This window comes from Brassica napus, chromosome C4, assembly GCF_020379485.1.
Source record: "Brassica napus cultivar Da-Ae chromosome C4, Da-Ae, whole genome shotgun sequence".
NCBI classification, from domain to species: domain Eukaryota; kingdom Viridiplantae; phylum Streptophyta; class Magnoliopsida; order Brassicales; family Brassicaceae; genus Brassica; species Brassica napus.
The window spans coordinates 52,716,515-52,970,945 of NC_063447.1; the positions used below are offsets into that span (position 1 = coordinate 52,716,515).

The following is a 254,431-nucleotide window of genomic DNA, read 5'->3' on the forward strand; positions in this document are numbered from 1 at the left end:
AATCCAACCTTGACTTCAAATTATCCTTCGTTTTACCTTGGATGTTAAGGACTGTGTTCATCAGATTATCGAAGAAGTTCTTCTCAATATGCATGACATCTAAATTATGCCGCAATAGATGACTCTCCCAATATGGCAGATCCCAGAAAATACTCTTTTTGTGCCAGTTATGTAGCTCTCCAACCGCATTGACTCGAATGTTTTCATGTCCACCTACATCTGGCGTCCTTTCTGCATCAAAATACCTAAACTGCTTCAACAAATCTTTCCCACTAACTTCCTCAGGTGGACCATCAAACACCTGCTTGTTCTTCGTAAACGAAGTCTTACTCCTGCGGTATGGATGATCAGGTGGTAGAAATCGTCTGTGACAGTCAAACCAACACGTTTTCCTTCCGTTCTTTAGTTGGAAAGCATCTGTGTCATCTTGACAATATGGACATGATAGCTTCCCATGTGTTGTCCATCCAGATAACATACCATATGCTGGAAAGTCACTTATTGTCCACATAAGTACTGCCCGCATCTGAAAGTTTTCTTTGCACGAAACATTGTATTTCTCAAAACCATGCGCCCATAGTTGTTGCAACTCATATATCAGTATTTGAAGAAACACATCTAGTGATCTTTTAGGATGATCTAGCCCGGGGACGAGAATTGAGAGAAACAAAAACTCTCGTCGCATGCACAAGCTCGGCCGTAAGTTGTACGGTGTCACAATAACTGGCCATAGAGAATACTGTCTTCCATGCTTTCCAAATGGGCTGAAACCATCCGTAGATAATCCAAGATAAATTTTTCTTCTCTCTTTCGCAAATTCTGGATATGTTGACTGGAAATGTTTCCAAGCCTTCGCATCTGAAGGATGTCTAATCTAACAGGCTGAGGTTCGCTAGTACTACCATATTCATAACCAGTTTCCCCATGAAGGTACCAAACTTTATAATTACGTGAAAACCCTTTCATATACAAATGAGTCCAAACATCATATTCTTTTATAACCTTATTATTATTGCAAGTAGAGCAAGGACATCTTAACATACCACTTTTTGCATCCGGTTGCTGTTGAACAAGCCTCATGAATTCTCCAATCCCTTGAACGTATTCTTCCGTAAGCAAATTGGTGTTCGGATCCAAATGAGGTTTATCCATCCACGAACGATAATAAACTTCTGAAGACATGATTTTCACGGAATTGTTATGACTAAAGAGAATGAAGAGAGAATGAAGTGTGAATGAGTTGAATGAAGAGGGGTTATATTTATAGGAAATTGCTTACGGACCTCCGACGACTTTCCGACGGAATTCCGACGGATGTAAAGCAGTCCGTCGGAATTCCGTCGGAATTGTCCAATCTCAAACGGCTGCACAACGGTCATATATATTTGTCGGCAACGGTCACATAGTTCGTCGGAATTCCGTCGGTATTTTCCGACGGAATTCCGACGACTTTGCTCTTAATCGGAATGTCGTCGGAAATTCGTCGGAATATACCGACGAACTTCCGACGACTACAACGGTTACATTTTTTATCGGAATGTCGTCGAAAAGTCGTCGGAAAATTCCGACGAACCAAATTTGGTCGGAATTCCGTCGGAAATGGCCGACGGAATTCCGACGACTTAATTTTTTTGTATTTGGTCGGAAATTTGTCAGTATTCCGTCACAAATTTCCGATGACCTTGGTGTCCGTCGGAACCTCCGTCGGAATTCGGTGTGTTTTCTTGTAGTGGAAACATTGGTCATCGGAATTTTCCGACGACTTTTCGACGAAATTCCGATAAAAAATGTAACTGTTGTCGTCGTCGGAAATTCGTCGGAATATACCGACGAACTTCCGACGACATTCCGATTAACAGTACAGTCGTCGGTATTCCGTTGGAATTTTCTGACGAACCATGTGACCGTTGCCGACAAATATATATGACCGTTGAAGTTTATTATCGTTCGTGGATGGATAAACCTCATTTAGATCCGAACACCAATTTGCTTACGGAAGAATACGTTCAAGGGATTGGAGAATTCATGAGGCTTGTTCAACAGCAACCGGATGCAAAAAGTGGTATGTTAAGATGTCCTTGCTCTACTTGCAATAATAATAAGGTTATAAAAGAATATGATGTTTGGACTCATTTGTATATGAAAGGGTTTTCACGTAATTATAAAGTTTGGTACCTTCATGGGGAAACTGGTTATGAATATGGTAGTACTAGCGAACCTCAGCCTGTTAGTGAACTTCAGCCTGATATTAGGTTAGAAGAATCTAGAACGGATATATATTATGGTGTAGGTACTGAGCAAATGGTACATGATCATTATAGAGGGGAAGAACCAAATCTCGAATCTAGGAGATTTTTTGACATGTTGAATGCAGGAAAACAACCTTTGTATCAAAATTGTAGAGATGGTCATTCAGTCTTATCATCTGCAACTAGATTAATGGGTATTAAGACAGACTATAATTTGGCTGAAGAATGTATGGATGCGATTACTGATTTTGTCAAAGGTATTCTACCTGAGGATAACCTTGCACCGGGTTCATACTACGAGGTTCAGAAACTTGTTGCCGGTCTTCAACTACCGTGCGAAGTGATAGATGTATGTATTGACAACTGCATGATCTACTGGAGAGCGGATGAGACACGGAATGTATGCAAATTTTGTGAGAAACCTCGTTATCAAGAGACGAGGGGAAGAGTTCCGATCCCATTCAAAAGAATGTGGTATTTACCTTTGACGAAAAGATTGAAGAGGTTGTATCAGTGTGAGCGCACAACAAAAGCAATGAGATGGCATGCAGAGCATTCTACAAATGGTGAGATTAGACATCCTTCAGATGCGAAGGCTTGGAAACATTTCCAGTCAACATATCCAGAATTTGCGAAAGAGAGAAGAAAAATTTATCTTGGATTATCTACGGATGGTTTCAGCCCATTTGGAAAGCATGGAAGACAGTATTCTCTATGGCCAGTTATTGTGACACCGTACAACTTACGGCCGAGCTTGTGCATGCGACGAGAGTTTTTGTTTCTCTCAATTCTCGTCCCCGGGCTAGATCATCCTAAAAGATCACTAGATGTGTTTCTTCAAATACTGATATATGAGTTGCAACAACTATGGACGCATGGTTTTGAGAAATACAATGTTTCGTGCAAAGAAAACTTTCAGATGCGGGCAGTACTTATGTGGACAATAAGTGACTTTCCAGCATATGGTATGTTATCTGGATGGACAACACATGGGAGGCTATCATGTCCATATTGTCAAGATGACACAGATGCTTTCCAACTAAAGAACGGAAGGAAAACGTGTTGGTTTGACTGTCACAGACGATTTCTACCACCTGATCATTCATACCGCAGGAGTAAGACTTCGTTTACGAAGAACAAGCAGGTGTTTGATGGTCCACCTGAGGAAGTTAGTGGGAAAGATTTGTTGAAGCAGTTTAGGTATTTTGATGCAGAAAGGACGCCAGATGTAGGTGGACATGAAAACATTCGAGTCAGTGCGGTTGGAGAGCTACATAACTGACACAAAAAGTGTATTTTCTGGGATCTACCATATTGGGAGAGTCTTCTATTGCGGCATAATTTAGATGTCATGCATATTGAGAAGAACTTCTTCGACAATCTGATGAACACAGTCCTTAACATCCAAGGTAAAACGAAGGATAATTTGAAGTCAAGGTTGGATTTAGTCAATGTCTGTGATCGTTCTGAACTTCACGTTGATGAGAACGGTACAACCCATTTTCCCATTTATCGGCTGGATGGTGCTAGAAAAGAAGAGTTCTTTGATTGGATTACATATAAAGTGAGATTTCCTGACGGATATGCATCAAATTTGGGGAACTGCATTGATAGAAGCGAAGGAAAGTTTACTGGCTTGAAGAGTCATGATTGTCATGTAATTATGCAGCACCTCCTTCCGTTTGCTTTTTCAGCATTATTGCCACGTAATGTTCATGAAGCAATTGCAGGTATCTTATATTTTTACAATTTAATTTATTTTTATATTTAACAATTATGCTTATAAAAACTTAATACTTACGAAAATTATGTCTTTTATCTATGTAGGGATTAATGTTTTCTTCCGCGACTTATGCAGCAGAGTAGTGACTGAAGAGGATATTAATAATTTGAAGACAAACGCACCAGTCAGCATGTGCAACCTTGAGAAGATATTTCCTCCATCATTCTTTGATGTAATGGAACATCTTGCTATTCATCTCGCAAGAGAATTTGAATTTGGTGGTCATGTGCAGTACAGATGGATGTATATTTTTGAGCGTTATATGCATCATCTGAAGAAGATGGTTAAAAATCAAAGCAGGGTGGAAGGATCTATAGTGGCACAGGTGATTAATGAAGAAACTGCAATCTTTGCTGAAAACTATTTTTCACCAGAAGTGCATACAAAACACCGAAGACCTGCTCGGCATGATGATAGAGGGGAGAGAGCAACATATCATGTTACTGTCCCAAGCATGTTCAAGGAAATAGGACGACTTAGTGGAAAATTCACGAAGCGGAGACTTACGGACACTGAGCACGCTCATTTGCAAACATATTTGCTCACCAACTGTGAAGATGTTCTACAATATGAGAGGTAAAAATATTTATTCATTTATTGTTAGATTAATATTCAATAAATTTATTTCATATTGATAATATTTTTGTATATAGTGTATATATGGCGGAGTTGCGTATGACTCACAGGCATGCAACAGAAGATGAGCTTCGACAACTTAGAGATAACGGATTTGCTGCGTGGCTTCGTAGTTATGTGAGTCATGTATCATATTACCCTATGCAAATGATTAGTTTAAATTTAATATAAACTAATTAACTTTTCAATCATATATGTTTTTAATTTATAGGTGAATGATGGTTTGGCCAGAGGTCTTGTGTTCGATGATTGGATACGCGAATTGTGCAGGAACCAAACTATGTGGTCAAATCATATCCTAAATTTTGTACGCGAGGATATGTATTCACAAGGAAATGTCATTCTAAGACAACATATGATGCTGGTGTTTCATCTTCTTCCGGTGACGATGTCTACTACGGCAACATAAAAGAAATATTGGAAATTCAATTTCCTGGAATGGTTGGATTGCGTTGTGTAGTATTCTATTGTGATTGGTATGACACCACCCCAGATAGAGGAGTGAAGATTGATGCGTTTGGTGTTACATCAGTTCATTCGCGGCGGAAACTTCAATATTATGATCCCTTCATTCTTGGTTCGCAAGCTGATCAGGTATGTCAATCTATTCATAATTTTTTACCAATATAATTAATTAATGTTATATATTTTACTAATACTTGTATAATTGATATGTATATGTGTGCTACATCAGTTACCCTCGGGTGACGTACAGAGACGATCCATGGGTTACTGTAACGTAAATCAACCCAAGAGGACGAGTGGATGGAACTTCTGATGATGATGAACCATTGCAACCAAAGTCTACCAGCAACGCCCAGGCAGTTGAAGATTTGGAAAATGTTCAACTTGTTGAGAATTTGACTGTGTTTGGACATGATGCTGTTGTACATTCGGAGCCAGAAGCCGAGGTTGGGGAGTTTGATGAAGATTCATAAGATTCTGATTAGTTTTTTTTTTTTTATTGGTCCGTCGGAAATCCCCCCCAATATACCGACGACATAGCAACGACCAAGGGTTTCGTTGAAGTCTGGAAAGGTCGTCGGAAGTTCTGACGAAATTCCGATGATTTTTTTTTTCCAACAAAACGATACCGACGAATAGGTTCGTCAGAAATTCGTCGGAATCGGTCTATTCCGACGAATTTCTGACGATTTCGGCCATCAGAATTCCCCTGTTTTCTTGTAGTGAATCAAGGAATTTTGCGGAATCCTTCAGAATATCCTAAATTTGTCTTGTTACCTCTCTGTTTCATCCTTCAATTTTATTCTTCGCAAAGACAATATAGTCGCTGATGCTCTCGATAGCAGAGCATTAGTTGAGACAATTGATGTGTAGTCTCCTTTTATTTAGTGAAGTAGCCGTTAAAAAAAACAATGGTGAATGAATCAAAGCATTGGGAATATTAAATTCAAGGATATAAGATGGATCGATGAGAATTAAAATACACTATGAATAATCAGAAGGATATAAATAGATTTACGATCCTTCCGTTATTTTTGTTCCAACTGACAAGATAAGCTAAACATTCCTTCACTTTTTAATAAAAATATCTTTAACAAGGTAATGAATATCTAAAAGTGAAATACCTAGAATATTTGTCAAAAAAAAAAAAGAAAAGAAATACCTAGAATAGTCTATATATATTTTATCACTCAGATGCAAACAACTTTCAAAGTTTATATTTACTCACTCCAAAATGAATGGTGTAGAATGATAAAATAATTAAAAACAAATAAGATAGTTATACTTTTGTTTTGTTGTATACAACTCCGAATGGTAATATACGAGACAATTGAATTGCTGGACAAGTGTGGTGCGATTCTAATAATAACAAAAACATATAAATATATAAATTTATGTAGAAATTTTTGTTATTATTTACAGTGGTGTTGTGCGGTCTGTCACAATTTGACTTTGATTGGTAGAACTTGTATGTTTGATTGGTAGAGTTAGTATAATCCTATTAATTGTCCAATCAACAACTTTTATAAAAGTATTTAGAGAAACATGTAGAAATTAGAAAATGCATTGCTTTCCAAATGTTATTCAGTCAATCTTATCAAACTTTTGGTAGAATATTTAATTTTTAAAATATAAAAAACTAGAAAATAATTTTATGTAATTAATTATTTTTCAATAATAAGAAAAAAATATTTTATACAAGAAAATAAAGTTTGTACATTTAAAACTAAAATTTATAATTAACATGTATTTTATCATTTAAAATAATATTTTAGATTAAAATATAATTTATGATATACAACTGAATATTAAATATTATTTTAAACAAAATAAAATGGTTATATGTATATTATTAATATATGTTATACATAGTGTCATTAAATATATAAATTATATAGTATATAATAATATTTTGTATGATAATTTTATTTATGAATCACTCACTATTGTATCAATCATTTATAATAATTAAGTTAATGAAAGCATACTTCTATTATTGTATATTGATAACGTTTTATCATCAGCTCTATTAACCATGACGATCTATATGGATGTATTATGCACATCTAAGTGAAGATGACCGAATCCGGCGTGGTTTCAATTACACATGTGGACCCTGCCACACCATCGACCCACCCCAACCCCATTCTCAATTCAAATTCCATTTCTTCTTCTCTACGACTAGTAATTGTTAACTAAGTATTTAAAACACGCACACACACACTAGTAATTGTTATATTTTTAAATCGTATCCAGTATGTATGTTTTCTTCGTTTCGGTTATTTTTGGTGCTCGTATTTTATCAAAATTGGATCAAATATAAAATAAATTTCATCTGCATAATCCAGAAGACATGATGAAAAAAATAAATTAAATTAAATCGAGATTCTAGTTTGAAAGCAAAAAAAGGTTTTACATATATAAGTACCATAATTTTTAATTCAAAACCTAAAGGTAATGTGAAAGTGTTTGAATCGTCTTTGCGAAAGTTTAATTCGCTTGCTCTTTCCGTATAAAAATATATATAGTAAATGTGTGAATCGTCTTTCTCGCATCAAATTATATATACTGGAATCACACATTTACGAAATGGCATAATGTGGGAATTTGTAGCCGTGGTTTGCTTTTTATTCAAATTCCAAACTGGTGAGGTACAGAGGTCGTATATATCTTGAATGTAATTTTCCTACTCTTGTCATCCATTAGGATATATATGTTATTTCGTCTATAAAGTTTAGTGGTTCAATTAATAGGAAGATTGTTATGGGTTAAAAACATTTAGGATGATAAAGAAAGCTGCTGATCACATTGGGATGCATTTTAGTAAGATTATAGAAAGTCAGTGAAATGGGCCAACCTTTGTTTCTTTGACTGGTCAAACCATTTGATTGTAATCAAAACAATTTGCTCTTTTTGTCAAAGAAAACAGTATAATGGTTTAAAAGAACAACTTGGGTGATATTTGGAAGAATGGGCCACTCAGTGTTCTCTGAAGTGGGGAAGCAGTTTGTGCGAAGAAAAGAATCTTCACCGTATATAATGAAAGTGACAATGATATGATGTTTGTGTATGTGTGCAAATAAAGCGGAGGAATCTCTATGCGTAGATAAGGAAAACAAAACAATGCCATCATTATGTTTTTCTTCTTTAATTGTTTTATTTGATGGTTGATTTGGACACTAGTTTGGTACGTGGATAGGTTTTGTATCATTCGTAACACAATGATCTAAACATTTCGTTTACCATTTTTATTAGCTAAAGTAGAAATATAATAATTCTCTTTTTTTTGAGAAAGACGAAATTTTCTTATCTACCTTTTTGGTCATTGTTTATTTAACAATTATTCACACTTTGTCTTTGTGGAATCTGAATAGAAAACGATGAAATTGTAATTATTGTAGCTAACTAATAATAAAATATTATATGTATGGTAAATCCTTTTGTGTCAATTTTTTCATGTTTAATTGCTTTTTTCTGAACTATGATTAAGAGATATTTTTAATTTTACGAGTCATTCCAATTATATCATCATCTATCATTTATACCACATAAGAGATTCGAATTAGAAAATTTAATGGACTCTTCTCTTTTGAATATTTAAGCAACTTAAGAGTTTGGCGATGGAAAATATGTAATGCTCTTATAGTAGAGTTTGGCGATGGAAAATATGTAAGGAGCAATATATCACATCACGTAAGGAAGAAGAAATGACAAGAGGTAAAACTGATGGGAACCACATAGGTGCATGAAAATTCCAATGGGGTCCATAGAGAGAGAGAGAGAGAGAGAGAGAGAGAGAGAGAGAGAGAGAGAGAGAGAGAGAGAGAGAGAGAGAGAGAGAGAGAGAGAGAGAGAGAGAGAGAGAGAGAGAGAGAGAGAGAGAGAGAGAGAGAGAGAGAGAGAGAGAGAGAGAGAGATTAGGACATTTGAATGGAACAGCCTTAGACCGATCAATCAGTCGGTGCGGTGTGGTTTCTATTACGACAAATATCGATAGATCTCACATGTGGCATCATCTCATTACCTTCTACCGACAAACGAATCTAGTTTTTAGACTTGCGAGGAAAGTAACTGATGTTATTCCCATTTTGTGTGATTATAATTATAATGCATATTTCCAAACTTTTTTTTTTTTTTTTTTGCCATCTATAATATTATTTATCAAAAGGTTTACAAACATAAGACCCAACAAACTAAAGGGCACCCAAACCAAAAACAAACTAACCCAACTTTAAAACTAAAAGAGGCCCAAACAACGTCCATCCAACCCAAACCGAAACAAGACTCGACAGTCCTGCTACGTGTCGAAACCACTGTGACACCGAGAACACATGTCGGAGCCTCCCATCGCCTTCACCGCTTGGGACAACCCGCCGGAACCCGCCGGACGTTCACCGGAACCGACGCATCTGAACCACGATCAATGAAACCACACCGGTTTCAACCAAACTCCATCATCTTCCTCGCTTGATTCAACGTCTTGGGAGAGCATCATCGGACAATCGAGATCTTATCTCAAGACTGCAAGCCACCAAACCACCCACAAATCGACTCATCTCCTCGACCAGACCTTGCGGGCCGTATAACGCCATGCAAACCCGATCCAAGGCAGAACCACACAGATCTACGAAATCACCAGAGATTAAAACGTCTACCATCAATCCTCTATGACCGACATACAACATGCGACATCAATATCAGATCGAGAGACAGAGTATCAGATGAAGCACAAATTCGTAGATCGACGAAATCAGGATTAACCCAAGGACAAAGCCGACGATAGCGGGACTGAAAAAACCACCGCTTCCCGGAAACGTAAGCCGGCGAAGTAGAAGCTAGAAGCCTCCCCTTCCCAGAGACAAAGCGGACGAACACCACCGTAGATTAGGTGTCTCCGAGACCAAAAAAGAAGCGATACCCACTGTTCGGAAGGGAACCACCGCGACTCTCTATCTCTCAGAGAGAGAGGAGAGAGAGTCTACTATTCCCCCCTTTAATCCCAAACTTTTTTCTTATCTATGTAAATGTTATATTGCGGAAAATTAGAAAGAGAAATACATAAAATTCTATAAATTAATATTAGTTAAATTAATAAATACTATAAATTAATAAAAAATTAATTTAACATTAAATTGATGAAAACACAACATAATTCGATAAATAATAAGATAATAATATTTGTTTTAAAAATTAGCTAAATATAAATTCCATTTTCATAAAATTAATATATTTATATAAAATAATAAAAAATTATTTTTAAATGAATTTCATCTCTAATTTTTATTTTATTTTGATATTTTAATATTATTTTATCAAATAACACATAAAAATTCATTTGTATTCTATCCTACGTATTAAATATATCAATATCTAATTAAAATAGCTGGAATTAAAATTTTAAACGAATATAATGTTCTTCATTTTATAATTTTAAGATTTAGTTGAAACAATGTGTTTTTATTTTGATGATTTATAAATCTTAATTCAAAAGATCAATATGTGAATCTGCTAATAAATTTTATTTTATAATAATTTAATTCAATTTGAAAATTTGATTTTACTAGAAATATAAACATCGGAATCTGCAGAATTTTTTTTTCAAGATTTGTGAATGCTAGTGGATATAATCAAAGAAATATTGGTTATTGGTGATAGTAGAGCAATAAATCAAAGTAGATGATTTAGTTGAATTATTTAGCATCATTTTAGGATTTTTTAGATTTAGGAAAATTCAAAAATATTGAAATTATAATATTTTTAATCTAAAAGATTTTTTTAACTTTGAACTTGAAAAAAAATTCATGGTCCAAAATATTCTGTTATTTAATAAGTGAAATTACTTTTAAATCCAAGCCGGAAGATCTTCCCATTCAAGCGAAAATCAAAAAATCAATTTGAAACAGAAAAAAATGAAAACGCGTGTAACTTACACCCGTCAAAGATCCATCAAAGGCTAAAAAAATTACTCAAAAATCTTATCATTTTTTTTTGTTAAAAATGTTAAGATATTGTTACAAAAGTTTTTCGTTTTTGACAGAATTACAGAGACGACAAGAAACGGAGAACAGAAATAAAAACCTAAACACAACTACAATCTAACTATAACGAGGCAGACATAACAACCACAACCGAAACTCTGAGACTCGACCTAGTCCGCACCAACAGCTTGCCGCAAAAGGATGAGCCAAGTTCAACCGAGAGTCAAAATCCCGATAATTTTGGCCTCCCAGGTGATCCGCTCTTAAACGTAATGGCCCAACCGAAAACAGCTCACCGAGGGCTTCAAAGCACCCGCCTGCAAGAATATACAGCCACAGAGAAAGCCTAGCACCCACAACAACCAAATCGAGCATTTATTAAGCCCGGAGACGACCTGCACAAGATGCCTTTCCGAGTAAACCAGGGCCGCAAACCCCGTACTCCCTACCCCGAGCCCGACCTGCACACAATTGTCACGCAACACCACCACAAGAGCTCAAACAAACCTATGTGATGCTGGGATGTGAGCGAAGACCGAGCGTTGAGTGAGGCGGCCAAAGACACGAGGGCCACCAAACGCCCGTAGTTGCCGAGAACCGACCGACTGAAATTGGTGCTGCTGCAACCGAGACCACAGAATAAGGACCGCAAAGAGAAGAACAGAAGGTGAGGAAGCCTTGCGAGCGGCCACCGAAGCAGCATAGACGACCGCCTTTTAAACCGTTGACAATACTTACGCGAGACGGCCACAGACCTCGAGCACCAACCCGCCTGCGAGCTCTAGATCACAAACTCGCCGCCATGGTAATGAGACCCACCAGCACACACCTCGACTAAGGAGAGAAGCAATCTGAATCGGCGAACCGACGAGAACCACCCATCCGAGCCAAAGAACCCTCTAGACCAGAAGCGGCGAACCACCACAGATCCAAAAGAAGACCCACCGTTCTTCGCCTCGTGGACCGAGAATGCGTGACGAGATCGGAGGAGAAAATCGATCTCACACAAACCCCAAAAAGCCGACTGCAACTCCCACCTGCCTCTCGACCTCCTCGCCGTAGACCCATAGAGAGCTGATTGACAGCCGGAAACGATGCTCCTCTGCAGCGGAGCAGATCTCCGACCTCAAACCCTAACCCAGGACGACGAGCATATCGGACGAGAACAGGACAGGCGGAGCGGCGGCATGACAAGAAGGAGAAACCAGAACGGAGGGGCCTCTGGTCGCCGGTACGCGCCGCCGCGCACCGTCCGGGCCGGAGGAAGCAGAGCCTTAGAAGTCGCCTTTTGTTGGAGATAAGATGGAGAGAGGGAGTCGGGGGAAAAAATAAACCCGTAAAAATCTTATCATTTTGTTTGTATTAGTGCCTAATACCAACGATATACACAAATATAAAATCGAGATGATTGATACGTCTACAAAAAATCTCTTTTTGGTTATTTAGAAAACAATGTCTTTTTTTTTTGTTCAAACCAAAGTCTTTATGCGAATGGTTTTCTGGTACCATTTCACAGGTTCAACAAAGTTTTACTTTCAACAACGTTGTGTTATAACATCCGACGACCCGATCGTTTGAACCTTAATTCTTCACGTTTACAAAGAAAACAAAATACATATTTTACTACTGTAAAATATTCATAATATATAAAGTTAGACAAAAACAATTATACAACTTGGTTTAATTTCCAAGTTGTAACATACATATTCTTACCCGCTAAGCAAGACATCCATATAGTCATTTTCATATAACTATGATACATCTTTAGGTTCAGTCATCTTCGTGATGACGCTATCCTCATAATAGCTAAGAACTTCATGAGTGGAGTCAACCGTAGCTGACACTCCCATACCGGAGTCGTCTGCTGTTCATGATCTGCAAGTAATCTGTCGGCCCATCACAGTCCAGTTTTCGAAGGAAGACCACGGTCCATAGCTTGATTCTTCTTCTCTTACATCATACCAGTGGCGGATCTAGAATACATTTTTATCCGGGGCAAAGATGAAAACTATTAGCAGAAAATAATATGTGAGCAGGGGCGTAACAAATTTTTGTAAAAAAATTACACTGAATTTGAAAATTTCATCGGGGGCAACTGCCTCTCTCTTACTTCATGTGGCTCCGCCACTGCATCATACATGTTCGTATTATATCGTATAATTTGTACTATATCATAACATCATCGTTCATAGATATCATTTCCATTATACCATAACATGTCATTATATCGTTTCGTGCATACTTATATCATACACATTTATATCATCATATTATTTCTTATATACATTTAGTAGATATAACCAATCATTATTTCACACAACTTATTACTATCAATTATTAAAATCATATAATCATAGAATCATTTGACAGCTCATTTTTCCATGTTCCCAAACTCCATACCATCTCTCCTTCTACGTGGACATATATCCATGAGTCCAGGATGTTCCTGCCAAATCTGAACTCAGTCCGAACTCATTTTCCAGCCAAACAAGACAATTCATCAAACCTATCACTCTGTTTTACTGTGCATCAAACTGGTTTAGAAAGACATGACTAACTACTAATCCGACCGTCCGCTTCACAATCTCACCGTTGATTATGAAGTCGAATATTTCATGATTATCTTTACCAAATATCAACTCGATGAAGATTCAGTTACCTTGTCAAACGGACTCTTAACAATGCTACAATAGAAAAGTTTCTGCAGATTTAAATGACTTTGGACCAACTTTGAAGGTGATTTACTAATAGATCATATCTCTGATGCGTACTCTGGTTGATTCTATGAACTCTCTGCAAGGATATCTTTCCATACATTACTTGTTCGTGATTCACTTCCTTTTATTCTGACCGTAATCCTCTCCTAAAGTAGGTTACCAGTACACTATTTCATGGGTTCAAGTTGCAGGTTTTTTGACAGATTTAACATAATCCTGTTGAACAAGTAAAAGACACATCAACTGATTATTACCTCTTCTGGTGGTACTGTTAGTCCAAACAATTTCTCGAACACGTACTCTGTCGAAAACCACCTCCTTCCTAATCTTATTTTCTAAAATCAGACCAGAATAACAGGTACAAAACCCCAGCTCAAAACTAAGAAAAAAACAGATGAAAACACTTAAAATTATTAGAACAATAAGAAACTTGCAACTTATGTTGCAAATACAAACAGTAAAAAAAACAATATGTTAGATACAAGGTAAACCAAAAAGAAACGAAACAAAATCATAACCGATTAACAAAATCACAACATTTATCTTTTGTCAGAAAATAACAAGCATTCGATAACAATACTCAGTAATCATATGACTACATAAACAGAAAAACTACACATTAAAAAAAAATGAGAGAAAAACCACACATTGTGAAAACGATGTTTTAGATGCCTCAAAATGAGGTTTTAAGTAGGTTTCAAAGTTGGTAGAAGAAACCATAAACACTTCAACGTCTGGCTGTTCTTCTGGTTTTAAAAAACCTCTCTCTCACTGAGATTAACTCCTTTCTAGCTTCACTCACTGCCAATCGGTTCGCGGAAGATTCTTCAGAACACCGAAGTCCCGCCTCCAGTACCATAGTCAAACACTCAGCAATAGGGAAACCGACTCGGAGACCATTATGAAGAATTGATTCGTCTGTAATATCCAACACTCCTACTGGCAACGCAGATTTGATGTAGCTGTGCAGGCTAAAGTTTCCCTCTAAAAAATCACAGGTTGGTCTTTTACCGGTGATCATTTCTAAAAGCAGAATCCCAAAGCTATACACATCACCATGTATTGATGGCTGTCCTCCCACTCCATACTCTGCACCATAATTCATGTAAGCAATAGTCTAACATATACCCCATATGTTTTAATTGTCGTTTTAAATTTATGCACACAAATTAAGAAAATTTTAATTATGCATATATTTTCTAAATAAAAACATCATTATCTATATATTTAATCACATTTCAACCAATACAAAAATCTATTGAAAAAAGAAAGAATCATATAACATATAAAATTAATAAATTTTGCATTGAAATGTTAAAACACATTTATTTTGAAACGATAATTTTACAATACAAAAGTCTATTGAAAAATATAAAGAATCATATAACATATAAAATTAATAAATTTTGCATTAAAATGTTAAAACACACTTATTTTGAAACCGAAATTTTATTCTAAATGACAATTAAAATGAAATTCATGGAATATAAGTTACACTAATTTTCTTCATATAACATAAGAGATGTGTGATAGTTTCACCTGGCGCGGCGTAGCCGATTGTTCCTCTAACACCAGCGGAACTTAGTTGGTTGAATAAAGACTCCTGATCAAAGCTGAGAAGACGAGCGAGACCGAAGTCGCTAACATGTGCAGTCATATCATCGTCCAGGAGGACGTTGCTTGGCTTAATATCGCAATGAGCAATAGCTTCAAAACAGTGAACATGAAGATACTCCAAAACAAAAGCCACATCTACGGCAATGTTGAGCCTCTCAAGAAGTGTCAAGTCTCTTGAGGGCCTATGAGTAGTATCTTCCACTTCCTCGGGGGTGGAGCCACATATCAAGGCTTCCATTAGGCATGAACTCATAGACGAGTGCTTTGAATTCGTTTCCTTGAAAATCAGTACTCGAACAAGCCGTCAGTAGTTTCACAAGGTTACGATGCCTTATGCTCTTGAGGGATTCACATTCTGCAATAAAGCTCCTCATTGCTCCACGTCTCTGCATGTTTAAAACTTTCACAGCAACAACCTTGTTCTCTGCAGGGAAGGAGGCTTTAAACACGGTACCAAAACTTCCTGAACCAATCATATTGCCTGAAGAGAAGCCATCAGTCGCATTTCGGATCTCTCCATAGCTCATCCTCTCATGGAAGACCTCCAACGTGGAAGTAGCTGGGTTATTGGTCTGCTGGTGCTTCTTTCTTCTTCTGAACAAACATAGATAAACTGAAGCTACGACCAACAGCAGCAAGAGAAACGATATGCCAATGCTTACTCCAATCTTTACATGTTTTGAACGAGAGGAATGCTTTGATCCCCTTGAGCATGGCTTGAGTTTCAAATCCTTGATGCCGTCTCCACAGAGATTTTTGTTTCCAAAGACAGAAACTATGGAAACATTCTGAAATTTTCCTTCTGTAGGAACGCTCCCTTCGAAATTGTTAAAAGATAGATTGAGATATTCCAACGCAGAAAAGTTTGCAAGATATGCAGGTATACTTCCAAAGAGACTATTATTGGAGAAATCAACTTCTACAAGACCCTTTAACCCTTGTATATCCGGAAAGGCTCCATCGAAACGATTTCCTTGCAGCAAAAGTGTTTCCAAGGAGAGACAGTTTCCCAAAGTTTGTGGAAGTTGTCCGGATAATTTATTATGTGCAGTCCATAGATCAACAAGATTTTTAAGTTGTCCAACATCTTCTGGTAGAGAGCCAGTCAAAGAATTACCTGACACATCTAGTTTAAGAAGGGATTGAATTCGCATAATATCCTGAGGTATAGTCCCAGACAACTTATTAAACCCAATCACTATGTGTAGTAGTGAAGTACAGTTATTGAGACCCCGAGTAATGGTTCCTTCAATGGTATTGTTGGCCAAGTATAGTTTCTCTAATCGAGTGAGGTTTCCTATAGAAGATGGTATCTCTCCAGATATACTATTATAACCAAGATCCAATGCCTGTAATCGTAAAAGTTTACCAATAGAGGTCGTGAGTAAACCTGTTAGCATATTTCCTCCTAAAGAAAGCACTTGTAGGCTTATGAGATTCCCGATTCCGTGAGGAATGCTTCCGGAGATGACATTTTCTTGAAGGTCTAGAAATTGGAGGTTTGTGGAGAGATTTGCAAGGGAGCTGGGCAAGTGACCACCAACCAAGCCTACTTTTACTAGCGGATAAAGTTACTAGCTGGGTGCAGTTAGTTAATGCACCAAGAAACTGAAGATCTCCAACCCAAAAATTATTAGAAAGAAACACATATTGCAATTGCCGTAATTTTCCAATGCTCGAAGGAATACTTCCTGTCATGTTGTTGTCATTGATTAACAATTTTTGAAGAGAAGATATATTGGCAAGTGTTGCTGGAATGGCTCCTTTGAAATAATTATATCCCATGTATAACTCCACTAGGTTTGGTAGCAGTTTACCAAAATCAGTTCTCAAGGAACCCGAGAAATAATTATTTCTTATGAGTAAATACTCCAGTGATGAGAAATTGTATATTGCGTTAGGAAAACCACCAGAGAACTTGTTCGCTGCTAAATTGAAAACGACCATTTGATTCAAACTAGCTATATCACCCGGAATTTCTCCTTCTACACTGTTATCATGTAATTGAAATTCCGTGAGTGATGTCAAGTTTCCGAGAGATGAAGGGAGCTTCCCTGTCAAGTTGTTTTGACTAAGATCCAACCTGACAAGCTTCGTCAATGACCCTAGCTAGCTCTGAACCAACACCTCCTCTAAGATGATTTGTATCTAAATAAAGGCGGGACAATCTAGAGCAGTTAAATATGCTGATTGGAATCATTCCTTCTATAGCATTAGAACTTAGATCCAAGAAATGAAGTCTAAACAGATTTCCCACCTCGTGTGGGATGGTTCCACCAAAAGAGTTATTAAAGAGATCAAGTGATATGAGAAACGAAAGATTACCAATAGATGGTGATATCACCCCACTCAATTGCAACCCTCCGAGGTCCAAACGAGTAACTCTCTTGTGTTTGAGGCCGCATGTAACTCCTTCCCAGTTGCAGAGAGGGAATGTGTTATTCCATGAGGACAAGACAACTTGTGTGTCTTTTGAAACTTGAGATTTGAAGTCCAGCAATGCTTTCCTATCAGTTTCATCACTAAAACCATATGCTTCAAGTAACATGAAAGCACTCAAAGAATATAAAAGAAACAATCTCATGTTTTCTTTTTGCCGATAAGTGAGAAGAAGCAAGTGCAAAATCTCTTTTGTCTTTTTTTTTTTCTTGTGAAGAATGGTGAGCCAAATTGGGATCTACGACACTGGCTCACAACTACATATACCAAAGTATAAGACACCTCCAGAATCCCGACTACTTTGTACTCAACTTCCAGGTCGTCTGAGTCAACTGTTCCACTAGTCTCGTTCTTATTAGAAAGTATTGCATGGTGGGACAGTTTATGCTCCAAAACCACTTTGTTGGCTACTTAGACCAAGATTAATCCGGAGTTCTTAGAGTGGAATTGTTAGCGGAAGATAATAAACTGTTTCTTAGCTTTTAACTAAAAAGGCTAAGAACCGGTTCTTAAAGTCCCTATTTAAGAACCAATTTTTAGTTTTTTTTAGTTAAAAGTTAAGAAACAGTTTCTTAACTTCCGTTGAGAACCCCTTCCTAAGAACCTCGAGTTAATCATGCTCTTACATACAAACTAGTATTATTACTCCGTGCTAAGCACGGCTAGTTGCTTTCAAATCATTTAAAATAAAATTGTTCCACTAGTCTTGTTCTTGTTAGTGTAAGAAAACCGACTTGAAATAAACAATGAAATACAAAATGATAATAAATAAATGAGAAAACTGCTATTCAAACACTAAGTAGAGGTTATTGGTTGTTGTATTTTAATGGATTTGAAAATCCGAACTAAATCTAGTGTTATTGGTTCTATGATTTTAAAATCATGTGTTATTGGTTTAATGATTCATAAATTTTATATTAAATCAAGTGTTATTCAATCGTACGAATTTACTAATATATTTGATTTTATAATGGATTTGAATGGATTTGTTTGGATTTTTTAGTTAAAAATACAAAGACTCAAATCCGAGCGAAAACCTCCGGATTTGCATATTTTACTTGGATTTATAAAATATTATATGAATTTCTAAATCAATCAAAATATATAAACCAATAACACCTCGTAAACTTTCAAATTAAAACAAAAAGAAAACTTCAACTCATGTTTTAAAAGTTCTTCAATTTTAATTTTTTTTATCGTTTTAAGTTTTTACTCTCATATTTTGTTGATTTGGCTATTAAAAAACTCAAATAATCAACTCTTAGACTCGATTAAAAAAACTAAACATATGTTAACTCTTTAACGACATCGTATAGCTAAGTTTTTAATCAGTTTTCAAAATGGCATTGTTAGGGAATTAATAACAAACATTTAGTTTTTTAATCGACTTTAATAGTTGACTATTTAAATTTTTAAAATGGCCGAGTTAATAAAATATATGAGTTAAAACGACTAATATTTAAAATTTGAAAAAAAATTTGATTCAAATATGAGTTGGGATTTTTTTTTTTTTTGCTTTAGTTTAAAAGTCTAAGGTTTTAAAATTTTAATGGCTATCTTCTCATAAATAAATAGATGAAATTGAAAATGTTTTCGTAAGCAATTTATTTATGTTTCTGATTTTATTTAATTGTTTTCAACCAATAAAGAAAATTAGTTTCCACCAAACTTTTTTTCTGGTTTAATTGGGAGATGACAAATCCTCGTATTCTCATGGCAGTTGCCGACGGGAACAGAATCTGAACTCCGCTCCCAAAGATCTTCGACGGAAACAAAATCTCAGATCTGATCGAAGAGGAGGAAAAGAGATGGATGATTTCTTAGACAAGTTGCCGGAGATGGATCTGATGCGCTCGGAGAAGATGACGCTCGTCCAGCTTATCATCCCCGTCGAGTCCGCCCACCGTTGCGTCACTTATCTCGGCGAACTCGGTCTCTTACAGTTCCGCGACGTGAGTGTTCAGATCCGCCTTCTTCTTCTCTCTACAAATCGATCGGAATCTGTTGCTTTTCGTCTGTTTAGATTATTTCGAAATCAGTGGAAACATCGAGAGATGCACAATGTAGGGGAGTGATTATTATTCTTTGATCCGTTCTCCACTGATTAGATTGCTTCCACCGCGAGTGGACATGCTCAGTGATGATCTTTGCAAAATTTGTTCATGTTCTGTTGAACTGGATTGATAATTAGATTTAGCATCAACGTATCTCCGTTAGTGTTAAGAGTGAGATGTGGTGAATTCAAAGAAGCTGATACTCTCTTATCTTCGTTTCATTAACAGCTAAATGCCGATAAAAGTCCATTTCAGCGCACATTTGCTACTCAGGTATCAACTCAGCCTTCTTTGTTGTTCTGCTACATTCGATTCAAGCGTGTGTGTGATTCAATTGCAGATAGGTTATGTAATTTACTGATTTGGTGGGAAAGTTTGGGTTCACATAGATGTATATTAGGCTTGGTAGAAACTTCGTCGAAATATGATGATTCTTGTTTGAGGAATTTCTTGTGAAGAATGTATTTCCATCATCGACATATATAATGGTAGTTATTTAACTTTGTTTTTAAAATCTATAAAAGATTTCTTCTTAAGAGTTCATTTATTTTTGAAGTATAATCGTAGATTCATCTTGTCTTTTGTATTACATTAACTCTCTCACGCAGGTAGATATTGTTTACCAAGCCATGATTATCCCCGCAGTGAGAAGCTGAGCATATTGTTCAGCCTTGAAAATATTGGTTCCTTCTTCATATGTTTTATCTGCCATATAGTCATTACTGTTACAGTTTAGTTTGTATGTTTTCTCTTTGTATTCGCTCTACTTGATTATTGCGCTGAAATATGTTTTATGTAATACAACTTTGAGATGAAGATGCTAAATCTTATTAATCACATTTGTTTTCGATATCAAGTGGTATGTTGTTGCAAAATTCATTAGCCACCAAGCTTCTCTGTTCACGCAAATTCTTTTGGGTTTTTAACAGGTAAAGCGATGTGGTGAGATGTCAAGGAAACTGCGGTTTTTCAAAGATCAAATTGATAAAGCTGGTCTAAGATGTTTACCACGCCATGAATTAGAACCGGACATTGAGCTTGGCGATTTAGAGGTAAGAAATGAATTTTCTAGTGCTCTTTCTGCTGATAAGTATTTGGTATCTATTGTAAAGCCTTTTTTTAATGGGGGAGGAGGCATGATATTTTTTATGACACTTCGTAGTTTTTTTAATAAATTGATTTCTTCGGCAGAGACAACTTGCTGAACACGAGCATGAGGTACTGGAAATGAACTCAAACAGTGAAAAGCTTCGGCTGACATATAACGAACTTCTTGAATTCAAGATAGTTCTTCAAAAGGTTGGTGTATTCGCCTTTATATCTAGTAATTGGAAAACGTTTCGTTATTCTGGTTTTCTCCCTCTTAACTACCTGAGAATTTCTTTATCAGTTGACAAGGTTATATTGTGCAGTAGTGGTTGCTCAGTTTTAAAATTTTTGTTTTGTAAGATGTGCGCTCATCGCCCTTATGCTTTATTCTTTTACTTTCTTATGTATTGCTACTTAACTTATGTTTAGGCAAGTGGTTTCCTTGTCTCAAGTAATGCTCATGCAATTGGAGATGAAACAGAACTGCATGAAAGCACCTACTCAAACAACGGTTTTATTGAGAACTCCTCTTTACTAGAGCAGGTGATTGCATGCCAAAGTTTCCCTTTAACTGCTGTTATCCGGAAACTCAAAAGTTATCTTTTCTAAAATCTCAGTTATTTTCTTCTCAGGAAATGAGGCATGAACCCTTGAATCAATCAGGACTGAGATTTATTAGTGGAATCATTAACAAAGACAAACTTCTTAAGTTTGAAAGAATGTTGTTTCGTGCAACAAGAGGCAATATGCTTTTCAACCAAACACCCTCTGATGAGGAGATCATGGATCCTTCAACATCTGAAATGGTGATACTGATCTCTTATATTCTCACAAAGTATATTTTCTTTTATCTCCAGAATAATCATATCCTAAATCAGCTAACTGGTTTTGTGGTCATAGGTGGAGAAAATTGTATTTGTGGTTTTCTTTTCTGGGGAGCAAGCAAGGACAAAAATATTGAAAATATGTGAAGCATTTGGTGCAAATTGCTATCCCGTCCCCGAGGATACAACAAAGCAGAGGCAGCTTACGAGGGAAGTGAGTTAGATATTCCAAAACTTGTTCTTTTATGTGTATTCAGGGAGAGCTATTCCATGATATTTGCATGCGATCAGTAGCGCTAGTGACTGTTAGTTACTGCATCACACTATAATATCGGTAGATCTGGTGTATAGGTTTTATCCCGACTCTCTGATCTGGAGGCCACGCTAGATGCTGGAACTCGCCATCGGAATAATGCTCTTAACGCTGTTGGTTACAGCTTGACAAAATGGATGACCACGGTAAAAAAATAGCATCTGCAGTTAGTTTATTTAATAATTATCTTTTTGGTTAAGTATATGGGAGAGATTGTATGGTCCATAGTGTATGGAACAGTCATTATTTTAGCTGCCCTTTTGCTGCTAGGTTCGGAGAGAGAAAGCGGTTTATGATACTCTGAACATGCTAAATTTTGATGTAACCAAAAAATGCCTTGTTGGCGAAGGTTGGTGCCCCACATTTGCGAAGACCCAGGTATACTACAATTTTTTGTTCCCTTTTACATAAACCAGTATTTTATACTTGCAAGTTTTCAATTTATTATCAACAACGTGTGGCAGATTCATGAGGTCCTTCAGCGAGCCACTTTTGACAGCAATTCACAAGTGGGCGTTATATTTCATGTAATGCAAGCGGTAGAATCACCTCCCACCTATTTCAGAACGAACAAACTTACTAATGCGTTCCAGGAGATTATTGATGCTTACGGGTTAGTTCCACTATTGAGCAATCGTATTGTACCACGAGCATGAAAAACCCTCATCATTTAGATGCAAGTGTTTGGACTCGTGTTTCCCACATCACACAAACATGTGCTTAGAAGAACAACTGTTTGCGAACAATAGCTGAACGTCTTTCGTTCTGTATCTAATGAAGATTGAACCTTTGACTTTATGCTTAATTGGCAGTGTTGCAAGATATCAAGAGGCAAACCCGGCAGTTTATTCAGTTGTCACATATCCCTTTTTGTTCGCCGTTATGTTTGGTGATTGGGGTCATGGTCTATGTTTGCTGCTAGGAGCGTTGTATCTTCTTGCTCGTGAAAGGAAGCTGAGTACGCAGGTATGGTTGGCAGTTGGCATCCAATGATTGCTGTAATAGTTGAATGAGAACTAATGATACTGCCTTCGAGCATAAGATGATTACGTATCAAAAAGAATATAATACACATAACACAGTTTTGTTTGTTTTGGTTAGTTATTTTACAATTTCCTGCTCTCAAATTCTGATACAATTTGATATGCTCTGATAGGCTTTTTGTTTTACATATGAGAAATGGTGATTTCAGTTATTTAGAACTGGTATAGAAGCTACGGATAATTACACCTAGTTTACTCTACGATTAAGGTCAACTTGAAACATAAATAACTTCTGTGGTGGATCATTGGCCTTCTGTGAAATTTCTACTGTGTGGTGTGATTTTTATTCGTTCATATCTACAGAAACTCGGAAGCTTTATGGAGATGCTCTTTGGAGGCCGCTATGTAATCTTACTAATGGCACTTTTCTCAATATATTGTGGCCTTATCTACAATGAGTTTTTCTCTGTTCCTTTCCACATCTTTGGTGGTTCAGCTTACAGATGCCGAGATACTACTTGTAGGTATGTATTATGTTTCAATCTTGACCTCTTTTATTATTTTTCTACTCGTTGCTGATGTGCATATTACTTTCTGTCCAGTGATGCGTACACGACTGGTTTAGTCAAGTACCGTGATCCATACCCTTTTGGCGTTGATCCTAGTTGGCGTGGAAGTCGTACAGAACTACCTTACCTAAACTCGCTTAAGATGAAGATGTCTATTCTGCTGGGAATTGCTCAGATGAATCTGGGACTAATATTAAGTTTCTTCAATGCTCGCTTCTTCGGCTCTTCGTTAGACATAAGGTTTGTTCTTATCTTTATTTATATCTTCCCAAGCTTCTGAAATATTTCAGGGGTGACTTATGTGTTTTGTGATGTGTCATTAGGTATCAGTTCATACCTCAGATGATATTTCTGAACAGCCTATTCGGTTACCTTTCGCTACTCATCATCATCAAGTGGTGTACTGGATCACAAGCGGACTTGTATCATGTGATGATCTACATGTTTCTGAGTCCCACCGAAGAACTTGGTGAAAACGAGTTGTTCTGGGGCCAGCGTCCACTTCAGGCACGGTTTCCTCATTCTTTATATCCAAAAGCTACCTAAATTTTTGCCTCATTCTTACTCATCTTGATACTATTCTGCAGATTTTGTTATTGCTTATGGCATTCATTGCCGTTCCATGGATGCTTTTCCCAAAACCTTTTGCACTCAGGAAAATTCACATGGAGGTATATCACTGCATCTGTTTGATTTATTATATTCTTTTTGTGGTGTCTGGCTTACCAAGAGATGATTTTTTTTTTGTCTAATAGAGGTTTCAAGGTCGAACTTACGGCGTTCTAGGTACTTCTGAGGTGGATCTGGATGTAGAGCCAGACTCAGCTAGAGGGCATCAGGAAGAAGAGTTTAACTTCAGCGAGATATTTGTTCATCAGTTGATTCACTCCATAGAGTTTGTTCTAGGTTCAGTATCTAACACAGCATCTTATCTTCGTCTCTGGGCTCTGAGGTAAATCTTAGTGAACGTTTCTGCGTTTTACATATAACCAATTTCGTTTCTAATATAGTATATGACTCATTACAGTTTGGCTCATTCGGAATTGTCGACGGTTTTCTATGAGAAAGTTCTTCTTCTTGCCTGGGGGTGAGTAGTATAGGCTTAATTTTCTCACCTTTTATATCTCTTGACATTCGTTACATTATGGATTAACAGGTATGAGAACATTTTGATCCGGTTAATCGGAGTAGTGGTGTTTGCGTTTGCAACAGCTTTTATACTTCTGATGATGGAAACACTAAGTGCGTTTCTTCATGCGCTGCGTCTTCACTGGGTTGAATTCATGGGGAAGTTCTTTCATGGAGATGGTTACAAGTTCAAGCCTTTCTCTTTTGCTTTGATCTCAGATGACGATGAATAAATTCAACCTTAAACTCCTCAGCCAGCCATTTGCACATCCCACTTTCCCCTCACCCAAAAAAAAAAAAAAGATTATACGGTAACATCCAGTTGCTTCGTCTTTTACATAAGAAACCGATATATATACAGTTAACAGAATCTTTGGAAATTGGTATTTGTAGTTAATGTCAAAAGTGGAGAATGTCTTTTTTTCCCTAAAAACAGAGAACGAATTAGATCACTTTTGAGTTTTTTTTTTTAATATATATACATATCCCTGTAATGGATTTTTGGAGGCGAGAGATAAATGAGAAGTTTATGTTTGGTAAATGAAAAACATACAAGAACTTTTATCATACGTAATTGTAATGCTAATGCTAATGGTACTGGCAATGACAGAGTAGTATGTATTTCTCTCAGCTAACGTAATCGTGTTTGATACGTACGCTTGAATATGGGATTCAGATGATAACGGACGAGTTTAGGTAAGAATGTTGGGACATCAAAATCTTGGTAGTAAATTATGGTTTTGCTGAATATTAGCTTGTGAAGTAATTAATCGCCAAGCATTATAAAAGTGATTGTTGTAAACTTAAGGATTTAGAACTTCTATGTATTATTAATGAATAAGTATTTCCTTTATATAGGAGTTATAAATATAGGAGTTATAAGAGAGATAAATAGAAATACAATAATAGGAAAGATTACAAATCATAAACATAAACGAATTAATAAATAGGCAAGTTGCAGCCGCCTCTTTCTCTTTTCTAAGTCTTGCGGCCGCTTCTCTCTCTCTAGGGTTGGGCCGTCTCTCTCTCTAAGTGTATGGGCCGGTTATGGACCGGGCCGGTTATGGACATCCACCAATTGATTTATAACACTCCCCCTGAGATGCCATAACCATACAGGGATTGTAATATGTTTAATGTTGCCTCATTAAAACCTTATCAGGAAAACCCAGTGGGACAAAACCATGATGAAGGAAAAAGAGTACAACACGTACTACTCCCCCTGATGTGAACCTCAGTGGAGGTCTTTCAGCCTACGCATCCCAATCTGATGCGTGAGCTTCCTGAACGTGCAGGTAGGAAGTGCCTTGGTGAATAGGTCAGCTGAATTGTTACTAGATCGTACTTGGACGACCTGGACCTCACCGGCTTTCTGAAGCTCGTGAGTAAAGAAGAACTTAGGCAATATGTGCTTCGTCCTATCACCTTTTATGTAACCGTCCTTGAGTTGAGCAATGCACGCATCATTGTCCTCATACATCACGGTTGGCTTTTTGCACTCGGCCATCCCGCAATCAGCTCGGACGTGTTGGGTCATCGACCTCAACCAAACACACTCGCGGCTGGCCTCATGTATGGCCAAGATTTCCGAGTGATTAGATGAAGTGGCCGCGATGGTTTGTTTCATGGAACGCCATGATATGGTTGTACCTCCATGTGTAAGACATATCATGTCTGTGATCGAGCTTGATGTGGATCTGATAAATAACCAACATCAGCAAAGCCAACTAAACCATCTTTGTTATGGTTAGTATAATATAGACCCAAGAACATGTTTGATCCCATTCCAATGCCTCTGGGTCGGACAGGAGCTAAACCTAGATAGTAGGTTCACGGCAAAGCTTATATCAGGCCGTGTGTGAGTTGCCAAGTACATTAAAGCTCCTATGGCACTGAGATATGACATTTCGGGACCTAGGTCATCTTCATCGTCCATCTTGGGACGGAATGGGTCAATGTCCATGCCGAGAGACCTCACGACCATGGGACTGGTCAGAGAATGGCAATTGGCCATATTGAATCTATTGAGTACCTTTTCAGTGTATGTCATCTGATGCACAAGGATCCCATCATTTATGTACTCAAGTTGTACTCCCAAACAGAATTTTGTTTTCCCGAGATCTTTCATCTCGAATTCTTTCTTAAGGTATTCAACCGTTTGGGAAATTGTATCCAGAGGTTCCTAGGATATTCAGATCATATATTTCGATGATTATCAATATTGTTCTCGAGAACTTGCTGTACATTCAGCTCAATAGCCTCTAATACTTTCATTATCCAGTGGACCATATAAATATGCAGTCACTACATCAGTTTGCTGCAAGTCTAATTTTCTCTCTTATATAGCCAGACTTATGAGAAATCTTAAAAGTAGTTGCATCCACCACATGGGAGTATATCTCCTCATAATCTATTACTGGTCTTTGTGAGAATCCTTGTGCAACATTAGCTTTATATATCACGATTTCTATTCCTCACAAGACCCATTTATATCCACTGGTTTTAACATCATATGGCGTCTTAATCATATGGTCAAATATGACTTTCTTCTTTAAACTATTTAACCCCACGTTTCCATTCAATCTGTTCTACGAGTGCGCACTCTTATATTGATGTGGGTTCATGATCCTCGCTTATATTCATAAATTCAAGTGCTACCTTGTATGCAAATAAATCATCTTATGTCGACATTCTTTATTGGTTCCATTATGTTCCAGACATGATATAATCGATTGAGATTCATTATTATCAGGACCTTTAATACTTTGCAGCTTGGTGTCCCAAGCTACATTGTTTGGTACATGTACCTTAGAGCCGGCCGGCCTTATCTCCATGTCTGGGATGGTTTCCTTAGTAACATCGGATTTGGATTTTGATTATCATTCTTTTGCACCTTTCTTTTGTTTCCGGAGATTCTTATCTTTTGGAATCTATTGGTCTATCTTGTATAGACTCTGTAGCAACTTGACTGTGTCTCTCTTGGACATAAATTTTGTTGGTGCTTTACAAGCTGGTTTATATATGACTTAGTCATTTTTGGTCAGCAAATGTGTCTGGCATTTGATTAGTTAGCTTTGTAAATGTATAATCTTTGGACGTCTATTTCACATTCTTTAGTCCGAGGATCTTGCCAATACAATGATGGTCGATGCCATTCTGTTTCTCTTACCAGCTTATTATTTTTTTCCCTAATGTTGGATAGTCGGATCCATTAAACTTTGCAATCCGTGTTCTTGGCCACTAAATAGATCACCCATATTTGGCTCAAAGTACTTCATTATTTGTGGGAGATTCATATCCAACATATATCCCCATCCTCATCCTCTTCTAAGGATCCATCTTAGACGGCACATATATTTGTGGTAGCTTATCCAAATATCTCAAGATGTTATATGTCTGGCTCATGACCCGTAATAAATTTGAGATGGGAATATCTATGCTCACTTAATGGTCTGATGCTTATTAGTTAAGATGCATGTAAATTCGTGTGTCCCCAAGCCTTGGACTAAGAGTTTGGACCTATGGGTAATGGCCAATACAAATTTATAAAAGGATTCAGCCAAGCTATATATAGTATGGACATGTGCGGATTTGTCCTCACTGCCCCCTCACGGACATACTATAATCTTTAAGTGCTTTGGGACATCCTGGCCTAATGAGTTTCCCTTGTGTTCATGTTACACACGTGAGATTCTATGGGATAACTCTTTGTGCCCTTTCCAATATCAATTTCGCATCATGTTTTGGACCAGGATGGCCAATCCGGTCATACCATAAAGTGTATAATTTCGTGGGTAAACCATTCTGGTTACCATGACTATTGCCTCTATCATACTGCTTTTGGCATAGTCTAGATCAATAGAGAATACATGTATAGTTTTTTTTTTTTTTTTTTTTTTTTTTTTTTTATAGACAATCTGAAGTTTCATAATCCATAAGATCGTCGTTTTCATCATCTTGGTAAGTCATATGGGCTTCATGATTCTTCCCTTTCAAGCTCTCTTGATAGAGGTCAACTAGATGCTTGGGAGTCCTACAAGTCTTAGCCCAATGATTGCTCATTCCACATCTATGGCACACGTATTTCTCTTATTTAGTCGAGTGTTGGGGTTTGAAAGAAGATCCACGGCCACGACCATGGCCTCGTCCAAATGAGCCACGGTCTCGTCCATGGTCTCGACCATTTCCTCACCCGCGGCCAAAGGATCTTCGACCGTGGCCACGTCCGTTCGATTTGTCTCGACCACTGCCATGCTGGCCGTTTCCTTGGACGTGGTTGGACTCTTTATTGTCCTCTGTAGCGTGTGCATCAGGTAGTGGAGCTGATACAAGTGGTCTCATCTGATTGTTTCTCATTAGTAATTCATTATTCTGCTCAGCGAGCAAGAGACAAGAAATAAGATTAGCATAGGTTTTAAAACCTTTCTCTCGGTACTGTTGTAACAGCACATTACTTGCATGGAAAGTGGAAAAGGTTTTCTCAAGCATATCATGTTTCGTAATACTTTCACCACACAGTTTCATTTTAGAAACAATCTTAAACAGTGCAGAGTTATATTCGTCCACAGACTTATAGTCTTGGATCCTCAGATTCGTCCAATCAAACCGAGATTTTGGTAAGATCATCGTTCTCTGGTGATCATATCTCGATTTCAATTCATTCCAAAGATCTAGTGGATTCTCAATGGTTATGTATTGATCCTTGAGATTCTCAGCTAGATGATGACGAATGATCAAGATGGCTCTGTAACGATCTTTTTCATTGGCATTATTTTTCTCGGTGATACACTCACCGAGTCCCTTGGATTTCAGGATGATCTTAGCATCGAGCGCCCACTGAAGGTAATTGTCTCCAGATAGATTTAGGGCAGCGAAATCAAGGTTGTTGATTTTCGACATCTGAAGTTATAGATTAATATTTCTAGATCTTTTAGAAATAGTTTTTAATGTTTAAACGATTAGGGTTTTATGTTCAAACAATCAAACAAGCCTTCACAGCCAAGATCTATGCCTCACGGCCAATGAGCAAGCCGCACGGCCATGGATGCAAACTAGTTCGTTTTTATGCATTTAGTTTGTCGTGTAATTGCAATCCTAACATGGTTTGTTTCTATCAGTTCATGATGCAATCAAAACAAGCAAACCTATCGGCCAAGCAAAGATCAAGCCACACGGCTATTTGATTCAATTCAACACCATTCCTAGAATAAGTTCTAAGTGTAATTGCAATCAATCAATGTGATTAAGTTATGGTATGAATGCAACAAGGCCACACGGCCACGACTATGATCAAGTCTAGAACAGTTTAACCTAATATGTAGTTTCAGATTTCGATTTTAAAATAATCTAAACTAGGTCATTAGGGTTTTAGTTTAAACAAGCCAAACAATCAGATTCGAGTTTGAACAATCCTAACAATAGTTCTAGGTGATCAAATCAACCAATTAATGTTCAATTTCAAACAATCAAAATCGATTTTCAGAATTAGGGTTTTAGCGTTTCGATTTTATTAACTAGCAATATCAATTTCAGTATGATCAAATTCAATCTCAATCAATCAATCAATCAGTTTTAATTAATCAATAGTTTTCGAATTAGGGTTTAGGGATTTCGAAAATTTGATCTTAGATCAAAGGGATTTGATTTGAGATTCAAAACCTTTAAGGTTCTGATTTTAATTGATCAATAGATCAATCTCGATTTTTAGGGTTTGGGGATCGAACTTATAGAGCTTTGATTTACTCGCTTAGGGATTGATCTATTATCCTATGGCTTTCATCTTAGAGATTATATTTTAGGGTTTCATTCTTTACAATCAACCAAATTTGATTCATTATGTTCTTAGAATTCGAAATACTAGTTGTTTGTAGAAACCGGACCACCAAGAATGAACCTCGAGCTTAGACACGATCGGGACGCAAGCTGGCTGGGACGCAAGCTGCTTCTATCGGATCGCGAGCGGCTCTGATGCGAACGGGAGTTGTTGCTATCGGATCGCGAGCTGTCCTTGATGTAGGATGGAGCTGAGTTCGTCTAGGATCAGGAACGCCTTGGGGCTGGAGCTGATCAGGTGGACACGAGCTGGAACGGAGTCGCGAACGGATTAGGGTTCGTCGGTATCGTCGGGTTCGAATTAGGGTTCCAAAGCAAATCGATGTGCACTATATCTGTGCGTGAGGGCGCGTCGGTAGTCAAATCGACAAGCGGTTTGCACTGACTGATTCGTCTCGGCCAGGGCTTCGATTTGATATCTTGATCGTTTTCTAGGTCCTCACGGTTTGGGAGAACGGGCTCTTCGAAGTTCCGAGGCAGATTCCTTTTCATTTAGGGTTTTAGGGTTTTAGCGATTTGGTTTTAGGCTCAGGGTGTTAGAGGCTATCGTGCTGATAACGTGTTGTAAACTTAAGGATTTAGAACTGTAAGTTTCTGTATATTATTAATGAATAAGTGTTCCCTTTATATAGGGGTTACAAGAGAGATAAATGGAAATACAATAATAGGAAAGATTACAAATCATAAACATTGTTACCAAAAAAAAAAAAAAAAAAAAAAAAAACAAATCATAAACATAAACGAATTAGGAAATAGGCAAGTTGTAGCCGCCTCTCTCTCCTCTCCAAGTCTCGCGGCCGCCTCTCTCTCTCTAGGGTTGGACCGTCTCTCTCTCTAAGTGTATGGGCCGGTTATGGACCATGCCGGTTATGGACATCCACCAATTGATTTATAACAGTGATATATTTTCAGAAATAATTTGGACCGAACATCAACACTTGTACTTTTTGAGTTTTAACCGCAAATGGTTTCGAACCAAAAGAAAGTATTCTAACTGAACTACAACTAGGCTGTCAATTGGGCGGCCCACGCCCAAATGGGTGTCCAATTGGGCCATATAACATTCATACCCAAAACACACTCACATCCATATAATACCCATACCCAATAGTTGGGCTGTTAATTGGGCGGTCCACACCCAAATGGGTGTGTCCAGTTGGGCCATATAACATCTATACCCAAAAACACTCACAGCCATATAAAACTCATATCCAATAGCACTCATACCCAAGTTAGTCCATGCCCACTGGAAATAACCCAAGACCCACTCATTATTGTTTTTTTTATAGATAGCTCAATTTTGTTCATAATCAATTTTTGTAAACTCAATTTATAAACTTATATACTTATAGCAAATAAAAATTATAGAATTTCTTTAAATCCAGCAATAAAAATTCAAATATGTTTTTTCAAAAAAAAAAATATTCAAATATGACTGAAATTGAAATAGTCTCAAAGACATTTGTTTTTATTGATTCTTTCACAGAAATATTGCATGATCTGTTGGCGACATACCAATAACAAGGATCACAAAATCAATTGTGATAGCAATCTTCCGGCTTGTCTACTTGTGTCTTCAGCCTGCAAGAAGGAAAAAAAAAGTCTTAACACTAATTCTTTCAAAAACAGAGCTTTTGTAATAGTCTCTAGACTTTGAACAGCAACGTACACGATCAAACAATAAGCAAAGTTCGAAGCTAAGGCTAACTCTTTGTTGGTTAGTGATTACTCTTCAACACTAACCAATAAGCAAAGTACAAGATCAAACAATAATGAGCAGTAAACTATCATCCATTAACGTCACACTACCGACTCCTGCCAGCACAATGTTCTTGCAAAACTACCTAACAATATATCAAAACTACACAATATTACTGTGACAGTAAGCTTCAGCAAGGTGAATGAACGAAATGAATATCAAGTCAACTTCTACTAGAACTGCAAGTAAATACAATGATACTGTCTCATCTCAGGAGTCAGAACAAACTAAACGGAACTCATAAGGTACCAGTTCACTAGTCTAGATGCAGAATTCAAACTATTTATAACTCATAAATTGAACCATAAACCCATAAACAAAGAATCTGATCTGACAAACACAAGACTACTCAGTTATGACTATAAGATAGAAACTCAGAGAGTTCATGACTCATGAGTAGCACAAATCAGAGAGACTAGTCAGTTATGACCATCACATAACCCGAGTTCAAAGCTAAAACTTGAGAATCATACCTGAAATCGCGAAGAGAAATGGAGACAGAGCTAAACCTCCCTATAAGTAGATGACTCCTCTACAAGGAAGAGAAACCTTCAATCAAAAATGATTTTTAGTTTAAAGGGTTACAGTAAACATATATTTGGATGAGAAAACTTCAATCGAAAACAAATGAATGGTTCGAAACTTACCACAGAAGAAGACAGCTAAAGGAAGTTTCAGAGTTAGGTTACTGATTCATAAGGAAGACTTAAGGGAGGACTCGCGGCTACGAAAATCTGGGAATGGAGAAGAGAAATGGTGGAAGAAAAGAAGAGAATCGTCGAACGGGAGAAGAGAAGTGGGTCTTTTCCCCAAATTGTCTAAACCTAGAAATTAAGTGTTTTGGGCCAGCCCAACACCCATTTGGTTTGGACCAGTTAACCCATGGGCAAAGTGGGTCTTTAACCCAGTTACATCATTAGTTATTTGGGTATGACCATCACCCACTCATGTTTGTTTTGAATGGGTGAATCCATGGGTGGGCCTAACCAATTGACACCCTAACTACAACAGATCGGTAAGATGGAGGTGAATATTAAAAAGAAAGCAACATGTCATTATATTATTGCTTTTAACTTTTTTCAAATAAATTAAAACTGAATTACATAACAAAATGTTATTAGAATATTAATTTAAAAAATCTCAGAAACCGTAGAGAGTATCTCAACTGATGGAATTGCTTTTAACTTATGAATTTTGGAGTGTTTTATTTTCTTACATTTACAAATGTCGGTGTAACATTTCTCTAAACATAAGATAGAAATTCAATAGGATTAGTACAATAGTTGATGTGAAACAAAATAATGTTTAATATTATACACAAGTAATTAGTCACTTAAAACTCAATTCTTTTTAAGAAATTATTAGTAAAACTCTTCCTTTTTATGTATCCATCACTGGGAAAAACAATTCAGAACTTGTTCCCATCAATCCACACACTCGATATTCAATCAAAATTGATTATGTATCTTCTCTTTGAAAAATTAGTTTTGCTGTTTTGATCAATTTCTAATTCCAGTTTATCGATTAAGTAGGAATTGAAAAAAGAGGATGAAATGTCTAATTGAATGATACTGAATTACAGTGTCAATATTAAAGGCTTAATTTGTTTGATAAATTTCCAGTGTGTTGAATTGGAAGAAAATATATGCGAGTAAAGAGATTAATCTGAACAATTATAGAAATGAACAGTTGAGAATGGCAAGTAATTTATCTTCATATGCTATTTTATTGTATTGTTTTAAGGTTTTATAAATTGATGAAAAGCTTCTAATCTACAATATATGGTACAATATTAGGCACTAGTAGATATACCAATAAGATATTTGTGAAGAAGAGATTAATGTAAAAAGTTATGGAAAATCAACAAATGAGGATGACATGTAACTTTACATCATATCATATGTTATTCTATTTTATTGTTGTTGAGTTTTGATAAATATAATAGAAATCAAACTTGTAATTGGCGAATAAATATGGTCCACTACGGATACACTATTTGGTAGTGGTAGAAAAAACAAAAATATGTGAAAAAATATTCAATGCGAACAATGGTGAAAGATGAAAAATTTGGCGATGACTTGTAATTTGAAATTTTATACTATATTTTGTCAAAATCGAAGCTTGTAAATAGAATAGAAACAGAAATTGTAATAAGCGAAAGAATGTTCGACACTGAATACAATACATTGGTTCATAGTTTTTGTTATAACAATACATCTCCAATGAAAAAATGATTATTTTTTTTGTAACAATTCTTGTACATTATCATGATATTTTATTTAATCGTCATAGTCGTATATGTCACAATATTCTTTCATTCTTAGCTCTACTCCGCTCCAGTAGCAATACAACTTATTTCTCGATAGTGTAAATATACTTTTCTTATAATGACGGTTGCCCTGCGAGGTTTAAAGCCCTTTCAAGGCACATTTTTCAATATAAAATTGTTTTGCATCCTGTCGAAACACATCACAAGGTGGATCTTGACTCGCTCCTAAGATGGATCTTGACTCGCTCCTAAGATGATATTAAATGATCATTTCATCATCAATTTTTGAAGAAGGTTGAAGTGGCTAATATCCATTTTACGCGATATGAGACAAAAATTAACAAGGATTTCATGTGTCTGGGCTAAGACATCCACAAGAATCTTGTTAATCTTCATGTATTGATTTACTGCACGTGGGGAAGTGAATTATTTTAAATTGAAATGAATAGTTCACAAATATATGAATTCAACAATATAGTTTATTTAAAAATAATTATAAAGAAAATATTTTACGCATAAAAAATTTAACTTTATAATATTAAAAATTAGATGAGCATAACTTTATTCAAGAAAATAAGATATTAAAATAACTAATATTATATTATGTAATTATATGGTGGATCGAGTTACATTTAATATTCTTACTATTTTTATGTTTTTAATAATAAACATGAGTTTCTATACAAAAGTATTTAAATAAATTTAAACATATTATATTAAAAATCAAATTACTAAATTATATACAAAAATTATAACTTTATTTATCAAAAAATTTGTAAACCAAAAATAAATTTTACTTTTAAAGTACATATCAAAATCTAATTGAAAATTAATTTTCAATACATTAATTTTACGTATTTTATCCTTCTCTTTACCACAAATGAATTTTAAACTTCTAGTACTGATATGTTTCTGAAATATTTAATATTTGTTTTACTGAAAAGAATTACCAAACAAAATAAATAGTTATTATTGCAAATGCTTATAATTTGGTTTAACTAAATTGAAGTCAAACTGAAATAACCAACCTAAAAATTGAACTAATTGGCTAAACCAATTAACTTCAACCTTTTCTTTTAATATATCCAAACAAACCAAAGTAAACCAAAAACATAAAATTAAACTCGACTTAAACCAAACAATCTTTAAATTTAATTATATGCATATTTAATTAAAAATATCATATACCCAAAAATGAGAAGAAAAAACACTTAACCGGACTGAGATATTTTTTATAATTCAGATTAAAATTTAATAAACCAACTACTAAATGGGATTGGAAAAAACCTAGAAAAAACTACTTTTAACATGAAAAAAAAAATTAAATAGCCGTCAAAATAAAATAAAAAAAAAACATGAAAATGATAAATAAGGTAGTACATCTTTATTATCTGTTGCTTCTCGCCTCGCAATTCAATATTTTCTTTGGTACCTTCTGAAAAAACACCAGCCATTGGCGACAAGGTTTTAGCCACTGAAAACCAACATTCATCATCCCACAAAATCTTCATTCCTCTTCGATTCTCCGCAAATCTCTTCTCATTTCCCACCGTTAGTAATCCCCTCTCTCTCTCTCTCTCTCTCTCCATCGAATTCGAAAAGCGTGTCTCTCAAACCCTAACGTGGCAATTAGGGTTTTGTTTCTCGATCTGCTAACCGTTTTCGCCGTAGAAACCTGGAGATTTCTACTCCTTTTGAGTGCTCGAGGTTTTGCATTGCGAAGATTCTTTCAAAAGTTTCTCCCTTTTTTTTTAGGATAAAATTCTCATTTTTCAAAAGTTTAGTTGCAGTAGTTTATATAGATACTTGTTTATTAGAAGATAATAGAGTATGTTCTAATCTAATTTTGTAATTAATGATTAAGGTAAGGATGAATAATAATGACAAAGGAGAAAAGACTTGTCCTCTATGTGCTGAGGAGATGGACTTGACTGACCAGCATCTCAACCCTTGCAAATGTGGTTACCAGGTTCCATCCTACACCCTCCTCTTTGTCACTGCTTCACCAGTTTTGGGTTCTTGTTAGTTATCTGAAACCAAATTTTCCAGTTTGTATGCTCTGTTTAGTGTGTAAATTTGAGTTTTTTTTTTTCTCAGCCTGTTGTTTTAAGTTTGAGCAACAAAGAGTCATTTTAATTGTGTATGATACATTAATTCATTCATACATGCCTCTTGTGGGAACAATGTTCTACTGAAAGAGGATCAAATGCACACCCTTTCTTAGAATCTAGGTTTAAGACTTAAATGTTTGATTCATTTACTGTAATTATTTGTGGTTGGTGCAGATATGTGTTTGGTGTTGGCATCAGATTATAGAGATGGCTGAGAAAGATAAGACAGAGGGACGCTGTCCTGCATGTCGAACTCCTTATGATAAGGAAAAGATTGTTGGAATGACTGCTAGCTGTGAAAGGTGAAAAACAAAAAAGAAGAAGAAACCTTCTTGTTCCTCCTTTTTAAACGTGTAAAGACTGATTCCTTTTTTTTTTGGTTCTGATGATGATTTCACCAGTTTGGTTGCTGAACTTAACAATGACCGGAAAAAATCACAGAAGGCCGCCAAGCCTAAAGCTGCTTCTGAGGGAAGGAAAGATCTAACTGGTGTGAGAGTCATTCAAAGAAACTTGGTTTATGTTATGAGCTTGCCTTTCGATCTGGCAGATGAAGATGTAACTTCTCTCCTTTGGCATTCTATTTTTTTTTTCTGGAAAGAAATCTCTTTTGCACTCTTATTAATCTGAGGTTTGTTATATGTAAAGCAGCGTTTTCAGAGGAGAGAATACTTTGGTCAATATGGGAAAGTGGTGAAGGTAGCAATGTCTCGAACGCAAGCAGGGGATATCCAACTATTTCCAAACGATTCCTGCAGTGTGTATGTATCATCTTCAAACAGAGTAGACATGCTTACTTCTAACAATCTTCATTGAACTAACATTTCCCTTCTTGTGTCTCCAAAACCAGATATATTACTTACTCCAAAGAGGAGGAAGCTATTCGATGTATCCGATCAGTGCATCAGTTTGCTTTGGATGGTAGAATCCTCAAGTATGTGATGGTTCCTTTTTTCTCTAAAAGATTACTTACGGTGGAGTTTCTAATAATTTATTGGTGTCATTAGGGCATGTTTTGGGACCATGAAGTACTGTCATGCGTGGTTAAGAAACATGGTAAGCAGATACTCTCTTGTTCTCTCTAAAAACTTGCATACAATCTTGTAAAAATGTCTTTTTGTTGTTGCAGCCTTGTAACAATGCAGAATGCCTTTACTTGCATGAGATCGGCGCCCCAGAGGATAGTTTCACAAAAGATGAAACCGTATCAGTGCACATGAAGTAAACTAACCTCAACTATCCTGAAACTGTTTTCTTGCTTTTTATTTCTTAGTGAAGTATCTTTTAATTAACCTTACTAGATTCAGATGTTAAAATGTTCACAATCTGTGTTTTTTTTTTCCTTACCTTTCATCCTTTATTGAGGCTGACAGGGACTTGATTTTGCATCAGTATGGTCTATATATGTTGTGCTTTGATTGGTGGTTATCTGACTCTTTTGTTATTTGAAAAGGGAAATTATTAAAGAAATTACTGGTGCGGTGGCTAATTTTCCGCGGCGTTCTGGATATATGTTACCTCCACCAGTGGATGATTTTGTTGATAGACACATTCCGAAATGTGTTCCGAATGTAAGTTGCCAGCTCTTCTTGAAGTCTGTTGATATTCTTTTATGCTTTCAGCATATTCATGATGCGTTTATGTAATGATATATTCTGCTTTTGGCATTTTTTTTTTCCTTTGCAGAATCCACAGAGTGTTGCTAAAACTTCTCGCCCAAATAGTAGCAACGGCCGATCTGTTACTCTACCTGCTGGAGCCTTGTGGTACACTGAATTATTATGTATAGATTTTTTATTTATTTTGTTAATTGTGTGCCTGCTTTTGTCTGTAACTTGTAACTGGTTTTTTCAGGGGAATGCATGCTTCAAGCCAGTCTTCGGTACCGAATACACCATGCTCTGGGGAACCCTTAAGAGATAAAGCAGCCACAGATGATAATCTTACTCCATATGGCAATGCCTTGAAACTGCCAGAACCATTGAATAGCCAGGCTGATTTTCCAGAGCTTTCTTTGGTTAATAGGCCCCAGACCAGTAATAGTAAGGCATTAGTTTCTGCAAATGTGGATAATACTAGAGCTGTTAGTGTGCCATCAGCTTGCACAGAATTTCCAGAGCCTACTTCTAGAGGTATACAGAGTGTCTGCAGCGAGGCTGTGTCAGTGGATGCAGATAGTGTTGTGGATGGCTATGGGGGGATAAAAAGGTCCGACAGTTCAGATGTTGATCAAGCTTCGTCTCATACAGAAGTGTCCCGAGACTCTCTACAGCATTTCGTCGATGAAACTAGAGAAGTGCGGCCATTAAAGAAGACAAATGAAGTGCTTGTTGTCCCAAGAGAAGAAGTTAATGCAGGCAGTGCTTTGAGGTCTCCATTGGTAACAGATATATCATCTTTCATTAGAGAAAGACTCAAGGATCCTGAAGTTTTTAGCTGTCAGCCCAATAAATCTGGTTTCCTACGCACTATGCCGCCTTCTTCATCCCAGTATGATGAAACCAGGAGTCTGTTTGGATCCTCCTCGGCTGAAAGCAGAGGAATTAATATAGCTTCCATCTCACATGGATATAACGAGATGCCACAGAGCGAGCCCAGTCGTTTAAATGGCAGTCTTAATCATTCTATGGGTTTTCCTGATAGAGGAAGGGAGAGACCATCAGATGGAAACTCTAGGAGTGAAATAGATGACAGGATTGCAAATATATTGTCGTTAGATCTTGATGAATACTTGACATCAACTCATAACTTGTCGAAGCAACAACAGCTAGCCAGTTCCTGCGAAGTTAAGAACAGTCAATCCCGGTTTTCTTTTGCAAGGCAAGATGAAGCAAAGGATCAAGCTTTTGGATCATATAACGTCTTCAACCATGGCAGTGACTTGTACAAGACTTCTTCAGAACAACAGAGTTCTGATTTGGATATGATTGGGATGTATAATGGTATTTCATCAAGTTATCTCAAAGAAATGGATCATGTCACGCAGAACTCAGCTTTGCCCTCGTCTTATAAACCTCCTTGTGAGTGTAATTTCTCATTCTTTTACCTCAAGCTTCTAGTTGTTTATATTATGCTTTTACTTCATGTTGATGGTACTTAATCTCCTTTGTTTTTTTTTGTCTTGTAGCTGTTCCAAGATGTCCGGTTACAGCGCCACCTGGATTTTCAGTTGCAAGTCGACCTCCTCCTCCTCCAGGCTTTGCGTCAAATGGGAGAGAACATCAGGCATTTAATGGCTTTTCAGGTAGTTTATGTCTATATATGTTGTAGTTCACCTGTTCTGATATGTTGATCTTAGATAAGTTGAAAGTCTTGTTGTCCTTATTTGTGTAGGAAACCATCGTTATTCTGACTCACCAGTGTACATAAACTCATATCATCAGTCACTTCCAACGGAAAACAATGGTGGTGTCAGAGATGTTCAGTTTATGGATCCTGCGATTATGGCTGTAGGTCAAGGCTTTGAGAATCCAAGCCTAGATTACCGATCAAACTTTCAGGGAAACACAAACATGTTTGCAAAGGAGGCAAAGTTTCAACAGCAACAGGCAGTGCAGTCTTCGCATCAAAACTGTAGACTCACCGACTCTTTAGGAATGGTGGCATCAAGGTTTATAGATCAATCTCAAGGGAGTAGCAACATACTATCTAGGAACATGGGCTTGCCTAATGGCCAGTGGGATGGGTTGAGCAACGAGATCCAAAGTCTAAACAGGCTCCAGAATGAGAGGTTTACTGGGTCAACTAATCGGATGATGAATGGTTACAATGGGACTTTCAGGATTTAGAACACCACATGTCAGAATCAGTCAGTTAGCCATCACTAGTCTTGTGTCTTAGCTTCTGGTTACTTAGAAACTGAGCCAAAAGAGAGGTGGTTGTAAAAAAAAAGCTTTAGGAATTTTTATTGGTTTATTATGCATTTCATTATTAACATTTTTCTTTGGTTTTTAAAGATGTCAAATATGATTTTCAATTAGGAGGGCACATAAGATTTTGTCTTCAGTTGAATTTTTCTTTTTAAAACTGTTCATCGGCACCAAAATCCAAATTTCAACTTGATTATGATAACATGAGATCTACGGAGGAATTACTAATTTATTAAAGCAATTGTACTCCCTACACCCCAAAGATACCCTATTTGCAATCCATACCCTAAATCCCTCTATTTTTCTTCCCTCCATCACTACCATTTTCCTCCATTTGTATGGTATCCCACTCTTATAAGTATATTGAGCTAATTAGCTCAATTTATTAACACTGGCTTGCTATTGTTTAGTAAATGTATTTTGGTCGGAAAAATAGTCCAACATAGCATAATAAACTGCACTAACATGAAAGCAGTCCTAGTGACCTACTTACCATCGTTTTTTGTATCAATCTTTATTCCACTACGAGCAGTCTCCATTGAAGTTAATCATGTCGCTGTGCCCTGCATTGTCCTCAGCTTATAGTGTTAGCCTGTTAGGCCTTTTATACTGTAATATGGTTCACTCTGCGCATAAGATAATACCTCGAGCATGAATATTGTTGATTCCTCGGCCTTTCAGTTCAGCCCCGTCATCGCTGAGCAATGAGATTCCTTCTGATGTTATATGGAAAGGGAAGGCTAGAGGAGGGGACATAGGAGATTTTGCAACCTTGATGATTCTCTGACCTTCAAAAACGTGAAACCAAACCATATGAATGAAACATTCTTCCTAGTTACTGTGACCTTACAAATGCTTAACGTACCGGACTTGGCTTCAAGAACCAGCCGGATGGTTACAGCATGATCCCAGTTAATCCCCAACGCAGCAACAAGGTGAGAATCATACCTCCTTGTGTGTTCTTGAAATCTATCTTTCCATTTAGCTGTTACAGAGAAAATATATGATTGTGGTAGAGTGCATTGATGAAGTCAACACAACAGTACTATACCTTTGAAGGAATATGTGCAAATTCAGCAAGTGATCTGTAAAATGGCAGGGAATAATTATCAATGTTTTTTTTTTGTAACTGATTAATTATCAATGTTAAAGATGAAGTATGATAAAAATGGTTATGTAAGAATGATAAAAATGAACAATATATCATTACTGAAAATCATATATTTAATTAAATACGAATAGCAATTTGTGTAATATTTTATATCAAACCAAAGTTATTTTTATAATGTACCTTTTAAAATTTGAAAAACCTTTGGCAAAAAATGTACCTTTTAATAGATTAGATTTTGATAACAAATCCATATTTATTGTTGTGATAATGATTATAGTTTATCGTTAGGACATGATAAGTTCATGCAAAAACACATTTAATAAAATTTCTAAGGAACTGTCCAACTATAAAAATCACATATGAAACATGTTGTGTATTTATGATTTAATAGTACTTTTAATCCGCGTTTTAAAACGCGAGATTATTTTTTATGTAATTTTTTATTTCAATCAAACATATATTTTATTTACATTTTTTTTTTGCAGACTGTTTTGGTTTTTATATTTTGATAATATAGTTTACTAAATTTTAACTCATTTTAAATATAAAATAATTTTTTTTAATTTTTATCTGTTTTCTCTTTTTATGGAAAATAAAAAATATATTTATGAAAATGAATACAAAACTGCAAAGAATGCGGCTAGCCAACCATTGCTGAAGCCACAATTGTCTCTAGTCCGTAGAAGGATCAAAAGCAACATGATATGAATGAATGCAGATACGCATACAATAGACACGTATAAGACTCTTACAATTTACAGAGCCTTGTGTTATTAGTTTATGGATTTTCACATTTTCAATAACATCTAATGTTATTGGTTTGTTAATTTTATAAATTTATATAAAATGGTTTGTTATTCAAAAAAAATTGATTTTAATGATTCTACAAATCTATTAAAATTACTGTTATTGGATATTATATTCTTAACCATTGAAGACATATTATATGATTTTGAAAATAATACATATGTTTTCAGATTATTTAAAATTTAAAATTATTATAGTAATTTCTTTTCATAGACTTTCACAATGCACAAAATTCTCTCCGATTCTTTTTAAATTCAACAAATCTCTAAACTCAACAAATTCTATATAAGTCCAACTCCCATAACACCTCGAAAGTTAGTAACACTAGTTTGCTTTTGTTCTGTGGCAAAAACATATGAAAAGGTAGTAAATATTAATTACAAATAGTAATAGAGATGTTTAGAGTATCCTATTACACCAACTAAAAATATTAAAATTGTAGAAATTAATATATAACGTTTGAAGAGACTGGACTCATTATTAAGGGTAGAGATGAGGCGATTTCCGAAATTTTGAAAATATCTATGATTCATTTCACTTTTTGGATCAGCATTTTATGATTCATATTTACTTTGTTATAATCTTAGTATTAAGTATTTGGATACTGACAACGTATATATAAAAAAAATACAGGACAACTCTTTATCAAATAATAAATAGACTGTAATATTGTGAAAGCAGTGCCGGTTAAACTGTCTAAAACATTAGCTTTTCCTAAGAAAGTTTAATTGAACTAATGACCTACTACTATTGGTTTTTGTATCACCACGCCTTTGATTCGCCCTTGCTTTATTCCATTACGAGCAGTCCCCGTTAAAGTTAATCACGTCGCTGTGCCCTGCATTGTCCTCATCTATAGTATTAGGCCTATTATATTTGTAACATATCAACTCTGCGACGTAACAGGGGATCAATAATACCTCGAGCATGAATGTTGTTGATTCCTGGGCCTTTCAGCTCAGTCCCGTCGTCGCTCAGCAATGAGATTCCAGCTGAAGTTATATGGAACGGGAACGCTAGAGGAGGTGACATAGGAGATTTTGCAACCTTGATGATTCTCTGACCTTCAAAAACGTGAAAACCAAACCACATGAATGAAACATTCTTCGTAGCTACTGTGACCTTACAAATGCTTTAACGTACCGGACTTGGATTCAAGAACCAACCGGATGTTTACAGCATGAGCCCAGTTGATCCCTAAAGCAGCAACGAGGTGAGAATCATACGTCCTTGTGTGTTCTTCAAATCCATCTTTCAGTTTAGCTGTTACATAGAAAAACATATGACTGTGGTAGAGTGCATTGATGAAGTCAACAAAAGAGTACATAGATACTTCAGTTTCTGTTTAATATTACCTTGGAACGAATACTGACTAGTCTCATCTCGGTTTTGAGATCTAACTTGATTAGTCACCACTATAGGAATCCGTGCAAACTCAGCAAGCGATCTGCAAGGGAATCAACATCAATGTTAAAGATGAAGTGCTCATGTGAATGGTACACTCAAAGCTTAGACTACAATTCATACTTTAAGAAAGAAATATGCCAACCCAACTGATGTTGCTGTCTCTGAGCTCCAGGTTTGTTTTCTCTGAAAATCAATCATTTATTTAGTGGAAAAAAAACAAATACTTTGTTACCAAGGTGAGGAGGAAATAGAAGTTATAGACTAACCCTAAAAGAAGAGCTGTCATACTATCAATCACTAGCAGCTTCACTTGGTTTTTAAGAATCGATTCCTTGAGTTCTTGTATACTGCTTGATTACAAAGAGCATCATGATAATAGTTCCTAGCAGATAAAGTGAAGTCTAACACACCTTTCAGTAAAGTCGGATAAAGATGTTGGCCGCAACACAAGGATTCTTCCTGCCATCTGCACTGGCAATAAGTTATGTAAGCAAATCTGAAACATGAGATGACTTTACCCAAAAAGGGAATACAAACAACCTCTTGTGCCATTCCTTTAAGGTGAAACACTTCAGGGAAGCTCTTCAATCCCATCTCTATCACCCTGATGAATGAATACACACTCTTGAGAACTTCATGCACAAGAAAGATGTCATGCAGGTAAGAAGAAGTAGTTTACCTTCTTGAACTAAACTTGGACTCAACGTCTATGTAGATCACACGACCATCTAAACCTCCATAAGCTTTAGGAAACGAAGCTGATAGAGCAAGCTTCATGCAAAACTGCACAATACAAAGAGAGAACCTTTACCATATGCAAAAACCACACTGAAGTGAAGTTAAAGTTACCTGTGATTTACCAATACCAGGTGGGCCTACCAACTCAGTAAGAACACCAAAGGGTATGCCACCACACAAGGCTGAGTCCAACCCCTTCAAATGGGTAGGAAGATGCCCCAATAGATACTCGTTTTCGACCTTCTGCTCCAGCAAAGATCGAGCCTTTACAACCATATTATCAAAGGTTCAGATTATAAAAGCTTATAGTTCGTTCATATGTAGCAAACTGAAAGAGAAAAGAGCTGCTTTTTACGGATTGACATGGAGGAGAGGCAGCTTCGCTGATGAGTCTAACAGCTGATTGTATCTCCTTCATTCCAACGTCTAGAAGCTCCATCAACTCAAACTCCGTCATAGACAATGCATCCTAAAAAAAAAAAGCAATTGGGTTTAATCGGATGAAGAAGATATGATTATAAAGTGTATCGGAAGGTAAAACCTTGGCGGTGATGATGTTTCGCGCGGCGAAAATGTTTGAAATTCTCTTGTGAAGGTCTATTTCTCCGATGAGCTTGTTCGCCATCTTCTATCTCAGTCTCAGTCGTCGGAATAGTTTCTTCGGGTGGAGGAGATTAGAGAAGCCTCTTTATCTGGCCCATTTACAAATATGTACTCTTACTAACTACTTTTGGGCCTGACAATAAAAATTTGTATTATTCATTGTGGCTTAATCAACGAGATTATATTATTTTTTTTGTCGACAATCAACGAGATTATATTTAAATAAAACAATTCTACACTTATATTCTACAATTTCAAAATAATTCGCTCAGACTGGTCACATTATGATAAATCATTAAGCTATAAACAATATATAAAAAAATCTAGACATGGTAAATGCAAGGTCGGTCTAGTGTTTCATGTTTTGATTAGATATTTGACATATTAGTGTCCAACGTGGTCGTGTATGTGGTGGATAGAGCTTTTGTTTTTATGGCATATATCGAAATTAAATGTCTAGTGTTGTCATTGATGATCTAACAACCTGATTGGGAAAGTACTTCATCATCATTTTATTATTTCAGTTAATTTGACATTAACCACTCTTTTAACTAGTAGCCGAATAATAGTATTATGTTATCAACTTAAGGTTTAGAAATTTGTAAGTTGCGTCTATTATTACTCAATCATAAAGTGTCCTTATATATGGGAGTTACAAAGAGATAAAAGGAAATACATAAATATAGAAAGTGTACAAATACAGGGAAAAGAAAATAGGGTTTCTTTTTTTTCTAAAGTCTAAGCCGTCTCTCTCTCCTCTTCATGCGGCTGTCTCTCTCTCTCTCTCTAGGGTTGGGTCGTCTCTCTCTCTCTCTCTCTTGTTATTGGGCCGGTTATAGACCGGGCCGGTTATGGACATCCATCATATGGTTTATAACACTCCCCCTTAGATGTCATAAGCATACAGAGTTCGTAATACGCTTTGGATGTTGCCTCATTAAAACCTTACCAGGAAAACCCAGTGGGATAAGACCATGGTTAAGGAAAAATAGTACAACACGAATTACTCCTCCTGTTCTGAACATCACTGAAAATCTTTCAGTCTACGTATCCCAATCTCCGTATATGTCTTTCAAGTTGGCGCATCCCAACCTGATGGTTAAGCTTCATGGATACCAATGACTAATGGTCTCAATATCAAGGCAAGGCGCCAATAGTACTTAAGGTTAGGGACGTGTATGTCTTTAGTGTCTTATGGTCGAACATGAGCTAAACATATAGGAGATTCTCGGCAAGAATACATGTCCGGCCTAGTATGGCTTGTCTATTACATCAAGGCGCCAATGGTACTTGGGTAATGGACTTTACCGGACCAAAGACATATTTCTTGTCCTTCTTGGGACCAAAGGATCTGTGTCCAAGTCAGGGATATTCACGACCATGTCCTTCTTGTGGACCAAACAGATCAGTGTCTAAAACAAGTGATCTCACGTCCATGTACTAGATAATGGATGAGACTGGTCCACATTAAATCCCTTGAGTACCATTTTCTGTATATACTATTTGATGCACAAAGATTTCATTGTTAATGTACTCAAGCTGTAGTCTCAAACAAAACTTTGTTTTCCATGATCTTTCATCTCAAACTCTTTCTTGAGATATTCAATTGTTTGGGAAATTGTACCCAGAGGCTTCTAGGATATTCAGATCATATACTTTGATGATTATCAATATTGTTCTCGAGAACTTGTTGTACTTTCAGCTCAATACCCTATAGTATTTTCATTATCCAGTGGATCATATAAATATGCAGCCACCACATCAATTTGCTGCAAGTCTATTTTTTCTCTCTTATATAGCCAGACTTATGAGAAATCTAAAAGTATTTGCATCCACCACATAGGAGTATGTCTCCTCATAATCTATTACTGGTCTTTGTGAGAATCCTTGTCCAACATCAGCTTTATATCTCACGATTTCTATTCCTCACAAAACCCATTTATATCCACTGGTTTTAACATCATATGGCCAAATACGCCTTTCTTCTTTAAACTATTTAACCCCACGTTTCCATTCAATCTAATTTGTTCTACGAGTGCACACTCTTATACTAATGTGGGTTCATGATCCTCGCTTATATTCATAAATTCAAGTGCTACCTTGTATGCAAATAAATCATCTTATGTCGACATTCTTTATTGGTTTCATTATGTTCCAGACATGATATAATCGATTGAGATTCATTATTATCAGGACCTTTAATACTTTGCAGCTTGGCGTCCCAAGCTACATTGTTTGGTACCTGTACCTTAGAGCCGGCCGGCCTTATCTCCATGTCTGGGATGGTTTCCTTAGTAACCTCGGATTTGGATTTTGATTATCATTCTTTTGCACCTTTCTTTTGTTTCCGAGGATTCTTATCTTTTGGAACCTATTGGTCTATCTTGTATAGACTCTGTAGCAACTTGACTGTGTCTCTCTTGGACATAAATTTCGTTGGTGCTTTACAAGCTGGTTTATATATGACTTAGTCATTTTTCTGGTCAGTAAATGTGTCTGGCATTTGATTAACTAGCTTTGTAAATGTATACTCTTTGGACGTCTATTTCACATTCTTTAGTCTGAGGATCTTGCCAAGACAACGATGGTCGATGCCATTCTGTTTCTCTTACCAGCTTATTATTTTCTCTCCCTAATGTTGGATAGTCGGATTCATTAAACTTGCAATCTGTGTTCTTGGCCACTAAATAGATCACCCATATTTGGCTCAAGGTACTTCATTATTTGTGGGAGATTCATATCCAACATATATCTTCATCCTCATCCTCTTCTAAGGATCCATCTTAGACGACACATATATTTATGGTGGCTTATCCAAATATCTCAAGATGGTATATGTCTGGCTCATGACCCGTAATAAATTTGAGATGAGAATATCTATGCTCACTTAAATGGTTTGATGCTTATTAGTTAAGGTGCATGTAAATTCGTGTGTCCCCAAGCTTTGGACTGAGAGTTTGGACCTATGGGTAATGGCCAATACAGATTTATAAAAGGATTCAGCCAAGCTATATATAGTATGGACATGTGCGGATTTGTCCTCACTGCCCCCTCATGGACATACGATAATCTTTAAGTGCTTTGGGACATCATGGCCTAATGAGTTTCCCTTGTGTTCATGCTACACACGTGAGATTCTATGGGATAACTCTTTGTGCCTTTTCCAATATCAATTTCGCATCACGTTTTGGACCAGGATGGCCAATCCGGCCATGCCATAAAGTGTATAATTTCGTGGGTAAACCATTCTGGTTACCATGACTTTTTCCTCTATCATACTGATCTTGGCATAGTCTAGATCAATAGGGAATGCATGTATAGTCTTTAGGACTTAATATGGCCTTGGGTTAGTAGATTGTAGAAACCGGACCACCAAGAGAATGAACCTCGAGCTGGGCAGGAACGCGAGGTGGACGCGAGCTGAACACGAGCTGGCCTGGACGCAAACGGATTGAGGTTGGAGACGCGAGCAGCTGATTGTCGAACGGGAGCTGTTGCAGTCGGGATCGCGGGCGGCTCTGATGTGAACGGGGCGGTTGCAGTCTGGAACGCGAGCTGTCCTTGATGCAGGATGGAGCTGAGTTTGTCTAGGATCAGGAACGCCTTGGGACTGGAGCTGATCAGGTGGACACGAGCTGGAACGGAGTCGCGAACGGATTAGGGTTCGTCGGTATCGTCGGGTTCGGATTAGGGCTTTAAAGCAAATCGGTGCATACTGTATCTGTGCGTGAGGGCGCGTCGGTGGTCAGATCGACAAGCGGTTTGCACTGACTGATTCGTCTCAGCAAGGGCTTCGATTTGATATCTTGATCGTTTTATGGGTCATCGCGGTTTGGGAGAACAACCTCTTTGAATTTCCGAGGCAGATTTCTTTTCGTTTTAGGGTTTTAGGGTTTTGTTGATTTGGTTTTAGACTCAGGGTATTAGACGCTATCGTGCTGATAACGTGTTATGAACTTAATGTTTAGGAATCTGTAAGTTGTGTGTATTATTACTCAATCATAAGGTGTCCTTATATGTGGGAGTTACAAAGAGATAAAAGGAAATACATAAATATGAAAAGTGTACAAATACAAGGAAAAGAAAATAAGGTTTCCTTTTCTCTAAAGCCTAAACCGTCTCTTTCTCCTCTTCATGCGGCCGTCTCTTTTTCTCTAGAGTTGGGCCGTCTCTCTCTCAGTATTGGGCCGATTATGAACATCCATCGTATCGTATGGTTTATAACGTATTAGTAATACTTTAGATGCACTTTTTTCTTTTAGATATGCCCCTTGAAAGAGATTGTGTGCTTTGTACTGGGACCAAAACAATTAAATAAGGGCGGTGGATGAAATTGGGATGTTTGTTTGACCAACTCATCTTTATGGATTTCCTGAGTCTTTGAATCTGAATTTCCTGGAATATATGTTACCCTAGTGGTGTTGCTGAAAATCTGATCTCATGATTTATGAAAATGCAATTGCTTATTGACTTGACTTTAAAAGAAAATCTATAATTTAAATCTTAGAATTTTTGTATTTTAGTAACTTGGAAATAAACTGTTGATAAGGTTTTCAAAACATGATGAAAGTTTTGTTAACATGGAGGTATAAAAGTTCCATGATTATCAATTTATCTAACTAAGTTCTGTATTCTCAATTTGGGTGAGAGCAGACTCTTGCATTATTATCTACGAGACACAATTAAAACGAACCAACTTTCCACAAAACTACCCAATCGGGAAGCTTTGAATCTCTTAACTTATTCTTGTTATAGTTCTCTGGATGAACACTTTGGTTTAACCCTAAAATTGACGTTGTTCGAGAGGGATTATAATTATTATGAGATGAACTTGTTAGAACAATATTATTAGTATTTTTCCAAATGTCTGTTAACATAAAATTATATTAATATTTTATATTAAATGTAAATATAAAAATACACTAAAGTTTTTCAGTTAAATTTTTCAAGATATTCACCAATAACATACATGTGTAATTTTATGTTTCTATCACTACAAGAAAACAGCAGTATTCTGACGGACATTCCGACGGAAAATGAAATCCTCGAAATATACCGAGGAATTTCCGAGGAAATTTCAAGGAAGCACAAAATTGGGTTTCCTGTGAATTTCCCCGGAATATACCGACGGAATTCCGAGGAAATATCTATCCGTCGGAATATTCCGAGGAAATTCCGAGGAAAAATGTGTTCCTCGGAAAAAACCGATGAATTCCGAGGAAATATTGTAGTCGTTGGGGGATTTTACAAAATTCCGAGGAAATTCCGACGAACTAGCCTTTTCCGTCGGAATTCCGCTGGAATTTTCTCGGTCTGTCGGCAGGATTTAAACTATAAATACAAGCACTCCTCTTCCTCTTCATTCACATCTATATCTTCATCCTCCCTCTTACTCTATTTACACACGAATTTGATTCATAAAAAATATGTCTTCTTCAAATTATTTTCGTTCTTGGATCGATTGACCTCATTTGGATCCAAACACGAGATTGCTTACGGAAGAATACCAACGAGGTATAACCGAATTCATGGGGTTAGTTCACCGACAACCGGAAGAAAAAGCAGGTATGTTAAGATGTCCTTGCTCTAATTGTAAAAATAGAAGGGTTATTAAAGAGTGGGATGTTTGGACTCATCTATATTTGAGTGAGTTTACACGAAGTTACAAAATTTGGTATCATCATGGGGAAACTGATTATGAACATGGTAGTACTAGCGAAACTCAGCCAGCGGTTAGATTAGAAGAACCAATTAGAACGGATGTAGATTATGGTGTAGGTACTGAGCAGATGGTAAATGATCATTTTAGAGAGGAAGATTTACCCAATGTAGAAGCTAGGAGATTTTATGATATGTTGGATGCTGGAAAGCAACCATTGTACGAAGGTTGCAGAGATGGTCATTCAGCTTTATCATCTGCTACAAGATTGATGGGCATTAAAACAGATTATAATTTGGCTGAAGACTGTGTGGATGCGATTGCTGATTTTGTAAAAGGTATTCTACCCGAGGATAATGTAGCTCCTGGTTCATACTACGAGGTTCAGAAACTCGTAGCTGGTCTTGGTTTATCGTATCAGGTAATGGATGTATGCAGCGACAACTGCATGATTTATTGGAGGGCGGATGAACAGCGGGTTACATGCAAATTTTGTGGAAAGCTTCGTTATAAACATACGAGTGGAAGAGTTCCAGTGCCATATAAAAGGATGTGGTATTTACCTTTGACGGAAAGGTTGCAGAGGTTGTATCTGTCTGAACGCACAGCGCAACCAATGAGATGGCATGCAGAGCACTCAACAGATGGTGAGATCAGACATCCTTCAGATGCAAAAGCGTGGAAGCATTTCCAATCAAAGTATCCCGATTTTGCGTATGAGAGAAGAAATGTCTACCTTGGATTATGTACTGATGGTTTCAGTCCGTTTGGCAAGAGTGGAAGACAGTATTCTCTATGGCCCGTCATTCTCACACCATACAACCTACCCCCAAACTTGTGCTTGCGTCGAGAGTTTTTGTTTCTCTCGATTCTCGTTCCCGGACCAGAACATCCTAAGAGATCACTTGATGTGTTTCTTCAGCCACTAATATATGAGTTGCAACAACTATGGGCTCAAGGTGCTGAAACATATGATGTTTCGTGTAAAGAAAACTATCAAATGCGGGCAGTACTAATGTGGACAATAAGTGATTTTCCAGCATATGGTATGTTGTCTGGATGGACAACGCATGAAAGGCTATCATGTCCATATTGTCAAGATAACACTGATGCTTTCCAACTAAAACACGGAAGGAAAACGTGTTGGTTTGACTGTCACAGGAGATTCCTACCACCTGATCATCCATATCGTAGGAGTAGAAATTTGTTTACGAAGAACAAGAGGGTGTTTGACAGTCCACCTCTGGAAATTTGTGGGAAAGATTTGAAGATACAACTAAGAGATTTTGGTGCAGAAAGGACGCCAGACGTCGGTGGACATGAGCGTTTTCCGGTAGATGCTGTTGGAGAACTACATAACTGGCACAAAAAAAGTATTTTCTGGGATCTGCCATACTGGGAGGATCATCTGCTAAGGCATAATTTAGATGTCATGCATATTGAGAAGAATTTTTAGACAATTTCATGAACACGATCCTTAATGTTCAAGGTAAAACAAAGGATAATTTGAGGTCAAGACTGGATTTAGTCGATATATGTGCTCGTTCAGAACTTCATGTTGATGAGAATGGTAGGGCTCCTTTTCCCATATACCGACTTGATGCAGCGGGAAAAGATGCGTTCTTTGATTGGATTTCAAACGATGTGGAATTTCCATACGGTTACGCATCAAATTTGCGTAACTGTATCGACAGAACGGAAGGAAAGTTTACTGGCTTGAAAAGCCACGATTGCCATGTAATGATGCAGCGCCTCCTTCCGTTCGCCTTCAAGGAACTATTACCACGAAATGTTCATGAAGTAATTGTAGGGATAAGTGGTTTCTTCCGCGATTTATGCACGAGATCAGTGACTCTTGAAGGTATTGAAAATTTGAAGACTAACATAGCCGTGATTCAGTGCAACCTTGAGAAGATATTTCCTCCCTCATTTTTTGATGTTATGGAGCATCTTGTTATTCACCTGGCAAGAGAATTGGAACTTGGTGGTCATGTGCAGTATAGATGGATGTATCTGTATGAGCGGTATATGTTCCATTTGAAGAAGATGGTGAACAATTTAAGTAGGGTGGAAGGTTCTATAGTCGCACAGATGATCAATGAAGAAACTTCAAACTTTGCCGAGTATTACTTTCCAGCAGAAGTTCAGACCAAAAACAGAAGACCTGCTCGGCATGATGATAGAGGCGAACGGGCAACATATCATGTTACGGTTCCAGACATTTTCACAGACGTTGGACGACTTAGCGGAAAACCAAAGGACCGTCGACTTACTGAGCAGGAGCGCAGTCATTTGCAAACATATTTGCTCACCAACTGCGAAGACGTTCTACAATATGAGAGGTAAATAAATGAGCTTACAAATTTTTATTTTAACAAGTTAAAATTTAAATCTTAATTAATTACATTATTGTCATCATATACAGGATTTTCATGGCAGAAAAGCAGTTCGAGTATAGATACGCCACAGAGGACGAACTAGAAGAAATGAAGCAGAGAGAATTTACTGGATGGATGTTTACTTATGTGAGTGCTTTAAACAAATTAAAATATATTAGTGATCGATCGATCCGTTTTTGGACATATATCCATCGATCGATCCGTTTATAAAAAAACTTACAAGATTTTCCAACGACATTCCGAGGAACATTTGAGATTCCCGATCGATCGATGGGATAATCTCATCGATCGATCACATTCTTACGGTCCGGTCCATCTTAGTGATCGATCGATGCGTTTTTGGACATATATCCATCGATCGATCCGTTTATAAAAAAACTTACAAGATTTTCCGACGACATTCCGAGGAACATTTGAGATTCTCGATCGATCGATGGGATAATCTCATCGATCGATCACATTCTTACGGTCCGGTGCATCTTAGTGATTGATCGATCCGTTTTTGGACATATATCCATCGATCGATCCGTTTATAAAAAAAAATGACGTATTGAAACCCCAAACACTGGTTCCTCGGAATTTCCTCGGAATATTCCGAGGCAATTCCGAGGAAGAAGAGGGTTTCCTCGGAGTTCACTCGGAATAATCCGAGGAAATCCCGAGGAAATAGGGTTTTTAAGCCGAAAACAACGTTTTGAGGTTTGAATAACACCTATATAACCCTTATTAAGTGTCTTACGTTCATTATGAAGTCAAATATTTGTTCCTTACCGTATAATTAACACTTTTCCGATTGTATGAACGAAATCCCACAACATAAGAGAAACACTTATACCATTTAATGAACGATAAAGGGAATACTTTCAATTTGTTTTGAAATTTGTTATTTCATGGTTTATGCTCATCTATACAAAGAATCCTCAATGGTATGCATTACAATTGTATAAGAAGTGAAATACGGCAAAAAAAATTGATGTTTTGAAACCCCAAACACTAGTTCCTCGGTATTTCCTCGGAATATTTTCATTTTACCGGGCAAATATTTCTCGAAAATTGAAACTAGAATTCCGACGGAATTCCGACGGATAATGTCCGTCGAACCCTAGGTTTTATAACCACGAGCCCCTTCTTCTTCCCCATTTCTCTCTTCTTCCTCTGCGCGACTCCTCTCTTCTCTCCGGCGATTTCCCCCTGAAATCCGACGATATCTCCTGCGATCTCCCCCTTCTCTTACACAAATCATGTAAGGACCCTATCCCACTCTCTTAGGTTCTATTTGTTAGGTTTTTGTGTAGTTTTGATAGATTTTTGTTAGGGTGATTGGTTAGGATTGTGATTTGGTTGTATAATAGGTTTAGAATTATGATTTGGTTGAATAATTTTTTTTGTTGAATTGATTTAGAATTTTTTTATAATTTTTTTATTTTTTTGTATTTATAAAATCGAATTTTGTATTTTACAAATCGATTTTTCTATATTAATTCGATTTTTTAGATTTTACAAAAAAAAATTTGTATATAAATTCGATTTTTTAGATTTTACAAAACATTTTAAATATCTATAAAACTTTTTTTATGATTAAAAACTATTATTTGGGATTTAAAAATATTTTTAATATATATATGTATATTATTAAAACTATTTTTTTGTAATTATTAAACTATTTTTATTTATTAAAACTATTTTTTGTTTATTAGAACTATTTTTATATATTTATTACATATTTTTAATAAATATAAATCTTTTTTTGTGATTAAATTATTTGGGATTTTTTTTAAAAAAAAATTAACTTATATATTTTTGTATTTATTAAATATATTTTTTTAATTTACAGGTCTCATGATGATCAGACCCGGCCTCGACAGCGTCGTGGTCGTGGTGGTACGGGGAGCCAGTCTCGGGATTCCAGCCATTTTCAGGATTCCCCTTCGCCCCACAGCTCCAACCATACCTCTCCCTCTGCTGCACCCGCTCCTGCTCCTCTCGCTCCCGCTGCTGCATCCGCTCCTGTTCCTCCGGGTCCTCCGGGAGTGATGCGTGTTGCGGAGTTGGTTCAACAGCCCGGTCGTGACCATCTTCCGTATCTCACTCCGTATCCACATGGACATGGTCAAACATGGTAATTAAACATTTTTTTTCTTTAAATTTGGATTCATTATTAACCGTTTATTCTTTTTATTAGGTTCAATCGATCCGGGAACGGGATCAACGCATGGATCAACCGTATGATGTACTCGGCCCTCGACAGTGGACATCCGACTTTCACTCACTTCCCTACCGACAAGCAGGTTCTGTGGTTTCGTCAGTTTGCGGTAAGTATACTAATTTTTTACTTATGTTTTTAATCTTTAATATAAATTTTCTACTAATTGTGTTTTTCTTTCAGCAAGAGTTCAACTGGAATTCCGATGAGACGCTCTTTATCTATCACCACTTCGTCCATAAAGTTATGGACAACTATGGGAAGCAGATCCACGAGTGGAAGAAGGAGTGGGAAATCAATAAGGTTCGATTTAATTTATTAAACAATTTTTTAATTTATTAAACTATTTTTTAATTTATTAAACTATTTTCTTTTTTTTTTATTAAAAAGGTCCCAAAGTCGATGAACGACACGGTCTGGAAGGAGTTGTGTGCGCATTGGGACAAGGAAGAGACGAAAGAAACTTCTTCCACCAACTCCACCAACCGCAGGAGCGACTGTAAAGGGAAGGGCATCTACAAGCATAACTTGGGTGCTCAATCTATTGCCACTCTGAGAGATCGCATGGTAAGTTCAACCGCTTTTTCTTCAATTATTTGAGTTTCAGAATTTTAATTCATTGTGCATTTCTTCTAATTTCTAATGTTTCTTTAATTTATGTTTTTTTTCAAGGCAGAAGAAAATGATGGCGAACCGGTTGATGATCTCGCCCTAATGAGGAGGGTGTATACCAACAAGAAGACCGGCCAGATTGATGACGGTCTTGTGAGGGACGTGGTCGACTTGGTCCAAACTCAGGTGGTAGACGAAGTGTCTCAGCTTCAAACCGAGGATGACGCTTCGACAGCTTCGACCAACTTGTCCCGGTTTCGAATCAACGAAATCGTTGAATCCGTAAGTTCTTTTTTTTTAAAGTTCAATTCATTTATTTCTTGGTTTAAATTTGTAAATTTGGCTATTTTCTATTCAGTCGGTTCCAAAGAAGAAGGGACGTTTGGTCGGTTTGGGTCGTCGCACCCGGTCGGTTCCTCCTTCTTCTGCACCACCGCCCTTTGTTGATCCAGAAGTACTTACGGCTCAGTTGAAGGACAAAGATGATCGTATATCTTTGTTGGGGTCCCAGATGGCGGCTCAACAGGCGGGCTATGAGGCATAGAGGAGGCTGAACCAGCAAATGATGGAGATGATGCAGAGGATGTACCCGAACGAGGTGTTCTCGGACGTGCCAGACCCGTAGTTTTTTTTTTTTCCAAAAACTCGGAATGTTTTATTTTTATTTGTGAAACTTTGAATATTAATTAATATGATTTCAATTTTAATTTTAATTTCATATTTTCGAATATAAATTTCAGAAATTTTATTTTTTTAAAAAAATTAATATTTTTTACATTCCGAGGAAATTAATTATATTTTTTACTCGGTCGATCGATGCGTTTTTGGACATAAATCCATCGATCGATCTGTTTACAAAAAAACGTTCGGAATATACCGAGGGACCGGTTCCTCGGAATATACCGGTTCCTCGGAATATACCGAGGGACATGTTCCTTGGAATATTCCGAAGAATATGTCCGTCAGTATATTCCTATCGATCGATGTATATATGTCCAAAAACGCATCGATCGATGAACGTCCGAGGAAATATCCCGACGAAGTTCTCCCTCGGTATATTCCGAGGACATTTCCGACAAATTAGTGATCCTCGGAATTTCCTCGGAAGTTTGTTTCCTCGGAAAATTCCGAGGGATTTCCGAGGAAAGAAGAAATTCCGAGGAATTATTTCCGACGACTTGTTTCGTCGGTATGTCGTCGGAATAACGATATTCCGACGAAATTCCGACGATTTTTTCCCTCAGAATCCTTGCTGTTTTCTTGTAGTGTATTCAAAAAAAAAATATAAATATATATATTAATACAATTTTGTGCTGAAAATCTAGTCATGGGGATTATTTAGTTGTTTTAATGAAATGTGGTTAGAAAAACAAAATAGTTATCCCTGCAAAATCCAAATGCATGTGATGTGCTAGAGTGCACTAACGAAAACCACTAGGCAAGATATCGACATAAAAAAAAATTAAAGAAAACTAACTAAAATTACAAAATTCAATGTCGAAACACAGTGTCGTCACACTTAAACGAACACCATTTGATGCTCCACACATGTATATTGCCTCTCAACAATTGCAATTAAATATCTAAACGTGTAGAATTAGTTAGTCCTACATAATTTTAACGTTTGGTTTCATAGTAATAAGAGAAAACGAAAGAAATCTTCCCCTCGAGCAAAGTCAACGTCATAACTTGTTCAACACTTTCCTTCTTTTTTTATCTTATGTAGAAGCTGAGTAGATTAAATTTAGAGGCATATACAATTTTAAGAGACTTTTCTTAATTATCTGAACTTTTTCTAGTTTGAAAGCTAATCTATGTATTTTAAATCTCTATAAATCATAAATCTATAACATTCTTATAAAATTGAGATTTTAATGGAGATTCAGCATACTTATAACAACGTTAAAAATGTCAAGATTGTGTTACCTAAGCAACAGAAACTTCCAGTTTTTATCAACTACTCTTATCCTTCTAAGCATGGTGAAGTTTGTTTTCTATCTATTCATTTAAGTTTTATGTTACCCTAGCACGCAGTGTCAAGAAACAACCGTCTTTCGTCGTTCACATGGATGGGGAGCGTCCAGTTTTGTATATAGAATTAGTAAGAATCTGTTGTTTTACGATGATGACAAAAAAAAAACATTTAAGTATTATGTTATTCTCTTTACTTTCAGTAGTCATATAACTCGTGTCATTTGCATTGCTGCTGTAGTGGGGATGTTTTGGGATGGATAAACGTACTTGTGAGAATTTCCATATTTTATAGAGACATCACAGAGCCTTTCTCTTCACAGTCTAGCCGAAATCTACCGCTCCTACGAAGATTATATCCAAAATGACATCCCATATTGTATTTGTTTTCAATTTTCACTTTCTAGAAAAGTATTTTGGTAGATGATTTATTTTCAGTTCTCACTCAATACAATCTTTTAGACAAGAAAGTTGATGTCGAAGCATTCATTCGATTGAGCTCAAACTACCATTAACGTCATTACTCATTAAGTGAGTTTTTTCCAGCGCCAATATAGACTCATTCGATGCTTATTTACCAACTTTTGATGTATACATGAATTAAGTTTCTAGGAAGTCAGCTTTCAAAATACATAAAATCTTTGGAATTATTTTACAGATATCCTCTACAATTTATGCTAGCAAAGGATGAATCAAATCACAAATTCAGTAAATAACAAATATATACTACAAATAAGATTATTTTATTTCATCTCCCCTTTTATGTTCATCTAAAACATATATGATTCCACACGTTTATACTACAAGAACATTTCCCACCTAGACTTAGACGCAACATATTATTCAATCAAACATTAAAATAGTCTCGAAAACGCTTTTTAACGTATTACACAAACCATGACAAAAGTTGTAGTACAATGTATTGACAAACAAATTGAAATATATAATAAGAGACGCTCGAAACCATTGACCCACCATGCATTATGAAAAACCACCGAACCGTAACACTTTTTGAATAAATTACATACAAAAGACCAATTCATAATCACTTTCTTAATTATACTAATCAACTCAGATTTGAAGATAAGCATTGTCACACTCTTTCTTCGGCTATAAGTTCAACTCTCTCTCTCTTCATATCTTTCTACTTTAATTATCTTCTTCCTTTCTTCAGCAAAACTTTTTATTTTTTTTTTCTGGTTGAAGTTTTTGTTTTATTGCTTTAGCAAGAAGCGAGACTGGCCTTATCTGTACCTTTCTCTTTGCCATTAAAAGCCCTCCATTTTTTCTTCCATAGATTCTTATTTTTTCTGATTTTCTGTTTGAGATTTTCTTGAATTCGCTATTAATTTTTCGTAATTTACATATTCTTGTAGTTTTGATTCTTACACACGCTTATGTTTTTTCCTTGCAGAGAAACTCGTCCATGGAATCTCCAGCAAACAAATCCTCCACCGTGAAGAAGGTAGAATTTCCGCCTCGTCGGGGAAGAGTGAAGAGAGAGATCTTCGGCGTTTTGGCCAGCTCCATCGTTTCCGCCGCCGTGAGGGCCGGTGGAGTGTTCGGGAAGAACGCTGAAGGTGACGGTGGTGTCTCTTCTTCCTCCACCGCCACCCCTCCGAGCGGATACACCTCCGACCAGAACAGCGAAACCACTTAAAGCAAGAAAACATATAAAGATATATTTACGAAGGTGCCACTGGTTTATTTAACCACCATGGCATGACACTACTATGCGGTTCTGTTCGTTTTTTGAAAACAGAACACTACTTTCTCCAGATCCGGTTCGGTTTAATTTGTTTTGTGGTTTGTTTTAATTTGGTGTGGTACTCCCGGTTTAACTTGGGTTTTTGGTGGGTTAAACTGGGTATACGTTTATGGGTGTGGTTAATTTGCTTTGTTAAACAAAAATATCTCCCGAATCTGTTGTTTCTACGTGTTTTTTTAAGTGGAGTAATGATGTCCTCTGGGAGATATTTTTGTTTTGTTTGTTTTTGGTTTGTTTTGGTTTGATCACCTTGTATTATTTGCTTTTTTTAATCTCTAAATGCAATGTATAATTAAGCGTGTTTTGTATTATTTTGCTTTTTAAACTTAAAATAAAATAGTATAAACATGATGTATTGAATTATTGATGTTCAGAAGAAATAAATCCATGCTAGTAAAACTTACTTCAAAAGTAAAGATCGTCATGAAAAACAAAACTTATGTTTAGTAAATCTGTCTTTTTGTTTTTCTTAGTTTTTATTTGTTTAATTTTGTTGGTGAGTGCTAGTGATGGGACCTAGTTTAATAAGTTAGGCTAAAAGTACGATTGCCAAGCCAGCCACCTTCACTTTTTCTCTATTCTATTAGTATCTTTCGTTTTCTCAGTATGAATATGCTTCTGAAATTGAAAAGAACACAAGACAGACTTTAATACAAGATAGCCTGTTAAGGATTAGCTAAATCATAATTCTTTCTTTCTTTTCTAATAACTCAAATTCGTCTCAGTATGTAGGCCTGAGACTTATTATCCGAAATCCAGATTCGATCCGAGATCCGCTCCGAAAATAGGATATCCGGAGTGTCCGGATCCGAATCTGGATAGTAAAATCTTGGATCCGTCCAAACCGAATTCGGATCCGGATATCTTAATTTTTAGGTCCGGATATCCGGATCCGTAATTTTAAAACACATGAATAAATCTTATAGTATTATATTTTAGTTTTTACAATATTATAGACATATATAAATATATTTATAAATCTTGTATAAATATATAATTTATGTATTATATTAAAAAATTAATATTTTTTTTTAAAAAAAATATTATTTTTAATTATTTTTACGGATCCAGATCCAGTTCCGGATATCCGCTGGTAATAGAATATCGAGACGGATATCTAAAATCCGAATATTCAGAAACCACGATTCCAGATATTAAATCTACGGATCCGAATCCGTCCCACACCTATCAGTATGTATGTGTTGCTATTTAATTATTAGTATACTAATGTGCATCAAAATATGTTATGAAAATAACACTTGGACACAAAACATATGATCAATATGTAGACATACCCCAATGCCCAAAAAAACACAATTATCATCTCTCTGAGTGATTATGTTGAAAAACTCAACATAGTTTTTTTTTGGTAAACTAAAATATGATCAAACATTTGCAATATGTAGATAATTAAAAGACTCATATCAAATAAATTTAGCTGTTGAAACGTAAGGAAAATCACAACAAAAGTTAGTTGTTGAATAAACCCACTTTATATGAAAAAGAACTAAAATTTGGAGGATGAGAACAAATGTGAGTATATATTAAGGCATATTCCAAGTTCCTTATGATATTCAGAAGAGAAATAAGAACATCAACTTAAAGAAAAAGGTGCTATTAAAATATATGATTTATTAGTGTTTCCAGTTAATAAACCAAGCTGAACCGAATTCGGAAAAATAATATATGCAAACCGAACCGAAATTTAACTTCTTTTTAAGAAAATAATCTCTTAAAATATTTTTCCTCAAAAAGAAAATATTGACTTCAACGGCAAACATGTGATAAGGGTAAGAGAAGCAAAAATGTGGTCGTCAAGCTTCTTAGCTTCTCCCAAACTTACTCTATTGCCATCATCTTCTTCTTCTTCTTCTTCCCCTGCACATCCAAAGATCCAAACTCTCCTCTGCTTTACTCAAAATCCTTCGTCCACTGTTGGGATCAATGTCAGCAAGAGACACTTAAACATCTCGATTCTCACGCTCTTGTTCAATGGTGGGTTCTTGCTGGATAAGGCAAAGTCCATCTCAGAATCAGGAGATCATCTTCAAAGATACACTGATTCAAAGGATGGCTTCACTCTTCTCGTACCCTCTTCTTGGATTAAGGTAATTCAAATTACATATTCCAAAAATGCTGATAAGTGATAACACACTTGTGGCTCATGAACGAATGTTCTGTTCAAAGGTGGAGAAAGCAGGAGCCAATGTTCTGTTTGAAGAACCAGAGAAACGAAGCAACAACATAGGAGTTGTGGTCAGTCCTGTCCGTATAAAGAGTCTTCAAGACTTTGGCTCTCCTCAGTTTGTAGCTGATAAACTCATCAATGCAGAAAAGCGAAAGGTAATTAAAATAAATTAAAAAGATCGCAATAGAAGCTTTTTGTGACTTGCTTTGTTTTGGTGTTGTAATCAGGAAAGCACAAAGGAAGCAGAAGTTGTATCAGTAGGAGAAAGGTCAGGACAAGGACACGTGTATGAGTTTGAATACAAAATTGATAGCACGAGAGGAGGTATCAAAAGGGTTTTCTCGGCTGCTTTTGTGAGCTCTAAGAAGCTTTATCTATTGAACGTTGTTCATTCAGACAATCCAGAGAATCCATTGGATTATAGTACGAGGTTGTTGCTGGAACAAGTTCTTCACTCCTTTGATGCTTTACTTCTCACATAACCACCTTTCTTGTAAAGCCCATTCGCTGTTTATGGGCTTATTTTTTGGATGATTGGCTTATGTTTCAATCTATTAAACCCAACAAGTTGGAATTTCATTGCGTTGGCTCACTTATCGTTCTTTGTCGGATAGAACATTTTTCTCCACTTGTATTGATTTGTTTGTCTTATTTTTAGGCTCCGAATCGTGGGACGATATTAAGGTGCGGTACGGTCAACTGCGGTTCATGCAGTTTATGGGATAATTGTAGTTTTGATAAAAAATGTAGGGCAATTTTGATTAAAAAGTAGTACGGTTTTGACTAAAAAGTAGTGTGGTTTTAATTAAAAAATAGTGTGATTTTTATAGAGATGATATTATATAATAATTAGATTAATACAATTAGTAATTAAATTTATCTTTTATTGATAATTTCATAATTTTTCTGTATTTTTGTAATTTAAAATTTATTGAAATAAAAAAAAAAATCATTTATATATCTTTTATTTCCTTTTACAAATTTAGCTACTAAATTTTATTTTTTAAAATAAAAAATTTATATAAATAAATTTTGAATAAAGTTTAAAATAAAAAATAATACTACGCAACAAGAAGACTATTAATTATTTTGATTTTTTTTCATATAACATACTTCCAATATATCCCTTATTTGTGCTTTTTTTGTCTTCTTCTTATTTATGTCATATTTATTCATGTATTAAGTGACCAAGTCAAGTTCAAAATATTTATTTTTATTTATGTCTCTTGCATTATTATTTATGAAAAATTAAATCTACTAACTTTACAATTACGTGTTAGTTTCCAAAGTTTAATTACCATAATAGTTACTTTTATATAAGGGTAGTTACTAAGTTCTTGTGTTACAAAAAAAAATTACAGGTTTTTAAATTATTAAAAGAAATAAACGCAACAAAACGATATAAAACGAACAATTTTTTTTTCTTGAACGTAAGTGCGTATTTGTCAAATACGCTACACAATAGGTGTTAGTGCGGTTTTGATCAAATGTCAACTAACCAAGAGGTAATTTTAACATTTGCGTTTTTGCTTCCGGCTTCCAAAAAGACACATGTGCTCGTGTCAGGAGTGCAATGATTGAATTTTGGTGGAGCAGTGGAAGCAAAGGAAGAAAATAGCGTGGGTGGCATTGGAAAGACTTTGTAAATCTAAGGAGCTCGGGGGCTTGGGATTTAAGGATTTGGAGAAGTTCAATCAATCCTTACTAGCCAAGCAAGCGGCTAGAGTTTTGAACAATCCAGATTCTCTTTTGTCCCAAATGCTGAAGCAACGATACTTCAAAAACAATTCTTTTCTTAAATGTGGTTTGGGTTCTCGGCCATCATTTGCTTGGAGGAGTATTTTATATGGATGTGAACTATTACAGCAGGGGCTGATGTCCAGAATTGGTAATGGGGCTGATACTAAGGTATGGTGGGATCGCTGGATTTTGGATGATGTCCCACGAGTTCCAGAGTATAGACAAGGATCTGTGATTGATCTCACTCTGAAAGTGGAGGATTTGATAGAGCAGCGGTCTGGTGTTTGGAATAGAGCTCGGGTCTCTGATGCTTTTGCTCCAAAGGACGCTGAGAGTAGTCTTGGTCTTCCATAGAAGTGCTCTCATTCCACTTTGAAGTGGGGTTCTTAGCGGAATATAAGAATCTGTCTCTTAATTTTTAACTAAAAAAGCTAAGAACCGGTTTTTAAATATCTTATTTAAGAACCGCTTCTTAGTTTTTTTAGTTAAAAATTAAGAGATGAGTTCTTATATTCCGCTAAGAACCCCACCTTGAGAAACCCTCATTAAACATGCTCTAATACTATACGTTATAATGACCTGTATAGGCCATTTACTCATTTTGTGTTAAAAAAAAAAGACCAGACAATACTATTCAAGAAAATACTCCACAAGATTGGTAACTAATTCATTGTAAATTTGAACAAAGATTTAAAAAAAAAAAAAAAAATTGTAACAAAGAATGTGTGGAGAAGAGTAATCAGTGTTGTAGAGGATGGATTCGACCATCCCACAGGGCCCGAGGAATAGGAAGGCCTGGCCCGAGTTAGAAAGAGCGACGGCTCGATCTGTCGGCTCGAGAGTCAGGTCTCTCGGCTTGACTCTTGAGTACTTCTAGCTGACCATCGTCGACTGAAGAGCGTTCGGCTCAGCGGTTGCTCGAACACCTACGGGCCTCTCGGCCCAGCAAAGGAGGCCCACCAAGATGGCGTAAAATTAGGTCAAGAGCGAAGCATCGGGACGTCTATATAAGGGAAAGAAGAGGCAACGAGAAAGGAGAGGAAAAGACTGACCAAGACTTGACGGCTAGATTAGGGTTTTTCACCTTTACTTCGTCTCGCCGTTAATTATACTTCTCCGGTAGCTTGTCGAGCCACCGGTTTCCTTTCTGTCGCACTCTCCTCTTATTTCCTTGTAACCGATCGAACGTTTTCTCTCCGACCATCAATAAGACGTCTTTGTTTAAGCCCACATCTTATTTATTACCGTTTCACGATCAAACAGTTGGCGCCCACCGTGGGGCCCCTCTAGCAAAGTAACGTCAGAACGATGGTCGTTAGCAATGATAGTTCAGGCGAGGAGCGCGAAGCTCTCGAGGCAACGCCTACACCTACACCAGCAACTCCACTTCCCCATCCCGCAACCATGGAAACTATCCTGGCGCGCCTAGCCCTACAAGAAGCGGCACAGAAGGCGGCAGTTGACCAAATCACGGCGATAGCAAAGATCCTCGCTCCCCTCGCTGCAAACGCCGAAGCGTCAACAGCGCAGTATCGTCGACACCTGTTCGCCACAGAACGAACCACCGACTTGGCGCCTACGCAGGATAACGATAACCAAAGTCACGGTAACGACACCGGTGCGCACACCGCAAGCGAACTAGCCGCGTTAAAACAGTCGGTCCTCGATATCAATTCTAAGATCCACCAGGTGACGACGTCCGCCCCCCAGATCGAGCATGTACTCGCGGATTCTCTTCGTACACCCTTCACGCGAAAAGTTACCGGCGTACGGCTACAGAAGATGGACAAACTCCGTCTTCCAACCTTCAAAGGCCTCTCCGACCCTTCCACCCACGTCACATCTTTCAACATAGCGATGCGACGCGCAAACCTGACCGACGAAGACAAAGACGCCGGCTTTTGCCAACTCTTCGTCGAAACCCTAGAAGGCCCGGCCCTTACTTGGTTCACCGGCCTCAGAGAGAACTCCGTGGACTGTTTCCACGACCTCTCAACGGCCTTCCTTAAGAACTATATCATGTTCACCAACCAGGAAGCAACAGTGTCAGATTTGTGGAACCTCACTCACGCCAGCGACCAAAGTCTCCGCGACTTCATGGAAAAATTCAAAGCTATTGTCTCGAAGATCGATATCCCCGACCATATCGCCGTCGAATCTTTGATGAACACCTTGCACGTCGATTCCACATTCCGCCAGGATCTTTACCGATACCCGACCAAATCTGTCTCCGACGCCATCGCTCGCTCGCACAACTTTATCCGCATGGAAGAAGACACCAGAGCAAAGTTCGCAAAAGAAGCAGCGGCCAGGCAGCGAGCCCCCCGAACGAACGATACCCGCTCCGAGCCTCGCCAGCATTCCTCCGGTGGAAATATCACTCAGAAGCGAGGCTACGTAAGTTCGGTCGATGATGAGGAGTCTCCAAAATCAGCAGCCATCACGCGAGAGAAAGGCTGGAATCACTGGGATCGAGACCCCGCCTCGAAGCAATCAAAGTCGACCGAACCAACGAGTTCAAACTCCGAGGAGCCAAGGAAATGGTGCCTCTACCACAAAAGGGATTCCCACGATACAAAAGAATGCAAAGTCCTCATCGGGCAATTCTTCGACGGGATCACTAACGGGACGATTCAAATGCCCACTTCTCCAACGACACCGAAAAACACCAAAAGTTGGAGTAAGAACAAGGAGAAGAAGGCACAGAAGTCTCAACAGAACACGGCCCCGAGCGAGGAAAGAGCAAGCCCTGAGCGCACTCCTGTCAACAACGTTGGCCCCGCCAACGATTCGTCAGAAGACGAACATCCGCGTCGCCGGCGACGAGTGGAAGTCATACTCTCTCGCCCTTGCGACTCCTCTGACGACGACTCCTCGATAATGCAACCAGATGTACGCGACAAACTGAACAGCACGGTCGAGCAGTCTCTCACTCCCCCGACAGCAGACAAAGACCTGCGCACCTTACTGAAGCGAAAGAGTGCTACGAACGAGCACGTAGGAAGCGCCAATCTCGGCGCGACCATCTCCAAATCCAGCGCCAGGAGTATAGGTCAAAACGGCGACCTTCGCGACCAGCTCAATTCAAAGGCCAACGACCTGCGAATCCAACTCAACCGTTCGAAAGGATCCGATCTGCGACGACGTCTCGAATCAAAAAAGAAAAAGCCCGCAGAAACTCCTCAGTTCGAGAACACAACCGATGATTTAAGGAAGCAACTCGAGTCAATGCGAGCTGCCCACACCCCGCGCATTAGCGTCATAATGGGAGGATCACCTCCTTGCGGCGACTCAGTTCGAGCTGTCAAAGACTACAAGCGACAAGCCACCGCCTCCAAGAAGTGGCCACCTCCGGTCGAAAATGATCACCAGATCACTTTTTCGGCACTAGATACCAAGGGTGTCCACATGCCGCACAACGATCCTCTCCTCGTCGACCTCGACATCGGAGAATGCCTAGTCGCGAAAGTCCTTATCGATACCGGCAGCTCAGTCGATCTCATCTTCCGCGACACACTCGACAAAATGGGAGTCGATTTAAGGGATATGAAGCCTTCTTCTCGTACGCTCACTGGCTTCAACGGAGCCTCGGAGCAAATGATCGGAACAATTCGTCTTCCAGTATACGCAGGTGGTATAACCCGTACCGTCAAGTTCTCCGTCATCCGAGCCAAAGCACCATATAATGCCATCCTCGGAACACCATGGTTGCATTCCATGAAAGCCGTTCCCTCGACGTACCATCAATGCATCAAGTTTCCCGGCAAAGACGGTAAAACACAGACGATTCGGGGAGATCAACAAGCCGCGAGAGAACTGCTAATTGCAACTGTAAAGATGCAGCAACAGACTTCCCTCGTCAACTCCGTCGGCAAACTACTTCACAAGATATACCCCCAGAAGGAAGAAGTTCGCGAAGTCGCAATTGACGAATCCGACCCAACGAAAATCATCCGAGTGGGCGTCTACCTATCCGACGACATATGTTCAAGGATCATCTCTTTCATCAAAGATAACGCTTCAACATTCGCCTGGAAGACCTCCGACATGAGGGGGATCGACCCCGCAGTTACCTCCCATGAACTGCATGTCGACCCGACGTTCAAACCCATCCGACAGAAGCGACGGAAACTCGGTCCAGAAAGATCTAAGGCAGTGAACGACGAAGTCGACAGGCTCCTCGACGCGGGTTTTATTACCGAAGTTCGATACCCCGAATGGTTAGCCAACCCGGTCGTCGTCAAAAAGAAAAACGGCAAATGGCGCATATGCGTCGACTTCACGGACCTCAACAAAGCATGCCCAAAGGATAGTTACCCGCTCCCTCACATCGATCGTCTCGTCGAATCAACCGCCGGTAACGAACTCCTAACCTTCATGGACGCTTTCTCGGGATACAACCAGATCCTGATGCATCCCGATGATCGCGAGAAGACGGCATTCATCACCGACAGAGGAACTTATTGCTACAAAGTGATGCCCTTCGGGCTAAAAAACGCCGGCGCGACTTATCAGCGACTCGTTAACCAAATGTTTGCTGATCAGCTTGGTAACACCATGGAAGTGTACATCGACGATATGCTAGTCAAATCGCTCAAGGCCGACGACCACCTAAATAACTTGCGCGAGTGCTTCAAAATCTTGAACGACTATGGGATGAAGCTCAACCCGGCCAAATGTACCTTCGGTGTCACCTCCGGGGAATTCCTCGGCTACATCGTCACTCAGCGAGGAATAGAAGCCAACCCCAAGCAGATCTCGGCGATTCTCGACCTTCCAAGCCCGAAAAACAGCCGCGAAGTGCAGCGACTAACGGGACGCATAGCAGCTCTCAACAGGTTCATCTCGCGATCGACCGACAAGTGTCTTCCCTTCTACGAGCTGCTAAGAGGGAACAAGAGGTTCGTCTGGGACGAAAAATGCGAAGAGGCGTTCAATCAACTCAAGCATTATCTTACGACCCCACCAGTGCTATCGAAGCCAGAAGCCGGCGACACACTATCTCTCTACATCGCCGTCACATCCTCCGCCGTCAGCAGCGTATTGATTCGAGAAGATAGGGGAGAACAGAAACCAATCTTTTACACAAGTAAAAGAATGACAGAGCCTGAAACGAGATATCCAACACTCGAAAAGATGGCCCTAGCCGTCGTCACCTCGGCGAGAAAATTGCGACCCTACTTCCAATCGCACACGATTGAAGTACTATCCAACCAACCACTCAGAACGGTGATGCAAAATACTAATCAATCGGGACGGCTGACCAAATGGGCGATGGAACTGAGCGAACATGACATAGTATACAAGAATCGCACAGCAGCAAAGTCACAAGTCCTTGCCGATTTCTTGATCGAGTTGACGCCAGAGCTGGAGCAAGACCTCATCTTACCAAGTGTAAACTGGATCCTCCACGTCGACGGTTCTTCAACGAGTAAAGGGTCAGGAGCAGGAGTGCAATTGCAATCGCCAACAGGGGAACTCATTCGGCAATCATTCAGTTTTGGTTTCGCGGCATCAAACAACGAAGCTGAGTACGAATCCCTCATCGCGGGGCTCCGTCTCGCAAAGGCGGTGAAAGCCAAAAGAATCAGCGCCTACTGCGACTCTCAACTCGTCGTAAGCCAATACCTCGGCGATTACGACGTCCGCAACGAAAGGATGGACGCCTACCTCAAACTAGTCCAGGATCTTACGCGAGACTTTGAGTTCTTCGAACTCACGAAGGTTCCTCGCGGAGAAAATGTTTGTGCCGACGCCCTCGCCGCTCTGGGAAGCAAGCTACACGACCAAGTCAAGAGGATAATCCCGATCCACAAAATCGAGAAACCAAGCATCGACACGAAGGCAGAACAGGCCGCGATTATAGCAGCAATCGACGACGCAATGGACATTGACGAAGTGGAATCTCGCTCGCCAGATGACCACCCAACAGATTGGCGCAAAGAACTCATCGATTACCTCGCGGAAGGTTTACTGCCCATCGGGAAATGGGACGCCCGGCGATTGAAACGACGCAGCGCACACTACGTCGTCATGGACGGGGAACTACACCGATGGACTGCAACAAAGGTACTACTCAAATGTATCGCCGGTGAAGAAACGAGACTCGTCATGGCCGAAACACACGAAGGAGCAGCAGGCAACCACTCGGGCGGGCGAGCTCTCGCATTAAAAGTTAAAAACCTCGGATTCTACTGGCCAACCATGAACGCCGACTGCGAGACATACGCGCGCAAATGCGATAAATGCCAGCGTCACGCCAAAACCATACACAGCCCAACGGAGTTTCTCCATACATTGACTGCTCCATACCCATTTATGCGATGGGGAATGGACATCATAGGTCCGATGCCGGCATCTCGACAAAAGAAGTTCATACTGGTCCTCACCGATTACTTCACCAAGTGGGTTGAAGCCGAAGCCTACGCCAACATAACCGACAAGGAGGTACAACGCTTCGTCTGGAAGAACATAATCTGCCGATACGGACTACCTTACGAGATAATCACGGACAACGGTTCGCAATTCATCTCGCATCATTTTAAGGGCTTCTGCGACAGATGGCGCATTCGACTCAACATGTCGACACCAAGAAACCCGCAAAGTAATGGTCAAGCCGAATCAACGAACAAGACCATCATAGACGGTCTGAAGAAACGACTCGACTTAAAGAAAGGTTGCTGGGCAGACGAATTAGATGGTGTCCTGTGGTCCCACAGAACCACTCCTCGCGGGGCGACGAAGACTACACCCTTCTCAATGGCATACGGCGTCGAGGCAATGGCTCCCGCAGAAGTGAATGTGACGAGTCTGCGCCGATCACGAATGCCACAGAACACCGAACTCAACCGCAACATGCTCCTCGACGCACTCGACGACATCGAGGAAAAGCGCGACCAAGCGTTACTCCGTATCCAGAATTACCAGCATCAAATCGAAAGCTATTACAACAAAAAGGTCAAGTCACGTCCTCTCGAAATGGGCAACCTTATCTTAAGAAAGGTCTTCGAAAACACTAAGGAGTGGAAAGCCGGCAAGCTCGGAGCCAATTGGGAAGGACCATACAAGATAGTCGAAGTCATCAAGCCAGGAGTATACCGCCTCGAGACTTCAACAGGCGAAGCAGTACCGAGAGCCTGGAACGCCAAACATCTCCGCCTCTTCCATCCTTAGTCAAAGCAAACACCAACCCGAGTAAATGCGCCCAAAAGGCCACTTTTACTCGCCAAAAAAAAAAAAAAAAAAAAAAAAAAAAAAACGAGTAAATGCGCCCAAAAGGCCACTTTTACTCGCCAAAAAAAAAAAAAAAAAAAAAAAAAAAAGAACTACGAATGGCTTGATTCCCGCAAAGGGATACGTAGGCAGCCCAAAGAAAAAGGGTCCAGCCGAAATAAAAAAAAAAACAAAATTCCTCCCCGAGGAATCGATCTCAGAAGCAGACGATCACTTAAGCGATGCCTACACGAGCACGCCCCGGCTCCTCGAACAAATGTATCGGCACTCGCATCCCACGTTGAATACGTCCCGATCAGACACATATTCACGGAAATCGACCGCGTTGCGACCAAAATCAACGCGGCCGAGACAATGACTCCAATTCATCCTATAATTGACTAAGTAAGGTCCGACCGACCAAACACTTGGAAATTACGTTAGGATCGACTGGGAACCGTCAAAGTCGAAAACTCTTGATTAACAATTAAAACTCAAAATGGCAAACGGTCGCGACTCAAAGAGATCGACCGAGACAAAGTCATAATGAGCTTAAAACTATAACAATTCGACATCTCGAGTCAGCATTTCACACCGAACGAACAGAATCATTTCAAATCTTGAGAAATCACGATTTTTGATAGACAAATCTAAGTTGAGAGATTCAGTTCGGTCACTAAAAGAGTTCGAGATGACAAGAAAATAACAAAATAAAAGCCTCGAAGGCGAAGGTTCGAAAAACTACAACATTGAGTCATCTATGACTCAAAAGAAAACAACAAACAAGGAAAACTAAGCTTCCCGATCACTCTCGCGATCATTAAGCGCGGAAAGCTCCGAAGCTCCGACGCTCGATCCTCGGGCAATCGGAAGGACTTGCACCGACACCTTGCCGGTGTCTTCTTCGCCTCCTCGAACAGTCAAAGGATTTTCGATACGAAGCGTCGTTTCCTCGCATCCTTCTCCAACCGGGCGAGTAAACGAGACATGAAGATTCGCCGCGGTCTCCGAGTCAATTAAGCCGGCGTTGGAACCAAACGGATCAAGGCCCGCCAGAATCCGGGCATCCACGAACTGAGACTCCAACGCAAGAGGAGAGAGTCTAAAGTCTCCCTCAGGGATCTCGCCAACCTTCAGCTGCTCGGCCTCTTGTTCGTACTTCCTCTCATACTCGACGAACATATCAATGGAGGCTTGCGGTATGTCGTTCCCGGCTCCCTTCAAGGCCTCGAGGCACTTCCTAGTCCCAAAGGCTTGGCTGTAGAGTAACCGAGCCTCGTCGTAAGGACCCCGACGCTCCTCTCGAGAACGAATCCTGGCAAAGCAACGATTAGCCTTGGCGGCCATTTCCGCCTCTACTCTCCCCCTTTCTCTCGTCACCTCCAAGATTCTGGAGTCTCTCAGACGTTTCATCTCTCGCTCGTGCGTGGCGGCGAGTGAAGCCCTCTCACTCTCGAGATCGGTGTTTTTCTGTTCAAGCTCGCGGACGGTTCGTCGAGACGAATCCAGCGCAGCTTTAAACTCGTCGCGTCGAGCAGCGGTGCGGGTCATCACCCCGTCGAGCCTCTGCAGATCAGCCCTCAACTCGTTCAGTTGACGAGCAGACACCTCTTCCTTCTCAGCGAACTCTTTTTTGGCCCGCTCGAGCTCCTCCAAGGCTCCTTTGAGGGCCGTGTCGTATTTATCAATCACGACATTCATCGTGCTATCACCCTGAACGCGCGACACAACAGAAATCGTGAGAAGTTAGGAGTCAAAGGATTCAGAAAAATCGTAAGAAGTTAGGACCAAGCCGTTTACCAGCAGTTTGACCCTTGCAGCTTCTTCGTATTCACCCCCGAAGATCAGGTCCTTCACAGCAGGAAGAGGTTTCGCCCTCCCTCTTAGTTGACGGAGAAACTCCCCACATTTCTCCGGAACATATACTAAGGGAGCCGGTCCCTCGTAGTGAAAGGCGACCTTGTCGGGAAAGTTGAATCCAGGAGCCCTCCTTAGAATAGCAGAGCCACCGGAAGAAGTGCCGATCTGGACGGCCCCTCCTCCGACGGGAATCGGAGTTCTCTCGCAAGGAAGCGTCGGGACAGGGGACTGCCTCTCATCGTCGCCTTCATTATTTCCTCTCCTTATCAGGAGTGGCGACCCCTCGCTATCCCCTTCGGAATCATCCGAGCAAGCGACATTAAGAGAAGTCTCGCGCTCCCCCCCTTCACTCACTCTTTCCTCGTTATTCCGTCCCTCCGAGGCTTCGACCTCAGAACCCCCTTCTTCGGGTTGGATTTCTTCTCCTCGAGCATCTTCTTCCTCTTGCTCGATTTGCTCGTTGGCGTTTTCCACCTGCTCATCGGCATCTCCCAACTGCTCGCCGGCGAACTTCTTCTTTGTCTTTTTGGGCTTGCTCTTCTTCCGGGGCTCAATAGAAGGAGGGGCCTCGCTCGTCCCCTCGGCGCCCCTCCCGGCTCTCGAACCATCGTCTCTTTTTCTTTTCTTGCCCTTCCCCGCAGTTCTGGCACCGGAAGGGAGAGCCTCGCCAGAACAAGGAACCGCTGCTGGGGGTCCTTCCCCGCTAGCCAGCCCCAGCTGGGCCGCTATTATTACGCTCAAGTCAGGGAGAGTGCCCATCTTCTTCGCCTCGGTAATTTGTTTTTGGATATCCCTCGGGAAGATGTCCAGTCGCTTAGCACGAATGGGAAGAACGGTCGGGAGGTCGGATCTCCACCTTCCTGAAAACATAAGGCAGAAGAGTCAGGACGTAAAAAAAAATTTTGCGACTAAAAGAGCACAGTCTAGAGGTGCGAGAGAACGTACTTCGAGCGATTCGATCTTTAAGCCCACAGATCCTTTCCACGGATATCTCAGACCAGCGATAGACTCGAAGCAGAGCGACGGCGCGAACACTCCTCAAGAAATCTTCGGGATAAGCTGGGGAGGTAGGATGGCCGACTGCATACAAAAAAAAAGGGGTTGGTCAGAATCGACAAATCGCTTACGGTTCGCAATAGAGTATTCTACCGCAAGAACGGTTCCAAAGAACTCGGTAATCGTCTTGGGGAGGCTCCTCGAAGGCCGAGCTGTCGGACTTAAGGAAGAAGTAGGAGCGCTGCCAATTCTGCGTCTTGTTCGGATGACCGGCACATATGTTGCAGTTTGGTCGCATCTTCACCGAGTAGGTGCCATCTTTCATATCGGTTATCGAGGTCATCTCCTCGAACGACCTAACGCTCATCGGCATGTCGATCTGCTCCGCCAAAACCGACAAAGTAACCGCTAGACGCAGCGAGCCATTCAGCAGCTGACTGATCGCGAGATCCCGACGTCTGGCGTATGCTGTGATCAGTCGCGGGATGGGGAACCAGCAACGAGTGTCCTCCTGAAAATAGGATTCGTACACCGTCTGGTACCCCATCGGAGGAGACCAGGGTCTCTGCGCTCCCGTGGGCACAAGGAAGGTCACGCCTACGGCACCCGCAGCCCGAAGAACCCTCTTCACGCTTCCAAGAGTCGACCTCGTCTCCTCTACGCCTTCCCAGTCCTGACCGGCCAAGAAGGCAGGACGCAATAAGTCGGGATGAAGTTGAGGAAGCTCCTCGAAAATTCCATCGGGGTAAAAAGTGGTCGGGAAGAACTCAACCTCAGAATCATCGCCATCCGAGAGACCAACCTCCGCAGGCCGAGCTCTCAGGGTGATCGAGTCAACGGGCATCGCCCCGCTCTGACCGTCTCTCGAACTTTCCACTGCATCCCTCGCAACGACGTTCTGACATCCTTCTCTCGCGAGTCTCGCAGCATCCGCAACCAGAAGTCGATGAGAGCGAGATAGATTTGCCGTGTCCATCATCGCCTCGCGATGAATCGCCTCCGAATCTACGACACGACTCCCGTCGGGATTCCTCGTCGGATTCGACGTCGCTGCGGCTGCCTTTCCTTTCGATTGTTCCGATAACCTCTGACCCGACGACATCGCAGAGCGAAACAGCGAAGAACGTTTCGAACAAATCTAACAACGCTTAGAGAGATAAGGGAAAGAGAGAGAAAGTACCTTTGGTCGCGGAAAAAAACTTGAAGGAATGGAAGGGGATCCGCGTATTTATAAGGAAAAGAGAGGGGAGAAACTCGAGGCGCCATCATTAGGTCTATTCGGGCCTAAACAGGCCTCGAAATCCGCCCTAAAAACCCAGCGGACCCTCGCGGCGTTTCAACTTCTCGATTCATCTAGAATTCGAGGTATCGTCATTAAAGCCTAAACGGGCCTTAATGGGCCTCGAAACTCTCCCAAATATCCAGCGAACCTTCGCGACGAACCCTTTTTACGACACGACGACCAAAAGGAGAGATAAAAGCCTCTGCTGCTCGCTTCCGAGAGGGCAACGTTGTGTGACTCGCCGACCGATCGTTCAAATCTTCCGACAGACCTCCTATTCTCTCAAACCTTCAAACCTTAGAATCCATCACGAGCTGGAAATCACCCGCTCACTGATGGACTAGGGGGGGACTTACTGTAGAGGATGGATTCGACCATCCCACAGGGCCCGAGGAATAGGAAGGCCTGGCCCGAGTTAGAAAGAGCGACGGCTCGATCTGTCGGCTCGAGAGTCAGGTCTCTCGGCTTGACTCTTGAGTACTTCTAGCTGACCATCGTCGACTGAAGAGCGTTCGGCTCAGCGGTTGCTCGAACACCTACGGGCCTCTCGGCCCAGCAAAGGAGGCCCACCAAGATGGCGTAAAATTAGGTCAAGAGCGAAGCATCGGGACGTCTATATAAGGGAAAGAAGAGGCAACGAGAAAGGAGAGGAAAAGACTGACCAAGACTTGACGGCTAGATTAGGGTTTTTCACCTTTACTTCGTCTCGCCGTTAATTATACTTCTCCGGTAGCTTGTCGAGCCACCGGTTTCCTTTCTGTCGCACTCTCCTCTTATTTCCTTGTAACCGATCGAACGTTTTCTCTCCGACCATCAATAAGACGTCTTTGTTTAAGCCCACATCTTATTTATTACCGTTTCACGATCAAACAAGTGTATTGGTATGGAATTTGAGATTTGAAAAGGATAAGTGCATTGACTCTTTAAGATTGGTAATTAACTTTCTTTGTGCGAAGAAAAGAAAGAAGAGCAGAAAAGTCAGCAATTCAGAATTAGAAAAGAAAGGTACGGACAGTCTGCCATAATGTGATCAGTCACTCGTCAAATCATGTTTTTTATTTGTTCGTTTGTAAATTTCTCTTTTTGTTTCTTGTCATACATTTCTGTAGCACATAATCTCTTTAGATCATAGACAAAAATCGATTACTAAATCCCCTTCTACAGCTGCCGAGACTAGAACATGTTAGCTCTATCTTTATGAAAGAAAATTTTACCATGTAACTATATATATTTATTTCTCTTTTTTTATGAAAACAAAATTCTAATATAATTATTTTTCAACGTCTATTCATATAAGAAGCTGCATCTGAGATCTGAGAAACATATGGTGGCAAAACTTGTAACTTAAAAAAAAACTTGTAACTTGGACTAAAACATTGTGCATGAATTTGACATTCTTTTTAAGATTACAGTTCATATGGTCCATCTTTGCAATTACTTCATCTATTGGTACGTCGCTGTTGTACGCTTACGAATCTTAATTAGTTTAATATTAGTATATATATTCGTACGTGTACGTCAATGAAATTAAATCTTGCATTGTGCAATGAAGTGTTTTCATAGAACTTTAGTTTGAAAATAGATGGGTGGGGACAAAAGAGAGGAAATGTCAAACAGCAAAAGAGCTGTTTGGTAATTTACCAACAGTTCATGATTTAATAAGAATGTTGACAGAACACTACACATTTATGTGTATGGATACAAATTATAAAATTTATTTCTGAAATGAAAACCTGAAAAAGAGACTGTTAAAAAGAAATGCAGAGGCAAATTGCAATTTGTCTGCATGCATGCATTTATAGTCTTGTCTCTTTGTTGGTCTGCTTTTTGCCAAAGGTTTTTCAAAGTCTCTTAGTTTGTTTTATCCTCTACATTCTACAAAGAAGGAAAAGAGAAAAAGATCTAAAAAGTATAGTGTACACATTTGCATCTAAATATTAGGTTAACTTAATTGAACTAAAGATATCGTTTAATTAGGTTTGTATCACATGGTCAATTAACTACATACAATGATCAGATCAAAACCTTGTGGTTGTTTTGAATGTTTGAAAAATTTGTTAATCTAAACTCGTATATATAATAACTGAGAGTTGTGTTTTTAAAATTAATTCGTCATGAAACTGGATTTTGTTGAGTAATCAGTCGAAATTTAGATACATAATATTATGTTTTCATTAGCAAAGCCGACCAATAAAATGAAATTTAAACCAAGTGGTTTTGGCCTAGTGGGAAAGGGCTCACAGCTGTGAGTACCGCCCTGGGTTCGATTTCCCTTGGCCACCCGGGGCGCCTTAAGTGGTAAGAAAACGCGGATCCTGCGGGCCTCGTAGTGATTAGTCCTTGGGTCTAGAAAGCCTTTGGGATCACACTACGGTTATCAAAAAAAAAAAAAAAAAAAATGAAATTTATTTATATGAGATAGATCATAGAAACATTTTCTACCAAAAAAGCATCCATTTTCTGGATCTAAGTTGTTAGGGTTAGCTATAGAGGTTTTTAGTTGACATGTTATTATTTGTAGATGAATCATTAATTGATCACTCTTTGATTTGGGGTGGTACCGGTTTTCTACTGTCTTCTTCGGTGCAAGTCGGTGGTGTGGTATTTTCCAACGGCTTCTTCCTTTCGAAGTAAGAGTTCTATCCAAACGCATGGAAGGTTTCCATAATTCTGAGGTGGTGTTATGCTAATCTGACGGGTGTTGATGCAATCGGTGGTGTTCATGGGCTGACATCGGTGGTGTTAGTTCTGCAATTTCTATTGAATTTGGGTTGTTTTCGCAGGTTTGTGTATGTTAAACCAATCAAATTGAATCAGGCTTTAGGCAAGCCAAATTATACCTAGTTAATACCATGGTTCTAAAGTGCGAGTTAAAGAAAAGGATTGGACAATGCTTCTTTGCTTATGATCTAGTTATTACTTTTAGTTGCTATTGATCTCTTTTTTCCTCTGGCTATTGTGTTTAAGGAGATCTTATTCGATTAGGAGTTTGGAATGATTCCATTTTTCTTATCAAATTTGAGTTATTAGATTTAGCATTTCTAAAAATCATATCAAATCAATAGCTATTAAATTAGTCACTTGTACAAAAAAATAAATGAAATTCCATCTTATTAAAAATTAGTATTTCATCAATAAAATCAATCAAATAAAATTTAATAGGATTTGGAAAATAATTTATAATTAAGATCAATTATTACCACTTCTTATGATGATATTTGAAAGAGCTTTTTTATTAAAAAAAACTCTTTAATTTTATTTTTACTTTCAGTATTAAAAATATATCAAAATTCTTTCATTTGGAAATCAAAGTTTAAACTTCTCAAGATCATCTTTTCAATTCTATTGAAAACAATTGACAACAATATTAAATATCATTTTAAATAATTTCTACAGATTGAAAACAAATTCTCAAAAACGTTCAAAGTTCTCTTGTAGTTGGATCCACAAGAATCTTTAGCTGTAATGAGATTCCAACTCCTCACCTTTTGATATTTTGAAGTTTTAGTAATTTTTTCTGCTTCCAAGATAAATTCTCATAAAACGAGCTACCATGTTGATGGATCATTACCCTATTAGAAAACAAACGGAACAAAATGAACTATAAATTTAATAGGAAGGTTATGATAATACATCCATTTGATTTTGAAATATTAATATGTCAGATTACTTAGAAAATAAGATATAAACCACTTAAAATTATCAGATTTTTAATCACTTTATTTATTAGTCATTATTAAATCATTCAGAGTATTTTAAAATTTAAAGGAAAATTTTCATTAAAAGTTAAGTAAATCATTCAGAGTATTTTAAAATTTAGAGGAAAATTTTCATTAAAAGTTTTTTAAGTCCCACAAAATTTAATGAAATTTTCTCAAGATCCTTACAAATTTCATCAAATCTAGAAACCACCAAAATAATTTAAACTCATAATCCAATTAGCCCTAGTTTTTTTTGTAACTGTTGTAATTTTTTCTTGTTTTCCGCAACTATTATCTTTATAATGTTCTCTCAAAAAAAAAAAAAAGATTGTTGATAAAATTGAACTTTTTTACCAAACAAATATCCTTTAGCCCGGAAAATGAAAATCCAGAATCAAGAATGTTGACAGTGAGCATAGACAGAGAGAGGTAGACAAGGCTTTAGAGCCTGCAGACAACTAGTAGGTGCGAGTGCTAATGCATGCAATCTTTTTGCATGCAGACGTTATAAAGTCAAAATGCTCAGGTTCTGGAGATTCTAAAAGGACAATTATATAGTTATGTGATATTTGAAGTCCGTTTGTATGTTATAATTTATAAGAAGTTGTAAACTTAATACATGTCAACGCATAAATAATATAGATGTGGAGTCAGTAACAGATAATTAAGTATACTCGTCATGTCTAAATAAACAATTAGTTTTTGCTAGGTTATAAATTATAATGTGCGTAGATCATGAGAACCATTTAATACATATATGGCCTGGCTACTGGCTACATAGAACGTGTATGCTTCATTTCACATGGTTGTACAGATTTACTTACTTGTCTGTCCATGTAAAGATTGGAGAAAGTTTACCCATTTTTTCTTTTAATATGATGAGTCAACGTCATTCTGTTGAGAGAAGTAAATTAATACAGCAATTATGACATAATCATTTAAGTTTCTCCTCGTTCTCCTTCCATCCTCTCTCTATAAACATGCGTATATATATATATATATTCATTCACAGATATACATATTTATCGATTCTAGGTCTTGATATGATTGATCACATTCTGTGGATCTTTATCGTTTATTATCTTTTATGGTAGTTTTTAAACTATACTTTTTCAAAAAGAAAAGTTTTATAACCTATGAAAATTATTTTATTATTTGTTTATGAAAACTCTCTTTTTTTTCTTGTACAGTTCTAATCTCTTCTTTTTTTATACAGTTCGAAGCTTTATATAGGAGAAAAACAATTACGACTGATTAGTTAATGTGTTTTCATGTTCGCACAGAGACGGATCAGTCAATGTCTTAATTGATTATACGAGGGAATAGTACCAGAGCCGTGCTTCAAGTGTATCCAAAAAGGCTTTCGCCTAGGGCCCCCAAAATATATAGTTTTTTTAGGGCCCCAAATTTCCAAAAATTATTAGTAGTATATTGGTTTAAGTTTGCCATTTATTATTCAATACAAGTTCAATTATCTACATTGCTTTTTAAAAAAATGAGTATTTTATTTTATTGTCAATTTTCCAAATTGAAAAAAGAAATATATGTTTTATATGTCAAACTCCTAAATAAAAAGGAAAAAGTGCAGTTATACTTAATATATTTGGTTCGTATATATTCCTAAGTATTCTACGTGCAATGTTGACATCAATCTTTCTCAAGCAAGCACACACGTCTTCTTTCTTGGTTCTCAATCCTGTGCTACAGGTGTCTCTTATATTATCATCAGTTTTGTTAAAGAAATTGCAGAAGCTATGGAGATTGAAAAGTTGTAAAAACAGATGTTAAAAAAATTGCAGAAGCTATGGAGATTGAAGCCACATTCCCAACACAGAAAAAGCGTGTCATCAAAAGGAAAAGGTTCTTTGATGAGGAACCAGAGTTAGTTGATGAGTATGTAGATCTATCTCCGGAAGAGAGCTTCAGAACTTCTTATTTCCTCCAAGTCATGGATCAAGCTCTTTATTCTCTTGAAACAAGGTTTGAGCAATTTCAGAAGTATGAACAAACATTTGGTTTTCTCTTTGATTTGGAGAAACTGAAATCAGCGAGTGAAGATAGTTTGATGGCATCTTGTACCAATCTTGAAGCAGCTTTAAAGCATGTAAATCATTCTGATGTTATTGGGGATGATTTGTGTTTTGAACTGATGGTTCTAAAAGAGGCATTGCCATAAGATTACAAGAGACCTCTTGAAGTTTTGAACTTCTTGAAAGGAAGGGAAGAGTGTTATCCAAACTCATGGATTGCTTATCAAATATTATTGACGATTCCATTTTCTGTCGCCACTGCTGAAAGAAGCTTTTCCAAGTTAAAGCTAATAAAGTCTTATCTTCGATCAACCATGTCACAAGAAAAGTTAAATGGTCTAGCAATTATATCGATCGAGAGAGAATTAGTTAGGAATCTAGATTATGATAATTTGATTAAAGAGTTTATTGAAAAAGAGGGAAGAAAAATTTTGTCTTAGTTTTTTAAAGTTATTGTCTTAATATTTTTTTTTCAAATATATATTGTACTATGATGAAAAAAAATTTATAAAAGGGCCCCATTTTTATATTCGCCTCAGGCCCCATTAAACCTTCGCACGGCTCTGAATAGTACATACTTTTAGCGTTTTTTTTTTTTGACAAAGGGCTTTACATATTTTTAACGTATTGAATGATCCATCTCGAGAATCCATGCACCTCATTGTTCCTCTCTGATTTTTGTTCTTGTTCTTTTCTGCCTCTCTCTCTTCTTATATTACTATATGTTAGAGCATCAGAGCATCGTATAAGTTTCTCTATCACGGTTCTTTAGGCATATATATTAATATTTTGACACACTAAATTAATCTAATTTAATTTTAATAGCTAAAATGTATTACACAAATAGAAAAACGACACATGTAGAATTGATTTCTTCCCATATGTGTAAAGTCTCTTTAAGAACATCCAATTCTCATCTTTGTCACACTCTCTTTCCAACTTTATTATATTTTATTATTGTTTGTGTTAAAGATTTTATCTACAAATCACCACTAATGGTGCCACGAGGAGAAATGGTGTACGTTTTTTAACAATAGTAAAATAATGATGTTTACTTTTATAATTATATTTAATTACTTTTAACAACTTACCTAGTAAATGATTTACACATGTAGAAATGTTTCTCGTTGCGTTTGGAGTACATACAGAAATGATCGTCTCTTACTATTTATTGTTCTCTCTTTTCGCTTTTTAATTTTTTTAATTGTTAGAAACTCCTAAAGGTACTATCACTAATGGTGCTCTTAAGACGTCCACCATAAGATATTCAACTAAGATGGATATTCATCAGGCCTGATATTCATAATTAGGCATAGGCTTTTGAATATTTGGTTCGGTTTCATTCTTTTAATTATTTATTTATATAAAATATAAGAATCATTCATGTATTTAATATAGATCACGTAATTTTAATAAAAATAATCAATTCGTTTAAACAAAATATCGAATAATTTTAGGTATTTCAAATAAAAATATTTGAGTAATTCAATTTTTTTGGGAAATATTCAGTTGAGTTTGATTATTTGATAATTTCAGTATAAACATAACTATTGTTATTATAAATCATATATTAGATATTTAATTAATTTATATATAGCTACTATTTTAAGTGTATAAATCGATTTTGAATATTTACTTGCTCATTCGGTTCTAGTTTCATATCATTTTTGAATATTTCATATATGGAAACATAAAAAAAATATTCAGCTATTTATGGTTATTTGGTTTGGTTCGATACCTTTTAATTCGGTTTAATTTTTCAGTTCAGAGTATATGCCTAGACCGATTTGTTGACAAAAAAAGACCTATTTATAATAGAGTGAATATATTGTTTTACATAATTTTTTTTACGGAAAGTTATCTAACGATTATTCTTTATTTGAAACCAATGATGTTCAATTATTTGCAAATCATTTCGATATAGAATTGTTCACAGTTATGTGCCATTAGATTATAGATGGCAGATCTTGCCGGTATAATATACTATTGTATTATTGTCTCTTTTTTTGTAAATGTATTATTATTTCTTGACATCATTAATATATTAGTATATTTAAAGTAAAAGCTCCCGACAGAAAAGAAAATTGAAAGTAAAAATTATTTGTTATCAAAAACGAAATATCCCCATATGTATATATATAAGTACTATATTCAAATTCACAAAGTACGTTTGTTATAATTTGGAGCATATGGAATGGGACAGTGTCAATGCAAAATGCATCATAACATAAGAAACAATATAGTACAGTGTTCTTTATTATGTTTATTTTTTGTCTAACCCTTTGCTCTCTTGCGTCCCTTTCCAATGCACTTTAAAATTAAATGAAGTTTTCCCATTTTCTTGCTAAACATATAATCTCATTTCGGGTATAAATACCCTTATCCATACACAAAGTACCAATAGTTGGAGAGGTATCATAACAATTAGAGAACATACACAAAGCAACAATATTTTGTTAAACAGAGAATGAGTCCAGTGGCTGCAACGAGGTGGTGCCCGACGCCGGAGCAACTGATGCTCTTGGAAGAGATGTACCGGAGCGGCATACGGACTCCTAATGCGGTGCAGATACAACAAATCACAGCTCACTTAGCTTTTTATGGACGTATCGAAGGCAAAAACGTCTTTTACTGGTTTCAGAACCATAAGGCGAGAGATAGACAGAAGCTGAGGAAGAAACTCGCTAAGCAACTTCACCAACAACAACATCATCTCCAACTCCAGCTCCAACAAATCCAGCCCAAACCAATATCGATGATGTCTCAACCACTTAGTAACATCATTGATCATCATAACCATTACCACCATCATTATAATCATCATCGTCCTTATGATCATATGTCTTTCGCTTGCTGCTCTCAGCCTTCTCCCATTTGTCTTTCTCATCAGGTGTGTAATATTCTTAATTGTCTACTCTTTTTTTTTGGGTAGATGTTTCGTTATACAATTTAATTGGATGCAAATGTTTCTGACCAGAATCAGCCTTGTGTATATGGAAATAAACAACTACCAATCTGAGCCTAACTCTGGTTTATTAACGTATATAGTTATAAACCGATAAATAAGCTCAAAGCTTTAGTATATCATATATTTTTGCTACTTAAATAGTTTACATAGAAAGCTGAAAATGAGAATGTAACAAGGTATTTTGTTTGCCCTAGTTTCTTACAAATGTTGAGTTTTTTTTGCAACAAATGATGCTAAGTTTTAGAATGCTTTCATGGAAAATATAGGGCATTGGAGTAGAAGCTCAAAGCAAAGTGGCGAGTGAACATTACTGCAACAAAAGTGGAGGTGACGAGATGTTGATGCAAAAACCAATCACGGGTCAGAACACTTCGTACGGCCGAGATTGGATGATGATGATGGATATGGGCCCACGACCATCATATCCCTCATCATCATCAGTGCCCGTTCCATATTGCAACATGATGATGAACAGTCCAAAGATACCACTAAAAACCCTCGAACTCTTCCCAATCTCATCCATCAATTCCAAACATGACAGTTCCAAACTTTAAAGAAAAGACAACAACAATAGAGATTCTGCAGGTGTTTCATTCATGTATGATGCGTCAATGGCTAATACGAGGACACGTGTATTTGGGGGTAAAGTAATAGCCGTTGGACAAATTTACATGACATCTTTCTCTCTCTCTTATGTCTCTATCTCAGCAGTATAATTAATGGGAAGTTTTAATAATTTATAGAAAGATGTCTTTTACAAGTTGCTTGATGGAGTTGGGACTTGAGAGCTTATGAGTTGTAAAATTGGGTATCTTGGTTTCTGCAATTGCATGCATGTGTAGGCTATTGTCTTTAGGACTAGACAATGAGAAAGTTCCCCTTTGTCTAATGTGTAACATCACTCTTTATTTTGATGTGGTCACCTTTCCTTTGATGTGGTCACCTTTCCTTTGATGTGTACCATGATTCTTCCCTTTTTGTTTTTATTTTACTTTCCCATGATAATAATAATTGAATAGTGATTACAAACTTTCTTGATTTTGATAAACTAATTGATGCCAAACTTCACATCATGTTAGAATACTTTCGTATATATATATCCGCCGTAAATGTAAACACATGTTTCGGTTTTATTATTAGATGATATTATTTTTTTCAAAAAGAGATAGTATTTGAAGGATCAAATAAGAAATATTTTAAAGAAAAACAAGAAAGGAAAATAGTCTAAGAAAAATTATGAAACATGATGAATATATATAATCCGATGAAACTCTAATGAATTGATAAATATGTGTATTTTATTGAATAAAAACAATTTAGTGATTATGTCCGATTATGTGTATAAAAGCAACTCCAGCGATTAAAATAGGCAAAAAACCCGGATCTGAAGAACCGAACCGGACCCGATCCGAAAAAGTAGTACCAAATCCGAACCGAAATTGATTAAATATCTGAACGGATTCAAAATTTTGGTATCTAAAGAACCGAAACCGAACCCGATTCGAACCGAAGTATTTCGGGTATCCGAATGTAACCAAAATAGATTTATATACCTAAATATATTACTTATTTTTAGCTTTAATATATATTAAAACATCCAAAATATATAAGATACTTTTAAGTTGTCTAAAATGCTTGAAAATATATAAAAATAGTCAAAAGCAAATGTCTAAAATAGCTAAAATATATTCAAAACACCAAAATCCTTAAAATATCTATTGATTTTCTATCCAAATATTCAAATCAAAACAATTTATATGTTAATTTTAGCTATTTTGACATATATTATACAAATTTATATGTAATATATTATTTTGTTTTATAGATTTTGAGAAATTGTAAGCATATAATGAATATTAAAATTTTTAAAATAATTTAAATGAGTTATCCGAACCCGAACCGAATCCGCAAAGATCTGAAACCGAACCCGAACCGAAATTTAGAAATATCTGAATGGGGCTGAAATCTTTAAACCCGAAAACCCGAATAGATCCGAACTGAACCCGAATGAGTACCCGAAGGCCCACCCCTAAAAATACTCTATAGATATCTCATCAATCTAATGCCAATAACTTTAAGATAATTAATTTATATAGCTAAATAAACAAAACTTAACCAACTATATATGAAATCACATGTAGCATTAGAGTCGATAACAAGTTTTTAAACAAGTTCATATTCTCTTTTCATAACAATAAGTCGACTGTTGGGATACTTTGAATAAAGAGAAATTGGGCTGTATAACATGAAAAAGGCTTAATTCACGGAGTAACCAATTTTTTTTAAATATTCCTATATACACTATTACATTTACATAATAATATTGTATTAGCCTTCCTTTTCACCGGCACAAAAAAAATTAATTAATGGTTATTGATCGTGAAAGATAAAACGTGGCTCTTTGTTACTCAGACACTCTCACAAAATAATTTTTTTATTGCTGATATTTGGAAAATTGAATAGATTTTTTCAAAATAGATTTGAGCAAAGAAGATGTTACGGACTACGTTCCCGGAAAGTTTTGTGGAGGAAAAAACCAGTTTAGGAGGCTTTGTCAATGACGGAAAGGAGATGCTTCTCAGATTCCAAAAGCGACAGTAGCAAGAACACGAAATCTCTGTTGTATGTGGGAGACGATGAACAACTTTTGTGATTGTATTCTATTCTATGCATATAAAATATAAATATATATATTTTGTTATACGTTATATTCTGTTACTATACTATTTTATCGTTCCATTCCAATTGTTGGTTAATAAAAAATGCTCTATTTTGTTTAGAAATATGATTTGTAATTTTCTTAAATTCTAACTATTTTTACATTTATATGTAAAAATTGTATTGTGATCAATATTGTATAGTTTAATATTACATAATGTAATTTAATATTACATAATATTATGCACATTTAAGATTTTGATATTTGGGTTTAGGGTTTATATTTGGGTTTAGTATTTAGAAGATGGAGGGGTATGATTGGGGTCAACATTAATTTCTTACATGCAATCACATACATTTCATAATTTCACCAATATGTACTATGTTATTTATTTTGTTCCATTATATTTGGGTTTAGAGTTTACATTTGGGTTTAGAGTTTATACTTGGATTTAGGATTTATTGATTAGAGCTTAGGGTGTAATATTTAGGGTTTGTGGTGGGATTAGGGATAACTAGAGTTGGAATATGTTTAGTATTTAAAGGTTGTAGATGAAGTTATAATCTTATATTATTTCGGTGATATGGAATAGAATATTCGATGCATATCTATGTGGTTAATAAATATATATCTGGATGATTTCTCCAAGAAAAATACAGCACCTACTTTTTCACTTGCAACTGGAAACCTTTTAATCGACATGGCAAAACCAGATAAAATGGAATACAAATGTCTCACATTGTATTTCAAAATCAATGTTACTCACCTAATTTATCTCTTAAACATGGCTATTACACAAATAAGCCCAATAAACTAGCATACGATATATTCTTCTAGAACCTTCCTTCAAAATACTCTATATGGCTAACGGCTAGCTGGTTTATGAGTGGTCGTGGTCTTGTAAGTTTGGTAGGTCGTCATATTGCCATGGAAATTACAAGAAAGTGATATTTAAGCCAGCAACACAAACGTACAAGGTGTAATATATAATAGTGGGATAGTTTACGCTCTTACTACATCAGAAAAAGACTCCTGAATCCATATGAATCATGTTGTTAGAACATATGAAATAGAGCTAAGAAAAATGTTTCCTTCCTTGCTTTGTTCATATCGTGTAAAGAAGCTACACTGAAACCTCTATAAATTAATAATGTTGGGATTACACCAAAACTATAAATTTTTTATCAATTTATAGAGATATTAATTTATCGATATATTAATTGAACCAAAAATTTAATTTGAAACTATGAAATTATATTATTTTATAGAAATTTTGTAGTGTATGTTAATTTATAGAGTATTAATTTAAAGAATTTATACTGTATATTTAGACTCGAGGGTTGAACAATATACTTGCTTGCAGCTTTTTGGTTTGCAAAGTGTTCATGGAAACGTTCAAAATAGTATTATTACTTGTTATTTTGAATCATAGATGAAATCAAATTTAGGTACTTACCTGTTATAATAATAAAAACGGTTGAACAAAAAAAAACGTAAAATATAACTAAAGTGCGGGTTCAAAAAAAAGAAACAAATGGAGAGATTTGTTTGTCGCTATACAAACTCTTTCTCGTGTTCCTATTAATCTCACGGTAGCCGACATATCCTTCGTTTTTTTTTTCAGTTGATGGCTGTTAACGGAGGTCGACCACCGTTACTAACGTGTTTCGCTTCTCCGTTAGATTGCTGCATTTGTTTGGGCGACTTGGAAGAATCATGAAAAGCCTTCAACAATTCCTCAAACGATGGCGTTTTAAGTTCCTCAATCGAGTCAGCCGTTGGTATGTTGTACTGTCTCTTCCTCGGCGTTGAGCTTGTTGCTTCATCCACCTAAGTAAACATAAAACATAATTTAAATAAATCCATTTCCAAATTCAGTCATGTATACATATGATTAAATTTTAAATAATCCGTCCAAATTCAGTCATGTATATCCCTAACATGATTAAATAAGAATGACTACCAAAGTAAATATATAAACGCAATTTAAATAATCCTTTTCAAAATTTAACCATTACCTTGTATTCGCGACCAAGACATTTCCCTGTGTTCTCTTTGATTTCGACAACATTGTTGTCATGGTGAGTTCTTAATTCTTTCAAGCTTCCATAAGTAGGAGCTATGGTGGAATTAATATCAGCCGAAGCGTCTTTATCAAGCTGTAACGAGTCTGCAAAACCAAAAAGATTTAAATCAACTGATAGAATCAAGAAACTATAATAAATGTATGAGGCAAATCGAATCACTTACTGTCAATGGATGAGAGGATATCTCTGTTTGCAGAATCAGCTTCGCTTAGAGTGTTCGAAACTGCAGACGATAACTGAGCTCGTAGTTTCTCATTGTTTTCTTTGGCTCTTCTGGTTTATACATGGAGAAGATTAAGATTGAATGTGTATGGAAGGAGGATGTAAAAGTATATATAGTATGGTTCATTACCGAACAAGAGAATCTGCGTTTCCAACATTCCTCTTTTCTAGATCGACCAATGATTCTTGTGCAGTCTTCCATTGTTGAGTTCCAGTTCTTGAATCTTCAAGGCTGAGGGAAAAATCAATAATGGCTCAGATAATTAATAAACCACATTAGAAGTAATAAACTTATGAAATAAAAGTGTGATTTACCATTTTAGAAGTATTTTCTGCATATCTTCCTTTGCAACCTCAACTGCAGAGATGTTATCGAGATGATGAGACTCTGCTTGGACCATGTGAGCGTTCCACTGGACTTTGACGGAGGAAGCTGATTCTTGCATTGCAGACATTTCTTGCTGCAACGCACCGGTTTGTGAAGATGATCCTTCGCGGATATCTTGCACAGCTATCTGAACCAACTCTTTCTTCCTTGCGTGTGAGCTTGCTAGTAACTCTGCAACTTTCTCAAGCATTTGTTTCTCTTCATTTGCAATTGATTCCTGAAGGGCAAAAAGCATAATTCGTTATAAAAGGCTTGTGTTGTAGAATTAGATAAGGAGAAATAGCAAAAACCAACCTCGAATTTCTTTGTGAATGCTGATAGTTTCTGCTCGTTCACGTTTTGGGCGTCTTCTGCTAGCTTTGTTAGCTTACATGCGTGCGTGTCTAGAGTCTTGAAGAAGTCCAACATCACCTCGGAGACGGACTTAGCAGACTCAATTGATCGGGAATGCAAATTGCGCTGTTGCTGTGTGAATGCAGAGAGCTTCTCCTCTTGATTGTGAAGGCTACTTTGAAGCCCTTCGAGTAGGGAGTGAGCCTCTGATGTAAACCCTTTGAACATCTGATTCAACACATGTTGATAAGGTCAAAAAAATCAATATCAACGAAATTGACTACATGATTGAGAGATTCTCTTCTTACATCTTCTAGTGCACAAGAATGTTTTGTCACGTCCGAGTTCAAGTCATTCAAAGTCGTTTGGCTGTCTTTATCCAGAGTCACTGCTATATCATCTAAAGACTTGATGCCTGAGTTGTACCTTTCCTTCAACTGTGCTAAACTTCCCCGTAAAGTTTCAGTTGCCTGCAAAGAAGACCATGTGTAAACATTATTTCAAGATAGATATAACAGACAGAGAGGTACGGGAAAATAATTTCTTTTCATGTTTTACCTCTGTCTTTGCAGACACGAAAGATGCCATAACTTTCTCCATGTCTTGCAATTGTTTTTCCTGCTGAGTCACTGAACCTGCCACACTGCTGTTCAAGACTTCAAGTTGCGTTAGCAATTGTGATTGAAACTCCTGGATGAGCGATCTATTGCTGTCTTCAATCTTGTCCTTTCTCTCTGGAATCATCATCCATCAATAAGCTTAGTTTAGTTTTCAGAGAGTGATGACAATAATGGGAGAGAAGAAAGAGAGCCACAAACCAATTTTGGCGAACAAGTTAGAAACATCAGATGCGGCATTTTCCAACTCTGCCTGAAGCTCGACAGCACGGTCAACAAGTGTTTTCTCTGAGAAAATGTGACAAGGTTAAACCTATGTTTCATTAAACATATAATGAATTGAAGAAATTAATTCATCTCGTAACCACACCATTAGACAGATGAAAACCAATTTACCTGATTTAAGGAGATTGGATATCAAGTACTCTTTTTCCTTGATTGTTGCAACTGCCTGTCTATGTTTTTCTTCGAGATCTAACAATGCTTGTTCCGTTTCCCGGAGCTTTTTCTAAATACAAGAAGTTAATCCTTGCAGGAATAAGTACAAGAAGCAGGTCAGTGGACAAGCCAGAGCAAGAACTTGTGATAGATACCTCAGTCTTATCAAGCTTCTCCCTTAGTCCAGCAGTTACAAGCTGTTCCGCATTGTACAGCTCTTGAAGCTCAATTATTTGCTACATTTAACAGTCACAATAGTAAGCAATACTTGGGTAGCATGAACTACAATATAATCCTTTCAAATTGAACAGCTTACCTTGTCTTTAGCTTCACCCTCTACTTCCATTTGCTCTATCTTTTCAGCCATAGCCTGCAGCAACCAATAAAGAATGAAGTCTGAGTCTATCTTCTTCTAAAAATTTTAATAGACAAGAGGTATTTATTGCATAATAAAAACTGTACCTTTTTCTCGGCTTCTTCTTGAGTGTACCTCTCCTTTGGAATATAAATTCCATTTTTCTCCCTTGCAGCATAGACCTCTGAACAAGCCAAGAACAAACGCATCAGTATTCGGTAACTGAAGGAGGATCCAAACTATGTTGTTACCAATAGATACCTTGCTTCAAACGTTCAATCTCTCCATACAAATCTTTCATAATAGCTGATTTCATCATCTTCTGGTTAACCTGAATGCAGAAGGAGCAGTATTACATAACTAAACTGGCAGAGTCAACAGATCGAGATGTGTGTTACGGACCTCTGGTTTATTTTTGATGTGTTTCGCACGGTGTGCATAATCAAGGGTGCTGAGTGTTTCTTCGAGACAGTGAACAGAGGGTGATACTGTAGCAATCACGCATGTTTTTGTTTTTCCTCCCAAAGAGTCTCTCAATAATCTTGTCAACTTGCTTTCTCTGAAATTTGATGCATATAATTAATTGATTAGAGAACTATCGAGCATGTCTTGAATGTTATAGAGAGATAAGATACTTGGGCAACAAATCTTACCTATATGGAATATGACCAGAGTGTTCAACCAACGCATTTATGACACGTCCGAGTGTGAGCAAACTTTTGTTGATCTCTCCAGCTTCCCTGGCTCTGCCCTGCAATGTAGAGACTCATGTTATTTAGTAAAATCATCCAGGCATTTCTGTACATGTCTAATTCGCAGCATCAGTATATAAGAGGAGAAATTATGTATGGGTTATATACCTCTCGAGCACCAGATCGTGAAATATTCTCCGAACCAGCAAGATCAACCAGATTTAGCTTTCCACTTTTGACAATCTCTTCCCCCTCTGGTGTACATTCCTTAATGTGGATTGTAACAGAAAATATTGAATGAGATCTACTACTTTGCTTGTTGAGAAGAGTCTCTGCAGTGCGTCTCTTGGCTGACCCTTTCTCCAAGACTTTGTAAATCTCATCAGCAGTAGACACGATTTCTTCTTCCAACCCTCGCACAAAAACGCCACCTTTCCCATCTTCCATGAGGGCCAGAGGCTTCTTTGATTTGTCATCTGCGAATTTTGTTTCTTCCGGAGCTAAAAGGTCCGTAAGTTCTTCATTGTAGAGCTCAAGAAACGAAACTTTCAAACTGTATTCAGCAGCGCTTTGTGCTTCCAGAATATCAAATATCTGCTTAACCGCTCTAGGGATAACACCTGCATCACTCGGGATTTCACCGTTCTAGCAAGAAAACCAAAATGAGGACATCAGTGAAGATGCTATTCATGTACTTGAAATGGTGGTTGGCTTACCTTTTTTCTAGCTCCACCTTCCATTGTGTATGTCTTCCCAGTCCCTGTCTGCCCGTATGCAAAGATGGTGCAGTTATACCCATCAAGAACCTCAAAAACAATGGGAGAAACTGCTTGATGATACAAGTCCTTCTGTTGGGACGTTGGGCCAAAAACCTAACAGATTCAAAAATCCAAGAAACTGTAAGCAACTAATACAAGCATAGCAGCATAGGCAATCTAAAAAGCCTTTAAATATTAAACCTTGTCAAACAAGAAGGTCTTATCAATCTGCTTCCCAGCAATATTCTGAGCCACCGCCACTTCTTTTTTCCGGTCATTGCAGGTGAGCACCGCAGGCGTTTGTAACCTCGTCTCCTCCGAGTTAAATGGTCTGAAATCATCACAAAACCAACAAACCGTAGTGAAGATTATTAAGCTCAAGAATACACACACACAAGGTGTTGTTATTAATTAATCGTCCTGCCTTTTAAAAAAAGGATAGTTTGAAACAACGTACCTGCAACGAACAATAACCTGTATATTCACACCCTTCTCTTTCTCACTCTTGTTAAACGAGTTTGAGTTTCCGTCAGCTGATCTGAGATCTCGATTCGACTTATCAGTAGAACGTGGCGTTTGACATGGAGACTTCACGGAACCTCCTCCTCTTTTACCATTGTTAGCATCCATAGATCCGCCTTCTTGTTTCTATAGCTCCGTATCACTGCATCAATGGTAAGTAAGTCAAGGATCCCACACAAATAAGATTTAAAAATCGCAATCAAGAGAGCTCAAAAAGCTCCACTGACCTAACGAATCGATCAATAGTAGCAATGAGTCAACTAATCACGCCCTAAACGCAATGCTATCTAAAAACTCAAAAGGAGCCAACGAATCGTGACCTAGAAACATAAACAAACGAAAAAACGAATCCGCATTATCGATTAAATCGAAGTTTCTACCGACGAATCATGCGTTGAATCGTGAAACTGCGATTAGAAAACGAGAATGGGAGATTGAAATGCTTAAAATGCGTCTCTGGAATCACCAGAAAAAAGATATACCGATGAAACGATGGAGATTTTTGTTTCTGATTTCTTCGAAGCAATCTCGGAGACTCACAAATCGTTTTTCGAAAATATTGTGGCGATGGATTGGTGAGAGAGGAATATAGAGAGAGAGAGAGAGAGAGACGCTTGAATTAAAAGAGATTATTATTATTTTTTTTTTTTTAAACAAGAACGTTACGGCAGGCGCTCGGGCGTTTGACTTGTTACACGCCAATGGAGCTGACGGCGTTAAGTTTTTAGCCGTTATGTTGTAAAAATCCGTGATCCAACCGTTGTGAAAAAGGACAACACGGAAAATATAAAGAAAAGCCTGGCCCCAATTTGAAAACTTTCGAATATTTAGTTTTTTTTTGAAATTTTTTTTTGTTTTGACCCTAATTATTCTTAGAATTAGTGGTTTGCCCATAATGTTTACTTTGTTATATTAAAACATTGTCATTTCTGTTTTTTTTTCCTTATTAAAACCTCAGCAACCGTGATAAAATGTTCGTTTTTAAATGCCATTCTAAAGATTTGATTTTTGCAATAATCAATTCAATAAGTTAGTGATCGTTATATAGATCATACTCAACTCTTCAAAAGAAATACATGCAGTTAAATAAGTTGCAAAAAATCTTTATAAATTTTATCTTATTATTGACTCCTGATTCTTCTTAGAAATAAGTGGTTTGCCCATAATGTTTTCTTTGTTAATTAATACATCGTCATTTGTGTGTTTTTTTTTTCAAACCTACAATTTTACCAAAGTTCAACAAACGCAAGAATATTATTACATTGGTAAAATGTTCATTTCTATTATGACATCCTAATTATTTGTTTTTTCTCCAGTAACTAATTCATTAAGTTAGTGCCTAGTAATGTTTACAAAAGTTAATCTGTAGACTGATAGCTTTAAATAAGTTGAAAAATCTTTAGATCTTTTACAATACTAGAATTGTAGGATATGGCTACTAGCAAAGTACAGAGAGACACTCCAAGTGCGCATATGTTCGATCAAATGTTTATATAAAGTTGTAACAAAGTTCTCAGTATGGGATCCATTTTCATATGTATGATAAACTTCCTATATGAAAGTCAATAATGTCATAACACAACCTCCCACCCCCAAAAGTATGTTTCATCATCAAAATAGCATGTTTCACAAAAAAAAGTACACGTTTCAAAAAAACAATTATTACAAAAATCTTAATCTTTTTTTGTGCAACTACAAAAATCTGAATCAGTTCGAGAAATTGTATGTCAACGGAAAATAAAAAAGTTGGCCTCACGTCGACGGAATAACTCACGTGACTTGATTTCACTAGGTAGCCCGGAAAAGACTTCGTCAATAGTTTTTCAATGTGTATTATAGTTTTTAATTCACTTGGTTATACCAAGATAAGGCTTTGGGAAATGGTTTTAGTTTTCTGATTTCTATAGTGGTTTGCCTGAAATCTAAAATACGCATTGATTCTTTGTAGAAAAATTCTTAAAGGCTAAAAAGGAGGAATGTCATCCTCATTACATTGTGGTCTTGGTTGCATCTGGTCTTGTCTAGTTGTAATATAGAGCTGTAGCTAGTCGCGAATTGGTGAACGGCTGAAAAATCCTTATTTCTCAAAAAAAAAACTCATCCTACTTGATTTAGGTCAGGCATGGCAACCTGGTCCGTCGGCAAATCAAAGAATAAACCATTTTTTTCCAAGTTGGTTTGGAATTCTATTTGTATTGCTAGGCCTCCCAAACCTTGGGCTGCCTTGGTACCACAAGGATATTATTTCTTGGCACGCAACAGCAACTTGGCTTTTCATCCGGAATAAGAACCCTACTTTTGATCAACTCGCTACTTGGGATGAGGACATGGAGCCTATCTGTCTGCTATGTGGTGTTCAGGATGAATCCCGAAACGACTTATTCTTTGAATGTTCCTACTTCTCTATATTATTTGGTGTGATGTCAAGAACAGGTTTCATCTCCTAACTTCTCCTTACGCTTGGAGTGATATTCTCTTATGAGTGCCTAATGTCCATGGAAACTATAAAGTGAAACTGGCGGTTCTACAAGCTTGGCAGGCTGCCATTTATGAAATCTGGTGTGAGAGGAACCAAAGATTAGATGATGGGCTATCCTTAACTCCTTCCGTGTTGTAAGATACATTACTTCATCCCTCATAGATAAATGTTCAGTTATGTCTTTCGGGACGGGTTGTCACAAAAAAGTCAGGTCAATTGGTGATAACTTGTCCTGTGAGGGACAGGTTGTCACAAAAAAATCGGGTCAATTGGTGATAACTTATCCTGTGAGAATATTGTCAAAAGGTGAAGTTTTGGGTTCAAGGAACGCGAAGCGCACCAATAGCCTACATGGAACAGTCAGTGAAGGCTCACATGTTCACATGTGAAGGGTTAGGGTCGGTGTCCTGCAAAGCTGTGAGTCTGGGTCCACGGGACGGATTGTCACATGTCTATTGCAGGTCATGCCCATGGTCTATGTTTAGCTAACATCTGGTTTGACCCGCCCTAGCTGCTCTTTTTTTTTTACTTTTAGGTTTTAACATATTTTATGATGTAGCGGAAGTTACGATAACGCAAGTAACCTATTGATTCTAAGAATACCAAGGAGACGGTGCCTTCTTGAACTCGTTGAGATCTACACATCTACGAAAACAAAGTTGAGATACTCTTCTCAGTGCTTAACAAAAACTCTTTATAAAAATATCAATTTCAATAATCTGAATACAAACTTAAAGCCTAAACGGCTATATATAAGAAAACCATAAAACCCTAAAATAATAAAATTAATTATCTAAAATAATTAATAAAATAAATGATAAGATATTAAGAATATTTTCAAATATCTATCTACATCATTTTAGTCAGATAGATATGAATGTATCAGTTAATAGGATACTCAATTTCAATATCTAGTTAAGTAGGCAGTTTGTCAAAATCTATGTACAATTTGTAGTTGTGTATGTAATATTAATAAATTTTGTTAGAGATACTTGTAAATCATCATGTTTTTATTAAAAATAATATGAAAATTTCATAAAAATATCCCAGCTAACTTTCATTAATCACTTTAATATCTCTATTACCCAATCTAATATTTTAACTAATTATATCTTTCATTTTAATACACTAGCTTTAAAACTGTGTTTATTTTAATATTTGAACTATGTTTATTTTAATCAAAATATTGTTAAGTTTTAAACAAAATTTAAAAAATCTCCCAAATCAAAAAAAATATCTTTAAAATTTCTAATTTTATTTTAAATGTTAAAAATAAAAGAAACTAAATTATGGATAATTTTAAAGCATTTCTAATGAATACTATTTTTCTCTCTAGAGAAAAAAAAATAATATTCCATAGGAGATGATCTTAGGACAGTAGATACTAGATGTCTAAGATGTAACAAACATCAAGTAATCAATAACATGCCAAAGGCTTTTTGAAAACCCAAGTCCTAGATGATTATAACATGAAAAAGATAAATACATTCACTACGAAATTCTACACTTTTCCCCGTAACGAACTGAAAATCGCAAATTTGTATTCTTTAATAAGTTTGAAATATGCTGTCAAAAAATAAAAAGTGAGAAATATTTTTTGTTTGGTTTTCATTAGCCCATAAGTATTTTTGGGCCAGTCCTCACTTAAAACATGTAAATGGCATATATAATCCATATAATCAAAATCCATTAGATGACGAAAATTGGAGCCATTCGAATGTAGGCACAATGAACAGATGGTTCCGTCACTTGTCAGGGCCGGTTTAACATTCTGAAGGGTCCCTTGAACAAAACAATATTTTGGGCCCTATACCTAATAATTTTAATTTATAATTAAAATATTATTAAAAATACTAAATTTTTAAAACAAATTAGCAAAATTTATTATTTTCGTTTGTATTTTAATTTTTTATAAGAACTTAGTTTAGTACATCATTAAATATCGTCTAAATTAACACTATAATACCCAAAGAATATGGGTCTTTATTATAAAAAAAAAATATATATATATATATAGATCCTTTATATTATTAAAATTTAATGGACTTTTGGTGGGTTCTGAGACGGGCGCACTGTTTTTCCTCCCCTATCAAGCCGGCCTGCACTTGTTTGAAGCATTGTATAGAATTAACAGCAGTTTGGAGGAATTTGCATTCCCCAACTAATCAACCTATCTTAGTTTCAAAAAAATAATAATAATCAACCTATCTTGCTAGATATGATAACAGAGCATATGATGGAATGATTTGGAACTCTTCACGTGAACCAATGATTAACTGGTCTTGCAAAGTATCGTTTGCCCATTGTGTATTTTAAAAAGTAGAATATATGGACCTAATCAAGAACTCTCATGTGTGCCAATACAACGTGTATGGTCACCATGGTACTAGCTCGGCGAGCAGGGCCAGCTTACTAGGGGAGATGGACATATGGTGATAAGGCCTATAGTCCAACCCTTATTCTAATAATTAAGTATATTTTATTTTTATACAAAAAACTATTTTATGAATCATTTGTCAAATACTATTATGAATCATGTGCTGTAGACACACTATATGTAAAGAATGTGGTACGATTTGTAATTATGTATAAGTAAATTTTACAAAATATTATATTTCATGAATCTCTAAAATATATAGAACTTGCGAGGGATGAGGATATATTTAAAGTACTTTTATAAAACAAGGTTTTTAAGCATTAACATCCAATGCAAATACATAGTAGTAATTAGGGGTGGACACTTTACACGATATTTGAAGCCGCATCCGAACCCGATCTGAAAAACCTGAACCGAAATCCGAACCGAAGTAGCAAAATATCCGAACGGGTATTGAATTAGGAGATATTGGATATCCGAACCCGAACGGGTAATATCCGAACCCGAATGGATATCCGAAGCTATGTATAATTAACATTATATTTCTAGTTTACATGTCTCATTTTATATAAAATATTTATATTGATACTACACATACTTTAAGTTCATATGATATACATACAATTATGGAGAAATTATTTGCTACTCACTTAAAATGCATGTCAAACTTTTTATTTCAAGAATTAACAAAAAGTTACATCCAAAATTTAAAAATAATAACCAAATTAATGTATTTTTAGTTTCAAAATGTTATGTCCAAATCTATTAACTATTTAATCTATTAAAAAAATTAGTTAAGTGAAAGTTATATTTTTAAATACAATAAATTTGAGAAATGAAAATTTTAATTTTTTTTTTTTCAAAATCTAAATATTCGAACCCGATCCGAAATAACCGAATCCGAACTAAAAATACTCGAACCCGACTCGAAGTACAGAAATATCCAAATGGGTTCTGCACTTCTATACCGAAATACCCGATCCGAACCCGAAAATGTAACCGAACGCCCACCCCTAGTAGTAATTATAAGCAATGACATTTAAAATTTTCTTATAGCATAAATACTAATTGTAAGATTCAAAATATAGTAAATAGTGTAATTTGTATTTCCTGAAAATGAATAGATACATTTGACAGATCATTGTGCACTGTAACATATAAAATGATTCCCAAATATCATAATTTTCATCCTAATATGTACTATATAGGATAACTATTGTAAGCTTGAACTGGTAATTAATATACAAATTCTATATATGTTAGAATCTTTAAAGATAATTTACTTAAAATGACTTTACATATTATATCATGAAGGTAACACATCCTTATAAATATAAGATCTATTCTACTTTATAATATCATGTTTTGTAGCTTATATGTTAAAACGAAACTTGGAAAATGGCGAGAAGCAGAAAAGGTCGTCGAAAGATACAGATCGTAAAAATGGAGAAAGATAGTGACCTTCAAGTTACGTATTCAAAAAGAAGACAAGGTCTTTTTAAAAAAGCTAGCGAGCTTTGCACCTTATGTGGTGTAGAAATTGGAATACTTGTGTTTTCACCTGGTCGGAAAGTATTTTCCTTTGGTAATCCAGATGTTAGATATGTATTTAACCGTTTCAAAATTTATCACCAGAATCCTTTTCAGCTTACTGAATTTGGTCCAAGCGCAACTATCCGAGATCTTAACAGCATACTCAGTCAGGTAAACATCAAATTTTTGTTGTTTTCTAAGAATATAAATAAGTTATTTAAATGTATATACTCCAAACCATACTTTATAAAAAATCGATCTTTATATATATATATATATATATATATATATATATATGTGTGTGTGTGTGTGTGTGTGTAATTTACGCTATGGCATGAACAATGGAGAATTGATTATTAAGTAAATGTGCAAAGTTTTCTAACTCATTATATAGGATATAATGGAAAATATATTTAATTTTAAAAAGGTTGTATGTTCATTTTTATAGTTAGATCGTGTTGTTTCAAAAGCTATAATCATATTTATATAAGCGCCGTTTGTTTCCATGACTAAAATATGTTTATTTCTTAATTACATGTAGAAGCATTGATTGCTTACACACGATATATTATTATTGCAGGAGCTGGTAAAGCTTGAAAAGGAGAAAGCAAGGAGGAAAATTTTGGAGAAGATTAGAATTCAGAGAGAAGAAACAGATAAATGGTGGGAGAAACCTCCCAGTGAACTTAACTTGCGTCAAAACGCTTGTCTAATAAGTGTTTTGGAAAATCTGAGGATGAATTTGGGAAGTCCACGCTTCCAACAAGCAATGGTTCCTCAGAATTACTGTGGTGGAAGTAATAACAACATTGTTGGTGGCGGTAATACCGATCCTCTCGACGAAAGAAGCATGTTCGATGTGAATGCGTTCAACTACAATCCCAACATGATGATTCCTAATCAAGGACCAATGTTAGGATATAACAACATTAAGTTTGAGGTGTTTGATCCGATATACAATATGAATTGGCCTGAATATAAGCACGGTCCCTACTAGGACCAAGATCGGAGGGACGAAGGAAGAGGCAAGAAGAAACCTCATAGCATCAATCAACATAATCCCAATCATGGTTTTCATCGCATTCATCATGTTTAAACTTAGCTTTTTGCTTGTGTTGTCTGTTTTAATAATTATCTATCCATAAGAGATTTGTTTCAGTTTGTTTCATTTTCTTTTCCTGTTTTTGTTGGTTCTTTGTGTTCGTTTTGGATGAATATTTAATATATAATTTTCATCTCCAAATTTTATTGATAGTTTTTTTTTTTGTATTTTTATCCTTAACTAATATATATAATATAATGTAAATTACATCCCCCATTAAGAGTTGAAAGCTTTAATAAGTTAAAAATGATTTCATAGGAGATAGAATTTTGACTTTGATACAGATTGTTCCGAGTTGATCAAAAATCTTGTATCTCCACCTATGTATACTGTGAGATTTATAGAGTTCTCTTCTCTGGTTGTGTTTGTGTGTGTATAAACTCCAATGGAGAAAGATGAGAGCTTGCTCTAGGTGATTTAGAAAGAGAGATTGATGAGAGTGTTTACGAGAGAATAAGAGACTTAGGAACAGAGATTAAGAGACTGAGAGATTAGGAGAATAAGAGATTAGAGATTAGGGTTTCAGATTCAAGAACAAGTTTTCATTTCCATGAAGTGGAGAGGAGAAATCCCCCTTACTCCCTTAAAGCTTTACAAAACGTCACCAATAGGTTTATATATGCTTTTACAATCTGCAAACTCATAAACCTATATCTAATGGCTCATAATAGATTTGAAGGATGGACGGTTCAGATGGAGAGTTGGTATGGCTTCATCTGATTGGTTAAACTCTCTTTGCTGTCTGATTGGTTTATTTGAATCTGGTCAAGTAGAGACCAGCCTCTTATTGGCTCCTTTTAGGCTCCTGAATGTTCCCATGTATCTGTCCAGATACATGGTCAATACACAGCTCATGGACAGCTTGCACAGCCTGTCACTTATCCACAAACAGTCCCATGACTTAGAGAAAGACAATGACACCCCTTATGATCAGAATCACCTCTTTGCTTCTTCACACACTTAGCTCACGAGTTGCTTCTTCCTTGGGATGCAAGTTAGGTCTTGTTACAAACATCAGGGTGTGTACGAAATGTTTTCCTGACCGTACCAACGCCCTAATTTTGCACAAGACCTAAAATGTCTCAAATGAGTGAGTTATGCTTCTCGGGTCGATCCCAGTCCGTACAGGTCCGTACGGCCTCGTCCCGGTCTCGCCCTATATTTGCACACTCGCCCATTTGCTCCTAAACCATCTTCTAAGTCCCTCCTGGACTTGGCCCTATCTTTGCACAACCCTTAGGACACTTCTGGAGACCTTCAGACACTTCAGGACTCTTGATAGACAATCTCTATAAGACTTGTCCTATCTTTGCACCAAACCCAAACTCCTCTATACTTCTCCTTTGACTCCATTTCTTTTCTTCAAATTAACACTCCCCCTCAAGCTTGACTCTAGCTGATCCTAAGTCAAGCTTGGAACCTTGAAGAACTTCCTCATTAAAAACCTCACCAAGGAAAACCCTTTGGGACAAAACTTTGATGAGGGAAAAATAGTAAAGTCTCCAAGACCTAGGGATTGGCCAGTGAGTCTTTGTGCCTTACCAACAATGTAAGGGGAACAAAGACTCTGGATCATGGCCCTCATGTGATGCAAGATAGAACCCACTCCTCTTGCTCATCATCAACACTTCTTGTACTCTTCTTCAGACAGATCTTGGTCTCTCCTCCTTTCTCACAACCTTCTTGTTGTGAACAAGTGCTCGAACTACCAGATCTTCCTTGATAGATACACCCTGAGTCTTGGCTGCTTCTTCTTCATGAGTCACCACCATGTTACTAAAACCTTCATGAGAATGCTTCAGCTGTAGTACCAAGACTGCTCTTCTCTTGAGGCCGCCTTGGAGATCGCTTCACCCTTCTTCATCATGCTTCATAACCGGCCTGCTCCTCTTCTTGAATAACCACCAAGTACTCTCAGATCATGTAAGCTTCAACACTCCCCCTCAAGCTTGAGACTCTCACAGGAACAAGCTTGGATGGATAGCTTCATGATCTGCACCATTACTCCATTGCAACACCTTCTGAACTCGCCATCTTCATGGAGTGCTTGTGGAAGCTTCAACTACCTCTTCAGCCACCTCACACTAGAAGCCGCACTGATAGAGTCTTCATCTTCTCACAGCCAAGAGTGCTCTGAACACTCTTTTGCCTAGACACGCCACTGCCTAGATCCGGATGGCTCCTTCTTCTTCAGTTGCTTGCAATGGACCTTCTGAACCTTCTTGATCCGACTGATAGCTCACTAAAATCCCCTCCTCAAGCTTGGATTGAGTATAAGTCCAAGCTTGCAAGTGAGCTTTTGTGAGACTTAACACCAGTGGCGCATCACCACTTCTGTATCAACTCTCCATTGCACACACAATGGGCAAACGTCTCCTACTTTCAACTCGGATGGATGTTGAACCAAGAACACATCTTGTGAACCTGAAACATCACTCAAACTCCAGCAAAGATGAGACACAATAGTATTGGGATCAATCCTTGATTAATTATCAAGTTTGATTCCCAATATCACAAGCATTGCAACAGATTAAACAAGACATTTTCAAGTTCTAATCTTTGCATGCAAACTCTCTAAGCACAAGGACTTTCTTTTCCTGATTTATGCAAGCTACTTAGGCAATTTTAAAGATTTTTTACTCAGCAATTTAGACATGAATCTAATGCTTCAATGTAAGACAGCCACAAGACTATATGCAACAACTTCCAATCAGTTTCAATACATGTATGCAAGCAGATTCAATCAATCAAAACAAGCATCACTATGAACTGGAGTTAAGCATATTAAACAATCTCAATCACCAAACAAGACTCTTTAAGCATCCTGGGACAGATTCTAAATTCATTTCATTTCGTTTAGCAATCTTTAAACAATCCTCAGGTTTTCAATCACATCACAACATCACAACCAGTCAACAACACACACATTATCAAGAAGGGATAGTAATAGCTTACAGCCAAGGAACCGGTTTGGTTCCTTGAACCTCCAATGGCTTATGGCTCACGGTTTTGTTGGACATGAGAGTATGTATCGTCACCCAGCCTCTCCTCCTTCTACTCATGGCCACCTTCTTGTTTCTACAGCTCAAACACCCCTCCTTTCTTCATACATCAAGTCGCCATCTTCATGACATATACTCTTCTTGTAGCCGGATGCAAGCAGCTCATGGACAAGGAGTTTTGGCTTGAGGTTCATGACGCCTCTCCATCCTCCTTTGCTTCCAACGTGGCTCTTCATCAAGGCAGGTATGAGAAAGGTTTGAGGAACCAGAATGACACGCCAAGCTTCAGTCTTCATGGAGAAGCTGAACCGGATGGAGCTGTCTTCTTCATGGCTTGGATTTGAGCTGAGGGATGTGTGTGGGATGTGCGGAAGTTTCAACCAGATTCTGATGAACCTGGCTCTGATACCATGTGAGATTTATAGAGTTCTCTTCTCTGGTTGTGTTTGTGTGTGTATAAACTCCAATGGGGAAAGATGAAAGCTTGCTCTAGGTGATTTAGAAAGAGAGATTGATGAGAGTGTTTATGAGAGAATAAGAGACTTAGGAACAGAGATTAAGAGACTGAGAGATTAGGAGAATAAGAGATTAGAGATTATGGTTTCAGATTCAAGAACAAGTTTTCATTTCCATGAAGTGGAGAGGGGAAATCCCCCTTACTCACTTAAAGCTTTACAAAACGTCACCAATAGGTTTATATATGCTTTTACAATCTGCGAACTCATAAACCTATATCTAATGGCTCATAATAGACTTGAAGGATGGACGGTTCAGATGGAGATTTGGTATGGGCTTCATCTGATTGGTTAAACTCTCTTTGTTGTCTGATTGGTTTATTTGAATCTGGTCAAGTAGAGACCAACCTCTTATTGGCTTCTTTTAGGCTCCTGAATGTTCCCATGTATCTGTCCAGATACATGGTCAATACACAGCTCATGGACAGCTTGCACAGCCTGTCACTTATCCACAAGCAGTCCCATAACTTAGAGAAAGACAATGGCGCCCCTTATGATCAGAATCACCTCTTTGCTTCTTCACACACTTAGCTCACGAGTTGCTTCTTCCTTGGGATGCAAGTTAGGTCTTGTTACAAACATCTGGGTGTGTACGGAATGCTTTCCTGACCGTACCAACGCCCTAATTTTGCACAAGACCTAAAATGTCTCAAATGAGTGAGTTATGCTTCTCGGGTCGATCCCGGTCCGTACAAGCCCGTACGGCCTCGTCCCGGTCTCGCCCTATATTTGCACACTCGCCCATTTGCTCCTAAACCATCTTCTAAGTCCCTCCTGGACTTGGCCCTATCTTTGCACAGCTCTTAGGACACTTCTGGAGACCTTCAGACACTTCAGGACTCTTGATAGACAATCTCTATAAGACTTGCCCTATCTTTACACCAGACCCAAACTCCTCCATACTTCTGAGTTTTATCACCTCTTCTCAACATGTTCCCTGCTGAGTGACCCATTCTCTAGCCTTTTTGAATTTGTGTATGATTGCTGGTAAATTTATTATATTTTTCTTTAGTTCAGGTATTTTAAAGTGTAGGACTGATATTTTCAGCTTGTTTAGTCGAAACGAGAGTTAAGGATATTGTTCGGAGTTGATTGTTTGGATAGCCGATCATGGAGTTTAATTTTAATCTAAATGTGTGAGGTAGCCAAAAAAATGGTTAAGAATGATCAACGTTCTATTTGTTTTATTTGTTTCAAAAATGGTATCTGAGATTTTCAGAAATAAAAGTTATATATCATATCATAAATAAATAAAGTTTGTGTCATACCAAAAAAAGCTTCTATATTGTCTCCCCTTTTATAATAAGAGAAAAATAGAATTTGTGACATATTAAAGAAATAATATTTTATGGATTTTTGTTTTGTTTTTGGAATGATAACTGTATATATAATTTATAATCATCAAATCATAAGTTTATAAAACTAATATATATTATTTTGTGAATTAACTAAAAGCTAATCAAATATAAAACATAGCACATCGAATTAGGTGTATTTAGAGGTTGAAATTAGTTATTCATGATGGTTGGTCTATAGTACCGGTCCTGATCGAAAGCGGGGAAAGCATAGCCTTCCGGCCATTAAATAATTTCGGCCATTCCAATGACGAATGTTTACTTTAGGTCTGCTGGAAACGGCTCATCCTTTTTCACCATTAAAGTGAAAAAGTCTTACTTTTTTATTAAAGTTACACATACCGGCCTAATATTGTTGTTTTGCTTCCAACCCATTACAAATCAGGATTCGTATCGCTGGTGTATTGATGATAAAGATGATAGAATAAAACAATATTCTTAGAAATTAAAAAAAAAAATGTTTTTGTGAATAAACAGAGCTCGTGAAAGAATAGGCCAAATGAAAATTTCAAAACAAAAAATAGTTTGGTACTCGTCTTAGATGATGTACATGCTTTCTGTTTCAGGCCCATACCCTCTAAAAATATTACTGTCATTGGTAATTCCACTGAGCTACAATGTGAGAGAGTTCACAGTTAGCTCGAATATAACCGCTAAAAAATTCGGAAATAGTAGATGCAGAGGTAAGGTAGTAAAGACACTCCTTCAAACTTCTTCTAATATAAAAGACGAATAGTCTCAGAGGAAGGTGTTTTTACATCTAAAATATCATATAAAGGATGACTGTGAATAGAGTTCCAATCTCACTCATCTAGTATATAAGCATGAACCATTTAAACAGGTATATGCATTTAAGAAAATCGATATACAGATGGAATTTCTCACCTAAAACCATATATATACTTTCCGAATCACCACTCTTAATCGATTATTTAACTTAGCTATCAATGAGTTCCTAACTCTTATATAATATAATATAATATAGTAAGTATTTTTTACCAAAAATATAGTAAGTATTTACATTTTGAAAAAAAAAATTTACATTTTGTATCTCCTTAATTTTTTTAAAATTCGACTGGGTTGTATGTTTGGAACGCATGATGATTACTTTTCTCTAAGTTTTCCAAAATAATAAGAAAGTATCGAGATGGTATTATCTTTAGGTAAATTTCCTTGCACTAGACAATTACTCTAGTATCTTCAGCCATAAGATGATATGACAAAAGACAAAACAACCGTTTAATCTTTTGGCAAACAATATCATTTCAAAAGACATTATAATAATAACAACATATTGTTTTTTCATTTTCTTCCGTGGGTCTCCCCCATATATTAAGGACCTTGGTAAATTTGAGCAAGATTATAACAGTTGGTGGTAAAATCTTCTTTGTAGGTATAATAAGCATGTAGGAATAAGTTAGTTGGAGCTGTAAACAGTTAGTTGATGACCGTTAGGTTTAACACCTACGTTTCAATTTTTCCCCGGGAGAGAGATTAAAAAACAGAGGAATAGAGAGAAAACAAGAGAAGGATAAAAGATCAATGGCAAAATGAAGGAAGAAGAGAGACATGGTTCATCATCCGATTCTTCTTCTTCGTCTTCTCTTCCTGTGAGCTACGGAGTTGACTACGAAAAATACAACTTCTCTTCTTCTGTTTCTTCTCTTTCTCGACCGTTTTCTCCGGAAGGATCAAGCAGCAAGAGCTGTGTTCTGGAAAATAATCTTTCCTCTGTTTTCTCGTTGGACCATGACGACAGTCTCCCCATCTTATCTAGAGATAGAACATGTTCTTGTGTCCATCTTGGGTAAAGCTTCACTCTCTCCCTTCACTTCTCGCGTTGATATAACTAATTTTGTTCTTAAATATTTTTGTTTCATGGTTTCTTGCAGCTTCCAGTGGATTCTGCAGAGGTGTTGTGGCTGTTTCTGTTAGCCTTTCTTTTGCCACTCTTAATACCTCTGGCTTAATATGATACCATCATTGTAGGACTTATTCTACTCTTTTCAATCTCTTCTTATGTCATATTGCAATTTGAATGAAATGAAAGCGTATATTAAAGCTAAAACCACTAAAACACAGTTTACAGGCAATTTAATTGAATTGTAGTTTTATGTTGTGAATTAAAACTGTTGCAATATGGAAGGTCAAGGTCCAATCCGGATTCACTTGGCATAGGAAAGTTAGCTGTAACCAATTCTTAACCCAATCTTTGATATTGGAATCTTGTTTTTTTTCTCTCTCTTTGGAACAAAGTGTAGTTTGAGTAAGGTATTGGCAAAGTATTGATTTACCATTGAAAATGATGGACCACTAATCAGCGATTGTGAGAACCAAAACCAACCCCAATCTGATTTGCATCATAGATATACTAGGATTAATGGATTTTTGCTTTAAATTTTATCAAATCAAATATGTTTTTGCACGTAAAAGAGACATTTTCTGTAGTTGATCTTAAGTCACGAGGTCCGCTCTACTTTTCCACAGTTTATTATATTTTCATATCACTCATTTGAGACATGTTCAAGATAATATGCTAACATTCTTGAGTCAAACCCCTGCCGCTTTGCCTCTTCCTTTTGTATTTAGATTTTGTAATTCCCACGTCTATAGACAGGGCCATCCACCAATGGGTCACCGCCTCTGGTAAAAGGATCAGACGCTAATCCACCACCTCTTCTCACCAGCCTTCCTCACCTCCCCAAACCGGCAAACCTCTGCAGCCGAGAAAAATCCACAGTGGCGCTCCCTCATGAGGAACACTGTAAGGGAGTTTATAAAATATCACTTGTTTTCTCTTATATTTTTAAGTTAAACATGACAAATAAACCCAAAAAAATGAATTTCAAAAATTGTGAAAAATGCTGATTTAATTGAATGACTGCTAATTGATCGTACATCAGTTATGAGAGCTATAATGAGTGAAACTACAATTCAAAATAGTATTCCTTACATAAATTGGTTAAAACCAAAACAGAATCATGTTCTTTTGTATTATTGTATATCATTTTGGCCCTAAGTTAATGCTAACGCGTTAATCAGGACGAATCATTTCACCTCCAAAATGACTAATTTGGCTTGCTTTGTCATGAACGGAGAATAATCCTACTCTCCTCTGTGTTCGTTTGGGACTGTGATTATAACAGAGAATGTACCAATAATGGCTTCATTTAAAGCATTAAATGTAATCGAACCTAATCGAACCTAAAACAGTGGTTCTATAACTACATGCAATACTTAGAACACCTTTATCCTATATACCCAAGGATCTCTTAATTAATTTTTAATAGTATTTAATGAATAATCGTATGGGAGGTGCAGCATGGATCGTTCGAGACCATGGTGGTCTCCCTCTCTCACATAGTAGACGAGCATTCTCTGGCCATACTTCGTGTATAGAAGCAGAACTTCAGTCTCTTTTGTGGAGCATCCGCGCGCTTATTGACTTAAGAATCAAATGGGTAGTCATTGAGTCCTCACTCACTCAAGTTAGAGAGGCGCTTCTTAAACCTGATGAGTACCCGGAATGGCGACATCTGATTGATACCATTAGTGTCTTATTGAATGAATTTGATGGAGTGAGTTTGGAACATGTAGTTGCTGGCAGAAACAGGATTGCCAATGCTATTGCACTAAGTGTGACAAGGGATCATCGTTACCAATCCTATGTAGCTACAGGTGGTCCTACATGGCTGAGTTCCCTATTACGAGAGGAGGAGTTGAACTCGGTGGCTCGTGCGTAGAATCGTTGGAACTTAGCTGCGGTGGACCCTTGTTCCCTTACCTGATCGTTCTTCGGACATTATTTACAGCACCTACTGGTGTTTTTCTTCTTCTTATTTTTTTCCTTTTATTTACTCCTCAATCCTCTGTTTGGAGGTGTGTGTTGTTTTTTTTTTTTTTTTTTTGGGGGGGGGGGGGGGGGGGGGCTTTGTATTACTGAACCATTGATTGAATCCAGCGTAGAAAAAAAAGATTTAGTTAAGAAACTTGAGATTTTTGTGTTTCCACTGCAAAACTCTTATTTAAGGTTTCTTAAAAATAAAATAATATTAAACATTTTTTATTAAAATTAAAAAAAAAATTATTAAATAAAACATAGTAAAAGATAACATTTTAAACATACATTTTTTTTTTAAAAACATGAAAACAAAGATTATTAAAATAAACGAGAATTATTTGAAAGAAGCATCTGAAATCAGTTGTTGTCTTCATCACGTCCATATCTACGCCAAATATGTTCAACCAAATCATGTTTCAGTTGTTGATTCATTTTTCTATCACGAATTCTTTTTCGAACACCGATCATATTTGCGATATTTGAAGGAATATCTGTAGATTACGTGAGATCGACATGTGAACTTCCGTAATCTTCTCCTTGTTGGAACTCTGAAACATCAAATTGAGTGTATCCATCTCGTTCGTCTTGTACTATCATATTAGGGAGTATGATACATGCTCTCATAATATTCTCAATTTTAACTTTATCCCAAAATACCGCTGGATTTTTAACAATGGCAAAGCGAGCTTGCAAGACTCCAAAAGCACGATCGACATTTTTTGGGACAGCTTCTTGACGTTGAACAAATAAAACTGCTTGCGGACCTTGTGGTATAGGAATATATTGGATAAAAGTTTCCCATTTCGGATAAATACCAACGGTGAGGTAGTAAGTCATATGATATTCTCTTCCATTGACAGAGAAAGTGACATTCGGAGCTTGACCTTTTATTATGTTATCAAAAACAAGTGAACGATCAAGAACATTGATATCATTTAATGTACCTGGAGGTCCAAAAATGCATGCCATATCCAGAGATCGTATGAAGCAACCGTCTCTAAAACGATTGTTGGTTTACCCGAACCATGAGAATATTGCCTTTCCAAGCAGTGGGACAATTCTTCCACTCCCAATGCATACAATCAATGTTTCCTATCATCCCGGGAAATTCACGTTGCTCTCCAACATCAAGTAGACGTTGAAGATCAGCCGGTGTTGGTCTTCTTAAGTACTCATCGCCGAACAAATATATTATTCCTTCCAAAAAAATTTCTACACACAACCGAGTTGTTGTTTCACCGAGCCGGAGATATTCGTCGACCGTATCAGCTGGAGAACCATACGCCAAGACACGAATGGCTGCAGTACATTTTTGAAGGGGAGAGAGACTAATCCTTCTGAGACCATCTATCTTTCTCCGAAAATATTGAATTTCGTTGGAGAGTCGATCAACAATGTGCATGAACAATGGCTTGTTCATTCTAAAACGTCGTCGGAAAAAATTATCAGGATACGTTGGAGTTTCACTGAAATAATCATTCCATAAACGAATATGGCCTTCTTCACGATTTCTTTCGATATAAGCTCATTTTTTTCTCTCTTTTTTCTTCGTTCTTCTTGATCACCATGTAGGGTAAAATTCTCAAAGGTTTGATCAAAATGTTGGTCAAAGACCTCATCAAATGCATCATCAAATGATTCATCTAAAGTGTTTTGAGAAGAAGAAGTCATATATGGTGATTAAAGAATTTTATAAACTTGTGATCAAAGAGAGAAATTAGAGAGAATATGAGTTGTGATCAAAGAGAGAAATTAGAGAGAATATGAGTCGTGATCAAAGAGAGAAAATAGAAAGACTTGAGAGTTTGTTTATAAACTTGTGATTAAAGAGAGAAAATAGAGAGAGTTGAGAGTTTTTTTTTATAAAACTTGTTATTAAAGAGAGAAAATAGAGAGAAGTCGAGAGAGATGAGTTTGGTGTTGTTCAAGTCATATAGAGAGAAGTCGAGAGAGAAGATATATGTAAGAAAATATAGAGTACAAGTCATATAAAGTGATGGAAGTGTTCTTTACATGTCCGACATACATGAGAATACAAGTCATATAGACACAAGCTTTTCAGTTTGGTACAAGTGTTCTTTACAAGTCCGTGATACATGAGAATACAAAGTGCACACAAGAGTACATAAACATGTGAGAACCAACGACAAACAAGACCAATGTCTTTATGTCCGTGACATTAGAACTTCTCAATGCTCCCACTACAATACATAAACATGTGACAACCATAAGAAACAGAGACAAATACATGTGATAAGTTAACAAGCGGAGACAAAGAAGTACATGTCTTGAAGTTCAATCTTCTTGACATGTAAAACAATGAGCACAACATTTTTAACACAAGAACATTTTGGATACAATAACACAAGAGAAGAAAAACAATGAACATAAGCATAATTTTAATTAAACATAAGAAGCAGAGAACATGACAATGAGTTACATCAACATAACGAGAACGATTACTCCTAATACAACAAATATCAAACAACTAGAAGATGACCAAGACATAACATGAAACAACAAGAACATGACCGTGAGTTACATCAACTCATTTATCAGCTTCTTCTTGAGAGCTTCTTCATAATCAGCCAGCAAGCTTAGGAGAAGCCGGTAAGTATGTTGCAACTCTTGTCCAGAAAGCGACTGACTTCTGCTCATTCCCAACAACTGGATCCATGCTCGTGTTCAACCACGAGCTAATAAGCACTATATCATCTGTTGGAGTCCACGTTCTTCACTCCTTACGCTCTGCTGGAAGCTCGACACCAATGTTTGGATCTTCGGTACCTTGACTGAAGAAAGGAACTTGCGATGAAGAGAGTGAAACACTTCTTTGACTGCCAAAGACTACTTTTTGTTGACTATTTAGTAGTTCAACAAAACTTGCAGATTCTTGAAATGGATTGAAATCCATTTCCGAAGTCAAAGAGAGTGGAGAAAGAGGAGAAGGAGGAGAAAGAGGAGAAAGTGGAGAAAGAGGAGAAGGAACGTTCAAGCGCATTCCGTTGTTGGAGATGGAAGAGAAAGACAGAGCTTATAAATTATTCAAGAAAGAGAAGGAAAGAGATAGCGCATTCAACACACCCAACCAACAAGACTATCTAGCTTAATCATCTTTGTAAAGTAATAAACTTATGCGTAATGACTTGACCTATATCTAACAACAAACAATGCTTTTTCAGTTTCAACTAACTAGAGCCAGACAATCACTTCAATTTATTAATGTGAGACAACAATTAATTACCCTAAATTCAATTCATACAGAAGCTACACCATTTCATTACAGACCAGATGAAAGAGAGAAACTTTAACATGTATTGCTGCGTACTCCTCTCTCCGATGACCCTTCCTCAAGTCTCTTGATCCATCCACCTGAATACACAAAGACCGAACATATCAAAATGTATTTGATCCTAAACACACAAAGACTGAACATATAAAATGTATTTCATCTAACCATCAGATGACACAAAGACATAAACATAACTGAGCATCAATAGACACAAACCAACACAACAAACAATAAAATTTGTAACAATCGATGCAGTAAAAAAATCAATTTTGATCCATCCATGTAAACAAACAAGATACAGATTCATTCATGACACAGGATCGAACTCAACAAAGAAAGAAACATGGAAAAACCTTGAAGAAGAAGAAACCAGAAACTTTACCTTTCGATTTCAGGAGAACCACCGAGAGAGTGCTCCGTCACCGTCGAGGAGAGCCACCAAGAGACAAAATCAACATAACAAACAAATGAAACCTGCAATCAGACCAAGTTGAATCATAATCTGAGACATGCATAAACAACAAAACAACCGCTTTACCTTTTGATTTTCGGAGAGCCGCAGAGAGAGAGGTCCGTCGAGGAGAGCCACCATGAGATAGATCGCCGACGACAGAGAGGTCGCCAATGAGAGCCTCCGAGGGATATGTCATGTCGAAGAGCAGAGCCACCGACAAGAGGAATCGAGAGAGAGAAGGCGAAAGGGTGACCCCTAGGAGAGGAATCGAGAGGGATACAGCGCCGAGAAGAGAGAGAACGCCGACGAGAGCCACTGAGAGAGACGACGCGGAGAAAAGACGACCCATCGACCAAAGGAATCGAGAGAGAGAAGGCCAAAGGGTTCCTCAACAAGAGGAATCGAGAGAGGGAGAATGCCGAGGAGACCTAGATCGCCGGCGAGATCAAGACGAGCCGGAGAAGATACGATCCACCGAGGAGAGGATTCGAGAGAGAGAGAGAGAGAGAGAGAGAGAGAGAGAGAGAGAGAGAGAGAGAGAGAGAGAGAGAGAGAGAGAGAGAGAGAGAGAGAGACGATTTCGTCGAGGAAAGGATTCGAGAGAGAGAAGCCGAGAAGGCTGAAACACCACCTCTCCTTCACCCAGTCTTGTTTCGACACCTGTCTCTAAGCAACGTCCTTTGCGGGGCTTGTTTAAGAGACGTGTCTTCCTCCTTTTCTATTTTTCATTTTTTTAAATTGCAATTAAGGTAAGAGACAGGGGTTAGAGACCCGATAAAAATGCCCTTATAGAACAACTATATATATTGAAAACATCAGTTGTACATAGTGTTGAACTATAATTAACAAACCCACATGGCCACACATATATTGTTTGTAAGCATTGTTGAGGAACAATATATTCGCTTGTTAATAAGGACTGGAAAGAATTTGAAGGCCTCTAAAACAAGTACTTACGAAAGAAACGTTTATCACCGCTTTGACCCTCACTCGTTTGGGATCGTTTGTAAAACTCATTTTTACTGCCATTTTTCATCCTAAATGTAGGAACATGTTCTCAGAGAGTACTATATTTTCTCGTATTATTAAGTAGAAGTTAGCTAAAAGAAATGTTGTATATGAATTCTGAAATAAAATCATATTATTTAAAATGTATTGTAACTAGAAAAAGAAAGGTGGATGATTCAGTAATAAATTAGGTTTGAACATTACGAAATCAGGCAGTAAAAACACGACTACTTCTTCTTCTGTTGGATTGATATTCAACCAAAGGAAAATATGAGAAATTCTTGGGTGAACCTCTAGATTCACCGAACAATAGTGTTTGAGTATTTGATATTTGATATTTTTTAAAAAAGGAAAAAAATTGAATTTCCAAATAAGATTATATTTTTAAAATAAAACAATAAAAATACATAAAAATAGTTACAAAAAATAAATAAATAAATATTGATAAACTTTTAGCAAAATACTAAATCCTATACCCTAATCACTAAACCCTAAACCTTTGGATAAACTCTGAACCCTTGGATAAATCATAAACTCTAAATCAAAAATATTTAAAATTAAACCCTTGAGTTTATGATTTATCCAAAGGTTCAGAGTTTACCCAAGGGTTTAGGGTTTACCCAAGGATTTAGGGTTTAGTGATTAGGATTTAGGGTTTAGTGTTAGTAAAATTTAGTTTTAATGTATGATTTAGGGTTTAAGATTTTCCAACGGTTTAGAGTTTATCCAAAGTTTAAGGTTTAACGTTTAGTGTTTAGGGTTTAGGATTTAGGGTATAGGGTTTAGTATTTTAAGATTTAACAATATTAATTTATTTATTTTTTGTAACTATTTTTATGTATTTTTATTATTTTATTTTAAAAATATAATCTAATTTAGATATTCAATTTTATTTCTTTTTTTAAAAGATATCAAATATCAAATAGTCAAACACTATTGGTTGGTGGTTCACCCTAAAGGGTGAAATCCAAGAATTTCTCGGAAAATATAATCACGTTGTGTCGTTACAATGATACAGATCCCTATTTATTGATAATAGATCTTAGAGGATCAACGGCACCTAATATTCCCACGTGTATGTGGGAGAAATAAACGTTTATCTGTCTTGAGTGGCGAATTTAAAGAAAGAGTAGCAAAAGTAGTTTTATTCGATTTTGGACCGCTTTCTTTCTTCTGTCATGTACCTGTCCCTATTTATTACCCTTTTAGCTTGTTCCTTCTTTTTTCTTATTATTATACGGTCGAATAGCTATAAATTAAATTAAATATAAAAAGCTATAAATTAAATATATTATTAATACTAAAATCTCCCTACAGTTTTTGTATTATATTAGAAACATAAGTCGTCAAAATATATAACTATCCCACACAAATTTTTTATAGGGAAATCTGTTTTTTTAGAGCAAAAAAATGGTAACTATGTCCCTTTAGACTAAATTATACTACTTTATGTCCTATTAGACTAATTTTTTCCAAAATGACAGTAATGCCCTTAAAATTATAATTTTTAAAAAAAGATATATATTGAGTTCGACAAGGGGGATCGATCGATCCCACTTTACAAGTTATAGTGGATCGATCGATCCCGATCATTATTCAGAACAAAAAAAAACGCGAAATATATACTGATCGACCTGGTCCATTTCACTCGATCGGCGAAGGTCGATTTACACAGATCGACCGATCTGTAAGAATAGATCGATCGATCCCGTGCCGAGGAAAGAATCTCAAATCGATTTTTTTGGTTTTGTATGATTATATCTGGATTGATTCCCACTTGATTTGAACCGACCAAGCATGATTTCAACTCTTTAAACTCGATTTCTCTGGGATGAAAGTGAATATTCTCAAATGTTCTCAAATATTTGAATTTCTAAAAATAGGAATTTGAATTTCTAAAAATAGGACACGCCTCTTCAAGAATGTTCCATCGACAACAACCAGTAGCACCCCTTTGAATTTGAATTTCTAAAAATATGATATTTTTCTCTGGGATGAAAGTGAATATTCTCAAATCGATTTGTCGCTTTTTTTTGTTCCTTTTTTTTTTTTTTTTAAAAAAAAATCGATTTTTTAAAAAAATATAAAAGTGAATATTCTCAAATATTTTGTTTCCATATTTTTAGGAACTGATTTCTTATCCGTAGAATACAACTAATATGTAGAAATCAGTTTCTACAGTTTTTTAGAATTATAGTAATGTTTAGAATTTGATTTCTACATGTTTTAGATTTATAGTAAATCTGTAGAAGTCGGTTTCTACATGTTTTAGAATTAGATTAATGTGTAGATTTTGATTTCTAAGAATTTTAGAATGGTAGGTTAAGCGCGGAATGTGTATTCTACATATTTGTAGAATACTCCTATTTACGTAGATCATATATTCTAAACATTGTAGATTCAATGAAAAAAGTAGATTTCGTTTTCTACTTCGTAGAATGTCATTTCTACTTTTTTTTAGAACATAATCTGAAATTTATAATTTTAACTTTTTTATAACTGGAAAATATACCATTAAGTTCATATAGATATTTTAACAAATGTTACTATTTTTCCAAATTTTTTTTGTTCGTAAAACTATTTATTAAAATTATTTTCATAAATATTAAAGGGTATTATAGGAAAATATGACACAAAATATAGATTAGTCTAAAGGGATGGGACATAGTTACTATTTTTTTGCTCTAAAAAATAGTTTTCCCTTTTTTATAATGCCATGCAAAATAACTCATCTCGAACCAAATGTAAACAATATTTTGACAAAAAAGTTTTTTTGGAAACATCCGATAAAATTGGCAGATACATAATAGATTAGCATGATCCATATGTAAGTACGATACGAAGAAATTAGAAATAGTCAAAGTTTTTAGTTTCAAAAAAAAAATATTTTGATAAAGAGACATTTTTCTATATATATATATATTTACAATATATATAACAAACAATCAAATTTGAGAAATCCTAAATCTCAGTATATGATAAAAGATGGTTCAAGATACTACTATTTGGAGCTGATTGATTGAAACATAATTTTGAAATTTATATTGTAAAATTTAATCTATAATTTTTTTGCCATAAATATATATGTTTTAACCGTTAAAACTAGATTAAAAGATAAAAAAATAATTATTTTACAATTATATATGTTCCTATATCATAGAAAATATTACTTTAATAAATAGATAATTTTTATTGTAACTCTAAATTTTAATTTAAAATATGATTGATAATTCTAAATGATATAGAAAATTTTAAAAGTAAAGAAGGCTTCTACAGACTAACCAATAACACACTCAAATGTGTTCGAAAAAATACTACCATAGAAAACATATCCTTTTTTTTGTCAACCATAGAAAACATATCCTGATTAAGAATCAATGTACTAATTCAAATTCCTACTAATTTAATTTCCTGGTTTTCATCCATAGAACAAGGGGTGGCATTTGTCGTTGGACACAATGGGTCGTCGGTTTTTTTTTTTTTTTGGGTCGTCGGTTTTCCTTTTGTAATAAGAAATCCAACTATATTGAATTCACTACATAGAATAAAGACGTCTGGTTCATAAAATAAGTCACAGAGTCAAGTGACCTAGTAATAGTATGAGTCGTCTCTAACCTGGAAAAATATCATTCTCATTTCCTTTATTCGCAAAGTGTGAAGCTATAACGGCTTATATTTCTGTAATTATGGCATCAAAAAGTCATTTGAGAGTCTGAGATAATGATGTTTAGTAAATATTCTTTCTTCCCCGATTACTAAATAAGTCAATTAAATCAGTCCAAATTGGGAAATTTGTTAACTTTATTGTTTGTCGTGAGGCATGAGTAAACTTTGTTATACTATGTGCCTACTTAATTAAATAGTACTAATTTATTACTAAGAGCATCTCCAATGTAAAATTTCATTTTTTTTTTCAAAATAGATTAAAAGTGAAAATTGAGTAAAATTATTTTAACCCTATTCTATTTCTCATTCCATAATGGAGTGATGAACAAACAAAAAATAAATTACTCAATTTAGGGAGTAAATTTCATTATAGAATGAAATATGAAGTTAGATTGAAATATTATTTACTTCATAGTTATTTTTATTCTATTTTAGAAGAAAAAATGGAGCGGGGATAGAGATGCCCTCATGCCTATCAATTTTTGTCATTTTCTGTGGAGAAAAATAGGGCCCGGGATCTGGCGGTGGAATGAAATGCTCATTGAATGTTTTCTCACCAAACAAACTCGTCTTCAATTTATTTTCCATTTTTCTTGCGTTTTCATTTTTAACTGAAAAGGGTGGATATCAACAATTGTTCCAAGAATAAAATAGAAAAACCAATCATGTCTCCCATGTACATGTGAATGTGATTTCAGTAACAACGAAACGTAGATTAAGACATGTTCCGAATCTGAACATCATAATTCATAAGTCAAGTGCAGACTCTTTAATTTCTATGTACTAGTTTTCAACCAAACAATTGAAAAGAGGTATTGAATGAATTAAAACTTGACATTAATACAAAAATATTAAATTCATAACATACGAAAAAGAAGCCAGCATTCCAATATGATGGCAAATTAGTAAAATTCCTCATCTTACTGGAAGTGCTTGCCCTAATTATAAAAGTGTAAAATTAACAAATTATTACACACAAAAAAATTATATCAAGCAAAATGAAATCGAAGTTTCTTTTACATGCATTCATATCCCTGTTCCAATCCCATTCTTTTAAATAATAAAACACGTAAAATTTTAACTAAGGGGAAAAGGAAAAAAGAAGAAGAAGAAAATAGTGTCACCTTTTGTGTTGTTTCCGAGTTTGCGTTTTTGTGCGGAAACGTTTTACATAAACCCATCAGGGATCTTGAAAGTATCAAGTTCTTCATCTTGAATCCAACCAAACTTCTCCAAATAAGGATTCGAAATCGATTTAGGTGGATAATCATCAATGCAATGATTCCACACATTCCCTTTTGATCCTCCAACGGTGAGATCTCTCACAACTTCCCAAACACAGCTGTTGCACTTAAAACCAGCTCCAAAGCTTATCATAAACACTCTATCTCCTCTCTTCAGTCTCTTCTTAGCCTCCATATAAGCCAAAACATACCACAAACTACTAGCCGATGTATTCCCAAACCGGTGAAGAGTCATCCTCGCCGGTTCAATATCATACTCGCTTAAATCCAAGCTATGTCCAATCCCATCAATCACAGCTTTTCCTCCGGTATGAATGCAAAAATGTTCGATCCCGGTTTTGAAGTTGATCCCTGCCTTTACAGGAGTCCCCGGTGGGAGATTCATGGAGCCCTTGCTAGGGTTTTGATGCATCTTGATTTTCTTGATGAGTAGCTTTAGCATGAACCTCAAGAGCTCGGTTACTGGAAGAATCTTGGGTGTTATGACCTTGAGATTGTCTACAAAAGCTCGAGTCGCCGCTTTTGGTAGATTCTTCCCCAAGTAAAACCCTACACGGCTTTGTTCGTCCTCGGACTGGATACAACAGTTGTAAGAATCCTCTCTAGCTCCATGGTGAGTCCTTACCATACACTTGAGCCTAAACATAGCTTTCTTTCTCAAGCTACGTTTGTTAGTCAAGAGAATAGCACAGCCACCGGACCGGAACAAGCAGTTAGCTAGAATCATCGAACGGTTGTTTCCGCTGTACCAATTAGGGCCTAAAGACTCGGATGTAGCAATAAGAGCTAACTTGTTTGCGTAGCTCTTGAAAATGTTCTTCACAATGTCTACGGAGATTAGACTCGCGCTACATCCCATCCCGGTTAAGTTGAAGACCTTGACGTCTTCCCTCATCTTGTAATGGTTAATGATTCTCGAAGCTAAAGAAGGCATTGTGGAGAGCATGGAGACGTTGACCACGAGGATGTCGACTTCTTTAGGTGAGATTTGTTGTCTCTCCAGGAGTTTCCCGATGCTGTCTACGTAGAACTCTTCCATCTCCGAGATCCCATCTTGTAAAGACGGACGCTCTTCTCGGCCCTCGAAGACGAGTCTTGGAGCGTAGGTTTGTTCTCCGATCCCTGAGCTTACGATGGCTTTGAGAAGGAACTTGTATTCGTTTAAACCGAGGTTCTTGTTTCGGTGAATGATTTCTCCGCTGAACTGAGTGCTCACCATTCGGTCGTCCGATGGTTTATGACATTGGTAGTCTAAGATGTAGCAGTCTTTGTCTTTCTTTGAGTCTATGAGTTTACAGATCTTGAAGAAGAGATACGAGAGAAGAAGGGAGAAGAAGAGAAGGAGAAGATCCATATTATTATTCTTTTTCTTTATTTTTTTGTTTGTGTGTTTGTTTTTTGGGGTTAAGAAGAGATGATGAAGTGAGTAAGCTGCATGAGAATATGGTGGAGATTGTGAAGGGGATTATATAAGATAAATCATTAGAATGGATGAGGAAACGACAGCTCTGAACGTTTCAGTGGGTTCTACATCTCCGTTGATTTTTTTTTGTTTGGTGAGAACTTTAATATTTTAGAATAAACAAAACTAAATATACTTATTTCTACAGCCCAAGTTTGCGGTGAATTTTGTGACTTAGGATTTAGGAGATAAGTGGGGACGCGTTGATGTTGATGTAAATGGATATGCAATGTAGAAGAAGTCTTAACTTGCTCCTTTATTAAAACACAAAGAAGCTTTCTTACAACAAGGCTACGGTTTACCATTATGTAATTGTAGTATTTATAGCACTGTCGATACTTTATTTTCGTCTATTGTTGAGTTGTCGAATCTTATCTCGCGAACATGAACATGTTGTGTTTTCATATCGGCTGGACACATAACCTATCCTCCTCCTTTTTGGAGTTTTTGTTTCTCTCTTTAGTACAACGTATTTGTGAGTTCGCTTGTAGAAATTTATCGTATAACTACGAAATAGTCACGATGCGTTTGTGACTAATTTTTAAAAAATCATTAAATTATCACAGATAGTAAAAAAAATCAAAAATATGACCAGTCACAAATATATCATGATTAAAAATTAGACATGCTTTACTATAAATATTGATATACTTTGCTTGGTTTAAATTATGTTTTAAAGCTTCGATTTGGGATCAAAAGTCGTTGATTACTGATATATGCTAATTTTTAAAAAGAAAAATATAAGTATAGCAAAAGAAGAGGCTAAAACAGAATTGAGCTCATTTTCTTTGTTTGGCTATGCAAAGTGATTACCACATATGCTATAAATCATTCATAATATCTAGATCGACTATTACCTATATATAGATGCTAAGAGATATTCCCTATACCACATTTCTTTTGATGTCTAGCACTCAATTTTAATTTCGTAGTTTGGTTCTATGAATTATAATTAAAGAGAACTTTAAAATGTGAGTCTGAGCAAAGCAAGGGAGGAGACAAGTAACCCAAAAATTAAATTAAATACATGCAAGAGAGTGAAGTTATCTTGAGTCATCTCAACGTCCACCAACCGAATGTGGTTTGAGTAGAGGATTACGTATTAATCTTTCATTAGCAAACCCTTTGTCTCACACCTTCTGCGTGCGTTTCTTCGTATTTCTTCACCTTCTCTTCCGTCTGTTGTTCTAAACACCTAGTATGTCTTTACTTAATCTTTCTCTCTCTCTCTCCTAGTATGTATTTAATTCATCTCCCACTCCAACAAAGTTAGGTGTACATGTATAACCTTAATGTGTATTACGTCTCCCGAAACTTACTACTATCAAAGTATCAATGACAATGTGGAGTAATTTCAATATACTCGTTTCTGTAAATAGGAACTTTTAGACTGCCTAGTTCTGCCGTTTTAATTGCAGTGGCAAAATTTGGATTTGAAATGTATTTTGATATCTATTCTATTAAAACAGCAACATGACCTATTGATATAGTTGTGGTCCAACTATTTTAGTACAATTATTAAAACTTCTTATTAATCATTTAAGATAAATATTATACAAAAAACAAATATAACTAAAACACACACAAATATAAAAATTAAATTTCTCAAAAAATGTAAAACAAAAAATATACCGCCCTTAAAAGGGCGGGTCGGAATATAATTTTACATTTTTAAGACAGATTCAGTTACCGACTTTTTTCTCCAACAATACAACGGTCCTGGAGTCCAGTTTAGAGTCCAATAATATTAAAATAACATATATTATTTTAGATTTATAAATACAGTAAATAACATTCTCCCTGGCAAAATATTATACACAACTGGTGTTCAAAGTTGATGGATAAGTTATTTACAAATTATCATGTAAAAAAGGAATAAATATATATATTTGTTTTTTGTTATTTCTAATCAGAATTTGACAGTTATTTAATTAAAGAGCATAATTTTCTATGAGCACTAAGCCCAGTATCACAGCAAAAAAATTACTAATATATATATATATATATATATTTTTTTTTGTTATACCTAATCAAAATTTGACAGTTATTTAATTAAAGAGCATAATTTTCTATGAGCACTAACCCCAGTATCACAGCAAAAAATTACTCATTATGTACTTTGCTTTTAACTTAACTAATTTTCTTTATTAACCATATGTGATATGCATTAGTGTGACAAGCTAGTTGAATAACGACTATTAGTAATTTTGTAGTCGGCAAATTAGAATAATACGAACAGAAAATGAAAACAAATAATTAGCATTGAGTACTGTAAATACTATATCTTCATAGTTGAATAATAGTTTTTTTTTTCTGAAAGACGTATAGTGAATAATACTTTTTCTTTTGTTTGTAAAAGATCCAAACTGTAGAAGACTTAGTAATCTGAAATGTATTTCCTTTGTCAAAATAAAATAATCTGAAATGTATTTCATAGCGTTTACATTAGCAATTAATTAGTAATCCTCTTTATTAAAAAATGAACAAAATAAACATATTTTTAACAAATAAACATTTTTAACTTTTTGGACAAATAACATTTTTTAACTAAGTAAACACTTTTGGTGTGAAGTTATAATCAGTTGTCAATTCTAGTTTGACTTTCACATTATGGTTTAGATAGAATCATGGTAAGAATAAGATGATTGAAAAGTTGGTTGTTTGATAGATTGACGACGAAATGTATATAAATGCAGTCAACAAGGCTGCTAGAAATTGTGTCAAAATCTATTTATACCAGTGAAAGCAAAGATTGTACTTAAAGAGTCTTGGAGACTGAGATTATAAATGAGGAGACGACATTAGTAGTCAAGCAAGACGACTTCGTCCGATTTTCTTATATATTAATTTTCTTTAGAAAATGGATATAACAAAGCTGCAATCGCCGTTATAATCCCAATAAATACACATTCATAACAATACAAGAATCAATCAAATGCATGAGGTGTATTTTTTTTAAATGCACGAAGTTGGATGTGCAAAATAAACAGTGACAAAGATTGATACCAAACACATTAACATTCTCCACTTACTATCCATTATCTGCCTGGTCAACTCTGTATATTATCACACTTACTTGGTCCTATAATGTAAGTGCGATAAGAAAGGAACAATGGTAGACACATAGAGACACCAAGGCCAATGACAGCAACGATAAAGATCATCGACAAAATATTTTGAACATGATCATTGCTACCAGCAAGAACGGTGATTTCAGCTTTGATGAAGTCTTTAAAGTCTCACTAAAATAGTCCTTTAAAACCACACGGACGTAGTCGAGTGATACATCAGGTTTGGAAAGGTTCTAAATGTCCCAGATTTGAAACTTATCACTTAAATTTAGATTTAAAACTTATCACTTAAATTTACCAATTTGTGTGGTCATATAGTGTGGATGTCTAACTTCCATGTAGAAGCAATCTGGTTTATCTGTCACTGGTAGGCCAGCCTCCAAAGAATTAATCGAGTCTTCGGGTTCGATCAAGCTTGGGTTATCATCAGACAAAAAAAAAGTCATTTAACCATAAACATTGAATAATAATCTATATTGGATAGCAAAATAATACTAGCTAGTAGCTACATGTAATAAAGGGCGCAACTGTATTATTGAATGCAATACAGTAGTAGTTTAGAAGAATTTCCAAATGATGGAAGAATTATTGAAACTTTCCTTTGGCGGCATAAAGGTGAAATATATATATGATATATAATTAAAATTATATTGAAATTTCGTGCTATATCTATAATGAAAAGATACTTGATAGAGTTACGTTGTAAGTCTTAGGTCTTTTTCTCATTTGGATGCTTGACCATATGCATTATACATTACGTATAGTAATTATTCAAAGATACCTACCACTCCTTGGTGTGCCGTCGCCATATATACAATACTTGTCCATACCATCGTATTCGAGTAAATATACGTATCAAAACAAAAATAATATTATTAATCTTTTATTGTTTTGGGGGTTTCTGGTTATGACTTTAAGTACTTACTATATACATGCCGTTGTTTGTACATTTACATGTATACATGCACATGGGGAGCTATGTCGAGTGACTTGAGTCTACTCTCTCGTTTATTTAATCCGATTCTCTGTTATCATATAAATTTTCTCTACATGATAATATATAACAATCAATAAATGAGTTCTAACTTAAACGAGGCACCCCCATCTGTCTCTTTATAAACAAAGAATATTAAAACCAAATTTCTAATTTTGGTCCAACATGCTGCATGTGATCAGGTTTTATAGATCAAACATGACAATGTGTATATAACATGTAAAATTATTCATATCTACAGAAAAAGCAAGACAATATGTTTTTTTTTTTTTTTTAAAGGGCATTCTATTTAAAAAGACAAAGTATTAGATCACATAGTTTGGAAAAGTTTGATACATAAAGTAGAAAATAAAGAGCTAATAAACCCAAAAGATTAGTACAACTCTTTAGTTTGACCAAGATAAGAATGATACTTGTCCGCTTGATTTAGGAACTACGACCCCTACGGTCTCGTTTCCCTTTTCCACGAACTGTGAACCATTCGTTTCCTTGATATTTTTGTGTAGGCTTAACCAACCTACCGCTTCTTGTCATACTTCCAAATTCATCCATTTGTTCGGTAATACAGAGATCACTCTCTATATCACCAAGCTCTTGGTTGGATTCAGTTGAAAGAAGGGTCATGGTTAAAGGATCATTTCCTGAGAATACCCTCACTGATGATAATATCTGATGGAACATTGTCCATAATTTGGTGGAAAGTGGGAGAAGATGATGAACCTGCTAATGTAGCTACTAGAATAGATTTGGCTTCCAAAGATGAGTGAGAGACAGTAGAGCTATCCTTCTGAGTAGTAGCTATCGGAGAGTGAGCAGGGAAGTGTGGTGGCGTTGAAAGAACCTGCTCAACACCAGCTTGGGTTTCCATTTCTGAATTTTCAACTTGTACCATCTCATGATCTGAGACAACAGTGAACTGACCTTATTCTTTATCGGTTTGACTCTTTGGTGATTCATTAGACAAATCTTCAGTGTGACTTGTTTCTTGAACAGCTGGGATAAGACACCTTCTTTCCTTATGTCCTAATTGCCCACATCTGCCGCAAATATTCGGGATCCAAGTGTACTCAACATCCACCAAAAATATATTACCTTGTTTGTCATCTAAAGCAATTTGCTTTGGGAAGGGCTTATCAAGTTCTACTCCAACCAGCAGCTTTGCTTCTCCCAAACAAGTCGGATCAAGGCGAGGTTTGTGCGTTTGCATAAGCTCACCAAGTCCTGATGCAACATGGCTGAGGCCTAATCTTGAGTAGCAAGACAATATGTTTGGCCCAGAGTTATGGTTGGAATGTCATTGATGTTCTTGGAGTACTTTGTTGTTGGTACAAGAGTAGTTTTCCATGATAAAAAATAATGAATTTAACTGTTTTGCAAGAACGCAAATGTATTTGTTACAAAGATTTCATTATATGCTCAAAAATTAAGTTTTTATAGTTTATAATTGCCAGAGTTTAAAGGAAGTACATTCGAATGGTGTCAATGCGGGACCGGTCACAAGCGAGAAATTGTGTCACGATTTGACATTAACTACTGCGACGTGAATTGTTAATACACTCTGGGGTAACTATTTTTTATGAATGATTCTCTAATAACGTCTGCTAACTATCTGTTTAGTAGCAGCTGAAGATACCATATTCGTAATATTTACTGCTAAATTTAGTGCCAATCATACTAAATACCTGTTTGGTAGCACCTAAAGAGACCATATGTTATTCGTCATATTTACTGCAAAATTTAGTGCTAATCATACGCGAAAGATTTGCCACAGTTGAAAGTTTATTACACCCTCCGTTTCAAAAAAATCTATATTTTAGAAAAAAAATTGTTTCAAAAAAATATATATATTACATTTCAATACATAAATTAATTGTAAATTGTAAACTTAAAAAACATAATGGTGTTTATAAAGATTTTATTGGTTAAAAGTATGGGGAACAGTTGATAAAGATGCATTATAGTAACTAAAATCTGATATCTTTTTTTAATAAATGTGAAAAACCTAAAACTTACGTATCTTTTTGAGACGGAGGGAGTATCGTATCAATAAATCATAAAACTGTTCCAATTTGTAAAACAGCTCTACGGCAACCGGCAGGGACAGGCTTTAACTGTTTCACAAAAATATAGTAATATAGTTTTGTTCTAATTCTTGATTATTAATAATTTTAGCAACTCTTTATTTCATATCCAAACGTTCATCAGCTTTCCGCAATATACAAGGTTCGGTATTTTATTATTGAATATTGACCAACCTAATAACAAGATGTCGGATTTTGGAGCATAAGCAAAGAAATCGAACGTTTACGGTATCATAATTTTAAGCGAAAATTTCCGTTGTATATAGGGTATTAAAAACATAAATAACAAAAGCACAAATTTTTAAGTTAGCATAGAGCATCAAGAAAAATTGAGAATATCGCGGCATTGTGTCGGATGCAATCATTCTTACTCTTGTTTATTTCATCACTAGAGAGAGAGAGGTAAGCATATTCCGCATATATTAACTCTTAACATACGATATATGTCACGGGAAGACATTAGATTAGTCGACTACTTCCTCCGTTTCACTAAGATAGATGTTTTATAAAAAAAAATTGTTTTACAAAGATAGAATTATAAAAAAAAATTGTAAACTTCAATAAAATTTATTAAATTTATTGAATTACTATTGGTTAAAAGTTATTAAAACTTGAAAATTACAGAAAACGATACATTTATTATAGTGATTTAAAATATTTTTTTTAATATGTACGGAAATACTATAAAATTTATCTTTGTGGAAGGGATCGAGTATGTTAACTATCACATTTGTGTTAAAACTGTCTTAATCCGTTCTGGTAGCAGGTACGTTGTTCAATCATTTTCGTAACCCATTAGAATTAAAGATATAACAGGCATGAATAATTTATATCTTAAATCTTCTTTAAAATATATTTGTATTTAGCGGTTTATAAACAAGTCAACTTGACTGAACACATTTAAATTCAGTACTAATAAATTATAGCCTAAAGTAATAGCGTCTAGCACATATTTTCAATTGCTATTCATATACTGTATAAATTATTGTCTCTATTATAGTATACTACAAAGTAAAATGCTAAGACCATATTGATCAATGCATGTTCTTATGTTCTTATGGCAGGGTTCTCGGTGTAATATAAAATACGTTCTCTTACCTTTTAACTAAGAAATACTAAGAAACGTCTTCTGAATAAGAGATATAAGAAACGTCTCTTAGCAGAAAAGCGTCAAATCATGCTCTAAAAATTCCAAATGGATCTCTTCCATTAATCATGCTCTAAAATTATTTTTGTATGGTCAAAAAAAAGATTAGATATTTTATTCAACGTTTATTTTCTAGTAGTGTTATGTTATGTTATATGTATATCACAGGCAAGTGATCACACTAGCAAGCCTTGAAACCCTTTGTTAGGAAAATTCTTCGGAATGAAAATTTCATTAAACAGATTAACCTGCGTTTTCTTTAAAACATATTCTTTCTTTTGTCTGAGTTAATTAAAGATAGAATACAATACATTTGTTTATCCGTTTTCTTTATCAGTATATATCCCTGTTCGGAATTACGCTAGGCGTTAGTCGGACGGTTAGTCTACGCCTAGCGAGTTGCAAAAAAATCGGGGAGTAATCGGGGAGTACGCGGGGTCTAGTTTTTAATAAAAATTTATATATTTATATATATAAAAAGTTTTGTAATGGTTATCAGTGATAGTAGCGTTGTCTGGTGGCAGTTTCCTTGATATTACACTCCATCAGGTCTTGACTTCGAGTGCCCCTTGGCTCATTTTTGTTTATTTTCACTATTTATTTATTGAAGGGCATTTTTGTAATAAGCCTTCGTCTTCTTCATTCTTATTTCTTAGGGTTTCTGCAAATGTTTTGTGCGGCCGCCAATGATTTCATATACATTTTCTTCACTTGTTTTGACGTTTCAACCACGATTTACACTTTGTACAAGCAGATTAATCATATCTTAAACGATTTGGAACTTTAGAATGACCAAAACGAAGCTTTTTAAAAAAAAACTCCTAATTGTCCGATTTGGACCAAATCGACGCGGTGGTTCCCCGCCGAGCGTGTAAACGCCGCAAATCCGGTCGCGGCGGCCGCGTTTTAGAACGGGGGTATATATGAAGAAATGACGGTATTCTCAATGATTCACTTGGACTCTTGACCATGTCCTCTTTTTCCTTCTCTTTAACTTTTGCTAGTAATAGTAAAAGTAAAATACTAGCTTGAAAGTCAATGATAATTGTAATATGATCCTTTTCACAGATCTTCGTTCATTACACAGACAGAATGTTGATAACAAAAAACAATGAGTTATAGCCACAAATCTAATAGGCTTACATGAAGAATATCTCTTCTAATTAAGCTGGGCTTTTACGTTTTTGAGGGCTATAAAACGTTTCCAAAAGTCACACTATACAAATATCGGTCAATCACATACTTACAACGAGGTAGAAACGATAAAACATTCTTTGCTAAGCAATCACAGGGCTTCACGTGTCCAACGACGATCGATCAATCTTTCATCACTATAACCTTAAATGTATAATATTTACACAAACACCACTTCCTCCAATACTTTTCAATGCCCCGATTCGAAAAGCTGTGAACGTCCCGATTCGGTAGGTTTGAATGAAGGAACATTAGTACAAGTCTTTCCCGTACCTAAATAAAGGTCTGAAAGGTAATTACCCAAATCCTTAGGGACGTATCTAACAATATCCTCCCAAGTCTCCACGTTGTACTTTTCATAAAACAACGAAGCAACATAAGTTAGCTTCTTCGCCACGGAATCTTTCAAACCCTCTCTCATTTTCGAATCCGGCACGACCCAACCGCTCTGCTTCCGAAACGCTTCCTCAAACGCCTCGTTGAACCGCTTCAACCGCTCTTTCGCCACGTTATCTTCAAGCACCACCGTCCCATCATCGGAGAGCGACGTCAGCACTTCTCCCCAAGCCACCTTCTCGTACTTCTCCAGGTACTGACACACCTTCGCTTGGTGATTCGCCACCCACTCGTCTCCCAAGACGACTCTCAGATTCGACTTGCGCACCTTGGAGATCACGTAATGAAGATTGTTCGCTAAGAAAAGATATGATAGAGCCACATTCTCGTATATGCGAGACTTCGTGTCGATCTTACAAAGCAAGACGAGGATCAGCCACCCGAGCCTGGTCGTCACCGTGGAAGCAGTCTCTCCGACGTCGCTCTTGTCGCCGCCGAAGTAATCTTCCGGTAAAGGTAGGTCCGACTCCGTGAGAACTCCGGCGAGAGACTCGTTGTAGTCAGCCAAGAACACAACAAAGTTCATCACGTACCTGGTCAGCGGATGAACTCCGCCGCCAGGTATCACTGACTTCGAAGCCTCTTTGGCGATGGAGGCTTCGAACTCGGCCACCATGTAGTTAATAGTTTCGCCGAGGCTCCTCAACGAGTCGGCGGCTTGGAACCTAACGGCAGAAGTCGAGTCGTAGCTGAAGATCTCTTCTATACGTGGAAGAAGGTTAGAGATTGTTTGGTAAACGTCGAGAGTCAAGAAGATCTTCTCGGCGGTCTTGCGGCACCTCGCGACGCTCACGGGGAATATGAAGAGAGTCAACGCACTATCGAGCGTGATCTCGGAGAAGCAAGACTCGGCAACGGAGGGTGACGTGGAGAAAACATGGTCGCATAAGATGCGTTCTCCGTCGAAGAGATTATTTATCACAATCTTGGTAGCTTCTAACCATTTTTTTATGTTTTTCTCCATGCTCTCCCAATCTAGTTTCTGAATCTTTCCAAAACTAAGATTCTCAAACCCTAACTTGCTCAAGGAGTCAACGATGATCGACCTTCTTATCTTCTTGTAGGTTCTAACGCACTCGTTCTCGAAACCAGAAGATATCATACAGTCAGCGATCATTTGGAGATCGGTCATGATATCCGCCTCTTCGGATTTCGGAACGTTTGAATAAATAGAAACTTTTTTCCTAGGGTTGAACGATGGGATGGATCTAATGGAGACTGATTCTGGATCGAGGTTTCGTCGGTTCGATTTTAGGACTCGGTAGAACTCTTTCTCCAAGTGTTTCATCGCGGTGCTGAGGAGATTATGCGCTCTCGTGAGCTTGTGTGACTCGGGGTTCACCAGCGTTACTCCTTGGATAGCGTATTGTAAGCTGTTTATAACGTCCACGAATTTTCTTCCTTCGACGCGGTTTTCGGTGGAGAAAATGGAGGAGAGTGTGCACGAGGAGCAAGCGGAGAGGTGATCTTGAGATATCCATTTCTTGGTGAAAGATTCTGTTGCTTCAATACTATCCAACAATAGAGATTCGGAGAAGCTTTGGTATGGACGTGGTTTTGACCTTTTTGCATGGGCCGTAGACGGTTTGAATAGAAGCATCATTTTGTTTTTGTTTTTGCTTTTTGGTATCAAGTTTTTAGGTTTGTAAATCAGATTGGAAAGTGAAGATGTTTCAAGTTAAAGAAAATGTTGGTTTTGGAGGTTCTAAGGAAGTAAAGTTTTCAATGACTATTTTACGTTTGAGGTCTTTGATTCGAGTCTATATAAGCATGTGGTTCTCTTTTCATTTTCTTAGAAAAGACAATTGGTTTACTATTTTATTAGACTTTTAGACTATTCCACTTCTACATAACAAAACGGAGTAAGAAAATGGGTTTGGATATGATACTCTATTTGTAATTCTGATATGTTTACTAAAACTTCATGTGTAGAGTTTTGTCTGCCTAATTAACGGAGAATGTAAAATTGAGATCCTCCCTAAAATATAGATCATGCCATTTGAAAAAAGGTCTAAAAATAAAATTCTTAAATCTTTATTTTTTAACAAATAATTAGAAAACCTATTATTATAGAAACCCCATGGAACTCATGATTAGAGTTATACTCATCAATCACATTGATCATGGATTTATAATCCGATCGGACATGAAGCTCACTAAATCTTCAAGCCGCAGCCTAACAGCAAAATGCACTGCCCACGCTTCGGCTGAAAGAAAAGAGAGCTACACTGCTCCAATCCACCACCTACCTATTTCAGAGCACGTGAAGGCCCATTGGGTTATTGATACTGGTCTCCGAAATAAAGCTCGCAAAAGAGCACGTTGTGAATTATGGACTTTTGGTCACTAGTTGTGATTTTTATTTTATTTTCGGCAAGTTCATATATTTTCCCAAACCAAAATAATGAAATTAATTTCGAAACGTCTTTTATTTGTGTTTAAAAAAACGTCTTTTATTTATTCATATACGGTTCTTCTCTTTTTAATTATGTGGAGATTTTTCAAGCTACTGTTCGTTCACAAAAATCTTTAAAATCATAAAATTTTAATTTATTTTCATCCTTTAGAAATGGGTTAATTTCCACCCTTCGCGCATTTAAATGGTCTCTAACTAAAAACAAAAGTAAATGCTTGAGATTAATTGTTTTGGCACATTAAAATTGTAATTATATTTCCATTCCCCTAGGCCCGAACTATAAAAAATCATAGAACCTCCTGAAATAATTAGTATTAATAATTTAAATTATAAATTTGTTGAAAGAAGATAATTTTTAACTATCTTGATACACAGACGTATTCTTTTGAATATATGATATTCAAACAAACAAAACGAAGATTACAATCTATAAAGAAGAGGTCACGGCAATATTTTTGCAAAATTAGATACAGAGAAGGACTTAGCATATATAATTAAATATATAAGTAACTTAATTTAGTATATTTTTAGGCAGTAGTTATATTTCAATTATGAGATTAGTGGCCAGGTTCAAAGTTGTATATATGTTAGTGATGGTAATCATTCTAGCAAAAGTTGAATCCCAGCTTTTTCAATGTTTGTCCCCACTTTGACACATTACTTAGTGGGTATATACGATGTACAATCATGTTCTTCTTTTTTACACTATATATAAATATAGGACTAGTAAAAAATATTTACTTATTATTCCTGTTTTAATTAATCACAACTCACTTCTATAAACATAATTAATATTAAACATTTTTACAGTATATTCAATGCCAGTTGTTAATCTTTAATTTGATTTTGCAACACTTTTGTGAAATATAGTTTCGGGCATTCTTATTGAATGATTTAGATGAACTACATTAGTTTGGATAACATAATAAAGCAAATGACGCTACAAATTGTCAATTATACTGTCTCAATCGTGGTCGGTAAATACTTTAGCTTCAAACATAAAAGCTATTTATGCGTGTTTACACATAATTTACAAACTCATCATGTAGTTTTACAGTTTGGTTCCATTATATTTCAAATGGGTTTCAGATGGTTTTGCATATATAACATTTCGAGTGATGGCATGCATATAAAGGTGATCAGTGATCACTGATAAGTAACTCAATTAAATGCAAGGGAGACATATTATAGAGAGATTAAGAAAATAGCATTATCTTATATATCAGATTCTATATAACTGAATTTGATGTTGTGTTAATGAAATCCAGCAGATGTGGTCCAGTGGTAAGTCATACGTACACATATGTTGGACCCATTGATTTCAGGTTTCAAGAAGAATGTTTCACATAGTGTGCTTGTATTTAACGAGCTTACATACCCTTACTTAATCAAACTCTAATCTGGATTAATTATCATATTGGGATTAACATAAAGGAATGTTTATACAAAATTCTTAGGTGTATCTTCATCTCGTCTATTAGGAGTCAATGAACAAAGCTTCAATGTCATTCTGCTGCTACAAAAATATATAAACTATTTTGTCCAACTTTTGACAATTTCTGTTTTTAGAGGCCAAAATGTCTTTGTTGTTGTGGTTGGGGTCAAAATAACGTTTTTAATATTTACCCTTCTCAATTTAATTTTTAAATTAGCAAAGTAAGAAAAAAAATCACAAACAAATTTGAGAACTATTCCCAAACATATATGGAAGGGGATGAAATCAATCATAGAGAACAATTCTTAAGCTTTGTGGGAACCTTTGGTTTATAAATGCAATTGTAGAAAGTATGAGTGAAAATGTGGAATAAATGTATCAACATCTCTTTTTGAACATTAGAAATCAAACAAAAGTAAAAAGGTAATGAAGTTGCAAGATCCATATTGCTCCAAAGTATGCGTTCCACACACTCCTTCTTATGAGATGGGACCCATTCTACAAAAATATTATCTCTTCGTCTTTGAAAAGATTATAATAAAATGATTCATAACTCTCCTCTTTAAAACCCATATTAGTATCGATCACACGACTATTCTTGTCATAAAACAGACAGAAAGTGTGAGTGTTATAGTGACAAAGAGATAGAAAGAGAATGAGGATAAGTGATATTTTCTGCTCTTCTCCGGCATCAACAGCCGTACGACGAAGTACACTTCCCCACGACGGAGAAATCACCGGAGGCCGCAGATCTGTGGATAGCCTCCGCCGGAGTCAAAACCCTAATAACAATAGGGACAAAACCGCCCCATGCTTCGCTTCCGAGATGCCTTTCATCCCAATTCCTCGTCCAGTCATGAGCTGTAGAAACTCTTTTGAGTCTTCAAGAGGTCGGAAGATCACTACGGCTCACGGCGGAGAGGTTCAGACTCGCCGGAAAAGCTCAGCTGACGTAAGCGATGTCCTGAGGAGAACGAAGAGTTCTCTACAAGGCTCATCGTCGTCGAGGTATCTTCTAAAGGATTATAAGTCTTATAAAGAAGATGATAAGGACTTTTGGTTATCATCATCGGATCGTTCTAAGGATTTGATTCCTTTCCGTGCCCGCAACGTCACAATATCTTCATCGTCTACTTCCTCATCTTCCTCGTCTTCTGTAACCAATGGTTCATCGCCTTCTCCATCCACTGATGATGATCAGGTTTGATTAATCTTCTTTTAACCAAAATATTTTATGGTTTAAATTTTCATTTGATGAATTGGTTTGTTCAAGTAATTTCCTGTATATTCCGTATGCTTAATGAAATTGAGTTTTTTTTGAGAAAAAGACAAAAATAGCACTAAATCAAGTTTATGTTCCCAAACTAGCACTCAAGGTCAAAAGTCACAAAAATAGCACTTAATGTTTTATCAAAAGTCACAAACTTAGGGTTTAGAGTTAAAGGGTGGGGTTTAGGATTTAGGATTTAGGGTTTAGGGTTTAGGATTTAGGATTTAGGATTTAGGATTTAGGATTTAGGGTTTAGGGTTTAGGGTTTAGGGTTTAGGGTTTAGGGTTTAGGATTTAGGATTTAGGGTTTAGGGTTTAGGGTTTAGGGTTTAGGGTTTAGGGTTTAGGGTTTAGGGTTTAGGGTTTAGGGTTTAGGGTTTAGGGTTTAGAGTTTAGAGTTTACGGTTTACGGTTTACGGTTTAGAGTTTAGAGTTTACGGTTTACGGTTTAGGGTTTAGGGTTTAGAATTGAGAAATGAGGTTTTAGGGATAAGATTTCAAATTTTGAAAAATAAAAAAATTAAAATTTTCAAAGGATAAACTTAGAAAGGTGCTATTTTGGTCATTTTAGTTTTTGAGTGCTATTTTTGTGATATAAACTTAGAAATGTACTATTTTGGAGATTTGTCCTTTTTTTTTTTTTAATTTTATTAGCACGTCCATCTTTTTCACCCTAAACAGTTTCATGCAGTTGTGAATCAATAGTAATTCAATTTATTCAAATATCCTACTGTATCCAAAGGGTGACTAATACGGTAATACCTATGTATAATATCTGCACATAACATGAGGCGTACATAAATTTAACATGTGGCTCTTTATTTGATGTTGTTTATGTTATCATTTATGTGTTCTTGAATTTAGTAACAAACTATTGAATTTATTTATTGTTATTTTTTTTTTGGTAGGTTGTGGTTTTGAGGGTATCGATCCATTGCAAGGGATGTGAAGGGAAGGTTAGAAAGCATATCTCCAAAATGGAAGGTACTAAAGAGTCTCTTCTTCATTCTACAACATTTAATTAATCTTGCTAAACCCAACCAGAACATTTATATATATAATTCAAATTAAAACATTCAACGGATAGATGACCGTATGTGAGATATTGTCTAATTTTTGTCAAAGATAATTATAAAAATGGATATTGGCTAGGAGCGTTGAAGTTTAGTGATTTGACTTTACCTGATCATCGGATACTTCTGAGAGACAACTTTTTTCCATTTCTATAGAAAATTTAAATGAAAAACAATGGATAAACTTTTGACCCCTAAAAAAAACAATGGATAAACTAACTATATAGTTGTTAAATAAAATTTAACAGGGGTGACATCATACACCATTGATATAGCAACAAAGAAGGTGACGGTGGTCGGAAAGGTAACACCTTCTGGAGTAGTAGAAAGCATCTCCAAGGTCAAATTCGCTCAGCTTTGGCCTTCTTCTTCGTCTCCTCCATTTCCTCACGTTCCTAATCATTCCCCCCTAATCAAATCTTAGATTTATCTTCTTGTAATCTTATCGAAATGATATTGTTATTAGTCATCGACCATGTTGTGCTTGGTACCAATGTAATATTAAGGTGATGTATTTTAATATAACACTAGATCTCGATCCGCGTAACCGCGCGTTTTTTTTTCATTTATTTTTATATAAACATATTGTTTTCAATTTTAAATTGGTATATATTATAATATATATGTGTCTATCAATTTTTAAAACATAATAAGTTCACGGTATATTTTTTCATTGAATAGATTGTTTCAAACTTTCACATGAATTTGTATCTTCTTCTATATATATATTTTCAGATTATTATTTCATTATTAAAATCGTAACTATATATTAATACAAAATTAATTTATATCTATTTAATTTATACTGTCTATAAATCCAATGAATCAGATCATTTATTGTTTAAATCTAATTATTAATAGCCCAATAAAAATTTCTAGACCCAAAATTTAAATGATAAAATTAGAGATTAAATGTAACATGACTTTTTAGGAATATGTCCATTAGGTCCATTTTTAAAAATATCACACATGAATCAAGATTGTGACTTCTGTTTAATATATAAGAAATGTTGAATCATCCGCGTTTCTTTTCTATGTTTACAAAGAGCATTTAGCATAAACGAAACTATACAAATTTTTTAATTTAAAACTATACAATATTTACATACTATAAACCTTATTCGCTGTTGCTAAAAAAAACCTTATTCGCTAAATTACGTGTCTATGGAATGATAAATTCTTGATTTGGCATATCTTTGACTAATTTATTTTTGGTTTTAATGTTTTTAAATGTTAAAACCAAATTTCTAATATATTATCTTACGAATAACAATTAAATTTTAACTAGTTAGTTTTTTTGGCGTCAATAACTTGTACTCTCTGTTTTATAATATTTGATGTTTTGGTTTGATGCAAGATTAAGAAATTTACATTTTTCTAAAAATCACTTTTAAATATATAATTTTAAATTCATTCACCCAATTATAAAAAAATCATAAATTTTATTAGTAAAACAGTTTTCAATAAAGTTATAATTAAAGTTAATTTTAAAATCTCAAAATAGAAACAATATAAACCTTCTAAAACATTCTATAATTTGAAACGTAGCGAGTAATAGTTTGACGTTGTTGAGGCATATGATTGATCCTAATGCTAGCTATAATTACCAAATACGACCTACGCACCATATAAAGTTTGTTTATAAACCGGCCATACGAAATTCTAGGATGTTTTCGTTTGGATTATTACTTTTAACTTTATTGTTTGCTTGACATTATAACTTATATGGGGCATATAATAATATGAAGACATCTATAGACACGTGCCCTGCATATTTGTGGGGATCGGAGAAAATGAGAAAAAGGGTGAATAATGTGATGCGAAACATGAGGACCATTGAATGTCTGGCGTGCTACCGATATTCTATAGTTTCATAAATAGTGAAAAGTAAACATTTAAAATACAAATTATGATCAAAGTTATCTTTGCTGTAGTGTCGTAGGGACATGTGCCTTGCCTCTTTCAATCACATTCACGGTGGTCGAACTTGGTTCTCCAAACATAACAACATTTTGAAGTGACATGTTTTTAGTTAATGATAGCTTGCTTAGTGTAAGTAATCAAAAGTTACTAATCCCAACGTATGAAATTGTTTTATAAATCTCATGTTTTATGTTTAGATGGTGTAAGAGTATACGGCCGCTCTTAAAACAGGGTCATTGATAGGACGGAGGGGGGAAATTTCAGGAGTAGACATCAACGAATACACATGAATATCATTTTATAAATTTATCGATCAAAAAGTATTGTTTAAATTTGTTTTGTGGAAGTTTTGCATAACTTTAGACCAAAACTCTTTAGGCGGCCGGAAAGATTTAAAAGCCAAAAGGTACGAAAAATAAAAGTCATCTTATACGATTTTCTAGAGAAATTTGGTACGCTGTTGTAGGCAGATTTTTCAAACATATAGTCAAATAAAATTCATATTATGATTGTTTATGGTCCTCGTAATCCCATGACCGCCCCTGATCAATAAACCAAATTGTCTTATAAAATCTCTAACTTCATTCCCTTTTTTATTCTAAAATGAAATTTGGAATAGTAAATGTTCTAAACTTACTCTATTTTTCATTTTTAATGGAGTAAAAAATAGATTTATTCAATAAATATAATAGTGATTTAAAATTTTGTTTATTACTCTATTTTTATTTTATAATAGAATAAAGTTAGAGCAAAATCTAACTTCATTATAAAATTATTCCATTTTAAAATTAAAATTGGAATTTTACATTGAATATGTTTTTAGTTGAAGATTTTTATAGAATATTTATTGTTTAAAAATTCAATCGATTTTGAAATATTTATTTATATTAAAGAAGACAATTGTATTTTAAAAATATATTAAAAGTTACATATTGATATCTGTTTATAACATGACATTTTTCATGTATTTATTAAAGTTTCTAATTTTTTTCTTTCTTTTAGTTGATTTATTTTAATTAAGAATATACAGAAATTTCTTTATGCTGATGGCCTAAGGCATAAAAATTGAATATACAAATTTATAACCAAACATTAATATTTATATAATAACAATTACTCCCTCTGTTTTATATTATAAGTAGTTTTAGCAAAAAATGTTTGTTTCATAATATAAGTAGTTTTCATATTTAATGTACATTTTCTCTTTATTGGATATTGTGTAACCAATCAAATAATGCTAACTTTTTTATAATAGGTTGAATTTATTAATTAAAATAATTTTTTTTACAAAAGCAACAATTTTTTATTATTAGTGCTTTTAACTAAAACTACTCTACAATATGGAACAGAGGGAGTATTAGTATTTATTATGAAAATACAATCTTAATTTTGAATTAATTTAAGAAAAAAAATTCTTACAGCTATTTTTCGCCTTCCAACTTTGAATCTTGCTTTAGAATTTTTACGAGACATCTTATAATATTTACTAACAAATCTACAATTTTTACCCTAAAATAAAAATAATCAAAATCGGTGAGGAAGTGAAGACATCTTATATATTAAAACAGAAGTCACACCCTTGATTCATGTGTGATTTTTTTAAAAATAGACCTAGTTGACATATTTTTAAAAAGTCATGTTACATAATCACTAATCTTATCGTTTAAATTGTGGGCCTACCCAAAATTTTTATTGGACTCCATTGGATTTATAGATAGTATAAATTAAATAGATATTATTTAATGTTGTAATACTATACCTCCATATTTAATAATTTAAATATTTGTCGATGTTAACTTTTAAAATTATAAAGATTTTTCTTTTAAATAACAAAAATCATATTACCTAACAATGATTAATCTTTACTAGCTTAAACTAATGAAAACACATTTTAAACTATATAGTTTATTTTAAAAATTAAACAGAAACTAAATGTTTAATTATTTACTCGATAATATAAATCTATGAAGCGAAAAGTTTAATTTCTAAACAACTTTCTAAATTTGTGAAATGTTACAATATTTTTGAATATGACAATAAAACAATATTTTACTAATCTTTATATATATAGTTACGATTTTAATAATGAAATAATAATCCGAAAATATATATATAGAAGAAGATACAAATACATGTGAAAGTTTGAAACAATCTATTCAATTAAAAAAATATACCGTAAACTTATTATGTTTTGAAAATTGATAGACACATATATATTATAATATATACCAATTTAGAATTGAAAACAAAATGTTTATATAAAAATAAATGAAAACAAAAATCCGCGAGGTTGCGCGGATCAAGATCTAGTATATAGTTAAATGCATGTGTAACCTGAAAATAGAGTATAAACTAATATACTGTTTGAAGATATTCGAATTTCTTTAGTTATCATCAACTGATAATTAGACATTTCTATTTAGTAATTTTCTAGTAATATTTTGGGTGAATTCGTATAATTTTGGATATTTCTCTAGAAAACTTTTTTTTCACAATTTCCACCATGCAAATCTCATCATTATGTCAAATACTCTTCTTTCACGTTTCCCACCAAGCAAATCTCCAATGACGGCAACTCATGATAGAGTATCATTATGTCACTTTTATAACATGACATGCTTTGCTTCATTTGAGCCATACAAATGAAATCTGTTTGACATTGTCTCAATCTTTTTATCATTCCATAGTTCAAACGTTTATTGTTATTATTCTTATTAATTTAATAATTGGCAAATTTTAAACGAACTACGACACCAAAACAAAGTGAACCTGGAGAACTTTTTATGAATTTTTCTTAACTACTTCTCAACATCCAATTTGTTAAATAAAGTTATTATTTAATAATTGACTTTTAAACGAACTTTGTCAGAATGACTTTCATTTCCAAAAAAATGTGCAAACGGTTTTAGAATTTGACTATCTCACAGTAGTAGCATCTTTAGTATTTTTCCCTCGCACAATGATAGTTATAGGCCTTGTAGTCCCTTTAGGCCCATATAATATAAGTTTTGCTAGCCCACAATACCTTTGCTTAGACCTTCACTGTTAATTTTAAACCGAATCAAAACAAAAAAACAAAAATATCTTATATATTAAAACAGAAGTCACAATCTTGATTGATGTGTGTTTTTTTTTAAAAATAAACCTAATGGACATATTCTTTTAAATTCATGTTACATTTAATCTCTAATCTTATCATTTAAATTTTGGGTATACCAAAAATTTTTATTGAGCTATCAATAATTGGATTTAAAGAATAGATGATACATTAGATTTATATAGATATCATGAATTAAATAGATATAATTTAATATTGTAATACTATACTTCCATATGTTAAATATTTAAATATTTGTCAATGTTAACTTTTAAAATTATAAAGATTTTTTTTAAAATAACAAAAATCATGTTATCTAACAATTATTAATCTTTACTACCTTAAACCAATGAAAACAAATTTTAAACTATATATTTTATTTTTAAAATTAAAAAAAAAAACTAAATATTTAATTATTTACTCGATAATATAAATCTATGAAGCGAAATGTTTAATTTTTAAAAAACTTTCTAAATTTGTGAATGTACAATATCTTTGAGTATGACAATAAAACAATATTTTACTAATCTTTATATATATAGTTATGATTTTAATAATCAAATAATAATCTGAAAATATATATATAGAAGAAGATACAAATACATGTGAAAGTTTAAAACAATATATTCAATAAAAAATATACCGTAAAATTATTATGTTTTAAAAATTGATAGACACATATATTATAATATATACCAATTTAGAATTGAAAAACAATTATATAAAAATAAATGAAAACAAAAACCTGCACGGTTGCGCAGATCGAAATCTAGTAATCTATTAAAATAAGAGTACAAAATTGAATTGACCTTAATTTTTTTCTAATATTTACATTTCCATTCCACTGAAGTATTAAATAATCATAATTTTAAATAATCATTGTCTTTTCTTGTTTTATTAAATTATTTCCTAAATCAAGTTTAGCTAAATTTTTGTGTTCAAGATACTCCCTAAAATGACTTACCTAAATTTTAGAAAAATTCAAGTTCAAAACGACTTTTAATAATATTATGTAATATTTTTCAAGTATCATATAATTTTCACACATTTAACTTGTAAGGCCTAAAATATATGTAATTTGAATATTAAAAAAATACTTGTTTAACCATTACGGTTACCGTTAACTATTTTCAACAATAAAATCTATATATTCTAAGATTAAATATTCTTGAATTATTTGTAGAATAATATAGATTGTTTATAAACGAATATTCATTTTTAATCAATCTAAATCTCGCTTAATATACATATATATATATATCAAATATTTCTAAAATATATTTATAACCTTTTCAGTTACCATTAATTATTTTCAACAATAAAATATATCTATATTAAATTTTAATTAAATCTTGCCATATGCTCCATATTTAATCAAAATATTTAAAATATTATTAAATTAGGGAAATAATTTGGTGTTAAGAGAAAAGTTACTCAAACATATTAATGGGTCAATATTTGTCGAAGATTTAGTATAGCGCAAAAGTCAATATTTTTTACAGCATGTTAACTATTTAATTATTGTGTTTATAAAAATTTTAAAATAAGATAAATATTTAAAATATTAACTAATAAACATTTAAATAATATTCATGTACATAAAAGTAAAAATAAGTACCCGCACGGACATGCAAGTGAAGTCCTAGTAATCGATTAAAAATTAAATCTTCTTCAAAAAATTTAAACTGCTTATAAATCGAAAACACACATTATTCATAGACATTTGGGTGGCCAATTGGGTTTAGTTTGAATTCAATCAGTTTTTCGTTTTGTTAGAGAGATGAAATTTAGCCTCATTTGAATATTTTAAAATTTTGGTTCTAATTTGGTTCGGATTTCCTCAGACAATTCAGATATAATAACACATCTCAAACCAAGTTGAATCCGTTTTAAATATAGGTTCAGTTCTAATTCGGGTTTACATTATTTAAAAACTTGTTTATTATTAGAAAATCAACACTTTAGTTCACAAATTTGGCAAATTTGAACAATTTGCACTACCATAAGATGGTGACATTATTTAGAAATAATTGTAAAGAGGAAGAGGAAAAAAAAACTAAAGTAGCAATAACAACTCTATATATATATGAAATGTTATTTATATTTTAAAAATAAAACAATATTGTTTAAACTCCAAAGCAAACTTATTTATAATTAAACTTCAATACAATTCTAAAACACTAAAAAAATCTCAACATTTGACCAAACACTAAAATTTACATTAAGCATAGTATTTGAGTTAGTTATTTATGTAATAAATACTTATTTTAAGATATTTATTAGAATCTTTGAATATTTGGATATTTATTCGATATTGAGTTCGAGTTTGGTATGTTTTGTTGATGTTTTGAAATTTCGGAGTTTTTATTAATATCTGTTCGGATACAGATTTAGTTTGAGTAAAATTCAAAACCCAAAATGCTAAAGAGAAAGGATCCATTCCGGTTCAGATTTTCGAGTTGGGGTTTTGCCTACCCTTGCCATTGTATATGGTTTTCTTGTGATTTTAATATTTTATATACTTTGTAAACAGAAAAAAAAAATGAAAATGTGTATCCTAACAAAAAAAAAAAACAAATCGGGGATTTGATGCCCTTCTTAGTAGTGAATTTTGAAACAATTAACTTAAAATTTAAGAAATGTGACAAAAAAAAAAACTTAAATAATACTGTATTGTTATTAAACAAATATGTATATCTTCTTACACAACTCTTTCACATTTATATTACAAATGACATATCACATACATTCCACACCAAACATTCACAAACTCCAAACATAACATTAAATAAAAACTAGTAAGAAAGATAGACAGTACACTGAAGAACAGTCTCAAGTCCATCAGTGAACTGATGCGGCTGCTGCTGTTGCGTCCCGCTAGATCCTGTAAACGTCTTCACAATCGCAAATCCTCTCGCGTTCACATACTTCCCGGTCCCTCCCATAACTCCTAAATGCGACTCCGAAGCCGCTGTTCTATGAACACCAAAGAAGCTTATACTATCTTCATAACCGCCGCTCTCAAACATGGCAGTAAACGCCATCGTCTGGCTAGTTCCATCAACCGCACTCGCCACATAGTACCCCTGCGCTTTCCCGAGCAAACCAGACCCGAGCTCGTGGCCTTCAGTTAGTTCGTCGTCAATCACTGTCATTGTCCCGAACATAAGCATCTGTAGAGCGGAACCGCTCGGGAGCTGACCGCCGTTAGCAACCGGTAGACCGTTTAAAAGGTTGTTGTTACCGTTATTTCCGTTGTTCTGGAGGATGTTAGCCGTGGTCCCACCAAGTCCAACGAGAAGAGGGACGTTGTTGTTGTTGACGATACCGTTGTTGTTGTTGTTAGCTGCAACTCCGTTGGTTATAGGAAGGTTTGCGCCGTTGGGTTTAGCGAATGGGAGCTGGCCACTTAAAGCCGGGTTCGCAACGACTCCAGTTACGGCTCTAGCCGTGGGGTTTGAGCCGCCGAGTATATCGTGTATGAAGAATACCAGTGTGTGGTCAGGACCTACACCACCACCACCAAGAGCTGTACCGGCACCTGCACCACCTCCAAGAGCTTGACCGGGACCAGTGGATGAACCACCAGCCGGTAGAGGAAGTAAAGGACTGGGACCAGTGGCAGGCAAGGAACCTGGACCACCATTGACCGGTAAAGGACCAGGAACAGAGCCAGCGATTGGTAGAGGACCAGAACCAGTAGTAGTCAAAGGACCTGAACCACTTGATGAGCCTGGCCCTGTTCCGGCACCGAGACCAGTTGCAGCAGCACCTGCTGAACCACTTGATGGTATTGATCCTGTTCCTGAACTGAAACCGGTACCCGCAGAACCCGAGCCAGTTCCTACAGAACCTGAGCCAGACGCTGGTAAAGGACCAGGGAAGGGACCTGAGCCAGGGGTGGTTGTGGCTGGGAACGTATCTTTTTCATCAAGAAGTCGAGCCGCAGCTGTGAAACTAACAAGGAGAGTTAGAACCAGGAAGGAGAGTATCTTTTGACCTGCCATTGGACAAGAAAGATGATCAGAGAAGCTAAGATTGTTGTTTCAGCTAAATGATCCCAAGGGTATATATATATACATATGAAGAAAATTTGTTAGTAGAAAAAGATGGAGTGGATGAAATGGAGCAGGTGATACAGCTTTTTCTATTATCTGGTGGTTTGGTTTTGGAGAAGAAATATACACAACCACATTAAAACTAAGCTAACTTCTCCCCAAGATTCGAATATTAGTTCCGGTTAAGATAATGTGCTTAAAACGAGTGCAATAAGAGAGACCGTAACCGAAACGGTCGGTCTGCCAAGGGGTGGTACAATTTTGCGCATCTTTTTTGCTTTGATTCTCTTACCGACTCCTACGTGGATTTGTCTCAAAACAGGATAAGAATTCGAATATTTCGGTAATTTATCTCATCAATTCTCATTAGTGGATTACATCTATATTATTAAAAGAGAAGTACCTATTTGAAAATGTTCTTACTTCATTAATTAAATTTTTTTTTTTTGCTTGTCTTTTTCAGTTGCATTTATGAAATACCCTAAAATGAATAAACTGCCTAATTTATTACTTGTCTTTTCAGTTACATTAATGAAATATGCTTAAATGAATTTAAACTTCCTATTTTATTGTTTGTCTTTTTCAGTTACCTTAATGAAATATCGTTAAATAAATTTGGACATAATATCATTTAATCAACCAAAAAAACTCATGAGTTATCCTTACGTGCATAATTTTAATAATGAAGATTTTTAAAAACGTGCATCATTAAAATGTTACATAAAACATGCAGCACTAATATATAACATGCATCAATAAAACTAGAATTTGACTCACACAATTGTACGGATATTATTTTCAGTTGATTAAATTTAAAAATAATTATTTATTCAAAAAATATTTAAGAATGACTATGTTTTTAAAAATTATATGGTATTATTTGCTCATAACTCATTTGTCATTTGATAAATTGTTAAAAAGAAAATTTTAGCATAATATAACTTAGTTGTCATTTGCTAAATTTATGGTTTTTATTTATATTTTTAATTATTTAATTATAATATTTTTATTTTATATTTGAAAGATAAAAGAATTTTCTTTCAAACAATATTTTTGTAAATGTATTTTTTTAAAACTAATCAATTAAAATTGTTATTATCATTGAATATCATTATTTTTGAAATAATTTAAGTTTTCGTTTACATCAAAACTTATCATATTTTAGGATAATTTTAATTTAAAATGTAATTTTCATTTTTTTCAAACAAATTCTAAAAATATTTTTTAAATATTTTGTTATAATTGTTAAAAAATATTGAGTTTCATTTCAAATAAAAAGGTAAAGATATTAGAAATATTCTAATTAAAATATGTAAAATTTAATATAGTTTTAAGGAAATTGTCAAAATAAAAAAAAATTACACATAAAATAATCATGATTTTTGTTAACTGGGCGGATCATTATTTATATGATATCGCACACGAAAGAAAAATTTGTGTTTTTAAAATTATCTAATTAACTCTATACTCATTTTTTTATATTTTTATATGATATCACACATTCGTAAAAAATAGATAGTTTAAGATGCAAAAAAAAATATTTACTTAATGAATATAATATGAACGAATATTACAAATACATCATTTAATAAAATAAATAATTAGAAACTGAAAATTCATATCCGCGCTTTCTAGGTGTCATTATATTGTCAATCTCAACAGTTACCGCATGTATGGATTAACTTTGACTGCCTTTAGTGTATGAGTTAATGACTAAAATTCTGGTCCGCATTTACAGCAACAGTTATTTTAGATTGATTTGATATTAGTTAAAATCTGGTCCGTATATCTTGCGTGGATAATCGATATATAAGCGGAAAAAAATATTAACGAGATATACGGTTTTAGTTTCACCAATGAAAACTCTTTACGTACTTTGGTTTTGCAATTAGTTTTTTTTGTTTCTGATAAAATATGTGCAAAGTAATTGATTAAGTTCTCATTTGGTATATTTAATTAACGAATTTAATTTAATAGAATCAGGTTATCGTCTAATTATATTAGATATCTGAAGTTGTCAAGAAATTGCACTATCCTCAAAAACTGAGCCGGGAACCAAGTAAAAGAAGGTTTTCATCTTTGGGTAATTTATTCTCTTTATTTATTCAAATCGTAACAACGAGAACAATGCACCATAGCACAAACCAAAAGAAATAAAAACCAAGACCGCTTAGAAAACACTTGATTAAAGCACAAACCAAACTAAACCACCAAATCATCTTCCATATTTTAGTTGGAAGGACGGAAGAAGATGGCATCAGAAGTCCTCTTAGATCGGAAAGCCTTCTCCACCTCCGGAGAAACATTAAAAGCCGCCTGCAAAACCTCCGGCGACAATGCCTTCCACACCGACGTCTTCCCCGCCAAATGCGTGAAAATGGGACTGCAAAAACATTAAAAAAAAATTAACATAATCTTCAAATCTATCCAAAAATATAATAAATTTTAAAAAGTAACTTACTCAGGAGTAGTCACGATGGAGAACCAAGACAAGCCATCAGAATCAGCAATCTTGGACACAACAAAGAACCTAGGAACAATAAACAAAGCTCCAGCTTTCACATGTGTCTCAAGAACTCTCTTCCCATCCGCACCAACCACCTGAACACGACCGCTACCACCAACAATGTATGTAACCTGAAGAGCAGAGTCACAAGAGAATCCAGGAGAACACATCGAGTGTCCATCGATCCTCACCAGATCAGCACCAAACCCAACTTCACCAACCAAGGGAAGATTCTTTGTGTTCAACACAACAACTCTTCCTCCATCCTTGATATCAACATCAAGAGGAGCCTCCAAACAGTTTAGAACAAACCCTTCTCTGTCACCTTTCCTCGGTGAAGGCATCTTCAAACTCGCATCAACCTTCACGATCCCATTACCAGTCTGAGATCCGACAAGCTTCTTCACGATGGTCTCGTCGAGATCCCAGGCTCTGCCTACAAACTCGGTTGAGAAACCGGTGAAGATCCCATTGGATCCGGTTAGGTAAAAATCGGTGAACTGTCCTGCTTTGTGACCCTTGTGCGTCTCACCGAGGAAGAGAATAACAAGCTCAGTGTCTGCATTGTTGAACCACCATGTTACTACACCGAAAGGCAAAGCTATGGAGTCTCCTTTCTTGATCTCAATCACTTTCTCCTCTTTCTCAGGGAGAACAATTCCTGCTGTTCCAGATCCTGACAATTGTTTCAAGAAACATTCTTATAATACCATTCACGGAAAATGGTTAAATCATAATAATATAATCCTCAAATAAACAATTAAAACGTAAAACCTTATTATTAAAAAAAAACAATAAAAACGGACCTTGAAGAACATAAGCGACCTTGGAGGAATCAGAGTAGCGAGGAAGAGCTAAGCCATACTTCTCTAGAGCGAGCTTAGCGGCTCCAATGTTACCATCACGTAGCATGGGTAACTCTTCAGGACACCATGCAAAGTACGAACCACCGTCTACTCCGTACACTTTCTTTGGTAGTCTCGGTGAAAGATCCAACTCCATTGTTAAACGCTAAAGTAAATTGGTGAGAAAATAATTGAAGAAAGAGAGACTTTAGATGTGAGAAGTGATTGATATTTTGATAGAGAGTATACGTATTTATATGGGCTGAGAATATCCATTCGGTTACAAATTGAGAGTCTTTGGAAACTGATCTTTGACTCAGGATAATTACACTCGGCAACGTTTGGATAATTATGGATAATACTGAATTGATAGTATTTCGATACTATTATGAAACGTCGGATAATTATCTCTTTTCAAAAAAGGTTTGGATAATTATATGGATAATACAACACTTCAAGTCATATAGTTTGGATACTATTCTTTAATACTCCCTCCGTTTCGATTTAATTGTCGTTGTTGGAAAAAAATTTCGTTTCAAAATAAGTGTCGTTTTAAAGTTTCAATGCAAAATTTATTAAAAAGATTTTTCATTATATTTTTCTATTGGTTGAAATATTGTTAGGTGTGTATAGGTAATTGTGTTTTTGTTTTGAAAATATACAAAATCATATGTTTTCTTAATCCGTGTCCATAAACCTAGAACGACAATTAAAATGAAAAGGAGGGAGTCACTACAAGAAAACAACAAGGATAGTGAGAGAAAAAATAGTCGGAATATCGATATTCCGACGACATACCGACGAAACAAATTTCCGAGGAAATTCCGAGGATCACTCGTTTGTCGGAAATCTCCTCGGAATATGCCGAGGGAGAACTTCGTCGGGATATTTCCTCGGAAGTTCATCGATCGATGCGTTTTTGGACATATATCCATCGATCGATCGGAATATACCGAGGGACATGTTCCTCGGAATATTCCGAGGAACATGTCCCTCGGTATATTCCGAGGAACATGTCCCTCGGTATATTCCGAGGAACATATCCCTCGGTATATTCAGAGGAACCGGTCCCTCGGTATATTCCGAGGAAAGGTGTCCCTCGGTATATTCCGAGGAAGATGTCCCTCGGTATATTCCGAACGATTTTTTATAAACAGATCGATCGGTGGATTTATGTCCAAAAACGCATCGATCGATCAAGTAAAAAATATATTAATTTCCTCGGAATGTAAAAAATATTATTTTTTAAAAAAAATTAAATTTTTGAAATTTAAATTCGAAAATATAAAATTAAAATTGAAATCATATTAATTAATATTCAAAGTTTCACAAATAAAAATAAAACATTCCGAGTTTTTGGAAAAAAAAAAAACTACGGGTCTGGCACGTCCGGGAACACCTCGTTCGGGTACATCCTCTGCATCATCTCCATCATTTGCTGGTTCAGCCTCCTCTGTGCCTCATAGCCCGCCTGTTGAGCCGCCATCTGGGTCTCCAACAAAGATATGCGATCATCCTTGTCCTTCAACTGAGCCGTAAGTACTTCTGGATCAACAAAGGGCGGTGGTGCAGAAGAAGGAGGAACCGACCGGGTGCGACGACCCAAACCGACCAAACGTCCCTTCTTCTTTGAAACCGACTGAATAGAAAATAGCCAAATTTACAAATTTAAACCAAGAAATAAATGAATTGAACTTTAAAAAAAAAAAGAACTTACGGATTCAACGATTTCGTTGATTCGAAACCGGGACAAGTTGGTCGAAGCCGTCGAAGCGTCATCCTCGGTTTGAAGCTGAGACACTTCGTCTACCACCTGAGTTTGGACCAGGTCGACCACGTCCCTCACAAGACCGTCATCAATCTGGTCGGTCTTCTTGTTGGTATACGCCCTCCTCATTAGGGCGAGATCATCAACCGGCTCGCCATCATTTTCTTCCGCCTTGAAAAAAAACATAAATTAAAGAAACATTAGAAATTAGAAGAAATGCACAATAAATTAAAATTCTGAAACTCAAATAATTGAAGAAAATGCGGTTGAACTTACCATGCGATCTTCCAGAGTGGCAATAGATTGAGCACCCAAGTTATGCTTGTAGATGCCCTTCCCTTTACGGTCGCTCCTGCGGTTGGTGGAGTTGGTGGAAGAAGTTTCTTTCGTCTCTTCCTTATCCCAATGCGCACACAACTCCTTCCAGACCGTGTCGTTCATCGACTTTGGGACCTTTTAATAAAAAAAAGGGAAAATAGTTTAATAAATTAAAAAATAGTTTAATAAATTAAAAAATTGTTTAATAAATTAAATCGAACCTTATTGATTTCCCACTTCTTCTTCCACTCGTGGATCTGCTTCCCATAGTTGTCCATAACTTTATGGACGAAGTGGTGATAGATAAAGAGCGTCTCATCGGAATTCCAGTTGAACTCTTGCTGAAAAAAAAACACAATTAGTAGAAAATTTATATTAAAGATTAAAAATATAAGTAAAAAATTAGAATACTTACCGCAAACTGACGAAACCACAGAACCTGCTTGTCGGTAGGGAAGTGAGTGAAAGTCGGATGTCCCCTGTCGAGGGCCGAGTACATCATACGGTTGATCCATGCGCTGATCCCGTTCCCGGATCGGTTGAACCTAATAAAAAGAACAAACAGTTAATAATGAATCCAAATTTAAAGAAAAAAAAATGTTTAATTACCATGTTTGACCCCGTCCATGTGGATACGGAGTGAGATACGAAAGATGGTCACGACCGGGCTGTTGAACCAACTCCCCAACACTCATCACTCCCGGAGGACCCGGAGGAACAGGAGCGGATGCAGCAGCGGGAGCGAGAGGAGCAGGAGCGGGTGCAACAGAGGGAGATGTATGGTTGGAGCTGTGGGGCGAAGGGGAATCCTGAAAATGGCCGGAATCCCGAGACTGGCTCTCCGTACCACCACGACCACGACGCTGTCGAGGCCGGGTCTGATCATCATGAGACCTGTAAATTAAAAAAATATATTTAATAAATACAGAAATATATAAATTAATTTTTTTTTTTTAAAAAAAAATCCCAAAAAATTTAATCACAAAAAAAGATTTATATATATTAAAAACATTTAATAAATATATAAAAATAGTTCTAATAAACAAAAAATAGTTTTAATAAATAAAAAATAGTTTAATAATTACAAAAATAGTTTTAATAATATATATATATATTAAAAATATTTTTAAATCCCAAATAATAGTTTTTAATCACAAAAAAAGTTTTATAGATATTAAAAAATGTTTTGTAAAATCCAAAAAATCAAATTTATATACAAAAAAGATTTTGTAAAATCCAAAAAATCGAATTTATATAGAAAAATCGTTTTGTAAAATACAAAAATCGATTTTATATACCAAAATCGATTTTATAAATACAAAAAAAATAAAAAAAATTATTAAAAAATTCTAAATCAATTCAACAAAACAAATTATTCAACCAAATCACAATTCTAAACCTATTATACAACCAAATCACAATCCTAACCAATCACCCTAACAAAAATCTATCAAAACTACACAAAAACCTAACAAATAGAACCTAAGAGAGTGGGATAGGGTCCTTACATGATTTGTGTAAGAGAAGGGGGAGATCGCCTGAGATATCGTCGGATTTCAGGGGGAAATCGCCGGAGAGAAGAGAGGAGTCGCACAGAGGAAGAAGAGAGAAATGGGGAAGAAGAAGGGGCTCGTGGTTATAAAACCTAGGGTCCGTCGGAATTCCGTCAGAATTCTAATTTCAATTTTCGCGAAATATTTGCCCGGTAAAATGAAAATATTCAGAGGAAATTCCGACGGATAGTAAAATATCCGTCGGAATTTCCTCGCAATATTCCGAGGAAATACCGAGGAACTAGTGTTTGGGGTTACAAAACATCAATTTTTTTGCCGTATTTCATTTCTTATACAATTGTAATGCATACCATTGAGGATTCTTTGTATAGATGAGCATAAACCATGAAATAACAAATTTCAAAACTAATTGAAAGTATTCCCTTTACCGTTCATTAAAAGGTATAAGTGTTTCTCTTATGTTGTGGGATTTCGTTCATACAATCGGAAAAGTGTTAATTATACGGTAAGTAACAAATTTTTGACTTCATAATGAACGTAAGACACTTAATAAGGGTTATATAGGTGTTATTCAAACCGCAAAACGTTGTTTTCGGTTTAAAAACCCTATTTCCTCAGAATTTCCTCGGATTATTCCGAGGGAATTCCGAGGTAACCCTCTTCTTCCTCGGAATTCCGTCGCAATATTCCGAGGAAATTCCGAGGAACTAGTGTTTGGGGTTTCAATACGTCAATTTTTTTTTATAAACAGATCGATCGATGTATATATATCCAAAAACGCATCGATCGATCACTGAGATGGACCAAAGCGTAACAATGTGATCGATCGATTAGACTATCCCATCGATCGATCGAGAATCTCAAACGTTCCTCGAAATGTCCTCGGAAAATCGTGTAAGTTTTGTTATAAACGGATCGATCGATGTATATATATCCAAAAACGAATAGATCGATCAATAAGATGGACCAAAGCGTAACAATGTGATCGATCGATTAGACTATCCCATCGATCGATCGAGAATCTCAAGCGTTCCTCGGAATGTCCTCGGAAAATCTCGTACGTTTTTTTATAAACAGATCAATCGATGTATATATATCCAAAAACGCATCGATCGATCACTAAGATGGACAAAAGCGTAACAATGTGATCGATCGATTGGATTATCCCATCGATCGATCGAGAATCTCAAACGTTCCTCGGAATGTCCTCGGAAAATCGTGTAAGTTTTTTTATAAACGGATCAATCGATGGATATATATCCGAAAACGCATCGATCGATCACTAAGATGGACCAAAGCGTAACAATGTGATCGATCGATTAGATTATCCCATCGATGGATCGAACAAAATCTCGGGAGCCTTTTTTTAAACGCATCGATCGATCCGTATTTGTACAAAAATGCATCGATCGATGCGTGTACGGGAAACAAAATTATAAGGCAAAACCCGAACTTTTTGGATCAAAACCTCAGAACTCTCATCCCCTCCGATTTCCCCTATAATTCCCCCCCCCCCCCCTTCCTTCTTCACGCCAAAATATCAGACCAAAGGCAAGGCCGTGGTTGATGAAGAAGGAGAAGATGAGGCTGCACAAGCCATTCCAGATGATTCACAACCCCATCAGCTACTCCCATCAGACTCCAGCCAGTACAAGCTGCAAGAGCTTCCACCGAATGCCACTTCGCGCCAGCAACAACATTGGAGAGATCAGAGCATAAAGACAAACAACGACATGCTACACAAGATCTGGGCTGCCATTTCACGTATCAGGCCGTGTCGTTGCCAAAAGGATGATGTAGTTCATCGGGACAACTCTCCATCCAGCTCTGGTTCGGGTTCGAGTGGTACACACAGGGTAAGAAAGAGGTCCAAGAGACCCAAAGATGCAGGAACATCTGGAGTAGGAGCTATCACCGGCCTGTATTGCCATTTGATTTCCGACCGCGCTATTTTATTTTCTTTTCTATTCTAACGTTTTATGGTCTTATTTTCTGTTAATTTTGAACTTTGTTTTTTTTACTTTTTTTCTTAATTATGAGTTCGTATTTCTTTTACATGGTTTCTTCGTTTTATTTGGTTGTGTTTTGAGTAGTTTTTAATTCGTATTCAGCTTTGCCTTGCTAGATAAACCAAATAACTAATATCCGAGGAAAGAGGTTATATCAAGAATGACGGGCCATAGAGAATACTGTCTTCCACTCTTGCCAAACGGACTGAAACCATCAGTACATAATCCAAGGTAGACATTTTTTCTCTCATACGCAAAGTCGGGATACTTTGATTGGAAATGCTTCCACGCTTTTGCATCTGAAGGATGTCTGATCTCAACATCTGTTGAGTGCTCCGCATGCCATCTAATTGGTTGCGCTGTGCGTTCAGACAGATACAACCTCTGCAACCTTTCCGTCAAAGGTAAATACCACATCCTTTTATATGGCACTGGAACTCTTCCACTCGTATCTTTATAACGAGGCTTTCCACAAAATTTTCATGTAACCCGATGTTCATCCGCCCTCCAATAAATCATGCAGTTGTCGCTGCATATATCTATTACCTGATACGATAAACCAAGACCAGCTACGAGTTTTTGAACCTCGTAGTATGAACCAGGAGCTACATTATCCTCGGGTAGAATACCTTTTACAAAATCAGCAATCGCATCCACACAGTCTTCAGCCAAATTATAATCTGTTTTAATGCCCATCAATCTTGTAGCAGATGATAAAGCTGAATGACCATCTCTGCAACCTTCGTACAATGGTTGCTTTCCAGCATCCAACATATCATAAAATCTCCTAGCTTCTGCATTGGGTAAATCTTCCCCTCTAAAATGATCATTTACCATCTGCTCAGTACCTACACCATAATCTACATCCGTTCTAATTGGTTCTTCTAATCTAACCGCTGGCTGAGGTTCGCTAGTACTACCATGTTCATAATCAGTTTCCCCATGATGATACCAAATTTTGTAACTTCGTGTAAACCCACTCAAATATAGATGAGTCCAAACATCCCACTCTTTAATAACCTTTCTATTTTTACAATTAGAGCAAGGACATCTTAACATACCTGTTTTTGTTTCCGGTTGTCGGTGAACTAACCCCATGAATTCGGTTATACCTCGTTGGTATTCTTCCGTAAGCAATCTCGTGTTCGGATCCAAATGAGGTCGATCGATCCAAGAACGAAAATAATTTGAAGAAGACATATTTTTAATGAATCAAATTCGTGTGTAAATAGAGTAAGAGGGAGGATGAAGATATGGAGTGAATGAAGAGGAAGAGGAGGCTAGTTCGTCGGAATTTCCTCGGAATTTTGTAAAATCCCCCAACGGCTCTCCAACGGCTATAATATTTCCTCGGAATTCATCGGTTTTTTCCGAGGAACACATTTTTCCTCGGAATTTCCTCGGAATATTCCGACGGATTGATATTTCCTCGTAATTTCCCCGGAAATTCCTCGGGATATTCCGAGGATTTCATTTTCCGTCGGAATGTCCGTCAGAATACCGCTGTTTTCTCGTAGTGAGTAGTTATCTACCTTATCTGAAACTGTTTAAAAATTATTATATATAATTTCACAACAAATAATAAATTTAAATATGATATTATATTATATTATATGTATATGATATATCTCTTATTAAAATTTAATATTGTAATGTTAATTAAAGAATATTTTCTTCTTATATATGGAGATCCTGTAATTTTACTTCTGAGTATCTGGAAACTTTTTGTACTTCTTATCTATCCAAATTTGGTTGATACAATCACTACAAGAAAACAGCGGTATTCTGACTGAAATTCCGACGGAAAATGAAATCCTTGGAATATTCCGAGGATATTCTGAGGAAACACAAAATTTGATTTCCTCGGAATTTCCTCGGAATATACCGACGGAATTCCGAGGAAATATCAATCCATCGGAATATTCTTATGGAATACTGAGTAAAAATGTATTCCTCGGAAAAAAACCGATGAATTCTGAGGACATATTATAGCCGTTAGAGAGCCGTTGGAGAGCCGTTGGGGGATTTTAAAAATTCTGAGGAAATTCCGACGAACTAGCCGTTGGCGTCGGAATTCTGTCGGAATTTCCTCGGTCTGTCGGCAGGATTTCAACTTTAAATACAAGCACCCCTCTTCCTCTTCATTCACTCCATATCTTCATCCTCCCTCTTACTCTCTTTACACACGAATTTGATTCATAAAAAACATGTCTTCTTCAAATTATTTTCGTTCTTGGATCGATCGACTTCATTTGGATCCGAACACGAGATTGCTTACGGGAGAATACCAACAAGGTATAACCGAATTCATGGGGTTAGTTCCCCGACAACCGGAAGCAAAAAAAGGTATGTTAAGATGTCCTTGCTCTAATTGTAAAAATAGAAAGGTTATTAAAGAGTGGGATGTTTGGACTCATCTATATTTGAGTGGGTTTACACGAAGTTACAAAATTTGGTATCATCATGGGGAAACTGATTATGAACATGGTAATACTAGCGAACCTCAGCCAGCGGTTAGATTAGAAGAACCAATTAGAACGGATGTAGATTATGGTGTAGGTACTGAGCAGATGGTAAATGATCATTTTAGAGGGGAAGATTTACCCAATGCTGAAGCTAGGAGATTTTATGATATGTTGGATGCTGGAAAGCAACAATTGTACGAAGGTTGCAGAGATGGTCATTCAGCTTTATCATCTGCTACAAGATTGATGGGCATTAAAACAGATTATAATTTGGCTGAAGACTGTGTGGATGCGATTGCTGATTTTGTAAAAGGTATTCTACCCGAGGATAATGTAGCTCCTGGTTCATACTACGAGGTTCAGAAACTCGTAGCTGGTCTTGGTTTATCGTATCAGGTAATAGATGTATGCAGCGACAACTGCATGATTTATTGGAGGGCGGATGAACAGCGGGTTACATGCAAATTTTGTGGGAAGCCTCGTTATAAAGATACGAGTGGAAGAGTTCCAGTGCTATATAAAAGGATGTGGTATTTGCCTTTGACGGAAAGGTTGCAGAGGTTGTATCTGTCTGAACGCACAGCGCAACCAATGAGATGGCATGCGGAGCACTCAACAGATGGTGAGATCAGACATCCTTCAGATGCAAAAGCGTGGAAGCATTTCCAATCAAAGTATCCCGACTTTGCGTATGAGAGAAGAAATGTCTACCTTGGATTATGTACTGATGGTTTCAGCCCGTTTGGCAAGAGTGGAAGACAGTATTCTCTATGGCCAGTCATTCTTACACCATACAACCTACCCCCAAACTTGTGCTTGCGACGAGAGTTTTTGTTTCTCTCGATTCTCGTTCCCGGACCAGAGCATCCTAAGAGATCACTTGATGTGTTTCTTCAGCCACTAATATATGAGTTGCAACAACTATGGGCTCAAGGTGCTGAAACATACGATGTTTCGTGTAAAGAAAACTTTCAAATGCGGGCAGTACTAATGTGGACAATAAGTGATTTTCCAGCATATGGTATGTTGTCTGGATGGACAACGCATGGAAGGCTATCATGTCCATATTGTCAAGATAACACTGATGCTTTCCAACTAAAACACGGAAGGAAAACGTGTTGGTTTGACTGTCACAGGAGATTCCTACCACCTGATCATCCATATCGTAGGAGTAGGAATTTGTTTACGAAGAACAAGAGGGTGTTTGACAGTCCACCTCCGGAAATTTGTGGGAAAGATTTGAAGACACAACTAAGAGATTTTGGTGCAGAAAGGACGCCAGACGTCGGTGGACATGAGCGTTTTCCGGTAGATGCTGTTGGAGACCTACATAACTGGCAAAAAAAGTATTTTTGGGATCTGCCATACTGGGAGGATCATCTGCTAAGGCATAATTTAGATGTCATGCATATTGAGAAGAACTTTTTTGACAATCTCATGAACACGATCCTTAATGTTCAAGGTAAAACAAAGGATAATTTGAAGTCAAGACTGGATTTAGTCGATATATGTGCTCGTTCAGAACTTCATGTTGATGAGAATGGTAGGGCTCCTTTTCCCATATACCGACTTGATGCAGAGGGAAAAGATGCGTTCTTTGATTGGATTTCAAACGATGTGGAATTTCCAGACGGTTACGCATCTAATTTGCGTAACTGTATCGACAGAAAGGAAGGAAAGTTTACTGGCTTGAAAAGCCACGATTGCCATGTAATGATGCAGCGCCTCCTTCCGTTTGCCTTCAAGGAACTATTACCACGAAATGTTCATGAAGCAATTGCAGGGATAAGTGGTTTCTTCCGCGATTTATGCACGAGATCAGTGACTCTTGAAGGTATTGAAAATTTGAAGACTAACATAGCCGTGATTCAGTGCAACCTTGAGAAGATATTTCCTCCCTCATTTTTTGATGTTATGGAGCATCTTGTTATTCACCTGGCAAGAGAATTGGAACTTGGTGGTCATGTGCAGTATAGATGGATGTATCTGTATGAGCGGTATATGTTCCATTTGAAGAAGATGGTGAAAATTTTAAGTAGGGTGGAAGGTTCTATAGTCGCACAGATGATCAATGAAGAAACTTCAAACTTTGCCGAGTACTACTTTCCAGCAGAAGTTCAGACCAAAAACAGAAGACCTGCTCGGCATGATGATAGAGGCGAACGGGCAACATATCATGTTACGGTTCCAGACATTTTCACAGACGTTGGACGACTTAGCGGAAAACCAAAGGACCGTCGACTTACTGAGCAGGAGCGCAGTAATTTGCAAACATATTTGCTCACCAACTGCGAAGATGTTCTTCAATATGAGAGGTAAATAAATTAGCTTACAAATTTTATTTTAACAAGTTGAAATTTAAATCTTAATTAATTACATTATTGTCATCATATGTACAGGATTTTCATTGCAGAAAAGCGGTTCGAATATAGATACGCCACAGAGGACGAACTAGAAGAAATGAAGCAGAGAGAATTTGCTGGATGGATGTTTACTTATGTGAGTGCTTTAAACAAATTAAAATATCATTTATCACATATTTATACTAATTCACATTTATTGATATAACATATATATGTGCTATTAATAGTTGTCTGCTGGTTTGGCCAGAGGTGAAATATTTGACGATTGGATACGCGAGATGGTCGTTTGACCAAACTTTGTTGTGAAGTCATATCCGAGATTTTGTACTCGAGGATATGCATTCACAACTCAGAAGAGGAGACGTTCGAGTACGACTTATGATGCTGGCGTTTGTTTTGCATCATGAGGTAATGTATACTACGGACACATACATGAGATTTTGGAAATCAAGTATTTGGGCATGGTTGGATTGCGTCGTACTGTTTTCTATTGTGATTGGCACAACAACACTCTAGATCGAGGTGTGAGAACAGATGCATTTGGTGTTACATCAGTAAATTCGAGGCGAAAGCTGCAATATTATGATCCTTTCATTCTTGCTTCTCAGACCGATCAGGTAATTAAATGTTAATTATTCAGAATGATTCATCATCATGTGAATTAATTTATAATTTTACTAATAATTTTATAAATGTTACAGGTTTGTTATATCAAGTACCCCCGGGTAAAGAACAGAGATGATCCATGGGTTACTGTTACAAGTCTCAACCCGAGAGGCCGAGTTCAGGGAAGTTCTGAGCTGGAAGACCCACTACAACCAAGCACATCCGGCAACTTAAGTGCAGCAAAAGATTTAGTTGGAGTTGGCCTTGTTGTCGATTTAACCGACTTCGGAGAGGAAGCCGTCGTTCACGTAGAGGATGAACCGGTGATTGGAGAGTTTCACCAAGATCCAGATTCAGATTCATCTGTGATGATGACTCGGAAACAGACTAGCATCGACTTTTTTTTTTTTTAATAAAAATACCGAGGAAATTCCGAGGGAAGATAGGTTTCCCTCAGAATTTCCTCGGAATAGACCTTGTCGAGTTAGGGATTTGATTATAGAGTCTTTTTCCTCGGAATTTCCTCGGAATATTCCGACGGAATTCCGAGGAAGATAAGGATTTCCTCGGAATTCCGTCGAAATATTCCGAGGAAATTCCGAGGAACTAGGGGTTTTTAATCGAAAACAACGTTTTGCGGATTGAATAATACGTATATAACCTTCATTAAGTGTCTTAACCAGATTATGAAGTCAAACTTTGGTGTTTTACCCAATAACAAACACTTTTACGATTGCATGAACGAAAACCACATAACATAAGAGAAACACTTATACACTTTAATAAACGGTAAAGGGAATACTTACAATTATTTTTGAAATTTTGTTATTTCATGGTTTATGATCATCTATACAAAGAATCCTCAATGGTATGCATTACAATTGTATAAGAAATGAAATACGGCAAAAAAAATCGATGTTTTGAAACCCCAAACCATGTTTCCTCGGAATTTCCTCGGTAATTACCGAGGGTATTCCGAGGAAACATGGTTCCTCGGAAAATTTTCATTTAACCGGGTCAACCAAACCGCCAAATATTTCGCGAAAATTGAATTAATGATTTCCGAGGAAATTCGGACGGAAATATTTAATCATTCCGAGGAAATTCTGACGGAAATTTTCCGTCGGACGCCTCATTTTATTAGGTCAAACCAGATCTTCTTCCCCATTTCTCTCTTCCTCTCCGCCGAAGCTCTCTTCCTCTCCGCCGTTTCCTCCCTTCTCTCTCGACGATTTCCGGCGAATCCGCCCTAATCCTCCTCAATTTCAGTCACTGCATCATGTATGAACTCTATCCCACTCTCTTAGGTTAGATTTGTTAGGTTTTTAAGAAGATTTGATGATTTTAGAATGATATTTATAAATTTTTGTTAAGGTGAATGGTAGGATTGTCTAAAATCGAGTTTGATTATGGTATTCACTTGATTTGAATTTTTTTTTTTAGTTTTTATTAATTTTGTGGTTATAAAAATCTAATTGATAATTATGTATATATAATATGAAAACGTTTTTTGTAAATAAAATCTATTTTTTGCATTATAAAATCATTTATATATTTATTAAACATTTTTAATATCTATAAAACTTTTTTGTGATTAAAAACTATTATTTGGGATTTTTTTAAAAATATATATATATATATAATATAAATTTCTATATTTATTAAACATTTTTAATATTATTAAAACTATTTTTTGTAATTATTAAAATATTTTTTATTTATTAAAACTATTTTTTGTAATTATTAAACTATTTATATTTTTGTGATTAAAAACTATTTTTTTAATATGTTTTTTTATTTATTAAAATTATTAGAACTAATTTTTAAATATGTTTTTTTTAATTTACACGTCTAATGATGATCAGACCCGGCCTCGACAGCGTCGTGGTCGTGGTGGTACGGGGAGCCAGTCTCGGGATTCCAGCCAGATTCAGGATTCCACTTCGCCCCACAGCTCCTACCATACATCTTCCTCTCCATTTTCCGCTCCTGCTCCTCTCGCTCCCGCTGCTGCACCCGCTGCTGCTCCTCCGGGTCCTCCGGGAGTGATGAGTGTTGCGGAGTTGGTTCGACAGCCCGGTCATGACCATCTTTCCTATCTCACTCCGTATCCACATGGACGGGGTCAAACATGGTAATTAAACGTATTTTTTTTCATTAAAATTTGATTCATTATTAATAATTTGTTCTTATTATTAGGTTCAACCGATCCGGGAACGGGATCAGCGCATGGATCAAACGTATGATGTACTCGGCCCTCGACAAGGGACATCCGACTTTCACTGACTTCCCTACCGACAAGCAGCATCTGTGTTTTCGTCAGTTTGCGGTAAGTATTCTAATTTTTTACTTATATTTTTAATCTTTAATATAAATTTTCTACTAATTGTGTTTTTTTTTCAGCAAGAATTCAACTGGAATTCTGATGATACGCTCTTTATCTATCACCACTTCGTCCATAAAGTTATGGACAACTATGGGAAGCAGATGCACGAGTGGAAGAAGAAGTGGAAAATAAACAAGGTTGTTTTTAATTTATTAAACAATTTTTTTATTTATTAAACTATTTTTTTATTTATTTAACTATTTTCTTTTTTTTTATTAAAAGGTCCCAAAGTCGATGAACAACACGGTCTGGACGGAGTTGTGTGTGCATTGGGATAAGAAAGAGACGAAAGAAACTTCTTCCACCAACTCCACCAACCGCAGGAGCGAGTGTAAAGGGAATGGCGTCTTCAAGCATAACTTGGGTGCTCAATCTATTGCCACTCTGGGAGATCGCATGGTAAGTTCAGCTGCTTTTTCTTCAATTATTTAAGTTTTGAAATTTTATTTTTTTGTGCATTTCTTCTAATTTCTAATGTTTGTTTAATTTATGTTTTTTTCAAGGCGGAAGAAAATGATGGCGAGCCGGTTGATGATCTCGCCCTAATGAAGAGGGCGTATACCAATGAGAAGACCGGCCAGATTGATGATGGTCTTGTGAGGGAAGTGGTCACTCTGGTCCAAACTCAGGTGCAAGACGAAGTGTCTCAGCTTCAAACCGAGGATGACGATTCGACGGCTTCGACCAACTTGTCCCGGGTTCGAATCAACGAAATCGTTGAATCGGTAAGTTTTTTTTTTAAAGTTCAATTCATTTATTTCTTGATTTTTATTTTATCATGTTTTTATATTATTTAAATTTGGCTATTTTCTATTTCAGTCGGTTCCAAAGAAGAAGAGACGTTTGGTCGGTTTGGGTCGTCGCTCCCGGTCGGTTCCTCCTTTTTCTGCACCACCGCCCTTTGTTGATCCAGAAGTACTTACGGCTCAGTTGAAGAACAGGGATGATCGCATATCTTTGTTGGAGACTCAGATGGCGGCTCAACAGGCGGGCTATGAGGCACAGATGAGGCTGAACCAACAAATGATGGAGATGATGAAGAGGATGTACCCGAACGAGGTGTTCCCGAACGTGCAAGACCAGTAGTTTTTGTTTTTTTTTCAAAAACTCAGAATGTTTTATTTTTATTTGTACAACTTTGAATATTATCTAATATGTTTTCAATTTTAATTTTAATTTTAATTTTATATTTTCGAATTTAAATTTCAAAAAATTTATTTTTTTAAAAAAAAATAATTTTTTAAAAAAAAATTAATTTTTTTTTAAATTCCGAGGAAATGAACATTTCCTCGGAATAAGTCGTCGGAATATAACGAGGGACTCCTTCCTCGGAATTTTCCGAGGGCTCCGTTCCTCGGAAATTCCCGATGAAAATTCCGAGGAACCTTTCGTCGGAACTTCCGAGGATTGGACCATCGGAAAGTCCATCGAAATATCCCGAGGAAGTTCTCCCTCGGTATATTCCGAGGACCTTTCCGACGAACTGGTGGTCCTCAGAGTTTCCTCGGAAATTCATTTCCTCAGAATTCCGTCGGAAATTTCCGAAAGATTTCCGAGAAAAAATGAATTTCCGAGGAGTTATTTCCGAGGACTTGTTTCGTCGGTATGTCGTCGGAATAACGTTATTCCGACGACATACCGACGATTTTTTCTCTCGGTATGCCGCTGTTTTCTTGTAGTGAATCATTTCAATTCAAATAATAAAATTTTATTAATTTGTAATACATGGTTTTCTGAAATTTTAAGATTTAACAAACCTAAGTTCAATCTTTTAAAATATCCGTGCAACTTACGCATAGTGAAATTATCTATTCAATTAATAATTGAATTCATCAATATTCATTATATGTGTTTGCCTTAAATTACAGATTATATTGTACTTTGCACATCGCATAGTAATAATCATTTCAGCATTTTTAAAACTTTAATATTATCAAAGAATCATCGTGTTATTTGCTTTGATAATAAATTTGTTGGTCTTTCTTGAAATATTAATTATAGTAATTGGATGATACTACAGTTATTATTATTTCGACTTGTTTTATGTTACTAATGAAATACTCCTTCCGTTTCAGATTACTTGTCGTTTTAGACTTCGGCACATAGATTAAGAAAATATTTAATTTTGTATATTTATTAGATAAAAACATCATTACCAATACACCTAACCACATTTCAACCAATAAAAAAGTAGATTAAAATATAAAATCAATAAATTTTGCATTGAAATTATAAAACGACACTTATTTTGAAACAAAAATTTTACCTTATAACGACAAATAATCTGAAACGGAAGGAGTATTTACGAAAAAGGTACTTCAGATTAAAACGATCAGTTACGACTTGGACGAGTTAGTTCGGTGGTATACGGTTTACGGCTGCAACTACGGCTCCAGATTCGGTTCGTACTGGCCACAGAGGTTTTCAGATGGGTTTTTCAGCCCAAGATGACCAATACGTAGTAAATATCAAAAAACTCCTAGTAAATATCAAAAAAGTCGATCAGTTACGGGTAATGCAGCATTTAATTCATATTTGTACGTTTAAAAATAAAGCCCATTGGGAAGTTGCGAAAGACTGCGATTTTTGGCCATGTCTTGAAATTACGTTTGTTGTTGATTTTACTACAGTTTGCTAAGAATTAAGTTTCACTATCTAAAACATTTTTCAGATTTATGTTATGATGGAACTACTACGTTTTAGATATTTTGATATAAAGTGGTGCATTGTAACCACTTCATCTCTAGGCCGTAGTGTTAAGTTCTGGTGTCTCCCTTTGTGGTCAGTATGCCGTTACTCCCTTAAGACTTTTATGCAACATGTTGGATGGGACCAACCCCCTCGACTGGAATAATCAATTTAATTAGATCTCGGGCTAGTAATTAAGGCCATCTGCATTGATGGGTTTTTCATCTGAATTTCTCAAGAATTAAATATCAGTTTAAGCAAAATAAAAAAAGCAAAGAAGCAAAAATAGAGATATTGTGAGAGATCAAACATTTGTCTCTTTTTGTGGACATTAATTTTTAATACTTTTGGGAGATTTGGTAAAAGTTTTAGCTATGCTGATGTCCTAAGAAAATTTTCATTACAACACATGTGATGATTGGTTGGGCTTTAATTTAGTACTTTAGCTTTAATTTTTCCTAAAGCACTAATCCTAACCAATCATGCTTTAGCTTTATTTTCTTAGTTAAAGTCTAAAGCAAAATTTTATAAATTGTTGCCAATCATTGTAGCTTTATCTTTTCAAGATACAACAAAAAAAATAAAACTTTAACTTTTCTATTTGTTTTAGACAAAAATTCTACATCCTTATTATTTGGGTTGTAGAAAAAATAAACTCATAATTGAAAAAAAAAACACGTTATATTTTTCATCAACATACGAGATACGTGTATATATTCTTAGTATATTCGAATCATGATAATCTTTGATCATAAACTAATAATTTAAAGTTAGATAAACTTAAGAACGGACATTATCAACTAAAAACAAAAAGGAAAAAATCAATAGATAACTTAAGCAAGGAAAACCCTAAGGTAACACTTGTTTTATAAATACTAGCTTTTCTTCTTCAAAACATTAAGTCTAGAAAACTAAATTTTCAAATACGTTTTCCAAATCACGTGAGAAAGAAGAACAGCTATTGCCTGTTGGAGCTAAACATGTCCATCGGTAAGAAAACCAAACATATGATTAAGTTAATGCTTTTAGTGGATCCCGAGAGGTCAAAGACCCACTATTCAGATTTGGCATCCTTATTTCCTGCGTTTCAATTTCTAAAATCTAATAGTAAAACAGAAGCAACTAAATTCAATACTATAGTGGTTACAATTATGAGTTCACGCTTCTCAAAACCGACTAAGACTAAACATTACTCTGTTTGTTTCATATTTGTGTTATTATGTGTATATATGATGCCATTCAATGTATATTTGTTGCAGATATGGCAAACGTGGGGACATCTTCTCATCAGCGAGAGGTAAAACACAATTACTTTTGATATCTTGTAGGAAAAAATTGCTATTAAAGTTGATATAATTATCTTTTGCTTGATAGATTACGTGGACAGATGATTGTTATTTAACTTATATTTAGATTGTTATTTACAGATTGTACAACTATTTTGGTGTATGATAGAATAAAGAGATGAAGAGTCTCGGTTGATTTCTGAACTCTCAGACGAAACCAAGCTAGAGAAAATGATTAGACAACCATTGTGTGCACATCCTACTCGTGGTCGTCAACTTGTCCACGATTTAATCCATGGACATCCATTACAATGTCACTTTCTCTTAAGAATGCAGCCAGAGGTGTTTCTTGATCTATGTGACAAGATAGAAAATCAATACAAGATGAAATCTTCACAAAATATGTCGGTGAAAGAGAGTGTTGCAATATTTTTGTACATCTGTGGTCACAATGCCACTCAGAGAAGCGTCATGAGAATGTTTGGACACTCACAAGAGAGCATATTTAGAAAGTTTCATGAAGTTCTTGATGTCATGGAACTTATGGCAATAGATATGTTCAAGTCGGATCCAACAAATCTCACTCAAGTCCATCGAAAGCTGCAGTCAGATAGACATTATGGATCAAACTTCAAGGGTTGTATAGGTGCAATGGATGGAACACATGTTCCTGTTATGGTCTCAGGACGAGATCAACAACGATACTGAAATAGGAAAAATCAATGCAGCATGAACATTCTAGGAATATGCAACTTAGACATGCTGTTCACATATGCATATGTTGGTGTGCCTGGGTCTGCTCATGATGCAAAGTTTCTAGCATTGGCTATGGGAGATCCTATTTTCCCGCATCCACCTTTAGGAAAATACTATCTTGTTGATTCAGGGTATGCTTTACGTCGTGGATATCTGGCACCATATAGACAATCTCGGTACCATCACGGTCAGTTTCAAAATCAAGCACCACCCAGCAATTTCAAAGAAAAATTTAATCGCATCCACTCTACAATTCGATGTGTTATTGAAAGAACTTTTGGAGTGTGGAAAGGAAAATGGAGGATAATGCAAGATCGAGCAAGATATGACATTCAGACGACAAGAAAACTTGTGGCAGCAACAATGACACTGCATAACTTTGTACGAAAATCAAGTATACCAGATCCTGATTTTGAAGCAAATTGGGAGCAAGGGGGCAAGCCATCAAATAGATGAAGAGATTGAAGACCATAAAGATGCACAAATGGTCGATTCTCGGCAATACATGGAAGACTTTCGAGATGAGATTGCAATGAATTTATGGAATTCTAGTAGATAAAATTTATTATTATTTAGATGTTGGTTTTCCTTTGACTATTTTTTTTTATTTTAGATGGTTTTCTTTATTTTGGATAAATTTTATAAATTATTATATTTTTAAATTAACAGAAAAGTTTTTTTTTACAGCTATAACACATTTTATCCAATCATGTTTTATTTTACAAAAGTACAGCCAATAATTTACAGCTACAGTTATCATAACTACAGCAAAAATCTCTATAGAAAATATACTTTAGTAAATGTACAGCTACAGCCAATACATTTACAGTTCAAATTCTACAGTAAATTTTTTACAGTACAGTCCAACCAATCTCCTCCACAATCTATTTATTCAGTGAATATAAAACTCTTCCGACCACCAAGGTTTAAAGAATCTCTCACCTTGCTCGTGAACTTCATCCGTGCAATAACTGGTGTTTTAATTTGTTGATGACTTGAAAGACTTGTTTACCAAGGGCATCTCCAACCATACTTCATTTTCTAACTCCAAACACCATTTTGGAGTAAAATCTACTCCAACCCCTACTCTATTTCCAACTCCAAAATGGAGTAATGGCTAGGGTTACTCTATTTGTAGAGTAATCTTATCTATTACTTCATTTTAAAGTTAAACTTTTTTTATTTATGAAATGATCTTTTACTTTCTTAATGTTTTTATTTCTTACATAAATAATATTTAAAAATTGTATAATAATATGAAAAATAATAGGATATTCCACAAAGGATTATTTAATAATTTTACATAAAGATGCATAAACTATTTTTTTTAAAACATAAATAATATAAATAAAGATAACGTAAAATAAATGTGTTACATGACATCACACTACAAGAAAACATATTTTTTACGAGGGCAATATTCATTGTAAATTCGTCGTAAACGGGGTGTTACGACGAATTAACCTCGAAAGACGTTTCGTTGTTAAACGACTGTCGTAACGGAGGTTTCGTCGTAAACGACTCGTTACGTTTACGACGAAATATATTCCTCGTAAAGCGCATGGAAAGTATTCGTCGTAAACGACACGTAAGGCTTCGTGGTAAAGCCCACGTAATGATTTTGGTGTAAAGCACACGTAAACATTTCGATGTAAAACCCTCGTAAATCTTTCGATGTTAATCACTCGTAAACATTCGATGTAAACTTCATGTAATGTTTACGAGGAGTTTACATCGATTCTTATTATATTATTATTAGTGTATAATAAATTTGAATTTATATTTAATATTCGAAATTCAAAATATTTTAAATTTTAAAACGAAATATGAAAATGAAAAACATATTTTAAAAAAGCATTTAAAAGTCAATATTTAAATTCATAATACAAACAGAAATATAAAAAAAAAACTACATATTGTCGAAGTAGTCAGTGGGGTTGCTCTGCTGTTGACGGTTTGGATCGGACTCTTCGGGATTTTGTGATGGCAACCCAAGAGTGGCTCGTCTCTCACGTCTAGCAGATCCTCAAGAGAGTCTAAACGAACCTGCTGGCTATCCATTCGAGCTTTCATCTGAGAAGTCTCTTCATCCCGTCTCGAAGTGTATGACGAAGTTGCCCTTTCAACTTCGTTAACAGAGCCTATGCCGACTATTCGTCCCTTATTTTTAGGAGCCACCTATAAAATTAAAATATGTATTATATAGTTAGTTATGTTAAAATATTAAAAATAACGTAAACAAAAATTTTAAGTTGTACCTCTTCGAAGATTCTGTCGGCCTCTTCGATGGTCAATGTGACGGGTAATCCATTGGGAGACTGCTGGGTTAGTTGCGTCTCCCGTTCTTCAATCCGAGCAGCCACTGCATGGAAGAGTTTCTCAGATGCAGGATCCACAAAAACTCCGTCGGATGTGGCGTGAGTCATCTTGAATAGCTCAGACAAAGATGGTAAGACTCCCGTCTTCTCTAACTACAAAAAAAAAAAATTAAATATTAAAATTTAAATTAATTGAAAAATTTAAAATAAATATTAAAAACAAAACTTACAGCTTCTAGACAGACTCCTGCATAAAGTTTTTGTCCGGTTCTGTGAACCATGGGCAAATGACCATCTTTATCTTTCGTTTTTCGAGAAGCAGAGCACGAATTGGCCTTTTTGATCGAAGAGGGTAGCTTCCAATAGGCGATGAGGCCATCCCACACATCCGTCGTGAGCTCAGTGGGCTTTCCCTCATACCCGTAGATCTCTCACTTGTCCTTCCAATCGGAGACTGTGTTGCAAAGGCGGGTCTTTGCCTTTGCAACGAATTCCCTCTTCACCCTCTTGGTAATTCCCAAAGACCAATGCCACCTTTGCTGAAACATAAAATTTTTGAAGAAATTACAATTAATAATAAATATTTTAAAATAAAAAGTAATATTTAAAAGTGATAATTTAATTAAATTTAAAAATCTTACCGCAAAACATTTAAACCAAGTGATCTTAACGTGATTTGGTGTCATGCTCCAGTTCGGATATGCCCCATCGTAGTAACCCTTAATCACCGCCGAAACGCTCCGGCTAACACGGTTGTTAGCCCCAAACCTGAAACAAAAAACAATTGAATTGTTAGAAAATAAAAATAATTTAAATTTTAATGTAATAAAAATTAATAACTTACCAATAAGTTCCTCGGGGTCTATCGGGGTCTAGAACTTCCAAACCCTCCCGTCCAGGCTGGGCAAGCAAATCTTCCACCGTATATCTCGCGTATGGTGCATATGAAGGCACACACCTGCTGGGGCAGGCTGAGGTGCAGCCGCTGGAGGAGGAGGTTGAGGCATCTGCGGTAAAGGATTATTTAATAATTTTACATAAAGATGCATAAACTATTTTTTTTAAAACATAAATAATATAAATAAATATAACGTAAAATAAATGTGTTACATGACATTATCATGACTACACGTATAATTTTACATAACATGATAATTGAGGATGAGCGTGAACTCGATGCACCAATTGAACTTGGAAGAGAAGCTCCACCTCTAGATATCAAAATTGCATAAGATGAAAATGTCTGATTTCACAATTTTCTTGCTCGATTTAGGAATATCAAAGATAAAGAAGCTCATTTTTCATTATGAAATGCATTAGTTGATCATTTGTGGGAAAAAATATTATAATGCTTATTGTTGAACCAAAATATATATTTTCTTCTTTTTATGATTTCTTGTACTTTTTAATAATAAATATTTAATTTCAATAAATTATATTTTATGGGATTTTTGTAAACATAAGATAGTTGGGGTTAATTGGTAAAATTTTATTAGTAGGAGGTCTTATTAACAATTATTAATTAAATAAAAATAGAATTATTTTAGATTATAAAATTTTGGAGTAAAAAATGAAATAATACATTGGAGTAAAACTCAACTTCATTTTGGTGTTGCACCATTTTGGAGTCACACATTGGGGATGCTCTAACTTTATAATCATCACATAACATCTTTTTGTATTTTATCCTCATTTGCAGGTAGGCGCTCCTCGAAAGGTTTGGAAAGGGATGGCTTACTTCACCAGCAAAGAAGTACATTCCTTCATGATAAATCACCTATTGTTTCACTATTCAGCTCATGCATGTTTTTATTATCACGGCTCTCTTTTCTTGTGGCAATGCTTATTTCTGTCATGCTAGAATTTGTTCATTTTGCTCTTCTATTCAGGGAAGTTGCGTTTTTTTTTAATTTCATGTGTTATAGTAGTTTTTGTTTCTTTATGCTACTTGTGTTCTATGTAATTTCTATCAAAAAGAAAAATGGTATAAAATTTAATATTCATACCAAAAAAAAGTTCTGCACAAGAGGAGATGCTCACATCTATTTTTTGCCTAATAAAAAGAGTCAAATGATCCATATTGTTGGACCTAATTTCGGACAATTAGATAATGGGCCTAAATGGCTTGGGCCCCGCGACTACGAAGAAGCCCAACTTCGACGAATCAGGAAGAGATCGATTCGGGGAACTGGAGATCGCGGAGCAGTTGCGGAGATCGTGGAAGCAACCCATTATAAGAAGAGATCGATGCAGAAGAAAGACATGTTGAAAACCCTAGAGAGAGCTATACCCATACATCGACCTCGTTTTCATCTAGTTTTAAGTCTTTTATCTTATCGATCTCACTTGTAACGTTCGATCTTAATTCATCAATTGTATTCACCCTTATTCATCAATAAAGTTCATCTTTGCCTACTGGAAATTGATTACATTATTGTGTTCTAAAGATATCGTTGCCTACATCAGTTTATCTTTTCTAAATTAAACCATGATCACTATCAAATACTTAGTGTAGATTTTACGATCTACATATATGACTAAAGTTATCGAAGGCCTTCCTAGTTAGACTCGTCAAGAGAGAGTTCTAATGCGCTCTCCTTAGGATCATATTATTATTTTTACCACCAAAATAACATATAGAAACCTCATCTCTAGACAAGTTTCCTCAGTCAAATCCCACTCACTTCTTGTTAAGCACTCTCTCTTTAAGAGTTTATTAATTACTCGTTGAAATGTCTTCGATAAATAAACTTTGCTCCTCCTGTGGCTCATTATGGCGATATTACGTGGGGAAAAATTGCGTTCATTGGACGTATTTTATCCCCTTATAGGACAAAACTTCTACCCACTTGCAAACTATTCATACCAGTAGCAAAAGCCAAGGTGAAGCAACGAGTAAACCATATGAAATATCCCATATCCGACCTAAATAGTTACTAAGAACATACTTATTGCCTTATTGGGCTTTGCACAATTTACATCTTCCTTTTAAAACGAGAGTTGAATTTCGTAATGAATTGTGTTGATGGCCTACCCGGTTCGCTCATTGGGCCGAACAGAAAAACAAAAACAATTGATAAACATTAATCCTAATCATAAATTGAAGTGAATAAAAACTGTTGTTTAATTAATTACATCGATATTCTTCTTACAACGAAACAAACCTGAGAATCTGATTAAAATAACTTGTTGGCTTTTGTTGGTTGTAAACAAATTTTTACTAGGCTTTGAACAATAGGCGCCTTCTTGCTTTTGTAAGGAGATCCTTTTTCAAGAAAACAGTCCTCCACTCTAAGCCAAACAAATAATCTGATAACATCTGAATATGTATAATATATTTTTGTGAGAACTCATGCCCAATCTGGTCTGTGAGAGGATTAAGACGGTCAGTACTGATAACAAACATCAAAGGAGATGGAACCAAGTCGGACTTGCGACAAGTCCCAAGTTAGTTTGGTTTGATTTGACTTGGCGAGTGCCATGCGTTACATATTTAATCAATAAGGAAAGAGGTTTTATGGTTTGTGTGGTCAATTTGGTTAATTGCCCCCCCCCCCTCCTAACTACCACAAATATTAATCACTAGGTTAAGATCTGTGCCTTACGCGTGATCAACATTATATATATAAATTATTTTATGTATTAAATATTTTTACATATTATGAAATAATAAATATATATTAAATAATTAAAAGTCAGTAACTATTAAATATATAATTAAATTGGTGCGAACATATAAATCAATTTTATTACTTCAAAAAATATTTTTTATATATTTGATAGGATATGTTATTAAATTTAAATGATACTAACATAAATAATATATTTTAGTATATTTTTAATATTAATGTCTATTAAATGATGATTTTACTCATATAGCTTTTTGATCATTTGTATCTTTTATAGAAAAAAAATTAAATTACTGATAACAAAATTTTCATTGTGGGATTAATAGTTTTAAAAATTTATAATTTACAAAAAAATAAGTTGTCAATGATCGTTCAAAACTTTTATCAAAAAAACTGTTCAAAGTAAATTTTGAAACTAAAATATTGTATTTTATATGGCTTATAGTTTAATTTAAAACGATATATATATTAATCTTAATAATTGATTAAGTTAGACTTTTTACTTATATAATTTTTGTAATCATTTGTATTTTGTCATAACAAAAATTTTAAAATATGGATCATAAAATTTGAATGTGAGATTTTTAACAGTTTTAGTAATTTATAGCCGTTTGTAAAAATTCAAAATATAACATATACATAAAAATCTAAATTTTATTATATGGTTATTGTGGTTGTTTAATTTATTTAATAGTTTAAAATTAAACAAATATGATAGAAGATACACTATTTTTTATCAAATCTTTATTATTCAAAATCATTAATTGTCATATATATACTTTAGCCACATTAGGCAATTCCGTAAATTTTATTTAAGGAAATAATAAAGTACATTAATGATGAATTTATTGTTAGTTTAATAAAAAACTTATTATATAATTAGATGGACCAACATATTTCTCTAATGATTCTAAAAATCATTCTAGTGATGACATGTGGCTACAAAAAAAAGTTGTAATGCTTCTCAAATAATACATAGGGGATTGGAGTAATAGATTATGCTATCACCAGGTAATAACTTTACCTAATACAAATGAGATTCGTTGTCAATTTTCTTACACCAACATAAGCAAAGGCCAAAATATTAATTGCCCCCCTTCAATTATTTTACCATATTGAATCGACGAACAAACTTACCGCATAGTATAGGAAAGTATTTAGACCGAATTTTAAGAGTTAATATATATATATATATATATATAATTATAGGTTTTTGGATTGTTAAAAATTGTTATTTTTTTATTAAATTAAGGGTCTTACTGGTTCAACCGTAGCGGTTGCGGTTGCGGGTGGTTGCGATTTCTAGCGGTTTTAATAGATTTGTACGACTGATTATGCGGTTAGAAATTAGTGCGTTTGCGGAATACTTAAGACTGGTTAACTACCAAATGCAGCAGCAGTTAAATAATAAATTAACAATATTTACATTTTATATAATTATAAAAATATCAAAATCATGATATTAAAATAAATATAAAAATTATATTTAGAAAGTTATAGTTTTAAAATTTTAAAATTATAGAAAATATTTTATAAAAAAAGATTATAATATTAATTAAAATATAATAGATATATTTAAGAATATTTATAGTTTCAATTTAAAAATTTTATTGATTATTTTTATTTTTATATTTATATTGTTTAAAAAAAAAGAAAAAAAAATCTTCTTGCAATTGCTCGCAACAGCAAACGTTAGCTGGAAACAATTTTTGAATTTATAAGGTTTATAGCGGTTTAAAACAGTTTAGAACGGTTTGAATTATTATTGCAAAATGCTAACAACCGCTACCAGCCGCAAAAGCTGCGTTTGCGGATGGAACCAGTCAAACCCTAAACCCCCAAAATTTGATTGTAACAGCATACTAATCCGAAAACAATAATGAGATGTTTAGACCCCACCGCACTGCAAGTCTTTGACTGTGAAGTGTCAACGAATTTGGAGTCAAGATAATTAGTTCATCTAAACACACTCTTTTTTGATCAACTCTTTTTTTTCATTTAAACACTCTTAAATCTAACAATGTGGGACAAAATTATCCACGTTGTTGTAAAGCGTGAAGAATCATGATTTTGTTGTAAATGAAGTGTTGGGAAAATACTTTTGTTATCATTACTGTCGACCAGAAGGTCCATATATATACAAGGTATTAGACCGTTATAAGGTCATGTTTATCCTAACAAGATAAGGATAAGGATAAACACTATGTTACAGATATACATGGAATATATACTAGATAAACACATAGTCTCTGGTTGTCTATGTCATGTCCCGGATTGGGCCTGCAGTACGGGCTGGTCCATGGTCGATCATCATTTAGTTTATAACACTCCCCCTTGATCGACACATCCGGTACAGGTTCGTTGCATGCTTAATGTTGCCTCATTAAAACCTCTCCTGAAAAACCCCAAAACCAATGTGGCAAAATGGGAAACCAAGGACAGGAAAAAGAGTACAACACATGAACTCCCCCAGATGAATGCATCACTGTAGTATACGCATTCCCATCTGGTATCCGAGTCTTCTTGAACGTTGAAGTTGCCTATGACTTGGTGAAGATGATCAGCTGGATCCTCCTTTAATGAACTTGTAAGTCTTGGACGTTGGTATGTCTTTTGGAACTCCATTAAGATGTGGTCAGGATGTACATCTTTGCTGCTGATCACTCCATGTCTTGGTTGAACTGATGGTGCTTCAAACGGTGCTCGGATGGACTTTATAATCTGCAATAAAACTTTACTTGCAGGTCCTTTTTCATGTCCCACGGATTCTCTTTGGTTATATGGCTTTCCCAAAACGTGGACATTCAATATATATTGAGTCATAGACCCAGAACACATACGAACAACTTTACTTCATATCTTTCGTTCATTCGGACTTATATATCTTCGTATGTGCCAATGGCTTTATCCACTTTAACCAATCATTCTTTATTTTCTTTTGTCGATCCATGTTGAGCTATAGACCTTGTCTATATTCGTTCATAATCATGAGTGTCTAAGGTCATACCATCAATAATTATTTGCTGCAATGAAACTCATCACACAATGAATTCGCAGTCATACACTCATGTCCTTTGTACATGGTTATCGATCTTTTCTTGCTTTAGCAATGCTTATAATCATTAAGCCACGACCAGACATCCTTCTGGTCACTATCCTGGTTTATGGTTCTCACTTAGACGTGCTGACTTAATCATACACACACACACACGGCTATGATTTTTCTACAGACTTTCCATATGTAAAACATAGCCTGTTTAATCAATCGATAACTTGTATTATTGAACCTTTGAACCATTAAACCTTTTTCTCTCAGTTGGTCTTTATTATGATCACAAGGAATTATAATATTTTTTGTATGGACTGACTGCACTAAGTAAATACTTAGTCTTTCATATTACTTACAGCTGCTGTATATTACAATCCATAAACAACTTAGGAACAAAGCTTGTTCTATGAGAATTTCTTTCTCATATTTCTATGGTACGTTGATACCTTTATCCAGTGATCCATTCGCTGCTTACTACACCATTATTTCTTTAGTAAATATCCAGACAAAATCAAACTTGATTTTCTGTAGTAGCATCCACCATATAGGAGCATATCTCTTTATAAATTGTTCCTTGGTCCTTGTGAGTATCCTTGTGTAATCAAGCTATACTTGAACGTTATTTAGAAGGAACATGGACACACTATACCATGTGGTCATGTCCTTTAATCTCACGGAATTTCTTATCTCACAAGATCCATTCACTAGTTTCTTTCTTAGATGGCTTTTCTGTATGTACATGGTTACTACGCCCTTCTGTCTTATAATTACTTTGAATTCTTTGAACACCCCACGTCCCTATATAGGTTTTATGAGTACTCTCCGTGGGTTCATGATCCTCAGGTTATATCCTTCAAATCCCAAGTACTACAATCTTTTATGAGCTCTTATGTATGTAAATACATCTTTGGTGTTAACACTTTTTATCTTTAGTTTCATACTGTTCCAGACATGATCTAATTAGATTTTGAGATCTTATTATCCAAGACCTTTATAACTTGCAGTTTGGCGTCCCAAACTACATGGTCTGGTACCTTAGATGTGTGGTTGCGCAACCTTATTTCTCTATCTGAACTGGTTTCTCTTATGAACTCGGATTTGTACGATTCTGAGCACCTTTCATTACTTTCTGAGGTTCCTTATTATTTGGAACTTATTTGTCTATCTATAATATACATTGTAGCAACTTGATTGTGTCTCTTAAACATCTAATTCGTGGTTCTTAAGCTGGTATGACATAGTCATTTTTTCTTTTCGGGTCAGTGTGTCTGGCATATATTTCTGCTAGCTTTTATATCTTTTGATCATATTCTTTTAGAACGTCTAGATCATAATCTTTGGTCTGAGGATCTTGCCAAGACAACTATGGTTGATACCATTATATTTCTCTTTTACTCTTTACTCTTTATCAGCCTGATAACTTTCTCCTTTCAAAGTTGGATAATCAGATTACTATCTTTTGTAATCTGTGTTCTTGGCCACTTGATTAAATCATCCATGTTTGGCACAAGATACATTATAGTTTCGTGGAGGAAGTCTTATTTATCTAATATATATTCTCAATCCTCATCTGAGGTTCCATCTTAAATGGCACACATATATGTGGTGGAATATTCGTATTTTCTTAAGATGGTTTGTGTATATGTCTGGTTTATGACCCTTAATCATTCAGAGGTGGGAATGTCTATGCTTACATGTATGGCCTGATGTAAATCAATATTTATATACATAATGTCCTTAAGCTTTAGGCTGGACGTGGGTGATGTACCATTAGTGAGGGCTTTAAAGCTTTCCAGCCGTGTATATTATGGTTGTGAACCATGGAATCCGAATTTATGATATGATCATGGAATCCGAATTTATGATATGATCATGGATTTCTGTGGGTTATCATACTCATCTTAATTTCATATATGTGGTTAGGACAGTGGAGCCTTAATTATTTGTAGTGATTTTATACATAATTCCTTTTGTGTACTTATGAACACATTGTGGAGATTTTGGGTTTTAGGGTAGTGCTTAGGACAGTGGAGCCTTTTGTGTACTTATAACACATTGTGAGATTTTATATCATTTTGTGCCTTAATTAATTTTTCATCATTTTGGATCAAGATGGCTAATCTGGTCATGCCATAAGTGTTTATTTCGTGGTGAACCATACTGGTTACCATGGCTTTATGCCTCTTTCATACTGATCCTTAGCATAGAATAAATCAGTAGAAAATATGGGTATAGGCATTCATAATGCTTTTAGGCGATTTTTCAAAAATCTGAAAGAAATCGTATTTTCTTTGCTCACTGGTTCAATGTAGAATGTTATAAATCTTTATAACTCAATGGGTCTGAATAATTTCGTGTCTTTTGCCATTGTCAGTACCAATTAATTGATTTCAAGTGATTGTAGGAAGGTAAAGTTGAACTTATACAATCAAGATGAAGTTAAATCTATGCGAGAAATCAATCTATCAGTGAACTGACTCATTAGTCTACACCCAACAATTGATTTTATGTGATTGGAGGAAGGTAAAATTAAACCTATACAATCAAGGTAAAGTTAAACCATGCATGAAATCAACTATCAGTGGACTGATTATCCTTTTATTAAGGTTTTATTTGTTATTTAATCAAGAATCATCAAGCAAGACCAAGCAAGATAATATATAAAAACAAAATTGTTTTTATTATTTCAATAACATAAATGAATAACAAATAAATCAAATCAGATATGAAAACAAAAAATCAGAATGTCAGAAAATTATTCAATGTATAATCCGACCTCATGGTCCATGAGTGTCCACTCAGAATCCTCCTCAGATCTCTTCTTATCAAATGTGGCTTTATTAGCTTCAAGGATTTTCATCTCATTGTCTAGTACTTCATAATATATCTCCATGATGTCATTAAACCGTCTGATGTTATCCATCATTTTCTGCTTCTTTTGCTCAATGTCTAATAAATATGAGAACAGGTAATAATAGGTGGTGAAACCTTTGGCCTGATGTGATAACAACACTTCCTCTGAATGGAATGTGTCACGAGTTTTGTTTAACAAATCCTCGTTTGTTACCAATTCACCACATAGTCTAAGACTATAGGTGATTCTCATAAGATCAGAGTGATAATTGTCCACGGATTCATAATCCTGGAACCTTAGAGCTTCCCATTTTTTCTTGGATTCGTGCAACAATGGCTCACAGAATCTAGAATTCAAAAATGACCAGAGATTATGAGGATCATTAACATATCCAAACTCGTCTCTTAGGTCCTCACAGAGATGGTAATCATTATGGCTCTGTGTCTTTCACACGCAAGGGTGTCATTGCCATACTTGATGCACTTCCCAAGTCCTCTAGACTTCAAGACGGCTGAAGTGTTTATAGCCCAATCAAGATAATTATCTCCAGAGAGATCAAGGGCTTTGTAATCTGAGGGTATGAAACTCGACATCTGAAATCATTATTCAAAACAGGTCTTAATCAAGTAATCTTTTTGAAAATTTTCATGCTTCATATCAATGCCACACACGGACCAAAAGAGAAAAAAATTCTAAATGATGCATTTTCTTAAAACCATACGGTTTAAGGTCCTCTTATTTCAAACACAAGGTTTCAAGGCCTTTAGGGATTCTATCTTAGATGATCAGGAAAATGTTCCATATTTTCTTCATCCCATTGGATCGGATCATTTAGTATAATGATTTTTTTTTTCAGTTCAGATCAGATTGCTTGAAAACTATGAATGATCTATATCCCTAACAGTCGAGATTTCATGTTCAGTATGCAATATTAGTATGCAAACAATATGCAATCAAGCAAACCAATTCAATCATGAAATCAGGTTAGGGTTTTCGAAAAATATACCATATATTTATTATTATTTTTTTGAAAAATAATCAAATCAGAAATTATTGTGACTTAAAAAAATAAATCAGGAAGATTTGATTTATTCAAGCAATTTATTATATACTTTTCGATTTAAAAATAAATATATTTTCTCAGATATATCTCTGATATTTCGATTTTAAATATTAAAAAAATATTTTTTTCAATCCTAATCAAGTTCTAGTCGTTATCAATCATCAAGAAAACAAATTTCTCAGACAAGAACATGAGGTAAAACCTCGGATTAATTTATGAAACCATGATCAGATTTTCAAAAAAAAAATATGTAACATGCAGTCCTTAACAGTTCTAGTTGATTCAGATCAGATAAGAACATTAAACAGGACAATAATGATAATTTTAAGCAAGTAACAGTCGGTTTCTTTCAACATATAGCAGTCAGATTTTTAAAAAAAATTGTTTAACTTTCAATCCTAAACAGTTCTAATGTGAAACTATCATCAGGAAAAGTTTTAAACAATTTTAAAATCAGTTTCAGATTAAGAACATGTTCAAAACAAGTTCAGGTTCGAGATTTTAAAGAGTTTATGGTTTATGGTTTTATTTTATTTGCAGAGACATGTTGCTAAATATAGCTACATGGCTGCGGATTGGGGTATTTAATACTTTATGGGTTTTAGATGAGTTTTCGATGATACCTGAAAACTTTTGATGGGTTGATCGGTCTATCAGTTAGAGATCTTCCTGGCTAGCTGATGGATTGCTAGGAATTATTGTTTTTGTTGCTGCTTGTTGGAATAGGAGACTGGTATATGGTTGAGAGAGATTTTGGTTTCTGGAACAAATTTTCCGCCTGTATTGTAGCTGAGCGTGGGGGCGCGTCCGAACTCCGATTGATGCGGGGTTAGCGGCGTTGGCTTCGTCTCGTCAAGAGCTTTAATTTGGTATCTGGCTCGTCGTCTGGATCCACCGGAGTTGAGGAATAGAGCTGTTTGAAGTTTGTCGGGAATTATGGTTTTTACTGCTCGGATTTATTTCTGGTTTTTAGGATTAGGGTTTATGAGAGCAACGTCGTGCTGATAACGTGTTGTAAATGAAGTGTTGGGAAAATACTTATGTTATCATTACTGTCGAAAGTCCATATATATACAAGGTATTAGACCGTCATAAGGTCATGTTTATCCTAACAAGATAAGGATAAGGATAAACACTATGTTACAGATATACATGAAATATATACTAGATAAATACATAGTCTCTGGTTGTCTTTATCATGTCCCGGATTGAGCCTGCAGTACGGACTGGTCCATGGTCGATCATTATTTGGTTTATAACCTATTTTATTAATTAGGTAAATGGTAGGCTAGTCCGTAAATTTTCGAGTCTAGAATCTTGCAACTTGTATTACTAAAACATCTTGTAAATTCCAAATATTTAATGGTCAACTTCTTCTGTGAATGGCGGCGTGAATCATGGACCATAAAATAATCTTAATATGTATTACTTTTTTATTCAATCTTATATTATTTTCAACCCTTTTCCAAACATATATGAACACTTCAGTTCACGCGCTCCTAATGTACTTTGTCTTGTACGGATTTACTGAAAGCTATTTTTCGCAGTTACTGTTTTAGCAAGAAAGTTTTTAGTAAAAACGATTTAACACCCTTTTATGAAATTAGATTATCAGGATTTAGATAATTCAAAACCCATGTGATTCATGCAAAAAAAGTTTTGTGTTGAACTGAAGGATCGAAGAAAAATTCAACCAAACACATTTAAGTCAAATATGATCGAAACCCAATTTTATTTTGAGGATTAATAAAAACATTCAAATGATAATCAAACCTCCAAGTATACAAGATAAATTTGTTTTTTTTTTGCAACTTACAAGATAAATTTGTTGAAACGAGAGTTTTACTGAATTACCTGAAAGATAGAAGCGAATTGGAGCTGAAATTGATTTTGGGAGTTGGAACCTGCAGAGAAATGAAGAGCAGGGGAAAAATAAAAGCTGATACGAGAAGCTGAAAACTGAAATTAGGACATTGTATTGGAATTGAACTGTAGAAAACTTGACAATCATCTCCTACCTTTCAATGAAAAAAAAAAAGAAAAAGCAAACAAATCAAGGCATGGAAAAAACTTCAGTGTTAAGAATTAGTCATTTTCTAATTGTGTATGAGACTTATAACAATAAAAGGACACCTGGTGCTAAAGAACTACAGAGTAGAAGGTTCATTGAATTGCGAAAAAGGTATAGAAAAAACAAGTTGTACGTAAAACTTTCAAGCTAAAAACCTTTGTATCGTACTAATTAAGGTTACTGGATCATACACTTAATTAGAGCCGGGTTTAAATGGTTATTATGTGCCACATATATATATTAATTTACAGTATGAGGCATTGACCGCTAAGCCAAGATACTATATGTAAATACCTTGGTTGTCCAATTTTATAAGAGGAAAATGATGGGGAACTTCGCAAAAAAAGGAAAAAAAAACTTCCCATTTCAACTTTTCCATTTTTACCCATGTGACCGCTATTTAATTGTTAAACTAGATTTTTATCCGCGCTTTAATTTTTTGGTAATTTTTTTTATAAATCACATTTTCTCTTCATTTAAAATAGGTCTTGACATAAAATCTTTAACCCAAAGTCCAACCAAACTCAAACAAAAAAAAGGTGATCAGTACCCAATCCAAAATATAAGAAATCCCATAATAGGTCTTATAGTGTGGTACATCAAATATCCAAACACGAAGTATTATTAGCCGAACCCGAATGGAAAACACAAAAAAACAAAAAAAAATCCAAAAACCGACCAAAATTCTAAATCAATCGCAAATATAAATATATGAAACATAAATATGTACTTCAAATATTCAATTCTATATTTATTTTGAAATTATATATACAAATAATTATTTAAATCTTCAATGAGTACCTTAAATATCCAATTCTATTTCTTATGTTTTGCTTTTCAGTTTTGGATTTAACTTCGGATATATATGAACCCATATAACCTAAATGAGAACAATATAGTGTTACTTTATGGATTTTAGATGTGATACAATTTAGAAGTAAAACCTATGTGTTATATCCAAACTTGTTCTTCTGTACTTACAAATTTAACATAATGAGACCTAAGATGTGAAATAAATTAGAATCAAAATTCCAAAAACCCAATCCGTATTGCAACAGGTACCTGAACACTCAAGCATAACTTTAAGTATGTTTTATGTTTTGTTCAATTAATTTTATATTTGATAAATATTTTATATGTGTTGGAATAACCCGTAAAACTATACTCATAAAAAATATCAATGATAACATGTTCCAACATATCATTATATATATATATCTAATTTTAATACTTTATGTATAAAAAAATATATTATTATGTATTTGGTGAGGATTTTATAGAATTTGTTTTTTTTTTTTGCATTTGAATTAAATTACAACTGTATATATGAATTAGTAGGCATATATATATTTTTTTATATTAATAAATAAAATATAATTGATTATTTACTTAAAAGTAGTGTTAACATAAATTGAATTCATTATTAAAAATGGATTAGTTATTTAGTTCCTTAATTTTAGGTTAGGGTATATATTTAATAATAATTAAGTTATGTATAAATAGAAATAATAGGAAAGATAGTTAAATGTAATGGACCAACCTAAGACTATTTGTAAGTAGATAAAAATAGGACAATAAATTAATAGATTAGATTGTTGTAAATAAATGTTTTCAATTTACAAATTATGATGAGGAAATTTTAAGTTTACCACTTGCATGGAACCACTTTTCATCTTTACCACCACTAAAAGAGACATTTTCAAAAATACATTCTTCATTAAGTGGCAAAAGACTCTTATACCCTTGTTATATATATATAATAAATCATTATTTAAATAAAAAAAAATTATGTTTTCGAATTATACTTTTTCAAATTCGAACTTTTTTATAATTTTTTTTTTTTAATTTTTATTTTCAATTTTTTTTTTCTTTTTTCAAAATTTCATTTTGAAAATCGAAAATTATGTTTGAATCTATTTTTTTAATTTTTTAATATTTTTTAAGTATTTATTTATATATTTATTAGAATCTTAAATTTCATCTTCTAAAAATCTTGTCTCACCTCTCAACTCTAAACCTAAGTCTAGATTAGTTAATCTTGTGGGTATAAGTGTCTTTTACCCTTCATTAAAAGTGAGGGTAAAAGTGATTAGTGTAAAAATGAATAGTGGTACTATGAGATGACAAAAAAAAAAAAAAGAATAGTGGTACTATGAATGTGGTATTTGCGTTAATTTTTCAATTATGATCACTGTGATTAGTCACTGGTTCAGCAACTGAGAATCAAAATACTCCATCCGTTTCAAAATGATACATGTTTTAGATTTTTCACACAAATTAATAAAATATATTAAATGCATAATTTTCTGTGATTATCTATTTCGTATAATTTTAAACCAATAAGAATTTTCTTAAAGTTTACAATTAGTCATTATTAGTTGATAAAAAGTGCACTGAAATTTTTTAAAATAAATGTATCATTTTGAAACAAAAAAAAATTGGTAGAGTATGTATCTTTTTGAAACGGAGAAAGTGACATTTTAATAGTTTCCAACAGTGGCTTCGCAACTCTCAAACGAACATGGCTTAAATTATTAAATTATAGGTCTGCTTATATTTATTATTAAGTTAATAAATTAATTATATTTATAGACTATATGTACGTATAGCATTACATTTTTATTTGTCTCAGTTGAAATTAAAGTTTATTTATTAAATATAAATTTTATTTTATTTATGAATTTAACTAATTAGTTAAAATATAGATTTGTAAGCTTTTTATAAGACTTATTATGATAAAATGATCTTATATTACTAAGCATATTAAAATATTGAATTAAATATTTTATGAATTATATAATTATAAATTGAATTAACATTATTATGTTAAAAACAATGATGGGACAGAGTTTATTCTATATAATATGTTTTTTAATAGATTTATCTAAGTTTCGATTTATAGAAAACTTAAAGTATGAACTCATGAAAAATTGGCTGCAGTCATTAAGAATTAACTTCCACACCTAAAACATCCAAGATAACACGTTACGTAATTTTCATGCGTGATGCTAAATGAAGAGATGAACAATCTTCCACGACGAGGACAATAATAATGGAAACCTTTTTTGAAACGTTGGAGTTTGAGATGCACACGCGAATAAAAGAGAGCATGATTAATAGTAAAACACTCTAGAGCGTCTGACTCACGACTATTTATCGATGACGTTTCCATGACTCAACACAACTCGCCGTACAAAAAGTCTTGCCGTACTTCCTCTTTAATTTACCAAAATACCTATTTCCTAAATTGCGTTTTGTCTTTATTTTATCCTTTTAATAATGATAATATGCATATATAGAACTAGGCCTGGGCAAAATAACCGGAACCGAAGAACCGAACCGGAACCGAACCGAAATACCCGAAACCGGAACCGGACTAATACCCTCAAATACCCGAACGGTTCCTATATTTTTATATCCGAAATAACCGAACCGAACCGGAACCGAACCGAGAACCGAACGGGTACCCGAATATATAAAAATATTAATTATATATACATATAACATCATTAAATATATATTTTAAATTTAAAATTCTATTAAAAGTATCTGAAAATCCTTGATGATAACTAAATTATTATAAAGTATCCAAACTACCCGAAAGTATCCGAAAGTATCCGGATAGTTTTATCCGAAATATCCAAAGTAATCCAAAATATCCAAATTTTTATGTAAATCATCTTAATTATTTGATATTTTACCCTAAATAACCGATATTTTATCCAAATTATCCGAACTACCCGAACTATCCGAACCCGAACCGGATCCAAATGAGAACCGAACTTTTTTCGGATATTTTCCGGTTCCTACATTTACTATCCGAACCGAACCGAACCCGAAACTATCTGAACCGAACCGAACCGAAAATAGGTCAAGTACTAAATGAATCCTCTAACCCCTATCCGAACTACCCGAAACCCGAAATACCCGAACCGAACCGAACCGATACCCGAAATGCCCAGGCCTATATAGAACAACTAGAAAGTTGTGGACATGTTAGGGACCGGACATGTTACATTGGTAAATTCCTCTAATAAGGTTTAGACTATATAATTTTAATTTCTTTAGATATTTTCTTATATGGCCTCTAAGTTATTTTCTATATAACCCTAAAATTGTATCTAGTAGACCAACTTATCGTTGGTTATACATCATACATTTAATTTTAGAGAGATTTAGATCTCTGCTATACTTATTGACGAAAAAACTCTTCAATTTTATTGCTCATAAGTATAACGAGCAGTGGTATTACTTAACTCATTTGTTGGTATCAAAATTAGTCGTGTATATTCAATTTATAAGAGGTATTGAATTCTGTAGGCATATTGAACCGTATTTTACTACGATGTAATATTTTGTTTTATAAAACATAAGTTTTAGCAGTGAACTTCAGACCTATCAATTGGATATCTACTTTTATAGATTTCCAACTATTAAACAGTTGGCTATAATTTTTTTTTTTATTATTTATATATGTGACATTGACATTCCTAACAATCTTAATTCTCTATACACTACAAGAAAACAGCGGCATACCGAGGGAAAAAATCGTCGGTATGTCGTCGGACTAACGTTATTCCGACGACATGCCGACGAAACAAGTCCTCGGAAATAACTCCTCGGAAATTCATTTTTCCTCGGAAATCCTTCGGAAATTTCCGACGGAAATCCGAGGAAATGAATTTCCGACGGAATTCCGAGGAAATGAATTTCCGAGGAAACTCCGAAGACCACCAGTTCGTCGGAAAGGTCCTCGGAATATACCGAGGGAGAACTTCCACGGGATATTTCGATGGACTTTCCGATGGTCCAATCCTCGGAAGTTCCGACGAAAGGTTCCTCAGAATTTTCATCGGAAATTTCCGAGGAACGGAACCCTCGAAAAATTCCGAGGAAGGAGTCTCTCGGTATATTCCGACGACTTATTCCGAGGAAATGTTCGTCGGAAATTTCTGAGGGTTCATTTCCTCGGAATCTCAAAAAAAAATTAATTTTTTTTTTAAAAATAAATTTTTTGAAATTTAAATTCGAAAATATAAAATTAAAATTAAAATTGAAAACATATTAGATAATATTCAAAGTTGTACAAATAAAAATAAAACATTCCGAGTTTTTGAAAAAAAAAAAAACTACGGGTCTTGCACGTTCGGGAACACCTCGTTCGGGTACATCCTCTTCATCATCTCCATCATTTGCTGGTTCAGCCTCATCTGTGCCTCATAGCCCGCCTGTTGAGCCGCCATCTGGGTCTCCAACAAAGATATCCGATCATCCTTGTCTTTCAACTGAGTCGTAAGTATTTCTGGATCAACAAAGGACGGTGGTGCAGAAAAAGGAGGAACCGACCGGGAGCGACGACCCAAACCGACCAAACGTCCCTTCTTCTTTGGAACCGACTGAAATAGAAAATAGCCAAATTTAAATAACATAAAAAGATGATAAAATAAAAATCAAGAAATAAATGAATTGAACTTTTAAAAAAAAAAATTTACCGATTCAATGATTTCGTTGATTCGAACCCGGGACAAGTTGGTCGAAGCCGTCGAATCGTCATCCTCGGTTTGAAACTGAGACACTTCGTCTTGCACCTGAGTTTGGACCAGGGTGACCACTTCCCTCACAAGACCATCATCAATCTGGCCGGTCTTCTTGTTGGTATACGCCCTCTTCACTAGGGCGAGATCATCAACCGGCTCGCCATCATTTTCTTCCGCCTTGAAAAAAACATAAATTAAACAAACATTAGAAATTAGAAGAAATGCACAAAAAATAAAATTTCAAAACTTAAATAATTGAAAAAAAAACGGCTGAACTTACCATGCGATCCCCCAGAGTGGCAATAGATTGAGCATCCAAGTTATGCTTGAAGACGCCCTTCCCTTTACGCTCGCTCCTGCGGTTGGTGGAGTTAGTGGAAGAAGTTTCTTTTGTCTCTTCCTTATCCCAATGCACACACAACTCCGTCCAGACCGTGTTGTTCATCGACTTTGGGACCTTTTAATAAAAAAAAAAAAAATTAGTTAACTAAATAAAAAATAGTTTAATAAATTAAAAAATTGTTTAATAAATTAAAAACAACCTTGTTTATTTCTCACTTCTTCTTCCACTCGTGCATCTGGTTCCCATAGTTGTCCATAACTTTATGGACAAAGTGGTGATAGATAAAAAGCGTATCATCCGGATTCCATTTGAATTCTTGCTGAAAAAAAAACACAATTAGTAAAAAATTTATATTAAAGATTAAAACTATAAGTAAAAAATTAGAATACTTACCGCAAACTGACGAAACCATAGATGCTGCTTGTCGGTAGGGAAGTCAGTGAAAGTCGGATGTCCCTTGTCGAGGGCCGAGTACATCATACGGTTGAACCATGCGCTGATCCCGTTCCCGGATCGGTTGAACCTAATAAAAAGAACAAATTATTAATAATGAATCAAATTTTAATGAAAAAAAAATACGTTTAATTACCATGTTTGACCTCGTCCATGTGGATACGGAGTGAGATAGGGAAGATGGTCACGACCGGGCTGTCGAACCAACTCCGCAACACTCATCATTCCCGGAGGACCCGGAGGAGCAGGAGCGGGTGCAGCAGCGCGAGCGAGAGGAGTATGAGCGGGAAATGGAGAGGGAGATGTATGGTAGGAGCTGTGGGGCGAAGCGGAATCCTTAATCTGGCTGAAATCCCGAGACTGGCTCCACGTACCACCACGACCACGACGCTGTCGAGGCCGGGTTTGATCATCATTAGACCTGTAAATTAGAAAAAACATATTTAAAAATTAGTTCTAATAATTTTAATAAATAAAAAAAACATATTTAAAAAATAGTTTTTAATCACAAAAATATAAATAGTTTAATAATTACAAAAAATTAGTTTTAATAAATAAAAAATAGTTTAATAATTACAAAAAAATAGTTTTAATAAATAAAAAATAGTTTAATAATTACAAAAAATAGTTTTAATAATATTAAAAATGTTTAATAAATATATAAATTTATATTATATATATATATATATATATATATATTTATTTTATTTTTAAATCCCAAATAATAGTTTTTAATCACAAAAAAAGTTTTATAGATATTAAAAATGTTTAATAAATATATAAATGATTTTATAATGCAAAAATTAGATTTTATTTACAAAAAACGTTTTCATATTATATATACATAATTATCAATTAGATTTTTATAACCACAAAATTAATTAAAACTAAAAAAAAAAAATTCCAAATCAAGTGAATACCATAATCAAACTCGATTTTACACAATCCTACCATTCACCCTAACAAAAATCTATAAATATCATTCCAAATCATCAAATCTACTTAAAAACCTAACAAATCTAACCTAAGAGAGTGGGATAGGGTTCATACATGATGCAGTGACTGAAATTGAGGAGGATTAGGGCGGATTCGCCGGAAATCGTCGAGAGAGAAGGGAGGAAACGGCTGGGAGGAAGAGAGCTTCGGCGGAGATGAAGAGAGAAATGGGGAAGAAGATCTGGTTCGACCTAATAAAATGAGGCGTCCGACGGAAAATGTCTGTCGGAATTTCCTCGGAATGATTAAATATTTCCGTCGGAATTTCCTCGGAAATCATTAATTCAATTTTCGCGAGATATTTGGCGGCTTGGTTTACCCGGTTAAATGAAAATATTCCGAGGAAACAGGGTTTGGGGTTTCAAAACATCGATTTGTTTTGCCGTATTTCATTTCTTATACAATTGTAATGCATACCATTGAGGATTCTTTGTATAAATGATCATAAACCATGAAATAACAAAATTTCAAAAATAATTGTAAGTATTCCCTTTACTGTTTATTAAAGTGTATAAGTGTTTCTCTTATGTTGTGTGGTTTTCGTTCATGCAATCGTAAAAGTGTTTGTTATTGGGTAAAACACCAAAGTTTGACTTCATAATCTGGTTAAAACACTTAATGAAGGTTATATACGTGTTATTCAATCCGTAAAACGTTGTTTTTGGTTAAAAACCCCTAGTTCCTCGGAATTTCCTCGGAATATTCCGAGTGAATTCCAAGGAAACCCTTATCTTCCTCGGAATTCCGTCGGAATATTCCGAGGAAAAAGGGTTTGGGGTTTCAAAACATCAATTTTTTTACCGTATTTCATTTCTTATACAATTGTAATGCATACCATTGATCATAAACCATGAAATAACAAAATTTCAAAAATAATTGTAAGTATTCCGAGAAAATTCCGAGGAAAAAGGGTTTGGGGTTTCAAAACATCGATTTTTTTGCCGTATTTCATTTCTTATACAATTGTAATGCATACCGTTGAGGATTCTATGTATAGATGATCATAAACCATGAAATAACAAAATTTCAAAAATAATTGTAAGTATTCCGTTTACCGTTTATTAAAGTGTATAAGTGTTTCTCTTATGTTGTGTGGTTTTCGTTCATGCAATCGTAAAAGTGTTTGTTATTGGGTAAAACACCAAAGTTTGACTTCATAATCTGGTTAAGACACTTAATGAATGTTATATACGTGTTATTCAATCCGGAAAACGTTGTTTTCGGTTAAAAACCCCTAGTTCCTCAGAATTTCCTCGAAATATTCCGAGAAAATTCCGAGGAAACCCTTATCTTCCTCGGAATTCCGTCGGAATATTCCGAGGAAAAAGACTCTATAATCAAATCCCTAAATCGACAAGGTCTATTCCGAGGAAATTCTGAGGAAAACCTATCTTCTCTCGGAATTTCCTCGGTATTTCTATTAAAAAAAAAAAAAGTCGATGCTAGTCTGTTTCCGAGTCATCATCACCAGATGAATCTGAATCTGGATCTTGGTGAAACTCTCCAATCACTGGTTCATCCTCTACGTGAACGACGGCTTCCTCTCCGAAGTCGGTTAAATCGACTACAAGGCTAACTCCAGCTAAATCTTCTGCTGCACTTAAGTTGCCGGATGTGCTTGGATGTAGTGGGTCTTCCAGCTCAGAACTTCCCTGAACTCGGCCTCTCGGGTTGAGTCTTGTAACAGTAACCCATGGATCATCTCTGTTCCTTACCCGGGGGTACTTGATATAACAAACCTGTAACATTTAAAAAATTATTAGTAAAATTATAAATTAATACACATGATGATGAATCATTCTGAATAATTAACATTTAATTACCTGATCGGCCTGAGAAGCAAGAATGAAAGGATCATAATATTGCAGCTTTCGCCTCGAATTTACTGATGTAACACCAAATGCATATGTTCTCACACCTCGATCTAGAGTGTTGTCGTGCCAATCACAATAGAAAATAGTACAGCGCAATCCAACCATGCTCAAATACTTGATTTCCAAAATCTCATGTATGTGTCCGTAGTATACATCATCTCCTGATGCAGAACAAACGCCAGCATCATAAGTCGTACTCGAACGTCTCCTCTTCTGAGTTGTGAATGCATATCCTCGAGTACAAAATCTCGAATATGACTTCACAACAAAGTTTGGTCCAACGACCATCTCGCGTATCCAATCGTCAAATGTTTCACATCTGGCCAAACCAGCAGACACCTATTAATAACACATATATATGTTATATCAATAAATGTGAATTAGTATAAATATGTGATAAATGATATTTTAATTTGTTTAAAGCACTCACATAAGTAAACATCCATCTAGCAAATTCTCTTTGCTTCATTTCTTCTAGTTCGTCCTCTGTGGCGTATTTATATTCGAACCGCTTTTCTGCAATGAAAATCCTATACATAAGATGACAATAATGTAAATAATTAAGATTTAAATTTCAACTTGTTAAAATAAAAATTTGTAAGCTAATTTATTTACCTCTCATATTGAAGAACATCTTCGCAGTAGGTGAGCAAATATGTTTGCAAATTACTGCGCTCCTACTCAGTAAGTCGACGGTCCTTTGGTTTTCCGCTAAGTCGTCCAACGTCTGTGAAAATGTCTGGAACCGTAACATGATATGTTGCCCGTTCGCCTCTATCATCATGCCGAGCAGGTCTTATGTTTTTGGTCTGAACTTCTGCTGGAAAGTAGTACTCGGCAAAGTTTGAAGTTTCTTCATTGATCATCTGTGCGACTATAGAACCTTCCACCCTACTTAAATTTTTCACCATCTTCTTCAAATGGAACATATACCGCTCATACAGATACATCCATCTATACTGCACAGGACCACCAAGTTCCAATTCTTTTGCCAGGTGAATAACAAGATGCTCCATAACATCAAAAAATGAGGGAGGAAATATCTTCTCAAGGTTGCACTGAATCACGGCTATGTTAGTCTTCAAATTTTCAATACCTTCAAGAGTCACTGATCTCGTGCATAAATCGCGGAAGAAACCACTTATCCCTGCAATTGCTTCATGAACATTTCGTGGTAATAGTTCTTTGAAGGCAAACGGAAGGAGGCGCTGCATCATTACATGGCAATCGTGGCTTTTCAAGCCAGTAAACTTTCCTTCCTTTCTGTCGATACAGTTACGCAAATTAGATGCGTAACCGTCTGGAAATTCCACATCGTTTGAAATCCAATCAAATAACGCATTTTTTCCCTCTGCATCAAGTCGGTATATGGAAAAATGAGCCATACCATTATCATCAACATGAAGTTCTGAACGAGCACATATATCGACTAAATCCAGTCTTGACTTCAAATTATCCTTTGTTTTACCTTGAACATTAAGGATAGTGTTCATGAGATTGTCAAAAAAGTTCTTCTCGATATGCATGACATCTAAATTATGCCTTAGCAGATGATCCTCCCAGTATGGCAGATCCCAGAAAATACTTTATTTGTGCCAGTTATGTAGGTCTCCAACAGCATCTACCGGAAAACGCTCATGTCCACCGACGTCTGGCGTCCTTTCTGCACTAAAATCTCTTAGTTGTGTCTTAAAATCTTTCCCACAAATTTCCGGAGGTGGACTGTCAAACACCCTCTTGTTCTTCGTAAACAAATTCCTACTCCTACGATATGGATGATCAGGTGGTAGGAATCTCCTGTGACATTCAAACCAACACGTTTTCCTTCCGTGTTTTAGTTGGAAAGCATCAGTGTTATCTTGACAATATGGACATGATAGCCTTCCATGCGTTGTCCATCCAGATAACATACCATATGCTGGAAAATCATTTATTGTCCACATTAGTACTGCCCGCATTTGAAAGTTTTCTTTACACGAAACATCGTATGTTTCAGCACCTTGAGCCCATAGTTGTTGCAACTCATATATTAGTGGCTGAAGAAACACATCAAGTGATCTCTTAGGATGCTCTGGTCCGGGAACGAGAATCGAGAGAAACAAAAACTCTCGTCGCAAGCACAAGTTTGGGGGTAGATTGTATGGTGTAAGAATGACTGGCCATAGAGAATATTGTCTTCCACTCTTGCCAAACGGGCTGAAACCATCAGTACATAATCCAAGGTAGAGATTTCTTCTCTCATACGCAAAGTCGGGATACTTTGATTGGAAATACTTCCACGCTTTTGCATCTGAAGGATGTCTGATCTCACCATCTGTTGAGTGCTCCGCATGCCATCTCATTAGTTGCGCTGTGCGTTCAGACAGATACAACCTCTGCAACCTTTCCGTCAAAGGCAAATACCACATCCTTTTATATGGCACTGAAACTCTTCCACTCGTGTCTTTATAACAAGGCTTCCCACAAAATTTGCATGTAACCCGCTGTTCATCCGCCCTCCAATAAATCATGCAGTTGTCGCTGCATACATCTATTACCTGATACGATAAACCAAGACCAGCTACGAGTTTCTGAACCTCGTAGTATGAACCAGGAGCTATATTATCCTCGGGTAGAATACCTTTTACAAAATCAGCAATCGCATCCACACAGTCTTCAGCCAAATTATAATCTGTTTTAATGCCCATCAATCTTGTAGCAGATGATAAAGTTGAATGACCATCTCTGCAACCTTCGTACAATGGTTGCTTTCCAGCATCCAAGATATCATAAAATCTCCTAGCTTCTGCATTGGGTAAATCTTCCCCTCTAAAATGATCATTTACCATCTGCTCAGTACCTACACCATAATCTACATCCGTTCTAATTGGTTCTTCTAATCTAACCGCTGGCTGAGGTTCGCTAGTACTACCATGTTCATAATCAGTTTCCCCATGATGATACCAAATTTTGTAACTTCGTGTAAACCCACTCAAATATAGATGAGTCCAAACATCTCACTCTTTAATAATCTTTCTATTTTTACAATTAGAGCAAGGACATCTTAACATACTTGTTTTTGCTTCTGGTTGTCGGTGAACTAACCCCATGAATTCGGTTATACCTCGTTGGTATTCTTCCGTAAGCAATCTCGTGTTCGGATCCAAATGAGGTCGATCGATCCAAGAACGAAAATAATTTGAAGAAGACATGTTTTTTATGAATCAAATTTGTGTGTAAAGAGAGTAAGAGGGAGGATGAAGATATGGAGTGAATGAAGAGGAAGAGGGGTGCTTGTATTTATAGTTGAAATCCTGCCGACAAACCGAAGAAATTCCGACGGAATTCTGACGCCAACGGCTAGTTCGTTGGAATTTCTTCGGAATTTTTAAAATCCCCCAACAGCTCTCCAACGGCTCTCTAACGGCTATAATATATCCTCGGAATCCATCGGTTTTTTCCGAGGAATACATTTTTCCTCGGTATTCCATAAGAATATTCCGACGGATTGATATTTCCTCGGAATTCCGTCGGTATATTCCGAGGAAATTCTGAGGAAACCAAATTTTGTGTTTCTTCGGAATATCCTCAGAAATTCCTCGGGATATTCCGAGGATTTTATTTTCCGTTGGAATGTCCGTCAGAATACCAATGTTTTCTTGTAGTGATATATTTATTAAAATGGTTAATGAAAATTCGAATTCAGCTATGTATTAGCTAGTTCTTTGATGACTGATTGAGTTTTTTACTCGTTTTGGCGTTTAGCTAAAGAAACAAAATGAGCAACTGGTGAATGTCATAAACTAACTCATGGCCTTATTGATTCTGTTCGCATGTATATCTAAGCCGTTGAACATGTTGACATGTTTTCATACATTAATATACTCAGTTATTATTGTATTTTGCTATTTTGTACATTGATTAGAGTAGACGTATAGCGGATATCTGGGTATTTGTAATCCGTTATATGTTATCTCAATTTTATAATTTATTTGCTCCACCATTATGTAGGTATTTAGTGTTTAAATATTCGATGAATTTTTGGTAGTTTTAGCCGAATATCTTGTATATTTCTTATAAATAAATCTCAGGAAATAAAAAGCTACAATAAGTGTAAAAATTAATATTTCATTATAAATTATTTTTTCTTTTAAATATTTAATACCTAAATAATTAATGTAATGAATAAAACTATTGTAAAACTTGCAGTAATAAAATTTATACAATTATTTATACACACACATACATATACATATTAGATAATAAAATTTGTTTTGGTATTAGAGTTACCTATATTAGGATTTCTTAGATCAAATCTAAAAATACAACAAATCAAATTAAATATCAGGGATGTAATACCTGCCCCTAATATAGACCAAACTCAAAACTATTATTGAACCGTGAGAGTCAACGAGGCGATGTTTTTTCAGCAATAGGAAAGGGTAAAACTATAATTTCAATAAACCAGATACAAAGGTCAATGCAAGAAGCTAAGCTTAGTTTCAGCTTATATAAACACGATCGTAAATCTATAATTCAACGAACTCTTCGTTTCGTTTTTTCATTTCTCAACCAAAGCACACACACAAAAAGTGTTTTTTTTTTCGAGAAACCAAATCAAATCAAATGGAAAAGGAAAGAGAGATAGAGATGATCAACAAGATGGCAAGCTGCTTGATTTATCTATCAAAGGCTCACCAACACGACACCAAAAGCCGCGTTTTCGCGTGCAAGACGTGCAACAAGGAGTTCCCGTCGTTCCAAGCCTTGGGAGGCCACCGAGCAAGCCACCGCAGATCGGCTGCCCTTGAAGGCCATGCAACTCCTTCTCCCAAGAGAGTCAAACCGGTGAAACACGAGTGTCCTATATGCGGTGCCGAGTTCGCCGTAGGGCAAGCCTTGGGTGGTCACATGCGGAAGCATAGAGGAGGAGGAGGTAGCCGAAGCTTGGCACCAGCGCCGGTGACTATGAAGAAATCCGGCGGCGGTAATGGAAAGAGGGTCTTATGTATGGATTTGAACTTGACGCCGGGAGAGAATGATGATTTGAAGCTGGAGCTTGGGAGGTTGTGATTTTCTGATCTTTTTACTTTTTCTTCTTTTGTGGGTTTATACTTGTGTAGAGAGAGGTTATTTTATTTTATTTTAGGACTCCAGTAGTTTTGTATGAAGAACTTTATGGTACTGTTATTTTTTTTTTTAACACATGGTACTGTTATTTATAGACATATATACATCTTATCTATATATTGTCGAATTATTACAATAAAGAACTAATATATAGGTCTACTAAATCTTTTTGTTGAATTATTTTGGGGTCTCGTCAAATACGTGGGAATGAAAATATGTTAGGATGTTTTTGTAAGAAAACACGGCAGGTTTAGATCGTTAGATAATAGAGTTATAGTCTTATTGTTTTGTTAGTAGTTAAACTTCCACTGACAAAGATCTATTTTTGTCAGTGATCAACCAATTTTGAAATCGACTCTGGAAAAACTGAAATCCAAGTCTCTAATTCCAGAATAAGTTTGTCACCACTAAATCATTATAAATAGGTGGGTTCTATAAACAAATCAAAAAGGATTTTTCTATAAGCAGAAGTGCATCTTGGTTTTGTTATTTGTCTATAAATTGAACATCTCAGTTTTGTTATTTGTCTATACATAGGACATTTAGTTCTGTTTTAACGCTTGGTATTTATCGTACTCCACTTACCAAAAATCTGCTAAAAGCTATTGGAACAAAAGAAAAGTCATGTACAGTACTAGAAATTTCAATAATTTTTTTCGTTAACGCTATGACTTTTTGGTTTAAAGAAATTGACTGATTAGTATTTCAAAATTCATATCATTGTCATGGAGAATCAAAGTATCCAGATAAAATAAATCTCAACTAAAACGAGTCGATGGTGATAAATGTTTGCGTGGAACGAAAGATATGATAAAGAATAAGCAAGTGTTTGTAGTTTAGTGGTAATAGTCATGTAGAAGATTGATTTTTGCTAGACATGCTTTTCTTGTTATCTATCCAACGCATAATTTATATAGAGGTTGCATATTCCAGTTAGTAGGATACAGGGATGAATATTCATGGGATGAAATGCATCGATACCACTTTGTTGCAATGATTGGACCTATTGGAATTTTGTAGAAGTGTAGTACTTTCTTGTACATTTTAAGAGAGAACCAAGTTTCAGGGTAAGTACTTAATAAGTAATATTAAGATGGCAACCATCCTAGCTAGCCAGGAATATATAGGCTACGATCTCCTATTAGTTACCTGGTGATCAAACAAAGCTGTTTAGAGACTATCAATTTGATTAATTTACAACATATAACTTTACCAAAATATTTAAAACCACATGTGGTATGTGGATAATGGAATTAATTAGCTGTTTGACATTTAAAAAAAAACCATCAAACAGAATCGACGAAGTAACAACAATTCAAATTAATAAGAGAAGCCCAAAGTAGAAAATGACTTTTAAAGTTTGTCAAGAAAAGTTTTAGAATCAATCTATAATAACTATAATTTTTTTGATCAAATTACTCCGATATATAATTTTAAACTGAATAGTCTTCAACAGATTTTCAGAACTATCATTTTCACCATTGTCACTATGAAACAACGATGGGGCTTATGCAACTAATTAATGGTTGGAAGCAATGAATCATATTTAGCGGTGATTTGGTTTTAGAAAAATGATTTGGTTTGTTTTGTTGTGAAGATGACAATGATGTATAAGTTTGTCTTTAGTTTCCCGGCCTAAAGTGTTCATACAAGGAATCATGCTTGTAAGATGAACTGCTGGTTGAATTGGTGATTCAGATTAATTTACAACAGCCTCCACTAATGTTCAACGTGTAATATTCTATCAAAAATAGAAAAGTCGAAGTCCTTTATGCATGTCGTGGTCGAGTTTGGATACTCTAAAATCAACCGTATAGACGATTAATTGTTATATTAGTTAGTCGTATGGTTTGCGACGAACAATCCTTTATGCATTTCTTGGTCGAGTACTTGGATTCCGAACGAAGTCATAACCGAAGATTAAGACTTAGTAAGACGTCGTAACGGCAACTAACCGAAGTTGTGTCAACTGCTAAAACCTAAAACCGGTAACTCCATTTGAAGATTAATCAAACAATAATAAGAGATAGGACCGGAGATTTCCTATATTAAAATGTACAAGTCAAACAAATTAAGATGATACAAATATAAATATTACTATTTTATATTATTTCTGGATTTTATTAGATTTTTTATTTTTATTTTTATTTTATTTATACGAAGTAAATTGGATATCCGGTTAGAAAAAAAAAAAAATTGGATTCTGTAACACAGAATATCCAAGTAGTTTCAAACGAAACATATCGAATAACAAATATATCCAAAATCAGGATAATTGATTCTTTCCTAATGTTACTTTGTTGCATATTTTCGTTTTCTTTATCCGGGTGGAGCAAATGCAGTGAAGAAACTGAGATTTTGGAGTCGAGTTAAAAATGAAAGTGACATGTCCTATGCAACCTATTTCTCTTCTTTCCTCCACATAGTTATTCAATATGGATCCCTTATAGATAGAAATTTCTTTTTCAATTGGGTTCAAAATCAAATTTCTTAAAATATGAAGATTTGTGTTAAAAATTTGAGCAAATAAAATTAATATTTAGAATTCTGGAACACGAGATTACGAGAACAAGAAAAACACTAGTTACGAATGGATCATTGATAAATTAATCCACGGTTCACTCGGAAACGTTTCGGTTAAGAACATTGCTATTAATGTTGTTACTCGTTAGGTTTTTACCATCAACTAGAATAACCGCCCAAAGTTTTACTTTCTTTATGAATCACTTAAAGATTAAAAAAAAAACGGCGATTCCACGTCAGCAATCCAAGAAAAACACTTATCCAACATCGCCTTACAGCCGTTGATTAATAATATTTTATCACCTTCCATCAAACGGACACAACAGTCCCACGTCACCGATCCTCACGAGTTGATCTCTATCCAATAGAACGCGTTTCTTCTTCCTTCTTAACATCTCCAGACGCCTCAGAACTCTCCATCGCAAAAACCTAAATCCCCTCTCTTCGCTTCCCGAGAAAAATGGCACCAAAGGCAGGAAAGAAACCCGCAGAGAAGAAGCCCGCCGCCGCCGCAGCCCCCGCGGCAGAGAAGCCGGCGGAGGAGGTAGCCGAGAAGGCCCCGGCGGAGAAGAAACCCAAGGCGGGGAAGAAGCTGCCGAAGGAAGCCATCGGGGCGACGGACAAGAAGAAGAAGAGGAGCAAGAAGAGCATCGAGACGTACAAGATCTACATCTTCAAGGTGCTGAAGCAGGTCCACCCGGACATCGGGATCTCGAGCAAGGCCATGGGGATCATGAACAGCTTCATCAACGACATCTTCGAGAAGCTCGCCCAGGAGGCCTCGAAGCTCGCTAGGTACAACAAGAAGCCCACGATTACCTCCCGCGAGATCCAGACCGCCGTGAGGCTCGTTCTCCCCGGTGAGCTCGCTAAGCACGCCGTCTCCGAAGGAACCAAGGCCGTGACTAAGTTTACTAGCTCTTGAATTGAAAGTTGTGTGTTTTAGGGGTCTAGATCTGGTTGTTTTTTTCTAATTTGGTTTGTAATTGTTGAAGAACATATCGACTGGTGTTAAATCGTCTCTTTTGGAAGCAAAATCTCAATATAACGCGTTGGTTATTATATCTTATCCCTTTCATTAGTAATATTGTTCGCCCTTGATTTCTTCAAGAAGCTTTATTCATTCATCAAGATAGTTGTTACTATGTGTTCGTGGTTTTATTAATTTAACCGTGGTGGATTGGTTTTCTATGGATTGTTTCGTACAATTTCTAGTATTTCTCGTAAAAAACATATGAAATAACATTTGTACGAATAATTCTTGTTTGGATAGAAATCACTTTATTTCCTATCCCGGAAGAAGCATAGGAAGTTTGTTTTAACATATTGTTGTTTAAGTTGGCACAGTGTACGAGGAAATGTTCTCTCTAACATTTCTGGTTCATTCTTGTAAATGATTCAATTTTTCGGGTTTGAAAGTATTGCATTGTGAGAATAGCCAAGGGTAAAACACTTGAATCAGAGTTTCCTCCTATGTTCGTAGATCTATTGTGTTAGATAATGGCTTTTTCAGTTTTGCAACAACAAGAATTCAGGCAATATCCAACCTGAGACATTACAAAGTGTTAGGGTCAAGAATCTCAGACTAAGTTCCGAAAATAGATGATCTGGCGGTCCTTCTAGATCGACCCATATTGGCATCAGGGGCGGACCGAGAACTTTTTTTAGTATGGGACGCAAAGTTAAATTTGTATATATATTAGGGATGCATAAATAAATTTTTATTAATTACTAAAGAAAAAAAATAAAAAATCAGTGTGGGGCCTGTGCCACACCTATTCTTACCTGGGACCGCTCCCCATTGGCATCCCTTATATAATAAATTGCAAGTCACCTGGCGAATCAAATAGTGACATATGGAAAATGCTTTACAATTTTCTTTTAAAAAATCAATTAAATAAGAGATAATGCTTTAAAAAAAACTTGAGCCGTATAATAGTATTTCAACGCAATCTATAACCCACTATCCTTCTTTGTTGCCCACTATTTTTTTCTTTTCCATGTTTTTATATATTTCCCATTGGATAAACAAATATCAGATAGACTCCTAATTGATCAAAAACAGAACATGAAGGACCTGTGGTAGTATGGAATGTGTCCTGAGTTAGTGCTAAAATTGATTTGTAAAAAAAAAAACAAATATCAATAAACCATATTTCCCAGAGCTATCTCTCTTCTTCGTACAGTTTCATTAGCTTTAGCGGAGCACACGAACTGGTTTAGGGTTAAGAAGGTTTGAGAAAGAGTGGTATGGTGGATCCGAATTGGTGGAGATTCGACTCAAAGAAAAAGAGTCTAGGACGAAAAAAGAGAAAGAAAAACGGCTTTGATAAAAGGTAAATGCACTTCCATTTATTCACCACCAAACGATCATGTTGTTGTTGAAGTTGTTTTCTTATTGTACAATAGGTTTTACATCAAAATATAGATTGAAAACATCCTTTCATACACTATGGTAAATGGTGATACTTTTTAATGCTTCAGATATTAAGTAATCAAATGCTTAATATATGTGGTTAATGTATGATTGTAGGGGCGAGATGGTCACAAGTCACTAAAATGACTATGCCATGGGAAAGTTGATTAAAGTCTAGAAGGATTAACAGAGATATATACTAACAGGTTAATATTTATATCATTGCAATTTTTGCAATACACAATGTTTTCTTTTAGGTGTTTGATATATTAGTACACAATGATAAAAAAAACTACCTTTTCAACTTTACTGCATTTTCATGACTGAAAGGAATAATAGGAAGAGATACAATCAAATTCACCAATGATTTTATATATTCTTAATGTCTGAAATTTTTGCTCTCGATAAACACATCTCCTTCATAAGTTGATGTTATTTTATACATAACATTTTTAGTCATACAAAGCTGAAATTTAAGGAAAAATGTCACCATGTGAAGCATGGACTCAATACTAGTTTATGATAAATCTGGTTTTGTTAGTGCAGATGAGGCGATGTAAAACAAGTGCATAAAGTACAACACACAAAATTTGTTAATGGGATTCGTTTTCTACGTCCCAGGAACCTCGTCCAGATTTCATTGACTTAGAATAAGAAATAACCTAAAATTGCTATATGCTACAACACACACTTGTGTCTACCACCCTTTTCTAACTATTCTATGAAGAATAGGAATCAAGCACGCATGCATAGATCACCATCCAGCGTACCGGAGCTCACTATCTTCTGCAGCTGCAATCTTCACTGAACACCACAATAAAACCACATGTGCTAAACTTCCTCTGACTTTAGGTTTCAATCTTCCACATCTCGGAAGTACTTCACCAAGTACATCAGCACCAACACACACCAGTGACACCAAAAGAGTACGTCAACTCCAACACACAACATGCTCACCAAGAGCTCCACACAATGGCTAACTTCACCATACAAAGCGTCAACATCGACGCCACCAAACTAAGTCAACATCAGACTCCACCCCAAACTACTTCAGACACTGCTTCGACACCAAGCAGTAACAAACACAAGGGAAACCTCTTTCTTTATTCTCAGAGATCTTGCTTTCTCATAAGGCACGTCCCTCCTTATTTAAAAGATCAGAATTTGATCTCCATGTCTTCAAATTGCTCTTCAAGTCGAGAAATCATCTCTAGTGTCCTTATATCTCAAAACACATTCTAAAATATCCTTCGTTTAAAATTGTTTTTTGAATTATATTTAATACGAAAAACTAAGATAATTACTTACATACCCTTAAACCTAATACTTATAGACTTATTTCTTTTTCTATCTCCCGCTCCCTGCCTCCTCACTTCTTAGAGCATCATTATCGGGGTTGTTTAAGGGGTTTCTTAAATTAATTGTGATTTAAAAAAAAAAAGAAAATTACCTTTTAGTAGAAGAACCGTCGCTTAATTAAGATGAGGAAGAAACTGTCTCTTATGGGACACTCGTCATTCTCTCTCTCCTCTCTCCTTTGTTCTTTTGGCAGTGTGAATCATCGCCGGTATCATCAATCCTCAATTTCGTTTTACTATCTCTATACTGAGCTTGCGTTCCTTTTGGTATAGATTTGAAACGCAAGAGAAGTTGATCATCGTCGGAACCATTCACCACAAGCCCAAACCAGACCATGTGAGTTGATTTCGTCTCTCCTTCCTCTGTAATTCTCAGATTTTGAATGATGAATCTGATTCTCTTCTGCAGCGATTAATTCTCAAATTTTGAATGATGAGATCTAACAAAAAGATCTCTTCCTTCTTCGTTATAATTAAGGCCCACATGCTACGTCTTGGTAACGCTTCTCTAGCTTCAGCTTCCCACTCCAGTCAGATTCAGCGGTGGAGCTTGTAACTCCCGACGGATATCCAGAAGATGGCCTCGTATGTTTTCAACAACAACTACTTGAAGAACGGACTCGCTGACGAGGCTTGTAGTTTCAACAACAACGCTGCTCTCACTTCCATCAATCCCAGTAAGAAAGGTCTTTTTTTGGTTAAAATTTGAGACTTTGGAATCATCATTCAGTGTGTGTGTGTGTTTTCAGGTCAAGGAACTTGTAGATACCATTCAAGGTACGGCGTTTGAGTGATGTTTCATACTGCTTTGTAAATCAATAGGAATTTTCCTTTGTGTTGATTTGAATTCTTTGAAGTTTCCTTTTTTTACTATGTTCATCGATTTCTTTAGAATGAGCAAATGTTGTTTTGAGTATGAGTGAAGTTAGTAATAGGTTTGGTTCTTGGATTGTTTGATAAGATGATGAACATGATTGAAAGTATTTGGCTTTTACTTGTGTGTGCTGCTTTGTCTCAGATAATTCACATACTTGTTTTATTTGTTCTGTATTCTTGCGTAACTTAACCAATATACTTTGTAAACACTCATGGATGTTGCAGTAAGAGAGTGAGCAATGGTCGAGTTGTGGATGACAACTTCAATGGGTGCAGGACAAGCAGATATGAGCCGTGGCTGACGGGTTTCCAGCAGCTGTATCTTGTTGGTCTTTTCACAAACTCAGAACCAAAAAGAGGTCAATTGGTAAGTGACAAACACATCTTGATGAGACCAAAGAAGCTTTCTTAATATTCATTTTTTTTTTGACAAGCATGAACTAGATAGGTGTTGTTTCATGGTAGAGCTTATCAATGTAGGTTGTTAAGGGATCCTAAAAGAGTTTTTGGGATAATGATGCTTTTAACTAAGTCTCTTAACTAAGTCTCTTAAACTCATTTTTCCTACTTAAAAGTATTAAAGAATAACTAAGAGCCCCTAAAATGGGTATATGGGATAATGATGCTCTTATCCTTTTCTTCTTCTTCCTTCCTTCTTTTACGTTTCTCTCTTTCTTCATTCATAAAATTTTATGGTTTTTCATTCAACTTCATAGAGAATAAACGAGATGCAAATCGACGGTAACAAGAAGAGCAATCACAGTGTTGGCAAATAATTTTGGATTTTCTTTGATTTAGGGTCATGCTTGTTCTGGATTTTTGAGTTAGGGTTCTTAAGAAAAATACTTGGTATTTTTTAATCAGGGTTTTACCTTTTTTTATCTTTTTTTAGTGAATTTTGGGTTGTTTTTATTTTGGGATCTTTTATTCTTGAATTGACACCAAAGATGACAGAACCAGAAACGATGATGATGAAGAAATCTGGGTTTTTTTCTTTGATTTAGTTTTTTTTTGTTATTTTTAGTTTTGGGTTTTCCTTTACTTAAGCCTATTTCTTATTCTATTTAAGTCATGGGTTTATAATTTTTGCATTTGACTTTGTGTTCCTTTGATCTTATTTGTAGATCTAAATTCAGTAAACTAACTTGTTAGAACTACATCAGTAGAACTAAGGATAACTTATTCAGTAGAATTCAGTAGAACTATGTAGGTATTACTAGTAGAACTCATTACAATTATGTAAGTATTATTAGTAGAATTCAGTATAACTATCTCAGTAAAATTAGTAGAACTCAGTACAACTAACTAAATAAAACTCGGTACAACTACCTCAGTAAAGTTAGTATAACTCGGTATAACTACCTCAGTAGAATTGGTAGAACTTGGTACAACTGTCTCAGTAGAACTGGTAGAACTCAGTATAACTACCTCAGAGAACTAGCAGACCAATTGTACGTCGGTAATTAAAATTTGAAATTAAAAAAAATTGAAATTTTGTAAAATTTTGAATTTTGAAATTTAAATTTTTTCAAAATAATAATTCGAAAAGTAAGTAGGGTAAAATAGGGTTTCTATATTTTCATTAAATGATGAAGGACATTGAAATTACCGAAGGATATAGTGGATTTGTTTTTTTGGTACGAAGATATATGAGATGATGTCTCCTTCAAGTCTTCCAAAGATACTTAATGCAACTTTCCATTTTTTTTATTGGAAAACTTCATCTTCAAACAATTTTTTTTTTTTTGCTTTAGGGAAAACTTCCATATTTTTTAAGCACATATTCTCTTTCTTTTTCTAAGCTCAGCAAGACCACATTCATCATTCAACTCCATCTTCATGACACACGTCTGTACTACCTCATGTAATACTTCGCGAACTGATACTTTCACATAAAAATTAATTATGCACTTGACTGGCTTCGAACCCAGCTTCCTAAACAGTGATGGTAAACAACACGCCACTAGACCACACACAGGGTTTTGCAAAAGTTGTGGCTGGTTTTTACTTATTAAAATGGTGGTCAGAAGCCGATGCTTCATTCGCTTGGGTCTAGGGCTGGCTCTAATGCCAGAAGTGCCGTTTCAAGACTCTCGACATAGCACTTGCATCTTCACTACGAAATAGCACCGTTTTAGGATCTTTAAAAAAAAAAAAAATTTCATTAACTTCCGTAGAGGGCAAATCTCCGGTATACCAGAGAAACGATGTTGGCTAGGTTACAGGGAAATTACAAGAGAGACTTTCAGATCTAAGCAAATAGAGTATAAGAGCGTGGGAAAGAAAGACAAGGCGGCCGGAACCTCCTCCACTAATTGATTAGTGGTGAATATTACGGGCTTCCAACCTAAAATCAATTGGTGATAAGATGAGTGACCCATCTATCTTATATATTGCTTAGGATCCCTTCCAACTAACAATGTGGGACACTTTGTGTCTAATAGTGAAAGCAGCTCGAATTATCCCCGTCTTCCTACAACTGGGGGTGTCCAAAATACAGTTGCATACTGGTTTGACGACGGTGTACCGTTGAAGCCGTCACTGTGGATCAATCTTTGAACCTCTATCGGGCCGGTTGCGACCTCTCGATGTCCAAATTCGATTAATTGTCGCATGGACTTTACCGATATAAGGTGTGTGTCTCCAATGCAGAATCCCACAACATAGTTTATCCATAATGGGTGAGAATGATTCAAAACTTCTTCAGGGATAGTCACCAAAGCAACTCCATTAATCATTTTGGTGTTTGTTTTGTAGGTTCGGAATTGAGAAGATTTCCCTACAAGGGCAGAAATCCATGGGTGTTTTCCCCGCTGGAGGGGAAGAGGAGACGAGTGAGTTGGGCTATGAGTGATGGTATCAATGACCTTATGTAACCTGAAATTAATTTCCGTCGATGAGTTTTGGGGTCATACGTCTGGGTTCATAGAGAATCTCTTCTAAGTGGAAGTCAAACCAAGAGGATTTCGTTTGATTTAAATATTCCAAATAATTTCAACATAAAATTTTCAAATTTGAGGACACCAAAACGAAGGTAAAAACAATTCAAGCAATACACATATATTTTAGTACATAGTTGTTCAAAATAAAGACAGATAATCAAGAATCATGGACACAATTATCAAGTTAAGCAAGACCTCATCGTTTATTTCGTAGAAAGCTTGATCTCTTCCTTGAACTCGGCCATCACATCCCTAGGAAGCGTTACCAGCACTCTAACGCCACCGCTCATCCCTGGGTCCGCCTTTGACGCCGGCAATAAAACACAGAGATCCACTGTCATCGGAACCAAAGGTATAATGTTCACTAAACCTCCCCAACCATTGTACTGTAGACTAATTTGCCGCCAATCCGTGACGGTCAAAACCCCTTTGCTGATGCCTATAGTAGATGACATCTCTTTCAGCCTTCTCTCAATCTCGCAAAGTTTCCCAAAGACGTATCGCTTGTCTAGCGCCGCTCTCTTCATGTCTTTTATGAGCCTCACGACACGAGACAACGAAGATTTGGTCAGCTCGTTTGCTGTCATTCCTACAGAGCCGCTGATCAAGGCATTGCCATAGTAACCTTCTAGTAATGGAGGCTCTATAAAGCTGCGGATGCCAATGGCCATACCCAAAACAACCGCCTCATCTGGACTCATATTCAGGACTCGGCATCGTGCTCTCCAGACTTGGGCCGCAATAATCTCTAAAGTTGTGACCACAACCTTCTCCTCATTCTCATTTGTAATTTGCTCGTCATTTGCTATTGTTTTCTTGAGTTTCATGATATATCTTCGGACGTAATGTTCAGGATCTCACGGGCCATGTCGCCAGTCAATGTATTCGCGGAAGTTGCAATAAAAGAGCCAGCCTCCGGAAAATCGACGACGCCTCCTATATCTCCTATATCACAGGAAATTATCAAATTTATTTGTAATTTCATAATCATGAGAGCCAAACACAAACAAAACAAACTCTAAATTATACGTTTGTTTATTAATGGACACAATTACCCTTATATTTTATATTTTTGATTTTTTTTTAAAAAATATGAAAATTTAGGAAATAATTGTAACTGATTTTATTTAAACTTATCTTAGCATTTTTGTTTAAAATAGTATATAATTATTATAAAATTGTATAGTTGCTATTTTGTTAAAATTTTGATGCTATGTATAATGTAATTAATATTTTAATGAAAATAATTATCAGATATTATATTAGAGGATTATAAGGTTAATTTCATATTAAAGATAATCAAAGGTATAATGGGACAAAATTATAAAGTAAAAGGTATAAAAGGACAAACATGATCTAAATATGGCCTTACTAGCCAATTTCTCCTTTTAAAAATGAGTAATTGTTTTTTGAAAAAGTCATTTATGAAACTTATTTATTTAAATTGATTGATTGTAGCCTGTTATTGTATATAATATTTTTATTTTATATGAATTTTTAATTTGAATGAATGTAATTTCACTTTTATGAATATAAGGATTGAGTAACCCGTTAATTTATTTTTTTTTATTATTTAATCCATATAATTTAGTTATATATTTTCACAGTTTTCTTCAAAAATTATTAGAATTTTTAACACAAAATGGGCAAAATAGAGATATTTTGAATGACTTTTTCATTAATTGGTCAACATGGAACATAATTAGCCTCCTATTAATAAAAACAATTTTTTAAAAAAGTTGGTCTAGTTGACCAAAAAAGGTTGTTCTGATTCTTTTAGATTATTTGAAAAATATTTAATTTGTTTGTTTGGTACATATTTATTAGTGTAATATTATTTTTCATAATTATTAATAAAAGTTTAACATTTGATTAATTATTAATGACATTTTAAGTAATATTACATATAACTAAAGATATTTTCCAAATATTGATTGTTTTAAATAAAAAAAAGATGAGAATAACAAAAAGTGTTTAATTTTTAAAAAGATGAAAAATAAAATACATGAAAAGAAAACACTCAGAAATTGGTTTTGAACATGTAATACTACAAAAGTGTATATGTTGAATGCATACCATTAAAATTGCCTTTCCCTCTCCCATACGGGAATGACGCTGGGTTGAGTCTTTCCAGAGGCAAGCTCGATCATCGCTCGGAAAAACTGAGCCGCTCCAACACCGTCAGCGACGGAATGGGAGTGAGCCATTCCAATAGTGATTCCTCCACAGGCAAACTTGGTGACTTGTAGAGCCAGAGGGTCATATCCTTCACAACCTTTCACAGGTTCGTAACAAGGCACAAGTTGGTAAGCTTCGTCACCAGCACTATCCAAGTAATTGAGAGAAGAGAGGGTACATGCAGCCGTTGCCCTTATAAAGGGGACTCCATCTCCGGGTTTGCAATTAAGCTGAAGTCTATTGTCGTCGGATTTCCGGTGAAGTTTTCCGGCAAAAGGGTAGTAATAGACAAGGGCATGAGAGAGGGCATGCTGTAGAAGATAAGCCAGATCGTGGTTGGCTTGATCTTCAAGGTAGGGCTCAGGGGCAAATACGCATATGGTTTGGACGATGCTTTCCACCATAGGATCATTGTCGAGGGTGGACAGAGACAGAGAGACATCAGGTGTTGGCTTTGAGGGTTTCACTAGAACCACTTCTGACTTCTCAACGACCAAGGGACTTAAACTGTCTTCGCTTTCCAAGTCTATTTCCTTCTGTTTGTAATTTGTATAGAACGTGTTTGTGTGGTGTACAGACGACGATTGATCTTTTTATACACATGTTCCTGTAACAATCTTTTGAAAGTATATCTCGTTTTATGGGTGCATCTGTGATCTATTTAATTTTGGCCATGTTCGTTTCGTAGTCGCTAGCGACAGCTACTTGCGATAGCGATTAAAATGTTGTTCGTTTAGTATGATCCGGATATGATTTGGAAAGATCTGACGTTTCTTTTTGTTGACTTGGTAAGATCTGACTTTGAAGATTGGAGATGGAAATGGAATGAAAATATACGAATCGGACGGCAGTCTAATATAATATTTCAGACAGTCATGTTTTGTGCTAATTATCTATAACAGTATTTCACGTGAGTTCCACTTGACATATTATTTTATTTATTGTACATAGTAAAAATGGAAAGATCACTTAAAACATTCCGAGTTCCCCGTCACTTTTTTATTACGAACGAATATTTTATTACTCAAACTTGAAATAGTTTGGTTAACTAGACCGGAATATAACAACCAATATAACAAAGCTCTCTCGCAATCTTTGCTAAAGAATCCGAAATTCCATTATGTGTTCTTGGGATATGAAATATCTCAAAGTCTGAAAACATATCTGCATCGTTCTAATAACCTCAAATTCTATTACAAAACTTGGTCAAGCTTGAAGCTTGAAACTCTTTTATCATCGCGATCAGATCTTTGCAGTCTGTTCTAAAATACTGACATGACGAATATTGTAGAATCTTCTCCATTGTCCATCGCAGTGTTTCATGGCGATCAGATCTTTGCAATTTGTCCCAAAACACCATGTAGATATTATCCAGATTTACGATCAGGAGTTCCTCGTTACTACGCTCTTGTGGAGCGGGAATGACCACTCATTTTTATTAAACTTGACATTGACGTATATTATATACTTTCAATCCTCAAAATAAAATATATTATATACTTTCCAAATAACAAACCGACCATCGTATGATTCGTATCAAGTGTATCTGGAGGCCAGTTAATTTGCCTCTAGCAATATGAATTAAAAAAAAAAGAGTTAAGTAGAATATAATTAGCAAAGGCTTCCATAGTCCAGGGTGGCCAAGAGACATTTATGAAGGGCGCTTGGCCAGGACAATTACAAGTTACAACGAGACATGTATGTCATGGAGATGTGGTGACGTAACGTTATGTAATATGTAATAGGTGTTTGCCCGCAATTTTGCGGGCAATTATATAATATAAAGAAATATATATTATCTTTACACTATTATAATTTTTGAATAATAATTAGAAACTTAAAATTTTAATTTTTAATTTCAAATATTTTGATAATCAAAAAAATTTCGGTATATATTTTTAGAAGATATGTGAGATTTAAAATAGTTCAAAAACATAAACCTTAGTCATTAAAAATCTTTCTCTTACAAAAATAATATTATAAATAATTCAGACAATTGGTTGTAGAATTACTTTATATTTTAGTTTAACACATGAAAAACCGAAAATACTCTAGCTCTCAAGAGAAAAAAAAAGAATGTGTGTTTTTTGTGTAACTCCAATATGACCGATACAATGATCGAAGGCTTTTATCATGAATGATCTTTTGTAAACGGTTTTGTGTGGGCTTTAAAAACATAAAATTTATAATAATTCCTTACCTACAAATATAATTCTTTTATATAATAATATATAACCATTAAATTTATTTCTATAAAAAATGCTAAAGTATTTTATTTAATTATATATAACTAATTGATTAAAATAAAGAAATTGATAAAACATATATATTCTTTCTCTAATTCTACAATTTGTTACCATAAATCAGTATTTGTAATATCATTTGTGTTATCTGGTAATTTGTATTAATTAGTTCTAGAGTTACCTTTTATTTTTAGATCTGATTAAAATAATAACTAATAAATGTTAACAACCAATCAAATTATAACTATTTTTTAAAACTTAACCTATTAAAGATACATAATCAAAAGTCAATTAAGTGGCTTCTCAATTAATATATAGTAGGATTTATCTCTTTAAAACTAAGGATAAATTTGGTTAAGGTAAACATAAAAACAAGTATTAGGAAAATAGTAGTTTAAGCATTTTTTTTCATAATTTGTTCCAAGTCACACTTTTTCACTCATTTTTTTTAATTTAGTGTTTAACATAAAACTCAAATTGGGTAAGCAAATAAATTCGTCCTTAAATTATTTCTGATCATCACACTATTTTATCAAACACTAACTCATTCAACCAAATGTTTTTAATAAAAACTAATCATAGTTTACATATCTTTTAAAATTATTGTTTAATTTATTCTAAATTAAATTAAAACATACCTATATTAATTAAATCTGATTAACTAATAAAAAAATATTATTTCAATTTTTAAATAACGAAATGTCGTTATTTTAGGCATATATACTTAATATTAATGTGAGATCTAATATTATATGAAATAGAATTTTTTTTATTTGTATAAATTTGTTACAATTTTATTATTGTACATTTTAAAAATTTATTATAGCGTAAAAAACATATCTCATTAATTTTTAAATATTTTTTTTCTTACTTTCAATTTACATTATATTTTCCATCTTTGACTTTAACAATTGTAGAGATGATCATTTTTATTGAACTTCCTTACTAAATTTATCATAATATTAAAAAAAAACATAAAACTAATTAGTTCACATTTATAGTAACACAAAAAAGTACATGTACCAAGACAAACAAATAAAAATTAAATACATAAGAATATAAAAATACCAAGAACACAACAAACATAGTTTATTATTCTTTTCTCTTGGTCTTTTATTTATGTCATCTTTTTTTTTCCTATTAAAAATAAGCATGCTAATTTTATTATAATCCAAGCTATATGAATTATATTAGTAGAGTATTAACTCAAGAAAAATCCTGTGAAAAATACTTTGATTAATATAATTAAATGACTTACCAAATAATAAATTAAATGAATTACCAAATAATATAATTTTAAATGACTTACCATATAATAATTTTAATTCATCTGTTTATATTAATAGATGAATTAAATAAAAAAATTCTTGATTAATATACGTTTAAATAACTTACCATATAATTTTTATGTTTTAAAATATAAAAATATTTTAATCATTTCTAAAAGTGATAACATATATATGATATCACATTGTCATTGGAAAATGATTGGAATTTTTTAGAATTACATATTTGACTGTTTTGCATTCATTTGACACATTTTTATAGTGAATGAGTGAATTTAATTAAAATTATTAAGTTTAGATTAATTAGTTTTCTAAAATCTATGATTTATTTTATTCACGACTAATATAAACATAATAAAAAGTATCATATGTATTTATATGTATCTTATCAATTTATATAATGTAATCTAGATATTTAATTATTTCTATAAACAAATTATGTTAATTCATCTATATTTAAGATGCTTAATTGTAAGTTTGGAAACATAGATTAGATTATGTAATTCTATGAATGTTTCCTTTTAAAAAATCTAATTAAATAAATGAAAAATGAAAAACCATCAACCAATCAAATTATAACAATTAATTTAAGAACTCTTCTATGAGCGACACATCAGCATAAATCACTAAAGTGACTTTTCAATTAATATATAGAGGGATGTTTAACAATTACCCGCAGAATTCAATAGATATTATGGGTTTTCTTGTGCCATGTAGAGATAAAAAAAATTAAAAATATTATTATATGTATAATTTTTCAATTTTCAGTTTTTGTATTTTAATTGTATTTGTTAAAAAATAAAACCAGAATGTAATTATTTTTAGTTTTGTTTATTCAAGTTTACTTTAACTTTTTAATTTTATTTTATTTAAATTTTAATAAAAATAATTTACATTTTATAAAGATATTTTATTCATATTATAATTTATATAATTACTTTTATTTTAAATATGTGTATTTGTAAATATAAAATTAGTTCTAATAAATATACAATAAATATAAATAACGTATATAAGTTTATAACATATATAATTATAACTACACTTATTTCGATAATATATATTTATATAAATAATAAAAAATTTGATTCATAAATTGATGTAAACATTTTATATTCGTAATTATTATTTTTAAATATAAATACATTATTTTAATAGGTATAGAAAAGTTATTCGGTATTACCATATTTCTAAAATCTTACCAAAATTAATATTTATAGAGAAAAATATTTATGATATAAAATTTATTAGCCATTACTGTAATATGAAACTTTGTTAAAAATACAAATTCATATACAGAAAATAGTCACTACCATAATTAAGAAATATTACCAAAATCATAAAATTTAATATAAAAATTTTTACATGTCACAATTAGATTGATGCCATATTGTCATGTTATCTCTTTTAAGCCATGCCATCTTTTTTTTTTGAGAATGAATGTAGTGATAACACATGTATAAATCACTTCTCACACAATATCTAGGGGATCGTTTGATGTATTTCAATGTATTATTATATGATAGTAGACGTTGAAAGTGTTTGGATTTCTATACGACATCGGTCCTTGTTCGGGACGAACCAACTAATAGTTTCAAACTTGTTCTCCAAAACATAATAAATAACTTCTAAAACACCTATATACCATAGCTAAAAACTGGTAAAATCCATAGTATATCAACTCTCTCAGACTTATTCTATTGTTTGTCCTCAAGGAAAACAAGAGTGGTCTTAATGAAAGAGGTTTTTGACAACAATAGGGACTCACATAATTTAAAATCACTACTCTCACTTCTGCAAATATGATAGGTGGAAACGATTTTTTTACTAACCTTGGATGATTCAATGTACTACACTCTAGCTTAGTCACCATTACCACACATCATACAACTCCACTGATAGCACCTCAAATACCCCTATACTGACCTCATTTCTGCATAAAGTAAACGCGTAGGCTATGTCTTGGGAGTATCGATCAGGGGACACATGGAATCAACTCAAGCAAGTATCTGGACCTATATGTAATCTTTATTGGTTTTCCCTCTCTCTTTTCTCTTCTCTGAATCCAATTTTTTTATATAGTATATATAATATTAGTGGACAAAGTTGTAGGCGAATAGTGGGGTCATCGATAATGTATCTACTCCTCGCTTCCAATCAATGTGTGATCATTCTATTAGAGTAGAATAATGGGGTCGCGGGAAACATTCCTACCCCTTTAAACCGCAAGAAATCATTTCAATCTTTTGTAAATATGGATGCCAAAGAGAGGTGGAAGGAGAACCAGAGACACGAAGTCTAATACCATCCAGACTTGCATGAGGACTCTGATCCAATGTATACCAAGCCCCAAAACAAGCAAGTAGAGTAGATTAAGGTTGGAAGTCACTTTGGTTTCTCCAGACGTACTCACTAAGTGTGGATGTGAGTAACATGTGATAAACAGTCAATAAATCTAGATGGTACTAGAGAGTGGTTAGAATAGTAACTAAATTGTAATAAATCATAATACCCTTCTTGACTCAATAAAACATAACTGAAAACATTTTTTTAATAAGACTCAATAATAAACTTAATATCTGTAAACCTCCCCCCAGACTTAAACAACACTGTCCCCAATGGTTTTTCTAGTCAAAGTTTGGTGAGAACATAACTCAAAAGTACTTAATGTAACATGTAAAACGATATAAATGTTCGCTGATGTTGATCGACACAATTAAGTGGCAATCGATCGTTGGTGGTGATGGACTGTCGATCGATATCGACTGGGTCACATCGGTCCATGCTTAGAGAAATAGTCTCCTTGGATCTTTTATTTATTTTTTTATTTTTATCTGAAACAAAGTAAACACGAAAAGTAAGTAAAATTGACAATGAAAACTTAAATAAAATTTATCAATGGGTTGTCTCCCATTAAGCGGTATGTTATAGTCATTTAGCTTGACTTTTTGGAGGTAGTTTAACTAGTATGGGGGTAGGTGACTACTTGTTGGGAAACAAGTGTCTACATCTTCTTTGATCATCTCGAACCAGGTACCAACAAAGCTTTTGATTGCTTCTTCACTTCTGGTTTTGTGATCTTGTTGCCTCTGAATAATCCATTTAGTATATTTCAATTCCTGCTGCAGCTTTTCCATTGTTTTGCTTATCCAAGCAATGCTGTTGTGGAAAGGGTAGAAGAGTCAATTCACTGTTTGTTCCATCTTGTCGTACATCGTATATTGGTCAGGCGTGGCTTTATTCATTATCTCCATGACCTCATCTCTAGTGTATATGTCCTCTTATGGTGAAGGTGTAGGTATATGATGAATTCCAGGCATCTGAAAACATCCCTCATATTGTGATAAAGTCAGATATTTACCTCCTGATTTATCAGCCATCTTAAATATTGCTTCTATATCCTCCTTAGAAACATTGATGATCCTTCCATCTGGTGCATGTGCATTGCCATCTTCATCTCTGTATACTCCATGCTCATCTACTTGCACTACACGGATCTTCCTTCTTTAAGGGATAACAATGTGAATCGCGAAGCTCGGTTGGTAGTAATCGTTCTCCCAACTGTCGATCGATCCTTCTGAAAAATCATCTACTTCATTTGTGGGGTCACTGTTGATCAGTGCTTCCAAAACTCTGTCGATCGTGGCTTCAAACCGACAATCTAACGATGGCTCAAGTGGAGTGTCGATTGATATCTCACCATCCAATTCGCGTTTGGCTCCAGAATCGGAGTAACAGACTGCTATGAATCATGGATCATCTCCCATCTTCATGTAGGACGTTTGTGGATTGACAACTCTCACTGGATCATAATAGACATTCGGGTATATGAATGTCAGACATAACTAGTTAGTCTGCATGTTACAAACTGTTCTTACAATAGCTATGAAATCTATCCCAAGTAGTAGAGAAGAATTTCAGTTAAGCTTGATATCCAGGACATGGAAATCCACAAGAACTAGGGCGTTACCAATCTGCACTTCAAAGTTTCTGATGATTCCTTCTGAATTTCTCTTAGAACAATCTACAAAAGTGAATGAATCCTCTGAAGGTTCTATTTCCAGACCTAGATGCTCTGCCATCACCTTGGTAAAATTTTGACTGAAGAACATGTAGTTAATGCCTCCCACTACAAGAAAACAGGGAGATTCTGATGGCCCAAATCGTCAAAAATTCGTCGGAATATACCGATTCCGACGAATTTCTGACGAACCAATCCGTCGGTATCTTTTTGTCGGAAAAAAAAAATTGTCGGAATTTCGTCAGAACTTCCGACGACTTTCTGACGAATACCGAGAAACGTCATTCTGACAAAATTCCGACGATATTACGATGCGGACACACGAGACCAGAGTTCATCGGAAAAACTATATACCAACGGACAACGGTTCCTCGGACAATTCCGAAGGAGTGGATTCCTCGGTATATTCCGACGAATTCTGGGCGTCGGAATATACCGACGGACATTGGTTCGTCGGTATATTCCGAGGAATCCTCTCCATCGGTATTTTCCGAGGAACCGTTGTCCGTCGGTATATTCCGACGCCCAGAATTCGTCGGAGTATACCAATTTTAAAAACGAATTAATTTTGCATTTTTATATATTTTTTATATTAAAAATTAATTAATAAATAAATAAAATCTGAAATTTAAAACTAATAATATTATAGAATTTAAATTCATACAAACCGAAATAAAAAAAAAACATTCAGAAAGTTTAAAATTCATACAAACTGAAATAGAAAAAAAAACATTCAGAAAGTTTTAAAAAGCAGAAAAAATTAAGAACTCGAAGACATCAAACGATCTAGCTTCTGCATTATCTCGGTGTTGAACTTCTTCTGGGATGCCAACTCAGCAAGGATAGTGGCATTCTCCGAACGGATAGTGGCATTCTCAGAAAGGATAGTGATGTTCTGCTCCGGCAATGCCCCAATCCGTTCATCTTTGTCATGTAGCACCTCGAGAATCATGAGATCGGCATACGGAGCTTGCGAAGAAGATGCCGGATACGAAGAAGCACGGCGGGCCAACCCAACTAAACGGCCTCCTTTAATTTTAGGAACCGCCTACAAAAATATTTAAAGTTAGTAAATAGGGACAAGTTAGTAATTGACATTATAAAAAAAAATATATTAATAAAAAAAATTACCTTTTCAACCATCTCATTTATTTGCAATAGAGACAAGTTGGTTGAAGCTCCCGTAGAATTGCCGTCATCAGAGAGAGGCTGAGATTGAGATGTTATTTCAGCTTCCACCAAATCAACGACACCTTTGATCACGGGGTCCTGAATTTGACCCATCGTCTTGTTAGTGTGAGCCACCTTAATGAGTTGGAGACGATCAACGGGATTACCGTCATTTGCTTCGATCTAAAAAACCGCCATTATTAGCCAAGGAATATATAAAATATTTATTAAAAAAAATAAAGATAAATAATAATAAAAAACTTACAAGTTCATCCTCCTTAGTAGACATAGAGCAAGCGCCGAGGTTGTGCACATACATACCTTTCCCGCCACGATCGCTCTTCTAGTTCTTGGAGTTCCTAGAAGACGTCTATGCAGTTTCTTCCTTCTCCCAATGAGCTATCAACTGCTCCCACACCGTCCCGTTGATGAACCGTGGCCTCTTGTTCTTCTGCCAAACTGTCTTCCACGCGTTTATCTGCTTTGTATAAGAGTTCATGGCCTTTTCGTTGAATTTCTTACGGACTGTTTCCGTGAGATCGGAGTGCCAGTTGAACTCTTGCTACAAAACAAACATAATTTAATAAGTAAATATATTTAAAAAAATGTAAAAACTTTAAAAAAATGAAGAGTTACTATACCGCAAATTGACGAAACCACAACTCTCGTTCGTCGGAAGGGATCACACTCCACTTTGAATATCCAAAACAGAGCATGGAGTACATCATCTGGTTGATGCTCCTGCTAATGCCATTTTTCGACTTGGTGAACCTTTAAAAAAAATACAAGTTAGCAAGTTAATTAATGGAAATGGCCGACGGAATTCTGACGACTTCAGATTTTTGGTTTTCGTCGGAAATTGGTCGGCAATCCGTCACAAACGTCCGACGACCTTGATGTCCGTCGGAACCTCCGTCGGAATTCGGCGTGTTTTCTTGTAGTGTCCTATCAAGCATGGGTAGTCAATGCCTAGGGTAGTCAATGTCTAGGGTAGGTTAGTCAATGCCTCCTATCAAGCATGGTACTACAAACTTTCCAGGATCACTCTTCTTCTTCAGTGTAATCCTCTGCTTCATCTTCTCTCTGGCCTAATTGAACATCCTCTCGAGCATGGTACTACAAACTTTCCAGCATGGTAATACAAACTTTTCAGGATCACTCTTCTTCTTCAGTGTAATCCTCTGTTTCATCTTCTCTCTGGCCTAATTGAACATCCTCTCAATGTCATGTTCAGTCTCCTTGGTTTCTCTGAAGAACATCCACAATATGTGGGTAAAGTAAGCCTCATTGAATGGCTTATCCATAGGTATCCTGAGAACCCTTTTAGTGAAGTTATCCATATCTTTTTCATTAGCTCCTCTCTTAAGATGCTTGGGAACATTTTCTTTCTTTTTTCCTCAAGGTTTGTCCCTCAGTAGCATGTTCAACCGTCATAGGCTCTGATGTATCTTCAGATTTCTGACTGTTGTTTTCCAGTTGATGTCTCTGAAGGTTTGGATGGGTGTCTGGGTGCATTTAATCTGGCTACATCGATGCTGGAGAACTCCTGTCGATTGTTTCCTAACTCCTGATGTCAATCGATGACCAATTGGTGTTGTCGATCGATGTCTTCCGTGGTGACACGGTATGGCTGAGGTGGATGAGGTGTCGAGCTGTGAACTCCTCGTGAGTCATGATTCTTACTGTCTTGCATGATGCAATTGATTCCATAGAAGGTGCCGATCGATGCTGGACAAGATGTATCGGTCGGTGCTCGTCTGATTCCATCGATCGATGTTCCTCCCTTGGTGTTGATCGACATCAGTGCGAACTGCCGAAACTCATAGAGGTCCCAACTTCAAAGTCGCTCCCTTGAAGCTTCTCTTGCTTAATCACTTGCAAGAAATCATCATCTATGATGGCATTCACGTGGTGTTTCAGTGCTCAACCACTTGTCCGAAATCATCATCTATGATAACAATATATCGTTTGTTGGAATGAAAGGATTTCGTGGAATAATAAAGATAATTAAGAATATATGTGTAGAATAAGACAATGGTATGGATTTGTAAATACTTGCAAAACAGAAAGATACCTCAAAAAGGGATTTTATGTTTTAATAGTATAGATTTATATCTTATGCAAGCGTATAAATATATATTACGATATATATTATTGATTTAGGTTAATATCCACAGTTTTTACGGAAATTTTAAAATACATTATTTTAATACATTGTCATTTTACTTCTCCAAAAATCAGTGATTTATTATATAATTTCATTTTCATATTTTAATAATACATATATATGTGTGATTAGCAATGAAATATATATTTTAGATTGTATTACCTAATTATAATTTTCTGCAAGCAGAATTTTATTATTTGTTTATTACCATTAAAGTTTTACTCTTTTGATACTCTATGAAAAGTATGTCTTCTTGATATATATTATAAATAACTTTGAGAAAAAATCATAGATATCAACTGCCGAAAGCCCCGACTAAGTACATGGAATATAAAAATCAGGGAAATTCTTGGGCCTCTAGATTCACCAACCAATAGTGTTTGAGTGTTTGATATTTGATATCTTTTAAAAAAGGAAACAAAATTGAATTTCCAAATAAAATTATATTTTAAAAATAAAACAATAAAAATACATAAAAATAGTTACAAAAAATAAATAAATAAATATTGATAAACTTTTAGCAAAATACTAAATCATATACCCTAAATCCTAAACTCCAAACCCTAAATTATAAACCTTAAATCTTGGATAAACCGTAAACCATTAGAAAATTTTAAACCCTAAATCATACATTAAAAACTAAATCTTAATAACACTAAACCCTAAACCCTAATCACTAAACCCTAAACCCTTGGATAAACCCTGAACCCTTGGATAAATCATAAACTCTAAATCAAAAATATTTAAAATTAAACCCTAGAGTTTATGATTTATCCAAGGGTTCAGAGTTTACCCAAGGGTTTAGGGTTTACCCAAGGGTTTAGGGTTTAGTGATTAGGATTTAGGGTTTAGTGTTAGTAAAATTTAGTTTTTAATGTATGATTTAGGGTTTAAGATTTTCCAACGGTTTAGAGTTTATCCAAAGTTTAAGGTTTAACGTTTAGGGTTTAGGGTTTAGGATTTAAGGTATAGAGTTTAGTATTTTGCTGAAGATTTAACAATATTAATTTATTTATTTTTTGTAACTATTTTTATGTATTTTTATTATTTTATTTTAAAAATATAATCTAATTTGGATATTCAATTTTATTTTCTTTTTTAAAAGATATCAAATATCAAATACTCAACCACTATTGGTTGGTGAACCTAGAGGTTCACCCTAGGGGGTGAACCCAAGAATTTCTCTTAAAAAATCATAGTATTAAGATTTTGAGAAATGAGGTATTTAGTTTTAGATTGTCTTTTTAATAATAACTCTTTAGGATAGTACAAAACTTGTATTTATAGAACACTATGATAATTATATATATATATATGACGATATTAATAGTATATAGGGTTGGATAGAAAGAAGATGGTGTTGATGTTTCACTTTTTCTGATTTACCAAATGAGTTTGTTTTTGACAACTTATCATTATTGTCTGTTGTCTGGTGTGTGGTGCGTAGTACATGACTAAACCGGCTCTGATGCGAGTGGTTACTTATTCCATCGAAATTGGTGAGGTGGTTTCTCAAGCGATTCAGTGGCTTTATGTGCTCATCCTTCTCTTCTATGCCATTGGTTGTCTTTGTCGAACGTTATCTAAGTCTTGGTTGTTGTCATGTCTCTAGATTGAGATTCTGAATTCTTTGAACTTCTCATGGTATTTGGTCTCGAGGCAGTGATGGAGGTGGCTAAAAAGAGTTCTCGGTTTGGGTATCCCGACTGTGGTGTTTGATTCTATAGTCTGTCTTCGGTGGCGTCTAGTTTCTTATTGGGGTTGACTCCTTACTAGACCCTTGGTTATGAATTTTGAGTCATTCAGTGTGAAGTCTCGATGATGTGTTTGTTGTGGCTTTCCTTGATGTTTAACCGATGGGTTTTTCCGAATTATCTGCTAAAGAACTGTTGGAGTCTTAGCTCAATCGCGATAGGTCTTTGAGTAGTTTGATTGTCAACCATCTACTTCGTCGGTTGCTCGGATGGAGACTCGTTTTCTCGTGGTTTCGTTAAGTTGAAGCTGGTCCTTGAGTGTCGTTTGCTCGTGATTCTTTGTTGGAATTGGTTATGGAGCCTTGCTCTCATCCCCAACAAAAATATGACCATTGTTTTCTTGCTCATTTTTGCATCAGCTTGCTTCAATTTTTTATGATTCTATATTTGTTTAAGAAGTTTTATGTATTCGGTTTTATAAGGAATAAAACTTCCTTATATTAGTTTAGGTTTATGTCTTTGATGTTAATTTCTTCGCGGGGGGGGGGGGGGCATCTTCTTTTGTTTTTGATATGAAGATACGTAATCTCGTATATTATGTGTGACAAATCGAAGCCTGATTTGAATTTTACCATATAAATCTACAATTTTTATCACATAATTTTTATTGCAAGTTACGTCAAATTATAACATTTATTCTAATTAACACTAATATTAACACCAATCGAGTTCTGACTAGAGTTTGAGTTGGAGGTTTGTATTGGTCCGCTTGTACATTAGTGAGTACAATCAAACCTCGCGTGTCAATATGAATTAGTAATTAGTGCCGCACTGGCTTGTTTAGAAAAACTACAAACTACTGCCACGTTCATATTTGATATAGTCAAAGCCACAAACATAAAAAAAACAACTAAAAAAACAGGCTTGTTACTCTCATCATCATTGTAAAATTACATGAGTCAAAACAATTCTTAACCATTCATTCTAGTCAAAACAGGCTTAAACTACATATAGTAGTTTTACGGTGGACATATATCTGTCGTTGGTTAATTAGGTGATAAACCATTAAAACTCCTTCCCAACAGTTTTAATAAAATACTGACCACAACTTAATCATATTAATTAATTGGCTAAGCATGATGGCAAAAGCGTAATTTAAAAGAGCAGTTCGCTAAAACGTGCAAGCGTCCTCCCTCCCACTCTTCTTCATCACACGCAGAAACCGCATCCTTGTTCTGCTCCTCTTCTTCTTTCTCCTTAAACCAAATCGAAATTTAATGTGCTAAAGCGTTTTCGATGGATCCGTTTCTCAGGAAAATCGCTGCGCCTTGGCCGATCCTCGTACAAGCTGCAACGTGGACAGTGCTCCTAATGCTGACGGTGGGTTTTGCGTCTTTGGCTCCGGAGATGGCGTTTGTGTCAACATTATCATCGTCCTCAAATCTCTGCGGGAGAGGAAGAGATGGGTTAGTAAGGATTCCGATGGATTTACCGGGAGAGATGGTGTGCGTGCCGTCTGAAATGGTGAAGCGATCAACTCTTGACCTTTTCGTGCCGACCATTTTCGCTGGAGTTATGGTGGTTGCATCAGTTTCTCTAATCCGATCGTGTTTTGAGATCGAAAGCGACGTATAGATACATGTCTGTTTAGTTCTCGAATCATCCAATGTATAAAACTTCACACAGAGTCTTCTAGCTATATATATATCTTAACATCCAGTGTATGATGTATGAATTTTAATGTTTTGGAATCTAAAGCGTTATGGATACACGTACGACTCTTTAAGCTTCTTCAGTTATTTCGTAGGCTTATTTACATATTTTGGTATTAGAAGTGAACAACAGGGGTCCTTAGCTCAGTGGTAGAGCAATTGACTGCAGATCAATAGGTCACCGGTTCGAATCCGGTAGGGCCCTTTCTTTTTCCCTTTTTATTATAAAATAAGTTATACTCACCGTTGATGATCTATTCTGATCTGACTGCGGTTTGCACGTTTTACCCGGGTTTGATTACGTGGCATACGATTAAAGAATTGTTTACCGATGTTTGGCGCCAAACAAAACATCGGAAATTTTTTAGCCTTTCCCGGTTCAATTTTCACAAAACTGAAAAACGACATAAATTTATTTTTCAAATTCAATTATTTAGCTACGATTTCTTCGCATACGATTAAAATATCGTCAACCGAGCTTTGGCGCCGAACAAAACAGCTGAAATTTTTAGCTTTCCCGGTTCAATTTTCACAAAAGTGACAATATATAAATTTATTTCCCAAATACAATTATTTAGCTATAAGAAACAAATTTTTAATAAATATAATTCAATCGAGAATGATGATACGGAGTAATTCTTCACATGGGTGGGTTAGATAGGGCATGTTTGTTTCATTTGGATAGACCATCTGGATGAAGATGAGAGTTTTGTTTGTTTAGGCACTAAAAGTGCAACTCATTCAGATGGATTATCCGGATGACTTTTGGAAATTTAGGCTTAATTTTAAAGTCCATTCAGCTGAACCAATTTGGATCATTTGAATGGAGATGGTTCATTCATTTTAAAGGCTTAATTTTAATGTCTATTATACCCCTAATGTAATTCACAAATTACAAACCTAAACATAATATTTTTGTCACAAACGAAAACCGACAAAACTATAAAAACACTTTTTCCCGTGCTAAAAACTACTTTTTCACGCCAAAACCCCAAAACGCATTTTCCCGCGAAAATTGCAAAAAAATGTTTTCCCGTCAAAATTGCAAAAAACGAAAACATGTTTTCATGCCAAAATCACAAAAAAATGTTTTCACACCAACACCCCAAAATACATTTTTCCGTCAAAACACAAAAAAAAACACGTTTTCCCGCCAAAGTCGCAAACCGTGTTTCCCCGCCAAAATTGCAAAAACGTGTTTTCCCGTCAAAACCAAAAAACGTGTTTTCTTGCCAAAACCGAAAATTTGTATTTTCCCGCCAAAACCGAAAAATCTCGTTTTCCCGCGAAAACTGTAAAAATGTGTTCCCGCCAAAAACGTGTTTTCCCGCCAAAACCGCAAAACGCATTTTCCCGCCGAAACCGCAAAAACGCGTTTTCTCGCCAAAACCGCAAAAACGCGTTTTTCCGCCAAAACCGCAAAAACGCGGTTTCCCGCCAAAACCGCAAAAACGCGTTTTCCCGCCAAAACCGCAAAAACGCGGTTTCCCGCCAAAACCGCAAAAGCATGTTTTCCCGCCAAAATCGCAAAATTTGTTTTCCTCCAAAAACGCAAAAAATGTGTTTTCCCGCCAAAAACGTGTTTTCCCGATAAAACCGCAAAAACGTGTTTTCCCGCCAAAATCGCAAAAATGTGTTTTCCCGCCAAAATCGCAAAAATGCGTTTTCCCGCCAAAATCACAAAAATGCGTTTTCCCGCTAAAATCGCAAAAACGTGGTTTCCTCTATAACCGCAAAAACGTGTTTTCTCGCCAAAAACGTGTTTTCTCGCCAAAAACGTGTTTTCCCGCCAAAACTGCAAAAACTTGTTTTCTCGCCAAAACCAAAAGTTCGTATTTTCCCGCGAAAATCGAAAAATATTGTTTTCCCGCCAGAACCGAAAAATCTTGTTTTCCACCAAAACATAAAAAATGTGTTTTCTCGCTAAAACCGAAAAAACTTGTTTTTCCGCCCAAACCGCAAAAAGATAACTCGTTAATTTTGAAATAATTCTAATGTAAATATATTAAACTAAATAATTAAATGTAATATAGTTAAAATTAATATTAAACATAATGAAACAAACATAAGATCCATTTAGATGATTCATCTAGATGAGCTATGTGGATGGACAAACAAACAATCACAAAAATTTGAATGGATCATTTGACTAGATCATACAAATAAATCATTTGGATACAAATAAATCATTTGGATGGAGATGACAAATGGTGAAACAAACCGTCCCATAGTTGTCAAAATTGAGCTACTCGTAATGGGGATGGTGGGAGATGGTAAGTCTGAGGCAATCCTCCCCTGAATGTAACCAAATGCTACACGTATCTGATCTGATCCATCGATGTGGATGGGAACCTAAGTGAAGCAAACTAAAGTTTGTTTCTGCCTTTTAAAGTTTTAACAAACCAAAGTTTAAGACCACATATATCAATTGAAATCATACATTGATGATTTTCATATCAGAACTCCAGCCAATTTATTCTGGTCAACCTACTAAGCATTATATCTTGATGAAGATAGAGCCAATAATAAGCCTCTCAGTTGCAGACTCGATAATGCTTGTGGTAAAATAAATAAAAATGCAATGGTAAAACTGAGAACTGAATAATTGATTTTTTATAAATCCCCAAAAGAGAAATTACACAAACAAAGAAACAAACCAGCAAAGTAGTGATAAAGCCTAAAACCTACTAGATTTCTTGACAGCAAGACTTAATAAGTAGCACCCAGAAACCAAATCGAAATCTTAAACCGGTTTTAACCACCGAATCCATAGAGAGTGCGCCCTTGCCTCTTCAAAGCATAAACAACATCCATCGCCGTCACCGTCTTCCTCCTCGCGTGCTCCGTGTACGTCACGGCGTCTCTAATTACATTCTCGAGAAAGATCTTCAGAACTCCTCTGGTCTCCTCGTAGATCAGCCCGCTGATTCTCTTCACGCCTCCTCTACGAGCGAGACGCCTAATCGCAGGCTTGGTGATTCCTTGGATGTTGTCTCTCAGAACCTTCCTGTGCCTCTTCGCTCCTCCTTTGCCCAGTCCCTTTCCTCCCTTTCCTCTTCCCGACATTTTTTTTCTGGAAAGTTTCTCGAGATTTAGATGGTTGAGTTTTAGATTCAGATGATGATTTGACTGGACCAAGGAGATTGGGATTTTTTTTATATAGGAAGACGAATATCTCAGTAAGTGAATCGCAGCCGTTCGATTAGTGTTTTTATTGTACGGCTAGGATGGCGATCCGGGTGAATGTATAAGGAAGACTCTGAATCGTCGATTACTATTGAATCGACGGTTGTTAATTGCTTCCAAAGTAAATAAAGGATTGTGCTTTTCGTTTGTTGTGGTGTTCTGGTTTGGACCGGTTATAGATATATTTATCATGTGGAATGAAAAGTAGCTTTGTTATTCTGAACGCCAAGTTCACACCCAACCTTGTGAACATAATAGTAGAGAACCTTGGAATGTGTTTACAGTCCTCAACAAAGATATATGTTGATGACATTTGATTGGAAACCTTTTAAGTGTTTGACCCAAAAATATGAGCATGGGTAGGGGTGGGCGTTCGGGTATCCATTCGGGTTCGGTTCGGGTCTATTCGGGTTTCGGGTTTTCGGGTTCAAAGATTTCAGCCCCATTCGGGTATTTCTAAATTTCGGTTCGGGTTCGGTTCGGATCTTTGCGGGTTCGGTTCGGGTTCGGATAACCCATTTAAATTATTTTAAAATTTTTAAAATTCATTATATACTTTAAATTTCTCAAAATCTATAAACAAAACAATATATTACTTATAAATTTGAATAGCATATGTCAAAGTACCTAAAATTAACATATAAATTGGTTTGGTTTGAATATTTGGATTGAGAATCAATAAGTATTGTTGGTGTTTTGAGTATACTTTAGCTATTTTAGACATGTTACTTTTGACTATTTGTATATATTTATAAGTATTTTGGATAAGTTAAAAGTATCTTATATATTTTGATGTTCTTAATATATATTAAATCTAAAAATAATTAATATATATAGGTATATAAATCAATTTCGGATATAATCGGGTACCCGAAATACTTCGGTTCGGATCGGGTTCGGTTTCGGTTATCTAAATACCAAAATTTTGAACCCATTCGGATATTTAATCAATTTCGGTTCGGGTTTAATACTACTTTTTCGAATCGGGTTCGGTTCGGTTTTTCGGATCCGGATTTTTTGCCCAGCCCTAAGCATGGGAATACAACATACTTATAGTTCTCAAGTGTTACAAGGTCGTTGAGGTTAAAGCTCTCGTGTATCTTTTATTTTATTCGTTTTCCTCTCTATAAGCTTCTTTTTTTCTATTTTGGAGCTGTTCTTGCAGAAACATACCTGAGATCTCATCGATCTCGGAGGACTCTGAAAAACGTGTGTTCTTGATTTATTGGTAGCTCTTTACACCGAAATACTTACAAAATTTCGGATTTAACATTTTTGAATTATTTCAAGAACTCTGATATTGATCATTTAAGTTACAGTACCAGGAAAATGAGTTTGCAATTTTTCAGTTTCGGAAGATCACTATTGTCAAATAAGCACAAAGCATCTCATTGATCACATCCTCATAATAAAACCCCAAAGTAGTAAAACATCATTTTTTAGAATGTTCCTCGCTGGGACACTTATTCTCAACAAACTCAAATTGCAAAAAGAATGATTAAACACACATTTTCATTGAAAACCAAAAACACATTTTCACTGCTTGAAACTTCACTTCTTGAAAACACCAAGCCTGAGACGAAAATCTTCTTCCATAAGAGGAAGTCCTTCGCGGAGCTTCACCTTTGGTTCCCAACCAAGAACTTCTTTAGCTTTGCTTATGTCCGGTTTCCTCTGTCTCGGATCATCTGGTGTGTTCTCCACCATTTTTATCTCCACGTCCGGTTTTATAAGCTGCATCAATCTCAGCTCTCGATATAATCACATCTACTCAAAAATAAAACTAACAACAAAGACAATGCTAACCTCTTTAACTGTCTCAGCTAGCTCAACCATCGTGAATTCGCCGGGGTTGCCTATATTGATTGGTCCGGTTTGGTCTCCTTCCATCAGACGCATTAGGCCATCCACCTACATAACCAGAGTTAAGTTTCATTCTGTACTGTTACCAGTTAAAGAGAACGAGTTGCTATATAGAACGGAGATGCATACCATGTCTGAAACATAACAGAAACTGCGGGTTTGTGTTCCCGGTTTCTGAACAGTCAGAGCTTCTCCCCTGCAATGACCGATAACATTTTAAGCTAAATCTAAAAAAAAAAATTGTATTCTCACAAAAAATATTAAAAAATCAAGAAATTGATTGATGTTAATTTCACTTTCACCTGAGAGCCTGCGCAATGAAGTTGCTCACGACACGACCATCATCAATGTTCATACGAGGACCATATGTGTTGAATATCCTCGCTATGCGTATTTCTACAAAAGCCATGTAACAATATTTAGCTTAACATATTTTAAATTAAAGTTTTCAAAGATATAAAAGATGACATAATTAAATTACCAATCCCATGTTGCCTATGGTAATCAAACATCAGAGTCTCCGCAACACGTTTTCCTTCATCGTAACAGCTTCTGACACCTACATCATGTCCACTAATCTTAGTTAAATAATAGCTTAAAGATTATTACGATTAATCTTTACAGTTACTTACCGATCGGGTTTACGTTTCCCCAATAGGTCTCGGGTTGAGGATGGACAAGAGGATCACCATACACTTCAGATGTGGAAGTAAGTAAGATTCTTGCTCCAACTCGTTTGGCTAGTCCCAACATGTTAAGTGTGCCAATCACATTTGTTTTTATCGTCTGCCATCAAAAACAATACCATTTATTACCATAAAGACCAATCAAGCTTTGACAATCGAAATGTAACAAACCTTAACAGGATTGTATTTGTAGAAAATTGGAGATGCAGGACATGCTAAATGGTAGATTCGATCCACCTCTACCATTAGAGGTTCGGTCACATCTGAAGAGTCATTAATAAGGAATTGGTTAATGCATTGTTATTTGAGTAATTAAGATGGTTAAGAAAAAGGTTACCATGACGAATGAGCTCAAATCTTCGATGACCAATCCATTTCTTGAGATTGTCTTTTGATCCTGTGAAGTAATTATCTGCAACAATAACTTCATTCTTTTCGTTTTGCATCAATCTGTCAACCAGATGTGAACCAATAAATCCAGCTCCTCCTGTCACTAAGATCCTCATACTCGACTGCAGTTCAAAAACATTCAACATATCAAATCCATTTCGGTGAGAGATCTATACAAAATGAATTTAAACTTTTAAGACTTTGACCTTAAAACTACCTACACGTTAAACTAAAAACTTTACAGCATTCAAAAACTCAATTGTAAAAAATGTTTAGATATTTAAGCGAATGTGAGAGTAATTAAATAAACCTGCAAAAACTTGGAATTACGCAGAGGGGAAGGCATCGGTGGTGATTTCATCGTCGTTCCATTGGAAGACTTCGTCGCCATTTCTGCAAAATAGGAAGAAAAAAAGAAGATAAACAGATTTTAAAAAACATGCACATGCTTTACACAGAATTTACATACACCACAATCACAAGGATTAGATGATTAATCAGACCTGATGATGATTAGCAGTTAGCCGCTAGGTGAAACGATGACAGTATCCAATTACTCTTTTGATCTACAAGATCAATATAAAATCCATATTTATAAGCAGATTTAATAAAAATATAAAATCATGTGAAACATGAAGATGAGTCCCACAAAATTTGTTAACTACGCCAGAAAAACAACATGGAAAATAGAAGAAAACTCCCTACCAGAAAATTGAAGCTTTAGAAGGACGGAAAGTAAGAGGAATAATCAAATGAGTTTGGTTCACCAAACGTAGCTTACGAATCAAGTTTAAATAAAAATAAAATTCTTTTTCTATATAAAAAAAACAAAGTGTTGATAAAAATAAGAAAACAAAGACTCAAAGAGTTTGACTTATTAATATAGACGGAATCTTACGTAAGAAATGCGCCACATGAATCGAACCATGCATGTATTGTGCTAAACGAATCTACCTTTCGCATCATTTTCAAATTTATACTTGCATACAACTTCTTCTGGGGTTTAACTAGACGAAACAAACATATGACGTTATCGGATTACAGCTTCATATACATAGGAGACATATTAGGAGATAAGATAATTAACTACTAGCTCTTTACATTTTACCATGATTAAATCTTATAAGAGGAGATGCTATTCCTGAAGCTGCTAAATCAGCCAACAACAAGAGTAACCTCCAAGACATGTGTTATTTCTTGGATTAGTGGTTGTGGTCGTTTAAAATTACCTAATTATGTATTAACATCATTACATTGATCTAATGAAATAGATTTAACATTAAAAATAGTATAGTAGATCAAATATGTGCACAAGAAATCACAAGGACCAATTGATGGGAAACCATTTGGATTAAAAGGCGTCTTTATCTAAGCACACTTTCAAAGGCACATCTCTGTTCTTTCTTAGCTTATGTTCTCCAAAAGAATGAAAAGCTTATAATTTTTTTTAAGAGGAAAAAAAAAGATCCAAAGAGATAGTTGATCAACTAATTCCTATGTAATCTTAGGGGGGTTATTGGTAGTTAAATTTTGAAAGAGTTATAAAATTTAGAGATTATATTGTTATTGGTTTATGTATTCTTACAATCTTGTTAGAATCATTTGTTATTGGTTTATGGACTTTTAAATTCTATATAAAATCTTTTGTTATTCAAAAAGTTTAGTTTTTATTGGTTTTTTAATTCTAGTAAACTCTCTTGTTATTGGGACATAAATTCTTTCTATTTTTACTCATAACACTCAACTTTATAAATATCATCTATACAATATCATCTATACAATATCATCTATACTCATAAGATTCTTAGAATCTATGTAACAAAAAACACAAATATACAAACACAAAAAGTTGTGTATTACATTTTTGTTGTCATATGAAAGATAATTGTAAAAAAAAATTTTAAGATAAAAAAATTATTAAAGATAACATAATCAAAAATCATGAAAAAATCATAGGTTGACCTTAGAAAACTTTAAACAAAAATCAAACAAGACAAATTCAAATATTAAACAATAAAAAAAATTATTTTAACATCAAATAACTATATTTCTGAAATAAAAAAAATTAAGTATTTTTATTGAAAGATAAATCTGGAAAGAAAAACATATATGAAAATTCATGCTATTCAATCATAATCAATGACAATTTATGCAATACATATTGCAATAATTCATCAAATCTACTTAACTCTTAAAAATCTTTGAACTTTAAAAATTTTCAGATTCCACACAAATTTCATTTCCAATAGGTCCCTTTAAACTTTGTTTCCTAATTATCGTAGTCAACTACTATTGACAATAGAACAATTGTTTACTCTCTGTGCAATACATATTTCACTAACATGATGGGTAGATGGAAGATGGGGCAGAGGCGGCTTTCTTGACATGAATTAAATGGTGAAGTATGTGCAAAACTGATTTGGATCACAACATGAGATTTTTTACAACATTATAGTGACCCATAAAACACATATAGTGTCTTGCTCTTGGTGAAAACAAGAGTATTGATTTAGGCCAATCAACATATGTGAATTAAAATTCCTGAAGGCTCTTTTTGCCGCATTTGACATTGCCTATAAATTATATGCATTTCAGTATTTGTTATATGATAGTCAATTCGTTCTTCATATTGTTGCAAATTTTGTCTTTCCCAAACATATCAAACACATTGACGTTTATAATTTGTTGTTCGGAATGCACATATTCCTTCCTCGAAAGTCGAAAAACTAGCAAATATTTTAACAAAACCATTGTAAAACGGACATTTGAAAATTAATGTAAAGCATTCAAGACTGACATGCTCCACTTTTTTTTTAAAAACACTGACATGCTCCATCTATTTGTGGAAGAGTAGTTGTATAAATGAAATATGTGATTTTGCCTTTTTTTTTACCTCCAAACTTTACATTCTAAAGAATAAATCAAAACTTCCACTCTACCAATTAATTTCTAATTAATAAACAAGAATATTAGAATGCATTAGTTGAGAACAAAGAATGGTTGTCTGATCGAAGTGTTTCAACCCAAAGGAATTGAGATATCGACTTTATAAGCATCGATAGTTATCTTATACAAAAATATAAGCATCGAGATTTACATGAGATTGTGAGAAAACATAAAACTTTCGATTCGAAGTAAACATGGTTTGGAATAAAGCAATACAGAGTGATAACTGATAACTAATTGGGTGTTGATAACGAGTAAGTAGTTATTTAAGATTAAAGCAAAACAAATGCCAAAAGTGGCTGTAGTTTAGTGGTAAGAATTCCACGTTGTGGCCGTGGAGACCTGGGCTCGAATCCCAGCAGCCACACTTTAATTTTGTTTAGTTTTACTAATACACGAATAGCCTGCCTTGTCGGTTCTTTTGATCCTTTGTATGCACTCTAAATTAGTCTTCACACAATTGGTATCGTTATTGGTATAACCGGTTAACCCCACACAACCTTATTAGCAAGAAAAGAGAAGAAAAGAAAAACAAGGTAAACATAAAAACACCAACGTTTCCTTGTCGCACACGCCATTTGTGTTATCAATAGATTTCCATTTATTTGTATAAAGAACGTATTTTGCAAAAGATCTCATGCAAGTTTACGTGGCTTGAAGGATTCTCTGATTGCACAACCTCTTTCACCATCTCCTCAATCTCTCTTGTTTCTTTCCCCATTTTCTCCACACAAAACCCTAATGCACTCAAACTCAACACAACCTCACTTTTGTCCACTTTAACCTCTTCTCCTTCTTCATCATCAGCACGGAATATACCATCCGAGACTCCTCTGCAATGCTGGAGATACGTATTTAGAATCTTCCCTGGCTCGCTCTCGGGGCATGAGAAACTAGGGTTTGGTGTCTTCCCCAGCTCAATGTCCCACGAAGTGTTGCCGTTCTTGGTGAGCGCCTTTTCAAGGGCGTCTAGTGATTTGAGAAGAGTGATTTCCTCGAAAGATTTTGCTAGAAGACTTATACTTTGCGTTAGACTCTTGAGATCGTTGTCTATGTCGCTAAGAATCTCCTTGCACTGCGGTGATTTCCACCTTCCTTGCTCGTCAAGAAACCCTATCGCGTAACCGCTGAATTGCAATAGATCAGCCAATTTAGACAACGATTTGAACAGCTTCTCGTAGCAAGAAGCGTTAAAAGGCGTAAACCAGAAGCTCGGCTCTGCTTGTGCTTCTTCCGTAAACTTCTTGAGCAAGTTTAGATGGTTTCTCAGCTTCTTTTGGCTCTCCATTATCTCTCCTTTGCTTGCTTTAGCTCCAAACAAGCTTGCACATCCGTACAAAGCGTGGAAGCTTCGAGAGAGCTCAAGTTTCGCGACGTTAGCGGCTCGCGTGGGCTGCAAGATCAGCTCCACCATGATGGAACAAGCTAACCCTATAAAAGTCTCGATGATTCTGTCGATAGCAAAGTCCCTTGGCTGTCCGAAATTCTTCCTTCCTAGAATCAAAACGGCTCCGATCGCCGCCGATATCCCTCCGGCTTGTCCGTACATCCGGCTCTTGCTCAAGAAGCTAGAGAAGATAAACCACGGAAGTAAAGAAAGGAACCTAACCGTCAAGAACCTCTGAAACACAAAACAGCCCATCACTCCATACACTGTCCCTATCACTGTCCCTTGTGCCTTCACGTTCGCCACTTTAAAAGTCGCCTCTCTTGCTGCCGCGAAGCTAATCGCTACCGGTAAACCAGCCCAATAACCGTTTGGTTTACTATACAATGACCCTAGAAAAATCGCTAAACCTAGGGAAAGTGATAGCTTCGTAGCCGGCAGAACCTTCTTGCTGTCCCAATCACTAAACCAAGACCTACTCTTGGTTTTGACTGAGCCCTTGTTGTTCTCCTCCGGTTTTACTTTGGTCTCCTCCGGTTTAGCCGTTGAGATGGTTTCGAGGAGCCTGAGGCAGAACAAGAAGAAGTAGAAGGGTAAATCTTGAGGTGTTTCCGGGACTTCCTGAAGTGTTTGAAGGCACTCATCGGGCTTTTGTAGATCGGTTTCTGGAGTTACTGACGGTTGGGGGATGTTGTTTACTCGTTTGATAGAGAGGATCACACGTTCTTGTACGTTCTTGAGATCGTCTTTTACTTCTCCCGCAAGCAATCTCGCAGGAATAGGAGACTTGCTTGCTAGTACCATGTCCATTCCTCTAAGAGCAATCTCCATGCTTTGTAGTTTCTCTCCTTTGTTATCGTTCACGTTTTGCCATCTCCATATCTTAAATGGAAGCCTCTCCCATTTCATGCTTGGCTACATATATATAAAGATTTCATTATTAGATATTTTTTGCCTACATTTTATACCGAAAATATTTATGATAAAATAAGAACATGAGAATTAATTAATTACTTGGTAGCGTTTGATGGTTTGATAAAGCTTGGAGGAAATACGAGACAGCTCTCGAGCCTGTGACACAGAAGCCATTGCTGTCATGGCATCCTCGGCACAAAAAGCTTTCATGTACAACTTCACTCGCGTTGTTACATTTTGACCAATCCCTTTGCAGCTTTGTTTCACCTGCTCATATGTGTAAATAAAGTTAATTATTTTTGTTCTCTTTTATAATTTCTTTTAATGACATCAGAGAATCATATACCATTGCCAATTGGGATTTAGTACTATACCACAAAGAATATTACTAAACGGTGAGAAAAGCTTGTTATAATTCCACGAATTATATTAGATAATTAATAAAAAAAGGAATCATATTTCTCTGTGATGCGACACAGCTTGTACGCAATATTGGGAAGAATTAGGACAAAATTTCAGGCGGTGGTTTATGACATAAGAAGGATATAATAACAATAATGTGGTACGGAATAAAGTTGGGAACACACTTTAAAAACTAACGTCAACATGTTTTGTGACTGTATAACCAAAGTCCACTTATTAACTATTATGCTCGTTGATTACTTTCTTCGTTTGTTTCATCGATTTAATTCGGAGACGTACATATCTACAACATATTTAAAATCTCACAAAATTAATATGAGAACATTAATTATGTAACTTTTTTTACAATCGTGAATGGTCGAAATATAGCTACTTTGAAGCTAATTCCGTAAAATAAGTTTTTCTTCCCATGCAAAGATATTGAAACTTTCATGTAGATCTTTTTTTTTTTTTTATGAAAACTTTCATGTAGATCTTGGTTCTTCATTTACTTTTGTTTCTATATTTTTCGCGTGTAAACACAAATATACTATGGGTGTCTGAAACAATAATCAAGGACATGGTTCTACTACTACGCAGAAAGATAAATATGTGCACTTATAAATAAGAAAAAAGTTCGAGTATTTTATACGTGTATGTATTGAGGGAGATGGTACCTCGCTAGTAGCTAAACGAGGAAGTGGAACGAGAAGTGCAAGAACGCAAGCAATAACACCAAGCGCGGTGCTAGCTGCAACTCGAAGAGGGTGCATGACTGGATCAGTCTCAGCTCCATTTATATAACCAATAACATAAATAAGAACAATCTGGCCAAGTGCGATCCGCTTAGCCACCAAATGGGTCGAACCATTTGGTAGCACCACAACAAACGCTGCTAGAGCGGCGGCTAGAGCAGTAGTTCCCGCCGTGAGCCGAGCTGGTCCAATAAGCTTTAGTGTAATGATAGCGGGGGCAACGCTCTGACATGTGGCGTAAAGAGCTAGCCAGCAGCCACGTAGCGTGTCGCCGAGCGTAGCATCGGTGATGATTAGAATGATCGTGACGTAAGAAAACGCCGGGAATGCCACGTAGCGGAGGATCCATTCAGGTCCGTAGAGTGTAGCCGCTCCAACGATTGTGCAAGCTAGAGCTGTACGGAACGCTGAGGCTAGACACGTGCGCCACATGGCTCGGCCTTTCTCAGTCATTTGCATTATTTATAGAGAGAAAGCCAAACAATTATAAGGAAAGAAAAGCTTAGGCTTGGGAGCTAGTTCGTTGTTGTTTGTAAGAATCTAATGATTTGAGGAGTAACAAAAAGAAATTAGAAGAATCTATCCTATACTAAAAGGAAGATATGGAGAGATTCTAGCATGTCCACGTCCTTAAAAAAATCATCCAATCAGGAGATTTAAATATGCCACATCATCTTTACTTAGCCAATTTTTTAAAAAATACGGGCCTCCTGCGTTTGGGCTCTTAAATCTTCCGAAATCAACTTTTCGGACCTCATATCCGACCCAGGTTAAAAACAGTTGACATACCCTAATCTTCTAAAATCGTCATAGAATAAACCATCTTCTTTCATCTTCTTCCAATCTTCGTTACACATCCTCTATGCAATCAATCGTTTGCTTTAATTCCCTCTTAATGATTTCCTTTGGCCTCCTCTCTTTCTCATTCTTTATAAACTCTTTCTTTTTAGCTTTTTTAGCTTGCTAAGAATCAAAACCCGAAAAGCTCATCTCAATAAGCGCAAGCCATGGCAAAACCCAACCGATAGTCACCTATTCAACCAGAAATCTCCTCTCCTCTCGCTTTGTATTTCACATCTCACCCGAAAAACGCAGAAAAAGTATGGAACTTTATTGGACTTGAAATGGTCATCATGGACGAACAGGTTTGTGTCTTTAACCCAAAATTGTTTCTTTAAATTGATATCAATTTGTGATTATTATCATCTGCCATAAAATTGAACAGAAGAGGCGTACTTTAGCTGCCTTTCATTTGTTTATAATTAGATCTTTTGTATTGAGTGTGAATTTATTTATTTAATTTGAAACCAAGAAGTCCAACTAATCTGTGGTTTGGTTCATGCTATTTGTGTTTTCTGTTCTGAAGTTTTTTTTAGTTGCTTGCTTAGATTTCTATAAATCGCTTCCCTCTGTAATTGTGCATTGTCTCAACATTTAAACACATGATAAAAGAAGTAGCTATCTATGAACTCAGTAGGTTTGATGGTAACTTTTGTTAATTTTCAAAGGCGGAGGATTTGCTGATGCATAAATGATTTACAATATTTTTGAAGTTAATGACATTGGAAAGACATGCTTCGTACTATATAGCTTATGCTTTTCACATGGAGTTCAAATCTGAGGTGGAAAACACCACTGAGATCTTCAGTCTCAGAATATCTAGGTAATGTTCTCCATCATGGTCCTCAACGTAGTTTCACAGTCAGCTTTGTGGCATGGCATGATTTAAAACTGTTAAACTTTGTGCAGAAAGGCAGAGTCTATGGAAAGTTGAATGATTCTTACGAAAAATTCATGGTGAGAACTATGAGAATATCCAAAATATCATTTACAAACTTTACCCAAAAAATCTAACTTATTTTGCAACTCACAATGGTATGATGCAGCGCATTCGAGGGACCTTCTCCTATCTACACTGAAACTACATGACTGGAGGAGAGCGCAGAGGAGAGGATAAAAGAAAAAAAAATCTTTACCTAGAAAATGGACACATTAAAGGTTTCTACTCTTTGCTTACTCTTTTGAAGGTTTTGGTAGACAAAGAAGAATTTATAGCGTAAGTTGGCAAATTTTGAATGTTCCCACAATAAGATGTTTCTTCGCCGACTTCTAATTATGACATTGCAGACTGGGAATAAGAACTAAACCATCTCATAATTATCAACTGCTCTGCTGCTTAATGATGGCTGTGAGACTAAGAAGTAGGAGTATGATTCATTCACGAAAACAATCATGAAGTGTTTATTTATCAGCTTCGTACAATGAACATCCTCCACTAAATTCCATAAGTGAGTTTATCTCTTCCTTTCACAACAATTCAAGTTCTTAAGTTTTTATTATTTGAACATTTGTACATTTCGTTTATCATGTTTGTCTTTGACTTTTATGTCGTACACTGTCAAACATTTGTAGACATGACCTTTTATTACTAAGTTCTGTTTCTTGGTTGCAAGTAGTGAGCTTACAGTAGCTCATAGAATAGAAGCTCAACTTGACCGAATCCAATCTTTAAAACAAATTATTGCTTGATGAATCCTTCCTTTGCTGGATAATGTTACACTAATTTTTATGCTAAATAACACTTAGTAAACGTGTTGCAGAATCTAGAAATCAATAAAATCAATGAGGAGAAAAAAACATCAATGGACAATGGTTGCTGAGTATTCTGCGGAAGCCATCTTAAGAAGGGTCCATGCTCTACAAAACGATGATTTTATGCCTCCAATTGAAGCCATCCTTGCTCCATTAGAAGCTGAGCTTAAGCTTGCACGATAAGAGGTATTTTATGTTCTTTGTAAGTTCAATTTCTTGCTCTCTAACTTCATATAGGAATATGTAAAATTGATGAAGTCACTGATCAGCTGCTTTGTTTTTGCCTAGGTTGGGAAGGTTAAAGAAGATAAGATGGTTTTGAATCGTATAACTTAATCAAAATAAGCTGCCTTACTTAATGCTGAGAGGACTATTGGATGTGCCCTGGCAAAAAGCAGTGATGATTGATGATGTTAAAAATAGATGTCATGAGTTAATGAAACAAAAACAAATCTGACAGGTTCTGTAGTTATCTTAATTCTTTGTATGTATTCTCAACACGCTAGAGATAGGAAATCTCCCAGTACAACTATATTATGACGATCAAAGACAAAAGTTTGAAAGCTGTTCTATTGTACTTGCCATTACCAATATTCATTTGTGTACAAATATATGTTTTGTCCTATCAAGAGTGTTTTTTGTAATCAACGTATAAGGACTCAAAAGAGAAAAATATTGCTTATAAATAAATAAACAATGGCTTTACAACTTAAATAAAGTTGGTAAGAAATGCGTTTTTAGTTGAAAAGGCCTTATGGAGCCTTCGATGGAGAATGAACACAAATCTCGAAAAGTGAAGAGGAATTCGCTTGAGTGAGAACAACAAGAACACCATTGCACTGCGGGAACCACCGGCTGGAGGAGAATGGTCGAGTATGCTTTCACCAGACGCATTTGAACATAGAAGAGAGAAATAGATCAGGAGGAAACGGTCCCGCCGACGTCAGCTCCAGTTAACCACCGGACGAATTCTAAGGTGTGCCAATACCAGTGGAGAAAATGAGAGCGAGACTGAGAATTGGAATATTTCAGCTCTACGGATCATATTAGTTTTCAAAACTAGAATCATGCAAAAGAAGGAGTCGTAAGAGTGCAATACACTCAGAAGAAATGGTATATGGCTAATTTAATTCTTCCCATAATGTTTTGATTGATCTTTAGCTTGCTATCTTATTTTCTAATCTGATTCTTTTGTTGTCTGGTTGTAATTAGCAGCTCGGCCACAAAAAAATTAATCACCTTAAATGACCATGGCTCCCTTTAGCTTAACATTGGTCATCTTGATCCTGATGCTATCTACTCTGGCCAGTTCACCACACTCCCCTCTGAGTATATGTCTGTGTCCAGATTTGACATATAGCTCTCAACTAATCCACTTTAGATTACTTTGTCATCATCTCAAATCTCGAATGAGTCTTCCATAACTGTATTTAGCAAAAAGAATGATTGTGTTTCTCTTTTAATGTTTTCATTTTTATGAAACATAACAACAATGATACTTAAAATGTTTGTTTAAGTAATTTTTTCTAATTAATTATTTGTATTAAAACAGTCGTGGATATGAAACTATTTTACTAAATGCTTTTTCATGTTTTTGGCAAAAAAATACTTTTTCATGTTCCACCGTCTCACTTATCAGTCGTACACATGTATCTATCACCTGATTTCTTTTGTTTAGTTGAAACTATTATAATATTAAACTAATCGTACTTTTATCATTTTAATCAAACATAAAAGTTTCAACTGTAACATTGAAATGCACTTCACAACTAAATTCTTTAAAAATGGGGATGAAAATAATGAATATGGTTCACTCAGCTATTCTTACAAATCAAGCATCTAAAATAGGAAGAGATATAACAAAACACTATTATCAATTAGATTAAAGTATATGAACCACAAAACATTAAAAAAAACTTATGGTTCAAATAAAACTATATTATTAATTAGATTATATATATAACAAAACACAAGCAAAGATAAAAAAAAAACTGAAAATTTAAACCAAAATAAACATGAAAAATGAGTATTACATGCGACCAGAACACTAAAAATGATCACATAACAATTGAAGAAGAATATATAAAACAACATTCTCATTTTAATAAACAGAGAATATCCAGAAGTAGTTGATATACCTTTTTGCTCAAAAAAAGAAGAAGTTAATATACCTTTAAAAGAAGAAACAACAATTAATCAAATTATCACTGTTTTTTTCTAACAATAGTCAAATTATATGAAAGACTATGGTACCGGTATCAAAAATTAACTACTCATAAGTTAACATTTCAAAATAATTAATAAAAAACCAAAGAAATGTAAAAAAGATGATTCAGATATTGTGTTAATAAAATTCAGTATTATATTTTATATATTTCTAATTCATATTATGTTACAAATATAAATTTTATTTACTAAATTTTATATTACACCATAAAATATATTAAAAATGGTTTGAGATCTATTCTGGTATTCAAAAGTCGATTTCACATTAACGACATAATCTTTAATAATAATTGAAGTGTTATTAGAGGAATATTTTCTTTCTGATCATTTATCTATGATATCATATATGCTTTTTCAATTAAGATGATTCAAGCAACATCGAAAAATAACAAAAAAACATATTAGGTATACTAAAATTTTAAATTAAATATAATATAAAATGCAACTTTCACATACACATAAAAATGAAAGATTTTGAAAATATATAATGAGCAAAAGAATTAGGAAAAAAAAATTAAATGATAAGAGTTATAACCTATTTTTCTACTATGATAATATTCAAATAATGGAAATGTGTATTTTTTCATTATTTTCGTTTTGCATTCTAATAAGTTTAACTCCATTTTAATAATTTTTATTGTCAAAAAATATATTGTATATTTAAATATAAATATAAATAACATAACATCTTAAAATAAAGTAAGAATTTATGAAAATAAACCCGGGCGTAGCCCGGGAAAAGTTCTAGTATGGAATAAATTGAGAGAGAAGTGTGTGACGATGAAGGGGTTTATAAAGATGTATTCATTTGATGAGTGGGTCAGTGCTCTCTTAGGGGACGTGGAAGTACACCAAGTGGGTTCCACGTGAGAAAATTAATGGATTGTTTTTTTTTTGAGCAACAGTTAATGGATTGTTATGTAATGAAAAATCAAAATTTCATCTTTTAATCGATACGGCATAGTGGCTATATTTTATTAATCATATTTTGTGCCTATTTATGTGTTCTATGTTCTTAGTCTCTACCGATCTAACGGCTCAAAAAGGATTACGATATTATAGTATTTGACACCCAAAGCGGTCTTAAATCACGCTTTCAACAAAAAAAATATAAAATTATTTGTTTACGTATCTAATGAGGATTGGAGTTTTAAAATATTGGAGTTTTGATATTAATGTGATCGAGGGCAGAGCCGGTCCTAGATATATGGAGACTGGAAGCAAACAAAAAATAAAGGTGAATTTGCAAAATAACTAAATATGAGAAGATAATTAAGTATAAGTCACTGATTTTGGTATAATTAGGCAACTAGCATTTATTTTTCTTTTGATCCGGTTTTAATCATTTTTCGTACAAGTGAGTGAAAAGAAAAAAGGTGAGATGACGTAGACAAAAAAAAATGGCTAGTATTATATAGCAAATAATATATGGTCAAGAGTGAAGAAAAAAAGACATTCACGTTACATATTTATTGACCACGTATGTATGCATTTAGTGTTATATTCTACATCACACAAAGTAGTATAGAAGGACTAAAAATACATCCATAATCCTTAAATACTAAACACTATCTCAACTTCTAAATACTGAATCATAAAATCATAATCCAAATATAAACTATAATTAGGTGACTGAATGACAGTAAAATAAATAGACAAAATATAAGACTTTTCAATAAAGAATACATTCTGTATTAACCCAATACACAACTTTTAAATACTAAACTCAAACCAAACTTTAAAATATTAAACTCAAATATAAATCTTAATTATCAACCCTAAATCCAATTATCAAAATATGAAAATAGTATAATATTAAACTAAATCGAGGCCTAACTTTTGAATAGTATAGGGCTCTAACCCAAAACACAACTTCTAAATCCTAATCAAATACCTAACTTTTGAATACTAAACCTTAAACTGCTATCACTAAACCCAAACCTCAACTTCTATTTTTCAAATACTAAACCCTAAATCCTAATCACTAAACCCTAAACCCAAATGTAAACTTTAAAACTCAAATAGAATGGAACAAAATACATAGTATAGTACATATTGGTGAACAAAATAGAACACTCTTTATTAATCGTCAAATGGAATGATAAGGATAGGTCACTAAACTCAAACCTCAACCCTACCTTCCAAATACTAAATCCTAAATCTTAATCGTTAAACCCTAAACTCAAGTATAAACCTTAAACCCAAATAGAAAGGAACAAAATACATAGTATAGTACATGTTGGTGAACAAAATAATATTTTTTTATTAATCGTCAAATGGAACGATACATGATAAATAATTATAGTAACAGACTATTTCACATTACATAACATGAATAGAACATTCATAATACATATTGTTTTACATTTCTATTCCATACGTATATAATAAAATAGAACACAATGTTACAAAAACTGTTCATCTTCTCCGATCAATTCTAGGACATTCACAGCGACAAAGATATGTGTAACTGGCGATATCCGTGGGAATATTACATGTAACCGCCTAGTAAACCGAAGAGATTAGAGCGATTGAAGGAAGAGTTAACAAATCTCGCGGCGGCGCCGTTTACGTTGTCGGCGAATCCATAGATTTCAGATGCGTAAAGCTTCCCGTCAGTAGCCAAGCGAGCCGTTGCAGATGGGCATCTCCTAGGAAAAGCTACCCAAAAATGGTTTTGGTGATTACACAGGGGAACAAAAATGGGGAAGAAGCCACTCACGTTCTACAAAGTATGTGATTTTCCAAAAGCCACGATGTATGTGTGTTAGGTAAGTATTATTAATTTAGATTTTTTTTGTTTACAGATTTTACCGGTTGTGTAAGAGTGCATATTAGTATTATTATATAAAAGATGCATGGTATATTGATATATTAGGGTATTTAGACATTGAATGAATTATAATTTGTTTGATGGTTATAAATCCAAATTCCCCAAAAAATAATGGGCCTATTAAATATAAAAGACTTGCAAAAGAGAGAGACTGAGCTTCGAACTCATGACTTCACTAAGCTACTATGTGTAGAGTAACCAAATTGGCTAATGAGAATTTACACAAAAATTGGCCGAAATAATAGTTAATATTTAGCGGCTGGAAGCATGTGCTTAGCCCGCTTGGCACTTTGGTTTTAAAAGGAACAAAACTTAGGTAAACTTTTAAATTCACCTCTCCTTTTAGGATCAATCAAAGTGCCACGAAGATAATTAATTAAAAAATATTAAATTTATTTTAAAATACTAAAAAAAAGAATAATCCCAATTCTAGCGATGATCACCCACTAATTAAGCGGTAAACCCTAAATCTTAAATTCTAAACCCTAAACTTAAATCTTAAATCCAAATCCTATACCCTAATTAACCCAAATTCTAGACCTTAAACTCAAATTGTATACCTTAAACTCAAACTGTATACCATAAACCCTAAACCAAAACCTTATAGCGTCTAGGTTTAGTGTTTGAATTTAAGGTTTACGGTTTGGGTTTTAAATCTAAGATTTGGGTTTAGGGTATACGGTTTAGGTTTAGAGTTTTGGCTTTGGTTTAGGGTATAGAGTTTAGATTTAAGGTTTACGGTTTGGGTTTATAGTATACGGTTTGGGTTTAATGTCTAGGATTTGGGTTTAGGGTCTAGGTTTGGGTTTAAGATTTATGGTTAAAAATTTAAGATTTCGGGTTTATGATAGCTGGCGGCGTCAGTGTTGTTAAAGTTATCATTTTTTTTTTAGTTATTTTAAAATAAATGTTAAATTTTTTTAGTTAATTATCTATATGGCATTTTAATTGGTGTCAGAAGGAGAGGTGAATTTAAAGGTCAAGATTTGTTCTTTTAAAAGGGGAGCTAGATGATCAAATCTTAAGTGGTGTAAAGAGAGTTTCGTGAAGAAACAACGGTGAGTAACGAAGGTAAGAAACAGCTGCTGTATAAAATGGCTGTGCGTTAAAAAATAATTAGTATAATTGATGAATTTTCAGTTTGAATAATATACTTTATACATTTTAGATTTCATAAAGGAAATGTTTAGATATATATTTGTATTAATAAGTTTTATGGATTTTTTTTTGTGTGAAGTGGCTATACTAATACAAACTACTAAACTATATCATAATCATAATCAAAATTAATTTATATGATTAATACACAATAAAACATTCCAAAGGAGGAAAAAAATAAACTTACATTTAATTATCACATATCATTACTGTTTTTAACCGCCTTCTCTTAACTACCTCATTAATTTGCAGTACCATAAACGGGCAAGCGTATTTCATATACTATATATCATGTTAATTTAGTTTTGAATAGTATACCATATTTTTTAAATCAAGGAGAGTAGGTGACACAAGAAAGCTAAAGTTAATTGTTGTTTTTTTTCGGGATCCGGCGACTGAGGTCAACCGATTAATCCCACGAAATCCGCATCAACTACATATTCTTACCATGTAAAGTAGTCCGAATGGTCAACGAAAACCGAACCGCAGGTATTATAATTATCCCTCGAGCATCACTACTAGCCGAGCTCCGTTGATTAAGTTAATTGTAGTTTTTCTATACAATTACTAGGAAATATATGATAAGAAAAACTGGTTTGATGATTTCTGGAACAAAAGAAAATTGGTTTCGATGATAAAAATGCAAAAAAAAAAAAAAAATGATCGGAGACAAATATGTAGAAACAAGATCACACGTACACAATATTTGTGTATAATGGTTTAACACTATAAAACTGAAGATCAAAACCTATACTATTTATATGTTGCATGTGATGATTTCGAGTCCTCGAAAGTTCCATGCAAATATTTTAGGAAGACACCAAAACCCTGATAATTGGTTCAGACAAGTGGATTGTATATCAGTATATCATATCAATCAACTTTGTATGTGATAGACATAAAAGATTTTTTACACTCGTACTAATGTGTCGATCGAACGTGTATACATATTGAAATGTAAATTCTTTTTTTTTTCTCCTCGTTTTCTAATGTACCTGCATTTTAAAATACGTTCTCACATTAAATATCATCTGTGCCTACAAAAAAATAAAATAATTCACGTAAGGTATCCGCCGTTTACACATTTTCTCAAAAAAAAACTATAAAAACCAAGCATCAAGAAATCAGCAGAAAGGGAGACATAAAACTAGAAATTCCCGAGAAAGATGGTCAATGGCGGAGAAAGTTACTTATTCAAAGCCGTACCGCTGTTATTTCACAACAAGTTTCAAACACACTTTTTTAGAAAGTACTATAAAGGAGCATTTGCACACTCTATGCAAACCACATGTTTTATACTATTGTTAACATCTTTGCTGTATAGCATTTACGTAACAGCTGTTATCTATTGATCATATGCTAAACCAAACTCTACAGCAAGTAGCAGGGTAGCAACCCTTAGACATAATAACGAATACGCTACTCGTCTAAGTGACTCATTTGGCTTGGAGACTTTTCAGTACCCTAACGTTAGCCACTTCTTTTCTAGTTCGAAACTACTTAAATAGAGACACTTTTTTTTTTTTTGCTAAGAAGAGAGACATGGAGATGTAAGATGTCTGCCCTGAAGTAGTCGCTGACGTAGTTGCTGAAGCAGACGTCGTAGTGAGTGTTGAAGACCGTGTGGAGTCAAGATGCTGAGCTGGAGTCGTGTAGACTTGGAGAGCAAGGGAGTATCTTGGAGATATGGAAAGAGGAATAAACTTGAGGAGCAAATTTATGACTTAAAGAAAGAGGAATAAGTGCATTCTAAGAAAAGAAAAGTTGCACTTATTGTTATGGAAGATGTCCATACATGTTGCCTTGGAGACTAGGGTTTCAGGAACGTGGAGAATAATATAAGATAGCTATGGGGTCGTCTGTATAGAGACAGAGACACAGAGGCTGATCTTATAGAAAGAGAGAGAAGCTCTTGGAAGTGTTCTGGGTCGTGCTGAAGCAGTGACTGAAGTACTCGACGGAAGAGAGACACAAGCAGGTAGCTTAGGAATCTTTCAGTAGCAGTTGTTAGGGTGTAACATACTGTGTAAAGCTGATTAAGCAGAACTTGTAATAGAGTGTACAAGGCAATTTCTAATAAAGCTCAAGGGTTGCTTGTAGTTGTTTGTCTCTTGCTTTACTTTCTGCATTACCTTATTGTGTTTGCATCTTGCACTTACAAGTGGTATCAGAGCGGGGCACCTAAGTTATCGGTGTTATCCTGAAGGTGAAGATGGACACGATTATTTCTGTGCAGAAGGCGATCGTGTTGAATGCAGACCAGTATGGTCATTGGAAGGCTCGCATGAAGCAGATGATTCGAGAAATCAATGAAGATGCGTGGACAACTGTGGAGATTGGTTGGGAGGAGCCTACCATAGTCACATGAGATGAGAAGAAGCCTAAGCCAAAAGAGGATTGGTCAGAGGCAGAACGCAATGCATCAAAATTTAATGCAAAGGCGTTGTCGGTGATTTTTGGAGCTGTTGAAGCAGAGCAGTTTCAGCTGATTCAGGGGAGTACTTCGGCTAAACAGGCATGGGAGATCCTGCTGAATTCGTTTGAAGGAGATGAGCGTGTCAAGAGGACACGTCTAGATCATCTTGGGTCACAGTTTGAGAATCTCAGGTGGTCTGATAATGATTCTGTGGTGATCTTCAGTGCCAAACTCAGTACCATGGCGCATGAAGCATTTGTACATGGGAAGAAGTACAAGGAGAAGAAGCTGGTAAAGAAGTTAATATGCTGTCTTCCAACAAAGTTTGGAGCTCACAAGGCGGTCTTACATATGACTACAAACACGGATGAGCTCAAGTTTGACAAGCTTGTGGGTATACTGAAGGCACAAGAGATGGAGATAGACAGTAGTTCAGTCTCTACATCAAGCAGTGCGCCAAGGAGTGTGGTGCTTGTAGTTGACAAAGATACTGATAGGTTTCAGAAGATTGAAGATGACATTGGTATGTTGGTCAGGTATTTTGGTAAGATGAATTCTTCTGGTGGGAGGAATCAGTATGGTCACCAGGGAGGTGATCGTGACAATGGCAGAAGGAGAGAAAATCTCAAGTGCTATGAGTGTGGAGGCGTTGGTCATATAAGGGCTGACTGTCATGTAGCACATCAAAGAGAACTTAAGTGTTCTGAGTGCAGAGGTGTTAGACACACACGGCGTGAATGTCCAAACTCAAAGAAGGGAAAAGGAGTTCCATTGCAGTCATCTGAAGATTCAAAGTCTGAAGAAGATGAAAAGGTGATGAAGAACATGGTTGCATTTGGTGCACGCAGGGAGAAATCCAGTGAATCCTCTGATTCAGATGTCAATACAGACTCTGAGGATTATCAAGTGATGCACAACAAGTGGTTGAATCTCAAGAATGAGAATCTGAGGTTGCAACACGATCTGGTGCAGAGCCGTGAGCAGTATGAAGATCTTGCTGAAGAACTTGTTGCTGTAAGTGAGAAAAATGAGTCTCTGGAGAAGGAGGTTAGCAAACTGAGGGATGTTGCTATTAATGAATGTGAGAGAGCAATGATGCTGGACCGTGATTTAGCTGAGAATCGCAAATAGATCAGGATGCTCAACAGTGGATTCAAGGACTTGGATAAGATACTCTCAATGGGACAACCAGCCAAGGCGAAATGGGGATGGGATACCGAGGAGCTGAGAGTACTGGCGTACAATAGAAGGGGCTATCACATTTCGTGCATGGGAGCACATCAAAAAGTGGAGCCAAAGGAGCTTGTCAGGAAGTGCGTCGGGACGTACGACAGGGAGTAAGGCAGGAATTTCTACAGCGCGTAGCTGTGAGTAACAAGCCGAAAGTAGTACATCAGTGCAACAACATGAAGGTCAGACAGGAGGTTCTGAAGCATGGTTGTGCAGATGGTACAAGGAAGGAGACTGATCGGTGCATCAGCAACTGTGTCAGGCCAAGCAAGAAACAACATCAGATGTGATGTTGGTTCTGTGGGAAGGTTGGACACAAGAAGGTGGACTGTTTTGCTCGTGAGAAGAGCAGAAACATGGCCAAGAAGGTGAACAAGACGTTCACTAAGCCCAAGAGGGTTGAAGAGGGTTGAAGAGGTGTCCTTAGCCAAGAGTGGCTTACTTGATGAGATCAAGGATGAGACATCAGAAAATGGATGCAGCTCTGTTAGGAGTGATCTTCAGGAAGATCAAGAAGCATCAAGCATGGAGTCAGGACACAAAGTTGTCTGTGACACAAAGGGGAAGGAGATCGAAGTGCGTCAGGAAGTGATGCGAGATGATCTTCAGGGGTGTGATAGCAAAATCACTCCAAGACAGTAGCAACGAGTGCAGAGTGCACTCGGTGTGGATGAGGAGGGGCTCATGGTCAAGGAGACGACACATGAAGGTAGCCAGGGGCTCATGGTCAATGAAGGTAGCAATCAAGCACATGAAGGTAGCCAGTAACAAGTACTTGTTATTCCGCTGCAGCAGGGGATGTGTCATGATTATACATAAAGAAACAGACGGTGGTTCTGTAAGGCTTGACATCTAAGCATCTATGTTTTAGCTTAGTATGCAATCAAGCAGGGGGAGAATGGTGATTTTCTGGTACAGAGAATGCATATCTCATGGGGGAGAAAAGCATGGTGTGGTGCACATCTCGTGGGGGAGAAAAGCACATTTGGTATGAAAATTTTTAGGTGAGGAACGTGGTTGTAACGTGGTTGCAACGTGGTTGCTGAACCAGAAGAGTGTTTTACTTGATCGGCACACAAAGCTAAAAGGGGGAGATTGAAGATGTAAGATGTCTGCTCTGAAGTAGTCGCTGACGTAGTTACTGAAGCAGACGTCGTAGTGAGTGGTGAAGACCATGTGGAGTCAAGATGTTGAACTGGAGTCGTGTAGACTTGGAGAGCAGGGGAGTATCTTGGAGATATGGAAAGAGGAATAAACTTGAGGAGCAAGTTTATGACTTAAAGAAAGAGGAATAAGTGCATTCCAAAAAAAGGAAAGTTGCACTTATTGTTATGGAAGATGTCCATACATGTTGCCTTGGAGACTAGGGTTTCAGGAACGTGGAGAATAATATAAGATAGCTATGGGGTCGTCTGTATAGAGACAGAGACACAGATACTGATCTTATAGAAAGAGAGAGAAGCTCTTGGAAATGTTCTGGATCGTGCTGAAGCAGTGGCTGAAATACTCGACGGAAGAGAGACACAAGCGGGTAGCTTAGGAATCTTTCAGTAGCAGTTGTTAGAGTGTAACAGACTGTGTAAAACTGATTAAGCAGAATTTGTAATAGAATGTACAAAGCGATTTCTAATAAAACTCAAAGGTTGGTCGTAGTTGTTTGTCTCTTGTTTTACTTTTTTCATTATGTTTGCATCTTGCAGACACCATCTGCAACGGATAAATTAGTAGCTACTCTATTAGTATACTATATATAAAATCAACATTTCGAGCTAATAAGCGGCGAAAAATTAACGTATGCATGTTATCCCATGAGCTTCAGCCGCCTACAAATCTCCAACCAAATCTCTCTTTGTCCATTAAAGCTAATCTAGATCTCCCCATTATCCTCTACGTTTACTCCTCTAATTTATTAGTATTACTTTTTAATCCCATATATTACTATACAAAATAACTAAGCTTAACTTTATATCATGCGGCTGAAATTACATCAAGGAGAAAGCCATCCTAACCTTGTTTTAATTAAATAATGATAAAAAATAGTGTATTACATTAGAAGATTAAAAACATCACAATTGGATGGTATCTGGTATCCTAGCTAAATTTCGTTTCACCAACATTTTCAGTATTTAATTGTTTGCTTATAATTCGTCTCCCAGAGGCTTCTATTTATCTAGTTGCTCTTTCCTATTTGATAACATCATATCCTAATTTCTCATTTCCGAATAAAACAGAAAATTCTCACAATATATAATATTAAAAAAAAAATAGATATGTATAATAGCTGATGTCATTGATTATAGAATTCAGAAATTCCAAAACCCTTTACTCTATTGACAAAGTGGATTTTCTCTAGATTTCCACTTACATTATGCTTGGTCCTAATTGTACTGAAATTTACTTAAGATATTTATCCTTTTTTTGTTTTGTTCCTTGAGAAGGAGGAAGGGTCAAGTGGGAAGTTGCGAATCATTCTTTGAATTTTGGTTAGTGCATTTAGTTAGTTAAAGATAACCATTATGTAATCTTCTTGGCTCTCAATTAAATAATATACAATATCTTTCTTAATATATTATTATTTGGCTTTTTAGTGTTTTTGTCTAAACATTATTGATTATCAGAGTGTAGACTATTTTACCATTGTATATGCACACCTTATTGTGCTATTAAATACTTTGATTCTTTTTCTTTTTTTTTGAGAAAGGGTTCAATACTTTGATTTATCATACATATACGAGACTTATATTTACGAGTAAATTTTTATCCGTAAATTATAACTAATTTTACGCACGCCCACACACACACATAAAAGACAAAATAACTTTGCAAATGTTTATATTTATGTCATTAATTTGATGGCGTAATCAAGTTCATGATGCCCATAATGCTCACAATGCGTATGACGATGGTCGTTTGCGTGACAACCCCACTCAATACGAAGGTCACTTATTAAGTTGCTAACAATCCACAATTAAAATGCTTAATTTCCAATAGTGGCATCACAGCTTTAAAAATTAGGTTTTAGGAGATATAAACAAATCACATCAAAGTAGGTCCTTTATACTGTTGTTCAATTATAATTTTCTGTTTAGCATTTCTCCTAACAATAGAAAAGGAGAGATAAACGCCTCGAATAAATTTTGCTAAAACTTTGGCCTGGTCAGCACTTGAAAAATTAAATGACCTTTATTGTACACACTTGTTCATCCTATATGTTGAGAATTTTCCCCTTTACATTTTGTTCGTGATACTAATAAAGCCTCTTATGAAGATACTTTTAAAAATTGTTATGGAAATTAATTTTTTCATTCAGATTGTGATTCTCTTAATAACGAAATCACCTGATTATTATTATTATTATTAGTTTTATTATTATTATTATTATTATTATTGTTATTACTGGCACATTAATAGAATAAGAATATCTTTACAACATATGGTCGAACTCTTAACTAAGCCATCGAATTATGTGGCAATATCATTCGTAAAATCCAGCTATGCAAAATATTTAGGTCTGATACAATTCTGAAGAAATTTATCTTTTTTTTTTGCCAATATTAGAAATTAATCTTAATTTTCTGAAATCCTTTGATGCAGCAGATGTATACACAATCAGTAGGATTGAAATATGGCTCTTCGCGTTGAACCGTTGAGAACACTCAACTTCTTAAATAGTTCATCCAACTTCTAATAATCCATGCTTAACTCAATCTCCCTTGAGTTTAACTCCGACTAAGAACAAAAAAAACGCATATTCTACGAAGCAAGGGATGTTATAGTCCTTGCAAAAGCACGTTGAACCATGTCTTTCCAATCCCGGTGCCATGACCTAGTTCAAAATCCAGCGAGCTAAGCTTACGATGTCAGCCTGATTCACATCTAGAACTAGTTGGAGCACTTAAATGACTGTGGTTGGACCATGTTTTAGTCTAATAGTCCGATGATGATCCGGATCACCCACATGTTATAAAAAATGAGATCCATACAATTATCATCATCAACACTACAAGAAAACAGCAAAGATTCTGAGGGAAAAAATCGTCGAAATTTCATCGGAATACCGTTATTCCGACGACATACCGACGAAACAAGTCGTCGGAAATAATTCCTCGGAATTTCTTCTTTCGTCGAAAATCCCTCGGAATTTTCCGACGGAATTCCGAGGAAACAAATTTTCGAGGAAATTCCGAGGACCATTATTTTGTCGGAAATGTCCTCGGAATATACCGAGGGAGAACTTCGTCGGAATATTTCCTCGGACGTTCATCGATCGATGCGTTTTAGACATATATACATCGATCGATAGGAATATACCGACGGAACTGTTCCCTCGGATTATACCGAGGGACATCTTCCTCGGAATATTCCGAGGAACACGTTCCTCGGAATATTCCGAGGGAACAGTTCCTCGGTATATTCTGAGGAACATGTCCCTCGGTATATTTCGAACGTTTTTTTTGTAAACAGATCGATCGATGGATTTATGTCCAAAAATGCATCGATCGATCGCGTGAAAAATATAATTAATTTCCTCGGAATGTAAAAAATATTAATTTTTTTAAAAAAATAAAATTTCTGAAATTTAAATTCGAAAATATGAAATTAAAATTAAAATTAAAATCATATTAATTAATATTCAAAGTTTCACAAATAAAAATAAAACATTCCGAGTTTTTGGGAAAAAAAAAATAATCTACGGGTCTGGCACATCCGGGAACACCTCGTTCGGGTACATCCTCTGCATCATCTCCATCATTTGCTGGTTCAGCCTCATCTGTGCCTCATAGCCCGCCTGTTGAGCCGCCATCTGGGTCTCCAACAAAGATATACGATCATCTTTGTCCTTCAACTGAGCCGTAAGTACTTCTGGATCAACAAAGGGCGGTGGTGCAGAAGAAGGAGGAACCGACCGGGTGCGACGACCCAAACCGACAAAACGTCCCTTTTTCTTTGGAACCGACTGAATAGAAAATAGTCAAATTTACAAATTTAAACCAAAAAATAAATGAATTGAACTTAAAAAAAAAAGAACTTACGGATTCAACGATTTCGTTGATTCGACACCGAGACAAGTTGGTCGAAGCCGTCGAAGCGTCATCCTCGGTTTGAAGCTGAGACACTTCGTCTACCACCTGAGTTTGGACCAGGTCGACCACGTCCCTCACAAGACCGTCATCAATCTGGCCGGTCTTCTTGTTGGTATACGCCCTCCTCATTAGGGCGAGATCATCAACCGGCTCGCCATCATTTTCTTCCGCCTTGAAAAAAAACATAAATTAAAGAAACATTAGAAATTAGAAGAAATGCACAATAAATTAAAATTCTGAAACTCAAATAATTGAAGAAAAAACATTTGAACTTACCATGCGATCTCCCAGAGTGGCAATAGATTGAGCACCCAAGTTATGCTTGTAGATGCCCTTCCCTTTACGGTCGCTCCTGCGGTTGGTGGAGTTGGTGGAAGAAGTTTCTTTCGTCTCTTCCTTATCCCAATGCGCACACAACTCCTTCCAGACCGTGTCGTTCATCGACTTTGGTACCTTTTAATATAAAAAAAAAATAGTTTATTAAATTTAAAAATAGTTTAATAAATTAAAAAATTGTTTAATAAATTAAATCGAACCTTATTGATTTCCCACTTTTTCTTCCACTCGTGGATCTGCTTCCCATAGTTGTCCATAACTTTATGGACGAAGTGGTGATAGATAAAGAGCGTCTCATCGGAATTCCAGTTGAACTCTTGCTGAAAAAAAAACACAATTAGTAAAAAATTAATATTAAAGATTAAAAATATAAGTAAAAAATTAGAATACTTACCGCAAACTGACGAAACCACAGAACCTGCTTTTCGGTAGGGAAGTGAGTGAAAGTCGGATGTCCCTTGTCGAGGGCCGAGTACATCATACGGTTGATCCATGCGCTGATCCCGTTCCCGGATCGGTTGAACCTAATAAAAAGAACAAACGGTTAATAATGAATCAAAATTTAAAGAAAAAAAAATGTTTAATTACCATGTTTGACCATGTCCATGTGGATACGGAGTGAGATACGGAAGATGGTCACGACCGGGCTGTTGAACCAAATCCGCAACACTCATCACTCCTGGAGGACCCGGAGGAGGAGGAGCGGGTGCAGCAGCGGGAGCGAGAGGAGCAGGAGCGGGTGCAGCAGAGGGAGATGTATGGTAGGAGCTGTGGGGCGAAGGGGAATCCTGAAAATGGGTGGAATCCCGAGACTGGCTCCCCGTACCACCACGACCACGACGCTGTCGAGGCCGGATCTGATCATCATGAGACCTGTAAATTAAAAAAAATATATTTAATAAATACAGAAATATATAAATTATTATTTTTTTTAAAAGTCTCAAATAATTTAATCACAAAAAAATATTTATAGATATTAAAAATATTTAATAAATATATAAAAATAGTTCTAATAAAAAAAATAGTTTTAATAAATAAAAAATAGTTCAATAATTACAAAAAATAGTTTTAATAATATATATATATATTAAAAATATTTTTAAATCCCAAATAATAGTTTTTAATCAAAAAAAAAGTTGTATAGATATTAAAAAATGTTTTGTAAAATCCAAAAAATCGAATTTATATACAAAATTTTTTTGTAAAATCCAAAAAATCGAATTTATATAGAAAAATCGTTTTGTAAAATACAAAAATCGATTTTATATACTAAAATCGATTTTCTAAATACAAAAAAAAAAAAAAATAATAAAAAAATTATAAATCAATTCAACAAAACAAATTATTCAACTAAATCACAATTCTAAACCTATTATACAACCAAAAATCACAATCCTAACCAATCACCTTAACAAAAATCTATCAAAACTCCACAAAAACCTAACAAATAGAATCTAAGAGAGTGGGATAGGGTCCTTACATGATTTGTGTAAGAAAAGGGGGAGATCGCCGGAGATATCGTCGGATTTCAGGGGGAAATCGCCGGAAAAAAAGAGAGGAATCGCGCAGAGGAAGAAGAGAGAAATGGGGAAGAAGAAGTGGCTCGTGGTTATAAAACCTAGGGTCCGACGGACATTTTCCGTCGGAATTCCGTCGGAATTTAAATTTCAATTTTCACGAAATATTTGCCCGGTAAAATGAAAATATATGCCGAGGAAATACCGAGGAACACGTGTTTGGGGTTTCAAAACATCAATTTTTTTGGGGTTTTTCATTTGTTATACAATTGTAATGTATACCATTGAGGATTCTTTGTATAGATTAGCATAAACCATGAAATAACAAATTTCAAAACTAATTGAAAGTATTCCCTATACCATTCATTAAAACGTATAAGTGTTTCTCTTATGTTGTGGAATTTCGTTCATACAATCGGAAAAGTGTTAATTAAGGGGTAAGGAACAAATTTTAGACTTCATAAGTAACGTAAGACACTTAATAAGGGTTATGTAGGTGTTATTCAAACCGCAAAACGTTTTTTTCGGTTTACAACCCCTATTTCCTCGGAATTTCCTCAGACTATTCCGAGGAAACCCTTGTCTTCCTCGTAATTTCGTCGGAATATTCCGAGGAAATTCC

At 35.4% G+C, this 254,431-nt stretch overlaps 22 protein-coding genes, 2 long non-coding RNA genes, 3 other non-coding genes and 2 pseudogenes across 41 annotated transcripts; 16 read left to right on the top strand and 13 right to left on the bottom strand.

Moving 5' to 3' along the window:
* Positions 1-11,073: 11,073 nt before the first annotated feature.
* Positions 11,074-18,703, bottom strand: LOC106414534 (annotated as a pseudogene).
* Positions 18,704-19,535: 832 nt separating this feature from the next.
* LOC106415589 (V-type proton ATPase subunit a1) lies at positions 19,536-25,411 on the top strand. Its single transcript, XM_013856340.3, has 18 exons — positions 19,536-19,836; positions 20,167-20,211; positions 20,868-20,990; positions 21,130-21,237; positions 21,457-21,570; positions 21,660-21,833; positions 21,928-22,065; positions 22,203-22,310; positions 22,435-22,542; positions 22,629-22,777; positions 22,977-23,130; positions 23,511-23,671; positions 23,750-23,956; positions 24,040-24,223; positions 24,304-24,387; positions 24,472-24,668; positions 24,744-24,803; positions 24,873-25,411. The coding sequence occupies exons 1-18, from the start codon at positions 19,693-19,695 to the stop codon at positions 25,075-25,077; spliced, it is 2,463 nt and encodes an 820-aa protein (XP_013711794.1). The 5' UTR covers positions 19,536-19,692; the 3' UTR covers positions 25,078-25,411.
* A 6,585-nt stretch (positions 25,412-31,996) lies between these two features.
* LOC106414466 lies at positions 31,997-35,191 on the bottom strand. Its single transcript, XR_001282887.3, has 3 exons — positions 33,083-35,191; positions 32,909-32,984; positions 31,997-32,257 (listed from the first exon to the last, which is right to left on the bottom strand). It is a non-coding gene; the product is annotated as an uncharacterized LOC106414466 (long non-coding RNA).
* An 888-nt stretch (positions 35,192-36,079) lies between these two features.
* On the top strand, positions 36,080-40,751 carry LOC106415677. 4 transcript variants are annotated; one of them, XM_048754119.1, is made up of 13 exons: positions 36,080-36,255; positions 36,569-36,673; positions 36,990-37,117; positions 37,217-37,373; positions 37,464-37,576; positions 37,666-37,749; positions 37,823-37,871; positions 37,945-38,036; positions 38,269-38,386; positions 38,502-38,581; positions 38,670-39,835; positions 39,943-40,059; positions 40,149-40,751. In XM_048754119.1, the coding sequence occupies exons 2-13, from the start codon at positions 36,575-36,577 to the stop codon at positions 40,601-40,603; spliced, it is 2,658 nt and encodes an 885-aa protein (XP_048610076.1). In that variant the 5' UTR covers positions 36,080-36,255; positions 36,569-36,574; the 3' UTR covers positions 40,604-40,751. The 4 variants fall into 4 exon arrangements, with proteins under 4 accessions (XP_048610076.1, XP_013711891.1, XP_013711890.1 ...); XM_013856437.3 differs by having other exon boundaries at positions 37,467-37,576; XM_013856436.3 differs by having other exon boundaries at positions 36,101-36,259.
* A 2,417-nt stretch (positions 40,752-43,168) lies between these two features.
* Positions 43,169-45,505, bottom strand: LOC106412083 (DNA repair protein RAD51 homolog 2). Its single transcript, XM_013852971.3, has 12 exons — positions 45,289-45,505; positions 45,103-45,216; positions 44,859-45,011; positions 44,689-44,792; positions 44,550-44,613; positions 44,420-44,475; positions 44,276-44,356; positions 44,130-44,192; positions 43,958-44,049; positions 43,746-43,865; positions 43,523-43,666; positions 43,169-43,440 (listed from the first exon to the last, which is right to left on the bottom strand). The coding sequence occupies exons 1-12, from the start codon at positions 45,370-45,372 to the stop codon at positions 43,400-43,402; spliced, it is 1,116 nt and encodes a 371-aa protein (XP_013708425.1). The 5' UTR covers positions 45,373-45,505; the 3' UTR covers positions 43,169-43,399.
* Positions 45,506-59,338: 13,833 nt separating this feature from the next.
* On the top strand, positions 59,339-60,273 carry LOC125585314. Its single transcript, XM_048754120.1, has one exon. The coding sequence runs from the start codon at positions 59,621-59,623 to the stop codon at positions 59,852-59,854; it is 234 nt and encodes a 77-aa protein (XP_048610077.1). The 5' UTR covers positions 59,339-59,620; the 3' UTR covers positions 59,855-60,273.
* A 1,412-nt stretch (positions 60,274-61,685) lies between these two features.
* LOC111213938 (psbP domain-containing protein 2, chloroplastic) lies at positions 61,686-62,729 on the top strand. Its single transcript, XM_022715783.2, has 3 exons — positions 61,686-62,070; positions 62,150-62,305; positions 62,378-62,729. The coding sequence occupies exons 1-3, from the start codon at positions 61,768-61,770 to the stop codon at positions 62,630-62,632; spliced, it is 714 nt and encodes a 237-aa protein (XP_022571504.1). The 5' UTR covers positions 61,686-61,767; the 3' UTR covers positions 62,633-62,729.
* A 20,016-nt stretch (positions 62,730-82,745) lies between these two features.
* Positions 82,746-85,308, top strand: LOC106450020 (WUSCHEL-related homeobox 3-like). Its single transcript, XM_013891672.3, has 2 exons — positions 82,746-83,861; positions 84,206-85,308. Exons 1-2 carry the CDS (start codon positions 83,439-83,441, stop codon positions 84,491-84,493), a joined length of 711 nt encoding a protein of 236 aa, XP_013747126.2. The 5' UTR covers positions 82,746-83,438; the 3' UTR covers positions 84,494-85,308.
* Positions 85,309-87,984: 2,676 nt separating this feature from the next.
* LOC106446924 (kinesin-like protein KIN-5A) lies at positions 87,985-93,662 on the bottom strand. Of its 3 annotated transcripts, XM_022701281.2 has the most exons (22): positions 93,493-93,593; positions 93,238-93,330; positions 92,946-93,152; positions 92,690-92,819; positions 92,447-92,602; positions 91,899-92,375; positions 91,692-91,789; positions 91,441-91,597; positions 91,300-91,369; positions 91,146-91,222; positions 91,000-91,053; positions 90,839-90,919; positions 90,642-90,753; positions 90,447-90,533; positions 90,187-90,362; positions 89,937-90,098; positions 89,590-89,856; positions 89,223-89,512; positions 89,038-89,139; positions 88,849-88,958; positions 88,617-88,768; positions 87,985-88,428 (listed from the first exon to the last, which is right to left on the bottom strand). In XM_022701281.2, exons 3-22 carry the CDS (start codon positions 93,116-93,118, stop codon positions 88,219-88,221), a joined length of 3,141 nt encoding a protein of 1,046 aa, XP_022557002.2. In that variant the 5' UTR covers positions 93,119-93,152; positions 93,238-93,330; positions 93,493-93,593; the 3' UTR covers positions 87,985-88,218. The 3 variants fall into 3 exon arrangements, with proteins under 3 accessions (XP_022557002.2, XP_013744201.2, XP_013744198.2); XM_013888747.3 differs by lacking the exon at positions 93,238-93,330 and having other exon boundaries at positions 88,849-88,955; positions 93,493-93,662; XM_013888744.3 differs by lacking the exon at positions 93,238-93,330 and having other exon boundaries at positions 93,493-93,662.
* A 5,034-nt stretch (positions 93,663-98,696) lies between these two features.
* LOC106450374 (agamous-like MADS-box protein AGL62) lies at positions 98,697-100,550 on the top strand. The gene is made up of 2 exons (XM_048754122.1): positions 98,697-99,570; positions 99,980-100,550. The coding sequence occupies exons 1-2, from the start codon at positions 99,265-99,267 to the stop codon at positions 100,394-100,396; spliced, it is 723 nt and encodes a 240-aa protein (XP_048610079.1). The 5' UTR covers positions 98,697-99,264; the 3' UTR covers positions 100,397-100,550.
* A 5,699-nt stretch (positions 100,551-106,249) lies between these two features.
* On the top strand, positions 106,250-107,502 carry LOC106450039. The gene is made up of 2 exons (XM_013891690.3): positions 106,250-107,180; positions 107,266-107,502. Exons 1-2 carry the CDS (start codon positions 106,924-106,926, stop codon positions 107,306-107,308), a joined length of 300 nt encoding a protein of 99 aa, XP_013747144.1. The 5' UTR covers positions 106,250-106,923; the 3' UTR covers positions 107,309-107,502.
* Positions 107,503-108,681: 1,179 nt separating this feature from the next.
* On the top strand, positions 108,682-109,116 carry LOC125586180. Its single transcript, XM_048756007.1, has one exon. It carries the CDS (start codon positions 108,682-108,684, stop codon positions 109,114-109,116), a length of 435 nt encoding a protein of 144 aa, XP_048611964.1.
* A 7,619-nt stretch (positions 109,117-116,735) lies between these two features.
* LOC125586510 lies at positions 116,736-116,836 on the top strand. The gene has a single exon (XR_007323041.1). It is a non-coding gene; the product is annotated as a U6 spliceosomal RNA (small nuclear RNA).
* Positions 116,837-118,436: 1,600 nt separating this feature from the next.
* LOC106446923 (3-ketoacyl-CoA synthase 12) lies at positions 118,437-120,645 on the bottom strand. The gene is made up of 2 exons (XM_022701282.2): positions 118,759-120,645; positions 118,437-118,572 (listed from the first exon to the last, which is right to left on the bottom strand). The coding sequence occupies exon 1, from the start codon at positions 120,230-120,232 to the stop codon at positions 118,802-118,804; it is 1,431 nt and encodes a 476-aa protein (XP_022557003.2). The 5' UTR covers positions 120,233-120,645; the 3' UTR covers positions 118,437-118,572; positions 118,759-118,801.
* Positions 120,646-127,865: 7,220 nt separating this feature from the next.
* Positions 127,866-133,468, bottom strand: LOC106448740 (exocyst complex component EXO70H1). The gene has a single exon (XM_048754123.1). The coding sequence runs from the start codon at positions 130,824-130,826 to the stop codon at positions 129,018-129,020; it is 1,809 nt and encodes a 602-aa protein (XP_048610080.1). The 5' UTR covers positions 130,827-133,468; the 3' UTR covers positions 127,866-129,017.
* Positions 133,469-133,627: 159 nt separating this feature from the next.
* On the top strand, positions 133,628-135,964 carry BNAC04G39910D (protein SODIUM POTASSIUM ROOT DEFECTIVE 3). The gene is made up of 3 exons (XM_013820984.3): positions 133,628-134,275; positions 135,253-135,328; positions 135,666-135,964. The coding sequence occupies exons 1-3, from the start codon at positions 133,730-133,732 to the stop codon at positions 135,839-135,841; spliced, it is 798 nt and encodes a 265-aa protein (XP_013676438.1). The 5' UTR covers positions 133,628-133,729; the 3' UTR covers positions 135,842-135,964.
* Positions 135,965-143,092: 7,128 nt separating this feature from the next.
* LOC106379362 (dirigent protein 25-like) lies at positions 143,093-144,642 on the bottom strand. Its single transcript, XM_013819336.3, has one exon. It carries the CDS (start codon positions 144,442-144,444, stop codon positions 143,233-143,235), a length of 1,212 nt encoding a protein of 403 aa, XP_013674790.2. The 5' UTR covers positions 144,445-144,642; the 3' UTR covers positions 143,093-143,232.
* A 1,913-nt stretch (positions 144,643-146,555) lies between these two features.
* On the bottom strand, positions 146,556-148,084 carry LOC106379360 (glutelin type-D 1-like). Its single transcript, XM_013819335.3, has 3 exons — positions 147,808-148,084; positions 146,957-147,677; positions 146,556-146,878 (listed from the first exon to the last, which is right to left on the bottom strand). The coding sequence occupies exons 1-3, from the start codon at positions 148,001-148,003 to the stop codon at positions 146,725-146,727; spliced, it is 1,071 nt and encodes a 356-aa protein (XP_013674789.2). The 5' UTR covers positions 148,004-148,084; the 3' UTR covers positions 146,556-146,724.
* A 29,672-nt stretch (positions 148,085-177,756) lies between these two features.
* LOC125586181 lies at positions 177,757-178,448 on the bottom strand. Its single transcript, XM_048756008.1, has 2 exons — positions 178,309-178,448; positions 177,757-178,201 (listed from the first exon to the last, which is right to left on the bottom strand). The coding sequence occupies exons 1-2, from the start codon at positions 178,446-178,448 to the stop codon at positions 177,757-177,759; spliced, it is 585 nt and encodes a 194-aa protein (XP_048611965.1).
* A 15,487-nt stretch (positions 178,449-193,935) lies between these two features.
* Positions 193,936-196,377, top strand: LOC106379359 (zinc finger protein ZAT12). The gene has a single exon (XM_048754124.1). It carries the CDS (start codon positions 194,798-194,800, stop codon positions 195,242-195,244), a length of 447 nt encoding a protein of 148 aa, XP_048610081.1. The 5' UTR covers positions 193,936-194,797; the 3' UTR covers positions 195,245-196,377.
* A 1,634-nt stretch (positions 196,378-198,011) lies between these two features.
* LOC106446921 (histone H2B.3-like) lies at positions 198,012-198,888 on the top strand. Its single transcript, XM_048754125.1, has one exon. It carries the CDS (start codon positions 198,285-198,287, stop codon positions 198,747-198,749), a length of 465 nt encoding a protein of 154 aa, XP_048610082.1. The 5' UTR covers positions 198,012-198,284; the 3' UTR covers positions 198,750-198,888.
* Positions 198,889-199,815: 927 nt separating this feature from the next.
* On the top strand, positions 199,816-205,487 carry LOC106381110 (PLASMODESMATA CALLOSE-BINDING PROTEIN 5-like). Of its 5 annotated transcripts, none has more exons than XM_022701285.2 (7): positions 199,816-200,160; positions 200,358-200,446; positions 201,872-201,935; positions 202,008-202,275; positions 202,348-202,375; positions 202,700-202,841; positions 203,191-203,908. In XM_022701285.2, the coding sequence occupies exons 4-7, from the start codon at positions 202,176-202,178 to the stop codon at positions 203,248-203,250; spliced, it is 330 nt and encodes a 109-aa protein (XP_022557006.2). In that variant the 5' UTR covers positions 199,816-200,160; positions 200,358-200,446; positions 201,872-201,935; positions 202,008-202,175; the 3' UTR covers positions 203,251-203,908. The 5 variants fall into 5 exon arrangements, with proteins under 5 accessions (XP_022557006.2, XP_022557005.2, XP_048610083.1 ...); XM_022701284.2 differs by having other exon boundaries at positions 199,849-200,160; positions 202,077-202,275; XM_048754126.1 differs by having other exon boundaries at positions 199,859-200,160; positions 200,787-201,935.
* On the bottom strand, positions 205,469-208,187 carry LOC106377995 (annotated as a pseudogene).
* Positions 208,188-222,020: 13,833 nt separating this feature from the next.
* TRNAC-GCA lies at positions 222,021-222,092 on the top strand. The gene has a single exon. It is a non-coding gene; the product is annotated as a tRNA-Cys (tRNA).
* A 2,386-nt stretch (positions 222,093-224,478) lies between these two features.
* Positions 224,479-225,027, bottom strand: LOC106381109 (histone H4). The gene has a single exon (XM_013820972.3). It carries the CDS (start codon positions 224,951-224,953, stop codon positions 224,642-224,644), a length of 312 nt encoding a protein of 103 aa, XP_013676426.1. The 5' UTR covers positions 224,954-225,027; the 3' UTR covers positions 224,479-224,641.
* A 1,411-nt stretch (positions 225,028-226,438) lies between these two features.
* On the bottom strand, positions 226,439-228,767 carry LOC106381108 (UDP-glucuronic acid decarboxylase 6). Of its 2 annotated transcripts, XM_013820971.3 has the most exons (11): positions 228,718-228,767; positions 228,516-228,578; positions 228,323-228,405; positions 227,960-228,134; positions 227,794-227,885; positions 227,569-227,722; positions 227,418-227,495; positions 227,239-227,332; positions 227,066-227,132; positions 226,880-226,984; positions 226,439-226,807 (listed from the first exon to the last, which is right to left on the bottom strand). In XM_013820971.3, exons 3-11 carry the CDS (start codon positions 228,401-228,403, stop codon positions 226,625-226,627), a joined length of 1,029 nt encoding a protein of 342 aa, XP_013676425.1. In that variant the 5' UTR covers positions 228,404-228,405; positions 228,516-228,578; positions 228,718-228,767; the 3' UTR covers positions 226,439-226,624. The 2 variants fall into 2 exon arrangements, with proteins under 2 accessions (XP_013676425.1, XP_013676424.1); XM_013820970.3 differs by lacking the exon at positions 228,718-228,767 and having other exon boundaries at positions 228,516-228,698.
* Positions 228,768-231,253: 2,486 nt separating this feature from the next.
* Positions 231,254-231,325, top strand: TRNAH-GUG. The gene has a single exon. It is a non-coding gene; the product is annotated as a tRNA-His (tRNA).
* Positions 231,326-231,403: 78 nt separating this feature from the next.
* On the bottom strand, positions 231,404-234,996 carry BNAC04G40010D. The gene is made up of 3 exons (XM_013820969.3): positions 234,340-234,996; positions 233,360-233,527; positions 231,404-233,260 (listed from the first exon to the last, which is right to left on the bottom strand). Exons 1-3 carry the CDS (start codon positions 234,874-234,876, stop codon positions 231,560-231,562), a joined length of 2,406 nt encoding a protein of 801 aa, XP_013676423.1. The 5' UTR covers positions 234,877-234,996; the 3' UTR covers positions 231,404-231,559.
* A 20-nt stretch (positions 234,997-235,016) lies between these two features.
* On the top strand, positions 235,017-237,602 carry LOC106445921. Of its 5 annotated transcripts, none has more exons than XR_007322226.1 (7): positions 235,017-235,562; positions 235,971-236,080; positions 236,167-236,214; positions 236,304-236,415; positions 236,545-236,705; positions 237,018-237,211; positions 237,298-237,602. It is a non-coding gene; the product is annotated as an uncharacterized LOC106445921 (long non-coding RNA). The 5 variants fall into 5 exon arrangements; XR_007322228.1 differs by having other exon boundaries at positions 235,019-235,562; positions 235,926-236,080; positions 236,304-236,473; positions 237,018-237,195; XR_007322227.1 differs by lacking the exon at positions 235,017-235,562 and having other exon boundaries at positions 235,657-236,080; positions 236,304-236,473.
* Positions 237,603-254,431: the final 16,829 nt, after the last annotated feature.

Coding starts and splice junctions, on each gene's coding strand:
- LOC106415589 (XM_013856340.3), top strand. CDS start 19,693: ATGGATGATTTCTTAGACAAGTTGCCGGAGATGGATCTGATGCGCTCG. Junction 23,131..23,510: donor AAAGGAAGCTGAGTACGCAG/GTATGGTTGGCA, acceptor TCATATCTACAG/AAACTCGGAAGCTTTATGGA. Junction 24,669..24,743: donor CTTCGTCTCTGGGCTCTGAG/GTAAATCTTAGT, acceptor GACTCATTACAG/TTTGGCTCATTCGGAATTGT.
- LOC106415677 (XM_048754119.1), top strand. CDS start 36,575: ATGAATAATAATGACAAAGGAGAAAAGACTTGTCCTCTATGTGCTGAG. Junction 37,872..37,944: donor ATGCGTGGTTAAGAAACATG/GTAAGCAGATAC, acceptor TTGTTGTTGCAG/CCTTGTAACAATGCAGAATG. Junction 38,582..38,669: donor CTACCTGCTGGAGCCTTGTG/GTACACTGAATT, acceptor TGGTTTTTTCAG/GGGAATGCATGCTTCAAGCC.
- LOC106412083 (XM_013852971.3), bottom strand. CDS start 45,372: ATGGCGAACAAGCTCATCGGAGAAATAGACCTTCACAAGAGAATTTCA. Junction 44,476..44,549: donor TTAAAGGAATGGCACAAGAG/GTTGTTTGTATT, acceptor TTGCCAGTGCAG/ATGGCAGGAAGAATCCTTGT. Junction 43,667..43,745: donor GGTTCTTGAATCCAAGTCCG/GTACGTTAAAGC, acceptor ACGTTTTTGAAG/GTCAGAGAATCATCAAGGTT.
- LOC125585314 (XM_048754120.1), top strand. CDS start 59,621: ATGGAATCTCCAGCAAACAAATCCTCCACCGTGAAGAAGGTAGAATTT.
- LOC111213938 (XM_022715783.2), top strand. CDS start 61,768: ATGTGGTCGTCAAGCTTCTTAGCTTCTCCCAAACTTACTCTATTGCCA. Junction 62,071..62,149: donor TACCCTCTTCTTGGATTAAG/GTAATTCAAATT, acceptor TTCTGTTCAAAG/GTGGAGAAAGCAGGAGCCAA. Junction 62,306..62,377: donor TCAATGCAGAAAAGCGAAAG/GTAATTAAAATA, acceptor TGTTGTAATCAG/GAAAGCACAAAGGAAGCAGA.
- LOC106450020 (XM_013891672.3), top strand. CDS start 83,439: ATGAGTCCAGTGGCTGCAACGAGGTGGTGCCCGACGCCGGAGCAACTG. Junction 83,862..84,205: donor CCATTTGTCTTTCTCATCAG/GTGTGTAATATT, acceptor TGGAAAATATAG/GGCATTGGAGTAGAAGCTCA.
- LOC106446924 (XM_013888744.3), bottom strand. CDS start 93,118: ATGGATGCTAACAATGGTAAAAGAGGAGGAGGTTCCGTGAAGTCTCCA. Junction 90,754..90,838: donor AGAAGCTTGATAAGACTGAG/GTATCTATCACA, acceptor TCTTGTATTTAG/AAAAAGCTCCGGGAAACGGA. Junction 88,429..88,616: donor GTCTTGGTCGCGAATACAAG/GTAATGGTTAAA, acceptor ATGTTTACTTAG/GTGGATGAAGCAACAAGCTC.
- LOC106450374 (XM_048754122.1), top strand. CDS start 99,265: ATGGCGAGAAGCAGAAAAGGTCGTCGAAAGATACAGATCGTAAAAATG. Junction 99,571..99,979: donor TTAACAGCATACTCAGTCAG/GTAAACATCAAA, acceptor TTATTATTGCAG/GAGCTGGTAAAGCTTGAAAA.
- LOC106450039 (XM_013891690.3), top strand. CDS start 106,924: ATGAAGGAAGAAGAGAGACATGGTTCATCATCCGATTCTTCTTCTTCG. Junction 107,181..107,265: donor TGTTCTTGTGTCCATCTTGG/GTAAAGCTTCAC, acceptor GGTTTCTTGCAG/CTTCCAGTGGATTCTGCAGA.
- LOC125586180 (XM_048756007.1), top strand. CDS start 108,682: ATGGGAGGTGCAGCATGGATCGTTCGAGACCATGGTGGTCTCCCTCTC.
- LOC106446923 (XM_022701282.2), bottom strand. CDS start 120,232: ATGGATCTTCTCCTTCTCTTCTTCTCCCTTCTTCTCTCGTATCTCTTC.
- LOC106448740 (XM_048754123.1), bottom strand. CDS start 130,826: ATGATGCTTCTATTCAAACCGTCTACGGCCCATGCAAAAAGGTCAAAA.
- BNAC04G39910D (XM_013820984.3), top strand. CDS start 133,730: ATGAGGATAAGTGATATTTTCTGCTCTTCTCCGGCATCAACAGCCGTA. Junction 134,276..135,252: donor CATCCACTGATGATGATCAG/GTTTGATTAATC, acceptor TTTTTTTGGTAG/GTTGTGGTTTTGAGGGTATC. Junction 135,329..135,665: donor GCATATCTCCAAAATGGAAG/GTACTAAAGAGT, acceptor AAAATTTAACAG/GGGTGACATCATACACCATT.
- LOC106379362 (XM_013819336.3), bottom strand. CDS start 144,444: ATGGCAGGTCAAAAGATACTCTCCTTCCTGGTTCTAACTCTCCTTGTT.
- LOC106379360 (XM_013819335.3), bottom strand. CDS start 148,003: ATGGAGTTGGATCTTTCACCGAGACTACCAAAGAAAGTGTACGGAGTA. Junction 147,678..147,807: donor GGTCGCTTATGTTCTTCAAG/GTCCGTTTTTAT, acceptor AACAATTGTCAG/GATCTGGAACAGCAGGAATT. Junction 146,879..146,956: donor TCCATCGTGACTACTCCTGA/GTAAGTTACTTT, acceptor ATGTTTTTGCAG/TCCCATTTTCACGCATTTGG.
- LOC125586181 (XM_048756008.1), bottom strand. CDS start 178,448: ATGTCGAGTTTCATACCCTCAGATTACAAAGCCCTTGATCTCTCTGGA. Junction 178,202..178,308: donor TATGGCAATGACACCCTTGC/GTGTGAAAGACA, acceptor TTTGAATTCTAG/ATTCTGTGAGCCATTGTTGC.
- LOC106379359 (XM_048754124.1), top strand. CDS start 194,798: ATGGAAAAGGAAAGAGAGATAGAGATGATCAACAAGATGGCAAGCTGC.
- LOC106446921 (XM_048754125.1), top strand. CDS start 198,285: ATGGCACCAAAGGCAGGAAAGAAACCCGCAGAGAAGAAGCCCGCCGCC.
- LOC106381110 (XM_022701285.2), top strand. CDS start 202,176: ATGGCCTCGTATGTTTTCAACAACAACTACTTGAAGAACGGACTCGCT. Junction 202,276..202,347: donor TCTCACTTCCATCAATCCCA/GTAAGAAAGGTC, acceptor GTGTGTTTTCAG/GTCAAGGAACTTGTAGATAC. Junction 202,376..202,699: donor ACTTGTAGATACCATTCAAG/GTACGGCGTTTG, acceptor TGGATGTTGCAG/TAAGAGAGTGAGCAATGGTC.
- LOC106381109 (XM_013820972.3), bottom strand. CDS start 224,953: ATGTCGGGAAGAGGAAAGGGAGGAAAGGGACTGGGCAAAGGAGGAGCG.
- LOC106381108 (XM_013820971.3), bottom strand. CDS start 228,403: ATGGCGACGAAGTCTTCCAATGGAACGACGATGAAATCACCACCGATG. Junction 227,723..227,793: donor ACAAATACAATCCTGTTAAG/GTTTGTTACATT, acceptor TTTTGATGGCAG/ACGATAAAAACAAATGTGAT. Junction 226,985..227,065: donor TCTGTTATGTTTCAGACATG/GTATGCATCTCC, acceptor CTGGTTATGTAG/GTGGATGGCCTAATGCGTCT.
- BNAC04G40010D (XM_013820969.3), bottom strand. CDS start 234,876: ATGCAAATGACTGAGAAAGGCCGAGCCATGTGGCGCACGTGTCTAGCC. Junction 233,528..234,339: donor CTCGTTTAGCTACTAGCGAG/GTACCATCTCCC, acceptor ACATATGAGCAG/GTGAAACAAAGCTGCAAAGG. Junction 233,261..233,359: donor AAACCATCAAACGCTACCAA/GTAATTAATTAA, acceptor ATATATATGTAG/CCAAGCATGAAATGGGAGAG.